The following is a 288,358-nucleotide window of genomic DNA, read 5'->3' on the forward strand; positions in this document are numbered from 1 at the left end:
AATAATGCCATTAAGCCCTCCAAAATATTATGTCAATTTATGTCAATTCAATTTATGCCCTCATACCATGGGGGGAAAATAATGTGCACAAAAAGGCAACAACAACAAAAAAAACATTGGGTATTTCTAAACAAAACTCAAGACAAACAGTATAATCTATTTAGCAGGTTTTTTTCATTATTTTTAGCAAAAGTGAGAAAAAGTCATTTTTTAGCTGTGGTGACTCTCGTGAGAGTAGTCACCACAGCTAAGAGTAGGCCTTTTTTAATCTTTTTCAATTTTATATGATTAAAAACGTGTTACACTATATCGTATTTCCCTTGTGCTTTCTACGGTATGAGCCAGCGCCATCTACTATATGTTGGAGGTTGGGATCTGAAAAAAGAAAAGAAAAAAAGACAAGCCGATATACTGAGCAGTATTTTAATCTGTGAGTGGAACTACAGACGGGGAGATTGTGTATTTAAGATCGTATCACACAGTGTGTGCGATGTTTGTTTTTTTCTATTTTATAATACCCTGATATTTTGAGGAAAAAGAAGAGGAAGATAAATTGTATTCTCAAATGAAGCTCTTCAGGACCATCTAACAGTTTACTTAAGTATCATGTTTTACTTTTGTGATAATACTATTTTGTTATATTCTGTTACAATTGTATCATAGTGCTCCACCTGTAGAAATGTTGCAGGAACAGTGTGCAATCTGACCTTGAATAGACTGCATTGTGTCAAGCGATTATGCTCAGGAAGGGACTCCAACAAGGAGCAAACTAAAGGAAAGGGATGCTCTATAACTCTTGAAAAAAAGCAAAACAACTCCTTTCTGACCTTTAGGGTCCACCCTCCATTGAATGCTGTTTAGTACACTTCATAAAGTTATTCCATGGGGTTTACTAAAAAGAAACATATATGCATGGAAAGACATCTCCAAACCACCAAGCATATCTGTTTAGCTCTCCCTTCCCACATTTCACTTGGTCTCCTCTCACATCTTCAACACCAGGGGGCCTCAAATTAAAAGTAAAAAGGTAAATCCTCATAGTTTCAAATATCACATTAAAATGTCACTTAAAAGGAAATGTAAAATGTAGTCTTTTCAATAAAATTAATGGATTAGCATCTTTGTGATTTACATTTGCAAATTTTGTTTTTTTAAATAAAGCTGTAGTATTTAGTTATATGCTTCACCGTGCTTTGTGACCAATGGAACCTCTCCTGCCAGCTATCATTGTGTCATCATAGTAGAAGTCTCATATGTTACGCTGGCTCTCCACACACACACACACACACACACAGAGCACAAACACTTTTGAAGGACCATCTCAAGACAGCTGGCTACCTGGCAAAATGATCTGCGGAGTGTCGGCTCCCCGGCAAAGAGATCCGCAGAGCGTCAGGTTTCCATCAACAGATTTGAAGACTGTCAACATGTCTATGTATTTCTTGTTGCTATGACATTTTAAGAAAAAAATTCTTTACATTTTAGTACTAGTCAGAGTTAGCCTCTTAGTGCCCAGAGGGAGGGGCAGTTCTTCGAGCCATGGCTTCCCAGAGATTTCCTTCAATAAAACAAGGTTTTTTCTTTCCTCCGTGCTGAAGAATGACTCTTTGTGAGTCCAGAGGCAGCTCCATCTTTAAACTATCCATACAATGTTTACTATTAAATAAAAAGGTTTGTTCTCATAATTGTTGCTGTCTATGAGTAATTCTTTCAAATTACTATCACCTTTAGTTAAAATGGTATTATTCCAAAAAGTCTACAATGCTGTGCTAATGAAACTTACTTTTGGACTACCAATTTGATTTTATGTCATTGAAATTTGGTGTTACTGTGAAATAGACATCAAATGTTTTAGTTATTTATTGTAAAAACACATCTAACTCATTTAACACATCTATTAAAACTAAAGCAAACACAGTCGTTAGCTGAATGTGTTCAATGACAATAGCAAAAGGAACACCTTTGTCACCAACTTTCTGTGTGACACAGATCCAGACGGGTATTTACAATGCCGGCACCCGTACTATTGTTCTTGTCTCGTCTACCGTTTGCCGGAGAACTCGCCGCAAAAGTTCTTCTCCCAGCAAAACAGTACAAGTGGAAAAACCCCAAGTAACGTCCACCAGGGTACCGATGATCCTAACAGTGAGGAGGCTCCAGAATAAGTAGATAAATATGTTAAAATGATAGTTCTTGAGTATGCCAGGTGAAGTTTCTGAAACGGCGCGAATACCACAGAGAATGGGAAAATCGTGTCTGGGGCACGATTCGCTAAATTAGTGAAACCCCAAAAAAAACAAATGTAGTCAAGCTCAGAATCACAACCAGAGCGGGACGTCAGGCGGGCCAAAGGTCATACACTAGATGGCTAGTCAGATGAACAGGGGTTAAATTCCAGAGCGCGTAGTCAGGCGGACCGGGTCATACACAGGACGGAAACAAATTCGAATCGCTGAGCAAAAGGAAGGTCAGCAACGCCAAGGATCGGGAACAAAAATGCAACCAACTTGATATCAAAGCGAGGACCACGCCAGGGAATAGTCCATGCGGTAGCCGGGCAGAGTACCACAGCCGCTGCTGGGTAGACCCCAGTCCTAGAAATTGGTAATTAAACCACGGTTCCCAAACGAGCTCCCTCTCTGTAACCATCACCAAGTATTGCCCACCACAAGCTTAATGTACCCTCAAAAGAGCATCCGTAACGACGCTGTTCCAATTGTCGGCAGGCATCGCCGCGGTCCTTAGCTGCCTCACAGTTCCATGAATTTGTGGCTAGGTCCCGGTCAGGCGCATCGAGTGTTTCCTGGCTTGCAGACCCCCCATGGCCGGCTAGTGCATGGGAGTCTGGTTCCAACAGACCAGACGGGGTTTTCCGTTCACCCTGTGCTCCCCAGACAAGGGACTGGGCAAGCAGGTAAGGAGTCTCCCCAGAAATCCTAAAGTGCCCTACTCCCACACTCAAACATAACCCCACGAGTCTTCAGCCTTAAAGGGTTAACTTGACACTTAAATTGCCCCTAAGCCTCAGACCCTCTAGGTTTAGACTATGACCTGTTGTCCTAACATTGTTCTTCCTTTTAAATAAGCTTGCCTCTTCTACTTTGTTAATTCCCTTTTAAGTATTTAAATGCTTCTATTGCATCTCCGATCATCTTCTTTACTCCAAGCTATATATATATATATATATATATATATATTAAGATACTTTAGTCTTTCCTGATAATTTCTATCTTGTAAACGACTAAATCTGCTACACAAGAGGGACATTATGCACCAAGCAGGACCCCATCGTGGCCACCACCTCACCCATTCAGCCAATATTTAAAATGATAAAGAAAAAAAAGCTTTGACTATTCTCATAATCATTGTTAATGAATAGTTCTTTCTAAATAAGAAAAAAAGTTGCTCTACCTTGTCCGCTGGCCCCAACGCGTCTTCTTTCAGCCAGCTCCACTTCTTCTCTTCTTCTTATATTTCTCCTTGGTATCAGCTCCGTTGACCAGGACTCCTGGATTAGTTCTGCAAAAGCTAAGGAAACCGTCTTTGTCACCCACTTTCTGTGTTAATCCAAACAGGTATATGCACTGCCGGTGCCTGCACTGTTGGTCACCAGTTTGACCAACCACAACAGAGACAAAGGACATTACAGAAGTGGGCAGCAGAGGTAAGCTTAACATTGGAAGCTTTTAGCTAATTACTAAAAACCATATATTTTTATGTAAGTAACATTCTATAAAGCGTTGTCAACATTCCATGAGGATTTTAAAAAACAAAACAAAAAGATTTTGTCTTTAAAGAGCAAACCTTTGCTAGAGACGGACTCTATGCATTGTTAGTGACTCTCGTGAGAGTAGTCACCACGGCTATGTAGGCGATGTATGTATTTCAGGAATCTGGTAAAGAAGGAAAAGAGATCCCTGGTCTTGTGAGCTTACAGTCTCTTAGGAGGTTCATAAACTATGGTTATGTACAAACTTGACAAGCCATCTGCTTACTTTGGTTCTTTTGAGGATTAGTTCCATTTTCTTCATACTTTATTGTACTAGGATTTCTTAGCTCATAAAAAGAACCTTGATCTCACTCTTGCCCAAATAATATATCACCCAGTTACCCACACCCTCTTTTTAAACGCCAAGCAAAGAAAGAAAGTGCTGTAAGACACACTGTTCCTTTGAAGTTGTTTCAGAACAAAATACATCTTTGAAACTAAATTGTCTTCAGATCCTACATGCTTGCTTCACTGAACATATTAATGCTGTAGGTACACTTATGGTTTTTAATACTAATGATTATGGATATCACCCTTTGTACTAGTATTGGTCGTTATATGCAAACCCTATAGCTTAATACCACTGCCTATCCCGCCGATACCTGGAACACTCAGGGTCTGAGCTCCAGGGTTCTAGGTGTGTATAGTCAGATTCTCACTCTTGCAATGCCTGCTTACCTTCTACCTTCTAGGGATTGGGACACCCCTCCTAATTATTGAGTTTAGGTGTTTCAGCCGCACACCTTTGCTAACACGTGTATGGAATCAAACACACAGGCATATAAAGTTAATTATATGTGTATTTTTGCTATATTACTGTTCCTGGAGGGCTAAGCCAAATGCCAAATGATTTAGGTAAACTATAAAAACACTCAGGAGCCGTGGCAACTGGTGTTTTACGTGGATAAGTGCAAGATAATGCCCCTGGGGCATAAAAACCCAAGGGGAATGCATAAATTAGGGGTTTGGGCGGTATGTGATTAAAAACATGTAAATACATAAAGGATATCAGCCAGATAAAGGAGGAGAGTATATTTAAAAGAAGAGAAACTACCAAAACCAAAGGACATAGATTTAAATTAGAGGGGCAAATCAGGAAATATTACTTTACAAAGGTTGTGGATGCATGGAATAGCCTTGCAACAGAAGTGGTAGAGGTTAATAGAGTGAAGGAGTTTAAGCATGTGAGGGATAGACATTGTGCATATATATATATATATATATATACCGTATTGGCTCGAATATAGGCCGCACTTTTTTCCCCCACTTTAAGTTTTTAAAGTGGGGGTGCGGCCTATATTCGGGGTCTAGCGCCCGACGCCCGGGACATGCAGTCCCGGGCGCCGGGCAGGCAGCGGGGTTAGGATACAGATCCCCCGCAACGGTGCAGGGGACCTGTATCCTACTCCCCGATACGCTCAGACAGCCTCCCCTGCCGGCACTTCCCACGGGGGGGGGTGCCGGCACGGGAGGTTATCTAAGCGTTTTACCTCTGCCCACCCTCGACTTACCAGAGCAGACTCCCGGGTGTCTTGCGGGGCCGGCGAGGGACATCTACGCAATACGCGTATGCAACTTCCGGTACCGGAAGTTGCATGCGCGTATTGCGTAGATGTCTCCCGCCGGCCCCGCAAGACACCCGGGAGTCTGCTCCGGTAAGTCGAGGAGGGGGGGGCAGAGGAGGACAGCGGCAGCGTATCGCGGGGAGGGAGGACAGCGGCAGCGTATCGCGGGGAGGGAGGACAGCGGCAGCGTATCGCGGGGAGGGAGGACAGCGGCAGCGTATCGCGGGGAGGGAGGACAGCGTATCGCGAGGAGGGAGGACAGCGGCAGCGTATCGCGGGGAGGGAGGACAGCGGCAGCGTATCTCGGGGAGGGAGGACAGCGGCAGCATATCTCGAGGAGGGAGGACAGTGGCAGCATATCTCGGGGAGGGAGGACAGTGGCAGCATATCTCGGGGGGGGCAGAGTGGCAGCATATCTCGGGGGGGGACAGAGTGGCAGGATGTTTTTTTTTGGTGCTTTTTTAAAGAAAAAAAACTTTTTCTTTAAAAAAGCACCAAACTTTTAGGGTGCGGCCTATATACGGGGGCGGCCTATATCCGAGCCAATACGGTATATATATATATAGATATATATATATATCTATATATGAATAAATATATAGATATATCTATATATATATATAGATATATTTATATATCTATATATATATATATATATATATATATATATATATATATATATATATATATACATGTCTGCACTGATCGTTCACAAGACACAGGAAGGTACTAAATGACAACCAGAAGTGACAGTTGATGTAAGGCAGCGTGGCCTACTGGTAGACGGCACTGGAGGAGGCGGGCTCCAGTCTCAATGAGAGCGTGGGTTCGATTCCCACCGCTGCCATTCACTTTTTAAAATCCCAATAATGCCATTAAGCCCTCCAAAATATTATGTCAATTTGGGGGCGTGGTTAGCCTGGCAAGGAAGATGGCCGCATAGTCTGAGAGCTCCTCGCCACCCGCTCCTAATTATCGCGTATTGCACCAGCTAAACCCGATATGGGTAGAACCAAACGGGCTCCCTCGGACCCTGGTACCCCAGGGACCAGTAGCAAGGCTCCTGGGACATCTCTGCGTGAATACTTTCACACGCCGGCCTTACTTCACTCGCAGCCGGAGGAACCAGAAATGGCGCCGACCCCCGCGTGCTCGCAGGCCTCAGGGGAGGACTCCCCTCAGCGCGGCCCTGAGAGCCCTCCAGAACCCTCCGCCAGGGACTGGCGTCGCATTTTCTCCTCGCTGCCTACTAAAGAGGACTTTAGCCTCCTTGTTACGGAGGTGAAGCAAACAGTCCGGGCCGAGGTTACGGCCTTGCGGGCGGACATCTCGCGATTGGACGTGAGGGTTTCGTCTGCCGAAACCAGGACGCGGGACGTGGACCGACAGCTCTCTGCTTTTCAGCGCACCTGTTCCTCCCAACTCGCCACCCTGTTTTACCACCTTGAGGATTTGGATAATAGGGGCCGACGCTCCAACATACGCGTGAGAGGTATGCCTGAGGGCGAGCGCCCTGAAGACCTCCAGGGCCTTCTGGACCGCCTGTTTTCCTCGATCCTGGGCTGGCCGCCTGAAGCCGGGAGGAAACCCATCAAGTTTGATCGGGCCCACAGGGCCTTGCGTTTCGGTGGTGGATCAGGGGACCCTCCCCGGGACATTATTTGTTGCCTGCACAGTTTCGCTCTCAAAGAGGAGATCATGCGGGCGGCTCGTGCTCAACGGTTCTGGTCCTTTGAGGGACACAGGGTCTCCCTTTTCCAGGACCTTTCCCGCTTTACCCTCCAGGCTCGGCGTGCGCTCCGCCCGGTTACGGCAGTACTGCAAGACCACCACGTCACCTACAGGTGGGGATACCCGTTTTCCCTGATGGCGCGCAGGGGCACCGCTTCTGCCACGCTCCGTACTCCCGCGGATGTTGGCCCCTTCCTCCGCGCCTTGGCCCTACCGACCGTGGAAGTGGAGGATTGGCTTCTGAAAGATCCGGGCCCTGGGATGGTGAACCGAGGTGATCGCCGACCGCGACCTGTTCGTCGGGATGTGGCTGAGAATGTCCGGGACTTACCCCGAGAGGATTGACTGCCTCGCTCCGTCCCCCTTTGCCTCGGTTGTGCAGGCGGGCTTGTGCGGCTATACGCCTGCATCTCTCCGACGTCTGCAGTCGACGAGACAGTGCCTTCCGCCTCTCGACCCTGTACTGACTTTGCTGCTTTTGCCATGTCGGACTCATGGCTCACGTGAGCTATTCTGTTTTTTTTTTTTTTTTTTTTTTTTTGCTTTCTGTTTTTGTTTTGTTTTATTTATTTCTCTTTATTGTTTTTCTGGTTTTTAATTTTTTTTTTTTTTTTTTTTATTATTATTTTTTTTTTTATTTATTTATCTATTTATTTATTTATTTTTTTTTTTTATTTTTTTTTATTGTTTGTTGTTTATTGTTTCATACCAGCCTTTATGGTGGCGGCTACTGTGGCGCCCCCCCCTTCTGAGCCCTGTTTGGGCCCTAACCAGGCTTCCTGCCGTTGGGGTGTTACTGTGCGGTCATACACTCATACACTTTGCGTTATTATGGTCCGCTTCCCCTTCGGTGGCGTTACGCTCCTGCACACGTCCCTTGTTGGTTGCCGCACCAGGTGAGCCTCTTGTGCGCTTACCAGGGGTTTTTTTTTTTTTTTTTTTTGGGCTCTAGCACGCATTTTCACACACAGTCATATTTGCCCTCATGTATACCCTTATCTGCCTTGCCGTTTCTACTCTCATGCTGCCACACGTACTCCCTCACACTTGCATATGCCTGTTCAGGCTATCTTACACATGTACACATGCTCCCACTCACGTGTCCTCTGTAGCATCTACTCTCTAGCATACAGACAGTACATCATTCACACACACGCCGTCCCCTACGCTCTCACTTCCAATACCGTGGATGTGTAACACCGCGGTTCTTAGAATTTTTTTTTTTTTTTTTTTTTTTTTTTTGGGCTCTAGTACGCATTTTCACACACAGTCCTATTTGCCCTCATGTATACCCTTATCTGCCTTGCCGCTTCTACTCTCATGCTGCCACACGTACTCCCTCACACTTGCATATGCCTGCTCAGGCTACCTTACACATGTACACATGCTCCCACTCACGTGTCCTCTCTAGCATCTACTCTCTAGCATACAGACAGTACATCATTCACACACACGCCGTCCCCTACGCTCTCACTTCCAATACCGTGGAGGTGTAACACCGCGGTTCTTAGAATTTTTTTTTTTTTTTTTTTTTCTTTTCGGTTTTGACATCTTGCCTTTTTTCTGTTGCGAAGGGTCCGATTATGATTATCTACCAGGGCCGCGTTGACATGTTTGGGCTATCGATGCCATGGGTGCTACCAATTGTGAGACGCGCTTCCATTATGCTGTTGCTCGCGTTACCTTGTACCCTTTCTGTGATTTACTAGGGTGCTCTTTTTATTGTTGTTTTGGCAGAGCGGGTGGCGGGACACTCTGTTATTGTTCTGTCATTGTTACGTTACTACTATAAACGGTTATACTGTTGCCTTCGTTATCTTACATTCCTTGACTACTAACTTCTCTGCCCCACGTGGGTTCTAGTGTCCTTGCAGTGCTCTATTGGTGGCCCTTTCCGCCTCTGCTGAGGTTTGGGTTTCCCGCCGGTAGACGACACACCTGCCCTGAGATTCCCCTCCCCTCCTTGCCCTACCTTCTCTCCTCTGCCCTCCTGTTCCATACTTCCCTGGTTTTCCCCCTCCCATTTCTTTTCCTGGGTATCGGTCCACCACCGCTCTAGATGGCCTTCCAACCGGCCCCCCTGACGTTCTTCTCTGTGAATGCCAAGGGCCTTAACATCCCTGAAAAGCGCTCTAGGGCCCTTAGGGAATTCCGTTTACATAAAGCATCCGTTGTCTTTCTCCAGGAAACACATTTCAAGGGGGGCCTGGCTCCCAGTTTCCGTGATTCTCACTACCCCACTGGTTATTTTAGCAATAACCCTGACGCTAAGACTAAGGGGACTGCCATTCTACTGGCCAAGTCGCTCCCGTTTTTGGTTACGGACACTTTGTCCGATGGGTCCGGTAGATTTGTCTTTGTGAAGGGCACTATCGCCGAGGTTCTGTACACATTCGCCAGCGTCTATCTGCCCAATAGGGGTCAACACACTGCTCTGCGCTCCATTATGGCTTCCCTCTCTGTCTTTGCAGAGGGACTTCTCGTTTTGGGCGGTGACATGAACGTCCCGCTGTGCCCCGAACTGGATACCTCGGCCGGGTCCTGCTGCGTCCCACACGGTCATTTGCGCTCCATGCGCAAATTGTTGGCCGACGCACATATGATTGATTGTTGGCGGTCCATGCACCCCGTGGATCGTGATTACACGTTTTATTCCTCGCCTCATAACAACTACTCCCGCCTCGATTACTTGTTCCTCTCCCAGTCCCATCTCGACCTCCTACTTACGTGCTCGATACTGCCGATGACCTGGTCGGACCACTCCCCTGTGACGCTGACCCTGACATCCCCTTTGTATAGGGCTAGGGAATGGACGTGGCGGTTAAATGACTCCTTTTTGTTGGACGAGGGGCTTGTGGCTCGCGTACGCTTGGAGTTGGAACGGTACTTCTCGGAAAATGACTCGCAGGGGGTGCCCCCCCCGGTTGTCTGGGAGGCCCATAAGAGTGTCATACGCGGTTTCTTTATCCGGGAGGGTGCGCAGCGGAAGAAATTACGCACGCAGGAGATAGACAGGTTGACGTCTCGCATCGCGCACCTAGAGGCCACACACAAACGATCCCAAACTGACGACATACATGGGGAGCTGTTGTCTCTGAGGGGCCAACTATCCGACATCCTGAACTCTCGCTTCCGGCGGGCCTCCCTGTATAGCCGCCGGTTCTTCCATGAACACGGCAACAAATGTGGTAAACTCTTGGCGAAAATGATAACTCCCCACAGAAAGGCTACCCATGTTCATAAGATAAGGACGGCCGCGAATACTGTGTCCTCCTTTCCTTCTAAAATTGTTGACGCCTTCCACTCCTATTACACAGATCTTTATAACTTGCCCCGGGGGGACCACCGGCTGACAGAGTCTGACAGAGTCACGCTTATACACCGCTATCTTACCCAACACGTACGACGCAAACTTACGAACGAGCAGGCTGCCGCGATTGACAAGCCGATTTCTGTTGAGGAGCTTGCCCTTGCTCTGAGGGCTTCGCAGACGGGCAAATGCCCGGGCCCGGACGGGTTGCCCTTGGGTTACTATAAGACGTTTTCCGACAGACTACTTCCCTTCTTGCATAGAGCTTTGAATTCCCTCTTGGAGGGCCATAGCTTGCCCTCTCAGACTTTGGCGGCCACAATAACTGTTATCCATAAGGAGGGTAAGGACCCCTGCTTATGCCAGAGCTACAGACCTATATCTCTGTTGAACACAGACTTGAAGCTTTTTGCAAAGGTCCTGGCAATGCGGCTTTCGGAGTTTCTCCCCCATCTCGTGCACCCCGATCAGGCGGGGTTCGTCCCTCGCCGTGAAGCGCGCGACAATACTATCCGGCTCCTTAATATTGCTCACGGGGCGGGGGCGGGGGGTCGCCGTATTTTGTTCCTTTCCACCGATGCTGAAAAAGCTTTCGACAGGGTGGACTGGACGTTTCTGCGTGCCGCCTTGGAGCATCAGGGTCTCGGCCCTTCCATGCTTGCATGGATTGCTGCACTTTACACCACACCTACGGCCCGTATACGAGTTAATGATGCTCTGTCACCACCTGTGTCGATTAGCAACGGCACCAGGCAGGGTTGCCCTCTGTCCCCCCTCTTGTTCGTGCTGTCCCTAGAGCCCTTTTTGGAAGCTGTCCGTGCGTGCCCCGATATCCTGGGGTTTCAGGAGGGAGGGAGACATCATAAGGTTGCCGCCTACGCGGACGACCTACTTTTTGTGGTGGACCGCCCTGAGATCTCCTTGCCAAGCATTCTCGCGCTGTTCCGCTCCTACGGGGAGTTATCCAACCTCAAAATAAATTTTTCGAAATCCGAGATCTTGAATGTCTCGGTGCCTCCGCAACGGGTCCCGGCCCTTGCCTCTAGCTTTCCCTTTCGCTGGTGTCCCGGGAAGATGAAATACCTGGGGGTTTGGTTGACGACTGACCTTTCTCAGCTGTATGATGCGAATTTTGCCCCTTTACAGTCTACTTTAGCGTCCGACCTCCGGGAGTGGATGCCCCTGTATCTCTCCTGGATGGGTCGGGTGAATGTGATCAAAATGAACCTGCTCCCACGGGTCTTATACCTGTTTCAGACCTTGCCGATCAGGCTTCCCCGGGACTTTTTTGCCTCTCTTCGCTCTGCGGTCATTAGGTTCGTTTGGGGTAACAGGAGCCCGAGGCAGAGGTTCTCACAACTTACGCGGCCAAAGTCCGCGGGCGGACTCGCGCTGCCGGACTTTCACAGATATTACCAGGCTACTCACCTGTTGCGCGTGGTAGAGTGGAATGTGGTGGGTCCGGGGCGGAAGCCCTGGGTCGCGCTGGAACTGGGCGACCTCCGGGGCCGGGTCCTACATGCCCTCTGGGGCCCTGCCGCGGGGGCTCACGTGACGTCGCATCCTCTTGTCTCGGCGACCTTGTCGGTGTGGAGGGCTACGGGGCGCAGGGCTGGTCTCTCTTCGTCACCGTCGCCCATGCTGCCTCTCTGGGACAACCCGGACTTTGCTCCGGGTCGGCTCTGGGGGCCTGAGGGGTACGCGGGACTTCCCCTTCCCGTCCGGGCTCGGGACCTGCTGGCGGGTGGGTCGGTCATGTCACTTGGGGACCTGCGCCCTGCCGCTGAATTTTCCTGGTCTGACCGATTTGCACACCATCAGGTTACGCACTACCTCAACACCCTTCCCAACCGCCAACATTTACACAGGGACCTAACCTGTTTTGAGACTTGGTGCTCAGGTGAGCACTCCCCTAAGGGTGGCATCTCTCTGCTCTACTCCCTGCTCCTGACCGCTTTGCACACTTCGAAGCCTTCCTTCTGCACGAGTTGGGAGTCCTTGAGCGCTGAGGCTCTTACAGATGAGGACTGGAAGAAGATATTCATTCTCACTCACAAAAGCTCGAGGGCGACTAGGGTGCAGGAAACTAATTATAAAATCTTGACCCACTGGTATCGCACGCCTCAGAGGCTACATCTTATGTTCCCCGGTTGCTCGGATAGATGCTGGCGATGTGATGGGGATGTGGGCACGATGCTGCACCTGTGGTGGGATTGCCCCCGGATCAGGCCGTTTTGGAGGGAGGTCCACCGTGTGATCTCGGAGCTCTCAGACTCCCCTCCCCCTTTCCATGCATTGTCGATGCTGTTGCACCACACTCCTCATTCTCTCTCCCACTATAAACGCTCGGTTGTGCGTCATCTCCTTGACGCGGCCAAGGGCCTCATTCCTTTGTATTGGAAGCAAGCGTGCTCCCCGCCAATCCGGGAATGGATGTCCAGGGTTGAGGACGTCCGTAGGGTCGAGGATCTCTCCGCTGTTTCTTTGAAGCAGAGGGAGAGGTACACGGCCACTTGGTTTCACTGGCTCTCTTTTGTGCACCCTCATGACATATAGTTGGGCCTCTCCTCCGTTCACCTTTTACGCTCTGTGTTCTCGCTGACACTGTGTATGGGACTCTTCTTTTCATGGTTTATCATGGGACCTGCGTGCCCCCTCACATTTCTGGGATTGTCGTTTCTGCTGTAACCCCTGCGCGGGTTCTTATGCCCTTTTTGTTTTGATGTTCTGCTGCTGTGTATGGACGTGTATACCTGTCCCCTTCCCGTCCCCCACCCTTCTTTTTCCTTCTGTATCCTCTCCCCCAACCTACCCCCATAAAATTACTTCAAAATTCAATAAACTTTGATTTCGGAAAAAAAAAAAATATTATGTCAATTTATGTCAATTCAATTTATGCCCTCATACCATGGGGGGAAAATAATGTGCACAAAAAGGCAACAACAACAAAAAAAACATTGGGTATTTCTAAACAAAACTCAAGACAAACAGTATAATCTATTTAGCAGGTTTTTTTCATTATTTTTAGCAAAAGTGAGAAAAAGTCATTTTTTAGCTGTGGTGACTCTCGTGAGAGTAGTCACCACAGCTAAGAGTAGGCCTTTTTTAATCTTTTTCAATTTTATATGATTAAAAACGTGTTACACTATATCGTATTTCCCTTGTGCTTTCTACGGTATGAGCCAGCGCCATCTACTATATGTTGGAGGTTGGGATCTGAAAAAAGAAAAGAAAAAAAGACAAGCCGATATACTGAGCAGTATTTTAATCTGTGAGTGGAACTACAGAGGGGGAGATTGTGTATTTAAAATCGTATCACACAGTGTGTGCGATGTTTGTTTTTTTCTATTTTATAATACCCTGATATTTTGAGGAAAAAGAAGAGGAAGATAAATTGTATTCTCAAATGAAGCTCTTCAGGACCATCTAACAGTTTACTTAAGTATCATGTTTTACTTTTGTGATAATACTATTTTGTTATATTCTGTTACAATTGTATCATAGCGCTCCACCTGTAGAAATGTTGCAGGAACAGTGTGCAATCTGACCTTGAATAGACTGCATTGTGTCAAGCGATTATGCTCAGGAAGGGACTCCAACAAGGAGCAAACTAAAGGAAAGGGATGCTCTATAACTCTTGAAAAAAAGCAAAACAACTCCTTTCTGACCTTTAGGGTCCACCCTCCATTGAATGCTGTTTAGTACACTTCATAAAGATATTCCATGGGGTTTACTAAAAAGAAACATATATGCATGGAAAGACATCTCCAAACCACCAAGCATATCTGTTTAGCTCTCCCTTCCCACATTTCACTTGGTCTCCTCTCACATCTTCAACACCAGGGGGCCTCAAATTAAAAGTAAAAAGGTAAATCCTCATAGTTTCAAATATCACATTAAAATGTCACTTAAAAGGAAATGTAAAATGTAGTCTTTTCAATAAAATTAATGGATTAGCATCTTTGTGATTTACATTTGCAAATTTTGTTTTTTTAAATAAAGCTGTAGTATTTAGTTATATGCTTCACCGTGCTTTGTGACCAATGGAACCTCTCCTGCCAGCTATCATTGTGTCATCATAGTAGAAGTCTCATATGTTACGCTGGCTCTCCACACACACACAGAGCGCAAACACTTTTGAAGGACCATCTCAAGACAGCTGGCTACCTGGCAAAATGATCTGCGGAGTGTCGGCTCCCCGGCAAAGAGATCCGCAGAGCGTCAGGTTTCCATCAACAGATTTGAAGACTGTCAACATGTCTATGTATTTCTTGTTGCTATGACATTTTAAGAAAAAAATTCTCTACATTTTAGTACTAGTCAGAGTTAGCCTCTTAGTGCCCAGAGGGAGGGGCAGTTCTTCGAGCCATGGCTTCCCAGAGATTTCCTTCAATAAAACAAGGTTTTTTCTTTCCTCCGTGCTGAAGAATGACTCTTCGTGAGTCCAGAGGCAGCTCCATCTTTAAACTATCCATACAATGTTTACTATTAAATAAAAAGGTTTGTTCTCATAATTGTTGCTGTCTATGAGTAATTCTTTCAAATTACTATCACCTTTAGTTAAAATGGTATTATTCCAAAAAGTCTACAATGCTGTGCTAATGAAACTTACTTTTGGACTACCAATTTGATTTTATGTCATTGAAATTTGGTGTTACTGTGAAATAGACATCAAATGTTTTAGTTATTTATTGTAAAAACACATCTAACTCATTTAACACATCTATTAAAACTAAAGCAAACACAGTCGTTAGCTGAATGTGTTCAATGACAATAGCAAAAGGAACACCTTTGTCACCAACTTTCTGTGTGACACAGATCCAGACGGGTATTTACAATGCCGGCACCCGTACTATTGTTCTTGTCTCGTCTACCGTTTGCCGGAGAACTCGCCGCAAAAGTTCTTCTCCCAGCAAAACAGTACAAGTGGAAAAACCCCAAGTAACGTCCACCAGGGTACCGATGATCCTAACAGTGAGGAGGCTCCAGAATAAGTAGATAAATATGTTAAAATGATAGTTCTTGAGTATGCCAGGTGAAGTTTCTGAAACGGCGCGAATACCACAGAGAATGGGAAAATCGTGTCTGGGGCACGATTCGCTAAATTAGTGAAACCCCAAAAAAAACAAATGTAGTCAAGCTCAGAATCACAACCAGAGCGGGACGTCAGGCGGGCCAAAGGTCATACACTAGATGGCTAGTCAGATGAACAGGGGTTAAATTCCAGAGCGCGTAGTCAGGCGGACCGGGTCATACACAGGACGGAAACAAATTCGAATCGCTGAGCAAAAGGAAGGTCAGCAACGCCAAGGATCGGGAACAAAAATGCAACCAACTTGATATCAAAGCGAGGACCACGCCAGGGAATAGTCCATGCGGTAGCCGGGCAGAGTACCGCAGCCGCTGCTGGGTAGACCCCAGTCCTAGAAATTGGTAATTAAACCACGGTTCCCAAACGAGCTCCCTCTCTGTAACCATCACCAAGTATTGCCCACCACAAGCTTAATGTACCCTCAAAAGAGCATCCGTAACGACGCTGTTCCAATTGTCGGCAGGCATCGCCGGGGTCCCTAGCTGCCGCACAGTTCCATGAATTTGTGGCTAGGTCCCGGTCAGGCGCATCGAGTGTTTCCTGGCTTGCAGACCCCCCATGGCCGGCTAGTGCATGGGAGTCTGGTTCCAACAGACCAGACGGGGTTTTCCGTTCACCCTGTGCTCCCCAGACAAGGGACTGGGCAAGCAGGTAAGGAGTCTCCCCAGAAATCCTAAAGTGCCCTACTCCCACACTCAAACATAACCCCACGAGTCTTCAGCCTTAAAGGGTTAACTTGACACTTAAATTGCCCCTAAGCCTCAGACCCTCTAGGTTTAGACTACTACCTGTTGTCCTAACATTGTTCTTCCTTTTAAATAAGCTTGCCTCTTCTACTTTGTTAATTCCCTTTTAAGTATTTAAATGCTTCTATTGCATCTCCGATCATCTTCTTTACTCCAAGCTATATATATATATATATTAAGATACTTTAGTCTTTCCTGATAATTTCTATCTTGTAAACGACTAAATCTGCTACACAAGAGGGACATTATGCACCAAGCAGGACCCCATCGTGGCCACCACCTCACCCATTCAGCCAATATTTAAAATGATAAAGAAAAAAAAGCTTTGACTATTCTCATAATCATTGTTAATGAATAGTTCTTTCTAAATAAGAAAAAAGTTGCTCTACCTTGTCCGCTGGCCCCAACGCGTCTTCTTTCAGCCAGCTCCACTTCTTCTCTTCTTCTTATATTTCTCCTTGGTATCAGCTCCGTTGACCAGGACTCCTGGATTAGTTCTGCAAAAGCTAAGGAAACCGTCTTTGTCACCCACTTTCTGTGTTAATCCAAACAGGTATATGCACTGCCGGTGCCTGCACTGTTGGTCACCAGTTTGACCAACCACAACAGAGACAAAGGACATTACAGAAGTGGGCAGCAGAGGTAAGCTTAACATTGGAAGCTTTTAGCTAATTACTAAAAACCATATATTTTTATGTAAGTAACATTCTATAAAGCGTTGTCAACATTCGATGAGGATTTTAAAAAACAAAACAAAAAGATTTTGTCTTTAAAGAGCAAACCTTTGCTAGAGACGGACTCTATGCATTGTTAGTGACTCTCGTGAGAGTAGTCACCACGGCTATGTAGGCGATGTATGTATTTCAGGAATCTGGTAAAGAAGGAAAAGAGATCCCTGGTCTTGTGAGCTTACAGTCTCTTAGGAGGTTCATAAACTATGGTTATGTACAAACTTGACAAGCCATCTGCTTACTTTGGTTCTTTTGAGGATTAGTTCCATTTTCTTCATACTTTATTGTACTAGGATTTCTTAGCTCATAAAAAGAACCTTGATCTCACTCTTGCCCAAATAATATATCACCCAGTTACCCACACCCTCTTTTTAAACACCAAGCAAAGAAATAAAGTGCTGTAAGACACACTGTTCCTTTGAAGTTGTTTCAGAACAAAATACATCTTTGAAACTAAATTGTCTTCAGATCCTACATGCTTGCTTCACTGAACATATTAATACTGTAGGTACACTTATGGTTTTTAATACTAATGATTATGGATATCACCCTTTGTACTAGTATTGGTCGTTATATGCAAACCCCATAGCTTAATACCACTGCCTATCCCGCCGATACCTGGAACACTCAGGGTCTGAGCTCCAGGGTTCTAGGTGTGTATAGTCAGATTCTCACTCTTGCAATGCCTGCTTACCTTCTACCTTCTAGGGATTGGGACACCCCTCCTAATTATTGAGTTTAGGTGTTTCAGCCGCACACCTTTGCTAACACGTGTATGGAATCAAACACACAGGCATATAAAGTTAATTATATGTGTATTTTTGCTATATTACTGTTCCTGGAGGGCTAAGCCAAATGCCAAATGATTTAGGTAAACTATAAAAACACTCAGGAGCCGTGGCAACTGGTGTTTTATGTGGATAAGTGCAAGATAATGCCCCTGGGGCATAAAAACCCAAGGGGAATGCATAAAATAGTTGATGTTGAGGTTGGGTCTGTATGAAAGGAAAGGGGTTTGGGCGGTATGTGATTAAAAACATGTAAATACATAAAGGGAATCAGCCAGATAAAGGAGGAGAGTATATTTAACCCCTTCAGCACCGGGACGTACCTGGTACTTCCTGGTTACTGGTCACCGGTAGACCGGGACGTACCAGGTACGTCGCCTCCAAAAAACGCCCCCACATCACCACGATCGCGGTGATCGTGGAGGCGCTGCTGCTGCTGTCTGCCCAGGAGTCCTGGGCAGACAGCACAGCCTCTCTAAACCCGCCCCCAAGCCTACGATCACTCCCACGGAGTGATTTTGTAGGCAGAAACAGCGATTGCAGAAAGATCTGCAATCGCGGTTTCAGCTGCCACAGGCAGCTTCAGGGAAGGGGGGGGGGTGTTGAATGGGTCCCCACACAAGTGTGGGGACCTGACACAACACCCCCCAGCTGCCTGATCGCTCCATGAGAGCGTCAGTGCAGCGTTAACCCCTTCAATGCCGCAATCGCGGCATTCAATGCCGCAATCGCGGCATTGAAGGGGTTAATTCCCGTTTTGTAGGGGGCTCTGCTGCTGGTGGTCTGCCTGGAAACCCAGGCAGACCAGCAACAGCAAAAACGAGCCCCCAGAAGTCCTCTGATCAGTCCTGTAGAACTGATCAGAGAGACTCCTCCCCTACAATCTCCAGTCTGTTGGAGATTGTGTCCCAGCTGCCAGAGGCAGCTTCAGGGACAGGGAGACAGGGTTCTTTGGTCTCCACATGAGTGTGGAGACCAGCCCCCCCACCCTCACCCTTCCTCAGTTAACCCCTACCCCCCTCTTCCTCAATTAACCCCTTCAATGCTGCGATTGTGTATGACCCCCCATCGCAGCATTGCAAGGGTTAATATTAGTCCCCACAAGCTTGTGGGGACTAAATACCAGTCAATGCTGTGCTTCAATGGAGCATCAGCATTGAAAGAGTTAAAAAAAAATGTAAAAAATAATAATAATAAAAAAAATTAAAAAAATTAATAAAATAATAATAATAATAAAAAAAAAACCAGCACTGACCTGAAAGTCCAGGGTGCTTCCAGGTCAAATGCTGGGCTGATCAGATCGCTCCTGGCCAATAGGAGTGATCGGATCATTATGGCAGCCCACGGATGACCCTGCTCTACAAAGAGAGAGAGGTCATCTAGGGTAATTATGAAAAAACACAAATTATTAATAAATTAAAAAATCATAATTATTACCTGATCACTTGTCGGTGACATTTTAAGTCGCTGATTATTGATCGGTCTCCCTGATTGATGTCAGCGGCCTAAACCTGTCACTTACAAGCAATCTGATAAAAAAAAATATTTAAAAAAATGTTAATGCACATGTTCCAGTTTTGCCCTCATAGCTTCCTCAAAAAATGCATGAACCATGCATGTGAGGCCTTGTTGGACTCATGGGATGTTGGTGAACAAAATGTGGTGTTTTCTTCCACTGTTGCACTTATGGTGTGCAAGAAATTCAGTGCAACATTGAAATGTATGCGTTAAAAACGCAATAAAATAATTTCCCTGTGAACTTTGGCAGACATCAGTGAAGAAATGGCTAACTGAAAACTGTCAAAACTACCCTAGTTGAACACCTTGACTTGTCTACTGTTCATAAATATATACTTTTATGGGGTAATTTACATTGGGGGGCTTCCAAAATGTCCCAAATGGGATATGGGCCCAGGAAACCAATTTCTGAAAATTCCAAATGTGAAAACGAAAATGCGCATGTTCCAGTTTTGCCCTCATAGCTTCCTCAAAAATTGCATGAACCATGCATGTGAGGCCTTGTTGGAACCGGGGGATGTTGGTGAACACAATTTGGTGTTTTTTTTCTGCAGTTGCACATATTCTATACAAAATATAATATAAAATCTAAAGCAACATTGCAACATATGCAAAAAACCCCAAAAAATATAAAAATACCTCAAAATTTGGCAGCAATTGGCGATAAAATCCCTGTTTGAAAAGTGTCAAAATGACCCTAGTTGTACACCTTGACTTATCTACTGTTCATAAACATATAATTTTGGGGGGATAATCAGTATATGTGACAACTATTGCAGTTATTAGACTACCATGCCAAATTTGAAAAAAATTACATTTCAAAAACGTAATGCATGCCTTGCAATATTTTCCCCTATACTGGTCAAAATAGATAAAAATCCTGGCCATGTTGGGTGGTTTCCAAATCAGGACAACTTAATGAATATATTTGGGATAATTTTTTCCCATTGGTTCAATGTGTGTACAATTTGTATGTATACAAAACTGTAAAAAAATGCGTTTTTTTCATTTTTTCCCCACTTTTTCCAGTTTATTTCAAATAAAACAATGTACTACCCAGCTTAATATGGTTTCAAATGAAAGTCTTACTTGTGCTGAAAAAAACAATATATGATTTGTGTGGGTGCACCACTTGATAAGAGAGAAATTACAGTTGAAGAAAGACATGGCAAAAACACAAAAACGGCTCCGGTCCTTTAGCGACACCCTAGCTTAAAAATCCCGGTCCTGAAGGGGTTAAAAGAAGAGAAACTACCAAAACCAAAGGACATAGATTTAAATTAGAGGGGCAAATCAGGAAATATTACTTTACAAAGGTTGTGGATGCATGGAATAGCCTTGCAACAGAAGTGGTAGAGGTTAATAGAGTGAAGGAGTTTAAGCATGTGAGGGATAGACATTGTGCATATATATGTATATATATATATATATATATATATATATATATATATATATATATATATATATATATATATATATATATATATATATATATATATATATACATGTCTGCACTGATCGTTCACAAGACACAGGAAGGTACTAAATGACAACCAGAAGTGACAGTTGATGTAAGGCAGCGTGGCCTACTGGTAGACGGCACTGGAGGAGGCGGGCTCCAGTCTCAATGAGAGCGTGGGTTCGATTCCCACCGCTGCCATTCACTTTTTAAAATCCCAATAATGCCATTAAGCCCTCCAAAATATTATGTCAATTTATGTCAATTCAATTTATGCCCTCATACCATGGGGGGAAAATAATGTGCACAAAAAGGCAACAACAACAAAAAAAAACATTGGGTATTTCTAAACAAAACTCAAGACAAACAGTATAATCTATTTAGCAGGTTTTTTTCATTATTTTTAGCAAAAGTGAGAAAAAGTCATTTTTTAGCTGTGGTGACTCTCGTGAGAGTAGTCACCACAGCTAAGAGTAGGCCTTTTTTAATCTTTTTCAATTTTATATGATTAAAAACGTGTTACACTATATCGTATTTCCTTTGTGCTTTCTACGGTATGAGCCAGCGCCATCTACTATATGTTGGAGGTTGGGATCTGAAAAAAGAAAAGAAAAAAAGACAAGCCGATATACTGAGCAGTATTTTAATCTGTGAGTGGAACTACAGAGGGGGAGATTGTGTATTTAAAATCGTATCACACAGTGTGTGCGATGTTTGTTTTTTTCTATTTTATAATACCCTGATATTTTGAGGAAAAAGAAGAGGAAGATAAATTGTATTCTCAAATGAAGCTCTTCAGGACCATCTAACAGTTTACTTAAGTATCATGTTTTACTTTTGTGATAATACTATTTTGTTATATTCTGTTACAATTGTATCATAGCGCTCCACCTGTAGAAATGTTGCAGGAACAGTGTGCAATCTGACCTTGAATAGACTGCATTGTGTCAAGCGATTATGCTCAGGAAGGGACTCCAACAAGGAGCAAACTAAAGGAAAGGGATGCTCTATAACTCTTGAAAAAAAGCAAAACAACTCCTTTCTGACCTTTAGGGTCCACCCTCCATTGAATGCTGTTTAGTACACTTCATAAAGTTATTCCATGGGGTTTACTAAAAAGAAACATATATGCATGGAAAGACATCTCCAAACCACCAAGCATATCTGTTTAGCTCTCCCTTCCCACATTTCACTTGGTCTCCTCTCACATCTTCAACACCAGGGGGCCTCAAATTAAAAGTAAAAAGGTAAATCCTCATAGTTTCAAATATCACATTAAAATGTCACTTAAAAGGAAATGTAAAATGTAGTCTTTTCAATAAAATTAATGGATTAGCATCTTTGTGATTTACATTTGCAAATTTTGTTTTTTTAAATAAAGCTGTAGTATTCAGTTATATGCTTCACCGTGCTTTGTGACCAATGGAACCTCTCCTGCCAGCTATCATTGTGTCATCATAGTAGAAGTCTCATATGTTACTCTGGCTCTCCACACACACGCAGAGCGCAAACACTTTTGAAGGACCATCTCAAGACAGCTGGCTACCTGGCAAAATGATCTGCGGAGTGTCGGCTCCCCGGCAAAGAGATCCGCAGAGCGTCAGGTTTCCATCAACAGATTTGAAGACTGTCAACATGTCTATGTATTTCTTGTTGCTATGACATTTTAAGAAAAAAATTCTTTACATTTTAGTACTAGTCAGAGTTAGCCTCTTAGTGCCCAGAGGGAGGGGCAGTTCTTCGAGCCATGGCTTCCCAGAGATTTCCTTCAATAAAACAAGGTTTTTTCTTTCCTCCGTGCTGAAGAATGACTCTTCGTGAGTCCAGAGGCAGCTCCATCTTTAAACTATCCATACAATGTTTACTATTAAATAAAAAGGTTTGTTCTCATAATTGTTGCTGTCTATGAGTAATTCTTTCAAATTACTATCACCTTTAGTTAAAATGGTATTATTCCAAAAAGTCTACAATGCTGTGCTAATGAAACTTACTTTTGGACTACCAATTTGATTTTATGTCATTGAAATTTGGTGTTACTGTGAAATAGACATCAAATGTTTTAGTTATTTATTGTAAAAACACATCTAACTCATTTAACACATCTATTAAAACTAAAGCAAACACAGTCGTTAGCTGAATGTGTTCAATGACAATAGCAAAAGGAACACCTTTGTCACCAACTTTCTGTGTGACACAGATCCAGACGGGTATTTACAATGCCGGCACCCGTACTATTGTTCTTGTCTCGTCTACCGTTTGCCGGAGAACTCGCCGCAAAAGTTCTTCTCCCAGCAAAACAGTACAAGTGGAAAAACCCCAAGTAACGTCCACCAGGGTACCGATGATCCTAACAGTGAGGAGGCTCCAGAATAAGTAGATAAATATGTTAAAATGATAGTTCTTGAGTATGCCAGGTGAAGTTTCTGAAACGGCGCGAATACCACAGAGAATGGGAAAATCGTGTCTGGGGCACGATTCGCTAAATTAGTGAAACCCCCAAAAAAACAAATGTAGTCAAGCTCAGAATCACAACCAGAGCGGGACGTCAGGCGGGCCAAAGGTCATACACTAGATGGCTAGTCAGATGAACAGGGGTTAAATTCCAGAGCGCGTAGTCAGGCGGACCGGGTCATACACAGGACGGAAACAAATTCGAATCGCTGAGCAAAAGGAAGGTCAGCAACGCCAAGGATCGGGAACAAAAATGCAACCAACTTGATATCAAAGCGAGGACCACGCCAGGGAATAGTCCATGCGGTAGCCGGGCAGAGTACCGCAGCCGCTGCTGGGTAGACCCCAGTCCTAGAAATTGGTAATTAAACCACGGTTCCCAAACGAGCTCCCTCTCTGTAACCATCACCAAGTATTGCCCACCACAAGCTTAATGTACCCTCAAAAGAGCATCCGTAACGACGCTGTTCCAATTGTCGGCAGGCATCGCCGGGGTCCCTAGCTGCCGCACAGTTCCATGAATTTGTGGCTAGGTCCCGGTCAGGCGCATCGAGTGTTTCCTGGCTTGCAGACCCCCCATGGCCGGCTAGTGCATGGGAGTCTGGTTCCAACAGACCAGACGGGGTTTTCCGTTCACCCTGTGCTCCCCAGACAAGGGACTGGGCAAGCAGGTAAGGAGTCTCCCCAGAAATCCTAAAGTGCCCTACTCCCACACTCAAACATAACCCCACGAGTCTTCAGCCTTAAAGGGTTAACTTGACACTTAAATTGCCCCTAAGCCTCAGACCCTCTAGGTTTAGACTATGACCTGTTGTCCTAACATTGTTCTTCCTTTTAAATAAGCTTGCCTCTTCTACTTTGTTAATTCCCTTTTAAGTATTTAAATGCTTCTATTGCATCTCCGATCATCTTCTTTACTCCAAGCTATATATATATATATATTAAGATACTTTAGTCTTTCCTGATAATTTCTATCTTGTAAACGACTAAATCTGCTACACAAGAGGGACATTATGCACCAAGCAGGACCCCATCGTGGCCACCACCTCACCCATTCAGCCAATATTTAAAATGATAAAGAAAAAAAAGCTTTGACTATTCTCATAATCATTGTTAATGAATAGTTCTTTCTAAATAAGAAAAAAGTTGCTCTACCTTGTCCGCTGGCCCCAACGCGTCTTCTTTCAGCCAGCTCCACTTCTTCTCTTCTTCTTATATTTCTCCTTGGTATCAGCTCCGTTGACCAGGACTCCTGGATTAGTTCTGCAAAAGCTAAGGAAACCGTCTTTGTCACCCACTTTCTGTGTTAATCCAAACAGGTATATGCACTGCCGGTGCCTGCACTGTTGGTCACCAGTTTGACCAACCACAACAGAGACAAAGGACATTACAGAAGTGGGCAGCAGAGGTAAGCTTAACATTGGAAGCTTTTAGCTAATTACTAAAAACCATATATTTTTATGTAAGTAACATTCTATAAAGCGTTGTCAACATTCGATGAGGATTTTAAAAAACAAAACAAAAAGATTTTGTCTTTAAAGAGCAAACCTTTGCTAGAGACGGACTCTATGCATTGTTAGTGACTCTCGTGAGAGTAGTCACCACGGCTATGTAGGCGATGTATGTATTTCAGGAATCTGGTAAAGAAGGAAAAGAGATCCCTGGTCTTGTGAGCTTACAGTCTCTTAGGAGGTTCATAAACTATGGTTATGTACAAACTTGACAAGCCATCTGCTTACTTTGGTTCTTTTGAGGATTAGTTCCATTTTCTTCATACTTTATTGTACTAGGATTTCTTAGCTCATAAAAAGAACCTTGATCTCACTCTTGCCCAAATAATATATCGCCCAGTTACCCACACCCTCTTTTTAAACGCCAAGCAAAGAAAGAAAGGGCTGTAAGACACACTGTTCCTTTGAAGTTGTTTCAGAACAAAATACATCTTTGAAACTAAATTGTCTTCAGATCCTACATGCTTGCTTCACTGAACATATTAATGCTGTAGGTACACTTATGGTTTTTAATACTAATGATTATGGATATCACACTTTGTACTAGTATTGGTCGTTATATGCAAACCCCATAGCTTAATACCACTGCCTATCCCGCCGATACCTGGAACACTCAGGGTCTGAGCTCCAGGGTTCTAGGTGTGTATAGTCAGATTCTCACTCTTGCAATGCCTGCTTACCTTCTACCTTCTAGGGATTGGGACACCCCTCCTAATTATTGAGTTTAGGTGTTTCAGCCGCACACCTTTGCTAACACGTGTATGGAATCAAACACACAGGCATATAAAGTTAATTATATGTGTATTTTTGCTATATTAATGTTCCTGGAGGGCTAAGCCAAATGCCAAATGATTTAGGTAAACTATAAAAACACTCAGGAGCCGTGGCAACTGGTGTTTTATGTGGATAAGTGCAAGATAATGCCCCTGGGGCATAAAAACCCAAGGGGAATGCATAAAATAGTTGATGTTGAGGTTGGGTCTGTATGAAAGGAAAGGGGTTTGGGCGGTATGTGATTAAAAACATGTAAATACATAAAGGGAATCAGCCAGATAAAGGAGGAGAGTATATTTAACCCCTTCAGCACCGGGACGTACCTGGTACTTCCTGGTTACTGGTCACCGGTAGACCGGGACGTACCAGGTACGTCGCCTCCAAAAAACGCCCCCACATCACCACGATCGCGGTGATCGTGGAGGCGCTGCTGCTGCTGTCTGCCCAGGAGTCCTGGGCAGACAGCACAGCCTCTCTAAACCCGCCCCCAAGCCTACGATCACTCCCACGGAGTGATTTTGTAGGCAGAAACAGCGATTGCAGAAAGATCTGCAATCGCGGTTTCAGCTGCCACAGGCAGCTTCAGGGAAGGGGGGGGGTGTTGAATGGGTCCCCACACAAGTGTGGGGACCTGACACAACACCCCCCAGCTGCCTGATCGCTCCATGAGAGCGTCAGTGCAGCGTTAACCCCTTCAATGCCGCAATCGCGGCATTCAATGCCGCAATCGCGGCATTGAAGGGGTTAATTCCCGTTTTGTAGGGGGCTCTGCTGCTGGTGGTCTGCCTGGAAACCCAGGCAGACCAGCAACAGCAAAAACGAGCCCCCAGAAGTCCTCTGATCAGTCCTGTAGAACTGATCAGAGAGACTCCTCCCCTACAATCTCCAGTCTGTTGGAGATTGTGTCCCAGCTGCCAGAGGCAGCTTCAGGGACAGGGAGACAGGGTTCTTTGGTCTCCACATGAGTGTGGAGACCAGCCCCCCCACCCTCACCCTTCCTCAGTTAACCCCTACCCCCCTCTTCCTCAATTAACCCCTTCAATGCTGCGATTGTGTATGACCCCCCATCGCAGCATTGCAAGGGTTAATATTAGTCCCCACAAGCTTGTGGGGACTAAATACCAGTCAATGCTGTGCTTCAATGGAGCATCAGCATTGAAAGAGTTAAAAAAAAATGTAAAAAATAATAATAATAAAAAAAATTAAAAAAATTAATAAAATAATAATAATAATAAAAAAAAAACCAGCACTGACCTGAAAGTCCAGGGTGCTTCCAGGTCAAATGCTGGGCTGATCAGATCGCTCCTGGCCAATAGGAGTGATCGGATCATTATGGCAGCCCACGGATGACCCTGCTCTACAAAGAGAGAGAGGTCATCTAGGGTAATTATGAAAAAACACAAATTATTAATAAATTAAAAAATCATAATTATTACCTGATCACTTGTCGGTGACATTTTAAGTCGCTGATTATTGATCGGTCTCCCTGATTGATGTCAGCGGCCTAAACCTGTCACTTACAAGCAATCTGATAAAAAAAAATATTTAAAAAAATGTTAATGCACATGTTCCAGTTTTGCCCTCATAGCTTCCTCAAAAAATGCATGAACCATGCATGTGAGGCCTTGTTGGACTCATGGGATGTTGGTGAACAAAATGTGGTGTTTTCTTCCACTGTTGCACTTATGGTGTGCAAGAAATTCAGTGCAACATTGAAATGTATGCGTTAAAAACGCAATAAAATAATTTCCCTGTGAACTTTGGCAGACATCAGTGAAGAAATGGCTAACTGAAAACTGTCAAAACTACCCTAGTTGAACACCTTGACTTGTCTACTGTTCATAAATATATACTTTTATGGGGTAATTTACATTGGGGGGCTTCCAAAATGTCCCAAATGGGATATGGGCCCAGGAAACCAATTTCTGAAAATTCCAAATGTGAAAACGAAAATGCGCATGTTCCAGTTTTGCCCTCATAGCTTCCTCAAAAATTGCATGAACCATGCATGTGAGGCCTTGTTGGAACCGGGGGATGTTGGTGAACACAATTTGGTGTTTTTTTTCTGCAGTTGCACATATTCTATACAAAATATAATATAAAATCTAAAGCAACATTGCAACATATGCAAAAAACCCCAAAAAATATAAAAATACCTCAAAATTTGGCAGCAATTGGCGATAAAATCCCTGTTTGAAAAGTGTCAAAATGACCCTAGTTGTACACCTTGACTTATCTACTGTTCATAAACATATAATTTTGGGGGGATAATCAGTATATGTGACAACTATTGCAGTTATTAGACTACCATGCCAAATTTGAAAAAAATTACATTTCAAAAACGTAATGCATGCCTTGCAATATTTTCCCCTATACTGGTCAAAATAGATAAAAATCCTGGCCATGTTGGGTGGTTTCCAAATCAGGACAACTTAATGAATATATTTGGGATAATTTTTTCCCATTGGTTCAATGTGTGTACAATTTGTATGTATACAAAACTGTAAAAAAATGCGTTTTTTTCATTTTTTCCCCACTTTTTCCAGTTTATTTCAAATAAAACAATGTACTACCCAGCTTAATATGGTTTCAAATGAAAGCCTTACTTGTGCTGAAAAAAACAATATATGATTTGTGTGGGTGCACCACTTGATAAGAGAGAAATTACAGTTGAAGAAAGACATGGCAAAAACACAAAAACGGCTCCGGTCCTTTAGCGACACCCTAGCTTAAAAATCCCGGTCCTGAAGGGGTTAAAAGAAGAGAAACTACCAAAACCAAAGGACATAGATTTAAATTAGAGGGGCAAATCAGGAAATATTACTTTACAAAGGTTGTGGATGCATGGAATAGCCTTGCAACAGAAGTGGTAGAGGTTAATAGAGTGAAGGAGTTTAAGCATGTGAGGGATAGACATTGTGCATATATATATATATATATATATATATATATATATATATATATATATATAGATATATATATATATCTATATATGAATAAATATATAGATATATCTATATATATATATAGATATATTTATATATCTATATATATATATATATATATATATATATATACATGTCTGCACTGATCGTTCACAAGACACAGGAAGGTACTAAATGACAACCAGAAGTGACAGTTGATGTAAGGCAGCGTGGCCTACTGGTAGACGGCACTGGAGGAGGCGGGCTCCAGTCTCAATGAGAGCGTGGGTTCGATTCCCACCGCTGCCATTCACTTTTTAAAATCAAAATAATGCCATTAAGCCCTCCAAAATATTATGTCAATTTATGTCAATTCAATTTATGCCCTCATACCATGGGGGGAAAATAATGTGCACAAAAAGGCAACAACAACAAAAAAAACATTGGGTATTTCTAAACAAAACTCAAGACAAACAGTATAATCTATTTAGCAGGTTTTTTTCATTATTTTTAGCAAAAGTGAGAAAAAGTCATTTTTTAGCTGTGGTGACTCTCGTGAGAGTAGTCACCACAGCTAAGAGTAGGCCTTTTTTAATCTTTTTCAAATTTATATGATTAAAAACGTGTTACACTATATCGTATTTCCCTTGTGCTTTCTACGGTATGAGCCAGCGCCATCTACTATATGTTGGAGGTTGGGATCTGAAAAAAGAAAAGAAAAAAAGACAAGCCGATATACTGAGCAGTATTTTAATCTGTGAGTGGAACTACAGAGGGGGAGATTGTGTATTTAAAATCGTATCACACAGTGTGTGCGATGTTTGTTTTTTTCTATTTTATAATACCCTGATATTTTGAGGAAAAAGAAGAGGAAGATAAATTGTATTCTCAAATGAAGCTCTTCAGGACCATCGAACAGTTTACTTAAGTATCATGTTTTACTTTTGTGATAATACTATTTTGTTATATTCTGTTACAATTGTATCATAGCGCTCCACCTGTAGAAATGTTGCAGGAACAGTGTGCAATCTGACCTTGAATAGACTGCATTGTGTCAAGCGATTATGCTCAGGAAGGGACTCCAACAAGGAGCAAACTAAAGGAAAGGGATGCTCTATAACTCTTGAAAAAAAGCAAAACAACTCCTTTCTGACCTTTAGGGTCCACCCTACATTGAATGCTGTTTAGTACACTTCATAAAGTTATTCCATGGGGTTTACTAAAAAGAAACATATATGCATGGAAAGACATCTCCAAACCACCAAGCATATCTGTTTAGCTCTCCCTTCCCACATTTCACTTGGTCTCCTCTCACATCTTCAACACCAGGGGGCCTCAAATTAAAAGTAAAAAGGTAAATCCTCATAGTTTCAAATATCACATTAAAATGTCACTTAAAAGGAAATGTAAAATGTAATCTTTTCAATAAAATTAATGGATTAGCATCTTTGTGATTTACATTTGCAAATTTTGTTTTTTTAAATAAAGCTGTAGTATTTAGTTATATGCTTCACCGTGCTTTGTGACCAATGGAACCTCTCCTGCCAGCTATCATTGTGTCATCATAGTAGAAGTCTCATATGTTACGCTGGCTCTCCACACACACACAGAGCGCAAACACTTTTGAAGGACCATCTCAAGACAGCTGGCTACCTGGCAAAATGATCTGCGGAGTGTCGGCTCCCCGGCAAAGAGATCCGCAGAGCGTCAGGTTTCCATCAACAGATTTGAAGACTGTCAACATGTCTATGTATTTCTTGTTGCTATGACATTTTAAGAAAAAAATTCTTTACATTTTAGTACTAGTCAGAGTTAGCCTCTTAGTGCCCAGAGGGAGGGGCAGTTCTTCGAGCCATGGCTTCCCAGAGATTTCCTTCAATAAAACAAGGTTTTTTCTTTCCTCCGTGCTGAAGAATGACTCTTCGTGAGTCCAGAGGCAGCTCCATCTTTAAACTATCCATACAATGTTTACTATTAAATAAAAAGGTTTGTTCTCATAATTGTTGCTGTCTATGAGTAATTCTTTCAAATTACTATCACCTTTAGTTAAAATGGTATTATTCCAAAAAGTCTACAATGCTGTGCTAATGAAACTTACTTTTGGACTACCAATTTGATTTTATGTCATTGAAATTTGGTGTTACTGTGAAATAGACATCAAATGTTTTAGTTATTTATTGTAAAAACACATCTAACTCAATTAACACATCTATTAAAACTAAAGCAAACACAGTCGTTAGCGGAATGTGTTCAATGACAATAGCAAAAGGAACACCTTTGTCACCAACTTTCTGTGTGACACAGATCCAGACGGGTATTTACAATGCCGGCACCCGTACTATTGTTCTTGTCTCGTCTACCGTTTGCCAGAGAACTCGCCGCAAAAGTTCTTCTCCCAGCAAAACAGTACAAGTGGAAAAACCCCAAGTAACGTCCACCAGGGTACCGATGATCCTAACAGTGAGGAGGCTCCAGAATAAGTAGATAAATATGTTAAAATGATAGTTCTTGAGTATGCCAGGTGAAGTTTCTGAAACGGCGCGAATACCACAGAGAATGGGAAAATCGTGTCTGGGGCACGATTCGCTAAATTAGTGAAACCCCCAAAAAAACAAATGTAGTCAAGCTCAGAATCACAACCAGAGCGGGACGTCAGGCGGGCCAAAGGTCATACACTAGATGGCTAGTCAGATGAACAGGGGTTAAATTCCAGAGCGCGTAGTCAGGCGGACCGGGTCATACACAGGACGGAAACAAATTCGAATCGCTGAGCAAAAGGAAGGTCAGCAACGCCAAGGATCGGGAACAAAAATGCAACCAACTTGATATCAAAGCGAGGACCACGCCAGGGAATAGTCCATGCGGTAGCCGGGCAGAGTACCACAGCCGCTGCTGGGTAGACCCCAGTCCTAGAAATTGGTAATTAAACCACGGTTCCCAAACGAGCTCCCTCTCTGTAACCATCACCAAGTATTGCCCACCACAAGCTTAATGTACCCTCAAAAGAGCATCCGTAACGACGCTGTTCCAATTGTCGGCAGGCATCGCCGGGGTCCCTAGCTGCCGCACAGTTCCATGAATTTGTGGCTAGGTCCCGGTCAGGCGCATCGAGTGTTTCCTGGCTTGCAGACCCCCCATGGCCGGCTAGTGCATGGGAGTCTGGTTCCAACAGACCAGACGGGGTTTTCCGTTCACCCTGTGCTCCCCAGACAAGGGACTGGGCAAGCAGGTAAGGAGTCTCCCCAGAAATCCTAAAGTGCCCTACTCCCACACTCAAACATAACCCCACGAGTCTTCAGCCTTAAAGGGTTAACTTGACACTTAAATTGCCCCTAAGCCTCAGACCCTCTAGGTTTAGACTATGACCTGTTGTCCTAACATTGTTCTTCCTTTTAAATAAGCTTGCCTCTTCTACTTTGTTAATTCCCTTTTAAGTATTTAAATGCTTCTATTGCATCTCCGATCATCTTCTTTACTCCAAGCTATATATATATATATATATATATTAAGATACTTTAGTCTTTCCTGATAATTTCTATCTTGTAAACGACTAAATCTGCTACACAAGAGGGACATTATGCACCAAGCAGGACCCCATCGTGGCCACCACCTCACCCATTCAGCCAATATTTAAAATGATAAAGAAAAAAAAGCTTTGACTATTCTCATAATCATTGTTAATGAATAGTTCTTTCTAAATAAGAAAAAAGTTGCTCTACCTTGTCCGCTGGCCCCAGCGCGTCTTCTTTCAGCCAGCTCCACTTCTTCTCTTCTTCTTATATTTCTCCTTGGTATCAGCTCCGTTGACCAGGACTCCTGGATTAGTTCTGCAAAAGCTAAGGAAACCGTCTTTGTCACCCACTTTCTGTGTTAATCCAAACAGGTATATGCACTGCCGGTGCCTGCACTGTTGGTCACCAGTTTGACCAACCACAACAGAGACAAAGGACATTACAGAAGTGGGCAGCAGAGGTAAGCTTAACATTGGAAGCTTTTAGCTAATTACTAAAAACCATATATTTTTATGTAAGTAACATTCTATAAAGCGTTGTCAACATTCCATGAGGATTTTAAAAAAAAAAACAAAAAGATTTTGTCTTTAAAGAGCAAACCTTTGCTAGAGACGGACTCTATGCATTGTTAGTGACTCTCGTGAGAGTAGTCACCACGGCTATGTAGGCGATGTATGTATTTCAGGAATCTGGTAAAGAAGGAAAAGAGATCCCTGGTCTTGTGAGCTTACAGTCTCTTAGGAGGTTCATAAACTATGGTTATGTACAAACTTGACAAGCCATCTGCTTACTTTGGTTCTTTTGAGGATTAGTTCCATTTTCTTCATACTTTATTGTACTAGGATTTCTTAGCTCATAAAAAGAACCTTGATCTCACTCTTGCCCAAATAATATATCACCCAGTTACCCACACCCTCTTTTTAAACGCCAAGCAAAGAAAGAAAGTGCTGTAAGACACACTGTTCCTTTGAAGTTGTTTCAGAACAAAATACATCTTTGAAACTAAATTGTCTTCAGATCCTACATGCTTGCTTCACTGAACATATTAATGCTGTAGGTACACTTATGGTTTTTAATACTAATGATTATGGATATCACCCTTTGTACTAGTATTGGTCGTTATATGCAAACCCCATAGCTTAATACCACTGCCTATCCCGCCGATACCTGGAACACTCAGGGTCTGAGCTCCAGGGTTCTAGGTGTGTATAGTCAGATTCTCACTCTTGCAATGCCTGCTTACCTTCTACCTTCTAGGGATTGGGACACCCCTCCTAATTATTGAGTTTAGGTGTTTCAGCCGCACACCTTTGCTAACACGTGTATGGAATCAAACACACAGGCATATAAAGTTAATTATATGTGTATTTTTGCTATATTACTGTTCCTGGAGGGCTAAGCCAAATGCCAAATGATTTAGGTAAACTATAAAAACACTCAGGAGCCGTGGCAACTGGTGTTTTATGTGGATAAGTGCAAGATAATGCCCCTGGGGCATAAAAACCCAAGGGGAATGCATAAAATAGTTGATGTTGAGGTTGGGTCTGTATGAAAGGAAAGGGGTTTGGGCGGTATGTGATTAAAAACATGTAAATACATAAAGGGAATCAGCCAGATAAAGGAGGAGAGTATATTTAACCCCTTCAGCACCGGGACGTACCTGGTACTTCCTGGTTACTGGTCACCGGTAGACCGGGACGTACCAGGTACGTCGCCTCCAAAAAACGCCCCCACATCACCACGATCGCGGTGATCGTGGAGGCGCTGCTGCTGCTGTCTGCCCAGGAGTCCTGGGCAGACAGCACAGCCTCTCTAAACCCGCCCCCAAGCCTACGATCACTCCCACGGAGTGATTTTGTAGGCAGAAACAGCGATTGCAGAAAGATCTGCAATCGCGGTTTCAGCTGCCACAGGCAGCTTCAGGGAAGGGGGGGGGGTGTTGAATGGGTCCCCACACAAGTGTGGGGACCTGACACAACACCCCCCAGCTGCCTGATCGCTCCATGAGAGCGTCAGTGCAGCGTTAACCCCTTCAATGCCGCAATCGCGGCATTCAATGCCGCAATCGCGGCATTGAAGGGGTTAATTCCCGTTTTGTAGGGGGCTCTGCTGCTGGTGGTCTGCCTGGAAACCCAGGCAGACCAGCAACAGCAAAAACGAGCCCCCAGAAGTCCTCTGATCAGTCCTGTAGAACTGATCAGAGAGACTCCTCCCCTACAATCTCCAGTCTGTTGGAGATTGTGTCCCAGCTGCCAGAGGCAGCTTCAGGGACAGGGAGACAGGGTTCTTTGGTCTCCACATGAGTGTGGAGACCAGCCCCCCCACCCTCACCCTTCCTCAGTTAACCCCTACCCCCCTCTTCCTCAATTAACCCCTTCAATGCTGCGATTGTGTATGACCCCCCATCGCAGCATTGCAAGGGTTAATATTAGTCCCCACAAGCTTGTGGGGACTAAATACCAGTCAATGCTGTGCTTCAATGGAGCATCAGCATTGAAAGAGTTAAAAAAAAATGTAAAAAATAATAATAATAAAAAAAATTAAAAAAATTAATAAAATAATAATAATAATAAAAAAAAAACCAGCACTGACCTGAAAGTCCAGGGTGCTTCCAGGTCAAATGCTGGGCTGATCAGATCGCTCCTGGCCAATAGGAGTGATCGGATCATTATGGCAGCCCACGGATGACCCTGCTCTACAAAGAGAGAGAGGTCATCTAGGGTAATTATGAAAAAACACAAATTATTAATAAATTAAAAAATCATAATTATTACCTGATCACTTGTCGGTGACATTTTAAGTCGCTGATTATTGATCGGTCTCCCTGATTGATGTCAGCGGCCTAAACCTGTCACTTACAAGCAATCTGATAAAAAAAAATATTTAAAAAAATGTTAATGCACATGTTCCAGTTTTGCCCTCATAGCTTCCTCAAAAAATGCATGAACCATGCATGTGAGGCCTTGTTGGACTCATGGGATGTTGGTGAACAAAATGTGGTGTTTTCTTCCACTGTTGCACTTATGGTGTGCAAGAAATTCAGTGCAACATTGAAATGTATGCGTTAAAAACGCAATAAAATAATTTCCCTGTGAACTTTGGCAGACATCAGTGAAGAAATGGCTAACTGAAAACTGTCAAAACTACCCTAGTTGAACACCTTGACTTGTCTACTGTTCATAAATATATACTTTTATGGGGTAATTTACATTGGGGGGCTTCCAAAATGTCCCAAATGGGATATGGGCCCAGGAAACCAATTTCTGAAAATTCCAAATGTGAAAACGAAAATGCGCATGTTCCAGTTTTGCCCTCATAGCTTCCTCAAAAATTGCATGAACCATGCATGTGAGGCCTTGTTGGAACCGGGGGATGTTGGTGAACACAATTTGGTGTTTTTTTTCTGCAGTTGCACATATTCTATACAAAATATAATATAAAATCTAAAGCAACATTGCAACATATGCAAAAAACCCCAAAAAATATAAAAATACCTCAAAATTTGGCAGCAATTGGCGATAAAATCCCTGTTTGAAAAGTGTCAAAATGACCCTAGTTGTACACCTTGACTTATCTACTGTTCATAAACATATAATTTTGGGGGGATAATCAGTATATGTGACAACTATTGCAGTTATTAGACTACCATGCCAAATTTGAAAAAAATTACATTTCAAAAACGTAATGCATGCCTTGCAATATTTTCCCCTATACTGGTCAAAATAGATAAAAATCCTGGCCATGTTGGGTGGTTTCCAAATCAGGACAACTTAATGAATATATTTGGGATAATTTTTTCCCATTGGTTCAATGTGTGTACAATTTGTATGTATACAAAACTGTAAAAAAATGCGTTTTTTTCATTTTTTCCCCACTTTTTCCAGTTTATTTCAAATAAAACAATGTACTACCCAGCTTAATATGGTTTCAAATGAAAGTCTTACTTGTGCTGAAAAAAACAATATATGATTTGTGTGGGTGCACCACTTGATAAGAGAGAAATTACAGTTGAAGAAAGACATGGCAAAAACACAAAAACGGCTCCGGTCCTTTAGCGACACCCTAGCTTAAAAATCCCGGTCCTGAAGGGGTTAAAAGAAGAGAAACTACCAAAACCAAAGGACATAGATTTAAATTAGAGGGGCAAATCAGGAAATATTACTTTACAAAGGTTGTGGATGCATGGAATAGCCTTGCAACAGAAGTGGTAGAGGTTAATAGAGTGAAGGAGTTTAAGCATGTGAGGGATAGACATTGTGCATATATATGTATATATATATATATATATATATATATATATATATATATATATATATATATATATATATATATATATATATATATATATATATATATATATATACATGTCTGCACTGATCGTTCACAAGACACAGGAAGGTACTAAATGACAACCAGAAGTGACAGTTGATGTAAGGCAGCGTGGCCTACTGGTAGACGGCACTGGAGGAGGCGGGCTCCAGTCTCAATGAGAGCGTGGGTTCGATTCCCACCGCTGCCATTCACTTTTTAAAATCCCAATAATGCCATTAAGCCCTCCAAAATATTATGTCAATTTATGTCAATTCAATTTATGCCCTCATACCATGGGGGGAAAATAATGTGCACAAAAAGGCAACAACAACAAAAAAAAACATTGGGTATTTCTAAACAAAACTCAAGACAAACAGTATAATCTATTTAGCAGGTTTTTTTCATTATTTTTAGCAAAAGTGAGAAAAAGTCATTTTTTAGCTGTGGTGACTCTCGTGAGAGTAGTCACCACAGCTAAGAGTAGGCCTTTTTTAATCTTTTTCAATTTTATATGATTAAAAACGTGTTACACTATATCGTATTTCCTTTGTGCTTTCTACGGTATGAGCCAGCGCCATCTACTATATGTTGGAGGTTGGGATCTGAAAAAAGAAAAGAAAAAAAGACAAGCCGATATACTGAGCAGTATTTTAATCTGTGAGTGGAACTACAGAGGGGGAGATTGTGTATTTAAAATCGTATCACACAGTGTGTGCGATGTTTGTTTTTTTCTATTTTATAATACCCTGATATTTTGAGGAAAAAGAAGAGGAAGATAAATTGTATTCTCAAATGAAGCTCTTCAGGACCATCTAACAGTTTACTTAAGTATCATGTTTTACTTTTGTGATAATACTATTTTGTTATATTCTGTTACAATTGTATCATAGCGCTCCACCTGTAGAAATGTTGCAGGAACAGTGTGCAATCTGACCTTGAATAGACTGCATTGTGTCAAGCGATTATGCTCAGGAAGGGACTCCAACAAGGAGCAAACTAAAGGAAAGGGATGCTCTATAACTCTTGAAAAAAAGCAAAACAACTCCTTTCTGACCTTTAGGGTCCACCCTCCATTGAATGCTGCTTAGTACACTTCATAAAGTTATTCCATGGGGTTTACTAAAAAGAAACATATATGCATGGAAAGACATCTCCAAACCACCAAGCATATCTGTTTAGCTCTCCCTTCCCACATTTCACTTGGTCTCCTCTCACATCTTCAACACCAGGGGGCCTCAAATTAAAAGTAAAAAGGTAAATCCTCATAGTTTCAAATATCACATTAAAATGTCACTTAAAAGGAAATGTAAAATGTAGTCTTTTCAATAAAATTAATGGATTAGCATCTTTGTGATTTACATTTGCAAATTTTGTTTTTTTAAATAAAGCTGTAGTATTCAGTTATATGCTTCACCGTGCTTTGTGACCAATGGAACCTCTCCTGCCAGCTATCATTGTGTCATCATAGTAGAAGTCTCATATGTTACTCTGGCTCTCCACACACACGCAGAGCGCAAACACTTTTGAAGGACCATCTCAAGACAGCTGGCTACCTGGCAAAATGATCTGCGGAGTGTCGGCTCCCCGGCAAAGAGATCCGCAGAGCGTCAGGTTTCCATCAACAGATTTGAAGACTGTCAACATGTCTATGTATTTCTTGTTGCTATGACATTTTAAGAAAAAAATTCTTTACATTTTAGTACTAGTCAGAGTTAGCCTCTTAGTGCCCAGAGGGAGGGGCAGTTCTTCGAGCCATGGCTTCCCAGAGATTTCCTTCAATAAAACAAGGTTTTTTCTTTCCTCCGTGCTGAAGAATGACTCTTCGTGAGTCCAGAGGCAGCTCCATCTTTAAACTATCCATACAATGTTTACTATTAAATAAAAAGGTTTGTTCTCATAATTGTTGCTGTCTATGAGTAATTCTTTCAAATTACTATCACCTTTAGTTAAAATGGTATTATTCCAAAAAGTCTACAATGCTGTGCTAATGAAACTTACTTTTGGACTACCAATTTGATTTTATGTCATTGAAATTTGGTGTTACTGTGAAATAGACATCAAATGTTTTAGTTATTTATTGTAAAAACACATCTAACTCATTTAACACATCTATTAAAACTAAAGCAAACACAGTCGTTAGCTGAATGTGTTCAATGACAATAGCAAAAGGAACACCTTTGTCACCAACTTTCTGTGTGACACAGATCCAGACGGGTATTTACAATGCCGGCACCCGTACTATTGTTCTTGTCTCGTCTACCGTTTGCCGGAGAACTCGCCGCAAAAGTTCTTCTCCCAGCAAAACAGTACAAGTGGAAAAACCCCAAGTAACGTCCACCAGGGTACCGATGATCCTAACAGTGAGGAGGCTCCAGAATAAGTAGATAAATATGTTAAAATGATAGTTCTTGAGTATGCCAGGTGAAGTTTCTGAAACGGCGCGAATACCACAGAGAATGGGAAAATCGTGTCTGGGGCACGATTCGCTAAATTAGTGAAACCCCCAAAAAAACAAATGTAGTCAAGCTCAGAATCACAACCAGAGCGGGACGTCAGGCGGGCCAAAGGTCATACACTAGATGGCTAGTCAGATGAACAGGGGTTAAATTCCAGAGCGCGTAGTCAGGCGGACCGGGTCATACACAGGACGGAAACAAATTCGAATCGCTGAGCAAAAGGAAGGTCAGCAACGCCAAGGATCGGGAACAAAAATGCAACCAACTTGATATCAAAGCGAGGACCACGCCAGGGAATAGTCCATGCGGTAGCCGGGCAGAGTACCGCAGCCGCTGCTGGGTAGACCCCAGTCCTAGAAATTGGTAATTAAACCACGGTTCCCAAACGAGCTCCCTCTCTGTAACCATCACCAAGTATTGCCCACCACAAGCTTAATGTACCCTCAAAAGAGCATCCGTAACGACGCTGTTCCAATTGTCGGCAGGCATCGCCGGGGTCCCTAGCTGCCGCACAGTTCCATGAATTTGTGGCTAGGTCCCGGTCAGGCGCATCGAGTGTTTCCTGGCTTGCAGACCCCCCATGGCCGGCTAGTGCATGGGAGTCTGGTTCCAACAGACCAGACGGGGTTTTCCGTTCACCCTGTGCTCCCCAGACAAGGGACTGGGCAAGCAGGTAAGGAGTCTCCCCAGAAATCCTAAAGTGCCCTACTCCCACACTCAAACATAACCCCACGAGTCTTCAGCCTTAAAGGGTTAACTTGACACTTAAATTGCCCCTAAGCCTCAGACCCTCTAGGTTTAGACTATGACCTGTTGTCCTAACATTGTTCTTCCTTTTAAATAAGCTTGCCTCTTCTACTTTGTTAATTCCCTTTTAAGTATTTAAATGCTTCTATTGCATCTCCGATCATCTTCTTTACTCCAAGCTATATATATATATATATATATATATATATATATTAAGATACTTTAGTCTTTCCTGATAATTTCTATCTTGTAAACGACTAAATCTGCTACACAAGAGGGACATTATGCACCAAGCAGGACCCCATCGTGGCCACCACCTCACCCATTCAGCCAATATTTAAAATGATAAAGAAAAAAAAGCTTTGACTATTCTCATAATCATTGTTAATGAATAGTTCTTTCTAAATAAGAAAAAAGTTGCTCTACCTTGTCCGCTGGCCCCAACGCGTCTTCTTTCAGCCAGCTCCACTTCTTCTCTTCTTCTTATATTTCTCCTTGGTATCAGCTCCGTTGACCAGGACTCCTGGATTAGTTCTGCAAAAGCTAAGGAAACCGTCTTTGTCACCCACTTTCTGTGTTAATCCAAACAGGTATATGCACTGCCGGTGCCTGCACTGTTGGTCACCAGTTTGACCAACCACAACAGAGACAAAGGACATTACAGAAGTGGGCAGCAGAGGTAAGCTTAACATTGGAAGCTTTTAGCTAATTACTAAAAACCATATATTTTTATGTAAGTAACATTCTATAAAGCGTTGTCAACATTCGATGAGGATTTTAAAAAACAAAACAAAAAGATTTTGTCTTTAAAGAGCAAACCTTTGCTAGAGACGGACTCTATGCATTGTTAGTGACTCTCGTGAGAGTAGTCACCACGGCTATGTAGGCGATGTATGTATTTCAGGAATCTGGTAAAGAAGGAAAAGAGATCCCTGGTCTTGTGAGCTTACAGTCTCTTAGGAGGTTCATAAACTATGGTTATGTACAAACTTGACAAGCCATCTGCTTACTTTGGTTCTTTTGAGGATTAGTTCCATTTTCTTCATACTTTATTGTACTAGGATTTCTTAGCTCATAAAAAGAACCTTGATCTCACTCTTGCCCAAATAATATATCGCCCAGTTACCCACACCCTCTTTTTAAACGCCAAGCAAAGAAAGAAAGGGCTGTAAGACACACTGTTCCTTTGAAGTTGTTTCAGAACAAAATACATCTTTGAAACTAAATTGTCTTCAGATCCTACATGCTTGCTTCACTGAACATATTAATGCTGTAGGTACACTTATGGTTTTTAATACTAATGATTATGGATATCACACTTTGTACTAGTATTGGTCGTTATATGCAAACCCCATAGCTTAATACCACTGCCTATCCCGCCGATACCTGGAACACTCAGGGTCTGAGCTCCAGGGTTCTAGGTGTGTATAGTCAGATTCTCACTCTTGCAATGCCTGCTTACCTTCTACCTTCTAGGGATTGGGACACCCCTCCTAATTATTGAGTTTAGGTGTTTCAGCCGCACACCTTTGCTAACACGTGTATGGAATCAAACACACAGGCATATAAAGTTAATTATATGTGTATTTTTGCTATATTAATGTTCCTGGAGGGCTAAGCCAAATGCCAAATGATTTAGGTAAACTATAAAAACACTCAGGAGCCGTGGCAACTGGTGTTTTATGTGGATAAGTGCAAGATAATGCCCCTGGGGCATAAAAACCCAAGGGGAATGCATAAAATAGTTGATGTTGAGGTTGGGTCTGTATGAAAGGAAAGGGGTTTGGGCGGTATGTGATTAAAAACATGTAAATACATAAAGGGAATCAGCCAGATAAAGGAGGAGAGTATATTTAACCCCTTCAGCACCGGGACGTACCTGGTACTTCCTGGTTACTGGTCACCGGTAGACCGGGACGTACCAGGTACGTCGCCTCCAAAAAACGCCCCCACATCACCACGATCGCGGTGATCGTGGAGGCGCTGCTGCTGCTGTCTGCCCAGGAGTCCTGGGCAGACAGCACAGCCTCTCTAAACCCGCCCCCAAGCCTACGATCACTCCCACGGAGTGATTTTGTAGGCAGAAACAGCGATTGCAGAAAGATCTGCAATCGCGGTTTCAGCTGCCACAGGCAGCTTCAGGGAAGGGGGGGGGTGTTGAATGGGTCCCCACACAAGTGTGGGGACCTGACACAACACCCCCCAGCTGCCTGATCGCTCCATGAGAGCGTCAGTGCAGCGTTAACCCCTTCAATGCCGCAATCGCGGCATTCAATGCCGCAATCGCGGCATTGAAGGGGTTAATTCCCGTTTTGTAGGGGGCTCTGCTGCTGGTGGTCTGCCTGGAAACCCAGGCAGACCAGCAACAGCAAAAACGAGCCCCCAGAAGTCCTCTGATCAGTCCTGTAGAACTGATCAGAGAGACTCCTCCCCTACAATCTCCAGTCTGTTGGAGATTGTGTCCCAGCTGCCAGAGGCAGCTTCAGGGACAGGGAGACAGGGTTCTTTGGTCTCCACATGAGTGTGGAGACCAGCCCCCCCACCCTCACCCTTCCTCAGTTAACCCCTACCCCCCTCTTCCTCAATTAACCCCTTCAATGCTGCGATTGTGTATGACCCCCCATCGCAGCATTGCAAGGGTTAATATTAGTCCCCACAAGCTTGTGGGGACTAAATACCAGTCAATGCTGTGCTTCAATGGAGCATCAGCATTGAAAGAGTTAAAAAAAATGTAAAAAATAATAATAATAAAAAAAATTAAAAAAATTAATAAAATAATAATAATAATAAAAAAAAAACCAGCACTGACCTGAAAGTCCAGGGTGCTTCCAGGTCAAATGCTGGGCTGATCAGATCGCTCCTGGCCAATAGGAGTGATCGGATCATTATGGCAGCCCACGGATGACCCTGCTCTACAAAGAGAGAGAGGTCATCTAGGGTAATTATGAAAAAACACAAATTATTAATAAATTAAAAAATCATAATTATTACCTGATCACTTGTCGGTGACATTTTAAGTCGCTGATTATTGATCGGTCTCCCTGATTGATGTCAGCGGCCTAAACCTGTCACTTACAAGCAATCTGATAAAAAAAAATATTTAAAAAAATGTTAATGCACATGTTCCAGTTTTGCCCTCATAGCTTCCTCAAAAAATGCATGAACCATGCATGTGAGGCCTTGTTGGACTCATGGGATGTTGGTGAACAAAATGTGGTGTTTTCTTCCACTGTTGCACTTATGGTGTGCAAGAAATTCAGTGCAACATTGAAATGTATGCGTTAAAAACGCAATAAAATAATTTCCCTGTGAACTTTGGCAGACATCAGTGAAGAAATGGCTAACTGAAAACTGTCAAAACTACCCTAGTTGAACACCTTGACTTGTCTACTGTTCATAAATATATACTTTTATGGGGTAATTTACATTGGGGGGCTTCCAAAATGTCCCAAATGGGATATGGGCCCAGGAAACCAATTTCTGAAAATTCCAAATGTGAAAACGAAAATGCGCATGTTCCAGTTTTGCCCTCATAGCTTCCTCAAAAATTGCATGAACCATGCATGTGAGGCCTTGTTGGAACCGGGGGATGTTGGTGAACACAATTTGGTGTTTTTTTTCTGCAGTTGCACATATTCTATACAAAATATAATATAAAATCTAAAGCAACATTGCAACATATGCAAAAAACCCCAAAAAATATAAAAATACCTCAAAATTTGGCAGCAATTGGCGATAAAATCCCTGTTTGAAAAGTGTCAAAATGACCCTAGTTGTACACCTTGACTTATCTACTGTTCATAAACATATAATTTTGGGGGGATAATCAGTATATGTGACAACTATTGCAGTTATTAGACTACCATGCCAAATTTGAAAAAAATTACATTTCAAAAACGTAATGCATGCCTTGCAATATTTTCCCCTATACTGGTCAAAATAGATAAAAATCCTGGCCATGTTGGGTGGTTTCCAAATCAGGACAACTTAATGAATATATTTGGGATAATTTTTTCCCATTGGTTCAATGTGTGTACAATTTGTATGTATACAAAACTGTAAAAAAATGCGTTTTTTTCATTTTTTCCCCACTTTTTCCAGTTTATTTCAAATAAAACAATGTACTACCCAGCTTAATATGGTTTCAAATGAAAGCCTTACTTGTGCTGAAAAAAACAATATATGATTTGTGTGGGTGCACCACTTGATAAGAGAGAAATTACAGTTGAAGAAAGACATGGCAAAAACACAAAAACGGCTCCGGTCCTTTAGCGACACCCTAGCTTAAAAATCCCGGTCCTGAAGGGGTTAAAAGAAGAGAAACTACCAAAACCAAAGGACATAGATTTAAATTAGAGGGGCAAATCAGGAAATATTACTTTACAAAGGTTGTGGATGCATGGAATAGCCTTGCAACAGAAGTGGTAGAGGTTAATAGAGTGAAGGAGTTTAAGCATGTGAGGGATAGACATTGTGCATATATATATATATATATATATATATATATATATATATATATATATATATAGATATATATATATATCTATATATGAATAAATATATAGATATATCTATATATATATATAGATATATTTATATATCTATATATATATATATATATATATATATATATACATGTCTGCACTGATCGTTCACAAGACACAGGAAGGTACTAAATGACAACCAGAAGTGACAGTTGATGTAAGGCAGCGTGGCCTACTGGTAGACGGCACTGGAGGAGGCGGGCTCCAGTCTCAATGAGAGCGTGGGTTCGATTCCCACCGCTGCCATTCACTTTTTAAAATCAAAATAATGCCATTAAGCCCTCCAAAATATTATGTCAATTTATGTCAATTCAATTTATGCCCTCATACCATGGGGGGAAAATAATGTGCACAAAAAGGCAACAACAACAAAAAAAACATTGGGTATTTCTAAACAAAACTCAAGACAAACAGTATAATCTATTTAGCAGGTTTTTTTCATTATTTTTAGCAAAAGTGAGAAAAAGTCATTTTTTAGCTGTGGTGACTCTCGTGAGAGTAGTCACCACAGCTAAGAGTAGGCCTTTTTTAATCTTTTTCAAATTTATATGATTAAAAACGTGTTACACTATATCGTATTTCCCTTGTGCTTTCTACGGTATGAGCCAGCGCCATCTACTATATGTTGGAGGTTGGGATCTGAAAAAAGAAAAGAAAAAAAGACAAGCCGATATACTGAGCAGTATTTTAATCTGTGAGTGGAACTACAGAGGGGGAGATTGTGTATTTAAAATCGTATCACACAGTGTGTGCGATGTTTGTTTTTTTCTATTTTATAATACCCTGATATTTTGAGGAAAAAGAAGAGGAAGATAAATTGTATTCTCAAATGAAGCTCTTCAGGACCATCGAACAGTTTACTTAAGTATCATGTTTTACTTTTGTGATAATACTATTTTGTTATATTCTGTTACAATTGTATCATAGCGCTCCACCTGTAGAAATGTTGCAGGAACAGTGTGCAATCTGACCTTGAATAGACTGCATTGTGTCAAGCGATTATGCTCAGGAAGGGACTCCAACAAGGAGCAAACTAAAGGAAAGGGATGCTCTATAACTCTTGAAAAAAAGCAAAACAACTCCTTTCTGACCTTTAGGGTCCACCCTACATTGAATGCTGTTTAGTACACTTCATAAAGTTATTCCATGGGGTTTACTAAAAAGAAACATATATGCATGGAAAGACATCTCCAAACCACCAAGCATATCTGTTTAGCTCTCCCTTCCCACATTTCACTTGGTCTCCTCTCACATCTTCAACACCAGGGGGCCTCAAATTAAAAGTAAAAAGGTAAATCCTCATAGTTTCAAATATCACATTAAAATGTCACTTAAAAGGAAATGTAAAATGTAATCTTTTCAATAAAATTAATGGATTAGCATCTTTGTGATTTACATTTGCAAATTTTGTTTTTTTAAATAAAGCTGTAGTATTTAGTTATATGCTTCACCGTGCTTTGTGACCAATGGAACCTCTCCTGCCAGCTATCATTGTGTCATCATAGTAGAAGTCTCATATGTTACGCTGGCTCTCCACACACACACAGAGCGCAAACACTTTTGAAGGACCATCTCAAGACAGCTGGCTACCTGGCAAAATGATCTGCGGAGTGTCGGCTCCCCGGCAAAGAGATCCGCAGAGCGTCAGGTTTCCATCAACAGATTTGAAGACTGTCAACATGTCTATGTATTTCTTGTTGCTATGACATTTTAAGAAAAAAATTCTTTACATTTTAGTACTAGTCAGAGTTAGCCTCTTAGTGCCCAGAGGGAGGGGCAGTTCTTCGAGCCATGGCTTCCCAGAGATTTCCTTCAATAAAACAAGGTTTTTTCTTTCCTCCGTGCTGAAGAATGACTCTTCGTGAGTCCAGAGGCAGCTCCATCTTTAAACTATCCATACAATGTTTACTATTAAATAAAAAGGTTTGTTCTCATAATTGTTGCTGTCTATGAGTAATTCTTTCAAATTACTATCACCTTTAGTTAAAATGGTATTATTCCAAAAAGTCTACAATGCTGTGCTAATGAAACTTACTTTTGGACTACCAATTTGATTTTATGTCATTGAAATTTGGTGTTACTGTGAAATAGACATCAAATGTTTTAGTTATTTATTGTAAAAACACATCTAACTCAATTAACACATCTATTAAAACTAAAGCAAACACAGTCGTTAGCGGAATGTGTTCAATGACAATAGCAAAAGGAACACCTTTGTCACCAACTTTCTGTGTGACACAGATCCAGACGGGTATTTACAATGCCGGCACCCGTACTATTGTTCTTGTCTCGTCTACCGTTTGCCAGAGAACTCGCCGCAAAAGTTCTTCTCCCAGCAAAACAGTACAAGTGGAAAAACCCCAAGTAACGTCCACCAGGGTACCGATGATCCTAACAGTGAGGAGGCTCCAGAATAAGTAGATAAATATGTTAAAATGATAGTTCTTGAGTATGCCAGGTGAAGTTTCTGAAACGGCGCGAATACCACAGAGAATGGGAAAATCGTGTCTGGGGCACGATTCGCTAAATTAGTGAAACCCCCAAAAAAACAAATGTAGTCAAGCTCAGAATCACAACCAGAGCGGGACGTCAGGCGGGCCAAAGGTCATACACTAGATGGCTAGTCAGATGAACAGGGGTTAAATTCCAGAGCGCGTAGTCAGGCGGACCGGGTCATACACAGGACGGAAACAAATTCGAATCGCTGAGCAAAAGGAAGGTCAGCAACGCCAAGGATCGGGAACAAAAATGCAACCAACTTGATATCAAAGCGAGGACCACGCCAGGGAATAGTCCATGCGGTAGCCGGGCAGAGTACCACAGCCGCTGCTGGGTAGACCCCAGTCCTAGAAATTGGTAATTAAACCACGGTTCCCAAACGAGCTCCCTCTCTGTAACCATCACCAAGTATTGCCCACCACAAGCTTAATGTACCCTCAAAAGAGCATCCGTAACGACGCTGTTCCAATTGTCGGCAGGCATCGCCGGGGTCCCTAGCTGCCGCACAGTTCCATGAATTTGTGGCTAGGTCCCGGTCAGGCGCATCGAGTGTTTCCTGGCTTGCAGACCCCCCATGGCCGGCTAGTGCATGGGAGTCTGGTTCCAACAGACCAGACGGGGTTTTCCGTTCACCCTGTGCTCCCCAGACAAGGGACTGGGCAAGCAGGTAAGGAGTCTCCCCAGAAATCCTAAAGTGCCCTACTCCCACACTCAAACATAACCCCACGAGTCTTCAGCCTTAAAGGGTTAACTTGACACTTAAATTGCCCCTAAGCCTCAGACCCTCTAGGTTTAGACTATGACCTGTTGTCCTAACATTGTTCTTCCTTTTAAATAAGCTTGCCTCTTCTACTTTGTTAATTCCCTTTTAAGTATTTAAATGCTTCTATTGCATCTCCGATCATCTTCTTTACTCCAAGCTATATATATATATATATATATATTAAGATACTTTAGTCTTTCCTGATAATTTCTATCTTGTAAACGACTAAATCTGCTACACAAGAGGGACATTATGCACCAAGCAGGACCCCATCGTGGCCACCACCTCACCCATTCAGCCAATATTTAAAATGATAAAGAAAAAAAAGCTTTGACTATTCTCATAATCATTGTTAATGAATAGTTCTTTCTAAATAAGAAAAAAGTTGCTCTACCTTGTCCGCTGGCCCCAGCGCGTCTTCTTTCAGCCAGCTCCACTTCTTCTCTTCTTCTTATATTTCTCCTTGGTATCAGCTCCGTTGACCAGGACTCCTGGATTAGTTCTGCAAAAGCTAAGGAAACCGTCTTTGTCACCCACTTTCTGTGTTAATCCAAACAGGTATATGCACTGCCGGTGCCTGCACTGTTGGTCACCAGTTTGACCAACCACAACAGAGACAAAGGACATTACAGAAGTGGGCAGCAGAGGTAAGCTTAACATTGGAAGCTTTTAGCTAATTACTAAAAACCATATATTTTTATGTAAGTAACATTCTATAAAGCGTTGTCAACATTCCATGAGGATTTTAAAAAAAAAAACAAAAAGATTTTGTCTTTAAAGAGCAAACCTTTGCTAGAGACGGACTCTATGCATTGTTAGTGACTCTCGTGAGAGTAGTCACCACGGCTATGTAGGCGATGTATGTATTTCAGGAATCTGGTAAAGAAGGAAAAGAGATCCCTGGTCTTGTGAGCTTACAGTCTCTTAGGAGGTTCATAAACTATGGTTATGTACAAACTTGACAAGCCATCTGCTTACTTTGGTTCTTTTGAGGATTAGTTCCATTTTCTTCATACTTTATTGTACTAGGATTTCTTAGCTCATAAAAAGAACCTTGATCTCACTCTTGCCCAAATAATATATCACCCAGTTACCCACACCCTCTTTTTAAACGCCAAGCAAAGAAAGAAAGTGCTGTAAGACACACTGTTCCTTTGAAGTTGTTTCAGAACAAAATACATCTTTGAAACTAAATTGTCTTCAGATCCTACATGCTTGCTTCACTGAACATATTAATGCTGTAGGTACACTTATGGTTTTTAATACTAATGATTATGGATATCACCCTTTGTACTAGTATTGGTCGTTATATGCAAACCCCATAGCTTAATACCACTGCCTATCCCGCCGATACCTGGAACACTCAGGGTCTGAGCTCCAGGGTTCTAGGTGTGTATAGTCAGATTCTCACTCTTGCAATGCCTGCTTACCTTCTACCTTCTAGGGATTGGGACACCCCTCCTAATTATTGAGTTTAGGTGTTTCAGCCGCACACCTTTGCTAACACGTGTATGGAATCAAACACACAGGCATATAAAGTTAATTATATGTGTATTTTTGCTATATTACTGTTCCTGGAGGGCTAAGCCAAATGCCAAATGATTTAGGTAAACTATAAAAACACTCAGGAGCCGTGGCAACTGGTGTTTTATGTGGATAAGTGCAAGATAATGCCCCTGGGGCATAAAAACCCAAGGGGAATGCATAAAATAGTTGATGTTGAGGTTGGGTCTGTATGAAAGGAAAGGGGTTTGGGCGGTATGTGATTAAAAACATGTAAATACATAAAGGGAATCAGCCAGATAAAGGAGGAGAGTATATTTAACCCCTTCAGCACCGGGACGTACCTGGTACTTCCTGGTTACTGGTCACCGGTAGACCGGGACGTACCAGGTACGTCGCCTCCAAAAAACGCCCCCACATCACCACGATCGCGGTGATCGTGGAGGCGCTGCTGCTGCTGTCTGCCCAGGAGTCCTGGGCAGACAGCACAGCCTCTCTAAACCCGCCCCCAAGCCTACGATCACTCCCACGGAGTGATTTTGTAGGCAGAAACAGCGATTGCAGAAAGATCTGCAATCGCGGTTTCAGCTGCCACAGGCAGCTTCAGGGAAGGGGGGGGGGTGTTGAATGGGTCCCCACACAAGTGTGGGGACCTGACACAACACCCCCCAGCTGCCTGATCGCTCCATGAGAGCGTCAGTGCAGCGTTAACCCCTTCAATGCCGCAATCGCGGCATTCAATGCCGCAATCGCGGCATTGAAGGGGTTAATTCCCGTTTTGTAGGGGGCTCTGCTGCTGGTGGTCTGCCTGGAAACCCAGGCAGACCAGCAACAGCAAAAACGAGCCCCCAGAAGTCCTCTGATCAGTCCTGTAGAACTGATCAGAGAGACTCCTCCCCTACAATCTCCAGTCTGTTGGAGATTGTGTCCCAGCTGCCAGAGGCAGCTTCAGGGACAGGGAGACAGGGTTCTTTGGTCTCCACATGAGTGTGGAGACCAGCCCCCCCACCCTCACCCTTCCTCAGTTAACCCCTACCCCCCTCTTCCTCAATTAACCCCTTCAATGCTGCGATTGTGTATGACCCCCCATCGCAGCATTGCAAGGGTTAATATTAGTCCCCACAAGCTTGTGGGGACTAAATACCAGTCAATGCTGTGCTTCAATGGAGCATCAGCATTGAAAGAGTTAAAAAAAAATGTAAAAAATAATAATAATAAAAAAAATTAAAAAAATTAATAAAATAATAATAATAATAAAAAAAAAACCAGCACTGACCTGAAAGTCCAGGGTGCTTCCAGGTCAAATGCTGGGCTGATCAGATCGCTCCTGGCCAATAGGAGTGATCGGATCATTATGGCAGCCCACGGATGACCCTGCTCTACAAAGAGAGAGAGGTCATCTAGGGTAATTATGAAAAAACACAAATTATTAATAAATTAAAAAATCATAATTATTACCTGATCACTTGTCGGTGACATTTTAAGTCGCTGATTATTGATCGGTCTCCCTGATTGATGTCAGCGGCCTAAACCTGTCACTTACAAGCAATCTGATAAAAAAAAATATTTAAAAAAATGTTAATGCACATGTTCCAGTTTTGCCCTCATAGCTTCCTCAAAAAATGCATGAACCATGCATGTGAGGCCTTGTTGGACTCATGGGATGTTGGTGAACAAAATGTGGTGTTTTCTTCCACTGTTGCACTTATGGTGTGCAAGAAATTCAGTGCAACATTGAAATGTATGCGTTAAAAACGCAATAAAATAATTTCCCTGTGAACTTTGGCAGACATCAGTGAAGAAATGGCTAACTGAAAACTGTCAAAACTACCCTAGTTGAACACCTTGACTTGTCTACTGTTCATAAATATATACTTTTATGGGGTAATTTACATTGGGGGGCTTCCAAAATGTCCCAAATGGGATATGGGCCCAGGAAACCAATTTCTGAAAATTCCAAATGTGAAAACGAAAATGCGCATGTTCCAGTTTTGCCCTCATAGCTTCCTCAAAAATTGCATGAACCATGCATGTGAGGCCTTGTTGGAACCGGGGGATGTTGGTGAACACAATTTGGTGTTTTTTTCTGCAGTTGCACTTATTCTATACAAAATATAATATAAAATCTAAAGCAACATTGCAACATATGCAAAAAACCCCAAAAAATATAAAAATACCTCAAAATTTGGCAGCAATTGGCGATAAAATCCCTGTTTGAAAAGTGTCAAAATGACCCTAGTTGTACACCTTGACTTATCTACTGTTCATAAACATATAATTTTGGGGGGATAATCAGTATATGTGACAACTATTGCAGTTATTAGACTACCATGCCAAATTTGAAAAAAATTACATTTCAAAAACGTAATGCATGCCTTGCAATATTTTCCCCTATACTGGTCAAAATAGATAAAAATCCTGGCCATGTTGGGTGGTTTCCAAATCAGGACAACTTAATGAATATATTTGGGATAATTTTTTCCCATTGGTTCAATGTGTGTACAATTTGTATGTATACAAAACTGTAAAAAAATGCGTTTTTTTCATTTTTTCCCCACTTTTTCCAGTTTATTTCAAATAAAACAATGTACTACCCAGCTTAATATGGTTTCAAATGAAAGTCTTACTTGTGCTGAAAAAAACAATATATGATTTGTGTGGGTGCACCACTTGATAAGAGAGAAATTACAGTTGAAGAAAGACATGGCAAAAACACAAAAACGGCTCCGGTCCTTTAGCGACACCCTAGCTTAAAAATCCCGGTCCTGAAGGGGTTAAAAGAAGAGAAACTACCAAAACCAAAGGACATAGATTTAAATTAGAGGGGCAAATCAGGAAATATTACTTTACAAAGGTTGTGGATGCATGGAATAGCCTTGCAACAGAAGTGGTAGAGGTTAATAGAGTGAAGGAGTTTAAGCATGTGAGGGATAGACATTGTGCATATATATATATATATATATATATATATATATATATATATATATATATATATATATATATATATATACATGTCTGCACTGATCGTTCACAAGACACAGGAAGGTACTAAATGACAACCAGAAGTGACAGTTGATGTAAGGCAGCGTGGCCTACTGGTAGACGGCACTGGAGGAGGCGGGCTCCAGTCTCAATGAGAGCGTGGGTTCGATTCCCACCGCTGCCATTCACTTTTTAAAATCCCAATAATGCCATTAAGCCCTCCAAAATATTATGTCAATTTATGTCAATTCAATTTATGCCCTCATACCATGGGGGGAAAATAATGTGCACAAAAAGGCAACAACAACAAAAAAAAACATTGGGTATTTCTAAACAAAACTCAAGACAAACAGTATAATCTATTTAGCAGGTTTTTTTCATTATTTTTAGCAAAAGTGAGAAAAAGTCATTTTTTAGCTGTGGTGACTCTCGTGAGAGTAGTCACCACAGCTAAGAGTAGGCCTTTTTTAATCTTTTTCAATTTTATATGATTAAAAACGTGTTACACTATATCGTATTTCCTTTGTGCTTTCTACGGTATGAGCCAGCGCCATCTACTATATGTTGGAGGTTGGGATCTGAAAAAAGAAAAGAAAAAAAGACAAGCCGATATACTGAGCAGTATTTTAATCTGTGAGTGGAACTACAGAGGGGGAGATTGTGTATTTAAAATCGTATCACACAGTGTGTGCGATGTTTGTTTTTTTCTATTTTATAATACCCTGATATTTTGAGGAAAAAGAAGAGGAAGATAAATTGTATTCTCAAATGAAGCTCTTCAGGACCATCTAACAGTTTACTTAAGTATCATGTTTTACTTTTGTGATAATACTATTTTGTTATATTCTGTTACAATTGTATCATAGCGCTCCACCTGTAGAAATGTTGCAGGAACAGTGTGCAATCTGACCTTGAATAGACTGCATTGTGTCAAGCGATTATGCTCAGGAAGGGACTCCAACAAGGAGCAAACTAAAGGAAAGGGATGCTCTATAACTCTTGAAAAAAAGCAAAACAACTCCTTTCTGACCTTTAGGGTCCACCCTCCATTGAATGCTGCTTAGTACACTTCATAAAGTTATTCCATGGGGTTTACTAAAAAGAAACATATATGCATGGAAAGACATCTCCAAACCACCAAGCATATCTGTTTAGCTCTCCCTTCCCACATTTCACTTGGTCTCCTCTCACATCTTCAACACCAGGGGGCCTCAAATTAAAAGTAAAAAGGTAAATCCTCATAGTTTCAAATATCACATTAAAATGTCACTTAAAAGGAAATGTAAAATGTAGTCTTTTCAATAAAATTAATGGATTAGCATCTTTGTGATTTACATTTGCAAATTTTGTTTTTTTAAATAAAGCTGTAGTATTCAGTTATATGCTTCACCGTGCTTTGTGACCAATGGAACCTCTCCTGCCAGCTATCATTGTGTCATCATAGTAGAAGTCTCATATGTTACTCTGGCTCTCCACACACACGCAGAGCGCAAACACTTTTGAAGGACCATCTCAAGACAGCTGGCTACCTGGCAAAATGATCTGCGGAGTGTCGGCTCCCCGGCAAAGAGATCCGCAGAGCGTCAGGTTTCCATCAACAGATTTGAAGACTGTCAACATGTCTATGTATTTCTTGTTGCTATGACATTTTAAGAAAAAAATTCTTTACATTTTAGTACTAGTCAGAGTTAGCCTCTTAGTGCCCAGAGGGAGGGGCAGTTCTTCGAGCCATGGCTTCCCAGAGATTTCCTTCAATAAAACAAGGTTTTTTCTTTCCTCCGTGCTGAAGAATGACTCTTCGTGAGTCCAGAGGCAGCTCCATCTTTAAACTATCCATACAATGTTTACTATTAAATAAAAAGGTTTGTTCTCATAATTGTTGCTGTCTATGAGTAATTCTTTCAAATTACTATCACCTTTAGTTAAAATGGTATTATTCCAAAAAGTCTACAATGCTGTGCTAATGAAACTTACTTTTGGACTACCAATTTGATTTTATGTCATTGAAATTTGGTGTTACTGTGAAATAGACATCAAATGTTTTAGTTATTTATTGTAAAAACACATCTAACTCATTTAACACATCTATTAAAACTAAAGCAAACACAGTCGTTAGCTGAATGTGTTCAATGACAATAGCAAAAGGAACACCTTTGTCACCAACTTTCTGTGTGACACAGATCCAGACGGGTATTTACAATGCCGGCACCCGTACTATTGTTCTTGTCTCGTCTACCGTTTGCCGGAGAACTCGCCGCAAAAGTTCTTCTCCCAGCAAAACAGTACAAGTGGAAAAACCCCAAGTAACGTCCACCAGGGTACCGATGATCCTAACAGTGAGGAGGCTCCAGAATAAGTAGATAAATATGTTAAAATGATAGTTCTTGAGTATGCCAGGTGAAGTTTCTGAAACGGCGCGAATACCACAGAGAATGGGAAAATCGTGTCTGGGGCACGATTCGCTAAATTAGTGAAACCCCCAAAAAAACAAATGTAGTCAAGCTCAGAATCACAACCAGAGCGGGACGTCAGGCGGGCCAAAGGTCATACACTAGATGGCTAGTCAGATGAACAGGGGTTAAATTCCAGAGCGCGTAGTCAGGCGGACCGGGTCATACACAGGACGGAAACAAATTCGAATCGCTGAGCAAAAGGAAGGTCAGCAACGCCAAGGATCGGGAACAAAAATGCAACCAACTTGATATCAAAGCGAGGACCACGCCAGGGAATAGTCCATGCGGTAGCCGGGCAGAGTACCGCAGCCGCTGCTGGGTAGACCCCAGTCCTAGAAATTGGTAATTAAACCACGGTTCCCAAACGAGCTCCCTCTCTGTAACCATCACCAAGTATTGCCCACCACAAGCTTAATGTACCCTCAAAAGAGCATCCGTAACGACGCTGTTCCAATTGTCGGCAGGCATCGCCGGGGTCCCTAGCTGCCGCACAGTTCCATGAATTTGTGGCTAGGTCCCGGTCAGGCGCATCGAGTGTTTCCTGGCTTGCAGACCCCCCATGGCCGGCTAGTGCATGGGAGTCTGGTTCCAACAGACCAGACGGGGTTTTCCGTTCACCCTGTGCTCCCCAGACAAGGGACTGGGCAAGCAGGTAAGGAGTCTCCCCAGAAATCCTAAAGTGCCCTACTCCCACACTCAAACATAACCCCACGAGTCTTCAGCCTTAAAGGGTTAACTTGACACTTAAATTGCCCCTAAGCCTCAGACCCTCTAGGTTTAGACTATGACCTGTTGTCCTAACATTGTTCTTCCTTTTAAATAAGCTTGCCTCTTCTACTTTGTTAATTCCCTTTTAAGTATTTAAATGCTTCTATTGCATCTCCGATCATCTTCTTTACTCCAAGCTATATATATATATATATATATATATATATATATTAAGATACTTTAGTCTTTCCTGATAATTTCTATCTTGTAAACGACTAAATCTGCTACACAAGAGGGACATTATGCACCAAGCAGGACCCCATCGTGGCCACCACCTCACCCATTCAGCCAATATTTAAAATGATAAAGAAAAAAAAGCTTTGACTATTCTCATAATCATTGTTAATGAATAGTTCTTTCTAAATAAGAAAAAAGTTGCTCTACCTTGTCCGCTGGCCCCAACGCGTCTTCTTTCAGCCAGCTCCACTTCTTCTCTTCTTCTTATATTTCTCCTTGGTATCAGCTCCGTTGACCAGGACTCCTGGATTAGTTCTGCAAAAGCTAAGGAAACCGTCTTTGTCACCCACTTTCTGTGTTAATCCAAACAGGTATATGCACTGCCGGTGCCTGCACTGTTGGTCACCAGTTTGACCAACCACAACAGAGACAAAGGACATTACAGAAGTGGGCAGCAGAGGTAAGCTTAACATTGGAAGCTTTTAGCTAATTACTAAAAACCATATATTTTTATGTAAGTAACATTCTATAAAGCGTTGTCAACATTCGATGAGGATTTTAAAAAACAAAACAAAAAGATTTTGTCTTTAAAGAGCAAACCTTTGCTAGAGACGGACTCTATGCATTGTTAGTGACTCTCGTGAGAGTAGTCACCACGGCTATGTAGGCGATGTATGTATTTCAGGAATCTGGTAAAGAAGGAAAAGAGATCCCTGGTCTTGTGAGCTTACAGTCTCTTAGGAGGTTCATAAACTATGGTTATGTACAAACTTGACAAGCCATCTGCTTACTTTGGTTCTTTTGAGGATTAGTTCCATTTTCTTCATACTTTATTGTACTAGGATTTCTTAGCTCATAAAAAGAACCTTGATCTCACTCTTGCCCAAATAATATATCGCCCAGTTACCCACACCCTCTTTTTAAACGCCAAGCAAAGAAAGAAAGGGCTGTAAGACACACTGTTCCTTTGAAGTTGTTTCAGAACAAAATACATCTTTGAAACTAAATTGTCTTCAGATCCTACATGCTTGCTTCACTGAACATATTAATGCTGTAGGTACACTTATGGTTTTTAATACTAATGATTATGGATATCACACTTTGTACTAGTATTGGTCGTTATATGCAAACCCCATAGCTTAATACCACTGCCTATCCCGCCGATACCTGGAACACTCAGGGTCTGAGCTCCAGGGTTCTAGGTGTGTATAGTCAGATTCTCACTCTTGCAATGCCTGCTTACCTTCTACCTTCTAGGGATTGGGACACCCCTCCTAATTATTGAGTTTAGGTGTTTCAGCCGCACACCTTTGCTAACACGTGTATGGAATCAAACACACAGGCATATAAAGTTAATTATATGTGTATTTTTGCTATATTAATGTTCCTGGAGGGCTAAGCCAAATGCCAAATGATTTAGGTAAACTATAAAAACACTCAGGAGCCGTGGCAACTGGTGTTTTATGTGGATAAGTGCAAGATAATGCCCCTGGGGCATAAAAACCCAAGGGGAATGCATAAAATAGTTGATGTTGAGGTTGGGTCTGTATGAAAGGAAAGGGGTTTGGGCGGTATGTGATTAAAAACATGTAAATACATAAAGGGAATCAGCCAGATAAAGGAGGAGAGTATATTTAACCCCTTCAGCACCGGGACGTACCTGGTACTTCCTGGTTACTGGTCACCGGTAGACCGGGACGTACCAGGTACGTCGCCTCCAAAAAACGCCCCCACATCACCACGATCGCGGTGATCGTGGAGGCGCTGCTGCTGCTGTCTGCCCAGGAGTCCTGGGCAGACAGCACAGCCTCTCTAAACCCGCCCCCAAGCCTACGATCACTCCCACGGAGTGATTTTGTAGGCAGAAACAGCGATTGCAGAAAGATCTGCAATCGCGGTTTCAGCTGCCACAGGCAGCTTCAGGGAAGGGGGGGGGTGTTGAATGGGTCCCCACACAAGTGTGGGGACCTGACACAACACCCCCCAGCTGCCTGATCGCTCCATGAGAGCGTCAGTGCAGCGTTAACCCCTTCAATGCCGCAATCGCGGCATTCAATGCCGCAATCGCGGCATTGAAGGGGTTAATTCCCGTTTTGTAGGGGGCTCTGCTGCTGGTGGTCTGCCTGGAAACCCAGGCAGACCAGCAACAGCAAAAACGAGCCCCCAGAAGTCCTCTGATCAGTCCTGTAGAACTGATCAGAGAGACTCCTCCCCTACAATCTCCAGTCTGTTGGAGATTGTGTCCCAGCTGCCAGAGGCAGCTTCAGGGACAGGGAGACAGGGTTCTTTGGTCTCCACATGAGTGTGGAGACCAGCCCCCCCACCCTCACCCTTCCTCAGTTAACCCCTACCCCCCTCTTCCTCAATTAACCCCTTCAATGCTGCGATTGTGTATGACCCCCCATCGCAGCATTGCAAGGGTTAATATTAGTCCCCACAAGCTTGTGGGGACTAAATACCAGTCAATGCTGTGCTTCAATGGAGCATCAGCATTGAAAGAGTTAAAAAAAATGTAAAAAATAATAATAATAAAAAAAATTAAAAAAATTAATAAAATAATAATAATAATAAAAAAAAAACCAGCACTGACCTGAAAGTCCAGGGTGCTTCCAGGTCAAATGCTGGGCTGATCAGATCGCTCCTGGCCAATAGGAGTGATCGGATCATTATGGCAGCCCACGGATGACCCTGCTCTACAAAGAGAGAGAGGTCATCTAGGGTAATTATGAAAAAACACAAATTATTAATAAATTAAAAAATCATAATTATTACCTGATCACTTGTCGGTGACATTTTAAGTCGCTGATTATTGATCGGTCTCCCTGATTGATGTCAGCGGCCTAAACCTGTCACTTACAAGCAATCTGATAAAAAAAAATATTTAAAAAAATGTTAATGCACATGTTCCAGTTTTGCCCTCATAGCTTCCTCAAAAAATGCATGAACCATGCATGTGAGGCCTTGTTGGACTCATGGGATGTTGGTGAACAAAATGTGGTGTTTTCTTCCACTGTTGCACTTATGGTGTGCAAGAAATTCAGTGCAACATTGAAATGTATGCGTTAAAAACGCAATAAAATAATTTCCCTGTGAACTTTGGCAGACATCAGTGAAGAAATGGCTAACTGAAAACTGTCAAAACTACCCTAGTTGAACACCTTGACTTGTCTACTGTTCATAAATATATACTTTTATGGGGTAATTTACATTGGGGGGCTTCCAAAATGTCCCAAATGGGATATGGGCCCAGGAAACCAATTTCTGAAAATTCCAAATGTGAAAACGAAAATGCGCATGTTCCAGTTTTGCCCTCATAGCTTCCTCAAAAATTGCATGAACCATGCATGTGAGGCCTTGTTGGAACCGGGGGATGTTGGTGAACACAATTTGGTGTTTTTTTCTGCAGTTGCACATATTCTATACAAAATATAATATAAAATCTAAAGCAACATTGCAACATATGCAAAAAACCCCAAAAAATATAAAAATACCTCAAAATTTGGCAGCAATTGGCGATAAAATCCCTGTTTGAAAAGTGTCAAAATGACCCTAGTTGTACACCTTGACTTATCTACTGTTCATAAACATATAATTTTGGGGGGATAATCAGTATATGTGACAACTATTGCAGTTATTAGACTACCATGCCAAATTTGAAAAAAATTACATTTCAAAAACGTAATGCATGCCTTGCAATATTTTCCCCTATACTGGTCAAAATAGATAAAAATCCTGGCCATGTTGGGTGGTTTCCAAATCAGGACAACTTAATGAATATATTTGGGATAATTTTTTCCCATTGGTTCAATGTGTGTACAATTTGTATGTATACAAAACTGTAAAAAAATGCGTTTTTTTCATTTTTTCCCCACTTTTTCCAGTTTATTTCAAATAAAACAATGTACTACCCAGCTTAATATGGTTTCAAATGAAAGTCTTACTTGTGCTGAAAAAAACAATATATGATTTGTGTGGGTGCACCACTTGATAAGAGAGAAATTACAGTTGAAGAAAGACATGGCAAAAACACAAAAACGGCTCCGGTCCTTTAGCGACACCCTAGCTTAAAAATCCCGGTCCTGAAGGGGTTAAAAGAAGAGAAACTACCAAAACCAAAGGACATAGATTTAAATTAGAGGGGCAAATCAGGAAATATTACTTTACAAAGGTTGTGGATGCATGGAATAGCCTTGCAACAGAAGTGGTAGAGGTTAATAGAGTGAAGGAGTTTAAGCATGTGAGGGATAGACATTGTGCATATATATATATATATATATATATATATATATATATATATATATATATATATATATATATATATATATATATATATATATATATATATACATGTCTGCACTGATCGTTCACAAGACACAGGAAGGTACTAAATGACAACCAGAAGTGACAGTTGATGTAAGGCAGCGTGGCCTACTGGTAGACGGCACTGGAGGAGGCGGGCTCCAGTCTCAATGAGAGCGTGGGTTCGATTCCCACCGCTGCCATTCACTTTTTAAAATCCCAATAATGCCATTAAGCCCTCCAAAATATTATGTCAATTTATGTCAATTCAATTTATGCCCTCATACCATGGGGGGAAAATAATGTGCACAAAAAGGCAACAACAACAAAAAAAAACATTGGGTATTTCTAAACAAAACTCAAGACAAACAGTATAATCTATTTAGCAGGTTTTTTTCATTATTTTTAGCAAAAGTGAGAAAAAGTCATTTTTTAGCTGTGGTGACTCTCGTGAGAGTAGTCACCACAGCTAAGAGTAGGCCTTTTTTAATCTTTTTCAATTTTATATGATTAAAAACGTGTTACACTATATCGTATTTCCTTTGTGCTTTCTACGGTATGAGCCAGCGCCATCTACTATATGTTGGAGGTTGGGATCTGAAAAAAGAAAAGAAAAAAAGACAAGCCGATATACTGAGCAGTATTTTAATCTGTGAGTGGAACTACAGAGGGGGAGATTGTGTATTTAAAATCGTATCACACAGTGTGTGCGATGTTTGTTTTTTTCTATTTTATAATACCCTGATATTTTGAGGAAAAAGAAGAGGAAGATAAATTGTATTCTCAAATGAAGCTCTTCAGGACCATCTAACAGTTTACTTAAGTATCATGTTTTACTTTTGTGATAATACTATTTTGTTATATTCTGTTACAATTGTATCATAGCGCTCCACCTGTAGAAATGTTGCAGGAACAGTGTGCAATCTGACCTTGAATAGACTGCATTGTGTCAAGCGATTATGCTCAGGAAGGGACTCCAACAAGGAGCAAACTAAAGGAAAGGGATGCTCTATAACTCTTGAAAAAAAGCAAAACAACTCCTTTCTGACCTTTAGGGTCCACCCTCCATTGAATGCTGTTTAGTACACTTCATAAAGTTATTCCATGGGGTTTACTAAAAAGAAACATATATGCATGGAAAGACATCTCCAAACCACCAAGCATATCTGTTTAGCTCTCCCTTCCCACATTTCACTTGGTCTCCTCTCACATCTTCAACACCAGGGGGCCTCAAATTAAAAGTAAAAAGGTAAATCCTCATAGTTTCAAATATCACATTAAAATGTCACTTAAAAGGAAATGTAAAATGTAGTCTTTTCAATAAAATTAATGGATTAGCATCTTTGTGATTTACATTTGCAAATTTTGTTTTTTTAAATAAAGCTGTAGTATTCAGTTATATGCTTCACCGTGCTTTGTGACCAATGGAACCTCTCCTGCCAGCTATCATTGTGTCATCATAGTAGAAGTCTCATATGTTACTCTGGCTCTCCACACACACGCAGAGCGCAAACACTTTTGAAGGACCATCTCAAGACAGCTGGCTACCTGGCAAAATGATCTGCGGAGTGTCGGCTCCCCGGCAAAGAGATCCGCAGAGCGTCAGGTTTCCATCAACAGATTTGAAGACTGTCAACATGTCTATGTATTTCTTGTTGCTATGACATTTTAAGAAAAAAATTCTTTACATTTTAGTACTAGTCAGAGTTAGCCTCTTAGTGCCCAGAGGGAGGGGCAGTTCTTCGAGCCATGGCTTCCCAGAGATTTCCTTCAATAAAACAAGGTTTTTTCTTTCCTCCGTGCTGAAGAATGACTCTTCGTGAGTCCAGAGGCAGCTCCATCTTTAAACTATCCATACAATGTTTACTATTAAATAAAAAGGTTTGTTCTCATAATTGTTGCTGTCTATGAGTAATTCTTTCAAATTACTATCACCTTTAGTTAAAATGGTATTATTCCAAAAAGTCTACAATGCTGTGCTAATGAAACTTACTTTTGGACTACCAATTTGATTTTATGTCATTGAAATTTGGTGTTACTGTGAAATAGACATCAAATGTTTTAGTTATTTATTGTAAAAACACATCTAACTCATTTAACACATCTATTAAAACTAAAGCAAACACAGTCGTTAGCTGAATGTGTTCAATGACAATAGCAAAAGGAACACCTTTGTCACCAACTTTCTGTGTGACACAGATCCAGACGGGTATTTACAATGCCGGCACCCGTACTATTGTTCTTGTCTCGTCTACCGTTTGCCGGAGAACTCGCCGCAAAAGTTCTTCTCCCAGCAAAACAGTACAAGTGGAAAAACCCCAAGTAACGTCCACCAGGGTACCGATGATCCTAACAGTGAGGAGGCTCCAGAATAAGTAGATAAATATGTTAAAATGATAGTTCTTGAGTATGCCAGGTGAAGTTTCTGAAACGGCGCGAATACCACAGAGAATGGGAAAATCGTGTCTGGGGCACGATTCGCTAAATTAGTGAAACCCCCAAAAAAACAAATGTAGTCAAGCTCAGAATCACAACCAGAGCGGGACGTCAGGCGGGCCAAAGGTCATACACTAGATGGCTAGTCAGATGAACAGGGGTTAAATTCCAGAGCGCGTAGTCAGGCGGACCGGGTCATACACAGGACGGAAACAAATTCGAATCGCTGAGCAAAAGGAAGGTCAGCAACGCCAAGGATCGGGAACAAAAATGCAACCAACTTGATATCAAAGCGAGGACCACGCCAGGGAATAGTCCATGCGGTAGCCGGGCAGAGTACCGCAGCCGCTGCTGGGTAGACCCCAGTCCTAGAAATTGGTAATTAAACCACGGTTCCCAAACGAGCTCCCTCTCTGTAACCATCACCAAGTATTGCCCACCACAAGCTTAATGTACCCTCAAAAGAGCATCCGTAACGACGCTGTTCCAATTGTCGGCAGGCATCGCCGGGGTCCCTAGCTGCCGCACAGTTCCATGAATTTGTGGCTAGGTCCCGGTCAGGCGCATCGAGTGTTTCCTGGCTTGCAGACCCCCCATGGCCGGCTAGTGCATGGGAGTCTGGTTCCAACAGACCAGACGGGGTTTTCCGTTCACCCTGTGCTCCCCAGACAAGGGACTGGGCAAGCAGGTAAGGAGTCTCCCCAGAAATCCTAAAGTGCCCTACTCCCACACTCAAACATAACCCCACGAGTCTTCAGCCTTAAAGGGTTAACTTGACACTTAAATTGCCCCTAAGCCTCAGACCCTCTAGGTTTAGACTATGACCTGTTGTCCTAACATTGTTCTTCCTTTTAAATAAGCTTGCCTCTTCTACTTTGTTAATTCCCTTTTAAGTATTTAAATGCTTCTATTGCATCTCCGATCATCTTCTTTACTCCAAGCTATATATATATATATATATATATATATTAAGATACTTTAGTCTTTCCTGATAATTTCTATCTTGTAAACGACTAAATCTGCTACACAAGAGGGACATTATGCACCAAGCAGGACCCCATCGTGGCCACCACCTCACCCATTCAGCCAATATTTAAAATGATAAAGAAAAAAAAGCTTTGACTATTCTCATAATCATTGTTAATGAATAGTTCTTTCTAAATAAGAAAAAAGTTGCTCTACCTTGTCCGCTGGCCCCAACGCGTCTTCTTTCAGCCAGCTCCACTTCTTCTCTTCTTCTTATATTTCTCCTTGGTATCAGCTCCGTTGACCAGGACTCCTGGATTAGTTCTGCAAAAGCTAAGGAAACCGTCTTTGTCACCCACTTTCTGTGTTAATCCAAACAGGTATATGCACTGCCGGTGCCTGCACTGTTGGTCACCAGTTTGACCAACCACAACAGAGACAAAGGACATTACAGAAGTGGGCAGCAGAGGTAAGCTTAACATTGGAAGCTTTTAGCTAATTACTAAAAACCATATATTTTTATGTAAGTAACATTCTATAAAGCGTTGTCAACATTCGATGAGGATTTTAAAAAACAAAACAAAAAGATTTTGTCTTTAAAGAGCAAACCTTTGCTAGAGACGGACTCTATGCATTGTTAGTGACTCTCGTGAGAGTAGTCACCACGGCTATGTAGGCGATGTATGTATTTCAGGAATCTGGTAAAGAAGGAAAAGAGATCCCTGGTCTTGTGAGCTTACAGTCTCTTAGGAGGTTCATAAACTATGGTTATGTACAAACTTGACAAGCCATCTGCTTACTTTGGTTCTTTTGAGGATTAGTTCCATTTTCTTCATACTTTATTGTACTAGGATTTCTTAGCTCATAAAAAGAACCTTGATCTCACTCTTGCCCAAATAATATATCGCCCAGTTACCCACACCCTCTTTTTAAACGCCAAGCAAAGAAAGAAAGGGCTGTAAGACACACTGTTCCTTTGAAGTTGTTTCAGAACAAAATACATCTTTGAAACTAAATTGTCTTCAGATCCTACATGCTTGCTTCACTGAACATATTAATGCTGTAGGTACACTTATGGTTTTTAATACTAATGATTATGGATGTCACACTTTGTACTAGTATTGGTCGTTATATGCAAACCCCATAGCTTAATACCACTGCCTATCCCGCCGATACCTGGAACACTCAGGGTCTGAGCTCCAGGGTTCTAGGTGTGTATAGTCAGATTCTCACTCTTGCAATGCCTGCTTACCTTCTACCTTCTAGGGATTGGGACACCCCTCCTAATTATTGAGTTTAGGTGTTTCAGCCGCACACCTTTGCTAACACGTGTATGGAATCAAACACACAGGCATATAAAGTTAATTATATGTGTATTTTTGCTATATTAATGTTCCTGGAGGGCTAAGCCAAATGCCAAATGATTTAGGTAAACTATAAAAACACTCAGGAGCCGTGGCAACTGGTGTTTTATGTGGATAAGTGCAAGATAATGCCCCTGGGGCATAAAAACCCAAGGGGAATGCATAAAATAGTTGATGTTGAGGTTGGGTCTGTATGAAAGGAAAGGGGTTTGGGCGGTATGTGATTAAAAACATGTAAATACATAAAGGGAATCAGCCAGATAAAGGAGGAGAGTATATTTAACCCCTTCAGCACCGGGACGTACCTGGTACTTCCTGGTTACTGGTCACCGGTAGACCGGGACGTACCAGGTACGTCGCCTCCAAAAAACGCCCCCACATCACCACGATCGCGGTGATCGTGGAGGCGCTGCTGCTGCTGTCTGCCCAGGAGTCCTGGGCAGACAGCACAGCCTCTCTAAACCCGCCCCCAAGCCTACGATCACTCCCACGGAGTGATTTTGTAGGCAGAAACAGCGATTGCAGAAAGATCTGCAATCGCGGTTTCAGCTGCCACAGGCAGCTTCAGGGAAGGGGGGGGGTGTTGAATGGGTCCCCACACAAGTGTGGGGACCTGACACAACACCCCCCAGCTGCCTGATCGCTCCATGAGAGCGTCAGTGCAGCGTTAACCCCTTCAATGCCGCAATCGCGGCATTCAATGCCGCAATCGCGGCATTGAAGGGGTTAATTCCCGTTTTGTAGGGGGCTCTGCTGCTGGTGGTCTGCCTGGAAACCCAGGCAGACCAGCAACAGCAAAAACGAGCCCCCAGAAGTCCTCTGATCAGTCCTGTAGAACTGATCAGAGAGACTCCTCCCCTACAATCTCCAGTCTGTTGGAGATTGTGTCCCAGCTGCCAGAGGCAGCTTCAGGGACAGGGAGACAGGGTTCTTTGGTCTCCACATGAGTGTGGAGACCAGCCCCCCCACCCTCACCCTTCCTCAGTTAACCCCTACCCCCCTCTTCCTCAATTAACCCCTTCAATGCTGCGATTGTGTATGACCCCCCATCGCAGCATTGCAAGGGTTAATATTAGTCCCCACAAGCTTGTGGGGACTAAATACCAGTCAATGCTGTGCTTCAATGGAGCATCAGCATTGAAAGAGTTAAAAAAAAATGTAAAAAATAATAATAATAAAAAAAATTAAAAAAATTAATAAAATAATAATAATAATAAAAAAAAAACCAGCACTGACCTGAAAGTCCAGGGTGCTTCCAGGTCAAATGCTGGGCTGATCAGATCGCTCCTGGCCAATAGGAGTGATCGGATCATTATGGCAGCCCACGGATGACCCTGCTCTACAAAGAGAGAGAGGTCATCTAGGGTAATTATGAAAAAACACAAATTATTAATAAATTAAAAAATCATAATTATTACCTGATCACTTGTCGGTGACATTTTAAGTCGCTGATTATTGATCGGTCTCCCTGATTGATGTCAGCGGCCTAAACCTGTCACTTACAAGCAATCTGATAAAAAAAAATATTTAAAAAAATGTTAATGCACATGTTCCAGTTTTGCCCTCATAGCTTCCTCAAAAAATGCATGAACCATGCATGTGAGGCCTTGTTGGACTCATGGGATGTTGGTGAACAAAATGTGGTGTTTTCTTCCACTGTTGCACTTATGGTGTGCAAGAAATTCAGTGCAACATTGAAATGTATGCGTTAAAAACGCAATAAAATAATTTCCCTGTGAACTTTGGCAGACATCAGTGAAGAAATGGCTAACTGAAAACTGTCAAAACTACCCTAGTTGAACACCTTGACTTGTCTACTGTTCATAAATATATACTTTTATGGGGTAATTTACATTGGGGGGCTTCCAAAATGTCCCAAATGGGATATGGGCCCAGGAAACCAATTTCTGAAAATTCCAAATGTGAAAACGAAAATGCGCATGTTCCAGTTTTGCCCTCATAGCTTCCTCAAAAATTGCATGAACCATGCATGTGAGGCCTTGTTGGAACCGGGGGATGTTGGTGAACACAATTTGGTGTTTTTTTCTGCAGTTGCACATATTCTATACAAAATATAATATAAAATCTAAAGCAACATTGCAACATATGCAAAAAACCCCAAAAAATATAAAAATACCTCAAAATTTGGCAGCAATTGGCGATAAAATCCCTGTTTGAAAAGTGTCAAAATGACCCTAGTTGTACACCTTGACTTATCTACTGTTCATAAACATATAATTTTGGGGGGATAATCAGTATATGTGACAACTATTGCAGTTATTAGACTACCATGCCAAATTTGAAAAAAATTACATTTCAAAAACGTAATGCATGCCTTGCAATATTTTCCCCTATACTGGTCAAAATAGATAAAAATCCTGGCCATGTTGGGTGGTTTCCAAATCAGGACAACTTAATGAATATATTTGGGATAATTTTTTCCCATTGGTTCAATGTGTGTACAATTTGTATGTATACAAAACTGTAAAAAAATGCGTTTTTTTCATTTTTTCCCCACTTTTTCCAGTTTATTTCAAATAAAACAATGTACTACCCAGCTTAATATGGTTTCAAATGAAAGTCTTACTTGTGCTGAAAAAAACAATATATGATTTGTGTGGGTGCACCACTTGATAAGAGAGAAATTACAGTTGAAGAAAGACATGGCAAAAACACAAAAACGGCTCCGGTCCTTTAGCGACACCCTAGCTTAAAAATCCCGGTCCTGAAGGGGTTAAAAGAAGAGAAACTACCAAAACCAAAGGACATAGATTTAAATTAGAGGGGCAAATCAGGAAATATTACTTTACAAAGGTTGTGGATGCATGGAATAGCCTTGCAACAGAAGTGGTAGAGGTTAATAGAGTGAAGGAGTTTAAGCATGTGAGGGATAGACATTGTGCATATATATGTATATATATATATATATATATATATATATATATATATATATATATATATATATATATATATATACATGTCTGCACTGATCGTTCACAAGACACAGGAAGGTACTAAATGACAACCAGAAGTGACAGTTGATGTAAGGCAGCGTGGCCTACTGGTAGACGGCACTGGAGGAGGCGGGCTCCAGTCTCAATGAGAGCGTGGGTTCGATTCCCACCGCTGCCATTCACTTTTTAAAATCCCAATAATGCCATTAAGCCCTCCAAAATATTATGTCAATTTATGTCAATTCAATTTATGCCCTCATACCATGGGGGGAAAATAATGTGCACAAAAAGGCAACAACAACAAAAAAAAACATTGGGTATTTCTAAACAAAACTCAAGACAAACAGTATAATCTATTTAGCAGGTTTTTTTCATTATTTTTAGCAAAAGTGAGAAAAAGTCATTTTTTAGCTGTGGTGACTCTCGTGAGAGTAGTCACCACAGCTAAGAGTAGGCCTTTTTTAATCTTTTTCAATTTTATATGATTAAAAACGTGTTACACTATATCGTATTTCCTTTGTGCTTTCTACGGTATGAGCCAGCGCCATCTACTATATGTTGGAGGTTGGGATCTGAAAAAAGAAAAGAAAAAAAGACAAGCCGATATACTGAGCAGTATTTTAATCTGTGAGTGGAACTACAGAGGGGGAGATTGTGTATTTAAAATCGTATCACACAGTGTGTGCGATGTTTGTTTTTTTCTATTTTATAATACCCTGATATTTTGAGGAAAAAGAAGAGGAAGATAAATTGTATTCTCAAATGAAGCTCTTCAGGACCATCTAACAGTTTACTTAAGTATCATGTTTTACTTTTGTGATAATACTATTTTGTTATATTCTGTTACAATTGTATCATAGCGCTCCACCTGTAGAAATGTTGCAGGAACAGTGTGCAATCTGACCTTGAATAGACTGCATTGTGTCAAGCGATTATGCTCAGGAAGGGACTCCAACAAGGAGCAAACTAAAGGAAAGGGATGCTCTATAACTCTTGAAAAAAAGCAAAACAACTCCTTTCTGACCTTTAGGGTCCACCCTCCATTGAATGCTGTTTAGTACACTTCATAAAGTTATTCCATGGGGTTTACTAAAAAGAAACATATATGCATGGAAAGACATCTCCAAACCACCAAGCATATCTGTTTAGCTCTCCCTTCCCACATTTCACTTGGTCTCCTCTCACATCTTCAACACCAGGGGGCCTCAAATTAAAAGTAAAAAGGTAAATCCTCATAGTTTCAAATATCACATTAAAATGTCACTTAAAAGGAAATGTAAAATGTAGTCTTTTCAATAAAATTAATGGATTAGCATCTTTGTGATTTACATTTGCAAATTTTGTTTTTTTAAATAAAGCTGTAGTATTCAGTTATATGCTTCACCGTGCTTTGTGACCAATGGAACCTCTCCTGCCAGCTATCATTGTGTCATCATAGTAGAAGTCTCATATGTTACTCTGGCTCTCCACACACACGCAGAGCGCAAACACTTTTGAAGGACCATCTCAAGACAGCTGGCTACCTGGCAAAATGATCTGCGGAGTGTCGGCTCCCCGGCAAAGAGATCCGCAGAGCGTCAGGTTTCCATCAACAGATTTGAAGACTGTCAACATGTCTATGTATTTCTTGTTGCTATGACATTTTAAGAAAAAAATTCTTTACATTTTAGTACTAGTCAGAGTTAGCCTCTTAGTGCCCAGAGGGAGGGGCAGTTCTTCGAGCCATGGCTTCCCAGAGATTTCCTTCAATAAAACAAGGTTTTTTCTTTCCTCCGTGCTGAAGAATGACTCTTCGTGAGTCCAGAGGCAGCTCCATCTTTAAACTATCCATACAATGTTTACTATTAAATAAAAAGGTTTGTTCTCATAATTGTTGCTGTCTATGAGTAATTCTTTCAAATTACTATCACCTTTAGTTAAAATGGTATTATTCCAAAAAGTCTACAATGCTGTGCTAATGAAACTTACTTTTGGACTACCAATTTGATTTTATGTCATTGAAATTTGGTGTTACTGTGAAATAGACATCAAATGTTTTAGTTATTTATTGTAAAAACACATCTAACTCATTTAACACATCTATTAAAACTAAAGCAAACACAGTCGTTAGCTGAATGTGTTCAATGACAATAGCAAAAGGAACACCTTTGTCACCAACTTTCTGTGTGACACAGATCCAGACGGGTATTTACAATGCCGGCACCCGTACTATTGTTCTTGTCTCGTCTACCGTTTGCCGGAGAACTCGCCGCAAAAGTTCTTCTCCCAGCAAAACAGTACAAGTGGAAAAACCCCAAGTAACGTCCACCAGGGTACCGATGATCCTAACAGTGAGGAGGCTCCAGAATAAGTAGATAAATATGTTAAAATGATAGTTCTTGAGTATGCCAGGTGAAGTTTCTGAAACGGCGCGAATACCACAGAGAATGGGAAAATCGTGTCTGGGGCACGATTCGCTAAATTAGTGAAACCCCCAAAAAAACAAATGTAGTCAAGCTCAGAATCACAACCAGAGCGGGACGTCAGGCGGGCCAAAGGTCATACACTAGATGGCTAGTCAGATGAACAGGGGTTAAATTCCAGAGCGCGTAGTCAGGCGGACCGGGTCATACACAGGACGGAAACAAATTCGAATCGCTGAGCAAAAGGAAGGTCAGCAACGCCAAGGATCGGGAACAAAAATGCAACCAACTTGATATCAAAGCGAGGACCACGCCAGGGAATAGTCCATGCGGTAGCCGGGCAGAGTACCGCAGCCGCTGCTGGGTAGACCCCAGTCCTAGAAATTGGTAATTAAACCACGGTTCCCAAACGAGCTCCCTCTCTGTAACCATCACCAAGTATTGCCCACCACAAGCTTAATGTACCCTCAAAAGAGCATCCGTAACGACGCTGTTCCAATTGTCGGCAGGCATCGCCGGGGTCCCTAGCTGCCGCACAGTTCCATGAATTTGTGGCTAGGTCCCGGTCAGGCGCATCGAGTGTTTCCTGGCTTGCAGACCCCCCATGGCCGGCTAGTGCATGGGAGTCTGGTTCCAACAGACCAGACGGGGTTTTCCGTTCACCCTGTGCTCCCCAGACAAGGGACTGGGCAAGCAGGTAAGGAGTCTCCCCAGAAATCCTAAAGTGCCCTACTCCCACACTCAAACATAACCCCACGAGTCTTCAGCCTTAAAGGGTTAACTTGACACTTAAATTGCCCCTAAGCCTCAGACCCTCTAGGTTTAGACTATGACCTGTTGTCCTAACATTGTTCTTCCTTTTAAATAAGCTTGCCTCTTCTACTTTGTTAATTCCCTTTTAAGTATTTAAATGCTTCTATTGCATCTCCGATCATCTTCTTTACTCCAAGCTATATATATATATATATATATATATATATATATATTAAGATACTTTAGTCTTTCCTGATAATTTCTATCTTGTAAACGACTAAATCTGCTACACAAGAGGGACATTATGCACCAAGCAGGACCCCATCGTGGCCACCACCTCACCCATTCAGCCAATATTTAAAATGATAAAGAAAAAAAAGCTTTGACTATTCTCATAATCATTGTTAATGAATAGTTCTTTCTAAATAAGAAAAAAGTTGCTCTACCTTGTCCGCTGGCCCCAACGCGTCTTCTTTCAGCCAGCTCCACTTCTTCTCTTCTTCTTATATTTCTCCTTGGTATCAGCTCCGTTGACCAGGACTCCTGGATTAGTTCTGCAAAAGCTAAGGAAACCGTCTTTGTCACCCACTTTCTGTGTTAATCCAAACAGGTATATGCACTGCCGGTGCCTGCACTGTTGGTCACCAGTTTGACCAACCACAACAGAGACAAAGGACATTACAGAAGTGGGCAGCAGAGGTAAGCTTAACATTGGAAGCTTTTAGCTAATTACTAAAAACCATATATTTTTATGTAAGTAACATTCTATAAAGCGTTGTCAACATTCCATGAGGATTTTAAAAAACAAAACAAAAAGATTTTGTCTTTAAAGAGCAAACCTTTGCTAGAGACGGACTCTATGCATTGTTAGTGACTCTCGTGAGAGTAGTCACCACGGCTATGTAGGCGATGTATGTATTTCAGGAATCTGGTAAAGAAGGAAAAGAGATCCCTGGTCTTGTGAGCTTACAGTCTCTTAGGAGGTTCATAAACTATGGTTATGTACAAACTTGACAAGCCATCTGCTTACTTTGGTTCTTTTGAGGATTAGTTCCATTTTCTTCATACTTTATTGTACTAGGATTTCTTAGCTCATAAAAAGAACCTTGATCTCACTCTTGCCCAAATAATATATCACCCAGTTACCCACAACCTCTTTTTAAACGCCAAGCAAAGAAAGAAAGTGCTGTAAGACACACTGTTCCTTTGAAGTTGTTTCAGAACAAAATACATCTTTGAAACTAAATTGTCTTCAGATCCTACATGCTTGCTTCACTGAACATATTAATGCTGTAGGTACACTTATGGTTTTTAATACTAATGATTATGGATATCACCCTTTGTACTAGTATTGGTCGTTATATGCAAACCCCATAGCTTAATACCACTGCCTATCCCGCCGATACCTGGAACACTCAGGGTCTGAGCTCCAGGGTTCTAGGTGTGTATAGTCAGATTCTCACTCTTGCAATGCCTGCTTACCTTCTACCTTCTAGGGATTGGGACACCCCTCCTAATTATTGAGTTTAGGTGTTTCAGCCGCACACCTTTGCTAACACGTGTATGGAATCAAACACACAGGCATATAAAGTTAATTATATGTGTATTTTTGCTATATTAATGTTCCTGGAGGGCTAAGCCAAATGCCAAATGATTTAGGTAAACTATAAAAACACTCAGGAGCCGTGGCAACTGGTGTTTTATGTGGATAAGTGCAAGATAATGCCCCTGGGGCATAAAAACCCAAGGGGAATGCATAAAATAGTTGATGTTGAGGTTGGGTCTGTATGAAAGGAAAGGGGTTTGGGCGGTATGTGATTAAAAACATGTAAATACATAAAGGGAATCAGCCAGATAAAGGAGGAGAGTATATTTAAAAGAAGAGAAACTACCAAAACCAAAGGACGTAGATTTAAATTAGAGGGGCAAATCAGGAAATATTACTTTACAAAGGTTGTGGATGCATGGAATAGCCTTGCAACAGAAGTGGTAGAGGTTAATAGAGTGAAGGAGTTTAAGCATGTGAGGGATAGACATTGTGCATATATATATATATATATATATATATATATATATATCTATATATATATATATATATATATCTATATATATATATATATATATATAGATATATATATATAGATATATATATATATATATATATATAGATAGATAGATATCTATATCTATATATATATATATATATATATATATATATAGATAGATATATAGATATATATATATATACATGTCTGCACTGATCGTTCACAAGACACAGGAAGGTACTAAATGACAACCAGAAGTGACAGTTGATGTAAGGCAGCGTGGCCTACTGGTAGACGGCACTGGAGGAGGCGGGCTCCAGTCTCAATGAGAGCGTGGGTTCGATTCCCACCGCTGCCATTCACTTTTTAAAATCCCAATAATGCCATTAAGCCCTCCAAAATATTATGTCAATTTATGTCAATTCAATTTATGCCCTCATACCATGGGGGGAAAATAATGTGCACAAAAAGGCAACAACAACAACAAAAACATTGGGTATTTCTAAACAAAACTCAAGACAAACAGTATAATCTATTTAGCAGGTTTTTTTCATTATTTTTAGCAAAAGTGAGAAAAAGTCATTTTTTAGCTGTGGTGACTCTCGTGAGAGTAGTCACCACAGCTAAGAGTAGGCCTTTTTTAATCTTTTTCAATTTTATATGATTAAAAACGTGTTACACTATATCGTATTTCCCTTGTGCTTTCTACGGTATGAGCCAGCGTCATCTACTATATGTTGGAGGTTGGGATCTGAAAAAAGAAAAGAAAAAAAGACAAGCCGATATACTGAGCAGTATTTTAATCTGTGAGTGGAACTACAGAGGGGGAGATTGTGTATTTAAAATCGTATCACACAGTGTGTGCGATGTTTGTTTTTTTCTATTTTATAATACCCTGATATTTTGAGGAAAAAGAAGAGGAAGATAAATTGTATTCTCAAATGAAGCTCTTCAGGACCATCTAACAGTTTACTTAAGTACCATGTTTTACTTTTGTGATAATACTATTTTGTTATATTCTGTTACAATTGTATCATAGCGCTCCACCTGTAGAAATGTTGCAGGAACAGTGTGCAATCTGACCTTGAATAGACTGCATTGTGTCAAGCGATTATGCTCAGGAAGGGACTCCAACAAGGAGCAAACTAAAGGAAAGGGATGCTCTATAACTCTTGAAAAAAAGCAAAACAACTCCTTTCTGACCTTTAGGGTCCACCCTCCATTGAATGCTGTTTAGTACACTTCATAAAGTTATTCCATGGGGTTTACTAAAAAGAAACATATATGCATGGAAAGACATCTCCAAACCACCAAGCATATCTGTTTAGCTCTCCCTTCCCACATTTCACTTGGTCTCCTCTCACATCTTCAACACCAGGGGGCCTCAAATTAAAAGTAAAAAGGTAAATCCTCATAGTTTCAAATATCACATTAAAATGTCACTTAAAAGGAAATGTAAAATGTAATCTTTTCAATAAAATTAATGGATTAGCATCTTTGTGATTTACATTTGCAAATTTAGTTTTTTTAAATAAAGCTGTAGTATTTAGTTATATGCTTCACCGTGCTTTGTGACCAATGGAACCTCTCCTGCCAGCTATCATTGTGTCATCATAGTAGAAGTCTCATATGTTACGCTGGCTCTCCACACACACACAGAGCGCAAACACTTTTGAAGGACCATCTCAAGACAGCTGGCTACCTGGCAAAATGATCTGCGGAGTGTCGGCTCCCCGGCAAAGAGATCCGCAGAGCGTCAGGTTTCCATCAACAGATTTGAAGACTGTCAACATGTCTATGTATTTCTTGTTGCTATGACATTTTAAGAAAAAAATTCTTTACATTTTAGTACTAGTCAGAGTTAGCCTCTTAGTGCCCAGAGGGAGGGGCAGTTCTTCGAGCCATGGCTTCCCAGAGATTTCCTTCAATAAAACAAGGTTTTTTCTTTCCTCCGTGCTGAAGAATGACTCTTCGTGAGTCCAGAGGCAGCTCCATCTTTAAACTATCCATACAATGTTTACTATTAAATAAAAAGGTTTGTTCTCATAATTGTTGCTGTCTATGAGTAATTCTTTCAAATTACTATCACCTTTAGTTAAAATGGTATTATTCCAAAAAGTCTACAATGCTGTGCTAATGAAACTTACTTTTGGACTACCAATTTGATTTTATGTCATTGAAATTTGGTGTTACTGTGAAATAGACATCAAATGTTTTAGTTATTTATTGTAAAAACACATCTAACTCATTTAACACATCTATTAAAACTAAAGCAAACACAGTCGTTAGCTGAATGTGTTCAATGACAATAGCAAAAGGAACACCTTTGTCACCAACTTTCTGTGTGACACAGATCCAGACGGGTATTTACAATGCCGGCACCCGTACTATTGTTCTTGTCTCGTCTACCGTTTGCCGGAGAACTCGCCGCAAAAGTTCTTCTCCCAGCAAAACAGTACAAGTGGAAAAACCCCAAGTAACGTCCACCAGGGTACCGATGATCCTAACAGTGAGGAGGCTCCAGAATAAGTAGATAAATATGTTAAAATGATAGTTTTTTGAGTATGCCAGGTGAAGTTTCTGAAACGGCGCGAATACCACAGAGAATGGGAAAATCGTGTCTGGGGCACGATTCGCTAAATTAGTGAAACCCCAAAAAAAACAAATGTAGTCAAGCTCAGAATCACAACCAGAGCGGGACGTCAGGCGGGCCAAAGGTCATACACTAGATGGCTAGTCAGATGAACAGGGGTTAAATTCCAGAGCGCGTAGTCAGGCGGACCGGGTCATACACAGGACGGAAACAAATTCGAATCGCTGAGCAAAAGGAAGGTCAGCAACGCCAAGGATCGGGAACAAAAATGCAACCAACTTGATATCAAAGCGAGGACCACGCCAGGGAATAGTCCATGCGGTAGCCGGGCAGAGTACCACAGCCGCTGCTGGGTAGACCCCAGTCCTAGAAATTGGTAATTAAACCACGGTTCCCAAACGAGCTCCCTCTCTGTAACCATCACCAAGTATTGCCCACCACAAGCTTAATGTACCCTCAAAAGAGCATCCGTAACGACGCTGTTCCAATTGTCGGCAGGCATCGCCGGGGTCCCTAGCTGCCGCACAGTTCCATGAATTTGTGGCTAGGTCCCGGTCAGGCGCATCGAGTGTTTCCTGGCTTGCAGACCCCCCATGGCCGGCTAGTGCATGGGAGTCTGGTTCCAACAGACCAGACGGGGTTTTCCGTTCACCCTGTGCTCCCCAGACAAGGGACTGGGCAAGCAGGTAAGGAGTCTCCCCAGAAATCCTAAAGTGCCCTACTCCCACACTCAAACATAACCCCACGAGTCTTCAGCCTTAAAGGGTTAACTTGACACTTAAATTGCCCCTAAGCCTCAGACCCTCTAGGTTTAGACTATGACCTGTTGTCCTAACATTGTTCTTCCTTTTAAATAAGCTTGCCTCTTCTACTTTGTTAATTCCCTTTTAAGTATTTAAATGCTTCTATTGCATCTCCGATCATCTTCTTTACTCCAAGCTATATATATATATATATTAAGATACTTTAGTCTTTCCTGATAATTTCTATCTTGTAAACGACTAAATCTGCTACACAAGAGGGACATTATGCACCAAGCAGGACCCCATCGTGGCCACCACCTCACCCATTCAGCCAATATTTAAAATGATAAAGAAAAAAAAGCTTTGACTATTCTCATAATCATTGTTAATGAATAGTTCTTTCTAAATAAGAAAAAAGTTGCTCTACCTTGTCCGCTGGCCCCAACGCGTCTTCTTTCAGCCAGCTCCACTTCTTCTCTTCTTCTTATATTTCTCCTTGGTATCAGCTCCGTTGACCAGGACTCCTGGATTAGTTCTGCAAAAGCTAAGGAAACCGTCTTTGTCACCCACTTTCTGTGTTAATCCAAACAGGTATATTCACTGCCGGTGCCTGCACTGTTGGTCACCAGTTTGACCAACCACAACAGAGACAAAGGACATTACAGAAGTGGGCAGCAGAGGTAAGCTTAACATTGGAAGCTTTTAGCTAATTACTAAAAACCATATATTTTTATGTAAGTAACATTCTATAAAGCGTTGTCAACATTCCATGAGGATTTTAAAAAACAAAACAAAAAGATTTTGTCTTTAAAGAGCAAACCTTTGCTAGAGACGGACTCTATGCATTGTTAGTGACTCTCGTGAGAGTAGTCACCACGGCTATGTAGGCGATGTATGTATTTCAGGAATCTGGTAAAGAAGGAAAAGAGATCCCTGGTCTTGTGAGCTTACAGTCTCTTAGGAGGTTCATAAACTATGGTTATGTACAAACTTGACAAGCCATCTGCTTACTTTGGTTCTTTTGAGGATTAGTTCCATTTTCTTCATACTTTATTGTACTAGGATTTCTTAGCTCATAAAAAGAACCTTGATCTCACTCTTGCCCAAATAATATTTCACCCAGTTACCCACACCCTCTTTTTAAACGCCAAGCAAAGAAAGAAAGTGCTGTAAGACACACTGTTCCTTTGAAGTTGTTTCAGAACAAAATACATCTTTGAAACTAAATTGTCTTCAGATCCTACATGCTTGCTTCACTGAACATATTAATGCTGTAGGTACACTTATGGTTTTTAATACTAATGATTATGGATATCACCCTTTGTACTAGTATTGGTCGTTATATGCAAACCCCATAGCTTAATACCACTGCCTATCCCGCCGATACCTGGAACACTCAGGGTCTGAGCTCCAGGGTTCTAGGTGTGTATAGTCAGATTCTCACTCTTGCAATGCCTGCTTACCTTCTACCTTCTAGGGATTGGGACACCCCTCCTAATTATTGAGTTTAGGTGTTTCAGCCGCACACCTTTGCTAACACGTGTATGGAATCAAACACACAGGCATATAAAGTTAATTATATGTGTATTTTTGCTATATTAATGTTCCTGGAGGGCTAAGCCAAATGCCAAATGATTTAGGTAAACTATAAAAACACTCAGGAGCCGTGGCAACTGGTGTTTTATGTGGATAAGTGCAAGATAATGCCCCTGGGGCATAAAAACCCAAGGGGAATGCATAAAATAGTTGATGTTGAGGTTGGGTCTGTATGAAAGGAAAGGGGTTTGGGCGGTATGTGATTAAAAACATGTAAATACATAAAGGGAATCAGCCAGATAAAGGAGGAGAGTATATTTAAAAGAAGAGAAACTACCAAAACCAAAGGACATAGATTTAAATTAGAGGGGCAAATCAGGAAATATTACTTTACAAAGGTTGTGGATGCATGGAATAGCCTTGCAACAGAAGTGGTAGAGGTTAATAGAGTGAAGGAGTTTAAGCATGTGAGGGATAGACATTGTGCATATATATATATATATATATATATATATATATATATATATATATATAGATAGATATATATCTATATCTATCTATATATATATATATATATATATATATATATATATATATATATATATATATATACATGTCTGCACTGATCGTTCACAAGACACAGGAAGGTACTAAATGACAACCAGAAGTGACAGTTGATGTAAGGCAGCGTGGCCTACTGGTAGACGGCACTGGAGGAGGCGGGCTCCAGTCTCAATGAGAGCGTGGGTTCGATTCCCACCGCTGCCATTCACTTTTTAAAATCCCAATAATGCCATTAAGCCCTCCAAAATATTATGTCAATTTATGTCAATTCAATTTATGCCCTCATACCATGGGGGGAAAATAATGTGCACAAAAAGGCAACAACAACAACAAAAACATTGGGTATTTCTAAACAAAACTCAAGACAAACAGTATAATCAATTTAGCAGGTTTTTTTCATTATTTTTAGCAAAAGTGAGAAAAAGTCATTTTTTAGCTGTGGTGACTCTCGTGAGAGTAGTCACCACAGCTAAGAGTAGGCCTTTTTTAATCTTTTTCAATTTTATATGATTAAAAACGTGTTACACTATATCGTATTTCCCTTGTGCTTTCTACGGTATGAGCCAGCGCCATCTACTATATGTTGGAGGTTGGGATCTGAAAAAAGAAAAGAAAAAAAGACAAGCCGATATACTGAGCAGTATTTTAATCTGTGAGTGGAACTACAGAGGGGGAGATTGTGTATTTAAAATCGTATCACACAGTGTGTGCGATGTTTGTTTTTTTCTATTTTATAATACCCTGATATTTTGAGGAAAAAGAAGAGGAAGATAAATTGTATTCTCAAATGAAGCTGTTCAGGACCATCTAACAGTTTACTTAAGTATCATGTTTTACTTTTGTGATAATACTATTTTGTTATATTCTGTTACAATTGTATCATAGTGCTCCACCTGTAGAAATGTTGCAGGAACAGTGTGCAATCTGACCTTGAATAGACTGCATTGTGTCAAGCGATTATGCTCAGGAAGGGACTCCAACAAGGAGCAAACTAAAGGAAAGGGATGCTCTATAACTCTTGAAAAAAAGCAAAACAACTCCTTTCTGACCTTTAGGGTCCACCCTCCATTGAATGCTGTTTAGTACACTTCATAAAGTTATTCCATGGGGTTTACTAAAAAGAAACATATATGCATGGAAAGACATCTCCAAACCACCAAGCATATCTGTTTAACTCTCCCTTCCCACATTTCACTTGGTCTCCTCTCACATCTTCAACACCAGGGGGCCTCAAATTAAAAGTAAAAAGGTAAATCCTCATAGTTTCAAATATCACATTAAAATGTCACTTAAAAGGAAATGTAAAATGTAATCTTTTCAATAAAATTAATGGATTAGCATCTTTGTGATTTACATTTGCAAATTTTGTTTTTTTAAATAAAGCTGTAGTATTTAGTTATATGCTTCACCGTGCTTTGTGACCAATGGAACCTCTCCTGCCAGCTATCATTGTGTCATCATAGTAGAAGTCTCATATGTTACGCTGGCTCTCCACACACACACACACACACACACAGAGCGCAAACACTTTTGAAGGACCATCTCAAGACAGCTGGCTACCTGGCAAAATGATCTGCGGAGTGTCGGCTCCCCGGCAAAGAGATCCGCAGAGCGTCAGGTTTCCATCAACAGATTTGAAGACTGTCAACATGTCTATGTATTTCTTGTTGCTATGACATTTTAAGAAAAAAATTCTTTACATTTTAGTACTAGTCAGAGTTAGCCTCTTAGTGCCCAGAGGGAGGGGCAGTTCTTCGAGCCATGGCTTCCCAGAGATTTCCTTCAATAAAACAAGGTTTTTTCTTTCCTCCGTGCTGAAGAATGACTCTTCGTGAGTCCAGAGGCAGCTCCATCTTTAAACTATCCATACAATGTTTACTATTAAATAAAAAGGTTTGTTCTCATAATTGTTGCTGTCTATGAGTAATTCTTTCAAATTACTATCACCTTTAGTTAAAATGGTATTATTCCAAAAAGTCTACAATGCTGTGCTAATGAAACTTACTTTTGGACTACCAATTTGATTTTATGTCATTGAAATTTGGTGTTACTGTGAAATAGACATCAAATGTTTTAGTTATTTATTGTAAAAACACATCTAACTCATTTAACACATCTATTAAAACTAAAGCAAACACAGTCGTTAGCTGAATGTGTTCAATGACAATAGCAAAAGGAACACCTTTGTCACCAACTTTCTGTGTGACACAGATCCAGACGGGTATTTACAATGCCGGCACCCGTACTATTGTTCTTGTCTCGTCTACCGTTTGCCGGAGAACTCGCCGCAAAAGTTCTTCTCCCAGCAAAACAGTACAAGTGGAAAAACCCCAAGTAACGTCCACCAGGGTACCGATGATCCTAACAGTGAGGAGGCTCCAGAATAAGTAGATAAATATGTTAAAATGATAGTTCTTGAGTATGCCAGGTGAAGTTTCTGAAACGGCGCGAATACCACAGAGAATGGGAAAATCGTGTCTGGGGCACGATTCGCTAAATTAGTGAAACCCCAAAAAAAACAAATGAAGTCAAGCTCAGAATCACAACCAGAGCGGGACGTCAGGCGGGCCAAAGGTCATACACTAGATGGCTAGTCAGATGAACAGGGGTTAAATTCCAGAGCGCGTAGTCAGGCGGACCGGGTCATACACAGGACGGAAACAAATTCGAATCGCTGAGCAAAAGGAAGGTCAGCAACGCCAAGGATCGGGAACAAAAATGCAACCAACTTGATATCAAAGCGAGGACCACGCCAGGGAATAGTCCATGCGGTAGCCGGGCAGAGTACCACAGCCGCTGCTGGGTAGACCCCAGTCCTAGAAATTGGTAATTAAACCACGGTTCCCAAACGAGCTCCCTCTCTGTAACCATCACCAAGTATTGCCCACCACAAGCTTAATGTACCCTCAAAAGAGCATCCGTAACGACGCTGTTCCAATTGTCGACAGGCATCGCCGCGGTCCTTAGCTGCCGCACAGTTCCATGAATTTGTGGCTAGGTCCCGGTCAGGCGCATCGAGTGTTTCCTGGCTTGCAGACCCCCCATGGCCGGCTAGTGCATGGGAGTCTGGTTCCAACAGACCAGACGGGGTTTTCCGTTCACCCTGTGCTCCCCAGACAAGGGACTGGGCAGGCAGGTAAGGAGTCTCCCCAGAAATCCTAAAGTGCCCTACTCCCACACTCAAACATAACCCCACGAGTCTTCAGCCTTAAAGGGTTAACTTGACACTTAAATTGCCCCTAAGCCTCAGACCCTCTAGGTTTAGACTATGACCTGTTGTTCTAACATTGTTCTTCCTTTTATATAAGCTTGCCTCTTCTACTTTGTTAATTCACTTTTAAGTATTTAAATGCTTCTATTGCATCTCCGATCATCTTCTTTACTCCAAGCTATATATATATATATATATATATATATTAAGATACTTTAGTCTTTCCTGATAATTTCTATCTTGTAAACGACTAAATCTGCTACACAAGAGGGACATTATGCACCAAGCAGGACCCCATCGTGGCCACCACCTCACCCATTCAGCCAATATTTAAAATGATAAAGAAAAAAAAGCTTTGACTATTCTCATAATCATTGCTAATGAATAGTTCTTTCTAAATAAGAAAAAAGTTGCTCTACCTTGTCCGCTGGCCCCAACGCGTCTTCTTTCAGCCAGCTCCACTTCTTCTCTTCTTCTTATCTTTCTCCTTGGTATCAGCTCCGTTGACCAGGACTCCTGGATTAGTTCTGCAAAAGCTAAGGAAACCGTCTTTGTCACCCACTTTCTGTGTTAATCCAAACAGGTATATGCACTGCCGGTGCCTGCACTGTTGGTCACCAGTTTGACCAACCACAACAGAGACAAAGGACATTACAGAAGTGGGCAGCAGAGGTAAGCTTAACATTGGAAGCTTTTAGCTAATTACTAAAAACCATATATTTTTATGTAAGTAACATTCTATAAAGCGTTGTCAACATTCCATGAGGATTTTAAAAAACAAAACAAAAAGATTTTGTCTTTAAAGAGCAAACCTTTGCTAGAGACGGACTCTATGCATTGTTAGTGACTCTCGTGAGAGTAGTCACCACGGCTATGTAGGCGATGTATGTATTTCAGGAATCTGGTAAAGAAGGAAAAGAGATCCCTGGTCTTGTGAGCTTACAGTCTCTTAGGAGGTTCATAAACTATGGTTATGTACAAACTTGACAAGACATCTGCTTACTTTGGTTCTTTTGAGGATTAGTTCCATTTTCTTCATACTTTATTGTACTAGGATTTCTTAGCTCATAAAAAGAACCTTGATCTCACTCTTGCCCAAATAATATATCACCCAGTTACCCACACCCTCTTTTTAAATGCCAAGCAAAGAAAGAAAGTGCTGTAAGACACACTGTTCCTTTGAAGTTGTTTCAGAACAAAATACATCTTTGAAACTAAATTGTCTTCAGATCCTACATGCTTGCTTCACTGAACATATTAATGCTGTAGGTACACTTATGGTTTTTAATACTAATGATTATGGATATCACCCTTTGTACTAGTATTGGTCGTTATATGCAAACCCCATAGCTTAATACCACTGCCTATCCCGCCGATACCTGGAACATATCTCGGGGGGGGCAGAGTGGCAGCATATCTCGGGGGGGGACAGAGTGGCAGGATGTTTTTTTTTGGTGCTTTTTTAAAGAAAAAAAACTTTTTCTTTAAAAAAGCACCAAACTTTTAGGGTGCGGCCTATATACGGGGGCGGCCTATATCCGAGCCAATACGGTATATATATATATATAGATATATATATATATCTATATATGAATAAATATATAGATATATCTATATATATATATAGATATATTTATATATATATATATATATATATATATATATATATATATATATATACATGTCTGCACTGATCGTTCACAAGACACAGGAAGGTACTAAATGACAACCAGAAGTGACAGTTGATGTAAGGCAGCGTGGCCTACTGGTAGACGGCACTGGAGGAGGCGGGCTCCAGTCTCAATGAGAGCGTGGGTTCGATTCCCACCGCTGCCATTCACTTTTTAAAATCCCAATAATGCCATTAAGCCCTCCAAAATATTATGTCAATTTGGGGGCGTGGTTAGCCTGGCAAGGAAGATGGCCGCATAGTCTGAGAGCTCCTCGCCACCCGCTCCTAATTATCGCGTATTGCACCAGCTAAACCCGATATGGGTAGAACCAAACGGGCTCCCTCGGACCCTGGTACCCCAGGGACCAGTAGCAAGGCTCCTGGGACATCTCTGCGTGAATACTTTCACACGCCGGCCTTACTTCACTCGCAGCCGGAGGAACCAGAAATGGCGCCGACCCCCGCGTGCTCGCAGGCCTCAGGGGAGGACTCCCCTCAGCGCGGCCCTGAGAGCCCTCCAGAACCCTCCGCCAGGGACTGGCGTCACATTTTCTCCTCGCTGCCTACTAAAGAGGACTTTAGCCTCCTTGTTACGGAGGTGAAGCAAACAGTCCGGGCCGAGGTTACGGCCTTGCGGGCGGACATCTCGCGATTGGACGTGAGGGTTTCGTCTGCCGAAACCAGGACGCGGGACGTGGACCGACAGCTCTCTGCTTTTCAGCGCACCTGTTCCTCCCAACTCGCCACCCTGTTTTACCACCTTGAGGATTTGGATAATAGGGGCCGACGCTCCAACATACGCGTGAGAGGTATGCCTGAGGGCGAGCGCCCTGAAGACCTCCAGGGCCTTCTGGACCGCCTGTTTTCCTCGATCCTGGGCTGGCCGCCCGAAGCCGGGAGGAAACCCATCAAGTTTGATCGGGCCCACAGGGCCTTGCGTTTCGGTGGTGGATCAGGGGACCCTCCCCGGGACATTATTTGTTGCCTGCACAGTTTCGCTCTCAAGGAGGAGATCATGCGGGCGGCTCGTGCTCAACGGTTCTGGTCCTTTGAGGGACACAGGGTCTCCCTTTTCCAGGACCTTTCCCGCTTTACCCTCCAGGCTCGGCGTGCGCTCCGCCCGGTTACGGCAGTACTGCAAGACCACCACGTCACCTACAGGTGGGGATACCCGTTTTCCCTGATGGCGCGCAGGGGCACCGCTTCTGCCACGCTCCGTACTCCCGCGGATGTTGGCCCCTTCCTCCGCGCCTTGGCCCTACCGACCGTGGAAGTGGAGGATTGGCTTCTGAAAGATCCGGGCCCTGGGATGGTGAACCGAGGTGATCGCCGACCGCGACCTGTTCGTCGGGATGTGGCTGAGAATGTCCGGGACTTACCCCGAGAGGATTGACTGCCTCGCTCCGTCCCCCTTTGCCTCGGTTGTGCAGGCGGGCTTGTGCGGCTATACGCCTGCATCTCTCCGACGTCTGCAGTCGACGAGACAGTGCCTTCCGCCTCTCGACCCTGTACTGACTTTGCTGCTTTTGCCATGTCGGACTCATGGCTCACGTGAGCTATTCTGTTTTTTTTTTTTTTTTGCTTTCTGTTTTTGTTTTGTTTTATTTATTTCTCTTTATTGTTTTTCTGGTTTTTAATTTTTTATTTTTTTTTTTTTATTATTATTTTTTTATTATTTATTTATCTATTTATTTATTTATTTTTTATTTTTTTTTATTGTTTGTTGTTTATTGTTTCATACCAGCCTTTATGGTGGCGGCTACTGTGGCGCCCCCCCCTTCTGAGCCCCGTTTGGGCCCTAACCAGGCTTCCTGCCGTTGGGGTGTTACTGTGCGGTCATACACTCATACACTTTGCGTTATTATGGTCCGCTTCCCCTTCGGTGGCGTTACGCTCCTGCACACGTCCCTTGTTGGTTGCCGCACCAGGTGAGCCTCTTGTGCGCTTACCAGGGGTTTTTTTTTTTTTTTTTTTTTGGGCTCTAGCACGCATTTTCACACACAGTCATATTTGCCCTCATGTATACCCTTATCTGCCTTGCCGTTTCTACTCTCATGCTGCCACACGTACTCCCTCACACTTGCATATGCCTGTTCAGGCTATCTTACACATGTACACATGCTCCCACTCACGTGTCCTCTCTAGCATCTACTCTCTAGCATACAGACAGTACATCATTCACACACACGCCGTCCCCTACGCTCTCACTTCCAATACCGTGGATGTGTAACACCGCGGTTCTTAGAATTTTTTTTTTTTTTTTTTTTTTTTTTTTTTTGGGCTCTAGTACGCATTTTCACACACAGTCCTATTTGCCCTCATGTATACCCTTATCTGCCTTGCCGCTTCTACTCTCATGCTGCCACACGTACTCCCTCACACTTGCATATGCCTGCTCAGGCTACCTTACACATGTACACATGCTCCCACTCACGTGTCCTCTCTAGCATCTACTCTCTAGCATACAGACAGTACATCATTCACACACACGCCGTCCCCTACGCTCTCACTTCCAATACCGTGGAGGTGTAACACCGCGGTTCTTAGAATTTTTTTTTTTTTTTTTTTTTCTTTTCGGTTTTGACATCTTGCCTTTTTTCTGTTGCGAAGGGTCCGATTATGATTATCTACCAGGGCCGCGTTGACATGTTTGGGCTATCGATGCCATGGGTGCTACCAATTGTGAGACGCGCTTCCATTATGCTGTTGCTCGCGTTACCTTGTACCCTTTCTGTGATTTACTAGGGTACTCTTTTTATTGTTGTTTTGGCAGAGCGGGTGGCGGGACACTCTGTTATTGTTCTGTCATTGTTACGTTACTACTATAAACGGTTATACTGTTGCCTTCGTTATCTTACATTCCTTGACTACTAACTTCTCTGCCCCACGTGGGTTCTAGTGTCCTTGCAGTGCTCTATTGGTGGCCCTTTCCGCCTCTGCTGAGGTTTGGGTTTCCCGCCGGTAGACGACACACCTGCCCTGAGATTCCCCTCCCCTCCTTGCCCTACCTTCTCTCCTCTGCCCTCCTGTTCCATACTTCCCTGGTTTTCCCCCTCCCATTTCTTTTCCTGGGTATCGGTCCACCACCGCTCTAGATGGCCTTCCAACCGGCCCCCCTGACGTTCTTCTCTGTGAATGCCAAGGGCCTTAACATCCCTGAAAAGCGCTCTAGGGCCCTTAGGGAATTCCGTTTACATAAAGCATCCGTTGTCTTTCTCCAGGAAACACATTTCAAGGGGGGCCTGGCTCCCAGTTTCCGTGATTCTCACTACCCCACTGGTTATTTTAGCAATAACCCTGATGCTAAGACTAAGGGGACTGCCATTCTACTGGCCAAGTCGCTCCCGTTTTTGGTTACGGACACTTTGTCCGATGGGTCCGGTAGATTTGTCTTTGTGAAGGGCACTATCGCCGAGGTTCTGTACACATTCGCCAGCGTCTATCTGCCCAATAGGGGTCAACACACTGCTCTGCGCTCCATTATGGCTTCCCTCTCTGTCTTTGCAGAGGGACTTCTCGTTTTGGGCGGTGACATGAACGTCCCGCTGTGCCCCGAACTGGATACCTCGGCCGGGTCCTGCTGCGTCCCACACGGTCATTTGCGCTCCATGCGCAAATTGTTGGCCGACGCACATATGATTGATTGTTGGCGGTCCATGCACCCCGTGGATCGTGATTACACGTTTTATTCCTCGCCTCATAACAACTACTCCCGCCTCGATTACTTGTTCCTCTCCCAGTCCCATCTCGACCTCCTACTTACGTGCTCGATACTGCCGATGACCTGGTCGGACCACTCCCCTGTGACGCTGACCCTGACATCCCCTTTGTATAGGGCTAGGGAATGGACGTGGCGGTTAAATGACTCCTTTTTGTTGGACGAGGGGCTTGTGGCTCGCGTACGCTTGGAGTTGGAACGGTACTTCTCGGAAAATGACTCGCAGGGGGTGCCCCCCCCGGTTGTCTGGGAGGCCCATAAGAGTGTCATACGCGGTTTCTTTATCCGGGAGGGTGCGCAGCGGAAGAAATTACGCACGCAGGAGATAGACAGGTTGACGTCTCGCATCGCGCACCTAGAGGCCACACATAAACGATCCCAAACTGACGACATACATGGGGAGCTGTTGTCTCTGAGGGGCCAACTATCCGACATCCTGAACTCTCGCTTCCGGCGGGCCTCCCTGTATAGCCGCCGGTTCTTCCATGAACACGGCAACAAATGTGGTAAACTCTTGGCGAAAATGATAACTCCCCACAGAAAGGCTACCCATGTTCATAAGATAAGGACGGCCGCGAATACTGTGTCCTCCTTTCCTTCTAAAATTGTTGACGCCTTCCACTCCTATTACACAGATCTTTATAACTTGCCCCGGGGGGACCACCGGCTGACAGAGTCTGACAGAGTCGCGCTTATACACCGCTACCTTACCCAACACGTACGACGCAAACTTACGAACGAGCAGGCTGCCGCGATTGACAAGCCGATTTCTGTTGAGGAGCTTGCCCTTGCTCTGAGTGCTTCGCAGACGGGCAAATGCCCGGGCCCGGAAGGGTTGCCCTTGGGTTACTATAAGACGTTTTCCGACAGACTACTTCCCTTCTTGCATAGAGCTTTGAATTCCCTCTTGGAGGGCCATAGCTTGCCCTCTCAGACTTTGGCGGCCACAATAACTGTTATCCATAAGGAGGGTAAGGACCCCTGCTTATGCCAGAGCTACAGACCTATATCTCTGTTGAACACAGACTTGAAGCTTTTTGCAAAGGTCCTGGCAATGCGGCTTTCGTAGTTTCTCCCCCATCTCGTGCACCCCGATCAGGCGGGGTTCGTCCCTCGCCGTGAAGCGCGCGACAATACTATCCGGCTCCTTAATATTGCTCACGGGGCGGGGGCGGGGGGTCGCCGTATTTTGTTCCTTTCCACCGATGCCGAAAAAGCTTTCGACAGGGTGGACTGGACGTTTCTGCGTGCCGCCTTGGAGCATCAGGGTCTCGGCCCTTCCATGCTTGCATGGATTGCTGCACTTTACACCACACCTACGGCCCGTATACGAGTTAATGGTGCTCTGTCACCACCTGTGTCGATTAGCAACGGCACCAGGCAGGGTTGCCCTCTGTCCCCCCTCTTGTTCGTGCTGTCCCTAGAGCCCTTTTTGGAAGCTGTCCGTGCGTGCCCCGATATCCTGGGGTTTCAGGAGGGAGGGAGACATCATAAGGTTGCCGCCTACGCGGACGACCTACTTTTTGTGGTGGACCGCCCTGAGATCTCCTTGCCAAGCATTCTCGCGCTGTTCCGCTCCTACGGGGAGTTATCCAACCTCAAAATAAATTTTTCGAAATCCGAGATCTTGAATGTCTCGGTGCCTCCGCAACGGGTCCCGGCCCTTGCCTCTAGCTTTCCCTTTCGCTGGTGTCCCGGGAAGATGAAATACCTGGGGGTTTGGTTGACGACTGACCTTTCTCAGCTGTATGATGCGAATTTTGCCCCTTTACAGTCTACTTTAGCGTCCGACCTCCGGGAGTGGATGCCCCTGTATCTCTCCTGGATGGGTCGGGTGAATGTGATCAAAATGAACCTGCTCCCACGGGTCTTATACCTGTTTCAGACCTTGCCGATCAGGCTTCCCCGGGACTTTTTTGCCTCTCTTCGCTCTGCGGTCATTAGGTTCGTTTGGGGTAACAGGAGCCCGAGGCAGAGGTTCTCACAACTTACGCGGCCAAAGTCCGCGGGCGGACTCGCGCTGCCGGACTTTCACAGATATTACCAGGCTACTCACCTGTTGCGCGTGGTAGAGTGGAATGTGGCGGGTCCGGGGCGGAAGCCCTGGGTCGCGCTGGAACTGGGCGACCTCCGGGGCCGGGTCCTACATGCCCTCTGGGGCCCTGCCGCGGGGGCTCACGTGACGTCGCATCCTCTTGTCTCGGCGACCTTGTCGGTGTGGAGGGCTATGGGGCGCAGGGCTGGTCTCTCTTCGTCACCGTCGCCCATGCTGCCTCTCTGGGACAACCCGGACTTTGCTCCGGGTCGGCTCTGGGGGCCTGAGGGGTACGCGGCACTTCCCCTTCCCGTCCGGGCTCGGGACCTGCTGGCGGGTGGGTCGGTCATGTCACTTGGGGACCTGCGCCCTGCCGCTGAATTTTCCTGGTCTGACCGATTTGCACACCATCAGGTTACGCACTACCTCAACACCCTTCCCAACCGCCAACATTTACACAGGGACCTAACCTGTTTTGAGACTTGGTGCTCAGGTGAGCACTCCCCTAAGGGTGGCATCTCTCTGCTCTACTCCCTGCTCCTGACCGCTTTGCACACTTCGAAGCCTTCCTTCTGCACGAGTTGGGAGTCCTTGAGCGCTGAGCCTCTTACAGATGAGGACTGGGAGAAGATATTCATTCTCACTCACAAAAGCTCGAGGGCGACTAGGGTGCAGGAAACTAATTATAAAATCTTGACCCACTGGTATCGCACGCCTCAGAGGCTACATCTTATGTTCCCCGGTTGCTCGGATAGATGCTGGCGATGTGATGGGGATGTGGGCACGATGCTGCACCTGTGGTGGGATTGCCCCCGGATCAGGCCGTTTTGGAGGGAGGTCCACCGTGTGATCTCGGAGCTCTCAGACTCCCCTCCCCCTTTCCATGCATTGTCGATGCTGTTGCACCACACTCCTCATTCTCTCTCCCACTATAAACGCTCGGTTGTGCGTCATCTCCTTGACGCGGCCAAGGGCCTCATTCCTTTGTATTGGAAGCAAGCGTGCTCCCCGCCAATCCGGGAATGGATGTCCAGGGTTGAGGACGTCCGTAGGGTCGAGGATCTCTCCGCTGTTTCTTTGAAGCAGAGGGAGAGGTACACGGCCACTTGGTTTCACTGGCTCTCTTTTGTGCACCCTCATGACATATAGTTGGGCCTCTCCTCCGTTCACCTTTTACGCTCTGTGTTCTCGCTGACACTGTGTATGGGACTCTTCTTTTCATGGTTTATCATGGGACCTGCGTGCCCCCTCACATTTCTGGGATTGTCGTTTCTGCTGTAACCCCTGCGCGGGTTCTTATGCCCTTTTTGTTTTGATGTTCTGCTGCTGTGTATGGACGTGTATACCTGTCCCCTTCCCGTCCCCCACCCTTCTTTTTCCTTCTGTATCCTCTCCCCCAACCTACCCCCATAAAATTACTTCAAAATTCAATAAACTTTGATTTCGGAAAAAAAAAAAATATTATGTCAATTTATGTCAATTCAATTTATGCCCTCATACCATTGGGGGAAAATAATGTGCACAAAAAGGCAACAACAACAAAAAAAACATTGGGTATTTCTAAACAAAACTCAAGACAAACAGTATAATCTATTTAGCAGGTTTTTTTCATTATTTTTAGCAAAAGTGAGAAAAAGTCATTTTTTAGCTGTGGTGACTCTCGTGAGAGTAGTCACCACAGCTAAGAGTAGGCCTTTTTTAATCTTTTTCAATTTTATATGATTAAAAACGTGTTACACTATATCGTATTTCCCTTGTGCTTTCTACGGTATGAGCCAGCGCCATCTACTATATGTTGGAGGTTGGGATCTGAAAAAAGAAAAGAAAAAAAGACAAGCCGATATACTGAGCAGTATTTTAATCTGTGAGTGGAACTACAGAGGGGGAGATTGTGTATTTAAAATCGTATCACACAGTGTGTGCGATGTTTGTTTTTTTCTATTTTATAATACCCTGATATTTTGAGGAAAAAGAAGAGGAAGATAAATTGTATTCTCAAATGAAGCTCTTCAGGACCATCTAACAGTTTACTTAAGTATCATGTTTTACTTTTGTGATAATACTATTTTGTTATATTCTGTTACAATTGTATCATAGCGCTCCACCTGTAGAAATGTTGCAGGAACAGTGTGCAATCTGACCTTGAATAGACTGCATTGTGTCAAGCGATTATGCTCAGGAAGGGACTCCAACAAGGAGCAAACTAAAGGAAAGGGATGCTCTATAACTCTTGAAAAAAAGCAAAACAACTCCTTTCTGACCTTTAGGGTCCACCCTCCATTGAATGCTGTTTAGTACACTTCATAAAGTTATTCCATGGGGTTTACTAAAAAGAAACATATATGCATGGAAAGACATCTCCAAACCACCAAGCATATCTGTTTAGCTCTCCCTTCCCACATTTCACTTGGTCTCCTCTCACATCTTCAACACCAGGGGGCCTCAAATTAAAAGTAAAAAGGTAAATCCTCATAGTTTCAAATATCACATTAAAATGTCACTTAAAAGGAAATGTAAAATGTAGTCTTTTCAATAAGATTAGCATCTTTGTGATTTACATTTGCAAATTTTGTTTTTTTTAAATAAAGCTGTAGTATTTAGTTATATGCTTCACCGTGCTTTGTGACCAATGGAACCTCTCCTGCCAGCTATCATTGTGTCATCATAGTAGAAGTCCCATATGTTACGCTGGCTCTCCACACACACAGAGCGCAAACACTTTTGAAGGACCATCTCAAGACAGCTGGCTACCTGGCAAAATGATCTGCGGAGTGTCGGCTCCCCGGCAAAGAGATCCGCAGAGCGTCAGGTTTCCATCAACAGATTTGAAGACTGTCAACATGTCTATGTATTTCTTGTTGCTATGACATTTTAAGAAAAAAATTCTTTACATTTTAGTACTAGTCAGAGTTAGCCTCTTAGTGCCCAGAGGGAGGGGCAGTTCTTCGAGCCATGGCTTCCCAGAGATTTCCTTCAATAAAACAAGGTTTTTTCTTTCCTCCGTGCTGAAGAATGACTCTTCGTGAGTCCAGAGGCAGCTCCATCTTTAAACTATCCATACAATGTTTACTATTAAATAAAAAGGTTTGTTCTCATAATTGTTGCTGTCTATGAGTAATTCTTTCAAATTACTATCACCTTTAGTTAAAATGGTATTATTCCAAAAAGTCTACAATGCTGTGCTAATGAAACTTATTTTTGGAATACCAATTTGATTTTATGTCATTGAAATTTGGTGTTACTGTGAAATAGACATCAAATGTTTTAGTTATTTATTGTAAAAACACATCTAACTCATTTAACACATCTATTAAAACTAAAGCAAACACAGTCGTTAACTGAGTGTGTTCAATGATAATAGCAAAAGGAACACCTTTGTCACCAACTTTCTGTGTGACACAGATCCAGACGGGTATTTACAATGCCGGCACCCGTACTATTGTTCTTGTCTCGTCTACCGTTTGCCGGAGAACTCGCCGCAAAAGTTCTTCTCCCAGCAAAACAGTACAAGTGGAAAAACCCCAAGTAACGTCCACCAGGGTACCGATGATCCTAACAGTGAGGAGGCTCCAGAATAAGTAGATAAATATGTTAAAATGATAGTTCTTGAGTATGCCAGGTGAAGTTTCTGAAACGGCACGAATACGACAGAGAATGGGAAAATCGTGTCTGGGGCACGATTCGCTAAATTAGTGAAACCCCAAAAAAAACAAATGTAGTCAAGCTCAGAATCACAACCAGAGCGGGACGTCAGGCGGGCCAAAGGTCATACACTAGATGGCTAGTCAGATGAACAGGGGTTAAATTCCAGAGCGCGTAGTCAGGCGGACCGGGTCATACACAGGACGGAAACAAATTCGAATCGCTGAGCAAAAGGAAGGTCAGCAACGCCAAGGGTCGGGAACAAAAATGCAACCAACTTGATATCAAAGCGAGGACCACGCCAGGGAATAGTCCATGCGGTAGCCGGGCAGAGTACCGCAGCCGCTGCTGGGTAGACCCCAGTCCTAGAAATTGGTAATTAAACCACGGTTCCCAAACGAGCTCCCTCTCTGTAACCATCACCAAGTATTGCCCACCACAAGCTTAATGTACCCTCAAAAGAGCATCCGTAACGACGCTGTTCCAATTGTCGGCAGGCATCGCCGCGGTCCCTAGCTGCCGCACAGTTCCATGAATTTGTGGCTAGGTCCCGGTCAGGCGCATCGAGTGTTTCCTGGCTTGCAGACCCCCCATGGCCGGCAAGTGCATGGGAGTCTGGTTCCAACAGACCAGACTGGGTTTTCCGTTTACCCTGTGCTCCCCAGACAAGGGACTGGGCAAGCAGGTAAGGAGTCTCCCCAGAAATCCTAAAGTGCCCTACTCCCACACTCAAACATAACCCCACGAGTCTTCAGCCTTAAAGGGTTAACTTGACACTTAAATTGCCCCTAAGCCTCAGACCCTCTAGGTTTAGACTATGACCTGTTGTCCTAACATTGTTCTTCCTTTTAAATAAGCTTGCCTCTTCTACTTTGTTAATTCCCTTTTAAGTATTTAAATGCTTCTATTGCATCTCCGATCATCTTCTTTACTCCAAGCTATATATATATATATATATATATATATATATATATATATATATTAAGATACTTTAGTCTTTCCTGATAATTTCTATCTTGTAAACGACTAAATCTGCTACACAAGAGGGACATTATGCACCAAGCAGGACCCCATCGTGGCCACCACCTCACCCATTCAGCCAATATTTAAAATGATAAAGAAAAAAAAAGCTTTGACTATTCTCATAATCATTGTTAATGAATAGTTCTTTCTAAATAAGAAAAAAGTTGCTCTACCTTGTCCGCTGGCCCCAACGCGTCTTCTTTCAGCCAGCTCCACTTCTTCTCTTCTTCTTATATTTCTCCTTGGTATCAGCTCCGTTGACCAGGACTCCTGGATTAGTTCTGCAAAAACTAAGGAAACCGTCTTTGTCACCCACTTTCTGTGTTAATCCAAACAGGTATATGCACTGCCGGTGCCTGCACTGTTGGTCACCAGTTTGACCAACCACAACAGAGACAAAGGACATTACAGAAGTGGGCAGCAGAGGTAAGCTTAACATTGGAAGCTTTTAGCTAATTACTAAAAACCATATATTTTTATGTAAGTAACATTCTATAAAGCGTTGTCAACATTCCATGAGGATTTTAAAAAACAAAACAAAAAGATTTTGTCTTTAAAGAGCAAACCTTTGATAGAGACGGACTCTATGCATTGTTAGTGACTCTCGTGAGAGTAGTCACCACGGCTATGTAGGCGATGTATGTATTTCAGGAATCTGGTAAAGAAGGAAAAGAGATCCCTGGTCTTGTGAGCTTACAGTCTCTTAGGAGGTTCATAAACTATGGTTATGTACAAACTTGACAAGACATCTGCTTACTTTGGTTCTTTTGAGGATTAGTTCCATTTTCTTCATACTTTATTGTACTAGGATTTCTTAGCTCATAAAAAGAACCTTGATCTCACTCTTGCCCAAATAATATATCACCCAGTTACCCACACCCTCTTTTTAAACGCCAAGCAAAGAAAGAAAGTGCTGTAAGACACACTGTTCCTTTGAAGTTGTTTCAGAACAAAATACATCTTTGAAACTAAATTGTCTTCAGACCCTACATGCTTGCTTCACTGAACATATTAATGCTGTAGGTACACTTATGGTTTTTAATACTAATGATTATGGATATCACACTTTGTACTAGTATTGGTCGTTATATGCAAACCCCATAGCTTAATACCACTGCCTATCCCGCCGATACCTGGAACACTCAGGGTCTGAGCTCCAGGGTTCTAGGTGTGTATAGTCAGATTCTCACTCTTGCAATGCCTGCTTACCTTCTACCTTCTAGGGATTGGGACACCCCTCCTAATTATTGAGTTTAGGTGTTTCAGCCACACACCTTTGCTAACACGTGTATGGAATCAAACACACAGGCATATAAAGTTAATTATATGTGTAGTTTTGCTATATTAATGTTCCTGGAGGGCTAAGCCAAATGCCAAATGATTTAGGTAAACTATAAAAACACTCAGGAGCCGTGGCAACTGGTGTTTTATGTGGATAAGTGCAAGATAATGCCCCTGGGGCATAAAAACCCAAGGGGAATGCATAAAATAGTTGATGTTGAGGTTGGGACTGTATGAAAGGAAAGGGGTTTGGGCGGTATGTGATTAAAAACATGTAAATACATAAAGGGAATCAGCCAGATAAAGAAGGAGAGTATATTTAAAAGGAGAGAAACTACCAAAACCAAAGGACATAGATTTAAATTAGAGGGGCAAATCAGGAAATATTACTTTACAAAGGTTGTGGATGCATGGAATAGCCTTGCAACAGAAGTGGCAGAGGTTAATAGAGTGAAGGAGTTTAAGAATGCGAGGGATATACATTGTGCATATATATATATATATATATAGATATATATATAGATATATATATCTATATAAATATATATATATATATATATATATACATATATATAGATATATACACACATGTCTGCACTGATCGTTCACAAGACACAGGAAGGTACTAAATGACAACCACAAGTGACAGTTGATGTAAGGCAGCGTGGCCTACTGGTAGACGGCACTGGAGGAGGCGGGCTCCAGTCTCAATGAGAGCGTGGGTTCGATTCCCACCGCTGCCATTCACTTTTTAAAATCCCAATAATGCCATTAAGCCCTCCAAAATATTATGTCAATTTATGTCAATTCAATTTATGCCCTCATACCATGGGGGGAAAATAATGTGCACAAAAAGGCAACAACAACAACAAAAACATTGGGTATTTCTAAACAAAACTCAAGACAAACAGTATAATCTATTTAGCAGGTTTTTTTCATTATTTTTAGCAAAAGTGAGAAAAAGTCATTTTTTAGCTGTGGTGACTCTCGTGAGAGTAGTCACCACAGCTAAGAGTAGGCCTTTTTTAATCTTTTTCAATTTTATATGATTAAAAACGTGTTACACTATATCGTATTTCCCTTGTGCTTTCTACGGTATGAGCCAGCACCATCTACTATATGTTGGAGGTTGGGATCTGAAAAAAGAAAAGAAAAAAAGACAAGCCGATATACTGAGCAGTATTTTAATCTGTGAGTGGAACTACAGAGGGGGAGATTGTGTATTTAAAATCGTATCACACAGTGTGTGCGATGTTTGTTTTTTTCTATTTTGTAATACCCTGATATTTTGAGGAAAAAGAAGAGGAAGATAAATTGTATTCTCAAATGAAGCTCTTCAGGACCATCTAACAGTTTACTTAAGTATCATGTTTTACTTTTGTGATAATACTATTTTGTTATATTCTGTTACAATTGTATCATAGCGCTCCACCTGTAGAAATGTTGCAGGAACAGTGTGCAATCTGACCTTGAATAGACTGCATTGTGTCAAGCGATTATGCTCAGGAAGGGACTCCAACAAGGAGCAAACTAAAGGAAAGGGATGCTCTATAACTCTTGAAAAAAAGCAAAACAACTCCTTTCTGACCTTTAGGGTCCACCCTCCATTGAATGCTGTTTAGTACACTTCATAAAGTTATTCCATGGGGTTTACTAAAAAGAAACATATATGCATGGAAAGACATCTCCAAACCACCAAGCATATCTGTTTAGCTCTCCCTTCCCACATTTCACTTGGTCTCCTCTCACATCTTCAACACCAGGGGGCCTCAAATTAAAAGTAAAAAGGTAAATCCTCATAGTTTCAAATATCACATTAAAATGTCACTTAAAAGGAAATGTAAAATGTAGTCTTTTCAATAAAATTAATGGATTAGCATCTTTGTGATTTACATTTGCAAATTTTGTTTTTTTAAATAAAGCTGTAGTATTTAGTTATATGCTTCACCGTGCTTTGTGACCAATGGAACCTCTCCTGCCAGCTATCATTGTGTCATCATAGTAGAAGTCTCATATGTTACGCTGGCTCTCCACACACACACAGAGCGCAAACACTTTTGAAGGACCATCTCAAGACAGCTGGCTACCTGGCAAAATGATCTGCGGAGTGTCGGCTCCCCGGCAAAGAGATCCGCAGAGCGTCAGGTTTCCATCAACAGATTTGAAGACTGTCAACATGTCTATGTATTTGTTGTTGCTATGACATTTTAAGAAAAAAATTCTTTACATTTTAGTACTAGTCAGAGTTAGCCTCTTAGTGCCCAGAGGGAGGGGCAGTTCTTCGAGCCATGGCTTCCCAGAGATTTCCTTCAATAAAACAAGGTTTTTTCTTTCCTCCGTGCTGAAGAATGACTCTTCGTGAGTCCAGAGGCAGCTCCATCTTTAAACTATCCATACAATGTTTACTATTAAATAAAAAGGTTTGTTCTCATAATTGTTGCTGTCTATGAGTAATTCTTTCAAATTACTATCACCTTTAGTTAAAATGGTATTATTCCAAAAAGTCTACAATGCTGTGCTAATGAAACTTACTTTTGGACTACCAATTTGATTTTATGTCATTGAAATTTGGTGTTAGTGTCAAATAGACATCAAATGTTTTAGTTATTTATTGTAAAAACACATCTAACTCAATTAACACATCTATTAAAACTAAAGCAAACACAGTCGTTAGCGGAATGTGTTCAATGACAATAGCAAAAGGAACACCTTTGTCACCAACTTTCTGTGTGACACAGATCCAGACGGGTATTTACAATGCCGGCACCCGTACTATTGTTCTTGTCTCGTCTACCGTTTGCCAGAGAACTCGCCGCAAAAGTTCTTCTCCCAGCAAAACAGTACAAGTGGAAAAACCCCAAGTAACGTCCACCAGGGTACCGATGATCCTAACAGTGAGGAGGCTCCAGAATAAGTAGATAAATATGTTAAAATGATAGTTCTTGAGTATGCCAGGTGAAGTTTCTGAAACGGCGCGAATACCACAGAGAATGGGAAAATCGTGTCTGGGGCACGATTCGCTAAATTAGTGAAACCCCAAAAAAAACAAATGTAGTCAAGCTCAGAATCACAACCAGAGCGGGACGTCAGGCGGGCCAAAGGTCATACACTAGATGGCTAGTCAGATGAACAGGGGTTAAATTCCAGAGCGCGTAGTCAGGCGGACCGGGTCATACACAGGACGGAAACAAATTCGAATCGCTGAGCAAAAGGAAGGTCAGCAACGCCAAGGATCGGGAACAAAAATGCAACCAACTTGATATCAAAGCGAGGACCACGCCAGGGAATAGTCCATGCGGTAGCCGGGCAGAGTACCACAGCCGCTGCTGGGTAGACCCCAGTCCTAGAAATTGGTAATTAAACCACGGTTCCCAAACGAGCTCCCTCTCTGTAACCATCACCAAGTATTGCCCACCACAAGCTTAATGTACCCTCAAAAGAGCATCCGTAACGACGCTGTTCCAATTGTCGGCAGGCATCGCCGGGGTCCCTAGCTGCCGCACAGTTCCATGAATTTGTGGCTAGGTCCCGGTCAGGCGCATCGAGTGTTTCCTGGCTTGCAGACCCCCCATGGCCGGCTAGTGCATGGGAGTCTGGTTCCAACAGACCAGACGGGGTTTTCCGTTCACCCTGTGCTCCCCAGACAAGGGACTGGGCAAGCAGGTAAGGAGTCTCCCCAGAAATCCTAAAGTGCCCTACTCCCACACTCAAACATAACCCCACGAGTCTTCAGCCTTAAAGGGTTAACTTGACACTTAAATTGCCCCTAAGCCTCAGACCCTCTAGGTTTAGACTATGACCTGTTGTCCTAACATTGTTCTTCCTTTTAAATAAGCTTGCCTCTTCTACTTTGTTAATTCCCTTTTAAGTATTTAAATGCTTCTATTGCATCTCCGATCATCTTCTTTACTCCAAGCTATATATATATATATATATTAAGATACTTTAGTCTTTCCTGATAATTTCTATCTTGTAAACGACTAAATCTGCTACACAAGAGGGACATTATGCACCAAGCAGGACCCCATCGTGGCCACCACCTCACCCATTCAGCCAATATTTAAAATGATAAAGAAAAAAAAGCTTTGACTATTCTCATAATCATTGTTAATGAATAGTTCTTTCTAAATAAGAAAAAAGTTGCTCTACCTTGTCCGCTGGCCCCAACGCGTCTTCTTTCAGCCAGCTCCACTTCTTCTCTTCTTCTTATATTTCTCCTTGGTATCAGCTCCGTTGACCAGGACTCCTGGATTAGTTCTGCAAAAGCTAAGGAAACCGTCTTTGTCACCCACTTTCTGTGTTAATCCAAACAGGTATATGCACTGCCGGTGCCTGCACTGTTGGTCACCAGTTTGACCAACCACAACAGAGACAAAGGACATTACAGAAGTGGGCAGCAGAGGTAAGCTTAACATTGGAAGCTTTTAGCTAATTACTAAAAACCATATATTTTTATGTAAGTAACATTCTATAAAGCGTTGTCAACATTCCATGAGGATTTTAAAAAACAAAACAAAAAGATTTTGTCTTTAAAGAGCAAACCTTTGCTAGAGACGGACTCTATGCATTGTTAGTGACTCTCGTGAGAGTAGTCACCACGGCTATGTAGGCGATGTATGTATTTCAGGAATCTGGTAAAGAAGGAAAAGAGATCCCTGGTCTTGTGAGCTTACAGTCTCTTAGGAGGTTCATAAACTATGGTTATGTACAAACTTGACAAGCCATCTGCTTACTTTGGTTCTTTTGAGGATTAGTTCCATTTTCTTCATACTTTATTGTACTAGGATTTCTTAGCTCATAAAAAGAACCTTGATCTCACTCTTGCCCAAATAATATATCACCCAGTTACCCACACCCTCTTTTTAAACGCCAAGCAAAGAAAGAAAGTGCTGTAAGACACACTGTTCCTTTGAAGTTGTTTCAGAACAAAATACATCTTTGAAACTAAATTGTCTTCAGATCCTACATGCTTGCTTCACTGAACATATTAATGCTGTAGGTACACTTATGGTTTTTAATACTAATGATTATGGATATCACCCTTTGTACTAGTATTGGTCGTTATATGCAAACCCCATAGCTTAATACCACTGCCTATCCCGCCGATACCTGGAACACTCAGGGTCTGAGCTCCAGGGTTCTAGGTGTGTATAGTCAGATTCTCACTCTTGCAATGCCTGCTTACCTTCTACCTTCTAGGGATTGGGACACCCCTCCTAATTATTGAGTTTAGGTGTTTCAGCCGCACACCTTTGCTAACACGTGTATGGAATCAAACACACAGGCATATAAAGTTAATTATATGTGTATTTTTGCTATATTAATGTTCCTGGAGGGCTAAGCCAAATGCCAAATGATTTAGGTAAACTATAAAAACACTCAGGAGCCGTGGCAACTGGTGTTTTATGTGGATAAGTGCAAGATAATGCCCCTGGGGCATAAAAACCCAAGGGGAATGCATAAAATAGTTGATGTTGAGGTTGGGTCTGTATGAAAGGAAAGGGGTTTGGGCGGTATGTGATTAAAAACATGTAAATACATAAAGGGAATCAGCCAGATAAAGGAGGAGAGTATATTTAACCCCTTCAGCACCGGGACGTACCTGGTACTTCCTGGTTACTGGTCACCGGTAGACCGGGACGTACCAGGTACGTCGCCTCCAAAAAACGCCCCCACATCACCACGATCGCGGTGATCGTGGAGGCGCTGCTGCTGCTGTCTGCCCAGGAGTCCTGGGCAGACAGCACAGCCTCTCTAAACCCGCCCCCAAGCCTACGATCACTCCCACGGAGTGATTTTGTAGGCAGAAACAGCGATTGCAGAAAGATCTGCAATCGCGGTTTCAGCTGCCACAGGCAGCTTCAGGGAAGGGGGGGGGTGTTGAATGGGTCCCCACACAAGTGTGGGGACCTGACACAACACCCCCCAGCTGCCTGATCGCTCCATGAGAGCGTCAGTGCAGCGTTAACCCCTTCAATGCCGCAATCGCGGCATTCAATGCCGCAATCGCGGCATTGAAGGGGTTAATTCCCGTTTTGTAGGGGGCTCTGCTGCTGGTGGTCTGCCTGGAAACCCAGGCAGACCAGCAACAGCAAAAACGAGCCCCCAGAAGTCCTCTGATCAGTCCTGTAGAACTGATCAGAGAGACTCCTCCCCTACAATCTCCAGTCTGTTGGAGATTGTGTCCCAGCTGCCAGAGGCAGCTTCAGGGACAGGGAGACAGGGTTCTTTGGTCTCCACATGAGTGTGGAGACCAGCCCCCCCACCCTCACCCTTCCTCAGTTAACCCCTACCCCCCTCTTCCTCAATTAACCCCTTCAATGCTGCGATTGTGTATGACCCCCCATCGCAGCATTGCAAGGGTTAATATTAGTCCCCACAAGCTTGTGGGGACTAAATACCAGTCAATGCTGTGCTTCAATGGAGCATCAGCATTGAAAGAGTTAAAAAAAAATGTAAAAAATAATAATAATAAAAAAAATTAAAAAAATTAATAAAATAATAATAATAATAAAAAAAAAACCAGCACTGACCTGAAAGTCCAGGGTGCTTCCAGGTCAAATGCTGGGCTGATCAGATCGCTCCTGGCCAATAGGAGTGATCGGATCATTATGGCAGCCCACGGATGACCCTGCTCTACAAAGAGAGAGAGGTCATCTAGGGTAATTATGAAAAAACACAAATTATTAATAAATTAAAAAATCATAATTATTACCTGATCACTTGTCGGTGACATTTTAAGTCGCTGATTATTGATCGGTCTCCCTGATTGATGTCAGCGGCCTAAACCTGTCACTTACAAGCAATCTGATAAAAAAAAATATTTAAAAAAATGTTAATGCACATGTTCCAGTTTTGCCCTCATAGCTTCCTCAAAAAATGCATGAACCATGCATGTGAGGCCTTGTTGGACTCATGGGATGTTGGTGAACAAAATGTGGTGTTTTCTTCAAAGAAATTCAGTGCAACATTGAAATGTATGCGTTAAAAACGCAATAAAATAATTTCCCTGTGAACTTTGGCAGACATCAGTGAAGAAATGGCTAACTGAAAACTGTCAAAACTACCCTAGTTGAACACCTTGACTTGTCTACTGTTCATAAATATATACTTTTATGGGGTAATTTACATTGGGGGGCTTCCAAAATGTCCCAAATGGGATATGGGCCCAGGAAACCAATTTCTGAAAATTCCAAATGTGAAAACGAAAATGCGCATGTTCCAGTTTTGCCCTCATAGCTTCCTCAAAAATTGCATGAACCATGCATGTGAGGCCTTGTTGGAACCGGGGGATGTTGGTGAACACAATTTGGTGTTTTTTTCTGCAGTTGCACATATTCTATACAAAATATAATATAAAATCTAAAGCAACATTGCAACATATGCAAAAAAAACCCAAAAATATAAAAATACCTCAAAATTTGGCAGCAATTGGCGATAAAATCCCTGTTTGAAAAGTGTCAAAATGACCCTAGTTGTACACCTTGACTTATCTACTGTTCATAAACATATAATTTTGGGGGGATAATCAGTATATGTGACAACTATTGCAGTTATTAGACTACCATGCCAAATTTGAAAAAAATTACATTTCAAAAACGTAATGCATGCCTTGCAATATTTTCCCCTATACTGGTCAAAATAGATAAAAATCCTGGCCATGTTGGGTGGTTTCCAAATCAGGACAACTTAATGAATATATTTGGGATAATTTTTTCCCATTGGTTCAATGTGTGTACAATTTGTATGTATACAAAACTGTAAAAAAATGCGTTTTTTTCATTTTTTCCCCACTTTTTCCAGTTTATTTCAAATAAAACAATGTACTACCCAGCTTAATATGGTTTCAAATGAAAGCCTTACTTGTGCTGAAAAAAACAATATATGATTTGTGTGGGTGCACCACTTGATAAGAGAGAAATTACAGTTGAAGAAAGACATGGCAAAAACACAAAAACGGCTCCGGTCCTTTAGCGACACCCTAGCTTAAAAATCCCGGTCCTGAAGGGGTTAAAAGAAGAGAAACTACCAAAACCAAAGGACATAGATTTAAATTAGAGGGGCAAATCAGGAAATATTACTTTACAAAGGTTGTGGATGCATGGAATAGCCTTGCAACAGAAGTGGTAGAGGTTAATAGAGTGAAGGAGTTTAAGCATGTGAGGGATAGACATTGTGCATATATATATATATATATATCTATATATATATATAGATATATATATATATATATATATATATATATATATACATGTCTGCACTGATCGTTCACAAGACACAGGAAGGTACTAAATGACAACCAGAAGTGACAGTTGATGTAAGGCAGCGTGGCCTACTGGTAGACGGCACTGGAGGAGGCGGGCTCCAGTCTCAATGAGAGCGTGGGTTCGATTCCCACCGCTGCCATTCACTTTTTAAAATCCCAATAATGCCATTAAGCCCTCCAAAATATTATGTCAATTTATGTCAATTCAATTTATGCCCTCATACCATGGGGGGAAAATAATGTGCACAAAAAGGCAACAACAACAAAAAAAACATTGGGTATTTCTAAACAAAACTCAAGACAAACAGTATAATCTATTTAGCAGGTTTTTTTCATTATTTTTGGCAAAAGTGAGAAAAAGTCATTTTTTAGCTGTGGTGACTCTCGTGAGAGTAGTCACCACAGCTAAGAGTAGGCCTTTTTTAATCTTTTTCAATTTTATATGATTAAAAACGTGTTACACTATATCGTATTTCCCTTGTGCTTTCTACGGTATGAGCCAGCGCCATCTACTATATGTTGGAGGTTGGGATCTGAAAAAAGAAAAGAAAAAAAGACAAGCCGATATACTGAGCAGTATTTTAATCTGTGAGTGGAACTACAGAGGGGGAGATTGTGTATTTAAAATCGTATCACACAGTGTGTGCGATGTTTGTTTTTTTCTATTTTATAATACCCTGATATTTTGAGGAAAAAGAAGAGGAAGATAAATTGTATTCTCAAATGAAGCTCTTCAGGACCATCTAACAGTTTACTTAAGTATCATGTTTTACTTTTGTGATAATACTATTTTGTTATATTCTGTTACAATTGTATCATAGTGCTCCACCTGTAGAAATGGTGCAGGAACAGTGTGCAATCTGACCTTGAATAGACTGCATTGTGTCAAGCGATTATGCTCAGGAAGGGGCTCCAACAAGGAGCAAACTAAAGGAAAGGGATGCTCTATAACTCTAGAAAAAAAAGCAAAACAACTCCTTTCTGACCATTAGGGTCCACCCTCCATTGAATGCTGTTTAGTACACTTCATAAAGTTATTCCATGGGGTTTACTAAAAAGAAACATATATGCATGGAAAGACATCTCCAAACCACCAAGCATATCTGTTTAGCTCTCCCTTCCCACATTTCACTTGGTCTCCTCTCACATCTTCAACACCAGGGGGCCTCAAATTAAAAGTAAAAAGGTAAATCCTCATAGTTTCAAATATCACATTAAAATGTCACTTAAAAGGAAATGTAAAATGTAATCTTTTCAATAAAATTAATGGATTAGCATCTTTGTGATTTACATTTGCAAATTTTATTTTTTTAAATAAAGCTGTAGTATTTAGTTATATGCTTCACCGTGCTTTGTGACCAATGGAACCTCTCCTGCCAGCTATCATTGTGTCATCATAGTAGAAGTCTCATATGTTACGCTGGCTCTCCACACACACACACCGCAAACACTTTTGAAGGACCATCTCAAGACAGCTGGCTGCCTGGCAAAATGATCTGCGGAGTGTCGGCTCCCCGGCAAAGAGATCCGCAGAGCGTCAGGTTTCCATCAACAGATTTGAAGACTGTCAACATGTCTATGTATTTCTTGTTGCTATGACATTTTAAGAAAAAAATTCTTTACATTTTAGTACTAGTCAGAGTTAGCCTCTTAGTGCCCAGAGGGAGGGGCAGTTCTTCGAGCCATGGCTTCCCAGAGATTTCCTTCAATAAAACAAGGTTTTTTCTTTCCTCCGTGCTGAAGAATGACTCTTCGTGAGTCCAGAGGCAGCTCCATCTTTAAACTATCCATACAATGTTTACTATTAAATAAAAAGGTTTGTTCTCATAATTGTTGCTGTCTATGAGTAATTCTTTCAAATTACTATCACCTTTAGTTAAAATGGTATTATTCCAAAAAGTCTACAATGCTGTGCTAATGAAACTTACTTTTGGACTACCAATTTGATTTTATGTCATTGAAATTTGGTGTTACTGTGAAATAGACATCAAATGTTTTAGTTATTTATTGTAAAAACACATCTAACTCAATTAACACATCTATTAAAACTAAAGCAAACACAGTCGTTAGCGGAATGTGTTCAATGACAATAGCAAAAGGAACACCTTTGTCACCAACTTTCTGTGTGACACAGATCCAGACGGGTATTTACAATGCCGGCACCCGTACTATTGTTCTTGTCTCGTCTACCGTTTGCCAGAGAACTCGCCGCAAAAGTTCTTCTCCCAGCAAAACAGTACAAGTGGAAAAACCCCAAGTAACGTCCACCAGGGTACCGATGATCCTAACAGTGAGGAGGCTCCAGAATAAGTAGATAAATATGTTAAAATGATAGTTCTTGAGTATGCCAGGTGAAGTTTCTGAAACGGCGCGAATACCACAGAGAATGGGAAAATCGTGTCTGGGGCACGATTCGCTAAATTAGTGAAACCCCAAAAAAAACAAATGTAGTCAAGCTCAGAATCACAACCAGAGCGGGACGTCAGGCGGGCCAAAGGTCATACACTAGATGGCTAGTCAGATGAACAGGGGTTAAATTCCAGAGCGCGTAGTCAGGCGGACCGGGTCATACACAGGACGGAAACAAATTCGAATCGCTGAGCAAAAGGAAGGTCAGCAACGCCAAGGATCGGGAACAAAAATGCAACCAACTTGATATCAAAGCGAGGACCACGCCAGGGAATAGTCCATGCGGTAGCCGGGCAGAGTACCACAGCCGCTGCTGGGTAGACCCCAGTCCTAGAAATTGGTAATTAAACCACGGTTCCCAAACGAGCTCCCTCTCTGTAACCATCACCAAGTATTGCCCACCACAAGCTTAATGTACCCTCAAAAGAGCATCCGTAACGACGCTGTTCCAATTGTCGGCAGGCATCGCCGGGGTCCCTAGCTGCCGCACAGTTCCATGAATTTGTGGCTAGGTCCCGGTCAGGCGCATCGAGTGTTTCCTGGCTTGCAGACCCCCCATGGCCGGCTAGTGCATGGGAGTCTGGTTCCAACAGACCAGACGGGGTTTTCCGTTCACCCTGTGCTCCCCAGACAAGGGACTGGGCAAGCAGGTAAGGAGTCTCCCCAGAAATCCTAAAGTGCCCTACTCCCACACTCAAACATAACCCCACGAGTCTTCAGCCTTAAAGGGTTAACTTGACACTTAAATTGCCCCTAAGCCTCAGACCCTCTAGGTTTAGACTATGACCTGTTGTCCTAACATTGTTCTTCCTTTTAAATAAGCTTGCCTCTTCTACTTTGTTAATTCCCTTTTAAGTATTTAAATGCTTCTATTGCATCTCCGATCATCTTCTTTACTCCAAGCTATATATATATATATATTAAGATACTTTAGTCTTTCCTGATAATTTCTATCTTGTAAACGACTAAATCTGCTACACAAGAGGGACATTATGCACCAAGCAGGACCCCATCGTGGCCACCACCTCACCCATTCAGCCAATATTTAAAATGATAAAGAAAAAAAAGCTTTGACTATTCTCATAATCATTGTTAATGAATAGTTCTTTCTAAATAAGAAAAAAGTTGCTCTACCTTGTCCGCTGGCCCCAACGCGTCTTCTTTCAGCCAGCTCCACTTCTTCTCTTCTTCTTATATTTCTCCTTGGTATCAGCTCCGTTGACCAGGACTCCTGGATTAGTTCTGCAAAAGCTAAGGAAACCGTCTTTGTCACCCACTTTCTGTGTTAATCCAAACAGGTATATGCACTGCCGGTGCCTGCACTGTTGGTCACCAGTTTGACCAACCACAACAGAGACAAAGGACATTACAGAAGTGGGCAGCAGAGGTAAGCTTAACATTGGAAGCTTTTAGCTAATTACTAAAAACCATATATTTTTATGTAAGTAACATTCTATAAAGCGTTGTCAACATTCCATGAGGATTTTAAAAAACAAAACAAAAAGATTTTGTCTTTAAAGAGCAAACCTTTGCTAGAGACGGACTCTATGCATTGTTAGTGACTCTCGTGAGAGTAGTCACCACGGCTATGTAGGCGATGTATGTATTTCAGGAATCTGGTAAAGAAGGAAAAGAGATCCCTGGTCTTGTGAGCTTACAGTCTCTTAGGAGGTTCATAAACTATGGTTATGTACAAACTTGACAAGCCATCTGCTTACTTTGGTTCTTTTGAGGATTAGTTCCATTTTCTTCATACTTTATTGTACTAGGATTTCTTAGCTCATAAAAAGAACCTTGATCTCACTCTTGCCCAAATAATATATCGCCCAGTTACCCACACCCTCTTTTTAAACGCCAAGCAAAGAAAGAAAGTGCTGTAAGACACACTGTTCCTTTGAAGTTGTTTCAGAACAAAATACATCTTTGAAACTAAATTGTCTTCAGATCCTACATGCTTGCTTCACTGAACATATTAATGCTGTAGGTACACTTATGGTTTTTAATACTAATGATTATGGATATCACACTTTGTACTAGTATTGGTCGTTATATGCAAACCCCATAGCTTAATACCACTGCCTATCCCGCCGATACCTGGAACACTCAGGGTCTGAGCTCCAGGGTTCTAGGTGTGTATAGTCAGATTCTCACTCTTGCAATGCCTGCTTACCTTCTACCTTCTAGGGATTGGGACACCCCTCCTAATTATTGAGTTTAGGTGTTTCAGCCGCACACCTTTGCTAACACGTGTATGGAATCAAACACACAGGCATATAAAGTTAATTATATGTGTATTTTTGCTATATTACTGTTCCTGGAGGGCTAAGCCAAATGCCAAATGATTTAGGTAAACTATAAAAACACTCAGGAGCCGTGGCAACTGGTGTTTTATGTGGATAAGTGCAAGATAATGCCCCTGGGGCATAAAAACCCAAGGGGAATGCATAAAATAGTTGATGTTGAGGTTGGGTCTGTATGAAAGGAAAGGGGTTTGGGCGGTATGTGATTAAAAACATGTAAATACATAAAGGGAATCAGCCAGATAAAGGAGGAGAGTATATTTAACCCCTTCAGCACCGGGACGTACCTGGTACTTCCTGGTTACTGGTCACCGGTAGACCGGGACGTACCAGGTACGTCGCCTCCAAAAAACGCCCCCACATCACCACGATCGCGGTGATCGTGGAGGCGCTGCTGCTGCTGTCTGCCCAGGAGTCCTGGGCAGACAGCACAGCCTCTCTAAACCCGCCCCCAAGCCTACGATCACTCCCACGGAGTGATTTTGTAGGCAGAAACAGCGATTGCAGAAAGATCTGCAATCGCGGTTTCAGCTGCCACAGGCAGCTTCAGGGAAGGGGGGGGGTGTTGAATGGGTCCCCACACAAGTGTGGGGACCTGACACAACACCCCCCAGCTGCCTGATCGCTCCATGAGAGCGTCAGTGCAGCGTTAACCCCTTCAATGCCGCAATCGCGGCATTCAATGCCGCAATCGCGGCATTGAAGGGGTTAATTCCCGTTTTGTAGGGGGCTCTGCTGCTGGTGGTCTGCCTGGAAACCCAGGCAGACCAGCAACAGCAAAAACGAGCCCCCAGAAGTCCTCTGATCAGTCCTGTAGAACTGATCAGAGAGACTCCTCCCCTACAATCTCCAGTCTGTTGGAGATTGTGTCCCAGCTGCCAGAGGCAGCTTCAGGGACAGGGAGACAGGGTTCTTTGGTCTCCACATGAGTGTGGAGACCAGCCCCCCCACCCTCACCCTTCCTCAGTTAACCCCTACCCCCCTCTTCCTCAATTAACCCCTTCAATGCTGCGATTGTGTATGACCCCCCATCGCAGCATTGCAAGGGTTAATATTAGTCCCCACAAGCTTGTGGGGACTAAATACCAGTCAATGCTGTGCTTCAATGGAGCATCAGCATTGAAAGAGTTAAAAAAAAATGTAAAAAATAATAATAATAAAAAAAAATTAAAAAAATTAATAAAATAATAATAATAATAAAAAAAAAACCAGCACTGACCTGAAAGTCCAGGGTGCTTCCAGGTCAAATGCTGGGCTGATCAGATCGCTCCTGGCCAATAGGAGTGATCGGATCATTATGGCAGCCCACGGATGACCCTGCTCTACAAAGAGAGAGAGGTCATCTAGGGTAATTATGAAAAAACACAAATTATTAATAAATTAAAAAATCATAATTATTACCTGATCACTTGTCGGTGACATTTTAAGTCGCTGATTATTGATCGGTCTCCCTGATTGATGTCAGCGGCCTAAACCTGTCACTTACAAGCAATCTGATAAAAAAAAATATTTAAAAAAATGTTAATGCACATGTTCCAGTTTTGCCCTCATAGCTTCCTCAAAAAATGCATGAACCATGCATGTGAGGCCTTGTTGGACTCATGGGATGTTGGTGAACAAAATGTGGTGTTTTCTTCCACTGTTGCACTTATGGTGTGCAAGAAATTCAGTGCAACATTGAAATGTATGCGTTAAAAACGCAATAAAATAATTTCCCTGTGAACTTTGGCAGACATCAGTGAAGAAATGGCTAACTGAAAACTGTCAAAACTACCCTAGTTGAACACCTTGACTTGTCTACTGTTCATAAATATATACTTTTATGGGGTAATTTACATTGGGGGGCTTCCAAAATGTCCCAAATGGGATATGGGCCCAGGAAACCAATTTCTGAAAATTCCAAATGTGAAAACGAAAATGCGCATGTTCCAGTTTTGCCCTCATAGCTTCCTCAAAAATTGCATGAACCATGCATGTGAGGCCTTGTTGGAACCGGGGGATGTTGGTGAACACAATTTGGTGTTTTTTTCTGCAGTTGCACATATTCTATACAAAATATAATATAAAATCTAAAGCAACATTGCAACATATGCAAAAAAACCCCAAAAATATAAAAATACCTCAAAATTTGGCAGCAATTGGCGATAAAATCCCTGTTTGAAAAGTGTCAAAATGACCCTAGTTGTACACCTTGACTTATCTACTGTTCATAAACATATAATTTTGGGGGGATAATCAGTATATGTGACAACTATTGCAGTTATTAGACTACCATGCCAAATTTGAAAAAAATTACATTTCAAAAACGTAATGCATGCCTTGCAATATTTTCCCCTATACTGGTCAAAATAGATAAAAATCCTGGCCATGTTGGGTGGTTTCCAAATCAGGACAACTTAATGAATATATTTGGGATAATTTTTTCCCATTGGTTCAATGTGTGTACAATTTGTATGTATACAAAACTGTAAAAAAATGCGTTTTTTTCATTTTTTCCCCACTTTTTCCAGTTTATTTCAAATAAAACAATGTACTACCCAGCTTAATATGGTTTCAAATGAAAGCCTTACTTGTGCTGAAAAAAACAATATATGATTTGTGTGGGTGCACCACTTGATAAGAGAGAAATTACAGTTGAAGAAAGACATGGCAAAAACACAAAAACGGCTCCGGTCCTTTAGCGACACCCTAGCTTAAAAATCCCGGTCCTGAAGGGGTTAAAAGAAGAGAAACTACCAAAACCAAAGGACATAGATTTAAATTAGAGGGGCAAATCAGGAAATATTACTTTACAAAGGTTGTGGATGCATGGAATAGCCTTGCAACAGAAGTGGTAGAGGTTAATAGAGTGAAGGAGTTTAAGCATGTGAGGGATAGACATTGTGCATATATATATATATATATATATATATATATATATATATATCTATATATATATATAGATATATATATATATATATATATATATATATACATGTCTGCACTGATCGTTCACAAGACACAGGAAGGTACTAAATGACAACCAGAAGTGACAGTTGATGTAAGGCAGCGTGGCCTACTGGTAGACGGCACTGGAGGAGGCGGGCTCCAGTCTCAATGAGAGCGTGGGTTCGATTCCCACCGCTGCCATTCACTTTTTAAAATCCCAATAATGCCATTAAGCCCTCCAAAATATTATGTCAATTTATGTCAATTCAATTTATGCCCTCATACCATGGGGGGAAAATAATGTGCACAAAAAGGCAACAACAACAAAAAAAACATTGGGTATTTCTAAACAAAACTCAAGACAAACAGTATAATCTATTTAGCAGGTTTTTTTCATTATTTTTAGCAAAAGTGAGAAAAAGTCATTTTTTAGCTGTGGTGACTCTCGTGAGAGTAGTCACCACAGCTAAGAGTAGGCCTTTTTTAATCTTTTTCAATTTTATATGATTAAAAACGTGTTACACTATATCGTATTTCCCGTGTGCTTTCTACGGTATGAGCCAGCGCCATCTACTATATGTTGGAGGTTGGGATCTGAAAAAAGAAAAGAAAAAAAGACAAGCCGATATACTGAGCAGTATTTTAATCTGTGAGTGGAACTACAGAGGGGGAGATTGTGTATTTAAAATCGTATCACACAGTGTGTGCGATGTTTGTTTTTTTCTATTTTATAATACCCTGATATTTTGAGGAAAAAGAAGAGGAAGATAAATTGTATTCTCAAATGAAGCTCTTCAGGACCATCTAACAGTTTACTTAAGTATCATGTTTTACTTTTGTGATAATACTATTTTGTTATATTCTGTTACAATTGTATCATAGCGCTCCACCTGTAGAAATGTTGCAGGAACAGTGTGCAATCTGACCTTGAATAGACTGCATTGTGTCAAGCGATTATGCTCAGGAAGGGACTCCAACAAGGAGCAAACTAAAGGAAAGGGATGCTCTATAACTCTTGAAAAAAAGCAAAACAACTCCTTTCTGACCTTTAGGGTCCACCCTCCATTGAATGCTGTTTAGTACACTTCATAAAGTTATTCCATGGGGTTTACTAAAAAGAAACATATATGCATGGAAAGACATCTCCAAACCACCAAGCATATCTGTTTAGCTCTCCCTTCCCACATTTCACTTGGTCTCCTCTCACATCTTCAACACCAGGGGGCCTCAAATTAAAAGTAAAAAGGTAAATCCTCATAGTTTCAAATATCACATTAAAATGTCACTTAAAAGGAAATGTAAAATGTAGTCTTTTCAATAAAATTAATGGATTAGCATCTTTGTGATTTACATTTGCAAATTTAGTTTTTTTAAATAAAGCTGTAGTATTTAGTTATATGCTTCACCGTGCTTTGTGACCAATGGAACCTCTCCTGCCAGCTATCATTGTGTCATCATAGTAGAAGTCTCATATGTTACGCTGGCTCTCCACACACACACACACACACACCGCAAACACTTTTGAAGGACCATCTCAAGACAGCTGGCTACCTGGCAAAATGATCTGCGGAGTGTCGGCTCCCCGGCAAAGAGATCCGCAGAGCGTCAGGTTTCCATCAACAGATTTGAAGACTGTCAACATGTCTATGTATTTCTTGTTGCTATGACATTTTAAGAAAAAAATTCTTTACATTTTAGTACTAGTCAGAGTTAGCCTCTTAGTGCCCAGAGGGAGGGGCAGTTCTTCGAGCCATGGCTTCCCAGAGATTTCCTTCAATAAAACAAGGTTTTTTCTTTCCTCCGTGCTGAAGAATGACTCTTCGTGAGTCCAGAGGCAGCTCCATCTTTAAACTATCCATACAATGTTTACTATTAAATAAAAAGGTTTGTTCTCATAATTGTTGCTGTCTATGAGTAATTCTTTCAAATTACTATCACCTTTAGTTAAAATGGTATTATTCCAAAAAGTCTACAATGCTGTGCTAATGAAACTTACTTTTGGACTACCAATTTGATTTTATGTCATTGAAATTTGGTGTTACTGTGAAATAGACATCAAATGTTTTAGTTATTTATTGTAAAAACACATCTAACTCATTTAACACATCTATTAAAACTAAAGCAAACACAGTCGTTAGCTGAATGTGTTCAATGACAATAGCAAAAGGAACACCTTTGTCACCAACTTTCTGTGTGACACAGATCCAGGCGGGTATTTACAATGCCGGCACCCGTACTATTGTTCTTGTCTCGTCTACCGTTTGCCGGAGAACTCGCCGCAAAAGTTCTTCTCCCAGCAAAACAGTACAAGTGGAAAAACCCCAAGTAACGTCCACCAGGGTACCGATGATCCTAACAGTGAGGAGGCTCCAGAATAAGTAGATAAATATGTTAAAATGATAGTTCTTGAGTAAGCCAGGTGAAGTTTCTGAAACGGCGCGAATACCACAGAGAATGGGAAAATCGTGTCTGGGGCACGATTCGCTAAATTAGTGAAACCCCAAAAAAAACAAATGTAGTCAAGCTCAGAATCACAACCAGAGCGGGACGTCAGGCGGGCCAAAGGTCATACACTAGATGGCTAGTCAGATGAACAGGGGTTAAATTCCAGAGCGCGTAGTCAGGCGGACCGGGTCATACACAGGACGGAAACAAATTCGAATCGCTGAGCAAAAGGAAGGTCAGCAACGCCAAGGGTCGGGAACAAAAATGCAACCAACTTGATAGCAAAGCGAGGACCACGCCAGGGAATAGTCCATGCGGTAGCCGGGCAGAGTACCACAGCCGCTGCTGGGTAGACCCCAGTCCTAGAAATTGGTAATTAAACCACGGTTCCCAAACGAGCTCCCTCTCTGTAACCATCACCAAGTATTGCCCACCACAAGCTTAATGTACCCTCAAAAGAGCATCCGTAACGACGCTGTTCCAATTGTCGGCAGGCATCGCCGCGGTCCCTAGCTGCCGCACAGTTCCATGAATTTGTGGCTAGGTCCCGGTCAGGCGCATCGAGTGTTTCCTGGCTTGCAGACCCCCCATGGCCGGCTAGTGCATGGGAGTCTGGTTCCAACAGACCAGACGGGGTTTTCCGTTCACCCTGTGCTCCCCAGACAAGGGACTGGGCAAGCAGGTAAGGAGTCTCCCCAGAAATCCTAAAGTGCCCTACTCCCACACTCAAACATAACCCCACGAGTCTTCAGCCTTAAAGGGTTAACTTGACACTTAAATTGCCCCTAAGCCTCAGACCCTCTAGGTTTAGACTATGACCTGTTGTTCTAACATTGTTCTTCCTTTTAAATAAGCTTGCCTCTTCTACTTTGTTAATTCCCTTTTAAGTATTTAAATGCTTCTATTGCATCTCCGATCATCTTCTTTACTCCAAGCTATATATATATATATATATATATTAAGATACTTTAGTCTTTCCTGATAATTTCTATCTTGTAAACGACTAAATCTGCTACACAAGAGGGACATTATGCACCAAGCAGGACCCCATCGTGGCCACCACCTCACCCATTCAGCCAATATTTAAAATGATAAAGAAAAAAAAGCTTTGACTATTCTCATAATCATTGTTAATGAATAGTTCTTTCTAAATAAGAAAAAAGTTGCTCTACCTTGTCCGCTGGCCCCAACGCGTCTTCTTTCAGCCAGCTCCACTTCTTCTCTTCTTCTTATATTTCTCCTTGGTATCAGCTCCGTTGACCAGGACTCCTGGATTAGTTCTGCAAAAGCTAAGGAAACCGTCTTTGTCACCCACTTTCTGTGTTAATCCAAACAGGTATATGCACTGCCGGTGCCTGCACTGTTGGTCACCAGTTTGACCAACCACAACAGAGACAAAGGACATTACAGAAGTGGGCAGCAGAGGTAAGCTTAACATTGGAAGCTTTTAGCTAATTACTAAAAACCATATATTTTTATGTAAGTAACATTCTATAAAGCGTTGTCAACATTCCATGAGGATTTTAAAAAACAAAACAAAAAGATTTTGTCTTTAAAGAGCAAACCTTTGCTAGAGACGGACTCTATGCATTGTTAGTGACTCTCGTGAGAGTAGTCACCACGGCTATGTAGGCGATGTATGTATTTCAGGAATCTGGTAAAGAAGGAAAAGAGATCCCTGGTCTTGTGAGCTTACAGTCTCTTAGGAGGTTCATAAACTATGGTTATGTACAAACTTGACAAGCCATCTGCTTACTTTGGTTCTTTTGAGGATTAGTTCCATTTTCTTCATACTTTATTGTACTAGGATTTCTTAGCTCATAAAAAGAACCTTGATCTCACTCTTGCCCAAATAATATATCACCCAGTTACCCACACCCTCTTTTTAAACGCCAAGCAAAGAAAGAAAGTGCTGTAAGACACACTGTTCCTTTGAAGTTGTTTCAGAACAAAATACATCTTTGAAACTAAATTGTCTTCAGATCCTACATGCTTGCTTCACTGAACATATTAATGCTGTAGGTACACTTATGGTTTTTAATACTAATGATTATGGATATCACCCTTTGTACTAGTATTGGTCGTTATATGCAAACCCCATAGCTTAATACCACTGCCTATCCCGCCGATACCTGGAACACTCAGGGTCTGAGCTCCAGGGTTCTAGGTGTGTATAGTCAGATTCTCACTCTTGCAATGCCTGCTTACCTTCTACCTTCTAGGGATTGGGACACCCCTCCTAATTATTGAGTTTAGGTGTTTCAGCCGCACACCTTTGCTAACACGTGTATGGAATCAAACACACAGGCATATAAAGTTAATTATATGTGTATTTTTGCTATATTAATGTTCCTGGAGGGCTAAGCCAAATGCCAAATGATTTAGGTAAACTATAAAAACACTCAGGAGCCGTGGCAACTGGTGTTTTATGTGGATAAGTGCAAGATAATGCCCCTGGGGCATAAAAACCCAAGGGGAATGCATAAAATAGTTGATGTTGAGGTTGGGTCTGTATGAAAGGAAAGGGGTTTGGGCGGTATGTGATTAAAAACATGTAAATACATAAAGGGAATCAGCCAGATAAAGGAGGAGAGTATATTTAAAAGAAGAGAAACTACCAAAACCAAAGGACATAGATTTAAATTAGAGGGGCAAATCAGGAAATATTACTTTACAAAGGTTGTGGATGCATGGAATAGCCTTGCAACAGAAGTGGTAGAGGTTAATAGAGTGAAGGAGTTTAAGCATGTGAGGGATAGACATTGTGCATATATATATATATATATATATATATATATAGATATATATATCTATATATATATAGATATATAGATATATCTATATATATATATATATATATATATATATATATATATATATATATAGATATATCTATATATCTATATATATACATGTCTGCACTGATCGTTCACAAGACACAGGAAGGTACTAAATGACAACCAGAAGTGACAGTTGATGTAAGGCAGCGTGGCCTACTGGTAGACGGCACTGGAGGAGGCGGGCTCCAGTCTCAATGAGAGTGTGGGTTCGATTCCCACCGCTGCCATTCACTTTTTAAAATCCCAATAATGCCATTAAGCCCTCCAAAATATTATGTCAATTTATGTCAATTCAATTTATGCCCTCATACCATGGGGGGAAAATAATGTGCACAAAAAGGCAACAACAACAAAAAAAACATTGGGTATTTCTAAACAAAACTCAAGACAAACAGTATAATCTATTTAGCAGGTTTTTTTCATTATTTTTAGCAAAAGTGAGAAAAAGTCATTTTTTAGCTGTGGTGACTCTCGTGAGAGTAGTCACCACAGCTAAGAGTAGGCCTTTTTTTAATCTTTTTCAATTTTATATGATTAAAAACGTGTTACACTATATCGTATTTCCCTTGTGCTTTCTACGGTATGAGCCAGCGCCATCTACTATATGTTGGAGGTTGGGATCTGAAAAAAGAAAAGAAAAAAAGACAAGCCGATATACTGAGCAGTATTTTAATCTGTGAGTGGAACTACAGAGGGGGAGATTGTGTATTTAAAATCGTATCACACAGTGTGTGCGATGTTTGTTTTTTTCTATTTTATAATACCCTGATATTTTGAGGAAAAAGAAGAGGAAGATAAATTGTATTCTCAAATGAAGCTCTTCAGGACCATCTAACAGTTTACTTAAGTATCATGTTTTACTTTTGTGATAATACTATTTTGTTATATTCTGTTACAATTGTATCATAGCGCTCCACCTGTAGAAATGTTGCAGGAACAGTGTGCAATCTGACCTTGAATAGACTGCATTGTGTCAAGCGATTATGCTCAGGAAGGGACTCCAACAAGGAGCAAACTAAAGGAAAGGGAAGCTCTATAACTCTTGAAAAAAAGCAAAACAACTCCTTTCTGACCTTTAGGGTCCACCCTCCATTGAATGCTGTTTAGTACACTTCATAAAGTTATTCCATGGGGTTTACTAAAAAGAAACATATATGCATGGAAAGACATCTCCAAACCACCAAGCATATCTGTTTAGCTCTCCCTTCCCACATTTCACTTGGTCTCCTCTCACATCTTCAACACCAGGGGGCCTCAAATTAAAAGTAAAAAGGTAAATCCTCATAGTTTCAAATATCACATTAAAATGTCACTTAAAAGGAAATGTAAAATGTAGTCTTTTCAATAAAATTAATGGATTAGCATCTTTGTGATTTACATTTGCAAATTTTGTTTTTTTAAATAAAGCTGTAGTATTCAGTTATATGCTTCACCGTGCTTTGTGACCAATGGAACCTCTCCTGCCAGCTATCATTGTGTCATCATAGTAGAAGTCTCATATGTTACGCTGGCTCTCCACACACACGGAGAGCGCAAACACTTTTGAAGGACCATCTCAAGACAGCTGGCTACCTGGCAAAATGATCTGCGGAGTGTCGGCTCCCCGGCAAAGAGATCCGCAGAGCGTCAGGTTTCCATCAACAGATTTGAAGACTGTCAACATGTCTATGTATTTCTTGTTGCTATGACATTTTAAGAAAAAAATTCTTTACATTTTAGTACTAGTCAGAGTTAGCCTCTTAGTGCCCAGAGGGAGGGGCAGTTCTTCGAGCCATGGCTTCCCAGAGATTTCCTTCAATAAAACAAGGTTTTTTCTTTCCTCCGTGCTGAAGAATGACTCTTCGTGAGTCCAGAGGCAGCTCCATCTTTAAACTATCCATACAATGTATACTATTAAATAAAAAGGTTTGTTCTCATAATTGTTGCTGTCTATGAGTAATTCTTTCAAATTACTATCACCTTTAGTTAAAATGGTATTATTCCAAAAAGTCTACAATGCTGTGCTAATGAAACTTACTTTTGGACTACCAATTTGATTTTATGTCATTGAAATTTGGTGTTACTGTGAAATAGACATCAAATGTTTCAGTTATTTATTGTAAAAACACATCTAACTCATTTAACACATCTATTAAAACTAAAGCAAACACAGTCGTTAGCTGAATGTGTTCAATGACAATAGCAAAAGGAACACCTTTGTCACCAACTTTCTGTGTGACACAGATCCAGACGGGTATTTACAATGCCGGCACCCGTACTATTGTTCTTGTCTCGTCTACCGTTTGCCGGAGAACTCGCCGCAAAAGTTCTTCTCCCAGCAAAACAGTACAAGTGGAAAAACCCCAAGTAACGTCCACCAGGGTACCGATGATCCTAACAGTGAGGAGGCTCCAGAATAAGTAGATAAATATGTTAAAATGATAGTTCTTGAGTATGCCAGGTGAAGTTTCTGAAACGGCGCGAATACCACAGAGAATGGGAAAATCGTGTCTGGGGCACGATTCGCTAAATTAGTGAAACCCCAAAAAAAACAAATGTAGTCAAGCTCAGAATCACAACCAGAGCGGGACGTCAGGCGGGCCAAAGCTCAGACACTAGATGGCTAGTCAGATGAACAGGGGTTAAATTCCAGAGCGCGTAGTCAGGCGGACCGGGTCATACACAGGACGGAAACAAATTCGAATCGCTGAGCAAAAGGAAGGTCAGCAACGCCAAGGGTCGGGAACAAAAATGCAACCAACTTGATATCAAAGCGAGGACCACGCCAGGGAATAGTCCATGCGGTAGCCGGGCAGAGTACCACAGCCGCTGCTGGGTAGACCCCAGTCCTAGAAATTGGTAATTAAGCCACGGTTCCCAAACGAGCTCCCTCTCTGTAACCATCACCAAGTATTGCCCACCACAAGCTTAATGTACCCTCAAAAGAGCATCCGTAACGACGCTGTTCCAATTGTCGGCAGGCATCGCCGCGGTCCCTAGCTGCCGCACAGTTCCATGAATTTGTGGCTAGGTCCCGGTCAGGCGCATCGAGTGTTTCCTGGCTTGCAGACCCCCCATGGCCGGCTAGTGCATGGGAGTCTGGTTCCAACAGACCAGACGGGGTTTTCCGTTCACCCTGTGCTCCCCAGACAAGGGACTGGGCAAGCAGGTAAGGAGTCTCCCCAGAAATCCTAAAGTGCCCTACTCCCACACTCAAACATAACCCCACGAGTCTTCAGCCTTAAAGGGTTAACTTGACACTTAAATTGCCCCTAAGCCTCAGACCTTCTAGGTTTAGACTATGACCTGTTGTCCTAACATTGTTCTTCCTTTTAAATAAGCTTGCCTCTTCTACTTTGTTAATTCCCTTTTAAGTATTTAAATGCTTCTATTGCATCTCCGATCATCTTCTTTACTCCAAGCTATATATATATATATATATATATATATATTAAGATACTTTAGTCTTTCCTGATAATTTCTATCTTGTAAACGACTAAATCTGCTACACAAGAGGGACATTATGCACCAAGCAGGACCCCATCGTGGCCACCACCTCACCCATTCAGCCAATATTTAAAATGATAAAGAAAAAAAAGCTTTGACTATTCTCATAATCATTGTTAATGAATAGTTCTTTCTAAATAAGAAAAAAGTTGCTCTACCTTGTCCGCTGGCCCCAACGCGTCTTCTTTCAGCCAGCTCCACTTCTTCTCTTCTTCTTATATTTCTCCTTGGTATCAGCTCCGTTGACCAGGACTCCTGGATTAGTTCTGCAAAAGCTAAGGAAACCGTCTTTGTCACCCACTTTCTGTGTTAATCCAAACAGGTATATGCACTGCCGGTGCCTGCACTGTTGGTCACCAGTTTGACCAACCACAACAGAGACAAAGGACATTACAGAAGTGGGCAGCAGAGGTAAGCTTAACATTGGAAGCTTTTAGCTAATTACTAAAAACCATATATTTTTATGTAAGTAACATTCTATAAAGCGTTGTCAACATTCCATGAGGATTTTAAAAAACAAAACAAAAAGATTTTGTCTTTAAAGAGCAAGCCTTTGCTAGAGACGGACTCTATGCATTGTTAGTGACTCTCGTGAGAGTAGTCACCACGGCTATGTAGGCGATGTATGTATTTCAGGAATCTGGTAAAGAAGGAAAAGAGATCCCTGGTCTTGTGAGCTTACAGTCTCTTAGGAGGTTCATAAACTATGGTTATGTACAAACTTGACAAGCCATCTGCTTACTTTGGTTCTTTTGAGGATTAGTTCCATTTTCTTCATACTTTATTGTACTAGGATTTCTTAGCTCATAAAAAGAACCTTGATCTCACTCTTGCCCAAATAATATATCACCCAGTTACCCACACCCTCTTTTTAAACGCCAAGCAAAGAAAGAAAGTGCTGTAAGACACACTGTTCCTTTGAAGTTGTTTCAGAACAAAATACATCTTTGAAACTAAATTGTCTTCAGATCCTACATGCTTGCTTCACTGAACATATTAATGCTGTAGGTACACTTATGGTTTTTAATACTAATGATTATGGATATCACCCTTTGTACTAGTATTGGTCGTTATATGCAAACCCCATAGCTTAATACCACTGCCTATCCCGCCGATACCTGGAACACTCAGGGTCTGAGCTCCAGGGTTCTAGGTGTGTATAGTCAGATTCTCACTCTTGCAATGCCTGCTTACCTTCTACCTTCTAGGTATTGGGACACCCCTCCTAATTATTGAGTTTAGGTGTTTCAGCCGCACACCTTTGCTAACAGGTGTATGGAATCAAACACACAGGCATATAAAGTTAATTATATGTGTATTTTTGCTATATTAATGTTCCTGGAGGGCTAAGCCAAATGCCAAATGATTTAGGTAAACTATAAAAACACTCAGGAGCCGTGGCAACTGGTGTTTTATGTGGATAAGTGCAAGATAATGCCCCTGGGGCATAAAAACCCAAGGGGAATGTATAAAATAGTTGATGTTGAGGTTGGGTCTGTATGAAAGGAAAGGGGTTTGGGCGGTATGTGATTAAAAACATGTAAATACATAAAGGGAATCAGCCAGATAAAGGAGGAGAGTAGGGCTGCAACTAACAATTATTTAAATAATCGATTAGTTGGCCGATTATTTTTTCGATTAATCGATTAATCGGATAAAAAAAAACAATATGCAAATTTTTCGTTTATTTAAAATAATTTAATGAACCGGATGTTAAAAAACAACTTAAAATTTACATTAACATTCTTATTTTGTTATGATGTAATAAAAAACAATATTTTCAAAGTACAAGAACCCAAACACAATATTTATGAAACAAAATAACCCCAAACATTCTGAAAAGAGGTGGACTATTACTGTTCAAGAAACTTTGCCCCAGCCCTGGCACTTTGCACCCAGCACTTTGCACCCAGCACTTTGCACCCAGCACTTTGCACCCAGCACTTTGCACCCAGCACTTTGCACCCAGCCCTGGCACTTTGCACCCAGCACTCAGCACTTTGCACCCAGCACTTTGCCCCAGCCCTGGCACTTTGCACCCAGCACCCAGCACTTTGCACCCAGCACTTTGCACCCAGCACTTTGCACCCTGCACCCAGCACTTTGCCCCAGCACTCAGCACTTTGCACCCAGCACTTTGCACCCAGCACTTTGCCCCAGCCCTGGCACTTTGCACCCAGCACTTTGCACCCAGCCCTGGCACTTTGCACCCAGCACTTTGCACTGTGCCCCTGCACCCAGTCTCCAACTCTGCCCTGCACCCAGCCCTGCCCCCACATTCTGCCCTGCCCCCACACTCTGCCCTGCACCCACTCTGCCCTGCACCCACACTCACACCCTGCCCTGCATCCCCACCCCCACTCTGCCCTGCACCCAGTCTCCCACTCTGCCCTGCACCCAGTCTCCCACTCTGCCCTGCATCCCCACTCTGCCCTGCACCCAGTCTCCTGCCCTGCCCCCCCACCCCCACTCTGCCCTGCACCCCCACCCCCACTCTGCCCTGCACCCACACTCACACCCTGCCCTGCACTCAGTCACCTACCCTGCCCTGCCCCACCCACCCCCACTCTGCCCCGCACCCAGTCACCTACCCTAGCCTGCCCCCCCACCCCCACTCTGCTCTGCACCCACACTCACACCCTGCCCTGCATCCCCTGAAACCCCACCCCCACCCCGCCGTGGACCCCCACCCCGCCGTGGACCCCCACCCCGCCGTGGACCCCCACCCCCGCGAATCGCTCTGTGCAAATGGAGCCACTCGTACAGAGCGAATCGCACATAGACATGAAGAATACTTACCTCCGGAACGCGTCACATCCGTCACGTAGCTGAAAGAAGGCGGAGACTGCAGAGCGTGTAGCAGAAGCGGGGAACGCTCGCGGAGGTAAGTAAAAGGAGCCGAGTGCTCCAACAACGAATCGATCACTCGATTAATCGATAACGGAAATCGTCGACAACGATTTCCGTTATCGATTATTATCGATTTTATCGATTCGTTGTTTCAGCCCTAGAGGAGAGTATATTTTAAAGAAGAGAAACTACCAAAACCAAAGGACATAGATTTAAATTAGAGGGGCAAATCAGGAAATATTACTTTACAAAGGTTGTGGATGCATGGAATAGCCTTGCAACAGAAGTGGTAGAGGTTAATAGAGTGAAGGAGTTTAAGCATGTGAGGGATAGACATTGTGCATATATATATATATATATATATATATATATATATATATATATATATATATATATAGATATATATATATATATATATATATATATCTATATCTATATATATATAGATATATATCTATATCTATCTATATATATATATATATATATATATATATACACGTCTGCACTGATCGTTCACAAGACACAGGAAGGTACTAAATGACAACCAGAAGTGACAGTTGATGTAAGGCAGCGTGGCCTACTGGTAGACGGCACTGGAGGAGGCGGGCTCCAGTCTCAATGAGAGTGTGGGTTCGATTCCCACCGCTGCCATTCACTTTTTAAAATCCCAATAATGCCATTAAGCCCTCCAAAATATTATGTCAATTTATGTCAATTCAATTTATGCCCTCATACCATGGGGGGAAAATAATGTGCACAAAAAGGCAACAACAACAAAAAAAACATTGGGTATTTCTAAACAAAACTCAAGACAAACAGTATAATCTATTTAGCAGGTTTTTTTCATTATTTTTAGCAAAAGTGAGAAAAAGTCATTTTTTAGCTGTGGTGACTCTCGTGAGAGTAGTCACCACAGCTAAGAGTAGGCCTTTTTTAATCTTTTTCAATTTTATATGATTAAAAACGTGTTACACTATATCGTATTTCCCTTGTGCTTTCTACGGTATGAGCCAGCGCCATCTACTATATGTTGGAGGTTGGGATCTGAAAAAAGAAAAGAAAAAAAGACAAGCCGATATACTGAGCAGTATTTTAATCTGTGAGTGGAACTACAGAGGGGGAGATATTTAAAATCGTATCACACAGTGTGTGCGATGTTTGTTTTTTTCTATTTTATAATACCCTGATATTTTGAGGAAAAAGAAGAGGAAGATAAATTGTATTCTCAAATGAAGCTCTTCAGGACCATCTAACAGTTTACTTAAGTATCATGTTTTACTTTTGTGATAATACTATTTTGTTATATTCTGTTACAATTGTATCATAGCGCTCCACCTGTAGAAATGTTGCAGGAACAGTGTGCAATCTGACCTTGAATAGACTGCATTGTGTCAAGCGATTATGCTCAGGAAGGGACTCCAACAAGGAGCAAACTAAAGGAAAGGGATGCTCTATAACTCTTGAAAAAAAGCAAAACAACTCCTTTCTGACCTTTAGGGTCCACCCTCCATTGAATGCTGTTTAGTACACTTCATAAAGTTATTCCATGGGGTTTACTAAAAAGAAACATATATGCATGGAAAGACATCTCCAAACCACCAAGCATATCTGTTTAGCTCTCCCTTCCCACATTTCACTTGGTCTCCTCTCACATCTTCAACACCAGGGGGCCTCAAATTAAAAGTAAAAAGGTAAATCCTCATAGTTTCAAATATCACATTAAAATGTCACTTAAAAGGAAATGTAAAATGTAATCTTTTCAATAAAATTAATGGATTAGCATCTTTGTGATTTACATTTGCAAATTTTGTTTTTTTAAATAAAGCTGTAGTATTTAGTTATATGCTTCACCGTGCTTTGTGACCAATGGAACCTCTCCTGCCAGCTATCATTGTGTCATCATAGTAGAAGTCTCATATGTTACGCTGGCTCTCCACACACACACAGAGCGCAAACACTTTTGAAGGACCATCTCAAGACAGCTGGCTACCTGGCAAAATGATCTGCGGAGTGTCGGCTCCCCGGCAAAGAGATCCGCAGAGCGTCAGGTTTCCATCAACAGATTTGAAGACTGTCAACATGTCTATGTATTTCTTGTTGCTATGACATTTTAAGAAAACAATTCTTTACATTTTAGTACTAGTCAGAGTTAGCCTCTTAGTGCCCAGAGGGAGGGGCAGTTCTTCGAGCCATGGCTTCCCAGAGATTTCCTTCAATAAAACAAGGTTTTTTCTTTCCTCCGTGCTGAAGAATGACTCTTCGTGAGTCCAGAGGCAGCTCCATCTTTAACCCCTTAATGACAATTGCCGGTCCTGGCACGGCACGGAAAAGCATGTGCTTTACGACAATTGACGTGCCAGGACCGGCACGTCTTTAAACGGGTGCAGAAAGCGATCTACTATCGCTTTCTGCACCCAAAAAGCGTTGCTGAATGCCTCGACCTCGAGGCATTCAGCAACGCCGCGATCGGCACGAAGGGGCCATCTCTGGCCCCTCCACGGGGCGTCAACATCCGCCATACTTTGTATGGCGGCGGACGCCCGTTTTAAAAGCGTTTAGGAGGCGATCGACGATCGCCTCCTAAACTTAAACGGTGTCGCTGGAATGCCTCGATCAGGAGGCATCCAGCGACACCAAACACTAACCTTTTGATGGGCTGTGACCGCTCCGGAGAGCGGTCACAGCCGCAGCTGCCGGCAATCTTCGCCATCAAGGAAGATGGCCGCCGTCCTGTAACAGGAACCACAAATTTTAAAAGCTCGCTAGATGGTCCAGACCATCTAGAGAACTTTGGCTCCACTTGCAGGTTGAATACAGGTACTGCATTCACCATGCAAGTCAATGGAGCCCAGCTTTCTAATCACAGTGTGATTAGTAAAAATAAATTAAAAAATAAAATAAAATTAATAATAATTAGAAAAAAATAGTAAAAAAACAGTAAAATGTAAAAATCATTTCCCACTGATGTCACTATCAGGGGAACCTCCAAGTTGAAAAAAAATGTTAAAATTTTTTTTAAAAAAAAATAATAAAAAAAAAAATATATATATATAAAAAATATATTTTTGTGAGCAAGTCCTAAAATTAGCATATTAGCTTAAAACAATTCTCGCATGGAAAGAGTTAAAATACTGGCATATTAAATGCCCGTGGGGTGTCTACTTTTAAAAAATGTATGATTTGATGGGGTAAATTGAATGGGCCGGGTTCAACAACGTCCCAATTAACACGGGGGGAAGGATGGCCACACATCTAATTTCCAATTAGAAAAATGCACACGTACCAAATGTGGCCTTTTAGTTCCCCCAAAAAATGACACACCCATGCATGTGGGGTATCACTGCACTCAGGAGATGTTGCTGAACACATTATGGGGTGTCGTGTGACAGCGGCATATACCAGGAGCTGTAAATTCATACATAAAGTAGGTGTGTGTGGGAAAAATACACACACAAAAATATTACTGCAAACTTTGAAAAAATGCTGGTGGTAAAATATGTGCATGCAAAGAGTTAAAATACCAGCATTTAAAATACCCTGTGGTGTCTAGTTTTGAAAAATATATGGTTTTGTTGGGCACACTGAAATGGCCCGGCTCAAAGATGTACCAAATAGGGCATGGGCAGTGGATCCCAAATGCCAAAGTTAAACTTTGAAAAAAGCGCATGCCCCAAATGTGGCCCTTTTGCCCCAAAACAGCCAGGCAAAATCATTCATGTGAGGTATCGCTGTACTCAGGAGATGTTGCTGAACACATATTGGGGTGTTTTGTGATAGTGACATATACGAGAACATTTTAATTCATACCTGAAGTAAAATGTGTGTGGAAAACCAAATGCAAACAAATGACTACCACAAAGTTTGACAAAGACTGGTGGTAGATATGGTGCATGGAAAGAGTTAAAATACTAGCATTTGAAATACCCTGGGGTGTCTAGTTTTCAAAAATATATGGGTTTATTGGGCACACTGAAATGGCCCGGCTCAAAGATGTACCAAATAGGGCATGGGCAGTGGATCCCCAAATGCCAAAGTTCAACATTGAAAAAGGCGCATGCCCCAAATGTGGCCCTTTTGCCCCCAAACAGCCAGGCAAAATCATTCATGTGAGGTATCGCTGTACTCAGGAGATGTTGCTGAACACATATTGGGGTGTTTTGTGATAGTGACATATACGAGAACATTTTAATTCATACCTGAAGTAAAATGTGTATGACAAAACAAATGCAAAAAAATGACTACCATAAAGTTTGACAAAGACTGGTGGTAGATATGGTGCATGGAAAGAGTTAAAATACTAGCATTTGGAATACCCTGGGCTGTCTAGTTTTCAAAAATATATGACTTGATGGGGTAAAATGCATTGGCCGGGTTCAAAGATACCCGAAATGGCACAAGGGGGGAAGAATTACCAGATTTGGAAAAAATGGCTTTGAAATAGCAAAACGCTACCTGTACTTATTGCCCCATAATGGGTAGAAAAAAGCAAAAAAACATAAAAACATTGGGTATTTCTAAACTCAGGACAAATAGTAGAATCTATTTAGCAGGTTTTTTCATTACCTTTTATAGATGAGTAAAAGATTTTTCAACTAAAAGTTAGAAACAGTCATTTTTTTCAAAATTTTTCACCATATTTTATAATTTTTTTAATAGTAAATAATATGATACAATCAAAACAATGTCATCTAAAGAAAGCCCTTCTTGTCCTGAAAAAAACAATATCTAATGTGTGTGGGTTCAGTAAACGGGAAAGAAGAAAATTACAGCTAAACACAAGCAGCGCAGAAATGTTAAAAAGGCCATTGTCACAAAGGGTACAAAAAGTAAAATCAGCCTTTGTCTCGAAGGGGTTAAACTATCCATACAATGTTTACTATTAAATAAAAAGGTTTGTTCTCATAATTGTTGCTGTCTATGAGTAATTCTTTCAAATTACTATCACCTTTAGTTAAAATGGTATTATTCCAAAAAGTCTACAATGCTGTGCTAATGAAACTTACTTTTGGACTACCAATTTGATTTTATGTCATTGAAATTTGGTGTTACTGTGAAATAGACATCAAATGTTTTAGTTATTTATTGTAAAAACACATCTAACTCATTTAACACATCTATTAAAACTAAAGCAAACACAGTCGTTAGCTGAATGTGTTCAATGACAATAGCAAAAGGAACACCTTTGTCACCAACTTTCTGTGTGACACAGATCCAGACGGGTATTTACAATGCCGGCACCCGTACTATTGTTCTTGTCTCGTCTACCGTTTGCCGGAGAACTCGCCGCAAAAGTTCTTCTCCCAGCAAAACAGTACAAGTGGAAAAACCCCAAGTAACGTCCACCAGGGTACCGATGATCCTAACAGTGAGGAGGCTCCAGAATAAGTAGATAAATATGTTAAAATGATAGTTCTTGAGTATGCCAGGTGAAGTTTCTGAAACGGCGCGAATACCACAGAGAATGGGAAAATCGTGTCTGGGGCACGATTCGCTAAATTAGTGAAACCCCCAAAAAAACAAATGTAGTCAAGCTCAGAATCACAACCAGAGCGGGACGTCAGGCGGGCCAAAGGTCATACACTAGATGGCTAGTCAGATGAACAGGGGTTAAATTCCAGAGCGCGTAGTCAGGCGGACCGGGTCATACACAGGACGGAAACAAATTCGAATCGCTGAGCAAAAGGAAGGTCAGCAACGCCAAGGATCGGGAACAAAAATGCAACCAACTTGATATCAAAGCGAGGACCACGCCAGGGAATAGTCCATGCGGTAGCCGGGCAGAGTACCACAGCCGCTGCTGGGTAGACCCCAGTCCTAGAAATTGGTAATTAAACCACGGTTCCCAAACGAGCTCCCTCTCTGTAACCATCACCAAGTATTGCCCACCACAAGCTTAATGTACCCTCAAAAGAGCATCCGTAACGACGCTGTTCCAATTGTCGGCAGGCATCGCCGCGGTCCCTAGCTGCCGCACAGTTCCAGGAATTTGTGGCTAGGTCCCGGTCAGGCGCATCGAGTGTTTCCTGGCTTGCAGACCCCCCATGGCCGGCTAGTGCATGGGAGTCTGGTTCCAACAGACCAGACGGGGTTTTCCGTTCACCCTGTGCTCCCCAGACAAGGGACTGGGCAAGCAGGTAAGGAGTCTCCCCAGAAATCCTAAAGTGCCCTACTCCCACACTCAAACATAACCCCACGAGTCTTCAGCCTTAAAGGGTTAACTTGACACTTAAATTGCCCCTAAGCCTCAGACCCTCTAGGTTTAGACTATGACCTGTTGTTCTAACATTGTTCTTCCTTTTAAATAAGCTTGCCTCTTCTACTTTGTTAATTCCCTTTTAAGTATTTAAATGCTTCTATTGCATCTCCGATCATCTTCTTTACTCCAAGCTATATATATATATATATATATTAAGATACTTTAGTCTTTCCTGATAATTTCTATCTTGTAAACGACTAAATCTGCTACACAAGAGGGACATTATGCACCAAGCAGGACCCCATCGTGGCCACCACCTCACCCATTCAGCCAATATTTAAAATGATAAAGAAAAAAAAGCTTTGACTATTCTCATAATCATTGTTAATGAATAGTTCTTTCTAAATAAGAAAAAAGTTGCTCTACCTTGTCCGCTGGCCCCAACGCGTCTTCTTTCAGCCAGCTCCACTTCTTCTCTTCTTCTTATATTTCTCCTTGGTATCAGCTCCGTTGACCAGGACTCCTGGATTAGTTCTGCAAAAGCTAAGGAAACCGTCTTTGTCACCCACTTTCTGTGTTAATCCAAACAGGTATATGCACTGCCGGTGCCTGCACTGTTGGTCACCAGTTTGACCAACCACAACAGAGACAAAGGACATTACAGAAGTGGGCAGCAGAGGTAAGCTTAACATTGGAAGCTTTTAGCTAATTACTAAAAACCATATATTTTTATGTAAGTAACATTCTATAAAGCGTTGTCAACATTCCATGAGGATTTTAAAAAACAAAACAAAAAGATTTTGTCTTTAAAGAGCAAACCTTTGCTAGAGACGGACTCTATGCATTGTTAGTGACTCTCGTGAGAGTAGTCACCACGGCTATGTAGGCGATGTATGTATTTCAGGAATCTGGTAAAGAAGGAAAAGAGATCCCTGGTCTTGTGAGCTTACAGTCTCTTAGGAGGTTCATAAACTATGGTTATGTACAAACTTGACAAGACATCTGCTTACTTTGGTTCTTTTGAGGATTAGTTCCATTTTCTTCATACTTTATTGTACTAGGATTTCTTAGCTCATAAAAAGAACCTTGATCTCACTCTTGCCCAAATAATATATCACCCAGTTACCCACACCCTCTTTTTAAACGCCAAGCAAAGAAAGAAAGTGCTGTAAGACACACTGTTCCTTTGAAGTTGTTTCAGAACAAAATACATCTTTGAAACTAAATTGTCTTCAGATCCAACATGCTTGCTTCACTGAACATATTAATGCTGTAGGTACACTTATGGTTTTTAATACTAATGATTATGGATATCACCCTTTGTACTAGTATTGGTCGTTATATGCAAACCCTATAGCTTAATACCACTGCCTATCCCGCCGATACCTGGAACACTCAGGGTCTGAGCTCCAGGGTTCTAGGTGTGTATAGTCAGATTCTCACTCTTGCAATGCCTGCTTACCTTCTACCTTCTAGGGATTGGGACACCCCTCCTAATTATTGAGTTTAGGTGTTTCAGCCGCACACCTTTGCTAACACGTGTATGGAATCAAACACACAGGCATATAAAGTTAATTATATGTGTATTTTTGCTATATTAATGTTCCTGGAGGGCTAAGCCAAATGCCAAATGATTTAGGTAAACTATAAAAACACTCAGGAGCCGTGGCAACTGGTGTTTTATGTGGATAAGTGCAAGATAATGCCCCTGGGGCATAAAAACCCAAGGGGAATGCATAAAATAGTTGATGTTGAGGTTGGGTCTGTATGAAAGGAAAGGGGTTTGGGCGGTATGTGATTAAAAACATGTAAATACATAAAGGGAATCAGCCAGATAAAGGAGGAGAGTATATTTAAAAGAAGAGAAACTACCAAAACCAAAGGACATAGATTTAAATTAGAGGGGCAAATCAGGAAATATTACTTTACAAAGGTTGTGGATGCATGGAATAGCCTTGCAATAGAAGTGGTAGAGATTAATAGAGTGAAGGAGTTTAAGCATGTGAGGGATAGACATTGTGCATATATATATATATATCTATATATATATATATATATATATATATATATATATAGATATATATATATATATATATATATATATATATATATAGATAGATATATATCTATATCTATCTATATATATATATATATATATATATATATATATATATATATATATATATATATATACATGTCTGCACTGATCGTTCACAAGACACAGGAATGTACTAAATGACAACCAGAAGTGACAGTTGATGTAAGGCAGCGTGGCCTACTGGTAGACGGCACTGGAGGAGGCGGGCTCCAGTCTCAATGAGAGCGTGGGTTCGATTCCCACCGCTGCCATTCACTTTTTAAAATCCCAATAATGCCATTAAGCCCTCCAAAATATTATGTCAATTTATGTCAATTCAATTTATGCCCTCATACCATGGGGGGAAAATAATGTGCACAAAAAGGCAACAACAACAAAAAAAACATTGGGTATTTCTAAACAAACTCAAGACAAACAGTATAATCTATTTAGCAGGTTTTTTTCATTATTTTTAGCAAAAGTGAGAAAAAGTCATTTTTTAGCTGTGGTGACTCTCGTGAGAGTAGTCACCACAGCTAAGAGTAGGCCTTTTTTAATCTTTTTCAATTTTATATGATTAAAAACGTGTTACACTATATCGTATTTCCCTTGTGCTTTCTACGGTATGAGCCAGCGCCATCTACTATATGTTGGAGGTTGGGATCTGAAAAAAGAAAAGAAAAAAAGACAAGCCGATATACTGAGCAGTATTTTAATCTGTGAGTGGAACTACAGAGGGGGAGATTGTGTATTTAAAATCGTATCACACAGTGTGTGCGATGTTTGTTTTTTTCTATTTTATAATACCCTGATATTTTGAGGAAAAAGAAGAGGAAGATAAATTGTATTCTCAAATGAAGCTCTTCAGGACCATCTAACAGTTTACTTAAGTATCACGTTTTACTTTTGTGATAATACTATTTTGTTATATTCTGTTACAATTGTATCATAGCGCTCCACCTGTAGAAATGTTGCAGGAACAGTGTGCAATCTGACCTTCAATAGACTGCATTGTGTCAAGCGATTATGCTCAGGAAGGGACTCCAACAAGGAGCAAACTAAAGGAAAGGGATGCTCTATAACTCTTGAAAAAAAGCAAAACAACTCCTTTCTGACCTTTAGGGTCCACCCTCCATTGAATGCTGTTTAGTACACTTCATAAAGTTATTCCATGGGGTTTACTAAAAAGAAACATATATGCATGGAAAGACATCTCCAAACCACCAAGCATATCTGTTTAGCTCTCCCTTCCCACATTTCACTTGGTCTCCTCTCACATCTTCAACACCAGGGGGCCTCAAATTAAAAGTAAAAAGGTAAATCCTCATAGTTTCAAATATCACATTAAAATGTCACTTAAAAGGAAATGTAAAATGTAGTCTTTTCAATAAAATTAATGGATTAGCATCTTTGTGATTTACATTTGCAAATTTTGTTTTTTTAAATAAAGCTGTAGTATTTAGTTATATGCTTCACCGTGCTTTGTGACCAATGGAACCTCTCCTGCCAGCTATCATTGTGTCATCATAGTAGAAGTCTCATATGTTACGCTGGCTCTCCACACACACACACACACACACACAGAGCGCAAACACTTTTGAAGGACCATCTCAAGACAGCTGGCTACCTGGCAAAATGATCTGCGGAGTGTCGGCTCCCCGGCAAAGAGATCCGCAGAGCGTCAGGTTTCCATCAACAGATTTGAAGACTGTCAACATGTCTATGTATTTCTTGTTGCTATGACATTTTAAGAAAAAAATTCTTTACATTTTAGTACTAGTCAGAGTTAGCCTCTTAGTGCCCAGAGGGAGGGGCAGTTCTTCGAGCCATGGCTTCCCAGAGATTTCCTTCAATAAAACAAGGTTTTTTCTTTCCTCCGTGCTGAAGAATGACTCTTCGTGAGTCCAGAGGCAGCTCCATCTTTAAACTATCCATACAATGTTTACTATTAAATAAAAAGGTTTGTTCTCATAATTGTTGCTGTCTATGAGTAATTCTTTCAAATTACTATCACCTTTAGTTAAAATGGTATTATTCCAAAAAGTCTACAATGCTGTGCTAATGAAACTTATTTTTGGACTACCAATTTGATTTTATGTCATTGAAATTTGGTGTTACTGTGAAATAGACATCAAATGTTTCAGTTATTTATTGTAAAAACACATCTAACTCATTTAACACATCTATTAAAACTAAAGCAAACACAGTCGTTAGCTGAATGTGTTCAATGACAATAGCAAAAGGAACACCTTTGTCACCAACTTTCTGTGTGACACAGATCCAGACGGGTATTTACAATGCCGGCACCCGTACTATTGTTCTTGTCTCGTCTACCGTTTGCCGGAGAACTCGCCGCAAAAGTTCTTCTCCCAGCAAAACAGTACAAGTGGAAAAACCCCAAGTAACGTCCACCAGGGTACCGATGATCCTAACAGTGAGGAGGCTCCAGAATAAGTAGATAAATATGTTAAAATGATAGTTCTTGAGTATGCCAGGTGAAGTTTCTGAAACGGCGCGAATACCACAGAGAATGGGAAAATCGTGTCTGGGGCACGATTCGCTAAATTAGTGAAACCCCCAAAAAAACAAATGTAGTCAAGCTCAGAATCACAACCAGAGCGGGACGTCAGGCGGGCCAAAGGTCATACACTAGATGGCTAGTCAGATGAACAGGGGTTAAATTCCAGAGCGCGTAGTCAGGCGGACCGGGTCATACACAGGACGGAAACAAATTCGAATCGCTGAGCAAAAGGAAGGTCAGCAACGCCAAGGGTCGGGAACAAAAATGCAACCAACTTGATATCAAAGCGAGGACCACGCCAGGGAATAGTCCATGCGGTAGCCGGGCAGAGTACCGCAGCCGCTGCTGGGTAGACCCCAGTCCTAGAAATTGGTAATTAAACCACGGTTCCCAAACGAGCTCCCTCTCTGTAACCATCACCAAGTATTGCCCACCACAAGCTTAATGTACCCTCAAAAGAGCATCCGTAACGACGCTGTTCCAATTGTCGGCAGGCATCGCCGCGGTCCCTAGCTGCCGCACAGTTCCATGAATTTGTGGCTAGGTCCCGGTCAGGCGCATCGAGTGTTTCCTGGCTTGCAGAACCCCCATGGCCGGCTAGTGCATGGGAGTCTGGTTCCAACAGACCAGACGGGGTTTTCCGTTCACCCTGTGCTCCCCAGACAAGGGACTGGGCAAGCAGGTAAGGAGTCTCCCCAGAAATCCTAAAGTGCCCTACTCCCACACTCAAACATAACCCCACGAGTCTTCAGCCTTAAAGGGTTAACTTGACACTTAAATTGCCCCTAAGCCTCAGACCCTCTAGGTTTAGACTATGACCTGTTGTTCTAACATTGTTCTTCCTTTTAAATAAGCTTGCCTCTTCTACTTTGTTAATTCCCTTTTAAGTATTTAAATGCTTCTATTGCATTTCCGATCATCTTCTTTACTCCAAGCTATATATATATATATATATATATATATATATATATTAAGATACTTCAGTCTTTCCTGATAATTTCTATCTTGTAAACGACTAAATCTGCTACACAAGAGGGACATTGTGCACCAAGCAGGACCCCATCGTGGCCACCACCTCACCCATTCAGCCAATATTTAAAATGATAAAGAAAAAAAAGCTTTGACTATTCTCATAATCATTGTTAATGAATAGTTCTTTCTAAATAAGAAAAAAGTTGCTCTACCTTGTCCGCTGGCCCCAACGCGTCTTCTTTCAGCCAGCTCCACTTCTTCTCTTCTTCTTATATTTCTCCTTGGTATCAGCTCCGTTGACCAGGACTCCTGGATTAGTTCTGCAAAAGCTAAGGAAACCGTCTTTGTCACCCACTTTCTGTGTTAATCCAAACAGGTATATGCACTGCCGGTGCCTGCACTGTTGGTCACCAGTTTGACCAACCACAACAGAGACAAAGGACATTACAGAAGTGGGCAGCAGAGGTAAGCTTAACATTGGAAGCTTTTAGCTAATTACTAAAAACCATATATTTTTATGTAAGTAACATTCTATAAAGCGTTGTCAACATTCCATGAGGATTTTAAAAAACAAAACAAAAAGATTTTGTCTTTAAAGAGCAAACCTTTGCTAGAGACGGACTCTATGCATTGTTAGTGACTCTCGTGAGAGTAGTCACCACGGCTATGTAGGCGATGTATGTATTTCAGGAATCTGGTAAAGAAGGAAAAGAGATCCCTGGTCTTGTGAGCTTACAGTCTCTTAGGAGGTTCATAAACTATGGTTATGTACAAACTTGACAAGCCATCTGCTTACTTTGGTTCTTTTGAGGATTAGTTCCATTTTCTTCATACTTTATTGTACTAGGATTTCTTAGCTCATAAAAAGAACCTTGATCTCACTCTTGCCCAAATAATATATCACCCAGTTACCCACACCCTCTTTTTAAACGCCAAGCAAAGAAAGAAAGTGCTGTAAGACACACTGTTCCTTTGAAGTTGTTTCAGAACAAAATACATCTTTGAAACTAAATTGTCTTCAGATCCTACATGCTTGCTTCACTGAACATATTAATGCTGTAGGTACACTTATGGTTTTTAATACTAATGATTATGGATATCACCCTTTGTACTAGTATTGGTCGTTATATGCAAACCCCATAGCTTAATACCACTGCCTATCCCGCCGATACCTGGAACACTCAGGGTCTGAGCTCCAGGGTTCTAGGTGTGTATAGTCAGATTCTCACTCTTGCAATGCCTGCTTACCTTCTACCTTCTAGGGATTGGGACACCCCTCCTAATTATTGAGTTTAGGTGTTTCAGCCGCACACCTTTGCTAACACGTGTATGGAATCAAACACACAGGCATATAAAGTTAATTATATGTGTATTTTTGCTATATTAATGTTCCTGGAGGGCTAAGCCAAATGCCAAATGATTTAGGTAAACTATAAAAACACTCAGGAGCCGTGGCAACTGGTGTTTTATGTGGATAAGTGCAAGATAATGCCCCTGGGGCATAAAAACCCAAGGGGAATGCATAAAATAGTTGATGTTGAGGTTGGGTCTGTATGAAAGGAAAGGGGTTTGGGCGGTATGTGATTAAAAACATGTAAATACATAAAGGGAATCAGCCAGATAAAGGAGGAGAGTATATTTAAAAGAAGAGAAACTACCAAAACCAAAGGACATAGATTTAAATTAGAGGGGCAAATCAGGAAATATTACTTTACAAAGGTTGTGGATGCATGGAATAGCCTTGCAACAGAAGTGGTAGAGGTTAATAGAGTGAAGGAGTTTAAGCATGTGAGGGATAGACATTGTGCATATATATATATATCTATATATATATATATATATATATATATAGATATATATATATATCTATATATATATAGATATATCTCTATATATATATAGATATATATATATATATATATATATATATATATATATATATATATATATATATATATATATATATATATATACATGTCTGCACTGATCGTTCACAAGACACAGGAAGGTACTAAATGACAACCAGAAGTGACAGTTGATGTAAGGCAGCGTGGCCTACTGGTAGACGGCACTGGAGGAGGCGGGCTCCAGTCTCAATGAGAGCGTGGGTTCGATTCCCACCGCTGCCATTCACTTTTTAAAATCCCAATAATGCCATTAAGCCCTCCAAAATATTATGTCAATTTATGTCAATTCAATTTATGCCCTCATACCATGGGGGGGAAATAATGTGCGCAAAAAGGCAACAACAACAAAAAAAACATTGGGTATTTCTATACAAAACTCAAGACAAACAGTATAATCTATATAGCAGGTTTTTTTCATTATTATTAGCAAAAGTGAGAAAAAGTCATTTTTTAGCTGTGGTGACTCTCGTGAGAGTAGTCACCACAGCTAAGAGTAGGCCTTTTTTAATCTTTTTCAATTTTATATGATTAAAAACGTGTTACACTATATCGTATTTCCCTTGTGCTTTCTACGGTATGAGCCAGCGCCATCTACTATATGTTGGAGGTTGGGATCTGAAAAAAGAAAAGAAAAAAAGACAAGCCGATATACTGAGCAGTATTTTAATCTGTGAGTGGAACTACAGACGGGGAGATTGTGTATTTAAGATCGTATCACACAGTGTGTGCGATGTTTGTTTTTTTCTATTTTATAATACCCTGATATTTTGAGGAAAAAGAAGAGGAAGATAAATTGTATTCTCAAATGAAGCTCTTCAGGACCATCTAACAGTTTACTTAAGTATCATGTTTTACTTTTGTGATAATACTATTTTGTTATATTCTGTTACAATTGTATCATAGTGCTCCACCTGTAGAAATGTTGCAGGAACAGTGTGCAATCTGACCTTGAATAGACTGCATTGTGTCAAGCGATTATGCTCAGGAAGGGACTCCAACAAGGAGCAAACTAAAGGAAAGGGATGCTCTATAACTCTTGAAAAAAAGCAAAACAACTCCTTTCTGACCTTTAGGGTCCACCCTCCATTGAATGCTGTTTAGTACACTTCATAAAGTTATTCCATGGGGTTTACTAAAAAGAAACATATATGCATGGAAAGACATCTCCAAACCACCAAGCATATCTGTTTAGCTCTCCCTTCCCACATTTCACTTGGTCTCCTCTCACATCTTCAACACCAGGGGGCCTCAAATTAAAAGTAAAAAGGTAAATCCTCATAGTTTCAAATATCACATTAAAATGTCACTTAAAAGGAAATGTAAAATGTAATCTTTTCAATAAAATTAATGGATTAGCATCTTTGTGATTTACATTTGCAAATTTTGTTTTTTTAAATAAAGCTGTAGTATTTAGTTATATGCTTCACCGTGCTTTGTGACCAATGGAACCTCTCCTGCCAGCTATCATTGTGTCATCATAGTAGAAGTCTCATATGTTACGCTGGCTCTCCACACACACACACACCGCAAACACTTTTGAAGGACCATCTCAAGACAGCTGGCTACCTGGCAAAATGATCTGCGGAGTGTCGGCTCCCCGGCAAAGAGATCCGCAGAGCGTCAGGTTTCCATCAACAGATTTGAAGACTGTCAACATGTCTATGTATTTCTTGTTGCTATGACATTTTAAGAAAAAAATTCTTTACATTTTAGTACTAGTCAGAGTTAGCCTCTTAGTGCCCAGAGGGAGGGGCAGTTCTTCGAGCCATGGCTTCCCAGAGATTTCCTTCAATAAAACAAGGTTTTTTCTTTCCTCCGTGCTGAAGAATGACTCTTCGTGAGTCCAGAGGCAGCTCCATCTTTAAACTATCCATACAATGTTTACTATTAAATAAAAAGGTTTGTTCTCATAATTGTTGCTGTCTATGAGTAATTCTTTCAAATTACTATCACCTTTAGTTAAAATGGTATTATTCCAAAAAGTCTACAATTCTGTGCTAATGAAACTTACTTTTGGACTACCAATTTGATTTTATGTCATTGAAATTTGGTGTTACTGTGAAATAGACATCAAATGTTTTAGTTATTTATTGCAAAAACACATCTAACTCATTTAACACATCTATTAAAACTAAAGCAAACACAGTCGTTAGCTGAATGTGTTCAATGACAATAGCAAAAGGAACACCTTTGTCACCAACTTTCTGTGTGACACAGATCCAGACGGGTATTTACAATGCCGGCACCCGTACTATTGTTCTTGTCTCGTCTACCGTTTGCCGGAGAACTCGCCGCAAAAGTTCTTCTCCCAGCAAAACAGTACAAGTGGAAAAACCCCAAGTAACGTCCACCAGGGTACCGATGATCCTAACAGTGAGGAGGCTCCAGAATAAGTAGATAAATATGTTAAAATGATAGTTCTTGAGTATGCCAGGTGAAGTTTCTGAAACGGCGCGAATACCACAGAGAATGGGAAAATCGTGTCTGGGGCACGATTCGCTAAATTAGTGAAACCCCCAAAAAAAAACAAATGTAGTCAAGCTCAGAATCACAACCAGAGCGGGACGTCAGGCGGGCCAAAGGTCATACACTAGATGGCTAGTCAGATGAACAGGGGTTAAATTCTAGAGCGCGTAGTCAGGCGGACTGGGTCATACACAGGACGGAAACAAATTCGAATCGCTGAGCAAAAGGAAGGTCAGCAACGCCAAGGATCGGGAACAAAAATGCAACCAACTTGATATCAAAGCGAGGACCACGCCAGGGAATAGTCCATGCGGTAGCCGGGCAGAGTACCACAGCCGCTGCTGGGTAGACCCCAGTCCTAGAAATTGGTAATTAAACCACGGTTCCCAAACGAGCTCCCTCTCTGTAACCATCACCAAGTATTGCCCACCACAAGCTTAATGTACCCTCAAAAGAGCATCCGTAACGACGCTGTTCCAATTGTCGGCAGGCATCGCCGCGGTCCCTAGCTGCCGCACAGTTCCATGAATTTGTGGCTAGGTCCCGGTCAGGCGCATCGAGTGTTTCCTGGCTTGCAGACCCCCCATGGCCGGCTAGTGCATGGGAGTCTGGTTCCAACAGACCAGACGGGGTTTTCCGTTCACCCTGTGCTCCCCAGACAAGGGACTGGGCAAGCAGGTAAGGAGTCTCCCCAGAAATCCTAAAGTGCCCTACTCCCACACTCAAACATAACCCCACGAGTCTTCAGCCTTAAAGGGTTAACTTGACACTTAAATTGCCCCTAAGCCTCAGACCCTCTAGGTTTAGACTATGACCTGTTGTTCTAACATTGTTCTTCCTTTTAAATAAGCTTGCCTCTTCTACTTTGTTAATTCCCTTTTAAGTACTTAAATGCTTCTATTGCATTTCCGATCATCTTCTTTACTCCAAGCTATATATATATATATATATTAAGATACTTTAGTCTTTCCTGATAATTTCTATCTTGTAAACGACTAACTCTGCTACACAAGAGGGACATTATGCACCAAGCAGGACCCCATCGTGGCCACCACCTCACCCATTCAGCCAATATTTAAAATGATAAAGAAAAAAAAGCTTTGACTATTCTCATAATCATTGTTAATGAATAGTTCTTTCTAAATAAGAAAAAAGTTGCTCTACCTTGTCCGCTGGCCCCAACGCGTCTTCTTTCAGCCAGCTCCACTTCTTCTCTTCTTCTTATATTTCTCCTTGGTATCAGCTCCGTTGACCAGGACTCCTGGATTAGTTCTGCAAAAGCTAAGGAAACCGTCTTTGTCACCCACTTTCTGTGTTAATCCAAACAGGTATATGCACTGCCGGTGCCTGCACTGTTGGTCACCAGTTTGACCAACCACAACAGAGACAAAGGACATTACAGAAGTGGGCAGCAGAGGTAAGCTTAACATTGGAAGCTTTTAGCTAATTACTAAAAACCATATATTTTTATGTAAGTAACATTCTATAAAGCGTTGTCAACATTCCATGATGATTTTAAAAGACAAAACAAAAAGATTTTGTCTTTAAAGAGCAAACCTTTGCTAGAGACAGACTCTATGCATTGTTAGTGACTCTCGTGAGAGTAGTCACCACGGCTATGTAGGCGATGTATGTATTTCAGGAATCTGGTAAAGAAGGAAAAGAGATCCCTGGTCTTGTGAGCTTACAGTCTCTTAGGAGGTTCATAAACTATGGTTATGTACAAACTTGACAAGACATCTGCTTACTTTGGTTCTTTTGAGGATTAGTTCCATTTTCTTCATACTTTATTGTACTAGGATTTCTTAGCTCATAAAAAGAACCTTGATCTCACTCTTGCCCAAATAATATATCACCCAGTTACCCACACCCTCTTTTTAAACGCCAAGCAAAGAAAGAAAGTGCTGTAAGACACACTGTTCCTTTGAAGTTGTTTCAGAACAAAATACATCTTTGAAACAAAATTGTCTTCAGATCCTACATGCTTGCTTCACTGAACATATTAATGCTGTAGGTACACTTATGGTTTTTAATACTAATGATTATGGATATCACCCTTTGTACTAGTATTGGTCGTTATATGCAAACCCCATAGCTTAATACCACTGCCTATCCCGCCGACACCTGGAACACTCAGGGTCTGAGCTCCAGAGTTCTAGGTGTGTATAGTCAGATTCTCACTCTTGCAATGCCTGCTTACCTTCTACCTTCTAGGGATTGGGACACCCCTCATAATTATTGAGTTTAGGTGTTTCAGCCGCACACCTTTGCTAACACGTGTATGGAATCAAACACACAGGCATATAAAGTTAATTATATGTGTATTTTTGCTATATTAATGTTCCTGGAGGGCTAAGCCAAATGCCAAATGATTTAGGTAAACTATAAAAACACTCAGGAGCCGTGGCAACTGGTGTTTTATGTGGATAAGTGCAAGATAATGCCCCTGGGGCATAAAAACCCAAGGGGAATGCATAAAATAGTTGATGTTGAGGTTGGGTCTGTATGAAAGGAAAGGGGTTTGGGCGGTATGTGATTAAAAACATGTAAATACATAAAGGGAATCAGCCAGATAAAGGAGGAGAGTATATTTAAAAGAAGAGAAACTACCAAAACCAAAGGACATAGATTTAAATTAGAGGGGCAAATCAGGAAATATTACTTTACAAAGGTTGTGGATGCATGGAATAGCCTTGCAACAGAAGTGGTAGAGGTTAATAGAGTGAAGGAGTTTAAGCATGTGAGGGATAGACATTGTGCATATATATATATATCTATATATATATATATATATATATATATATAGATATATATATATATCTATATATATATAGATATATCTCTATATATATATAGATATATATATATATATATATATATATATATATATATATATATATATATATATATATATATATATATATATATATATATATACATGTCTGCACTGATCGTTCACAAGACACAGGAAGGTACTAAATGACAACCAGAAGTGACAGTTGATGTAAGGCAGCGTGGCCTACTGGTAGACGGCACTGGAGGAGGCGGGCTCCAGTCTCAATGAGAGCGTGGGTTCGATTCCCACCGCTGCCATTCACTTTTTAAAATCCCAATAATGCCATTAAGCCCTCCAAAATATTATGTCAATTTATGTCAATTCAATTTATGCCCTCATACCATGGGGGGGAAATAATGTGCGCAAAAAGGCAACAACAACAAAAAAAACATTGGGTATTTCTATACAAAACTCAAGACAAACAGTATAATCTATATAGCAGGTTTTTTTCATTATTATTAGCAAAAGTGAGAAAAAGTCATTTTTTAGCTGTGGTGACTCTCGTGAGAGTAGTCACCACAGCTAAGAGTAGGCCTTTTTTAATCTTTTTCAATTTTATATGATTAAAAACGTGTTACACTATATCGTATTTCCCTTGTGCTTTCTACGGTATGAGCCAGCGCCATCTACTATATGTTGGAGGTTGGGATCTGAAAAAAGAAAAGAAAAAAAGACAAGCCGATATACTGAGCAGTATTTTAATCTGTGAGTGGAACTACAGACGGGGAGATTGTGTATTTAAGATCGTATCACACAGTGTGTGCGATGTTTGTTTTTTTCTATTTTATAATACCCTGATATTTTGAGGAAAAAGAAGAGGAAGATAAATTGTATTCTCAAATGAAGCTCTTCAGGACCATCTAACAGTTTACTTAAGTATCATGTTTTACTTTTGTGATAATACTATTTTGTTATATTCTGTTACAATTGTATCATAGTGCTCCACCTGTAGAAATGTTGCAGGAACAGTGTGCAATCTGACCTTGAATAGACTGCATTGTGTCAAGCGATTATGCTCAGGAAGGGACTCCAACAAGGAGCAAACTAAAGGAAAGGGATGCTCTATAACTCTTGAAAAAAAGCAAAACAACTCCTTTCTGACCTTTAGGGTCCACCCTCCATTGAATGCTGTTTAGTACACTTCATAAAGTTATTCCATGGGGTTTACTAAAAAGAAACATATATGCATGGAAAGACATCTCCAAACCACCAAGCATATCTGTTTAGCTCTCCCTTCCCACATTTCACTTGGTCTCCTCTCACATCTTCAACACCAGGGGGCCTCAAATTAAAAGTAAAAAGGTAAATCCTCATAGTTTCAAATATCACATTAAAATGTCACTTAAAAGGAAATGTAAAATGTAATCTTTTCAATAAAATTAATGGATTAGCATCTTTGTGATTTACATTTGCAAATTTTGTTTTTTTAAATAAAGCTGTAGTATTTAGTTATATGCTTCACCGTGCTTTGTGACCAATGGAACCTCTCCTGCCAGCTATCATTGTGTCATCATAGTAGAAGTCTCATATGTTACGCTGGCTCTCCACACACACACACACCGCAAACACTTTTGAAGGACCATCTCAAGACAGCTGGCTACCTGGCAAAATGATCTGCGGAGTGTCGGCTCCCCGGCAAAGAGATCCGCAGAGCGTCAGGTTTCCATCAACAGATTTGAAGACTGTCAACATGTCTATGTATTTCTTGTTGCTATGACATTTTAAGAAAAAAATTCTTTACATTTTAGTACTAGTCAGAGTTAGCCTCTTAGTGCCCAGAGGGAGGGGCAGTTCTTCGAGCCATGGCTTCCCAGAGATTTCCTTCAATAAAACAAGGTTTTTTCTTTCCTCCGTGCTGAAGAATGACTCTTCGTGAGTCCAGAGGCAGCTCCATCTTTAAACTATCCATACAATGTTTACTATTAAATAAAAAGGTTTGTTCTCATAATTGTTGCTGTCTATGAGTAATTCTTTCAAATTACTATCACCTTTAGTTAAAATGGTATTATTCCAAAAAGTCTACAATTCTGTGCTAATGAAACTTACTTTTGGACTACCAATTTGATTTTATGTCATTGAAATTTGGTGTTACTGTGAAATAGACATCAAATGTTTTAGTTATTTATTGCAAAAACACATCTAACTCATTTAACACATCTATTAAAACTAAAGCAAACACAGTCGTTAGCTGAATGTGTTCAATGACAATAGCAAAAGGAACACCTTTGTCACCAACTTTCTGTGTGACACAGATCCAGACGGGTATTTACAATGCCGGCACCCGTACTATTGTTCTTGTCTCGTCTACCGTTTGCCGGAGAACTCGCCGCAAAAGTTCTTCTCCCAGCAAAACAGTACAAGTGGAAAAACCCCAAGTAACGTCCACCAGGGTACCGATGATCCTAACAGTGAGGAGGCTCCAGAATAAGTAGATAAATATGTTAAAATGATAGTTCTTGAGTATGCCAGGTGAAGTTTCTGAAACGGCGCGAATACCACAGAGAATGGGAAAATCGTGTCTGGGGCACGATTCGCTAAATTAGTGAAACCCCCAAAAAAAAACAAATGTAGTCAAGCTCAGAATCACAACCAGAGCGGGACGTCAGGCGGGCCAAAGGTCATACACTAGATGGCTAGTCAGATGAACAGGGGTTAAATTCTAGAGCGCGTAGTCAGGCGGACTGGGTCATACACAGGACGGAAACAAATTCGAATCGCTGAGCAAAAGGAAGGTCAGCAACGCCAAGGATCGGGAACAAAAATGCAACCAACTTGATATCAAAGCGAGGACCACGCCAGGGAATAGTCCATGCGGTAGCCGGGCAGAGTACCACAGCCGCTGCTGGGTAGACCCCAGTCCTAGAAATTGGTAATTAAACCACGGTTCCCAAACGAGCTCCCTCTCTGTAACCATCACCAAGTATTGCCCACCACAAGCTTAATGTACCCTCAAAAGAGCATCCGTAACGACGCTGTTCCAATTGTCGGCAGGCATCGCCGCGGTCCCTAGCTGCCGCACAGTTCCATGAATTTGTGGCTAGGTCCCGGTCAGGCGCATCGAGTGTTTCCTGGCTTGCAGACCCCCCATGGCCGGCTAGTGCATGGGAGTCTGGTTCCAACAGACCAGACGGGGTTTTCCGTTCACCCTGTGCTCCCCAGACAAGGGACTGGGCAAGCAGGTAAGGAGTCTCCCCAGAAATCCTAAAGTGCCCTACTCCCACACTCAAACATAACCCCACGAGTCTTCAGCCTTAAAGGGTTAACTTGACACTTAAATTGCCCCTAAGCCTCAGACCCTCTAGGTTTAGACTATGACCTGTTGTTCTAACATTGTTCTTCCTTTTAAATAAGCTTGCCTCTTCTACTTTGTTAATTCCCTTTTAAGTACTTAAATGCTTCTATTGCATTTCCGATCATCTTCTTTACTCCAAGCTATATATATATATATATATTAAGATACTTTAGTCTTTCCTGATAATTTCTATCTTGTAAACGACTAACTCTGCTACACAAGAGGGACATTATGCACCAAGCAGGACCCCATCGTGGCCACCACCTCACCCATTCAGCCAATATTTAAAATGATAAAGAAAAAAAAGCTTTGACTATTCTCATAATCATTGTTAATGAATAGTTCTTTCTAAATAAGAAAAAAGTTGCTCTACCTTGTCCGCTGGCCCCAACGCGTCTTCTTTCAGCCAGCTCCACTTCTTCTCTTCTTCTTATATTTCTCCTTGGTATCAGCTCCGTTGACCAGGACTCCTGGATTAGTTCTGCAAAAGCTAAGGAAACCGTCTTTGTCACCCACTTTCTGTGTTAATCCAAACAGGTATATGCACTGCCGGTGCCTGCACTGTTGGTCACCAGTTTGACCAACCACAACAGAGACAAAGGACATTACAGAAGTGGGCAGCAGAGGTAAGCTTAACATTGGAAGCTTTTAGCTAATTACTAAAAACCATATATTTTTATGTAAGTAACATTCTATAAAGCGTTGTCAACATTCCATGATGATTTTAAAAGACAAAACAAAAAGATTTTGTCTTTAAAGAGCAAACCTTTGCTAGAGACAGACTCTATGCATTGTTAGTGACTCTCGTGAGAGTAGTCACCACGGCTATGTAGGCGATGTATGTATTTCAGGAATCTGGTAAAGAAGGAAAAGAGATCCCTGGTCTTGTGAGCTTACAGTCTCTTAGGAGGTTCATAAACTATGGTTATGTACAAACTTGACAAGACATCTGCTTACTTTGGTTCTTTTGAGGATTAGTTCCATTTTCTTCATACTTTATTGTACTAGGATTTCTTAGCTCATAAAAAGAACCTTGATCTCACTCTTGCCCAAATAATATATCACCCAGTTACCCACACCCTCTTTTTAAACGCCAAGCAAAGAAAGAAAGTGCTGTAAGACACACTGTTCCTTTGAAGTTGTTTCAGAACAAAATACATCTTTGAAACAAAATTGTCTTCAGATCCTACATGCTTGCTTCACTGAACATATTAATGCTGTAGGTACACTTATGGTTTTTAATACTAATGATTATGGATATCACCCTTTGTACTAGTATTGGTCGTTATATGCAAACCCCATAGCTTAATACCACTGCCTATCCCGCCGACACCTGGAACACTCAGGGTCTGAGCTCCAGAGTTCTAGGTGTGTATAGTCAGATTCTCACTCTTGCAATGCCTGCTTACCTTCTACCTTCTAGGGATTGGGACACCCCTCATAATTATTGAGTTTAGGTGTTTCAGCCGCACACCTTTGCTAACACGTGTATGGAATCAAACACACAGGCATATAAAGTTAATTATATGTGTATTTTTGCTATATTAATGTTCCTGGAGGGCTAAGCCAAATGCCAAATGATTTAGGTAAACTATAAAAACACTCAGGAGCCGTGGCAACTGGTGTTTTATGTGGATAAGTGCAAGATAATGCCCCTGGGGCATAAAAACCCAAGGGGAATGCATAAAATAGTTGATGTTGAGGTTGGGTCTGTATGAAAGGAAAGGGGTTTGGGCGGTATGTGATTAAAAACATGTAAATACATAAAGGGAATCAGCCAGATAAAGGAGGAGAGTAGGGCTGCAACTAACAATTATTTAAATAATCGATTAGTTGGCCGATTATTTTTTCGATTAATCGATTAATCGGATAAAAAAAAACAATATGCAAATTTTTCGTTTATTTAAAATAATTTAATGAACCGGATGTTAAAAAACAACTTAAAATTTACATTAACATTCTTATTTTGTTATGATGTAATAAAAAACAATATTTTCAAAGTACAAGAACCCAAACACAATATTTATGAAACAAAATAACCCCAAACATTCTGAAAAGAGGTGGACTATTACTGTTCAAGAAACTTTGCCCCAGCCCTGGCACTTTGCACCCAGCACTTTGCACCTTGCACCCAGCACTTTGCACCCAGCACTTTGCACCCACCACTTTGCACCCAGCACTTTGCACCCAGCACTTTGCACCCAGCCCTGGCACTTTGCACCCAGCACTCAGCACTTTGCACCCAGCAGTTTGCCCCAGCCCTGGCACTTTGCACCCAGCACCCAGCACTTTGCACCCAGCACTTTGCACCCAGCACTTTGCACCCTGCACCCAGCACCCAGCACTTTGCCCCAGCACTCAGCACTTTGCACCCAGCACTTTGCACCCAGCACTTTGCCCCAGCCCTGGCACTTTGCACCCAGCACTTTGCACCCAGCCCTGGCACTTTGCACCCAGCACTTTGCACTGTGCCCCTGCACCCAGTCTCCAACTCTGCCCTGCACCCAGCCCTGCCCCCACATTCTGCCCTGCCCCCACACTCTGCCCTGCATCCACTCTGCCCTGCACCCACACTCACACCCTGCCCTGCATCCCCACCCCCACTCTGCCCTGCACCCAGTCTCCCACTCTGCCCTGCACCCAGTCTCCCACTCTGCCCTGCATCCCCACTCTGCCCTGCACCCAGTCTCCTGCCCTGCCCCCCCACCCCCACTCTGCCCTGCACCCCCACCCCCACTCTGCCCTGCACCCACACTCACACCCTGCCCTGCACTCAGTCACCTACCCTGCCCTGCCCCACCCACCCCCACTCTGCCCTGCACCCAGTCACCTACCCTGGCCTGCCCCCCCACCCCCACTCTGCTCTGCACCCACACTCACACCCTGCCCTGCATCCCCTGAAACCCCACCCCCACCCCGCCGTGGACCCCCACCCCGCCGTGGACCCCCACCCCCGCGAATCGCTCTGTGCAAATGGAGCCACTCGTACAGAGCGAATCGCACATAGACATGAAGAATACTTACCTCCGGAACGCGTCACATCCGTCACGTAGCTGAAAGAAGGCGGAGACTGCAGAGCGTGTAGCAGAAGCGGGGAACGCTCGCGGAGGTAAGTAAAAGGAGCCGAGTGCTCCAACAACGAATCGATCACTCGATTAATCGATAACGGAAATCGTCGACAACGATTTCCGTTATCGATTATTATCGATTTTATCGATTCGTTGTTTCAGCCCTAGAGGAGAGTATATTTTAAAGAAGAGAAACTACCAAAACCAAAGGACATAGATTTAAATTAGAGGGGCAAATCAGGAAATATTACTTTACAAAGGTTGTGGATGCATGGAATAGCCTTGCAACAGAAGTGGTAGAGGTTAATAGAGTGAAGGAGTTTAAGCATGTGAGGGATAGACATTGTGCATATATATATATATATATATATATATATATATATATATATATATATATAGATATATATATATATATATATATATCTATATCTATATATATATAGATATATATCTATCTATCTATATATATATATATATATATATATATATATATATATATATATATATACACGTCTGCACTGATCGTTCACAAGACACAGGAAGGTACTAAATGACAACCAGAAGTGACAGTTGATGTAAGGCAGCGTGGCCTACTGGTAGACGGCACTGGAGGAGGCGGGCTCCAGTCTCAATGAGAGTGTGGGTTCGATTCCCACCGCTGCCATTCACTTTTTAAAATCCCAATAATGCCATTAAGCCCTCCAAAATATTATGTCAATTTATGTCAATTCAATTTATGCCCTCATACCATGGGGGGAAAATAATGTGCACAAAAAGGCAACAACAACAAAAAAAACATTGGGTATTTCTAAACAAAACTCAAGACAAACAGTATAATCTATTTAGCAGGTTTTTTTCATTATTTTTAGCAAAAGTGAGAAAAAGTCATTTTTTAGCTGTGGTGACTCTCGTGAGAGTAGTCACCACAGCTAAGAGTAGGCCTTTTTTAATCTTTTTCAATTTTATATGATTAAAAACGTGTTACACTATATCGTATTTCCCTTGTGCTTTCTACGGTATGAGCCAGCACCATCTACTATATGTTGGAGGTTGGGATCTGAAAAAAGAAAAGAAAAAAAGACAAGCCGATAAACTGAGCAGTATTTTAATCTGTGAGTGGAACTACAGAGGGGGAGATATTTAAAATCGTATCACACAGTGTGTGCGATGTTTGTTTTTTTCTATTTTATAATACCCTGATATTTTGAGGAAAAAGAAGAGGAAGATAAATTGTATTCTCAAATGAAGCTCTTCAGGACCATCTAACAGTTTACTTAAGTATCATGTTTTACTTTTGTGATAATACTATTTTGTTATATTCTGTTACAATTGTATTATAGCGCTCCACCTGTAGAAATGTTGCAGGAACAGTGTGCAATCTGACCTTGAATAGACTGCATTGTGTCAAGCGATTATGCTCAGGAAGGGACTCCAACAAGGAGCAAACTAAAGGAAAGGGATGCTCTATAACTCTTGAAAAAAAGCAAAACAACTCCTTTCTGACCTTTAGGGTCCACCCTCCATTGAATGCTGTTTAGTACACTTCATAAAGTTATTCCATGGGGTTTACTAAAAAGAAACATATATGCATGGAAAGACATCTCCAAACCACCAAGCATATCTGTTTAGCTCTCCCTTCCCACATTTCACTTGGTCTCCTCTCACATCTTCAACACCAGGGGGCCTCAAATTAAAAGTAAAAAGGTAAATCCTCATAGTTTCAAATATCACATTAAAATGTCACTTAAAAGGAAATGTAAAATGTAATCTTTTCAATAAAATTAATGGATTAGCATCTTTGTGATTTACATTTGCAAATTTTGTTTTTTTAAATAAAGCTGTAGTATTTAGTTATATGCTTCACCGTGCTTTGTGACCAATGGAACCTCTCCTGCCAGCTATCATTGTGTCATCATAGTAGAAGTCTCATATGTTACGCTGGCTCTCCACACACACACAGAGCGCAAACACTTTTGAAGGACCATCTCAAGACAGCTGGCTACCTGGCAAAATGATCTGCGGAGTGTCGGCTCCCCGGCAAAGAGATCCGCAGAGCGTCAGGTTTCCATCAACAGATTTGAAGACTGTCAACATGTCTATGTATTTCTTGTTGCTATGACATTTTAAGAAAACAATTCTTTACATTTTAGTACTAGTCAGAGTTAGCCTCTTAGTGCCCAGAGGGAGGGGCAGTTCTTCGAGCCATGGCTTCCCAGAGATTTCCTTCAATAAAACAAGGTTTTTTCTTTCCTCCGTGCTGAAGAATGACTCTTCGTGAGTCCAGAGGCAGCTCCATCTTTAAACTATCCATACAATGTTTACTATTAAATAAAAAGGTTTGTTCTCATAATTGTTGCTGTCTATGAGTAATTCTTTCAAATTACTATCACCTTTAGTTAAAATGGTATTATTCCAAAAAGTCTACAATGCTGTGCTAATGAAACTTACTTTTGGACTACCAATTTGATTTTATGTCATTGAAATTTGGTGTTACTGTGAAATAGACATCAAATGTTTTAGTTATTTATTGTAAAAACACATCTAACTCATTTAACACATCTATTAAAACTAAAGCAAACACAGTCGTTAGCTGAGTGTGTTCAATGACAATAGCAAAAGGAACACCTTTGTCACCAACTTTCTGTGTGACACAGATCCAGACGGGTATTTACAATGCCGGCACCCGTACTATTGTTCTTGTCTCGTCTACCGTTTGCCGGAGAACTCGCCGCAAAAGTTCTTCTCCCAGCAAAACAGTACAAGTGGAAAAACCCCAAGTAACGTCCACCAGGGTACCGATGATCCTAACAGTGAGGAGGCTCCAGAATAAGTAGATAAATATGTTAAAATGATAGTTCTTGAGTATGCCAGGTGAAGTTTCTGAAACGGCGCGAATACCACAGAGAATGGGAAAATCGTGTCTGGGGCACGATTCGCTAAATTAGTGAAACCCCAAAAAAAACAAATGTAGTCAAGCTCAGAATCACAACCAGAGCGGGACGTCAGGCGGGCCAAAGGTCATACACTAGATGGCTAGTCAGATGAACAGGGGTTAAATTCCAGAGCGCGTAGTCAGGCGGACCGGGTCATACACAGGACGGAAACAAATTCGAATCGCTGAGCAAAAGGAAGGTCAGCAACGCCAAGGATCGGGAACAAAAATGCAACCAACTTGATATCAAAGCGAGGACCACGCCAGGGAATAGTCCATGCGGTAGCCGGGCAGAGTACCACAGCCGCTGCTGGGTAGACCCCAGTCCTAGAAATTGGTAATTAAACCACGGTTCCCAAACGAGCTCCCTCTCTGTAACCATCACCAAGTATTGCCCACCACAAGCTTAATGTACCCTCAAAAGAGCATCCGTAACGACGCTGTTCCAATTGTCGGCAGGCATCGCCGCGGTCCCTAGCTGCCGCACAGTTCCATGAATTTGTGGCTAGGTCCCGGTCAGGTGCATCGAGTGTTTCCTGGCTTGCAGACCCCCCATGGCCGGCTAGTGCATGGGAGTCTGGTTCCAACAGACCAGACGGGGTTTTCCGTTCACCCTGTGCTCCCCAGACAAGGGACTGGGCAAGCAGGTAAGGAGTCTCCCCAGAAATCCTAAAGTGCCCTACTCCCACACTCAAACATAACCCCACGAGTCTTCAGCCTTAAAGGGTTAACTTGACACTTAAATTGCCCCTAAGCCTCAGACCCTCTAGGTTTAGACTATGACCTGTTGTTCTAACATTGTTCTTCCTTTTAAATAAGCTTGCCTCTTCTACTTTGTTAATTCCCTTTTAAGTATTTAAATGCTTCTATTGCATCTCCGATCATCTTCTTTACTCCAAGCTATATATATATATATATATATTAAGATACTTTAGTCTTTCCTGATAATTTCTATCTTGTAAACGACTAAATCTGCTACACAAGAGGGACATTATGCACCAAGCAGGACCCCATCGTGGCCACCACCTCACCCATTCAGCCAATATTTAAAATGATAAAGAAAAAAAAGCTTTGACTATTCTCATAATCATTGTTAATGAATAGTTCTTTCTAAATAAGAAAAAAGTTGCTCTACCTTGTCCGCTGGCCCCAACGCATCTTCTTTCAGCCAGCTCCACTTCTTCTCTTCTTCTTATATTTCTCCTTGGTATCAGCTCCGTTGACCAGGACTCCTGGATTAGTTCTGCAAAAGCTAAGGAAACCGTCTTTGTCACCCACTTTCTGTGTTAATCCAAACAGGTATATGCACTGCCGGTGCCTGCACTGTTGGTCACCAGTTTGACCAACCACAACAGAGACAAAGGACATTACAGAAGTGGGCAGCAGAGGTAAGCTTAACATTGGAAGCTTTTAGCTAATTACTAAAAACCATATATTTTTATGTAAGTAACATTCTATAAAGCGTTGTCAACATTCCATGAGGATTTTAAAAAACAAAACAAAAAGATTTTGTCTTTAAAGAGCAAACCTTTGCTAGAGACGGACTCTATGCATTGTTAGTGACTCTCGTGAGAGTAGTCACCACGGCTATGTAGGCGATGTATGTATTTCAGGAATCTGGTAAAGAAGGAAAAGAGATCCCTGGTCTTGTGAGCTTACAGTCTCTTAGGAGGTTCATAAACTATGGTTATGTACAAACTTGACAAGCCATCTGCTTACTTTGGTTCTTTTGAGGATTAGTTCCATTTTCTTCATACTTTATTGTACTAGGATTTCTTAGCTCATAAAAAGAACCTTGATCTCACTCTTGCCCAAATAATATATCACCCAGTTACCCACACCCTCTTTTTAAACGCCAAGCAAAGAAAGAAAGTGCTGTAAGACACACTGTTCCTTTGAAGTTGTTTCAGAACAAAATACATCTTTGAAACTAAATTGTCTTCAGATCCTACATGCTTGCTTCACTGAACATATTAATGCTGTAGGTACACTTATGGTTTTTAATACTAATGATTATGGATATCACCCTTTGTACTAGTATTGGTCGTTATATGCAAACCCCATAGCTTAATACCACTGCCTATCCCGCCGATACCTGGAACACTCAGGGTCTGAGCTCCAGGGTTCTAGGTGTGTATAGTCAGATTCTCACTCTTGCAATGCCTGCTTACCTTCTACCTTCTAGGGATTGGGACACCCCTCCTAATTATTGAGTTTAGGTGTTTCAGCCGCACACCTTTGCTAACACGTGTATGGAATCAAACACACAGGCATATAAAGTTAATTATATGTGTATTTTTGCTATATTAATGTTCCTGGAGGGCTAAGCCAAATGCCAAATGATTTAGGTAAACTATAAAAACACTCAAGAGCCGTGGCAACTGGTGTTCTACGTGGATAAGTGCAAGATAATGCCCCTGGGGCATAAAAACCCAAGGGGAATGCATAAATTAGGGGTTTGGGCGGTATGTGATTAAAAACATGTAAATACATAAAGGGAATCAGCCAGATAAAGGAGGAGAGTATATTTAAAAGAAGAGAAACTACCAAAACCAAAGGACATAGATTTAAATTAGAGGGGCAAATCAGGAAACATTACTTTACAAAGGTTGTGGATGCATGGAATAGCCTTGCAACAGAAGTGGTAGAGGTTAATAGAGTGAAGGAGTTTAAGCATGCGAGGGATAGACATTGTGCATATATATATATAGATATATATATCTATATATATATATATAGATATATATATATATATATAGATATATATATCTATATATATATATCTATATATATATATATATATATATATATATATATACACGTCTGCACTGATCGTTCACAAGACACAGGAAGGTACTAAATGACAACCAGAAGTGACAGTTGATGTAAGGCAGCGTGGCCTACTGGTAGACGGCACTGGAGGAGGCGGGCTCCAGTCTCAACGAGAGCGTGGGTTCGATTCCCACCGCTGCCATTCACTTTTTAAAATCCCAATAATGCCATTAAGCCCTCCAAAATATTATGTCAATTTATGTCAATTCAATTTATGCCCTCATACCATGGGAGGAAAATAATGTGCACAAAAAGGCAACAACAACAAAAAAAAACATTGGGTATTTCTAAACAAAACTCAAGACAAACAGTATAATCTATATAGCAGGTTTTTTTCATTATTATTAGCAAAAGTGAGAAAAAGTCATTTTTTAGCTGTGGTGACTCTCGTGAGAGTAGTCACCACAGCTAAGAGTAGGCCTTTTTTAATCTTTTTCAATTTTATATGATTAAAAACGTGTTACACTATATCGTATTTCCCTTGTGCTTTCTACGGTATGAGCCAGCGCCATCTACTATATGTTGGAGGTTGGGATCTGAAAAAAGAAAAGAAAAAAAGACAAGCTAATATACTGAGCAGTATTTTAATCTGTGAGTGGAACTACAGAGGGGGAGGTTGTGTATTTAAGATCGTATCACACAGTGTGTGCGATGTTTGTTTTTTTCTATTTTATAATACCCTGATATTTTGAGGAAAAAGAAAAGGAAGATAAATTGTATTCTCAAATGAAGCTCTTCAGGACCATCTAACAGTTTACTTAAGTATCATGTTTTACTTTTGTGATAATACTATTTTGTTATATTCTGTTACAATTGTATCATAGCGCTCCACCTGTAGAAATGTTGCAGGAACAGTGTGCAATCTGACCTTGAATAGACTGCATTGTGTCAAGCGATTATGCTCAGGAAGGGACTCCAACAAGGAGCAAACTAAAGGAAAGGGATGCTCTATAACTCTTGAAAAAAAGCAAAACAACTCCTTTCTGACCTTTAGGGTCCACCCTCCATTGAATGCTGTTTAGTACACTTCATAAAGTTATTCCATGGGGTTTACTAAAAAGAAACATATATGCATGGAAAGACATCTCCAAACCACCAAGCATATCTGTTTAGCTCTCCCTTCCCACATTTCACTTGGTCTCCTCTCACATCTTCAACACCAGGGGGCCTCAAATTAAAAGTAAAAAGGTAAATCCTCATAGTTTCAAATATCACATTAAAATGTCACCTAAAAGGAAATGTAAAGTGTAGTCTTTTCAATAAAATTAATGGATTAGCATCTTTGTGATTTACATTTGCAAATTTTGTTTTTTTAAATAAAGCTGTAGTATTTAGTTATATGCTTCACCGTGCTTTGTGACCAATGGAACCTCTCCTGCCAGCTATCATTGTGTCATCATAGTAGAAGTCTCATATGTTACGCTGGCTCTCCACACACACACACACACACAGAGCGCAAACACTTTTGAAGGACCATCTCAAGACAGCTGGCTACCTGGCAAAATGATCTGCGGAGTGTCGGCTCCCCGGCAAAGAGATCCGCAGAGCGTCAGGTTTCCATCAACAGATTTGAAGACTGTCAACATGTCTATGTATTTCTTGTTGCTATGACATTTTAAGAAAACAATTCTTTACATTTTAGTACTAGTCAGAGTTAGCCTCTTAGTGCCCAGAGGGAGGGGCAGTTCTTCGAGCCATGGCTTCCCAGAGATTTCCTTCAATAAAACAAGGTTTTTTCTTTCCTCCGTGCTGAAGAATGACTCTTTGTGAGTCCAGAGGCAGCTCCATCTTTAAACTATCCATACAATGTTTACTATTAAATAAAAAGGTTTGTTCTCATAATTGTTGCTGTCTATGAGTAATTCTTTCAAATTACTATCACCTTTAGTTAAAATGGTATTATTCCAAAAAGTCTACAATGCTGTGCTAATGAAACTTACTTTTGGACTACCAATTTGATTTTATGTCATTGAAATTTGGTGTTACTGTGAAATAGACATCAAATGTTTTAGTTATTTATTGTAAAAACACATCTAACTCATTTAACACATCTATTAAAACTAAAGCAAACACAGTCGTTAGCTGAGTGTGTTCAATGACAATAGCAAAAGGAACACCTTTGTCACCAACTTTCTGTGTGACACAGATCCAGACGGGTATTTACAATGCCGGCACCCGTACTATTGTTCTTGTCTCGTCTACCGTTTGCCGGAGAACTCGCCGCAAAAGTTCTTCTCCCAGCAAAACAGTACAAGTGGAAAAACCCCAAGTAACGTCCACCAGGGTACCGATGATCCTAACAGTGAGGAGGCTCCAGAATAAGTAGATAAATATGTTAAAATGATAGTTCTTGAGTATGCCAGGTGAAGTTTCTGAAACGGCGCGAATACCACAGAGAATGGGAAAATCGTGTCTGGGGCACGATTCGCTAAATTAGTGAAACCCCAAAAAAAACAAATGTAGTCAAGCTCAGAATCACAACCAGAGCGGGACGTCAGGCGGGCCAAAGGTCATACACTAGATGGCTAGTCAGATGAACAGGGGTTAAATTCCAGAGCGCGTAGTCAGGCGGGCCGGGTCATACACAGGACGGAAACAAATTCGAATCGCTGAGCAAAAGGAAGGTCAGCAACGCCAAGGATCGGGAACAAAAATGCAACCAACTTGATATCAAAGCGAGGACCACGCCAGGGAATAGTCCATGCGGTAGCCGGGCAGAGTACCACAGCCGCTGCTGGGTAGACCCCAGTCCTAGAAATTGGTAATTAAACCACGGTTCCCAAACGAGCTCCCTCTCTGTAACCATCACCAAGTATTGCCCACCACAAGCTTAATGTACCCTCAAAAGAGCATCCGTAACGACGCTGTTCCAATTGTCGGCAGGCATCGCCGCGGTCCCTAGCTGCCGCACAGTTCCATGAATTTGTGGCTAGGTCCCGGTCAGGCGCATCGAGTGTTTCCTGGCTTGCAGACCCCCCATGGCCGGCTAGTGCATGGGAGTCTGGTTCCAACAGACCAGACGGGGTTTTCCGTTCACCCTGTGCTCCCCAGACAAGGGACTGGGCAAGCAGGTAAGGAGTCTCCCCAGAAATCCTAAAGTGCCCTACTCCCACACTCAAACATAACCCCACGAGTCTTCAGCCTTAAAGGGTTAACTTGACACTTAAATTGCCCCTAAGCCTCAGACCCTCTAGGTTTAGACTATGACCTGTTGTTCTAACATTGTTCTTCCTTTTAAATAAGCTTGCCTCTTCTACTTTGTTAATTCCCTTTTAAGTATTTAAATGCTTCTATTGCATCTCCGATCATCTTCTTTACTCTAAGCTATATATATATATATATATATTAAGATACTTTAGTCTTTCCTGATAATTTCTATCTTGTAAACGACTAAATCTGCTACACAAGAGGGACATTATGCACCAAGCAGGACCCCATCGTGGCCACCACCTCACCCATTCAGCCAATATTTAAAATGATAAAGAAAAAAAAGCTTTGACTATTCTCATAATCATTGTTAATGAATAGTTCTTTCTAAATAAGAAAAAAGTTGCTCTACCTTGTCCGCTGGCCCCAACGCGTCTTCTTTCAGCCAGCTCCACTTCTTCTCTTCTTCTTATATTTCTCCTTGGTATCAGCTCCGTTGACCAGGACTCCTGGATTAGTTCTGCAAAAGCTAAGGAAACCATCTTTGTCACCCACTTTCTGTGTTAATCCAAACAGGTATATGCACTGCCGGTGCCTGCACTGTTGGTCACCAGTTTGACCAACCACAACAGAGACAAAGGACATTACAGAAGTGGGCAGCAGAGGTAAGCTTAACATTGGAAGCTTTTAGCTAATTACTAAAAACCATATATTTTTATGTAAGTAACATTCTATAAAGCGTTGTCAACATTCCATGAGGATTTTAAAAAAACAAAACAAAAAGATTTTGTCTTTAAAGAGCAAACCTTTGCTAGAGACGGACTCTATGCATTGTTAGTGACTCTCGTGAGAGTAGTCACCACGGCTATGTAGGCGATGTATGTATTTCAGGAATCTGGTAAAGAAGGAAAAGAGATCCCTGGTCTTGTGAGCTTACAGTCTCTTAGGAGGTTCATAAACTATGGTTATGTACAAACTTGACAAGACATCTGCTTACTTTGGTTCTTTTGAGGATTAGTTCCATTTTCTTCATACTTTATTGTACTAGGATTTCTTAGCTCATAAAAAGAACCTTGATCTCACTCTTGCCCAAATAATATATCACCCAGTTACCCACACCCTCTTTTTAAACGCCAAGCAAAGAAAGAAAGTGCTGTAAGACACACTGTTCCTTTGAAGTTGTTTCAGAACAAAATACATCTTTGAAACTAAATTGTCTTCAGATCCTACATGCTTGCTTCACTGAACATATTAATGCTGTAGGTACACTTATGGTTTTTAATACTAATGATTATGGATATCACCCTTTGTACTAGTATTGGTCGTTATATGCAAACCCCATAGCTTAATACCACTGCCTATCCCGCCGATACCTGGAACACTCAGGGTCTGAGCTCCAGGGTTCTAGGTGTGTATAGTCAGATTCTCACTCTTGCAATGCCTGCTTACCTTCTACCTTCTAGGGATTGGGACACCCCTCCTAATTATTGAGTTTAGGTGTTTCAGCCGCACACCTTTGCTAACACGTGTATGGAATCAAACACACAGGCATATAAAGTTAATTATATGTGTATTTTTGCTATATTAATGTTCCTGGAGGGCTAAGCCAAATGCCAAATGATTTAGGTAAACTATAAAAACACTCAAGAGCCGTGGCAACTGGTGTTCTACGTGGATAAGTGCAAGATAATGCCCCTGGGGCATAAAAACCCAAGGGGAATGCATAAATTAGGGGTTTGGGCGGTATGTGATTAAAAACATGTAAATACATAAAGGGAATCAGCCAGATAAAGGAGGAGAGTATATTTAAAAGAAGAGAAACTACCAAAACCAAAGGACATAGATTTAAATTAGAGGGGCAAATCAGGAAATATTACTTTACAAAGGTTGTGGATGCATGGAATAGCCTTGCAACAGAAGTGGTAGAGGTTAATAGAGTGAAGGAGTTTAAGCATGTGAGGGATAGACATTGTGCATATATATATATATATATATATATATATACCGTATTGGCTCGAATATAGGCCGCACTTTTTTCCCCCACTTTAAGTTTTTAAAGTGGGGGTGCGGCCTATATTCGGGGTCTAGCGCCCGACGCCCGGGACATGCAGTCCCGGGCGCCGGGCAGGCAGCGGGGTTAGGATACAGATCCCCCGCAACGGTGCAGGGGACCTGTATCCTACTCCCCGATACGCTCAGACAGCCTCCCCTGCCGGCACTTCCCACGGGGGGGGTGCCGGCACGGGAGGTTATCTAAGCGTTTTACCTCTGCCCACCCCCGACTTACCAGAGCAGACTCCCGGGTGTCTTGCGGGGCCGGCGAGGGACATCTACGCAAGACGCGTATGCAACTTCCGGTACCGGAAGTTGCATGCGCGTATTGCGTAGATGTCTCCCGCCGGCCCCGCAAGACACCCGGGAGTCTGCTCCGGTAAGTCGAGGAGGGGGGGGCAGAGGAGGACAGCGGCAGCGTATCGCGGGGAGGGAGGACAGCGGCAGCGTATCGCGGGGAGGGAGGACAGCGGCAGCGTATCGCGGGGAGGGAGGACAGCGGCAGCGTATCGCGGGGAGGGAGGACAGCGGCAGCGTATCGCGAGGAGGGAGGACAGCGGCAGCGTATCGCGGGGAGGGAGGACAGCGGCAGCGTATCTCGGGGAGGGAGGACAGCGGCAGCGTATCTCGGGGAGGGAGGACAGTGGCAGCATATCTCGGGGAGGGAGGACAGTGGCAGCATATCTCGGGGGGGGCAGAGTGGCAGCATATCTCGGGGGGGGACAGAGTGGCAGGATGTTTTTTTTTGGTGCTTTTTTAAAGAAAAAAAACTTTTTCTTTAAAAAAGCACCAAACTTTTAGGGTGCGGCCTATATACGGGGGCGGCCTATATCCGAGCCAATACGGTATATATATATATAGATATATATATATATCTATATATGAATAAATATATAGATATATCTATATATATATATAGATATATTTATATATCTATATATATATATATATATATATATATATATATATATATATATATATATATACATGTCTGCACTGATCGTTCACAAGACACAGGAAGGTACTAAATGACAACCAGAAGTGACAGTTGATGTAAGGCAGCGTGGCCTACTGGTAGACGGCACTGGAGGAGGCGGGCTCCAGTCTCAATGAGAGCGTGGGTTCGATTCCCACCGCTGCCATTCACTTTTTAAAATCCCAATAATGCCATTAAGCCCTCCAAAATATTATGTCAATTTGGGGGCGTGGTTAGCCTGGCAAGGAAGATGGCCGCATAGTCTGAGAGCTCCTCGCCACCCGCTCCTAATTATCGCGTATTGCACCAGCTAAACCCGATATGGGTAGAACCAAACGGGCTCCCTCGGACCCTGGTACCCCAGGGACCAGTAGCAAGGCTCCTGGGACATCTCTGCGTGAATACTTTCACACGCCGGCCTTACTTCACTCGCAGCCGGAGGAACCAGAAATGGCGCCGACCCCCGCGTGCTCGCAGGCCTCAGGGGAGGACTCCCCTCAGCGCGGCCCTGAGAGCCCTCCAGATCCCTCCGCCAGGGACTGGCGTCGCATTTTCTCCTCGCTGCCTACTAAAGAGGACTTTAGCCTCCTTGTTACGGAGGTGAAGCAAACAGTCCGGGCCGAGGTTACGGCCTTGCGGGCGGACATCTCGCGATTGGACGTGAGGGTTTCGTCTGCCGAAACCAGGACGCGGGACGTGGACCGACAGCTCTCTGCTTTTCAGCGCACCTGTTCCTCCCAACTCGCCACCCTGTTTTACCACCTTGAGGATTTGGATAATAGGGGCCGACGCTCCAACATACGCGTGAGAGGTATGCCTGAGGGCGAGCGCCCTGAAGACCTCCAGGGCCTTCTGGACCGCCTGTTTTCCTCGATCCTGGGCTGGCCGCCCGAAGCCGGGAGGAAACCCATCAAGTTTGATCGGGCCCACAGGGCCTTGCGTTTCGGTGGTGGATCAGGGGACCCTCCCCGGGACATTATTTGTTGCCTGCACAGTTTCGCTCTCAAGGAGGAGATCATGCGGGCGGCTCGTGCTCAACGGTTCTGGTCCTTTGAGGGACACAGGGTCTCCCTTTTCCAGGACCTTTCCCGCTTTACCCTCCAGGCTCGGCGTGCGCTCCGCCCGGTTACGGCAGTACTGCAAGACCACCACGTCACCTACAGGTGGGGATACCCGTTTTCCCTGATGGCGCGCAGGGGCACCGCTTCTGCCACGCTCCGTACTCCCGCGGATGTTGGCCCCTTCCTCCGCGCCTTGGCCCTACCGACCGTGGAAGTGGAGGATTGGCTTCTGAAAGATCCGGGCCCTGGGATGGTGAACCGAGGTGATCGCCGACCGCGACCTGTTCGTCGGGATGTGGCTGAGAATGTCCGGGACTTACCCCGAGAGGATTGACTGCCTCGCTCCGTCCCCCTTTGCCTCGGTTGTGCAGGCGGGCTTGTGCGGCTATACGCCTGCATCTCTCCGACGTCTGCAGTCGACGAGACAGTGCCTTCTGCCTCTCGACCCTGTACTGACTTTGCTGCTTTTGCCATGTCGGACTCATGGCTCACGTGAGCTATTCTGTTTTTTTTTTTTTTTTGCTTTCTGTTTTTGTTTTGTTTTATTTATTTCTCTTTATTGTTTTTCTGGTTTTTAATTTTTTATTTTTTTATTATTTTTTTTTTATTATTTATTTATCTATTTATTTATTTATTTTTTATTTTTTTTTATTGTTTGTTGTTTATTGTTTCATACCAGCCTTTATGGTGGCGGCTACTGTGGCGCCCCCCCCTTCTGAGCCCCGTTTGGGCCCTAACCAGGCTTCCTGCCGTTGGGGTGTTACTGTGCGGTCATACACTCATACACTTTGCGTTATTATGGTCCGCTTCCCCTTCGGTGGCGTTACGCTCCTGCACACGTCCCTTGTTGGTTGCCGCACCAGGTGAGCCTCTTGTGCGCTTACCAGGGGTTTTTTTTTTTTTTTTTTTTTTGGGCTCTAGCACGCATTTTCACACACAGTCATATTTGCCCTCATGTATACCCTTATCTGCCTTGCCGTTTCTACTCTCATGCTGCCACACGTACTCCCTCACACTTGCATATGCCTGTTCAGGCTATCTTACACATGTACACATGTTCCCACTCACGTGTCCTCTCTAGCATCTACTCTCTAGCATACAGACAGTACATCATTCACACACACGCCGTCCCCTACGCTCTCACTTCCAATACCGTGGATGTGTAACACCGCGGTTCTTAGAATTTTTTTTTTTTTTTTTTTTTTTTTTTTTTGGGCTCTAGTACGCATTTTCACACACAGTCCTATTTGCCCTCATGTATACCCTTATCTGCCTTGCCGCTTCTACTCTCATGCTGCCACACGTACTCCCTCACACTTGCATATGCCTGCTCAGGCTACCTTACACATGTACACATGCTCCCACTCACGTGTCCTCTCTAGCATCTACTCTCTAGCATACAGACAGTACATCATTCACACACACGCCGTCCCCTACGCTCTCACTTCCAATACCGTGGAGGTGTAACACCGTGGTTCTTAGAATTTTTTTTTTTTTTTTTTTTCTTTTCGGTTTTGACATCTTGCCTTTTTTCTGTTGCGAAGGGTCCGATTATGATTATCTACCAGGGCCGCGTTGACATGTTTGGGCTATCGATGCCATGGGTGCTACCAATTGTGAGACGCGCTTCCATTATGCTGTTGCTCGCGTTACCTTGTACCCTTTCTGTGATTTACTAGGGTGCTCTTTTTATTGTTGTTTTGGCAGAGCGGGTGGCGGGACACTCTGTTATTGTTCTGTCATTGTTACGTTACTACTATAAACGGTTATACTGTTGCCTTCGTTATCTTACATTCCTTGACTACTAACTTCTCTGCCCCACGTGGGTTCTAGTGTCCTTGCAGTGCTCTATTGGTGGCCCTTTCCGCCTCTGCTGAGGTTTGGGTTTCCCGCCGGTAGACGACACACCTGCCCTGAGATTCCCCTCCCCTCCTTGCCCTACCTTCTCTCCTCTGCCCTCCTGTTCCATACTTCCCTGGTTTTCCCCCTCCCATTTCTTTTCCTGGGTATCGGTCCACCACCGCTCTAGATGGCCTTCCAACCGGCCCCCCTGACGTTCTTCTCTGTGAATGCCAAGGGCCTTAACATCCCTGAAAAGCGCTCTAGGGCCCTTAGGGAATTCCGTTTACATAAAGCATCCGTTGTCTTTCTCCAGGAAACACATTTCAAGGGGGGCCTGGCTCCCAGTTTCCGTGATTCTCACTACCCCACTGGTTATTTTAGCAATAACCCTGACGCTAAGACTAAGGGGACTGCCATTCTACTGGCCAAGTCGCTCCCGTTTTTGGTTACGGACACTTTGTCCGATGGGTCCGGTAGATTTGTCTTTGTGAAGGGCACTATCGCCGAGGTTCTGTACACATTCGCCAGCGTCTATCTGCCCAATAGGGGTCAACACACTGCTCTGCGCTCCATTATGGCTTCCCTCTCTGTCTTTGCAGAGGGACTTCTCGTTTTGGGCGGTGACATGAACGTCCCGCTGTGCCCCGAACTGGATACCTCGGCCGGGTCCTGCTGCGTCCCACACGGTCATTTGCGCTCCATGCGCAAATTGTTGGCCGACGCACATATGATTGATTGTTGGCGGTCCATGCACCCCGTGGATCGTGATTACACGTTTTATTCCTCGCCTCATAACAACTACTCCCGCCTCGATTACTTGTTCCTCTCCCAGTCCCATCTCGACCTCCTACTTACGTGCTCGATACTGCCGATGACCTGGTCGGACCACTCCCCTGTGACGCTGACCCTGACATCCCCTTTGTATAGGGCTAGGGAATGGACGTGGCGGTTAAATGACTCCTTTTTGTTGGACGAGGGGCTTGTGGCTCGCGTACGCTTGGAGTTGGAACGGTACTTCTCGGAAAATGACTCGCAGGGGGTGCCCCCCCCGGTTGTCTGGGAGGCCCATAAGAGTGTCATACGCGGTTTCTTTATCCGGGAGGGTGCGCAGCGGAAGAAATTACGCACGCAGGAGATAGACAGGTTGACGTCTCGCATCGCGCACCTAGAGGCCACACATAAACGATCCCAAACTGACGACATACATGGGGAGCTGTTGTCTCTGAGGGGCCAACTATCCGACATCCTGAACTCTCGCTTCCGGCGGGCCTCCCTGTATAGCCGCCGGTTCTTCCATGAACACGGCAACAAATGTGGTAAACTCTTGGCGAAAATGATAACTCCCCACAGAAAGGCTACCCATGTTCATAAGATAAGGACGGCCGCGAATACTGTGTCCTCCTTTCCTTCTAAAATTGTTGACGCCTTCCACTCCTATTACACAGATCTTTATAACTTGCCCCGGGGGGACCACCGGCTGACAGAGTCTGACAGAGTCGCGCTTATACACCGCTACCTTACCCAACACGTACGACGCAAACTTACGAACGAGCAGGCTGCCGCGATTGACAAGCCGATTTCTGTTGAGGAGCTTGCCCTTGCTCTGAGGGCTTCGCAGACGGGCAAATGCCCGGGCCCGGAAGGGTTGCCCTTGGGTTACTATAAGACGTTTTCCGACAGACTACTTCCCTTCTTGCATAGAGCTTTGAATTCCCTCTTGGAGGGCCATAGCTTGCCCTCTCAGACTTTGGCGGCCACAATAACTGTTATCCATAAGGAGGGTAAGGACCCCTGCTTATGCCAGAGCTACAGACCTATATCTCTGTTGAACACAGACTTGAAGCTTTTTGCAAAGGTCCTGGCAATGCGGCTTTCGGAGTTTCTCCCCCATCTCGTGCACCCCGATCAGGCGGGGTTCGTCCCTCGCCGTGAAGCGCGCGACAATACTATCCGGCTCCTTAATATTGCTCACGGGGCGGGGGCGGGGGGTCGCCGTATTTTGTTCCTTTCCACCGATGCCGAAAAAGCTTTCGACAGGGTGGACTGGACGTTTCTGCGTGCCGCCTTGGAGCATCAGGGTCTCGGCCCTTCCATGCTTGCATGGATTGCTGCACTTTACACCACACCTACGGCCCGTATACGAGTTAATGGTGCTCTGTCACCACCTGTGTCGATTAGCAACGGCACCAGGCAGGGTTGCCCTCTGTCCCCCCTCTTGTTCGTGCTGTCCCTAGAGCCCTTTTTGGAAGCTGTCCGTGCGTGCCCCGATATCCTGGGGTTTCAGGAGGGAGGGAGACATCATAAGGTTGCCGCCTACGCGGACGACCTACTTTTTGTGGTGGACCGCCCTGAGATCTCCTTGCCAAGCATTCTCGCGCTGTTCCGCTCCTACGGGGAGTTATCCAACCTCAAAATAAATTTTTCGAAATCCGAGATCTTGAATGTCTCGGTGCCTCCGCAACGGGTCCCGGCCCTTGCCTCTAGCTTTCCCTTTCGCTGGTGTCCCGGGAAGATGAAATACCTGGGGGTTTGGTTGACGACTGACCTTTCTCAGCTGTATGATGCGAATTTTGCCCCTTTACAGTCTACTTTAGCGTCTGACCTCCGGGAGTGGATGCCCCTGTATCTCTCCTGGATGGGTCGGGTGAATGTGATCAAAATGAACCTGCTCCCACGGGTCTTATACCTGTTTCAGACCTTGCCGATCAGGCTTCCCCGGGACTTTTTTGCCTCTCTTCGCTCTGCGGTCATTAGGTTCGTTTGGGGTAACAGGAGCCCGAGGCAGAGGTTCTCACAACTTACGCGGCCAAAGTCCGCGGGCGGACTCGCGCTGCCGGACTTTCACAGATATTACCAGGCTACTCACCTGTTGCGCGTGGTAGAGTGGAATGTGGCGGGTCCGGGGCGGAAGCCCTGGGTCGCGCTGGAACTGGGCGACCTCCGGGGCCGGGTCCTACATGCCCTCTGGGGCCCTGCCGCTGGGGCTCACGTGACGTCGCATCCTCTTGTCTCGGCGACCTTGTCGGTGTGGAGGGCTACGGGGCGCAGGGCTGGTCTCTCTTCGTCACCGTCGCCCATGCTGCCTCTCTGGGACAACCCGGACTTTGCTCCGGGTCGGCTCTGGGGGCCTGAGGGGTACGCGGGACTTCCCCTTCCCGTCCGGGCTCGGGACCTGCTGGCGGGTGGGTCGGTCATGTCACTTGGGGACCTGCGCCCTGCCGCTGAATTTTCCTGGTCTGACCGATTTGCACACCATCAGGTTACGCACTACCTCAACACCCTTCCCAACCGCCAACATTTACACAGGGACCTAACCTGTTTTGAGACTTGGTGCTCAGGTGAGCACTCCCCTAAGGGTGGCATCTCTCTGCTCTACTCCCTGCTCCTGACCGCTTTGCACACTTCGAAGCCTTCCTTCTGCACGAGTTGGGAGTCCTTGAGCGCTGAGGCTCTTACAGATGAGGACTGGGAGAAGATATTCATTCTCACTCACAAAAGCTCGAGGGCGACTAGGGTGCAGGAAACTAATTATAAAATCTTGACCCACTGGTATCGCACGCCTCAGAGGCTACATCTTATGTTCCCCGGTTGCTCGGATAGATGCTGGCGATGTGATGGGGATGTGGGCACGATGCTGCACCTGTGGTGGGATTGCCCCCGGATCAGGCCGTTTTGGAGGGAGGTCCACCGTGTGATCTCGGAGCTCTCAGACTCCCCTCCCCCTTTCCATGCATTGTCGATGCTGTTGCACCACACTCCTCATTCTCTCTCCCACTATAAACGCTCGGTTGTGCGTCATCTCCTTGACGCGGCCAAGGGCCTCATTCCTTTGTATTGGAAGCAAGCGTGCTCCCCGCCAATCCGGGAATGGATGTCCAGGGTTGAGGACGTCCGTAGGGTCGAGGATCTCTCCGCTGTTTCTTTGAAGCAGAGGGAGAGGTACACGGCCACTTGGTTTCACTGGCTCTCTTTTGTGCACCCTCATGACATATAGTTGGGCCTCTCCTCCGTTCACCTTTTACGCTCTGTGTTCTCGCTGACACTGTGTATGGGACTCTTCTTTTCATGGTTTATCATGGGACCTGCGTGCCCCCTCACATTTCTGGGATTGTCGTTTCTGCTGTAACCCCTGCGCGGGTTCTTATGCCCTTTTTGTTTTGATGTTCTGCTGCTGTATATGGACGTGTATACCTGTCCCCTTCCCGTCCCCCACCCTTCTTTTTCCTTCTGTATCCTCTCCCCCAACCTACCCCCATAAAATTACTTCAAAATTCAATAAACTTTGATTTTGGAAAAAAAAAAAATATTATGTCAATTTATGTCAATTCAATTTATGCCCTCATACCATGGGGGGAAAATAATGTGCACAAAAAGGCAACAACAACAAAAAAAACATTGGGTATTTCTAAACAAAACTCAAGACAAACAGTATAATCTATTTAGCAGGTTTTTTTCATTATTTTTAGCAAAAGTGAGAAAAAGTCATTTTTTAGCTGTGGTGACTCTCGTGAGAGTAGTCACCACAGCTAAGAGTAGGCCTTTTTTAATCTTTTTCAATTTTATATGATTAAAAACGTGTTACACTATATCGTATTTCCCTTGTGCTTTCTACGGTATGAGCCAGCGCCATCTACTATATGTTGGAGGTTGGGATCTGAAAAAAGAAAAGAAAAAAAGACAAGCCGATATACTGAGCAGTATTTTAATCTGTGAGTGGAACTACAGAGGGGGAGATTGTGTATTTAAAATCGTATCACACAGTGTGTGCGATGTTTGTTTTTTTCTATTTTATAATACCCTGATATTTTGAGGAAAAAGAAGAGGAAGATAAATTGTATTCTCAAATGAAGCTCTTCAGGACCATCTAACAGTTTACTTAAGTATCATGTTTTACTTTTGTGATAATACTATTTTGTTATATTCTGTTACAATTGTATCATAGCGCTCCACCTGTAGAAATGTTGCAGGAACAGTGTGCAATCTGACCTTGAATAGACTGCATTGTGTCAAGCGATTATGCTCAGGAAGGGACTCCAACAAGGAGCAAACTAAAGGAAAGGGATGCTCTATAACTCTTGAAAAAAAGCAAAACAACTCCTTTCTGACCTTTAGGGTCCACCCTCCATTGAATGCTGTTTAGTACACTTCATAAAGTTATTCCATGGGGTTTACTAAAAAGAAACATATATGCATGGAAAGACATCTCCAAACCACCAAGCATATCTGTTTAGCTCTCCCTTCCCACATTTCACTTGGTCTCCTCTCACATCTTCAACACCAGGGGGCCTCAAATTAAAAGTAAAAAGGTAAATCCTCATAGTTTCAAATATCACATTAAAATGTCACTTAAAAGGAAATGTAAAATGTAGTCTTTTCAATAAAATTAATGGATTAGCATCTTTGTGATTTACATTTGCAAGTTTTGTTTTTTTAAATAAAGCTGTAGTATTCAGTTATATGCTTCACCGTGCTTTGTGACCAATGGAACCTCTCCTGCCAGCTATCATTGTGTCATCATAGTAGAAGTCTCATATGTTACGCTGGCTCTCCACACACACGCAGAGCGCAAACACTTTTGAAGGACCATCTCAAGACAGCTGGCTACCTGGCAAAATGATCTGCGGAGTGTCGGCTCCCCGGCAAAGAGATCCGCAGAGCGTCAGGTTTCCATCAACAGATTTGAAGACTGTCAACATGTCTATGTATTTCTTGTGGCTATGACATTTTAAGAAAAAAATTCTTTACATTTTAGTACTAGTCAGAGTTAGCCTCTTAGTGCCCAGAGGGAGGGGCAGTTCTTCGAGCCATGGCTTCCCAGAGATTTCCTTCAATAAAACAAGGTTTTTTCTTTCCTCCGTGCTGAAGAATGACTCTTCGTGAGTCCAGAGGCAGCTCCATCTTTAAACTATCCATACAATGTATACTATTAAATAAAAAGGTTTGTTCTCATAATTGTTGCTGTCTATGAGTAATTCTTTCAAATTACTATCACCTTTAGTTAAAATGGTATTATTCCAAAAAGTCTACAATGCTGTGCTAATGAAACTTACTTTTGGACTACCAATTTGATTTTATGTCATTGAAATTTGGTGTTACTGTGAAATAGACATCAAATGTTTCAGTTATTTATTGTAAAAACACATCTAACTCATTTAACACATCTATTAAAACTAAAGCAAACACAGTCGTTAGCTGAATGTGTTCAATGACAATAGCAAAAGGAACACCTTTGTCACCAACTTTCTGTGTGACACAGATCCAGACGGGTATTTACAATGCCGTCACCCGTACTATTGTTCTTGTCTCGTCTACCGTTTGCCGGAGAACTCGCCGCAAAAGTTCTTCTCCCAGCAAAACAGTACAAGTGGAAATATCCCAAGTAACGTCCACCAGGGTACCGATGATCCTAACAGCGAGGAGACTCCAGAATAAGTAGATAAATATGTTAAAATGATAGTTCTTGAGTATGCCAGATGAAGTTTCTGAAACGGCGCGAATACCACAGAGAATGGGAAAATCGTGTCTGGGGCACGATTCGCTAAATTAGTGAAACCCCCAAAAAAAACAAATGTAGTCAAGCTCAGAATCACAACCAGAGCGGGACGTCAGGCGGGCCAAAGGTCATACACTAGATGGCTAGTCAGATGAACAGGGGTTAAATTCCAGAGCGCGTAGTCAGGCGGACCGGGTCATACACAGGACGGAAACAAATTCGAATCGCTGAGCAAAAGGAAGGTCAGCAACGCCAAGGATCGGGAACAAAAATGCAACCAACTTGATATCAAAGCGAGGACCACGCCAGGGAATAGTCCATGCGGTAGCCGGGCAGAGTACCACAGCCGCTGCTGGGTAGACCCCAGTCCTAGAAATTGGTAATTAAACCACGGTTCCCAAACGAGCTCCCTCTCTGTAACCATCACCAAGTATTGCCCACCACAAGCTTAATGTACCCTCAAAAGAGCATCCGTAACGACGCTGTTCCAGTTGTCGGCAGGCATCGCCGCGGTCCCTAGCTGCCGCACAGTTCCATGAATTTGTGGCTAGGTCCCGGTCAGGCGCATCGAGTGTTTCCTGGCTTGCAGACCCCCCATGGCCGGCTAGTGCATGGGAGTCTGGTTCCAACAGACCAGACGGGGTTTTCCGTTCACCCTGTGCTCCCCAGACAAGGGACTGGGCAAGCAGGTAAGGAGTCTCCCCAGAAATCCTAAAGTGCCCTACTCCCACACTCAAACATAACCCCACGAGTCTTCAGCCTTAAAGGGTTAACTTGACACTTAAATTGCCCCTAAGCCTCAGACCCTCTAGGTTTAGACTATGACCTGTTGTCCTAACATTGTTCTTCCTTTTAAATAAGCTTGCCTCTTCTACTTTGTTAATTCCCTTTTAAGTATTTAAATGCTTCTATTGCATCTCCGATCATCTTCTTTACTCCAAGCTATATATATATATATATATATATATAAAGATACTTTAGTCTTTCCTGATAATTTCTATCTTGTAAACGACTAAATCTGCTACACAAGAGGGACATTATGCACCAAGCAGGACCCCATCGTGGCCACCACCTCACCCATTCAGCCAATATTTAAAATGATAAAGAAAAAAAAGCTTTGACTATTCTCATAATCATTGTTAATGAATAGTTCTTTCTAAATAAGAAAAAAGTTGCTCTACCTTGTCCGCTGGCCCCAACGCGTCTTCTTTCAGCCAGCTCCACTTCTTCTCTTCTTCTTATATTTCTCCTTGGTATCAGCTCCGTTGACCAGGACTCCTGGATTAGTTCTGCAAAAGCTAAGGAAACCGTCTTTGTCACCCACTTTCTGTGTTAATCCAAACAGGTATATGCACTGCCGGTGCCTGCACTGTTGGTCACCAGTTTGACCAACCACAACAGAGACAAAGGACATTACAGAAGTGGGCAGCAGAGGTAAGCTTAACATTGGAAGCTTTTAGCTAATTACTAAAAACCATATATTTTTATGTAAGTAACATTCTATAAAGCGTTGTCAACATTCCATGAGGATTTTAAAAAACAAAACAAAAAGATTTTGTCTTTAAAGAGCAAACCTTTGCTAGAGACGGACTCTATGCATTGTTAGTGACTCTCGTGAGAGTAGTCACCACGGCTATGTAGGCGATGTATGTATTTCAGGAATCTGGTAAAGAAGGAAAAGAGATCCCTGGTCTTGTGAGCTTACAGTCTCTTAGGAGGTTCATAAACTATGGTTATGTACAAACTTGACAAGCCATCTGCTTACTTTGGTTCTTTTGAGGATTAGTTCCATTTTCTTCATACTTTATTGTACTAGGATTTCTTAGCTCATAAAAAGAACCTTGATCTCACTCTTGCCCAAATAATATATCACCCAGTTACCCACACCCTCTTTTTAAACGCCAAGCAAAGAAAGAAAGTGCTGTAAGACACACTGTTCCTTTGAAGTTGTTTCAGAACAAAATACATCTTTGAAACTAAATTGTCTTCAGATCCTACATGCTTGCTTCACTGAACATATTAATGCTGTAGGTACACTTATGGTTTTTAATACTAATGATTATGGATATCACCCTTTGTACTAGTATTGGTCGTTATATGCAAACCCTATAGCTTAATACCACTGCCTATCCCGCCGATACCTGGAACACTCAGGGTCTGAGCTCCAGGGTTCTAGGTGTGTATAGTCAGATTCTCACTCTTGCAATGCCTGCTTACCTTCTACCTTCTAGGGATTGGGACACCCCTCCTAATTATTGAGTTTAGGTGTTTCAGCCGCACACCTTTGCTAACACGTGTATGGAATCAAACACACAGGCATATAAAGTTAATTATATGTGTATTTTTGCTATATTAATGTTACTGGAGGGCTAAGCCAAATGCCAAATGATTTAGGTAAACTATAAAAACACTCAGGAGCCGTGGCAACTGGTGTTTTATGTGGATAAGTGCAAGATAATGCCCCTGGGGCATAAAAACCCAAGGGGAATGCATAAATTAGGGGATTGGGCGGTATGTGATTAAAAACATGTAAATACATAAAGGGAATCAGCCAGATAAAGGAGGAGAGTATATTTAAAAGAAGAGAAACTACCAAAACCAAAGGACATAGATTTAAATTAGAGGGGCAAATCAGGAAATATTACTTTACAAAGGTTGTGGATGCATGGAATAGCCTTGCAACAGAAGTGGTAGAGGTTAATAGAGTGAAGGAGTTTAAGCATGTGAGGGATAGACATTGTGCATATATATCTATATATATATATATATATATATATATATATATATATAGATAGATAGATATATATCTATCTATATATATATATATATATATATCTATCTATATATATATATATATATATATATATATATATATATATATACATGTCTGCACTGATCGTTCACAAGACACAGGAAGGTACTAAATGACAACCAGAAGTGACAGTTGATGTAAGGCAGCGTGGCCTACTGGTAGACGGCACTGGAGGAGGCGGGCTCCAGTCTCAATGAGAGCGTGGGTTCGATTCCCACCGCTGCCATTCACTTTTTAAAATCCCAATAATGCCATTAAGCCCTCCAAAATATTATGTCAATTTATGTCAATTCAATTTATGCCCTCATACCATGGGGGGAAAATAATGTGCACAAAAAGGCAACAACAACAAAAAAAACATTGGGTATTTCTAAACAAAACTCAAGACAAACAGTATAATCTATTTAGCAGGTTTTTTTCATTATTTTTAGCAAAAGTGAGAAAAAGTCATTTTTTAGTTGTGGTGACTCTCGTGAGAGTAGTCACCACAGCTAAGAGTAGGCCTTTTTTAATCTTTTTCAATTTTATATGATTAAAAACGTGTTACACTATATCGTATTTCCCTTGTGCTTTCTACGGTATGAGCCAGCGCCATCTACTATATGTTGGAGGTTGGGATCTGAAAAAAGAAAAGAAAAAAAGACAAGCCGATATACTGAGCAGTATTTTAATCTGTGAGTGGAACTACAGAGGGGGAGATTGTGTATTTAAAATCGTATCACACAGTGTGTGCGATGTTTGTTTTTTTCTATTTTATAATACCCTGATATTTTGAGGAAAAAGAAGAGGAAGATAAATTGTATTCTCAAATGAAGCTCTTCAGGACCATCTAACAGTTTACTTAAGTATCATGTTTTACTTTTGTGATAATACTATTTTGTTATATTCTGTTACAATTGTATCATAGCGCTCCACCTGTAGAAATGTTGCAGGAACAGTGTGCAATCTGACCTTGAATAGACTGCATTGTGTCAAGCGATTATGCTCAGGAAGGGGCTCCAACAAGGAGCAAACTAAAGGAAAGGGATGCTCTATAACTCTAGAAAAAAAAGCAAAACAACTCCTTTCTGACCATTAGGGTCCACCCTCCATTGAATGCTGTTTAGTACACTTCATAAAGTTATTCCATGGGGTTTACTAAAAAGAAACATATATGCATGGAAAGACATCTCCAAACCACCAAGCATATCTGTTTAGCTCTCCCTTCCCACATTTCACTTGGTCTCCTCTCACATCTTCAACACCAGGGGGCCTCAAATTAAAAGTAAAAAGGTAAATCCTCATAGTTTCAAATATCACATTAAAATGTCACTTAAAAGGAAATGTAAAATGTAATCTTTTCAATAAAATTAATGGATTAGCATCTTTGTGATTTACATTTGCAAATTTTGTTTTTTTAAATAAAGCTGTAGTATTTAGTTATATGCTTCACCGTGCTTTGTGACCAATGGAACCTCTCCTGCCAGCTATCATTGTGTCATCATAGTAGAAGTCTCATATGTTACGCTGGCTCTCCACACACACACAGAGCGCAAACACTTTTGAAGGACCATCTCAAGACAGCTGGCTACCTGGCAAAATGATCTGCGGAGTGTCGGCTCCCCGGCAAAGAGATCCGCAGAGCGTCAGGTTTCCATCAACAGATTTGAAGACTGTCAACATGTCTATGTATTTCTTGTTGCTATGACATTTTAAGAAAAAAATTCTTTACATTTTAGTACTAGTCAGAGTTAGCCTCTTAGTGCCCAGAGGGAGGGGCAGTTCTTCGAGCCATGGCTTCCCAGAGATTTCCTTCAATAAAACAAGGTTTTTTCTTTCCTCCGTGCTGAAGAATGACTCTTCGTGAGTCCAGAGGCAGCTCCATCTTTAAACTATCCATACAATGTTTACTATTAAATAAAAAGGTTTGTTCTCATAATTGTTGCTGTCTATGAGTAATTCTTTCAAATTACTATCACCTTTAGTTAAAATGGTATTATTCCAAAAAGTCTACAATGCTGTGCTAATGAAACTTATTTTTGGACTACCAATTTGATTTTATGTCATTGAAATTTGGTGTTACTGTGAAATAGACATCAAATGTTTCAGTTATTTATTGTAAAAACACATCTAACTCATTTAACACATCTATTAAAACTAAAGCAAACACAGTCGTTAGCTGAATGTGTTCAATGACAATAGCAAAAGGAACACCTTTGTCACCAACTTTCTGTGTGACACAGATCCAGACGGGTATTTACAATGCCGGCACCCGTACTATTGTTCTTGTCTCGTCTACCGTTTGCCGGAGAACTCGCCGCAAAAGTTCTTCTCCCAGCAAAACAGTACAAGTGGAAAAACCCCAAGTAACGTCCACCAGGGTACCGATGATCCTAACAGTGAGTAGGCTCCAGAATAAGTAGATAAATATGTTAAAATGATAGTTCTTGAGCATGCCAGGTGAAGTTTCTGAAACGGCGCGAATACCACAGAGAATGGGAAAATCGTGTCTGGGGCACGATTCGCTAAATTAGTGAAACCCCAAAAAAAACAAATGTAGTCAAGCTCAGAATCACAACCAGAGCGGGACGTCAGGCGGGCCAAAGCTCATACACTAGATGGCTAGTCAGATGAACAGGGGTTAAATTCCAGAGCGCGTAGAGTCAGGCGGACCGGGTCATACACAGGACGGAAACAAATTCGAATCGCTGAGCAAAAGGAAGGTCAGCAACGCCAAGGATCGGGAACAAAAATGCAACCAACTTGATATCAAAGCGAGGACCACGCCAGGGAATAGTCCATGCGGTAGCCGGGCAGAGTACCACAGCTGCTGCTGGGTAGACCCCAGTCCTAGAAATTGGTAATTAAACCACGGTTCCCAAACGAGCTCCCTCTCTGTAACCATCACCAAGTATTGCCCACCACAAGCTTAATGTACCCTCAAAAGAGCATCCGTAACGACGCTGTTCCAATTGTCGGCAGGCATCGCCGCGGTCCCTAGCTGCCGCACAGTTCCATGAATTTGTGGCTAGGTCCCGGTCAGGCGCATCGAGTGTTTCCTGGCTTGCAGACCCCCCATGGCCGGCTAGTGCATGGGAGTCTGGTTCCAACAGACCAGACGGGGTTTTCCGTTCACCCTGTGCTCCCCAGACAAGGGACTGGGCAAGCAGGTAAGGAGTCTCCCCAGAAATCCTAAAGTGCCCTACTCCCACACTCAAACATAACCCCACGAGTCTTCAGCCTTAAAGGGTTAACTTGACACTTAAATTGCCCCTAAGCCTCAGACCCTCTAGGTTTAGACTATGACCTGTTGTTCTAACATTGTTCTTCCTTTTAAATAAGCTTGCCTCTTCTACTTTGTTTATTCCCTTTTAAGTATTTAAATGCTTCTATTGCATCTCCGATCATCTTCTTTACTCCAAGCTATATATATATATATTAAGATACTTTAGTCTTTCCTGATAATTTCTATCTTGTAAACGACTAAATCTGCTACACAAGAGGGACATTATGCACCAAGCAGGACCCCATCGTGGCCACCACCTCACCCATTCAGCCAATATTTAAAATGATAAAGAAAAAAAAGCTTTGACTATTCTCATAATCATTGTTAATGAATAGTTCTTTCTAAATAAGAAAAAAGTTGCTCTACCTTGTCCGCTGGCCCCAACGCGTCTTCTTTCAGCCAGCTCCACTTCTTCTCTTCTTCTTATATTTCTCCTTGGTATCAGCTCCGTTGACCAGGACTCCTGGATTAGTTCTGCAAAAGCTAAGGAAACCGTCTTTGTCACCCACTTTCTGTGTTAATCCAAACAGGTATATGCACTGCCGGTGCCTGCACTGTTGGTCACCAGTTTGACCAACCACAACAGAGACAAAGGACATTACAGAAGTGGGCAGCAGAGGTAAGCTTAACATTGGAAGCTTTTAGCTAATTACTAAAAACCATATATTTTTATGTAAGTAACATTCTATAAAGCGTTGTCAACATTCCATGAGGATTTTAAAAAACAAAACAAAAAGATTTTGTCTTTAAAGAGCAAACCTTTGCTAGAGACGGACTCTATGCATTGTTAGTGACTCTCGTGAGAGTAGTCACCACGGCTATGTAGGCGATGTATGTATTTCAGGAATCTGGTAAAGAAGGAAAAGAGATCCCTGGTCTTGTGAGCTTACAGTCTCTTAGGAGGTTCATAAACTATGGTTATGTACAAACTTGACAAGCCATCTGCTTACTTTGGTTCTTTTGAGGATTAGTTCCATTTTCTTCATACTTTATTGTACTAGGATTTCTTAGCTCATAAAAAGAACCTTGATCTCACTCTTGCCCAAATAATATATCACCCAGTTACCCACACCCTCTTTTTAAACGCCAAGCAAAGAAAGAAAGTGCTGTAAGACACACTGTTCCTTTGAAGTTGTTTCAGAACAAAATACATCTTTGAAACTAAATTGTCTTCAGATCCTACATGCTTGCTTCACTGAACATATTAATGCTGTAGGTACACTTATGGTTTTTAATACTAATGATTATGGATATCACCCTTTGTACTAGTATTGGTCGTTATATGCAAACCCTATAGCTTAATACCACTGCCTATCCCGCCGATACCTGGAACACTCAGGGTCTGAGCTCCAGGGTTCTAGGTGTGTATAGTCAGATTCTCACTCTTGCAATGCCTGCTTACCTTCTACCTTCTAGGGATTGGGACACCCCTCCTAATTATTGAGTTTAGGTGTTTCAGCCGCACACCTTTGCTAACACGTGTATGGAATCAAACACACAGGCATATAAAGTTAATTATATGTGTATTTTTGCTATATTAATGTTACTGGAGGGCTAAGCCAAATGCCAAATGATTTAGGTAAACTATAAAAACACTCAGGAGCCGTGGCAACTGGTGTTTTATGTGGATAAGTGCAAGATAATGCCCCTGGGGCATAAAAACCCAAGGGGAATGCATAAATTAGGGGATTGGGCGGTATGTGATTAAAAACATGTAAATACATAAAGGGAATCAGCCAGATAAAGGAGGAGAGTATATTTAAAAGAAGAGAAACTACCAAAACCAAAGGACATAGATTTAAATTAGAGGGGCAAATCAGGAAATATTACTTTACAAAGGTTGTGGATGCATGGAATAGCCTTGCAACAGAAGTGGTAGAGGTTAATAGAGTGAAGGAGTTTAAGCATGTGAGGGATAGACATTGTGCATATATATATATATATATATATATATATATATATATAGATAGATAGATAGATATATATCTATCTATATATATATATATATATCTATCTATCTATATATATATATATATATATATATATATATATATATATATATATACATGTCTGCACTGATCGTTCACAAGACACAGGAAGGTACTAAATGACAACCAGAAGTGACAGTTGATGTAAGGCAGCGTGGCCTACTGGTAGACGGCACTGGAGGAGGCGGGCTCCAGTCTCAATGAGAGCGTGGGTTCGATTCCCACCGCTGCCATTCACTTTTTAAAATCCCAATAATGCCATTAAGCCCTCCAAAATATTATGTCAATTTATGTCAATTCAATTTATGCCCTCATACCATGGGGGGAAAATAATGTGCACAAAAAGGCAACAACAACAAAAAAAACATTGGGTATTTCTAAACAAAACTCAAGACAAACAGTATAATCTATTTAGCAGGTTTTTTTCATTATTTTTAGCAAAAGTGAGAAAAAGTCATTTTTTAGTTGTGGTGACTCTCGTGAGAGTAGTCACCACAGCTAAGAGTAGGCCTTTTTTAATCTTTTTCAATTTTATATGATTAAAAACGTGTTACACTATATCGTATTTCCCTTGTGCTTTCTACGGTATGAGCCAGCGCCATCTACTATATGTTGGAGGTTGGGATCTGAAAAAAGAAAAGAAAAAAAGACAAGCCGATATACTGAGCAGTATTTTAATCTGTGAGTGGAACTACAGAGGGGGAGATTGTGTATTTAAAATCGTATCACACAGTGTGTGCGATGTTTGTTTTTTTCTATTTTATAATACCCTGATATTTTGAGGAAAAAGAAGAGGAAGATAAATTGTATTCTCAAATGAAGCTCTTCAGGACCATCTAACAGTTTACTTAAGTATCATGTTTTACTTTTGTGATAATACTATTTTGTTATATTCTGTTACAATTGTATCATAGCGCTCCACCTGTAGAAATGTTGCAGGAACAGTGTGCAATCTGACCTTGAATAGACTGCATTGTGTCAAGCGATTATGCTCAGGAAGGGGCTCCAACAAGGAGCAAACTAAAGGAAAGGGATGCTCTATAACTCTAGAAAAAAAAGCAAAACAACTCCTTTCTGACCATTAGGGTCCACCCTCCATTGAATGCTGTTTAGTACACTTCATAAAGTTATTCCATGGGGTTTACTAAAAAGAAACATATATGCATGGAAAGACATCTCCAAACCACCAAGCATATCTGTTTAGCTCTCCCTTCCCACATTTCACTTGGTCTCCTCTCACATCTTCAACACCAGGGGGCCTCAAATTAAAAGTAAAAAGGTAAATCCTCATAGTTTCAAATATCACATTAAAATGTCACTTAAAAGGAAATGTAAAATGTAATCTTTTCAATAAAATTAATGGATTAGCATCTTTGTGATTTACATTTGCAAATTTTGTTTTTTTAAATAAAGCTGTAGTATTTAGTTATATGCTTCACCGTGCTTTGTGACCAATGGAACCTCTCCTGCCAGCTATCATTGTGTCATCATAGTAGAAGTCTCATATGTTACGCTGGCTCTCCACACACACACAGAGCGCAAACACTTTTGAAGGACCATCTCAAGACAGCTGGCTACCTGGCAAAATGATCTGCGGAGTGTCGGCTCCCCGGCAAAGAGATCCGCAGAGCGTCAGGTTTCCATCAACAGATTTGAAGACTGTCAACATGTCTATGTATTTCTTGTTGCTATGACATTTTAAGAAAAAAATTCTTTACATTTTAGTACTAGTCAGAGTTAGCCTCTTAGTGCCCAGAGGGAGGGGCAGTTCTTCGAGCCATGGCTTCCCAGAGATTTCCTTCAATAAAACAAGGTTTTTTCTTTCCTCCGTGCTGAAGAATGACTCTTCGTGAGTCCAGAGGCAGCTCCATCTTTAAACTATCCATACAATGTTTACTATTAAATAAAAAGGTTTGTTCTCATAATTGTTGCTGTCTATGAGTAATTCTTTCAAATTACTATCACCTTTAGTTAAAATGGTATTATTCCAAAAAGTCTACAATGCTGTGCTAATGAAACTTATTTTTGGACTACCAATTTGATTTTATGTCATTGAAATTTGGTGTTACTGTGAAATAGACATCAAATGTTTCAGTTATTTATTGTAAAAACACATCTAACTCATTTAACACATCTATTAAAACTAAAGCAAACACAGTCGTTAGCTGAATGTGTTCAATGACAATAGCAAAAGGAACACCTTTGTCACCAACTTTCTGTGTGACACAGATCCAGACGGGTATTTACAATGCCGGCACCCGTACTATTGTTCTTGTCTCGTCTACCGTTTGCCGGAGAACTCGCCGCAAAAGTTCTTCTCCCAGCAAAACAGTACAAGTGGAAAAACCCCAAGTAACGTCCACCAGGGTACCGATGATCCTAACAGTGAGTAGGCTCCAGAATAAGTAGATAAATATGTTAAAATGATAGTTCTTGAGTATGCCAGGTGAAGTTTCTGAAACGGCGCGAATACCACAGAGAATGGGAAAATCGTGTCTGGGGCACGATTCGCTAAATTAGTGAAACCCCCAAAAAAACAAATGTAGTCAAGCTCAGAATCACAACCAGAGCGGGACGTCAGGCGGGCCAAAGGTCATACACTAGATGGCTAGTCAGATGAACAGGGGTTAAATTCCAGAGCGCGTAGTCAGGCGGAAACAAATTCGAATCGCTGAGCAAAAGGAAGGTCAGCAACGCCAAGGGTCGGGAACAAAAATGCAACCAACTTGATAGCAAAGCGAGGACCACGCCAGGGAATAGTCCATGCGGTAGCCGGGCAGAGTACCACAGCCGCTGCTGGGTAGACCCCAGTCCTAGAAATTGGTAATTAAACCACGGTTCCCAAACGAGCTCCCTCTCTGTAACCATCACCAAGTATTGCCCACCACAAGCTTAATGTACCCTCAAAAGAGCATCCGTAACGACGCTGTTCCAATTGTCGGCAGGCATCGCCGCGGTCCCTAGCTGCCGCACAGTTCCATGAATTTGTGGCTAGGTCCCGGTCAGGCACATCGAGTGTTTCCTGGCTTGCAGACCCCCCATGGCCGGCTAGTGCATGGGAGTCTGGTTCCAACAGACCAGACGGGGTTTTCCGTTCACCCTGTGCTCCCCAGACAAGGGACTGGGCAAGCAGGTAAGGAGTCTCCCCAGAAATCCTAAAGTGCCCTACTCCCACACTCAAACATAACCCCACGAGTCTTCAGCCTTAAAGGGTTAACTTGACACTTAAATTGCCCCTAAGCCTCAGACCCTCTAGGTTTAGACTATGACCTGTTGTTCTAACATTGTTCTTCCTTTTAAATAAGCTTGCCTCTTCTACTTTGTTAATTCCCTTTTAAGTATTTAAATGCTTCTATTGCATCTCCGATCATCTTCTTTACTCCAAGCTATATATATATATATATATATATATATATATATATTAAGATACTTTAGTCTTTCCTGATAATTTCTATCTTGTAAACGACTAAATCTGCTACACAAGAGGGACATTATGCACCAAGCAGGACCCCATCGTGGCCACCACCTCACCCATTCAGCCAATATTTAAAATGATAAAGAAAAAAAAGCTTTGACTATTCTCATAATCATTGTTAATGAATATTTCTTTCTAAATAAGAAAAAAGTTGCTCTACCTTGTCCGCTGGCCCCAACGCGTCTTCTTTCAGCCAGCTCCACTTCTTCTCTTCTTCTTATATTTCTCCTTGGTATCAGCTCCGTTGACCAGGACTCCTGGATTAGTTCTGCAAAAGCTAAGGAAACCGTCTTTGTCACCCACTTTCTGTGTTAATCCAAACAGGTATATGCACTGCCGGTGCCTGCACTGTTGGTCACCAGTTTGACCAACCACAACAGAGACAAAGGACATTACAGAAGTGGGCAGCAGAGGTAAGCTTAACATTGGAAGCTTTTAGCTAATTACTAAAAACCATATATTTTTATGTAAGTAACATTCTATAAAGCGTTGTCAACATTCCATGAGGATTTTAAAAAACAAAACAAAAAGATTTTGTCTTTAAAGAGCAAACCTTTGCTAGAGACGGACTCTATGCATTGTTAGCGACTCTCGTGAGAGTAGTCACCACGGCTATGTAGGCGATGTATGTATTTCAGGAATCTGGTAAAGAAGGAAAAGAGATCCCTGGTCTTGTGAGCTTACAGTCTCTTAGGAGGTTCATAAACTATGGTTATGTACAAACTTGACAAGCCATCTGCTTACTTTGGTTCTTTTGAGGATTAGTTCCATTTTCTTCATACTTTATTGTACTAGGATTTCTTAGCTCATAAAAAGAACCTTGATCTCACTCTTGCCCAAATAATATATCACCCAGTTACCCACACCCTCTTTTTAAACGCCAAGCAAAGAAAGAAAGTGCTGTAAGACACACTGTTCCTTTGAAGTTGTTTCAGAACAAAATACATCTTTGAAACTAAATTGTCTTCAGATCCTACATGCTTGCTTCACTGAACATATTAATGCTGTAGGTACACTTATGGTTTTTAATACTAATGATTATGGATATCACCCTTTGTACTAGTATTGGTCGTTATATGCAAACCCCATAGCTTAATACCACTGCCTATCCCGCCGATACCTGGAACACTCAGGGTCTGAGCTCCAGGGTTCTAGGTGTGTATAGTCAGATTCTCACTCTTGCAATGCCTGCTTACCTTCTACCTTCTAGGGATTGGGACACCCCTCCTAATTATTGAGTTTAGGTGTTTCAGCCGCACACCTTTGCTAACACGTGTATGGAATCAAACACACAGGCATATAAAGTTAATTATATGTGTATTTTTGCTATATTAATGTTCCTGGAGGGCTAAGCCAAATGCCAAATGATTTAGGTAAACTATAAAAACACTCAGGAGCCGTGGCAACTGGTGTTTTATGTGGATAAGTGCAAGATAATGCCCCTGGGGCATAAAAACCCAAGGGGAATGCATAAAATAGTTGATGTTGAGGTTGGGTCTGTATGAAAGGAAAGGGGTTTGGGCGGTATGTGATTAAAAACATGTAAATACATAAAAGGAATCAGCCAGATAAAGGAGGAGAGTATATTTAAAAGAAGAGAAACTACCAAAACCAAAGGACATAGATTTAAATTAGAGGGGCAAATCAGGAAATATTACTTTACAAAGGTTGTGGATGCATGGAATAGCCTTGCAACAGAAGTGGTAGAGGTTAATAGAGTGAAGGAGTTTAAGCATGTGAGGGATAGACATTGTGCATATATATATATCTATATATATATATATATATATATATATATATATAGATAGATAGATATATATCTATATCTATATATATATATATATATATATATATATATATATATATATATATATATATATACATGTCTGCACTGATCGTTCACAAGACACAGGAAGGTACTAAATGACAACCAGAAGTGACAGTTGATGTAAGGCAGCGTGGCCTACTGGTAGACGGCACTGGAGGAGGCGGGCTCCAGTCTCAATGAGAGCGTGGGTTCGATTCCCACCGCTGCCATTCACTTTTTAAAATCCCAATAATGCCATTAAGCCCTCCAAAATATTATGTCAATTTATGTCAATTCAATTTATGCCCTCATACCATGGGGGGAAAATAATGTGCACAAAAAGGCAACAACAACAAAAAAAACATTGGGTATTTCTAAACAAAACTCAAGACAAACAGTATAATCTATTTAGCAGGTTTTTTTCATTATTTTTAGCAAAACTGAGAAAAAGTCATTTTTTAGCTGTGGTGACTCTCGTGAGAGTAGTCACCACAGCTAAGAGTAGGCATTTTTTAATCTTTTTCAATTTTATATGATTAAAAACGTGTTACACTATATCGTATTTCCCTTGTGCTTTCTACGGTATGAGCCAGCGCCATCTACTATATGTTGGAGGTTGGGATCTGAAAAAAGAAAAGAAAAAAAGACAAGCCGATATACTGAGCAGTATTTTAATCTGTGAGTGGAACTACAGAGGGGGAGATTGTGTATTTAAAATCGTATAACACACAGTGTGTGCGATGTTTGTTTTTTTCTATTTTATAATACCCTGATATTTTGAGGAAAAAGAAGAGGAAGATAAATTGTATTCTCAAATGAAGCTCTTCAGGACCATCTAACAGTTTACTTAAGTATCATGTTTTACTTTTGTGATAATACTATTTTGTTATATTCTGTTACAATTGTATCATAGCGCTCCACCTGTAGAAATGTTGCAGGAACAGTGTGCAATCTGACCTTGAATAGACTGCATTGTGTCAAGCGATTATGCTCAGGAAGGGGCTCCAACAAGGAGCAAACTAAAGGAAAGGGATGCTCTATAACTCTAGAAAAAAAAGCAAAACAACTCCTTTCTGACCTTTAGGGTCCACCCTCCATTGAATGCTGTTTAGTACACTTCATAAAGTTATTCCATGGGGTTTACTAAAAAGAAACATATATGCATGGAAAGACATCTCCAAACCACCAAGCATATCTGTTTAGCTCTCCCTTCCCACATTTCACTTGGTCTCCTCTCACATCTTCAACACCAGGGGGCCTCAAATTAAAAGTAAAAAGGTAAATCCTCATAGTTTCAAATATCACATTAAAATGTCACTTAAAAGGAAATGTAAAATGTAATCTTTTCAATAAAATTAATGGATTAGCATCTTTGTGATTTACATTTGCAAATTTTGTTTTTTTAAATAAAGCTGTAGTATTTAGTTATATGCTTCACCGTGCTTTGTGACCAATGGAACCTCTCCTGCCAGCTATCATTGTGTCATCATAGTAGAAGTCTCATATGTTACGCTGGCTCTCCACACACACACAGAGCGCAAACACTTTTGAAGGACCATCTCAAGACAGCTGGCTACCTGGCAAAATGATCTGCGGAGTGTCGGCTCCCCGGCAAAGAGATCCGCAGAGCGTCAGGTTTCCATCAACAGATTTGAAGACTGTCAACATGTCTATGTATTTCTTGTTGCTATGACATTTTAAGAAAAAAATTCTTTACATTTTAGTACTAGTCAGAGTTAGCCTCTTAGTGCCCAGAGGGAGGGGCAGTTCTTCGAGCCATGGCTTCCCAGAGATTTCCTTCAATAAAACAAGGTTTTTTCTTTCCTCCGTGCTGAAGAATGACTCTTCGTGAGTCCAGAGGCAGCTCCATCTTTAAACTATCCATACAATGTTTACTATTAAATAAAAAGGTTTGTTCTCATAATTGTTGCTGTCTATGAGTAATTCTTTCAAATTACTATCACCTTTAGTTAAAATGGTATTATTCCAAAAAGTCTACAATGCTGTGCTAATGAAACTTACTTTTGGACTACCAATTTGATTTTATGTCATTGAAATTTGGTGTTACTGTGAAATAGACATCAAATGTTTTAGTTATTTATTGTAAAAACACATCTAACTCAATTAACACATCTATTAAAACTAAAGCAAACACAGTCGTTAGCTGAATGTGTTCAATGACAATAGCAAAAGGAACACCTTTGTCACCAACTTTCTGTGTGACACAGATCCAGACGGGTATTTACAATGCCGGCACCCGTACTATTGTTCTTGTCTCGTCTACCGTTTGCCGGAGAACTCGCCGCAAAAGTTCTTCTCCCAGCAAAACAGTACAAGTGGAAAAACCCCAAGTAACGTCCACCAGGGTACCGATGATCCTAACAGTGAGGAGGCTCCAGAATAAGTAGATAAATATGTTAAAATGATAGTTCTTGAGTATGCCAGGTGAAGTTTCTGAAACGGCGCGAATACCACAGAGAATGGGAAAATCGTGTCTGGGGCACGATTCGCTAAATTAGTGAAACCCCAAAAAAAACAAATGTAGTCAAGCTCAGAATCACAACCAGAGCGGGACGTCAGGCGGGCCAAAGGTCATACACTAGATGGCTAGTCAGATGAACAGGGGTTAAATTCCAGAGCGCGTAGTCAGGCGGACCGGGTCATACACAGGACGGAAACAAATTCGAATTGCTGAGCAAAAGGAAGGTCAGCAACGCCAAGGATCGGGAACAAAAATGCAACCAACTTGATATCAAAGCGAGGACCACGCCAGGGAATAGTCCATGCGGTAGCCGGGCAGAGTACCACAGCCGCTGCTGGGTAGACCCCAGTCCTAGAAATTGGTAATTAAACCACGGTTCCCAAACAAGCTCCCTCTCTGTAACCATCACCAAGTATTGCCCACCACAAGCTTAATGTACCCTCAAAAGAGCATCCGTAACGACGCTGTTCCAATTGTCGGCAGGCATCGCCGGGGTCCCTAGCTGCCGCACAGTTCCATGAATTTGTGGCTAGGTCCCGGTCAGGCGCATCGAGTGTTTCCTGGCTTGCAGACCCCCCATGGCCGGCTAGTGCATGGGAGTCTGGTTCCAACAGACCAGACGGGGTTTTCCGTTCACCCTGTGCTCCCCAGACAAGGGACTGGGCAAGCAGGTAAGGAGTCTCCCCAGAAATCCTAAAGTGCCCTACTCCCACACTCAAACATAACCCCACGAGTCTTCAGCCTTAAAGGGTTAACTTGACACTTAAATTGCCCCTAAGCCTCAGACCCTCTAGGTTTAGACTATGACCTGTTGTCCTAACATTGTTCTTCCTTTTAAATAAGCTTGCCTCTTCTACTTTGTTAATTCCCTTTTAAGTATTTAAATGCTTCTATTGCATCTCCGATCATCTTCTTTACTCCAAGCTATATATATATATATATATATATATATATATATATATTAAGATACTTTAGTCTTTCCTGATAATTTCTATCTTGTAAACGACTAAATCTGCTACACAAGAGGGACATTATGCACCAAGCAGGACCCCATCGTGGCCACCACCTCACCCATTCAGCCAATATTTAAAATGATAAAGAAAAAAAAGCTTTGACTATTCTCATAATCATTGTTAATGAATAGTTCTTTCTAAATAAGAAAAAAGTTGCTCTACCTTGTCCGCTGGCCCCAACGCGTCTTCTTTCAGCCAGCTCCACTTCTTCTCTTCTTCTTATATTTCTCCTTGGTATCAGCTCCGTTGACCAGGACTCCTGGATTAGTTCTGCAAAGGCTAAGGAAACCGTCTTTGTCACCCACTTTCTGTGTTAATCCAAACAGGTATATGCACTGCCGGTGCCTGCACTGTTGGTCACCAGTTTGACCAACCACAACAGAGACAAAGGACATTACAGAAGTGGGCAGCAGAGGTAAGCTTAACATTGGAAGCTTTTAGCTAATTACTAAAAACCATATATTTTTATGTAAGTAACATTCTATAAAGCGTTGTCAACATTCCATGAGGATTTTAAAAAACAAAACAAAAAGATTTTGTCTTTAACCCCTTAATGACAATTGCCGGTCCTGGCACGGCACGGAAAAGCATGTGCTTTACGACAATTGACGTGCCAGGACCGGCACGTCTTTAAACGGGTGCAGAAAGCGATCTGCTATCGCTTTCTGCACCCAAAAAGCGTTGCTGAATGCCTCGACCTCGAGGCATTCAGCAACGCCGCGATCGGCACGAAGGGGCCATCTCTGGCCCCTCCACGGGGCGTCAACATCCGCCATACTTTGTATGGCGGCGGACGCCCGTTTTAAAAGCGTTTAGGAGGCGATCGACGATCGCCTCCTAAACTTAAATGGTGTTGCTGGAATGCCTCGATCAGGAGGCATCCAGCGACACCAAACACTAACCTTTTGATGGGCTGTGACCGCTCCGGAGAGCGGTCACAGCCGCAGCTGCCGGCAATCTTCGCCATCAAGGAAGATGGCCGCCGTCCTGTAACAGGAACCACAAATTTTAAAAGTTCGCTAGATGGTCCAGACCATCTAGAGAACTTTGGCTCCACTTGCAGGTTGAATACAGGTACTGCATTCACCATGCAAGTCAATGGAGCCCAGCTTTCTAATCACAGTGTGATTAGTAAAAATAAATTAAAAAATAAAATAAAATTTATAATAATTAGAAAAAAATAGTAAAAAAACAGTAAAATGTAAAAATCATTTCCCACTGATGTCACTATCAGGGGAACCTCCAAGTTGAAAAAAATGTTAAAATTTTTTTACAAAAAAATAGTAATAATAAAAAAAATATATATATAAAAAATATATTTTTGTGAGCAAGTCCTAAAATTAGCATATTAGCTTAAAACAATTCTCGCATGGAAAGAGTTAAAATACTGGCATATTAAATGCCCGTGGGGTGTCTACTTTTAAAAAATGTATGATTTGATGGGGTAAATTGAATGGGCCAGGTTCAACAACGTCCCAATTAACACGGGGGGAAGGATGGCCACACATCTAATTTCCAATTAGAAAAATGCACACGTACCAAATGTGGCCTTTTAGTTCCCCCAAAAAATGACACACCCATGCATGTGGGGTATCACTGCACTCAGGAGATGTTGCTGAACACATTATGGGGTGTCGTGTGACAGCGGCATATACCAGGAGCTGTAAATTCATACATAAAGTAGGTGTGTGTGGGAAAAATACACACACAAAAATATTACTGCAAACTTTGAAAAAATGCTGGTGGTAAAATGTGTGCATGCAAAGAGTTAAAATACCAGCATTTAAAATACCCTGTGGTGTCTAGGTTTGAAAAATATATGGTTTTGTTGGGCACACTGAAATGGCCCGGCTCAAAGATGTACCAAATAGGGCATGGGCAGTGGATCCCAAATGCCAAAGTTCAACATTGAAAAAAGCGCATGCCCCAAATGTGGCCCTTTTGCCCCAAAACAGCCAGGCAAAATCATTCATGTGAGGTATCGCTGTGCTCAGGAGATGTTGCTGAACACATATTGGGGTGTTTTGTGATAGTGACATATACGAGAACATTTTAATTCATACCTGAATTAAAATGTGTGTGGAAAACCAAATGCAAACAAATGACTACCACAAAGTTTGACAAAGACTGGTGGTAGATATGGTGCATGGAAAGAGTTAAAATACTAGCATTTGAAATACCCTGGGGTGTCTAGTTTTCAAAAATATATGGGTTTATTGGGCACACTGAAATGGCCCGGCTCAAAGATGTACCAAATAGGGCATGGGCAGTGGATCCCCAAATGCCAAAGTGCAACATTGAAAAATGCGCATGCCCCAAATGTGGCCCTTTTGCCCCCAAACAGCCAGGCAAAATCATTCATGTGGGGTATCGCTGCGCTCAGGAGATGTTGCTGAACACATATTGGGGTGTTTTGTGATAGTGACATAAACGAGAACATTTTAATTCATACCTGAAGTAAAATGTGTATGACAAAACAAATGCAAAAAAATGACTACCATAAAGTTTGACAAAGACTGGTGGTAGATATGGTGCATGGAAAGAGTTAAAATACTAGCATTTGGAATACCCTGGGCTGTCTAGTTTTCAAAAATATATGACTTGATGGGGTAAATTGCATTGGCCGGGTTCAAAGATACCCGAAATGGCACAAGGGGGGAAGAATTACCAGATTTGGAAAAAATGGCTTTGAAATAGCAAAACGCTACCTGTACTTATTGCCCCATAATGGGTAGAAAAAAGCAAAAAAACATAAAAACATTGGGTATTTCTAAACTCAGGACAAATAGTAGAATCTATTTAGCAGGTTTTTTCATTACCTTTTATAGATTAGTAAAAGATTTTTCAACTAAAAGTTAGAAACAGTCATTTTTTTCTAAATTTTTCACCATATTTTATAATTTTTTTAATAGTAAATAATATGATACAATCAAAACAATGTCATCTAAAGAAAGCCCTTCTTGTCCTGAAAAAAACAATATCTAATGTGTGTGGGTTCAGTAAACGGGAAAGAAGAAAATTACAGCTAAACACAAGCAGCGCAGAAATGTTAAAAAGGCCATTGTCACAAAGGGTACAAAAAGTAAAATCAGCCTTTGTCTCGAAGGGGTTAAAGAGCAAACCTTTGCTAGAGACGGACTCTATGCATTGTTAGTGACTCTCGTGAGAGTAGTCACCACGGCTATGTAGGCGATGTATGTATTTCAGGAATCTGGTAAAGAAGGAAAAGAGATCCCTGGTCTTGTGAGCTTACAGTCTCTTAGGAGGTTCATAAACTATGGTTATGTACAAACTTGACAAGCCATCTGCTTACTTTGGTTCTTTTGAGGATTAGTTCCATTTTCTTCATACTTTATTGTACTAGGATTTCTTAGCTCATAAAAAGAACCTTGATCTCACTCTTGCCCAAATAATATATCACCCAGTTACCCACACCCTCTTTTTAAACGCCAAGCAAAGAAAGAAAGTGCTGTAAGACACACTGTTCCTTTGAAGTTGTTTCAGAACAAAATACATCTTTGAAACTAAATTGTCTTCAGATCCTACATGCTTGCTTCACTGAACATATTAATGCTGTAGGTACACTTATGGTTTTTAATACTAATGATTATGGATATCACCCTTTGTACTAGTATTGGTCGTTATATGCAAACCCCATAGCTTAATACCACTGCCTATCCCGCCGATACCTGGAACACTCAGGGTCTGAGCTCCAGGGTTCTAGGTGTGTATAGTCAGATTCTCACTCTTGCAATGCCTGCTTACCTTCTACCTTCTAGGGATTGGGACACCCCTCCTAATTATTGAGTTTAGGTGTTTCAGCCGCACACCTTTGCTAACACGTGTATGGAATCAAACACACAGGCATATAAAGTTAATTATATGTGTATTTTTGCTATATTAATGTTCCTGGAGGGCTAAGACAAATTCCAAATGATTTAGGTAAACTATAAAAACACTCAGGAGCCGTGGCAACTGGTGTTTTATGTGGATAAGTGCAAGATAATGCCCCTGGGGCATAAAAACCCAAGGGGAATGCATAAAATAGTTGATGTTGAGGTTGGGTCTGTATGAAAGGAAAGGGGTTTGGGCGGTATGTGATTAAAAACATGTAAATACATAAAGGGAATCAGCCAGATAAAGGAGGAGAGTATATTTAAAAGGAGAGAAACTACCAAAACCAAAGGACATAGATTTAAATTAGAGGGGCAAATCAGGAAATATTACTTTACAAAGGTTGTGGATGCATGGAATAGCCTTGCAACAGAAGTGGTAGAGGTTAATAGAGTGAAGGAGTTTAAGAATGCGAGGGATATACATTGTGCATATATATATATATATATATATATATAGATATATATATAGATATATATATCTATATAAATATATATATATATATATATACATATATATATATATATACATGTCTGCACTGATCGTTCACAAGACACAGGAAGGTACTAAATGACAACCACAAGTGACAGTTGATGTAAGGCAGCGTGGCCTACTGGTAGACGGCACTGGAGGAGGCGGGCTCCAGTCTCAATGAGAGCGTGGGTTCGATTCCCACCGCTGCCATTCACTTTTTAAAATCCCAATAATGCCATTAAGCCCTCCAAAATATTATGTCAATTTATGTCAATTCAATTTATGCCCTCATACCATGGGGGGAAAATAATGTGCACAAAAAGGCAACAACAACAACAAAAACATTGGGTATTTCTAAACAAAACTCAAGACAAACAGTATAATCTATTTAGCAGGTTTTTTTCATTATTTTTAGCAAAAGTGAGAAAAAGTCATTTTTTAGCTGTGGTGACTCTCGTGAGAGTAGTCACCACAGCTAAGAGTAGGCCTTTTTTAATCTTTTTCAATTTTATATGATTAAAAACGTGTTACACTATATCGTATTTCCCTTGTGCTTTCTACGGTATGAGCCAGCGCCATCTACTATATGTTGGAGGTTGGGATCTGAAAAAAGAAAAGAAAAAAAGACAAGCCGATATACTGAGCAGTATTTTAATCTGTGAGTGGAACTACAGAGGGGGAGATTGTGTATTTAAAATCGTATCACACAGTGTGTGCGATGTTTGTTTTTTTCTATTTTATAATACCCTGATATTTTGAGGAAAAAGAAGAGGAAGATAAATTGTATTCTCAAATGAAGCTCTTCAGGACCATCTAACAGTTTACTTAAGTATCACGTTTTACTTTTGTGATAATACTATTTTGTTATATTCTGTTACAATTGTATCATAGCGCTCCACCTGTAGAAATGTTGCAGGAACAGTGTGCAATCTGACCTTGAATAGACTGCATTGTGTCAAGCGATTATGCTCAGGAAGGGACTCCAACAAGGAGCAAACTAAAGGAAAGGGATGCTCTATAACTCTTGAAAAAAAGCAAAACAACTCCTTTCTGACCTTTAGGGTCCACCCTCCATTGAATGCTGTTTAGTACACTTCATAAAGTTATTCCATGGGGTTTACTAAAAAGAAACATATATGCATGGAAAGACATCTCCAAACCACCAAGCATATCTGTTTAGCTCTCCCTTCCCACATTTCACTTGGTCTCCTCTCACATCTTCAACACCAGGGGGCCTCAAATTAAAAGTAAAAAGGTAAATCCTCATAGTTTCAAATATCACATTAAAATGTCACTTAAAAGGAAATGTAAAATGTAGTCTTTTCAATAAAATTAATGGATTAGCATCTTTGTGATTTACATTTGCAAATTTTGTTTTTTTAAATAAAGCTGTAGTATTTAGTTATATGCTTCACCGTGCTTTGTGACCAATGGAACCTCTCCTGCCAGCTATCATTGTGTCATCATAGTAGAAGTCTCATATGTTACGCTGGCTCTCCACACACACACACACACAGAGCGCAAACACTTTTGAAGGACCATCTCAAGACAGCTGGCTACCTGGCAAAATGATCTGCGGAGTGTCGGCTCCCCGGCAAAGAGATCCGCAGAGCGTCAGGTTTCCATCAACAGATTTGAAGACTGTCAACATGTCTATGTATTTCTTGTTGCTATGACATTTTAAGAAAAAAATTCTTTACATTTTAGTACTAGTCAGAGTTAGCCTCTTAGTGCCCAGAGGGAGGGGCAGTTCTTCGAGCCATGGCTTCCCAGAGATTTCCTTCAATAAAACAAGGTTTTTTCTTTCCTCCGTGCTGAAGAATGACTCTTCGTGAGTCCAGAGGCAGCTCCATCTTTAAACTATCCATACAATGTTTACTATTAAATAAAAAGGTTTGTTCTCATAATTGTTGCTGTCTATGAGTAATTCTTTCAAATTACTATCACCTTTAGTTAAAATGGTATTATTCCAAAAAGTCTACAATGCTGTGCTAATGAAACTTATTTTTGGACTACCAATTTGATTTTATGTCATTGAAATTTGGTGTTACTGTGAAATAGACATCAAATGTTTTAGTTATTTATTGTAAAAACACATCTAACTCATTTAACACATCTATTAAAACTAAAGCAAACACAGTCGTTAGCTGAGTGTGTTCAATGATAATAGCAAAAGGAACACCTTTGTCACCAACTTTCTGTGTGACACAGATCCAGACGGGTATTTACAATGCCGGCACCCGTACTATTGTTCTTGTCTCGTCTACCGTTTGCCGGAGAACTCGCCGCAAAAGTTCTTCTCCCAGCAAAACAGTACAAGTGGAAAAACTCCAAGTAACGTCCACCAGGGTACCGATGATCCTAACAGTGAGGAGGCTCCAGAATAAGTAGATAAATATGTTAAAATGATAGTTCTTGAGTATGCCAGGTGAAGTTTCTGAAACGGCGCGAATACCACAGAGAATGGGAAAATCATGTCTGGGGCACGATTCGCTAAATTAGTGAAACCCCAAAAAAAACAAATGTAGTCAAGCTCAGAATCACAACCAGAGCGGGACGTCAGGCGGGCCAAAGGTCATACACTAGATGGCTAGTCAGATGAACAGGGGTTAAATTCCAGAGCGCGTAGTCAGGCGGACCGGGTCATACACAGGACGGAAACAAATTCGAATCGCTGAGCAAAAGGAAGGTCAGCAACGCCAAGGGTCGGGAACAAAAATGCAACCAACTTGTTATCAAAGCGAGGACCACGCCAGGGAATAGTCCATGCGGTAGCCGGGCAGAGTACCGCAGCCGCTGCTGGGTAGACCCCAGTCCTAGAAATTGGTAATTAAACCACGGTTCCCAAACGAGCTCCCTCTCTGTAACCATCACCAAGTATTGCCCACCACAAGCTTAATGTACCCTCAAAAGAGCATCCGTAACGACGCTGTTCCAATTGTCGGCAGGCATCGCCGCGGTCCCTAGCTGGCGCAAAGTTCCATGAATTTGTGGCTAGGTCCCGGTCAGGCGCATCGAGTGTTTCCTGGCTTGCAGACCCCCCATGGCCGGCTAGTGCATGGGAGTCTGGTTCCAACAGACCAGACTAGGTTTTCCGTTCACCCTGTGCTCCCCAGACAAGGGACTGGGCAAGCAGGTAAGGAGTCTCCCCAGAAATCCTAAAGTGCCCTACTCCCACACTCAAACATAACCCCACGAGTCTTCAGCCTTAAAGGGTTAACTTGACACTTAAATTGCCCCTAAGCCTCAGACCCTCTAGGTTTAGACGATGACCTGTTGTTCTAACATTGTTCTTCCTTTTAAATAAGCTTGCCTCTTCTACTTTGTTAATTCCCTTTTAAGTATTTAAATGCTTCTATTGCATCTCCGATCATCTTCTTTACTCCAAGCTATATATATATATATTAAGATACTTTAGTCTTTCCTGATAATTTCTATCTTGTAAACGACTAAATCTGCTACACAAGAGGGACATTATGCACCAAGCAGAACCCCATCGTGGCCACCACCTCACCCATTCAGCCAATATTTAAAATGATAAAGAAAAAAAAGCTTTGACTATTCTCATAATCATTGTTAATGAATAGTTCTTTCTAGATAAGAAAAAAGTTGCTCTACCTTGTCCGCTGGCCCCAACGCGTCTTCTTTCAGCCAGCTCCACTTCTTCTCTTCTTCTTATATTTCTCCTTGGTATCAGCTCCGTTGACCAGGACTCCTGGATTAGTTCTGCAAAAGCTAAGGAAACCGTCTTTGTCACCCACTTTCTGTGTTAATCCAAACAGGTATATGCACTGCCGGTGCCTGCACTGTTGGTCACCAGTTTGACCAACCACAACAGAGACAAAGGACATTACAGAAGTGGGCAGCAGAGGTAAGCTTAACATTGGAAGCTTTTAGCGAATTACTAAAAACCATATATTTTTATGTAAGTAACATTCTATAAAGCGTTGTCAACATTCCATGAGGATTTTAAAAAACAAAACAAAAAGATTTTGTCTTTAAAGAGCAAACCTTTGCTAGAGACGGACTCTATGCATTGTTAGTGACTCTCGTGAGAGTAGTCACCACGGCTATGTAGGCGATGTATGTATTTCAGGAATCTGGTAAAGAAGGAAAAGAGATCCCTGGTCTTGTGAGCTTACAGTCTCTTAGGAGGTTCATAAACTATGGTTATGTACAAACTTGACAAGACATCTGCTTACTTTGGTTCTTTTGAGGATTAGTTCCATTTTCTTCATACTTTATTGTACTAGGATTTCTTAGCTCATAAAAAGAACCTTGATCTCACTCTTGCCCAAATAATATATCACCCAGTTACCCACACCCTCTTTTTAAACGCCAAGCAAAGAAAGAAAGTGCTGTAAGACACACTGTTCCTTTGAAGTTGTTTCAGAACAAAATACATCTTTGAAACTAAATTGTCTTCAGATCCTACATGCTTGCTTCACTGAACATATTAATGCTGTAGGTACACTTATGGTTTTTAATACTAATGATTATGGATATCACCCTTTGTACTAGTATTGGTCGTTATCTGCAAACCCTATAGCTTAATACCACTGCCTATCCCGCCGATACCTGGAACACTCAGGGTCTGAGCTCCAGGGTTCTAGGTGTGTATAGTCAGATTCTCACTCTTGCAATGCCTGCTTACCTTCTACCTTCTAGGGATTGGGACACCCCTCCTAATTATTGAGTTTAGGTGTTTCAGCCGCACACCTTTGCTAACACGTGTATGGAATCAAACACACAGGCATATAAAGTTAATTATATGTGTATTTTTGCTATATTACTGTTCCTGGAGGGCTAAGCCAAATGCCAAATGATTTAGGTAAACTATAAAAACACTCAGGAGCCGTGGCAACTGGTGTTTTATGTGGATAAGTGCAAGATAATGCCCCTGGGGCATAAAAACCCAAGGGGAATGCATAAAATAGTTGATGTTGAGGTTGGGTCTGTATGAAAGGAAAGGGGTTTGGGCGGTATGTGATTAAAAACATGGAAATACATAAAGGGAATCAGCCAGATAAAGGAGGAGAGTATATTTAAAAGAAGAGAAACTACCAAAACCAAAGGACATAGATTTAAATTAGAGGGGCAAATCAGGAAATATTACTTTACAAAGGTTGTGGATGCATGGAATAGCCTTGCAACAGAAGTGGTAGAGGTTAATAGAGTGAAGGAGTTTAAGCATGTGAGGGATAGACATTGTGCGCATATATATATATATATATCTATATATATATATATATATATATATATATATATATATATATATATAGATATATATATATATATATACATATAGATATATATATATATCTATATATATATAGATATATAGATATATCTATATATATATATAGATATATATATATATCTATATATATATATATATACATGTCTGCACTGATCGTTCACAAGACACAGGAAGGTACTAAATGACAACCAGAAGTGACAGTTGATGTAAGGCAGCGTGGCCTACTGGTAGACGGCACTGGAGGAGGCGGGCTCCAGTCTCAATGAGAGCGTGGGTTCGATTCCCACCGCTGCCATTCACTTTTTAAAATCCCAATAATGCCATTAAGCCCTCCAAAATATTATGTCAATTTATGTCAATTCAATTTATGCCCTCATACCATGGGGGGAAAATAATGTGCACAAAAAGGCAACAACAACAAAAAAAACATTGGGTATTTCTAAACAAAACTCAAGACAAACAGTATAATCTATTTAGCAGGTTTTTTTCATTATTATTAGCAAAAGTGAGAAAAAGTCATTTTTTAGCTGTGGTGACTCTCGTGAGAGTAGTCACCACAGCTAAGAGTAGGCCTTTTTTAATCTTTTTCAATTTTATATGATTAAAAACGTGTTACACTATATCGTATTTCCCTTGTGCTTTCTACGGTATGAGCCAGCACCATCTACTATATGTTGGAGGTTGGGATCTGAAAAAAGAAAAGAAAAAAAGACAAGCCGATATACTGAGCAGTATTTTAATCTGTGAGTGGAACTACAGTGGGGGAGATTGTGTATTTAAAATCGTATCACACAGTGCGTGCGATGTTTGTTTTTTTCTATTTTATAATACCCTGATATTTTGAGGAAAAAGAAGAGGAAGATAAATTGTATTCTCAAATGAAGCTCTTCAGGACCATCTAACAGTTTACTTAAGTATCATGTTTACTTTTGTGATAATACTATTTTGTTATATTCTGTTACAATTGTATCATAGCGCTCCACCTGTAGAAATGTTGCAGGAACAGTGTGCAATCTGACCTTGAATAGACTGCATTGTGTCAAGCGATTATGCTCAGGAAGGGACTCCAACAAGGAGCAAACTAAAGGAAAGGGATGCTCTATAACTCTTGAAAAAAAGCAAAACAACTCCTTTCTGACCTTTAGGGTCCACCCTCCATTGAATGCTGTTTAGTACACTTCATAAAGTTATTCCATGGGGTTTACTAAAAAGAAACATATATGCATGGAAAGACATCTCCAAACCACCAAGCATATCTGTTTAGCTCTCCCTTCCCACATTTCACTTGGTCTCCTCTCACATCTTCAACACCAGGGGGCCTCAAATTAAAAGTAAAAAGGTAAATCCTCATAGTTTCAAATATCACATTAAAATGTCACTTAAAAGGAAATGTAAAATGTAGTCTTTTCAATAAGATTAGCATCTTCGTGATTTACATTTGCAGATTTTGTTTTTTTAAATAAAGCTGTAGTATTTAGTTATATGCTTCACCGTGCTTTGTGACCAATGGAACCTCTCCTGCCAGCTATCATTGTGTCATCATAGTAGAAGTCCCATATGTTACGCTGGCTCTCCACACACACACACACACAGAGCGCAAACACTTTTGAAGGACCATCTCAAGACAGCTGGCTACCTGGCAAAATGATCTGCGGAGTGTCGGCTCCCCGGCAAAGAGATCCGCAGAGCGTCAGGTTTCCATCAACAGATTTGAAGACTGTCAACATGTCTATGTATTTCTTGTTGCTATGACATTTTAAGAAAAAAATTCTTTACATTTTAGTACTAGTCAGAGTTAGCCTCTTAGTGCCCAGAGGGAGGGGCAGTTCTTCGAGCCATGGCTTCCCAGAGATTTCCTTCAATAAAACAAGGTTTTTTCTTTCCTCCGTGCTGAAGAATGACTCTTCGTGAGTCCAGAGGCAGCTCCATCTTTAAACTATCCATACAATGTTTACTATTAAATAAAAAGGTTTGTTCTCATAATTGTTGCTGTCTATGAGTAATTCTTTCAAATTACTATCACCTTTAGTTAAAATGGTATTATTCCAAAAAGTCTACAATGCTGTGCTAATGAAACTTACTTTTGGACTACCAATTTGATTTTATGTCATTGAAATGTGGTGTTACTGTGAAATAGACATCAAATGTTTTGGTTCTTTATTGTAAAAACACATCTAACTCATTTAACACATCTATTAAAACTAAAGCAAACACAGTCGTTAGCTGAATGTGTTCAATGACAATAGCAAAAGGAACACCTTTGTCACCAACTTTCTGTGTGACACAGATCCAGACGGGTATTTACAATGCCGGCACCCGTACTATTGTTCTTGTCTCGTCTACCGTTTGCCGGAGAACTCGCCGCAAAAGTTCTTCTCCCAGCAAAACAGTACAAGTGGAAAAACCCCAAGTAACGTCCACCAGGGTACCGATGATCCTAACAGTGAGGAGGCTCCAGAATAAGTAGATAAATATGTTAAAATGATAGTTCTTGAGTATGCCAGGTGAAGTTTCTGAAACGGCGCGAATACCACAGAGAATGGGAAAATCGTGTCTGGGGCACGATTCGCTAAATTAGTGAAACCCCAAAAAAACCAAATGTAGTCAAGCTCAGAATCACAACCAGAGCGGGACGTCAGGCGGGCCAAAGGTCATACACTAGATGGCTAGTCAGATGAACAGGGGTTAAATTCCAGAGCGCGTAGTCAGGCGGACCGGGTCATACACAGGACGGAAACAAATTCGAATCGCTGAGCAAAAGGAAGGTCAGCAACGCCAAGGATCGGGAACAAAAATGCAACCAACTTGATATCAAAGCGAGGACCACGCCAGGGAATAGTCCATGCGGTAGCCGGGCAGAGTACCACAGCCGCTGCTGGGTAGACCCCAGTCCTAGAAATTGGTAATTAAACCACGGTTCCCAAACGAGCTCCCTCTCTGTAACCATCACCAAGTATTGCCCACCACAAGCTTAATGTACCCTCAAAAGAGCATCCGTAACGACGCTGTTCCAATTGTCGGCAGGCATCGCCGCGGTCCTTAGCTGCCTCACAGTTCCATGAATTTGTGGCTAGGTCCCGGTCAGGCGCATCGAGTGTTTCCTGGCTTGCAGACCCCCCATGGCCGGCTAGTGCATGGGAGTCTGGTTCCAACAGACCAGACGGGGTTTTCCGTTCACCCTGTGCTCCCCAGACAAGGGACTGGGCAAGCAGGTAAGGAGTCTCCCCAGAAATCCTAAAGTGCCCTACTCCCACACTCAAACATAACCCCACGAGTCTTCAGCCTTAAAGGGTTAACTTGACACTTAAATTGCCCCTAAGCCTCAGACCCTCTAGGTTTAGACTATGACCTGTTGTCCTAACATTGTTCTTCCTTTTAAATAAGCTTGCCTCTTCTACTTTGTTAATTCCCTTTTAAGTATTTAAATGCTTCTATTGCATCTCCGATCATCTTCTTTACTCCAAGCTATATATATATATATATATATATATATATTAAGATACTTTAGTCTTTCCTGATAATTTCTATCTTGTAAACGACTAAATCTGCTACACAAGAGGGACATTATGCACCAAGCAGGACCCCATCGTGGCCACCACCTCACCCATTCAGCCAATATTTAAAATGATAAAGAAAAAAAAGCTTTGACTATTCTCATAATCATTGTTAATGAATAGTTCTTTCTAAATAAGAAAAAAAGTTGCTCTACCTTGTCCGCTGGCCCCAACGCGTCTTCTTTCAGCCAGCTCCACTTCTTCTCTTCTTCTTATATTTCTCCTTGGTATCAGCTCCGTTGACCAGGACTCCTGGATTAGTTGTGCAAAAGCTAAGGAAACCGTCTTTGTCACCCACTTTCTGTGTTAATCCAAACAGGTATATGCACTGCCGGTGCCTGCACTGTTGGTCACCAGTTTGACCAACCACAACAGAGACAAAGGACATTACAGAAGTGGGCAGCAGAGGTAAGCTTAACATTGGAAGCTTTTAGCTAATTACTAAAAACCATATATTTTTATGTAAGTAACATTCTATAAAGCGTTGTCAACATTCCATGAGGATTTTAAAAAACAAAACAAAAAGATTTTGTCTTTAAAGAGCAAACCTTTGCTAGAGACGGACTCTATGCATTGTTAGTGACTCTCGTGAGAGTAGTCACCACGGCTATGTAGGCGATGTATGTATTTCAGGAATCTGGTAAAGAAGGAAAAGAGATCCCTGGTCTTGTGAGCTTACAGTCTCTTAGGAGGTTCATAAACTATGGTTATGTACAAACTTGACAAGCCATCTGCTTACTTTGGTTCTTTTGAGGATTAGTTCCATTTTCTTCATACTTTATTGTACTAGGATTTCTTAGCTCATAAAAAGAACCTTGATCTCACTCTTGCCCAAATAATATATCACCCAGTTACCCACACCCTCTTTTTAAACGCCAAGCAAAGAAAGAAAGTGCTGTAAGACACACTGTTCCTTTGAAGTTGTTTCAGAACAAAATACATCTTTGAAACTAAATTGTCTTCAGATCCTACATGCTTGCTTCACTGAACATATTAATGCTGTAGGTACACTTATGGTTTTTAATACTAATGATTATGGATATCACCCTTTGTACTAGTATTGGTCGTTATCTGCAAACCCTATAGCTTAATACCACTGCCTATCCCGCCGATACCTGGAACACTCAGGGTCTGAGCTCCAGGGTTCTAGGTGTGTATAGTCAGATTCTCACTCTTGCAATGCCTGCTTACCTTCTACCTTCTAGGGATTGGGACACCCCTCCTAATTATTGAGTTTAGGTGTTTCAGCCGCACACCTTTGCTAACACGTGTATGGAATCAAACACACAGGCATATAAAGTTAATTATATGTGTATTTTTGCTATATTACTGTTCCTGGAGGGCTAAGCCAAATGCCAAATGATTTAGGTAAACTATAAAAACACTCAGGAGCCGTGGCAACTGGTGTTTTATGTGGATAAGTGCAAGATAATGCCCCTGGGGCATAAAAACCCAAGGGGAATGCATAAAATAGTTGATGTTGAGGTTGGGTCTGTATGAAAGGAAAGGGGTTTGGGCGGTATGTGATTAAAAACATGGAAATACATAAAGGGAATCAGCCAGATAAAGGAGGAGAGTATATTTAAAAGAAGAGAAACTACCAAAATCAAAGGACATAGATTTAAATTAGAGGGGCAAATCAGGAAATATTACTTTACAAAGGTTGTGGATGCATGGAATAGCCTTGCAACAGAAGTGGTAGAGGTTAATAGAGTGAAGGAGTTTAAGCATGTGAGGGATAGACATTGTGCGCATATATATATATATATATATATATATATATATATATATATATATATAGATATATATATATATATACATATATATATATATATATATATCTATATATATATAGATATATAGATATATCTATATATATATATATATAGATATATATATATATCTATATATATATATATATATACATGTCTGCACTGATCGTTCACAAGACACAGGAAGGTACTAAATGACAACCAGAAGTGACAGTTGATGTAAGGCAGCGTGGCCTACTGGTAGACGGCACTGGAGGAGGCGGGCTCCAGTCTCAATGAGAGCGTGGGTTCGATTCCCACCGCTGCCATTCACTTTTTAAAATCCCAATAATGCCATTAAGCCCTCCAAAATATTATGTCAATTTGGGGGCGTGGTTAGCCTGGCAAGGAAGATGGCCGCATAGTCTGAGAGCTCCTCGCCACCCGCTCCTAATTATCGCGTATTGCACCAGCTAAACCCGATATGGGTAGAACCAAACGGGCTCCCTCGGACCCTGGTACCCCAGGGACCAGTAGCAAGGCTCCTGGGACATCTCTGCGTGAATACTTTCACACGCCGGCCTTACTTCACTCGCAGCCGGAGGAACCAGAAATGGCGCCGACCCCCGCGTGCTCGCAGGCCTCAGGGGAGGACTCCCCTCAGCGCGGCCCTGAGAGCCCTCCAGAACCCTCCGCCAGGGACTGGCGTCGCATTTTCTCCTCGCTGCCTACTAAAGAGGACTTTAGCCTCCTTGTTACGGAGGTGAAGCAAACAGTCCGGGCCGAGGTTACGGCCTTGCGGGCGGACATCTCGCGATTGGACGTGAGGGTTTCGTCTGCCGAAACCAGGACGCGGGACGTGGACCGACAGCTCTCTGCTTTTCAGCGCACCTGTTCCTCCCAACTCGCCACCCTGTTTTACCACCTTGAGGATTTGGATAATAGGGGCCGACGCTCCAACATACGCGTGAGAGGTATGCCTGAGGGCGAGCGCCCTGAAGACCTCCAGGGCCTTCTGGACCGCCTGTTTTCCTCGATCCTGGGCTGGCCGCCCGAAGCCGGGAGGAAACCCATCAAGTTTGATCGGGCCCACAGGGCCTTGCGTTTCGGTGGTGGATCAGGGGACCCTCCCCGGGACATTATTTGTTGCCTGCACAGTTTCGCTCTCAAGGAGGAGATCATGCGGGCGGCTCGTGCTCAACGGTTCTGGTCCTTTGAGGGACACAGGGTCTCCCTTTTCCAGGACCTTTCCCGCTTTACCCTCCAGGCTCGGCGTGCGCTCCGCCCGGTTACGGCAGTACTGCAAGACCACCACGTCACCTACAGGTGGGGATACCCGTTTTCCCTGATGGCGCGCAGGGGCACCGCTTCTGCCACGCTCCGTACTCCCGCGGATGTTGGCCCCTTCCTCCGCGCCTTGGCCCTACCGACCGTGGAAGTGGAGGATTGGCTTCTGAAAGATCCGGGCCCTGGGATGGTGAACCGAGGTGATCGCCGACCGCGACCTGTTCGTCGGGATGTGGCTGAGAATGTCCGGGACTTACCCCGAGAGGATTGACTGCCTCGCTCCGTCCCCCTTTGCCTCGGTTGTGCAGGCGGGCTTGTGCGGCTATACGCCTGCATCTCTCCGACGTCTGCAGTCGACGAGACAGTGCCTTCCGCCTCTCGACCCTGTACTGACTTTGCTGCTTTTGCCATGTCGGACTCATGGCTCACGTGAGCTATTCTGTTTTTTTTTTTTTTTTTTTTTTTTTGCTTTCTGTTTTTGTTTTGTTTTATTTATTTCTCTTTATTGTTTTTCTGGTTTTTAATTTTTTATTTTTTTTTTTTTATTATTATTTTTTTTTTTATTTATTTATCTATTTATTTATTTATTTTTTATTTTTTATTTTTTTTTTATTGTTTGTTGTTTATTGTTTCATACCAGCCTTTATGGTGGCGGCTACTGTGGCGCCCCCCCCTTCTGAGCCCTGTTTGGGCCCTAACCAGGCTTCCTGCCGTTGGGGTGTTACTGTGCGGTCATACACTCATACACTTTGCGTTATTATGGTCCGCTTCCCCTTCGGTGGCGTTACGCTCCTGCACACGTCCCTTGTTGGTTGCCGCACCAGGTGAGCCTCTTGTGCGCTTACCAGGGGTTTTTTTTTTTTTTTTTTTTTTGGGCTCTAGCACGCATTTTCACACACAGTCATATTTGCCCTCATGTATACCCTTATCTGCCTTGCCGTTTCTACTCTCATGCTGCCACACGTACTCCCTCACACTTGCATATGCCTGTTCAGGCTATCTTACACATGTACACATGCTCCCACTCACGTGTCCTCTGTAGCATCTACTCTCTAGCATACAGACAGTACATCATTCACACACACGCCGTCCCCTACGCTCTCACTTCCAATACCGTGGATGTGTAACACCGCGGTTCTTAGAATTTTTTTTTTTTTTTTTTTTTTTTTTTTGGGCTCTAGTACGCATTTTCACACACAGTCCTATTTGCCCTCATGTATACCCTTATCTGCCTTGCCGCTTCTACTCTCATGCTGCCACACGTACTCCCTCACACTTGCATATGCCTGCTCAGGCTACCTTACACATGTACACATGCTCCCACTCACGTGTCCTCTCTAGCATCTACTCTCTAGCATACAGACAGTACATCATTCACACACACGCCGTCCCCTACGCTCTCACTTCCAATACCGTGGAGGTGTAACACCGCGGTTCTTAGAATTTTTTTTTTTTTTTTTTTTTCTTTTCGGTTTTGACATCTTGCCTTTTTTCTGTTGCGAAGGGTCCGATTATGATTATCTACCAGGGCCGCGTTGACATGTTTGGGCTATCGATGCCATGGGTGCTACCAATTGTGAGACGCGCTTCCATTATGCTGTTGCTCGCGTTACCTTGTACCCTTTCTGTGATTTACTAGGGTGCTCTTTTTATTGTTGTTTTGGCAGAGCGGGTGGCGGGACACTCTGTTATTGTTCTGTCATTGTTACGTTACTACTATAAACGGTTATACTGTTGCCTTCGTTATCTTACATTCCTTGACTACTAACTTCTCTGCCCCACGTGGGTTCTAGTGTCCTTGCAGTGCTCTATTGGTGGCCCTTTCCGCCTCTGCTGAGGTTTGGGTTTCCCGCCGGTAGACGACACACCTGCCCTGAGATTCCCCTCCCCTCCTTGCCCTACCTTCTCTCCTCTGCCCTCCTGTTCCATACTTCCCTGGTTTTCCCCCTCCCATTTCTTTTCCTGGGTATCGGTCCACCACCGCTCTAGATGGCCTTCCAACCGGCCCCCCTGACGTTCTTCTCTGTGAATGCCAAGGGCCTTAACATCCCTGAAAAGCGCTCTAGGGCCCTTAGGGAATTCCGTTTACATAAAGCATCCGTTGTCTTTCTCCAGGAAACACATTTCAAGGGGGGCCTGGCTCCCAGTTTCCGTGATTCTCACTACCCCACTGGTTATTTTAGCAATAACCCTGACGCTAAGACTAAGGGGACTGCCATTCTACTGGCCAAGTCGCTCCCGTTTTTGGTTACGGACACTTTGTCCGATGGGTCCGGTAGATTTGTCTTTGTGAAGGGCACTATCGCCGAGGTTCTGTACACATTCGCCAGCGTCTATCTGCCCAATAGGGGTCAACACACTGCTCTGCGCTCCATTATGGCTTCCCTCTCTGTCTTTGCAGAGGGACTTCTCGTTTTGGGCGGTGACATGAACGTCCCGCTGTGCCCCGAACTGGATACCTCGGCCGGGTCCTGCTGCGTCCCACACGGTCATTTGCGCTCCATGCGCAAATTGTTGGCCGACGCACATATGATTGATTGTTGGCGGTCCATGCACCCCGTGGATCGTGATTACACGTTTTATTCCTCGCCTCATAACAACTACTCCCGCCTCGATTACTTGTTCCTCTCCCAGTCCCATCTCGACCTCCTACTTACGTGCTCGATACTGCCGATGACCTGGTCGGACCACTCCCCTGTGACGCTGACCCTGACATCCCCTTTGTATAGGGCTAGGGAATGGACGTGGCGGTTAAATGACTCCTTTTTGTTGGACGAGGGGCTTGTGGCTCGCGTACGCTTGGAGTTGGAACGGTACTTCTCGGAAAATGACTCGCAGGGGGTGCCCCCCCCGGTTGTCTGGGAGGCCCATAAGAGTGTCATACGCGGTTTCTTTATCCGGGAGGGTGCGCAGCGGAAGAAATTACGCACGCAGGAGATAGACAGGTTGACGTCTCGCATCGCGCACCTAGAGGCCACACACAAACGATCCCAAACTGACGACATACATGGGGAGCTGTTGTCTCTGAGGGGCCAACTATCCGACATCCTGAACTCTCGCTTCCGGCGGGCCTCCCTGTATAGCCGCCGGTTCTTCCATGAACACGGCAACAAATGTGGTAAACTCTTGGCGAAAATGATAACTCCCCACAGAAAGGCTACCCATGTTCATAAGATAAGGACGGCCGCGAATACTGTGTCCTCCTTTCCTTCTAAAATTGTTGACGCCTTCCACTCCTATTACACAGATCTTTATAACTTGCCCCGGGGGGACCACCGGCTGACAGAGTCTGACAGAGTCGCGCTTATACACCGCTATCTTACCCAACACGTACGACGCAAACTTACGAACGAGCAGGCTGCCGCGATTGACAAGCCGATTTCTGTTGAGGAGCTTGCCCTTGCTCTGAGGGCTTCGCAGACGGGCAAATGCCCGGGCCCGGACGGGTTGCCCTTGGGTTACTATAAGACGTTTTCCGACAGACTACTTCCCTTCTTGCATAGAGCTTTGAATTCCCTCTTGGAGGGCCATAGCTTGCCCTCTCAGACTTTGGCGGCCACAATAACTGTTATCCATAAGGAGGGTAAGGACCCCTGCTTATGCCAGAGCTACAGACCTATATCTCTGTTGAACACAGACTTGAAGCTTTTTGCAAAGGTCCTGGCAATGCGGCTTTCGGAGTTTCTCCCCCATCTCGTGCACCCCGATCAGGCGGGGTTCGTCCCTCGCCGTGAAGCGCGCGACAATACTATCCGGCTCCTTAATATTGCTCACGGGGCGGGGGCGGGGGGTCGCCGTATTTTGTTCCTTTCCACCGATGCTGAAAAAGCTTTCGACAGGGTGGACTGGACGTTTCTGCGTGCCGCCTTGGAGCATCAGGGTCTCGGCCCTTCCATGCTTGCATGGATTGCTGCACTTTACACCACACCTACGGCCCGTATACGAGTTAATGATGCTCTGTCACCACCTGTGTCGATTAGCAACGGCACCAGGCAGGGTTGCCCTCTGTCCCCCCTCTTGTTCGTGCTGTCCCTAGAGCCCTTTTTGGAAGCTGTCCGTGCGTGCCCCGATATCCTGGGGTTTCAGGAGGGAGGGAGACATCATAAGGTTGCCGCCTACGCGGACGACCTACTTTTTGTGGTGGACCGCCCTGAGATCTCCTTGCCAAGCATTCTCGCGCTGTTCCGCTCCTACGGGGAGTTATCCAACCTCAAAATAAATTTTTCGAAATCCGAGATCTTGAATGTCTCGGTGCCTCCGCAACGGGTCCCGGCCCTTGCCTCTAGCTTTCCCTTTCGCTGGTGTCCCGGGAAGATGAAATACCTGGGGGTTTGGTTGACGACTGACCTTTCTCAGCTGTATGATGCGAATTTTGCCCCTTTACAGTCTACTTTAGCGTCCGACCTCCGGGAGTGGATGCCCCTGTATCTCTCCTGGATGGGTCGGGTGAATGTGATCAAAATGAACCTGCTCCCACGGGTCTTATACCTGTTTCAGACCTTGCCGATCAGGCTTCCCCGGGACTTTTTTGCCTCTCTTCGCTCTGCGGTCATTAGGTTCGTTTGGGGTAACAGGAGCCCGAGGCAGAGGTTCTCACAACTTACGCGGCCAAAGTCCGCGGGCGGACTCGCGCTGCCGGACTTTCACAGATATTACCAGGCTACTCACCTGTTGCGCGTGGTAGAGTGGAATGTGGTGGGTCCGGGGCGGAAGCCCTGGGTCGCGCTGGAACTGGGCGACCTCCGGGGCCGGGTCCTACATGCCCTCTGGGGCCCTGCCGCGGGGGCTCACGTGACGTCGCATCCTCTTGTCTCGGCGACCTTGTCGGTGTGGAGGGCTACGGGGCGCAGGGCTGGTCTCTCTTCGTCACCGTCGCCCATGCTGCCTCTCTGGGACAACCCGGACTTTGCTCCGGGTCGGCTCTGGGGGCCTGAGGGGTACGCGGGACTTCCCCTTCCCGTCCGGGCTCGGGACCTGCTGGCGGGTGGGTCGGTCATGTCACTTGGGGACCTGCGCCCTGCCGCTGAATTTTCCTGGTCTGACCGATTTGCACACCATCAGGTTACGCACTACCTCAACACCCTTCCCAACCGCCAACATTTACACAGGGACCTAACCTGTTTTGAGACTTGGTGCTCAGGTGAGCACTCCCCTAAGGGTGGCATCTCTCTGCTCTACTCCCTGCTCCTGACCGCTTTGCACACTTCGAAGCCTTCCTTCTGCACGAGTTGGGAGTCCTTGAGCGCTGAGGCTCTTACAGATGAGGACTGGGAGAAGATATTCATTCTCACTCACAAAAGCTCGAGGGCGACTAGGGTGCAGGAAACTAATTATAAAATCTTGACCCACTGGTATCGCACGCCTCAGAGGCTACATCTTATGTTCCCCGGTTGCTCGGATAGATGCTGGCGATGTGATGGGGATGTGGGCACGATGCTGCACCTGTGGTGGGATTGCCCCCGGATCAGGCCGTTTTGGAGGGAGGTCCACCGTGTGATCTCGGAGCTCTCAGACTCCCCTCCCCCTTTCCATGCATTGTCGATGCTGTTGCACCACACTCCTCATTCTCTCTCCCACTATAAACGCTCGGTTGTGCGTCATCTCCTTGACGCGGCCAAGGGCCTCATTCCTTTGTATTGGAAGCAAGCGTGCTCCCCGCCAATCCGGGAATGGATGTCCAGGGTTGAGGACGTCCGTAGGGTCGAGGATCTCTCCGCTGTTTCTTTGAAGCAGAGGGAGAGGTACACGGCCACTTGGTTTCACTGGCTCTCTTTTGTGCACCCTCATGACATATAGTTGGGCCTCTCCTCCGTTCACCTTTTACGCTCTGTGTTCTCGCTGACACTGTGTATGGGACTCTTCTTTTCATGGTTTATCATGGGACCTGCGTGCCCCCTCACATTTCTGGGATTGTCGTTTCTGCTGTAACCCCTGCGCGGGTTCTTATGCCCTTTTTGTTTTGATGTTCTGCTGCTGTGTATGGACGTGTATACCTGTCCCCTTCCCGTCCCCCACCCTTCTTTTTCCTTCTGTATCCTCTCCCCCAACCTACCCCCATAAAATTACTTCAAAATTCAATAAACTTTGATTTCGGAAAAAAAAAAAATATTATGTCAATTTATGTCAATTCAATTTATGCCCTCATACCATGGGGGGAAAATAATGTGCACAAAAAGGCAACAACAACAAAAAAAACATTGGGTATTTCTAAACAAAACTCAAGACAAACAGTATAATCTATTTAGCAGGTTTTTTTCATTATTTTTAGCAAAAGTGAGAAAAAGTCATTTTTTAGCTGTGGTGACTCTCGTGAGAGTAGTCACCACAGCTAAGAGTAGGCCTTTTTTAATCTTTTTCAATTTTATATGATTAAAAACGTGTTACACTATATCGTATTTCCCTTGTGCTTTCTACGGTATGAGCCAGCGCCATCTACTATATGTTGGAGGTTGGGATCTGAAAAAAGAAAAGAAAAAAAGACAAGCCGATATACTGAGCAGTATTTTAATCTGTGAGTGGAACTACAGAGGGGGAGATTGTGTATTTAAAATCGTATCACACAGTGTGTGCGATGTTTGTTTTTTTCTATTTTATAATACCCTGATATTTTGAGGAAAAAGAAGAGGAAGATAAATTGTATTCTCAAATGAAGCTCTTCAGGACCATCTAACAGTTTACTTAAGTATCATGTTTTACTTTTGTGATAATACTATTTTGTTATATTCTGTTACAATTGTATCATAGCGCTCCACCTGTAGAAATGTTGCAGGAACAGTGTGCAATCTGACCTTGAATAGACTGCATTGTGTCAAGCGATTATGCTCAGGAAGGGACTCCAACAAGGAGCAAACTAAAGGAAAGGGATGCTCTATAACTCTTGAAAAAAAGCAAAACAACTCCTTTCTGACCTTTAGGGTCCACCCTCCATTGAATGCTGTTTAGTACACTTCATAAAGTTATTCCATGGGGTTTACTAAAAAGAAACATATATGCATGGAAAGACATCTCCAAACCACCAAGCATATCTGTTTAGCTCTCCCTTCCCACATTTCACTTGGTCTCCTCTCACATCTTCAACACCAGGGGGCCTCAAATTAAAAGTAAAAAGGTAAATCCTCATAGTTTCAAATATCACATTAAAATGTCACTTAAAAGGAAATGTAAAATGTAGTCTTTTCAATAAAATTAATGGATTAGCATCTTTGTGATTTACATTTGCAAATTTTGTTTTTTTAAATAAAGCTGTAGTATTCAGTTATATGCTTCACCGTGCTTTGTGACCAATGGAACCTCTCCTGCCAGCTATCATTGTGTCATCATAGTAGAAGTCTCATATGTTACGCTGGCTCTCCACACACACGCAGAGCGCAAACACTTTTGAAGGACCATCTCAAGACAGCTGGCTACCTGGCAAAATGATCTGCGGAGTGTCGGCTCCCCGGCAAAGAGATCCGCAGAGCGTCAGGTTTCCATCAACAGATTTGAAGACTGTCAACATGTCTATGTATTTCTTGTTGCTATGACATTTTAAGAAAAAAATTCTTTACATTTTAGTACTAGTCAGAGTTAGCCTCTTAGTGCCCAGAGGGAGGGGCAGTTCTTCGAGCCATGGCTTCCCAGAGATTTCCTTCAATAAAACAAGGTTTTTTCTTTCCTCCGTGCTGAAGAATGACTCTTCGTGAGTCCAGAGGCAGCTCCATCTTTAAACTATCCATACAATGTATACTATTAAATAAAAAGGTTTGTTCTCATAATTGTTGCTGTCTATGAGTAATTCTTTCAAATTACTATCACCTTTAGTTAAAATGGTATTATTCCAAAAAGTCTACAATGCTGTGCTAATGAAACTTACTTTTGGACTACCAATTTGATTTTATGTCATTGAAATTTGGTGTTACTGTGAAATAGACATCAAATGTTTCAGTTATTTATTGTAAAAACACATCTAACTCATTTAACACATCTATTAAAACTAAAGCAAACACAGTCGTTAGCTGAATGTGTTCAATGACAATAGCAAAAGGAACACCTTTGTCACCAACTTTCTGTGTGACACAGATCCAGACGGGTATTTACAATGCCGTCACCCGTACTATTGTTCTTGTCTCGTCTACCGTTTGCCGGAGAACTCGCCGCAAAAGTTCTTCTCCCAGCAAAACAGTACAAGTGGAAAAACCCCAAGTAACGTCCACCAGGGTACCGATGATCCTAACAGCGAGGAGGCTCCAGAATAAGTAGATAAATATGTTAAAATGATAGTTCTTGAGTATGCCAGGTGAAGTTTCTGAAACGGCGCGAATACCACAGAGAATGGGAAAATCGTGTCTGGGGCACGATTCGCTAAATTAGTGAAACCCCAAAAAAAAACAAATGTAGTCAAGCTCAGAATCACAACCAGAGCGGGACGTCAGGCGGGCCAAAGGTCATACACTAGATGGCTAGTCAGATGAACAGGGGTTAAATTCCAGAGCGCGTAGTCAGGCGGACCGGGTCATACACAGGACGGAAACAAATTCGAATCGCTGAGCAAAAGGAAGGTCAGCAACGCCAAGGATCGGGAACAAAAATGCAACCAACTTGATATCAAAGCGAGGACCACGCCAGGGAATAGTCCATGCGGTAGCCGGGCAGAGTACCACAGCCGCTGCTGGGTAGACCCCAGTCCTAGAAATTGGTAATTAAACCACGGTTCCCAAACGAGCTCCCTCTCTGTAACCATCACCAAGTATTGCCCACCACAAGCTTAGTGTACCCTCAAAAGAGCATCCGTAACGACGCTGTTCCAATTGTCGGCAGGCATCGCCGCGGTCCCTAGCTGCCGCACAGTTCCATGAATTTGTGGCTAGGTCCCGGTCAGGCGCATCGAGTGTTTCCTGGCTTGCAGACCCCCCATGGCCGGCTAGTGCATGGGAGTCTGGTTCCAACAGACCAGACGGGGTTTTCCGTTCACCCTGTGCTCCCCAGACAAGGGACTGGGCAAGCAGGTAAGGAGTCTCCCCAGAAATCCTAAAGTGTCCTACTCCCACACTCAAACATAACCCCACGAGTCTTCAGCCTTAAAGGGTTAACTTGACACTTAAATTGCCCCTAAGCCTCAGACCCTCTAGGTTTAGACTATGACCTGTTGTCCTAACATTGTTCTTCCTTTTAAATAAGCTTGAATCTTCTACTTTGTTAATTCCCTTTTAAGTATTTAAATGCTTCTATTGCATCTCCGATCATCTTCTTTACTCCAAGCTATATATATATATATATATATATATATATATATATTAAGATACTTTAGTCTTTCCTGATAATTTCTATCTTGTAAACGACTAAATCTGCTACACAAGAGGGACATTATGCACCAAGCAGGACCCCTTCGTGGCCACCACCTCACCCATTCAGCCAATATTTAAAATGATAAAGAAAAAAAAAGCTTTGACTATTCTCATAATCATTGTTAATGAATAGTTCTTTCTAAATAAGAAAAAAGTTGCTCTACCTTGTCCGCTGGCCCCAACGCGTCTTCTTTCAGCCAGCTCCACTTCTTCTCTTCTTCTTATATTTCTCCTTGGTATCAGCTCCGTTGACCAGGACTCCTGGATTAGTTCTGCAAAAGCTAAGGAAACCGTCTTTGTCACCCACTTTCTGTGTTAATCCAAACAGGTATATGCACTGCCGGTGCCTGCACTGTTGGTCACCAGTTTGACCAACCACAACAGAGACAAAGGACATTACAGAAGTGGGCAGCAGAGGTAAGCTTAACATTGGAAGCTTTTAGCTAATTACTAAAAACCATATATTTTTATGTAAGTAACATTCTATAAAGCGTTGTCAACATTCCATGAGGATTTTAAAAAACAAAACAAAAAGATTTTGTCTTTAAAGAGCAAACCTTTGCTAGAGACGGACATTGTTAGTGACTCTCGTGAGAGTAGTCACCACGGCTATGTAGGCGATGTATGTATTTCAGGAATCTGGTAAAGAAGGAAAAGAGATCCCTGGTCTTGTGAGCTTACAGTCTCTTAGGAGGTTCATAAACTATGGTTATGTACAAACTTGACAAGACATCTGCTTACTTTGGTTCTTTTGAGGATTAGTTCCATTTTCTTCATACTTTATTGTACTAGGATTTCTTAGCTCATAAAAAGAACCTTGATCTCACTCTTGCCCAAATAATATATCACCCAGTTACCCACACCCTCTTTTTAAATGCCAAGCAAAGAAAGAAAGTGCTGTAAGACACACTGTTCCTTTGAAGTTGTTTCAGAACAAAATACATCTTTGAAACTAAATTGTCTTCAGATCCTACATGCTTGCTTCACTGAACATATTAATGCTGTAGGTACACTTATGGTTTTTATTACTAATGATTATGGATATCACCCTTTGTACTAGTATTGGTCGTTATATGCAAACCCTATAGCTTAATACCACTGCCTATCCCGCCGATACCTGGAACACTCAGGGTATGAGCTCCAGGGTTCTAGGTGTGTATAGTCAGATTCTCACTCTTGCAATGCCTGCTTACCTTCTACCTTCTAGGGATTGGGACACCCCTCCTAATTATTGAGTTTAGGTGTTTCAGCCGCACACCTTTGCTAACACGTGTATGGAATCAAACACACAGGCATATAAAGTTAATTATATGTGTATTTTTGCTATATTAATGTTCCTGGAGGGCTAAGCCAAATGCCAAATGATTTAGGTAAACTATAAAAACACTCAGGAGCCGTGGCAACTGGTGTTTTATGTGGATAAGTGCAAGATAATGCCCCTGGGGCATAAAAACCCAAGGGGAATGCATAAAATAGTTGATGTTGAGGTTGGGTCTGTATGAAAGGAAAGGGGTTTGGGCGGTATGTGATTAAAAACATGTAAATACATAAAGGGAATCAGCCAGATAAAGGAGGAGAGTATATTTAAAAGAAGAGAAACTACCAAAACCAAAGGACATAGATTTAAATTAGAGGGGCAAATCAGGAAATATTACTTTACAAAGGTTGTGGATGCATGGAATAGCCTTGCAACAGAAGTGGTAGAGGTTAATAGAGTGAAGGAGTTTAAGCATGCGAGGGATAGACATTGTGCATATATATATATATATATATATATATATATATATATATATATATATATATACGTCTGCACTGATCGTTCACAAGACACAGGAAGGTACTAAATGACAACCACAAGTGACAGTTGATGTAAGGCAGCGTGGCCTACTGGTAGACGGCACTGGAGGAGGCGGGCTCCAGTCTCAATGAGAGCGTGGGTTCGATTCCCACCGCTGCCATTCACTTTTTAAAATCCCAATAATGCCATTAAGCCCTCCAAAATATTATGTCAATTTATGTCAATTCAATTTATGCCCTCATACCATGGGGGGAAAATAATGTGCACAAAAAGGCAACAACAACAAAAAAAACATTGGGTATTTCTAAACAAAACTCAAGACAAACAGTACAATCTATTTAGCAGGTTTTTTTCATTATTTTTAGCAAAAGTGAGAAAAAGTCATTTTTTAGCTGTGGTGACTCTCGTGAGAGTAGTCACCACAGCTAAGAGTAGGCCTTTTTTAATCTTTTTCAATTTTATATGATTAAAAACGTGTTACACTATATCGTATTTCCCTTGTGCTTTCTACGGTATGAGCCAGCGCCATCTACTATATGTTGGAGGTTGGGATCTGAAAAAAGAAAAGAAAAAAAGACAAGCCGATATACTGAGCAGTATTTTAATCTGTGAGTGGAACTACAGAGGGGGAGATTGTGTATTTAAAATCGTATCACACAGTGTGTGCGATGTTTGTTTTTTTCTATTTTATAATACCCTGATATTTTGAGGAAAAAGAAGAGGAAGATAAATTGTATTCTCAAATGAAGCTCTTCAGGACCATCTAACAGTTTACTTAAGTATCATGTTTTACTTTTGTGATAATACTATTTTGTTATATTCTGTTACAATTGTATCATAGCGCTCCACCTGTAGAAATGTTGCAGGAACAGTGTGCAATCTGACCTTGAATAGACTGCATTGTGTCAAGCGATTATGCTCAGGAAGGGACTCCAACAAGGAGCAAACTAAAGGAAAGGGATGCTCTATAACTCTTGAAAAAAAGCAAAACAACTCCTTTCTGACCTTTAGGGTCCACCCTCCATTGAATGCTGTTTAGTACACTTCATAAAGATATTCCATGGGGTTTACTAAAAAGAAACATATATGCATGGAAAGACATCTCCAAACCACCAAGCATATCTGTTTAGCTCTCCCTTCCCACATTTCACTTGGTCTCCTCTCACATCTTCAACACCAGGGGGCCTCAAATTAAAAGTAAAAAGGTAAATCCTCATAGTTTCAAATATCACATTAAAATGTCACTTAAAAGGAAATGTAAAATGTAGTCTTTTCAATAAAATTAATGGATTAGCATCTTTGTGATTTACATTTGCAAATTTTGTTTTTTTAAATAAAGCTGTAGTATTTAGTTATATGCTTCACCGTGCTTTGTGACCAATGGAACCTCTCCTGCCAGCTATCATTGTGTCATCATAGTAGAAGTCTCATATGTTACGCTGGCTCTCCACACACACACAGAGCGCAAACACTTTTGAAGGACCATCTCAAGACAGCTGGCTACCTGGCAAAATGATCTGCGGAGTGTCGGCTCCCCGGCAAAGAGATCCGCAGAGCGTCAGGTTTCCATCAACAGATTTGAAGACTGTCAACATGTCTATGTATTTCTTGTTGCTATGACATTTTAAGAAAAAAATTCTCTACATTTTAGTACTAGTCAGAGTTAGCCTCTTAGTGCCCAGAGGGAGGGGCAGTTCTTCGAGCCATGGCTTCCCAGAGATTTCCTTCAATAAAACAAGGTTTTTTCTTTCCTCCGTGCTGAAGAATGACTCTTCGTGAGTCCAGAGGCAGCTCCATCTTTAAACTATCCATACAATGTTTACTATTAAATAAAAAGGTTTGTTCTCATAATTGTTGCTGTCTATGAGTAATTCTTTCAAATTACTATCACCTTTAGTTAAAATGGTATTATTCCAAAAAGTCTACAATGCTGTGCTAATGAAACTTACTTTTGGACTACCAATTTGATTTTATGTCATTGAAATTTGGTGTTACTGTGAAATAGACATCAAATGTTTTAGTTATTTATTGTAAAAACACATCTAACTCATTTAACACATCTATAAAAACTAAAGCAAACACAGTCGTTAGCTGAATGTGTTCAATGACAATAGCAAAAGGAACACCTTTGTCACCAACTTTCTGTGTGACACAGATCCAGACGGGTATTTACAATGCCGGCACCCGTACTATTGTTCTTGTCTCGTCTACCGTTTGCCGGAGAACTCGCCGCAAAAGTTCTTCTCCCAGCAAAACAGTACAAGTGGAAAAACCCCAAGTAACGTCCACCAGGGTACCGATGATCCTAACAGTGAGGAGGCTCCAGAATAAGTAGATAAATATGTTAAAATGATAGTTCTTGAGTATGCCAGGTGAAGTTTCTGAAACGGCGCGAATACCACAGAGAATGGGAAAATCGTGTCTGGGGCACGATTCGCTAAATTAGTGAAACCCCAAAAAAAACAAATGTAGTCAAGCTCAGAATCACAACCAGAGCGGGACGTCAGGCGGGCCAAAGGTCATACACTAGATGGCTAGTCAGATGAACAGGGGTTAAATTCCAGAGCGCGTAGTCAGGCGGACCGGGTCATACACAGGACGGAAACAAATTCGAATCGCTGAGCAAAAGGAAGGTCAGCAACGCCAAGGATCGGGAACAAAAATGCAACCAACTTGATATCAAAGCGAGGACCACGCCAGGGAATAGTCCATGCGGTAGCCGGGCAGAGTACCGCAGCCGCTGCTGGGTAGACCCCAGTCCTAGAAATTGGTAATTAAACCACGGTTCCCAAACGAGCTCCCTCTCTGTAACCATCACCAAGTATTGCCCACCACAAGCTTAATGTACCCTCAAAAGAGCATCCGTAACGACGCTGTTCCAATTGTCGGCAGGCATCGCCGGGGTCCCTAGCTGCCGCACAGTTCCATGAATTTGTGGCTAGGTCCCGGTCAGGCGCATCGAGTGTTTCCTGGCTTGCAGACCCCCCATGGCCGGCTAGTGCATGGGAGTCTGGTTCCAACAGACCAGACGGGGTTTTCCGTTCACCCTGTGCTCCCCAGACAAGGGACTGGGCAAGCAGGTAAGGAGTCTCCCCAGAAATCCTAAAGTGCCCTACTCCCACACTCAAACATAACCCCACGAGTCTTCAGCCTTAAAGGGTTAACTTGACACTTAAATTGCCCCTAAGCCTCAGACCCTCTAGGTTTAGACTACTACCTGTTGTCCTAACATTGTTCTTCCTTTTAAATAAGCTTGCCTCTTCTACTTTGTTAATTCCCTTTTAAGTATTTAAATGCTTCTATTGCATCTCCGATCATCTTCTTTACTCCAAGCTATATATATATATATATTAAGATACTTTAGTCTTTCCTGATAATTTCTATCTTGTAAACGACTAAATCTGCTACACAAGAGGGACATTATGCACCAAGCAGGACCCCATCGTGGCCACCACCTCACCCATTCAGCCAATATTTAAAATGATAAAGAAAAAAAAGCTTTGACTATTCTCATAATCATTGTTAATGAATAGTTCTTTCTAAATAAGAAAAAAGTTGCTCTACCTTGTCCGCTGGCCCCAACGCGTCTTCTTTCAGCCAGCTCCACTTCTTCTCTTCTTCTTATATTTCTCCTTGGTATCAGCTCCGTTGACCAGGACTCCTGGATTAGTTCTGCAAAAGCTAAGGAAACCGTCTTTGTCACCCACTTTCTGTGTTAATCCAAACAGGTATATGCACTGCCGGTGCCTGCACTGTTGGTCACCAGTTTGACCAACCACAACAGAGACAAAGGACATTACAGAAGTGGGCAGCAGAGGTAAGCTTAACATTGGAAGCTTTTAGCTAATTACTAAAAACCATATATTTTTATGTAAGTAACATTCTATAAAGCGTTGTCAACATTCGATGAGGATTTTAAAAAACAAAACAAAAAGATTTTGTCTTTAAAGAGCAAACCTTTGCTAGAGACGGACTCTATGCATTGTTAGTGACTCTCGTGAGAGTAGTCACCACGGCTATGTAGGCGATGTATGTATTTCAGGAATCTGGTAAAGAAGGAAAAGAGATCCCTGGTCTTGTGAGCTTACAGTCTCTTAGGAGGTTCATAAACTATGGTTATGTACAAACTTGACAAGCCATCTGCTTACTTTGGTTCTTTTGAGGATTAGTTCCATTTTCTTCATACTTTATTGTACTAGGATTTCTTAGCTCATAAAAAGAACCTTGATCTCACTCTTGCCCAAATAATATATCACCCAGTTACCCACACCCTCTTTTTAAACGCCAAGCAAAGAAAGAAAGTGCTGTAAGACACACTGTTCCTTTGAAGTTGTTTCAGAACAAAATACATCTTTGAAACTAAATTGTCTTCAGATCCTACATGCTTGCTTCACTGAACATATTAATACTGTAGGTACACTTATGGTTTTTAATACTAATGATTATGGATATCACCCTTTGTACTAGTATTGGTCGTTATATGCAAACCCCATAGCTTAATACCACTGCCTATCCCGCCGATACCTGGAACACTCAGGGTCTGAGCTCCAGGGTTCTAGGTGTGTATAGTCAGATTCTCACTCTTGCAATGCCTGCTTACCTTCTACCTTCTAGGGATTGGGACACCCCTCCTAATTATTGAGTTTAGGTGTTTCAGCCGCACACCTTTGCTAACACGTGTATGGAATCAAACACACAGGCATATAAAGTTAATTATATGTGTATTTTTGCTATATTACTGTTCCTGGAGGGCTAAGCCAAATGCCAAATGATTTAGGTAAACTATAAAAACACTCAGGAGCCGTGGCAACTGGTGTTTTATGTGGATAAGTGCAAGATAATGCCCCTGGGGCATAAAAACCCAAGGGGAATGCATAAAATAGTTGATGTTGAGGTTGGGTCTGTATGAAAGGAAAGGGGTTTGGGCGGTATGTGATTAAAAACATGGAAATACATAAAGGGAATCAGCCAGATAAAGGAGGAGAGTATATTTAACCCCTTCAGCACCGGGACGTACCTGGTACTTCCTGGTTACTGGTCACCGGTAGACCGGGACGTACCAGGTACGTCGCCTCCAAAAAACGCCCCCACATCACCACGATCGCGGTGATCGTGGAGGCGCTGCTGCTGCTGTCTGCCCAGGAGTCCTGGGCAGACAGCACAGCCTCTCTAAACCCGCCCCCAAGCCTACGATCACTCCCACGGAGTGATTTTGTAGGCAGAAACAGCGATTGCAGAAAGATCTGCAATCGCGGTTTCAGCTGCCACAGGCAGCTTCAGGGAAGGGGGGGGGTGTTGAATGGGTCCCCACACAAGTGTGGGGACCTGACACAACACCCCCCAGCTGCCTGATCGCTCCATGAGAGCGTCAGTGCAGCGTTAACCCCTTCAATGCCGCAATCGCGGCATTCAATGCCGCAATCGCGGCATTGAAGGGGTTAATTCCCGTTTTGTAGGGGGCTCTGCTGCTGGTGGTCTGCCTGGAAACCCAGGCAGACCAGCAACAGCAAAAACGAGCCCCCAGAAGTCCTCTGATCAGTCCTGTAGAACTGATCAGAGAGACTCCTCCCCTACAATCTCCAGTCTGTTGGAGATTGTGTCCCAGCTGCCAGAGGCAGCTTCAGGGACAGGGAGACAGGGTTCTTTGGTCTCCACATGAGTGTGGAGACCAGCCCCCCCACCCTCACCCTTCCTCAGTTAACCCCTACCCCCCTCTTCCTCAATTAACCCCTTCAATGCTGCGATTGTGTATGACCCCCCATCGCAGCATTGCAAGGGTTAATATTAGTCCCCACAAGCTTGTGGGGACTAAATACCAGTCAATGCTGTGCTTCAATGGAGCATCAGCATTGAAAGAGTTAAAAAAAAATGTAAAAAATAATAATAATAAAAAAAAATTAAAAAAATTAATAAAATAATAATAATAATAAAAAAAAAACCAGCACTGACCTGAAAGTCCAGGGTGCTTCCAGGTCAAATGCTGGGCTGATCAGATCGCTCCTGGCCAATAGGAGTGATCGGATCATTATGGCAGCCCACGGATGACCCTGCTCTACAAAGAGAGAGAGGTCATCTAGGGTAATTATGAAAAAACACAAATTATTAATAAATTAAAAAATCATAATTATTACCTGATCACTTGTCGGTGACATTTTAAGTCGCTGATTATTGATCGGTCTCCCTGATTGATGTCAGCGGCCTAAACCTGTCACTTACAAGCAATCTGATAAAAAAAAATATTTAAAAAAATGTTAATGCACATGTTCCAGTTTTGCCCTCATAGCTTCCTCAAAAAATGCATGAACCATGCATGTGAGGCCTTGTTGGACTCATGGGATGTTGGTGAACAAAATGTGGTGTTTTCTTCCACTGTTGCACTTATGGTGTGCAAGAAATTCAGTGCAACATTGAAATGTATGCGTTAAAAACGCAATAAAATAATTTCCCTGTGAACTTTGGCAGACATCAGTGAAGAAATGGCTAACTGAAAACTGTCAAAACTACCCTAGTTGAACACCTTGACTTGTCTACTGTTCATAAATATATACTTTTATGGGGTAATTTACATTGGGGGGCTTCCAAAATGTCCCAAATGGGATATGGGCCCAGGAAACCAATTTCTGAAAATTCCAAATGTGAAAACGAAAATGCGCATGTTCCAGTTTTGCCCTCATAGCTTCCTCAAAAATTGCATGAACCATGCATGTGAGGCCTTGTTGGAACCGGGGGATGTTGGTGAACACAATTTGGTGTTTTTTTCTGCAGTTGCACATATTCTATACAAAATATAATATAAAATCTAAAGCAACATTGCAACATATGCAAAAAACCCCAAAAAATATAAAAATACCTCAAAATTTGGCAGCAATTGGCGATAAAATCCCTGTTTGAAAAGTGTCAAAATGACCCTAGTTGTACACCTTGACTTATCTACTGTTCATAAACATATAATTTTGGGGGGATAATCAGTATATGTGACAACTATTGCAGTTATTAGACTACCATGCCAAATTTGAAAAAAATTACATTTCAAAAACGTAATGCATGCCTTGCAATATTTTCCCCTATACTGGTCAAAATAGATAAAAATCCTGGCCATGTTGGGTGGTTTCCAAATCAGGACAACTTAATGAATATATTTGGGATAATTTTTTCCCATTGGTTCAATGTGTGTACAATTTGTATGTATACAAAACTGTAAAAAAATGCGTTTTTTTCATTTTTTCCCCACTTTTTCCAGTTTATTTCAAATAAAACAATGTACTACCCAGCTTAATATGGTTTCAAATGAAAGTCTTACTTGTGCTGAAAAAAACAATATATGATTTGTGTGGGTGCACCACTTGATAAGAGAGAAATTACAGTTGAAGAAAGACATGGCAAAAACACAAAAACGGCTCCGGTCCTTTAGCGACACCCTAGCTTAAAAATCCCGGTCCTGAAGGGGTTAAAAGAAGAGAAACTACCAAAACCAAAGGACATAGATTTAAATTAGAGGGGCAAATCAGGAAATATTACTTTACAAAGGTTGTGGATGCATGGAATAGCCTTGCAACAGAAGTGGTAGAGGTTAATAGAGTGAAGGAGTTTAAGCATGTGAGGGATAGACATTGTGCATATATATATATATATATATATATATATATATATATATATATATATATATATATATATATATATATATATATATATATATACATGTCTGCACTGATCGTTCACAAGACACAGGAAGGTACTAAATGACAACCAGAAGTGACAGTTGATGTAAGGCAGCGTGGCCTACTGGTAGACGGCACTGGAGGAGGCGGGCTCCAGTCTCAATGAGAGCGTGGGTTCGATTCCCACCGCTGCCATTCACTTTTTAAAATCCCAATAATGCCATTAAGCCCTCCAAAATATTATGTCAATTTATGTCAATTCAATTTATGCCCTCATACCATGGGGGGAAAATAATGTGCACAAAAAGGCAACAACAACAAAAAAAAACATTGGGTATTTCTAAACAAAACTCAAGACAAACAGTATAATCTATTTAGCAGGTTTTTTTCATTATTTTTAGCAAAAGTGAGAAAAAGTCATTTTTTAGCTGTGGTGACTCTCGTGAGAGTAGTCACCACAGCTAAGAGTAGGCCTTTTTTAATCTTTTTCAATTTTATATGATTAAAAACGTGTTACACTATATCGTATTTCCTTTGTGCTTTCTACGGTATGAGCCAGCGCCATCTACTATATGTTGGAGGTTGGGATCTGAAAAAAGAAAAGAAAAAAAGACAAGCCGATATACTGAGCAGTATTTTAATCTGTGAGTGGAACTACAGAGGGGGAGATTGTGTATTTAAAATCGTATCACACAGTGTGTGCGATGTTTGTTTTTTTCTATTTTATAATACCCTGATATTTTGAGGAAAAAGAAGAGGAAGATAAATTGTATTCTCAAATGAAGCTCTTCAGGACCATCTAACAGTTTACTTAAGTATCATGTTTTACTTTTGTGATAATACTATTTTGTTATATTCTGTTACAATTGTATCATAGCGCTCCACCTGTAGAAATGTTGCAGGAACAGTGTGCAATCTGACCTTGAATAGACTGCATTGTGTCAAGCGATTATGCTCAGGAAGGGACTCCAACAAGGAGCAAACTAAAGGAAAGGGATGCTCTATAACTCTTGAAAAAAAGCAAAACAACTCCTTTCTGACCTTTAGGGTCCACCCTCCATTGAATGCTGTTTAGTACACTTCATAAAGTTATTCCATGGGGTTTACTAAAAAGAAACATATATGCATGGAAAGACATCTCCAAACCACCAAGCATATCTGTTTAGCTCTCCCTTCCCACATTTCACTTGGTCTCCTCTCACATCTTCAACACCAGGGGGCCTCAAATTAAAAGTAAAAAGGTAAATCCTCATAGTTTCAAATATCACATTAAAATGTCACTTAAAAGGAAATGTAAAATGTAGTCTTTTCAATAAAATTAATGGATTAGCATCTTTGTGATTTACATTTGCAAATTTTGTTTTTTTAAATAAAGCTGTAGTATTCAGTTATATGCTTCACCGTGCTTTGTGACCAATGGAACCTCTCCTGCCAGCTATCATTGTGTCATCATAGTAGAAGTCTCATATGTTACTCTGGCTCTCCACACACACGCAGAGCGCAAACACTTTTGAAGGACCATCTCAAGACAGCTGGCTACCTGGCAAAATGATCTGCGGAGTGTCGGCTCCCCGGCAAAGAGATCCGCAGAGCGTCAGGTTTCCATCAACAGATTTGAAGACTGTCAACATGTCTATGTATTTCTTGTTGCTATGACATTTTAAGAAAAAAATTCTTTACATTTTAGTACTAGTCAGAGTTAGCCTCTTAGTGCCCAGAGGGAGGGGTAGTTCTTCGAGCCATGGCTTCCCAGAGATTTCCTTCAATAAAACAAGGTTTTTTCTTTCCTCCGTGCTGAAGAATGACTCTTCGTGAGTCCAGAGGCAGCTCCATCTTTAAACTATCCATACAATGTTTACTATTAAATAAAAAGGTTTGTTCTCATAATTGTTGCTGTCTATGAGTAATTCTTTCAAATTACTATCACCTTTAGTTAAAATGGTATTATTCCAAAAAGTCTACAATGCTGTGCTAATGAAACTTACTTTTGGACTACCAATTTGATTTTATGTCATTGAAATTTGGTGTTACTGTGAAATAGACATCAAATGTTTTAGTTATTTATTGTAAAAACACATCTAACTCATTTAACACATCTATTAAAACTAAAGCAAACACAGTCGTTAGCTGAATGTGTTCAATGACAATAGCAAAAGGAACACCTTTGTCACCAACTTTCTGTGTGACACAGATCCAGACGGGTATTTACAATGCCGGCACCCGTACTATTGTTCTTGTCTCGTCTACCGTTGGCCGGAGAACTCGCCGCAAAAGTTCTTCTCCCAGCAAAACAGTACAAGTGGAAAAACCCCAAGTAACGTCCACCAGGGTACCGATGATCCTAACAGTGAGGAGGCTCCAGAATAAGTAGATAAATATGTTAAAATGATAGTTCTTGAGTATGCCAGGTGAAGTTTCTGAAACGGCGCGAATACCACAGAGAATGGGAAAATCGTGTCTGGGGCACGATTCGCTAAATTAGTGAAACCCCCAAAAAAACAAATGTAGTCAAGCTCAGAATCACAACCAGAGCGGGACGTCAGGCGGGCCAAAGGTCATACACTAGATGGCTAGTCAGATGAACAGGGGTTAAATTCCAGAGCGCGTAGTCAGGCGGACCGGGTCATACACAGGACGGAAACAAATTCGAATCGCTGAGCAAAAGGAAGGTCAGCAACGCCAAGGATCGGGAACAAAAATGCAACCAACTTGATATCAAAGCGAGGACCACGCCAGGGAATAGTCCATGCGGTAGCCGGGCAGAGTACCGCAGCCGCTGCTGGGTAGACCCCAGTCCTAGAAATTGGTAATTAAACCACGGTTCCCAAACGAGCTCCCTCTCTGTAACCATCACCAAGTATTGCCCACCACAAGCTTAATGTACCCTCAAAAGAGCATCCGTAACGACGCTGTTCCAATTGTCGGCAGGCATCGCCGGGGTCCCTAGCTGCCGCACAGTTCCATGAATTTGTGGCTAGGTCCCGGTCAGGCGCATCGAGTGTTTCCTGGCTTGCAGACCCCCCATGGCCGGCTAGTGCATGGGAGTCTGGTTCCAACAGACCAGACGGGGTTTTCCGTTCACCCTGTGCTCCCCAGACAAGGGACTGGGCAAGCAGGTAAGGAGTCTCCCCAGAAATCCTAAAGTGCCCTACTCCCACACTCAAACATAACCCCACGAGTCTTCAGCCTTAAAGGGTTAACTTGACACTTAAATTGCCCCTAAGCCTCAGACCCTCTAGGTTTAGACTATGACCTGTTGTCCTAACATTGTTCTTCCTTTTAAATAAGCTTGCCTCTTCTACTTTGTTAATTCCCTTTTAAGTATTTAAATGCTTCTATTGCATCTCCGATCATCTTCTTTACTCCAAGCTATATATATATATATATATATATATATATATATATATATTAAGATACTTTAGTCTTTCCTGATAATTTCTATCTTGTAAACGACTAAATCTGCTACACAAGAGGGACATTATGCACCAAGCAGGACCCCATCGTGGCCACCACCTCACCCATTCAGCCAATATTTAAAATGATAAAGAAAAAAAAGCTTTGACTATTCTCATAATCATTGTTAATGAATAGTTCTTTCTAAATAAGAAAAAAGTTGCTCTACCTTGTCCGCTGGCCCCAACGCGTCTTCTTTCAGCCAGCTCCACTTCTTCTCTTCTTCTTATATTTCTCCTTGGTATCAGCTCCGTTGACCAGGACTCCTGGATTAGTTCTGCAAAAGCTAAGGAAACCGTCTTTGTCACCCACTTTCTGTGTTAATCCAAACAGGTATATGCACTGCCGGTGCCTGCACTGTTGGTCACCAGTTTGACCAACCACAACAGAGACAAAGGACATTACAGAAGTGGGCAGCAGAGGTAAGCTTAACATTGGAAGCTTTTAGCTAATTACTAAAAACCATATATTTTTATGTAAGTAACATTCTATAAAGCGTTGTCAACATTCGATGAGGATTTTAAAAAACAAAACAAAAAGATTTTGTCTTTAAAGAGCAAACCTTTGCTAGAGACGGACTCTATGCATTGTTAGTGACTCTCGTGAGAGTAGTCACCACGGCTATGTAGGCGATGTATGTATTTCAGGAATCTGGTAAAGAAGGAAAAGAGATCCCTGGTCTTGTGAGCTTACAGTCTCTTAGGAGGTTCATAAACTATGGTTATGTACAAACTTGACAAGCCATCTGCTTACTTTGGTTCTTTTGAGGATTAGTTCCATTTTCTTCATACTTTATTGTACTAGGATTTCTTAGCTCATAAAAAGAACCTTGATCTCACTCTTGCCCAAATAATATATCGCCCAGTTACCCACACCCTCTTTTTAAACGCCAAGCAAAGAAAGAAAGGGCTGTAAGACACACTGTTCCTTTGAAGTTGTTTCAGAACAAAATACATCTTTGAAACTAAATTGTCTTCAGATCCTACATGCTTGCTTCACTGAACATATTAATGCTGTAGGTACACTTATGGTTTTTAATACTAATGATTATGGATATCACACTTTGTACTAGTATTGGTCGTTATATGCAAACCCCATAGTTTAATACCACTGCCTATCCCGCCGATACCTGGAACACTCAGGGTCTGAGCTCCAGGGTTCTAGGTGTGTATAGTCAGATTCTCACTCTTGCAATGCCTGCTTACCTTCTACCTTCTAGGGATTGGGACACCCCTCCTAATTATTGAGTTTAGGTGTTTCAGCCGCACACCTTTGCTAACACGTGTATGGAATCAAACACACAGGCATATAAAGTTAATTATATGTGTATTTTTGCTATATTAATGTTCCTGGAGGGCTAAGCCAAATGCCAAATGATTTAGGTAAACTATAAAAACACTCAGGAGCCGTGGCAACTGGTGTTTTATGTGGATAAGTGCAAGATAATGCCCCTGGGGCATAAAAACCCAAGGGGAATGCATAAAATAGTTGATGTTGAGGTTGGGTCTGTATGAAAGGAAAGGGGTTTGGGCGGTATGTGATTAAAAACATGTAAATACATAAAGGGAATCAGCCAGATAAAGGAGGAGAGTATATTTAACCCCTTCAGCACCGGGACGTACCTGGTACTTCCTGGTTACTGGTCACCGGTAGACCGGGACGTACCAGGTACGTCGCCTCCAAAAAACGCCCCCACATCACCACGATCGCGGTGATCGTGGAGGCGCTGCTGCTGCTGTCTGCCCAGGAGTCCTGGGCAGACAGCACAGCCTCTCTAAACCCGCCCCCAAGCCTACGATCACTCCCACGGAGTGATTTTGTAGGCAGAAACAGCGATTGCAGAAAGATCTGCAATCGCGGTTTCAGCTGCCACAGGCAGCTTCAGGGAAGGGGGGGGGTGTTGAATGGGTCCCCACACAAGTGTGGGGACCTGACACAACACCCCCCAGCTGCCTGATCGCTCCATGAGAGCGTCAGTGCAGCGTTAACCCCTTCAATGCCGCAATCGCGGCATTCAATGCCGCAATCGCGGCATTGAAGGGGTTAATTCCCGTTTTGTAGGGGGCTCTGCTGCTGGTGGTCTGCCTGGAAACCCAGGCAGACCAGCAACAGCAAAAACGAGCCCCCAGAAGTCCTCTGATCAGTCCTGTAGAACTGATCAGAGAGACTCCTCCCCTACAATCTCCAGTCTGTTGGAGATTGTGTCCCAGCTGCCAGAGGCAGCTTCAGGGACAGGGAGACAGGGTTCTTTGGTCTCCACATGAGTGTGGAGACCAGCCCCCCCACCCTCACCCTTCCTCAGTTAACCCCTACCCCCCTCTTCCTCAATTAACCCCTTCAATGCTGCGATTGTGTATGACCCCCCATCGCAGCATTGCAAGGGTTAATATTAGTCCCCACAAGCTTGTGGGGACTAAATACCAGTCAATGCTGTGCTTCAATGGAGCATCAGCATTGAAAGAGTTAAAAAAAAATGTAAAAAATAATAATAATAAAAAAAATTAAAAAAATTAATAAAATAATAATAATAATAAAAAAAAAACCAGCACTGACCTGAAAGTCCAGGGTGCTTCCAGGTCAAATGCTGGGCTGATCAGATCGCTCCTGGCCAATAGGAGTGATCGGATCATTATGGCAGCCCACGGATGACCCTGCTCTACAAAGAGAGAGAGGTCATCTAGGGTAATTATGAAAAAACACAAATTATTAATAAATTAAAAAATCATAATTATTACCTGATCACTTGTCGGTGACATTTTAAGTCGCTGATTATTGATCGGTCTCCCTGATTGATGTCAGCGGCCTAAACCTGTCACTTACAAGCAATCTGATAAAAAAAAATATTTAAAAAAATGTTAATGCACATGTTCCAGTTTTGCCCTCATAGCTTCCTCAAAAAATGCATGAACCATGCATGTGAGGCCTTGTTGGACTCATGGGATGTTGGTGAACAAAATGTGGTGTTTTCTTCCACTGTTGCACTTATGGTGTGCAAGAAATTCAGTGCAACATTGAAATGTATGCGTTAAAAACGCAATAAAATAATTTCCCTGTGAACTTTGGCAGACATCAGTGAAGAAATGGCTAACTGAAAACTGTCAAAACTACCCTAGTTGAACACCTTGACTTGTCTACTGTTCATAAATATATACTTTTATGGGGTAATTTACATTGGGGGGCTTCCAAAATGTCCCAAATGGGATATGGGCCCAGGAAACCAATTTCTGAAAATTCCAAATGTGAAAACGAAAATGCGCATGTTCCAGTTTTGCCCTCATAGCTTCCTCAAAAATTGCATGAACCATGCATGTGAGGCCTTGTTGGAACCGGGGGATGTTGGTGAACACAATTTGGTGTTTTTTTCTGCAGTTGCACATATTCTATACAAAATATAATATAAAATCTAAAGCAACATTGCAACATATGCAAAAAACCCCAAAAAATATAAAAATACCTCAAAATTTGGCAGCAATTGGCGATAAAATCCCTGTTTGAAAAGTGTCAAAATGACCCTAGTTGTACACCTTGACTTATCTACTGTTCATAAACATATAATTTTGGGGGGATAATCAGTATATGTGACAACTATTGCAGTTATTAGACTACCATGCCAAATTTGAAAAAAATTACATTTCAAAAACGTAATGCATGCCTTGCAATATTTTCCCCTATACTGGTCAAAATAGATAAAAATCCTGGCCATGTTGGGTGGTTTCCAAATCAGGACAACTTAATGAATATATTTGGGATAATTTTTTCCCATTGGTTCAATGTGTGTACAATTTGTATGTATACAAAACTGTAAAAAAATGCGTTTTTTTCATTTTTTCCCCACTTTTTCCAGTTTATTTCAAATAAAACAATGTACTACCCAGCTTAATATGGTTTCAAATGAAAGTCTTACTTGTGCTGAAAAAAACAATATATGATTTGTGTGGGTGCACCACTTGATAAGAGAGAAATTACAGTTGAAGAAAGACATGGCAAAAACACAAAAACGGCTCCGGTCCTTTAGCGACACCCTAGCTTAAAAATCCCGGTCCTGAAGGGGTTAAAAGAAGAGAAACTACCAAAACCAAAGGACATAGATTTAAATTAGAGGGGCAAATCAGGAAATATTACTTTACAAAGGTTGTGGATGCATGGAATAGCCTTGCAACAGAAGTGGTAGAGGTTAATAGAGTGAAGGAGTTTAAGCATGTGAGGGATAGACATTGTGCATATATATATATATATATATATATATATATATATATATATATATATATATATATATATATATATATATATATATATATATATATATATATATATATATACATGTCTGCACTGATCGTTCACAAGACACAGGAAGGTACTAAATGACAACCAGAAGTGACAGTTGATGTAAGGCAGCGTGGCCTACTGGTAGACGGCACTGGAGGAGGCGGGCTCCAGTCTCAATGAGAGCGTGGGTTCGATTCCCACCGCTGCCATTCACTTTTTAAAATCCCAATAATGCCATTAAGCCCTCCAAAATATTATGTCAATTTATGTCAATTCAATTTATGCCCTCATACCATGGGGGGAAAATAATGTGCACAAAAAGGCAACAACAACAAAAAAAAACATTGGGTATTTCTAAACAAAACTCAAGACAAACAGTATAATCTATTTAGCAGGTTTTTTTTCATTATTTTTAGCAAAAGTGAGAAAAAGTCATTTTTTAGCTGTGGTGACTCTCGTGAGAGTAGTCACCACAGCTAAGAGTAGGCCTTTTTTAATCTTTTTCAATTTTATATGATTAAAAACGTGTTACACTATATCGTATTTCCTTTGTGCTTTCTACGGTATGAGCCAGCGCCATCTACTATATGTTGGAGGTTGGGATCTGAAAAAAGAAAAGAAAAAAAGACAAGCCGATATACTGAGCAGTATTTTAATCTGTGAGTGGAACTACAGAGGGGGAGATTGTGTATTTAAAATCGTATCACACAGTGTGTGCGATGTTTGTTTTTTTCTATTTTATAATACCCTGATATTTTGAGGAAAAAGAAGAGGAAGATAAATTGTATTCTCAAATGAAGCTCTTCAGGACCATCTAACAGTTTACTTAAGTATCATGTTTTACTTTTGTGATAATACTATTTTGTTATATTCTGTTACAATTGTATCATAGCGCTCCACCTGTAGAAATGTTGCAGGAACAGTGTGCAATCTGACCTTGAATAGACTGCATTGTGTCAAGCGATTATGCTCAGGAAGGGACTCCAACAAGGAGCAAACTAAAGGAAAGGGATGCTCTATAACTCTTGAAAAAAAGCAAAACAACTCCTTTCTGACCTTTAGGGTCCACCCTCCATTGAATGCTGTTTAGTACACTTCATAAAGTTATTCCATGGGGTTTACTAAAAAGAAACATATATGCATGGAAAGACATCTCCAAACCACCAAGCATATCTGTTTAGCTCTCCCTTCCCACATTTCATTTGGTCTCCTCTCACATCTTCAACACCAGGGGGCCTCAAATTAAAAGTAAAAAGGTAAATCCTCATAGTTTCAAATATCACATTAAAATGTCACTTAAAAGGAAATGTAAAATGTAGTCTTTTCAATAAAATTAATGGATTAGCATCTTTGTGATTTACATTTGCAAATTTTGTTTTTTTAAATAAAGCTGTAGTATTCAGTTATATGCTTCACCGTGCTTTGTGACCAATGGAACCTCTCCTGCCAGCTATCATTGTGTCATCATAGTAGAAGTCTCATATGTTACTCTGGCTTTCCACACACACGCAGAGCGCAAACACTTTTGAAGGACCATCTCAAGACAGCTGGCTACCTGGCAAAATGATCTGCGGAGTGTCGGCTCCCCGGCAAAGAGATCCGCAGAGCGTCAGGTTTCCATCAACAGATTTGAAGACTGTCAACATGTCTATGTATTTCTTGTTGCTATGACATTTTAAGAAAAAAATTCTTTACATTTTAGTACTAGTCAGAGTTAGCCTCTTAGTGCCCAGAGGGAGGGGCAGTTCTTCGAGCCATGGCTTCCCAGAGATTTCCTTCAATAAAACAAGGTTTTTTCTTTCCTCCGTGCTGAAGAATGACTCTTCGTGAGTCCAGAGGCAGCTCCATCTTTAAACTATCCATACAATGTTTACTATTAAATAAAAAGGTTTGTTCTCATAATTGTTGCTGTCTATGAGTAATTCTTTCAAATTACTATCACCTTTAGTTAAAATGGTATTATTCCAAAAAGTCTACAATGCTGTGCTAATGAAACTTACTTTTGGACTACCAATTTGATTTTATGTCATTGAAATTTGGTGTTACTGTGAAATAGACATCAAATGTTTTAGTTATTTATTGTAAAAACACATCTAACTCAATTAACACATCTATTAAAACTAAAGCAAACACAGTCGTTAGCGGAATGTGTTCAATGACAATAGCAAAAGGAACACCTTTGTCACCAACTTTCTGTGTGACACAGATCCAGACGGGTATTTACAATGCCGGCACCCGTACTATTGTTCTTGTCTCGTCTACCGTTTGCCAGAGAACTCGCCGCAAAAGTTCTTCTCCCAGCAAAACAGTACAAGTGGAAAAACCCCAAGTAACGTCCACCAGGGTACCGATGATCCTAACAGTGAGGAGGCTCCAGAATAAGTAGATAAATATGTTAAAATGATAGTTCTTGAGTATGCCAGGTGAAGTTTCTGAAACGGCGCGAATACCACAGAGAATGGGAAAATCGTGTCTGGGGCACGATTCGCTAAATTAGTGAAACCCCAAAAAAAACAAATGTAGTCAAGCTCAGAATCACAACCAGAGCGGGACGTCAGGCGGGCCAAAGGTCATACACTAGATGGCTAGTCAGATGAACAGGGGTTAAATTCCAGAGCGCGTAGTCAGGCGGACCGGGTCATACACAGGACGGAAACAAATTCGAATCGCTGAGCAAAAGGAAGGTCAGCAACGCCAAGGATCGGGAACAAAAATGCAACCAACTTGATATCAAAGCGAGGACCACGCCAGGGAATAGTCCATGCGGTAGCCGGGCAGAGTACCACAGCCGCTGCTGGGTAGACCCCAGTCCTAGAAATTGGTAATTAAACCACGGTTCCCAAACAAGCTCCCTCTCTGTAACCATCACCAAGTATTGCCCACCACAAGCTTAATGTACCCTCAAAAGAGCATCCGTAACGACGCTGTTCCAATTGTCGGCAGGCATCGCCGGGGTCCCTAGCTGCCGCACAGTTCCATGAATTTGTGGCTAGGTCCCGGTCAGGCGCATCGAGTGTTTCCTGGCTTGCAGACCCCCCATGGCCGGCTAGTGCATGGGAGTCTGGTTCCAACAGACCAGACGGGGTTTTCCGTTCACCCTGTGCTCCCCAGACAAGGGACTGGGCAAGCAGGTAAGGAGTCTCCCCAGAAATCCTAAAGTGCCCTACTCCCACACTCAAACATAACCCCACGAGTCTTCAGCCTTAAAGGGTTAACTTGACACTTAAATTGCCCCTAAGCCTCAGACCCTCTAGGTTTAGACTATGACCTGTTGTCCTAACATTGTTCTTCCTTTTAAATAAGCTTGCCTCTTCTACTTTGTTAATTCCCTTTTAAGTATTTAAATGCTTCTATTGCATCTCCGATCATCTTCTTTACTCCAAGCTATATATATATATATATTAAGATACTTTAGTCTTTCCTGATAATTTCTATCTTGTAAACGACTAAATCTGCTACACAAGAGGGACATTATGCACCAAGCAGGACCCCATCGTGGCCACCACCTCACCCATTCAGCCAATATTTAAAATGATAAAGAAAAAAAAGCTTTGACTATTCTCATAATCATTGTTAATGAATATTTCTTTCTAAATAAGAAAAAAGTTGCTCTACCTTGTCCGCTGGCCCCAACGCGTCTTCTTTCAGCCAGCTCCACTTCTTCTCTTCTTCTTATATTTCTCCTTGGTATCAGCTCCGTTGACCAGGACTCCTGGATTAGTTCTGCAAAAGCTAAGGAAACCGTCTTTGTCACCCACTTTCTGTGTTAATCCAAACAGGTATATGCACTGCCGGTGCCTGCACTGTTGGTCACCAGTTTGACCAACCACAACAGAGACAAAGGACATTACAGAAGTGGGCAGCAGAGGTAAGCTTAACATTGGAAGCTTTTAGCTAATTACTAAAAACCATATATTTTTATGTAAGTAACATTCTATAAAGCGTTGTCAACATTCCATGAGGATTTTAAAAAACAAAACAAAAAGATTTTGTCTTTAAAGAGCAAACCTTTGCTAGAGACGGACTCTATGCATTGTTAGTGACTCTCGTGAGAGTAGTCACCACGGCTATGTAGGCGATGTATGTATTTCAGGAATCTGGTAAAGAAGGAAAAGAGATCCCTGATCTTGTGAGCTTACAGTCTCTTAGGAGGTTCATAAACTATGGTTATGTACAAACTTGACAAGACATCTGCTTACTTTGGTTCTTTTGAGGATTAGTTCCATTTTCTTCATACTTTATTGTACTAGGATTTCTTAGCTCATAAAAAGAACCTTGATCTCACTCTTGCCCAAATAATATATCACCCAGTTACCCACACCCTCTTTTTAAACGCCAAGCAAAGAAAGAAAGTTCTGTAAGACACACTGTTCCTTTGAAGTTGTTTCAGAACAAAATACATCTTTGAAACTAAATTGTCTTCAGATCCTACATGCTTGCTTCACTGAACATATTAATGCTGTAGGTACACTTATGGTTTTTAATACTAATGATTATGGATATCACCCTTTGTACTAGTATTGGTCGTTATATGCAAACCCCATAGCTTAATACCACTGCCTATCCCGCCGATACCTGGAACACTCAGGGTCTGAGCTCCAGGGTTCTAGGTGTGTATAGTCAGATTCTCACTCTTGCAATGCCTGCTTACCTTCTACCTTCTAGGGATTGGGACACCCCTCCTAATTATTGAGTTTAGGTGTTTCAGCCGCACACCTTTGCTAACACGTGTATGGAATCAAACACACAGGCATATAAAGTTAATTATATGTGTATTTTTGCTATATTACTGTTCCTGGAGGGCTAAGCCAAATGCCAAATGATTTAGGTAAACTATAAAAACACTCAGGAGCCGTGGCAACTGGTGTTTTATGTGGATAAGTGCAAGATAATGCCCCTGGGGCATAAAAACCCAAGGGGAATGCATAAAATAGTTGATGTTGAGGTTGGGTCTGTATGAAAGGAAAGGGGTTTGGGCGGTATGTGATTAAAAACATGGAAATACATAAAGGGAATCAGCCAGATAAAGGAGGAGAGTATATTTAAAAGAAGAGAAACTACCAAAACCAAAGGACATAGATTTAAATTAGAGGGGCAAATCAGGAAATATTACTTTACAAAGGTTGTGGATGCATGGAATAGCCTTGCAACAGAAGTGGTAGAGGTTAATAGAGTGAAGGAGTTTAAGCATGTGAGGGATAGACATTGTGCATATATATATATATATATATATATATATATATATCTATATATATATATATATATATAGATATATATATATATATATATAGATAGATATATATCTATATCTATCTATATATATATATATATAGATATATATATATATCTATCTATATATATATATATATATACATATATATATATATATCGATAGATATAGATCTATATCTATATATATATATATATATATATATATATATATATATATATATATATATATATACATGTCTGCACTGATCGTTCACAAGACACAGGAAGGTACTAAATGACAACCAGAAGTGACAGTTGATGTAAGGCAGCGTGGCCTACTGGTAGACGGCACTGGAGGAGGCGGGCTCCAGTCTCAATGAGAGCGTGGGTTCGATTCCCACCGCTGCCATTCACTTTTTAAAATCCCAATAATGCCATTAAGCCCTCCAAAATATTATGTCAATTTATGTCAATTCAATTTATGCCCTCATACCATGGGGGGAAAATAATGTGCACAAAAAGGCAACAACAACAAAAAAAACATTGGGTATTTCTAAACAAAACTCAAGACAAACAGTATAATCTATTTAGCAGGTTTTTTTCATTATTTTTAGCAAAAGTGAGAAAAAGTCATTTTTTAGCTGTGGTGACTCTCGTGAGAGTAGTCACCACAGCTAAGAGTAGGCCTTTTTTAATCTTTTTCAATTTTATATGATTAAAAACGTGTTACACTATATCGTATTTCCCTTGTGCTTTCTACGGTATGAGCCAGCGCCATCTACTATATGTTGGAGGTTGGGATCTGAAAAAAGAAAAGAAAAAAAGACAAGCCGATATACTGAGCAGTATTTTAATCTGTGAGTGGAACTACAGAGGGGGAGATTGTGTATTTAAAATCGTATCACACAGTGTGTGCGATGTTTGTTTTTTTCTATTTTATAATACCCTGATATTTTGAGGAAAAAGAAGAGGAAGATAAATTGTATTCTCAAATGAAGCTCTTCAGGACCATCTAACAGTTTACTTAAGTATCATGTTTTACTTTTGTGATAATACTATTTTGTTATATTCTGTTACAATTGTATCATAGCGCTCCACCTGTAGAAATGTTGCAGGAACAGTGTGCAATCTGACCTTGAATAGACTGCATTGTGTCAAGCGATTATGCTCAGGAAGGGACTCCAACAAGGAGCAAACTAAAGGAAAGGGATGCTCTATAACTCTAGAAAAAAAGCAAAACAACTCCTTTCTGACCATTAGGGTCCACCCTCCATTGAATGCTGTTTAGTACACTTCATAAAGTTATTCCATGGGGTTTACTAAAAAGAAACATATATGCATGGAAAGACATCTCCAAACCACCAAGCATATCTGTTTAGCTCTCCCTTCCCACATTTCACTTGGTCTCCTCTCACATCTTCAACACCAGGGGGCCTCAAATTAAAAGTAAAAAGGTAAATCCTCATAGTTTCAAATATCACATTAAAATGTCACTTAAAAGGAAATGTAAAATGTAATCTTTTCAATAAAATTAATGGATTAGCATCTTTGTGATTTACATTTGCAAATTTTGTTTTTTTAAATAAAGCTGTAGTATTTAGTTATATGCTTCACCGTGCTTTGTGACCAATGGAACCTCTCCTGCCAGCTATCATTGTGTCATCATAGTAGAAGTCTCATATGTTACGCTGGCTCTCCACACACACACACAGAGCGCAAACACTTTTGAAGGACCATCTCAAGACAGCTGGCTACCTGGCAAAATGATCTGCGGAGTGTCGGCTCCCCGGCAAAGAGATCCGCAGAGCGTCAGGTTTCCATCAACAGATTTGAAGACTGTCAACATGTCTATGTATTTCTTGTTGCTATGACATTTTAAGAAAAAAATTCTTTACATTTTAGTACTAGTCAGAGTTAGCCTCTTAGTGCCCAGAGGGAGGGGCAGTTCTTCGAGCCATGGCTTCCCAGAGATTTCCTTCAATAAAACAAGGTTTTTTCTTTCCTCCGTGCTGAAGAATGACTCTTCGTGAGTCCAGAGGCCGCTCCATCTTTAAACTATCCATACAATGTTTACTATTAAATAAAAAGGTTTGTTCTCATAATTGTTGCTGTCTATGAGTAATTCTTTCAAATTACTATCACCTTTAGTTAAAATGGTATTATTCCAAAAAGTCTACAATGCTGTGCTAATGAAACTTACTTTTGGACTACCAATTTGATTTTATGTCATTGAAATTTGGTGTTACTGTGAAATAGACATCAAATGTTTTAGTTATTTATTGTAAAAACACATCTAACTCATTTAACACATCTATTAAAACTAAAGCAAACACAGTCGTTAGCTGAATGTGTTCAATGACAATAGCAAAAGGAACACCTTTGTCACCAACTTTCTGTGTGACACAGATCCAGACGGGTATTTACAATGCCGGCACCCGTACTATTGTTCTTGTCTCGTCTACCGTTTGCCGGAGAACTCGCCGCAAAAGTTCTTCTCCCAGCAAAACAGTACAAGTGGAAAAACCCCAAGTAACGTCCACCAGGGTACCGATGATCCTAACAGTGAGGAGGCTCCAGAATAAGTAGATAAATATGTTAAAATGATAGTTCTTGAGTATGCCAGGTGAAGTTTCTGAAACGGCGCGAATACCACAGAGAATGGGAAAATCGTGTCTGAGGCACGATTCGCTAAATTAGTGAAACCCCAAAAAAAACAAATGAAGTCAAGCTCAGAATCACAACCAGAGCGGGACGTCAGGCGGGCCAAAGGTCATACACTAGATGGCTAGTCAGATGAACAGGGGTTAAATTCCAGAGCGCGTAGTCAGGCGGACCGGGTCATACACAGGACGGAAACAAATTCGAATCGCTGAGCAAAAGGAAGGTCAGCAACGCCAAGGATCGGGAACAAAAATGCAACCAACTTGATATCAAAGCGAGGACCACGCCAGGGAATAGTCCATGCGGTAGCCGGGCAGAGTACCACAGCCGCTGCTGGGTAGACCCCAGTCCTAGAAATTGGTAATTAAACCACGGTTCCCAAACGAGCTCCCTCTCTGTAACCATCACCAAGTATTGCCCACCACAAGCTTAATGTACCCTCAAAAGAGCATCCGTAACGACGCTGTTCCAATTGTCGGCAGGCATCGCCGGGGTCCCTAGCTGCCGCACAGTTCCATGAATTTGTGGCTAGGTCCCGGTCAGGCGCATCGAGTGTTTCCTGGCTTGCAGACCCCCCATGGCCGGCTAGTGCATGGGAGTCTGGTTCCAACAGACCAGACGGGGTTTTCCGTTCACCCTGTGCTCCCCAGACAAGGGACTGGGCAAGCAGGTAAGAAGTCTCCCCAGAAATCCTAAAGTGCCCTACTCCCACACTCAAACATAACCCCACGAGTCTTCAGCCTTAAAGGGTTAACTTGACACTTAAATTGCCCCTAAGCCTCAGACCCTCTAGGTTTAGACTATGACCTGTTGTCCTAACATTGTTCTTCCTTTTAAATAAGCTTGCCTCTTCTACTTTGTTAATTCCCTTTTAAGTATTTAAATGCTTCTATTGCATCTCCGATCATCTTCTTTACTCCAAGCTATATATATATATATTAAGATACTTTAGTCTTTCCTGATAATTTCTATCTTGTAAACGACTAAATCTGCTACACAAGAGGGACATTATGCACCAAGCAGGACCCCATCGTGGCCACCACCTCACCCATTCAGCCAATATTTAAAATGATAAAGAAAAAAAAGCTTTGACTATTCTCATAATCATTGTTAATGAATAGTTCTTTCTAAATAAGAAAAAAGTTGCTCTACCTTGTCCGCTGGCCCCAACGCGTCTTCTTTCAGCCAGCTCCACTTCTTCTCTTCTTCTTATATTTCTCCTTGGTATCAGCTCCGTTGACCAGGACTCCTGGATTAGTTCTGCAAAAGCTAAGGAAACCGTCTTTGTCACCCACTTTCTGTGTTAATCCAAACAGGTATATGCACTGCCGGTGCCTGCACTGTTGGTCACCAGTTTGACCAACCACAACAGAGACAAAGGACATTACAGAAGTGGGCAGCAGAGATAAGCTTAACATTGGAAGCTTTTAGCTAATTACTAAAAACCATATATTTTTATGTAAGTAACATTCTATAAAGCGTTGTCAACATTCCATGAGGATTTTAAAAAACAAAACAAAAAGATTTTGTCTTTAAAGAGCAAACCTTTGCTAGAGACGGACTCTATGCATTGTTAGTGACTCTCGTGAGAGTAGTCACCACGGCTATGTAGGCGATGTATGTATTTCAGGAATCTGGTAAAGAAGGAAAAGAGATCCCTGATCTTGTGAGCTTACAGTCTCTTAGGAGGTTCATAAACTATGGTTATGTACAAACTTGACAAGACATCTGCTTACTTTGGTTCTTTTGAGGATTAGTTCCATTTTCTTCATACTTTATTGTACTAGGATTTCTTAGCTCATAAAAAGAACCTTGATCTCACTCTTGCCCAAATAATATATCACCCAGTTACCCACACCCTCTTTTTAAACGCCAAGCAAAGAAAGAAAGTTCTGTAAGACACACTGTTCCTTTGAAGTTGTTTCAGAACAAAATACATCTTTGAAACTAAATTGTCTTCAGATCCTACATGCTTGCTTCACTGAACATATTAATGCTGTAGGTACACTTATGGTTTTTAATACTAATGATTATGGATATCACCCTTTGTACTAGTATTGGTCGTTATATGCAAACCCCATAGCTTAATACCACTGCCTATCCCGCCGATACCTGGAACACTCAGGGTCTGAGCTCCAGGGTTCTAGGTGTGTATAGTCAGATTCTCACTCTTGCAATGCCTGCTTACCTTCTACCTTCTAGGGATTGGGACACCCCTCCTAATTATTGAGTTTAGGTGTTTCAGCCGCACACCTTTGCTAACACGTGTATGGAATCAAACACACAGGCATATAAAGTTAATTATATGTGTATTTTTGCTATATTACTGTTCCTGGAGGGCTAAGCCAAATGCCAAATGATTTAGGTAAACTATAAAAACACTCAGGAGCCGTGGCAACTGGTGTTTTATGTGGATAAGTGCAAGATAATGCCCCTGGGGCATAAAAACCCAAGGGGAATGCATAAAATAGTTGATGTTGAGGTTGGGTCTGTATGAAAGGAAAGGGGTTTGGGCGGTATGTGATTAAAAACATGGAAATACATAAAGGGAATCAGCCAGATAAAGGAGGAGAGTATATTTAAAAGAAGAGAAACTACCAAAACCAAAGGACATAGATTTAAATTAGAGGGGCAAATCAGGAAATATTACTTTACAAAGGTTGTGGATGCATGGAATAGCCTTGCAACAGAAGTGGTAGAGGTTAATAGAGTGAAGGAGTTTAAGCATGTGAGGGATAGACATTGTGCATATATATATATATATATATATATATATATATCTATATATATATATATATATAGATATATATATATATATATATAGATAGATATATATCTATATCTATCTATATATATATATATATAGATATATATATATATCTATCTATATATATATATATATATACATATATATATATATATCGATAGATATAGATCTATATCTATATATATATATATATATATATATATATATATATATATATATATATATATATATATATACATGTCTGCACTGATCGTTCACAAGACACAGGAAGGTACTAAATGACAACCAGAAGTGACAGTTGATGTAAGGCAGCGTGGCCTACTGGTAGACGGCACTGGAGGAGGCGGGCTCCAGTCTCAATGAGAGCGTGGGTTCGATTCCCACCGCTGCCATTCACTTTTTAAAATCCCAATAATGCCATTAAGCCCTCCAAAATATTATGTCAATTTATGTCAATTCAATTTATGCCCTCATACCATGGGGGGAAAATAATGTGCACAAAAAGGCAACAACAACAAAAAAAACATTGGGTATTTCTAAACAAAACTCAAGACAAACAGTATAATCTATTTAGCAGGTTTTTTTCATTATTTTTAGCAAAAGTGAGAAAAAGTCATTTTTTAGCTGTGGTGACTCTCGTGAGAGTAGTCACCACAGCTAAGAGTAGGCCTTTTTTAATCTTTTTCAATTTTATATGATTAAAAACGTGTTACACTATATCGTATTTCCCTTGTGCTTTCTACGGTATGAGCCAGCGCCATCTACTATATGTTGGAGGTTGGGATCTGAAAAAAGAAAAGAAAAAAAGACAAGCCGATATACTGAGCAGTATTTTAATCTGTGAGTGGAACTACAGAGGGGGAGATTGTGTATTTAAAATCGTATCACACAGTGTGTGCGATGTTTGTTTTTTTCTATTTTATAATACCCTGATATTTTGAGGAAAAAGAAGAGGAAGATAAATTGTATTCTCAAATGAAGCTCTTCAGGACCATCTAACAGTTTACTTAAGTATCATGTTTTACTTTTGTGATAATACTATTTTGTTATATTCTGTTACAATTGTATCATAGCGCTCCACCTGTAGAAATGTTGCAGGAACAGTGTGCAATCTGACCTTGAATAGACTGCATTGTGTCAAGCGATTATGCTCAGGAAGGGACTCCAACAAGGAGCAAACTAAAGGAAAGGGATGCTCTATAACTCTAGAAAAAAAGCAAAACAACTCCTTTCTGACCATTAGGGTCCACCCTCCATTGAATGCTGTTTAGTACACTTCATAAAGTTATTCCATGGGGTTTACTAAAAAGAAACATATATGCATGGAAAGACATCTCCAAACCACCAAGCATATCTGTTTAGCTCTCCCTTCCCACATTTCACTTGGTCTCCTCTCACATCTTCAACACCAGGGGGCCTCAAATTAAAAGTAAAAAGGTAAATCCTCATAGTTTCAAATATCACATTAAAATGTCACTTAAAAGGAAATGTAAAATGTAATCTTTTCAATAAAATTAATGGATTAGCATCTTTGTGATTTACATTTGCAAATTTTGTTTTTTTAAATAAAGCTGTAGTATTTAGTTATATGCTTCACCGTGCTTCGTGACCAATGGAACCTCTCCTGCCAGCTATCATTGTGTCATCATAGTAGAAGTCTCATATGTTACGCTGGCTCTCCACACACACACACAGAGCGCAAACACTTTTGAAGGACCATCTCAAGACAGCTGGCTACCTGGCAAAATGATCTGCGGAGTGTCGGCTCCCCGGCAAAGAGATCCGCAGAGCGTCAGGTTTCCATCAACAGATTTGAAGACTGTCAACATGTCTATGTATTTCTTGTTGCTATGACATTTTAAGAAAAAAATTCTTTACATTTTAGTACTAGTCAGAGTTAGCCTCTTAGTGCCCAGAGGGAGGGGCAGTTCTTCGAGCCATGGCTTCCCAGAGATTTCCTTCAATAAAACAAGGTTTTTTCTTTCCTCCGTGCTGAAGAATGACTCTTCGTGAGTCCAGAGGCCGCTCCATCTTTAAACTATCCATACAATGTTTACTATTAAATAAAAAGGTTTGTTCTCATAATTGTTGCTGTCTATGAGTAATTCTTTCAAATTACTATCACCTTTAGTTAAAATGGTATTATTCCAAAAAGTCTACAATGCTGTGCTAATGAAACTTACTTTTGGACTACCAATTTGATTTTATGTCATTGAAATTTGGTGTTACTGTGAAATAGACATCAAATGTTTTAGTTATTTATTGTAAAAACACATCTAACTCATTTAACACATCTATTAAAACTAAAGCAAACACAGTCGTTAGCTGAATGTGTTCAATGACAATAGCAAAAGGAACACCTTTGTCACCAACTTTCTGTGTGACACAGATCCAGACGGGTATTTACAATGCCGGCACCCGTACTATTGTTCTTGTCTCGTCTACCGTTTGCCGGAGAACTCGCCGCAAAAGTTCTTCTCCCAGCAAAACAGTACAAGTGGAAAAACCCCAAGTAACGTCCACCAGGGTACCGATGATCCTAACAGTGAGGAGGCTCCAGAATAAGTAGATAAATATGTTAAAATGATAGTTCTTGAGTATGCCAGGTGAAGTTTCTGAAACGGCGCGAATACCACAGAGAATGGGAAAATCGTGTCTGAGGCACGATTCGCTAAATTAGTGAAACCCCAAAAAAAACAAATGAAGTCAAGCTCAGAATCACAACCAGAGCGGGACGTCAGGCGGGCCAAAGGTCATACACTAGATGGCTAGTCAGATGAACAGGGGTTAAATTCCAGAGCGCGTAGTCAGGCGGACCGGGTCATACACAGGACGGAAACAAATTCGAATCGCTGAGCAAAAGGAAGGTCAGCAACGCCAAGGATCGGGAACAAAAATGCAACCAACTTGATATCAAAGCGAGGACCACGCCAGGGAATAGTCCATGCGGTAGCCGGGCAGAGTACCACAGCCGCTGCTGGGTAGACCCCAGTCCTAGAAATTGGTAATTAAACCACGGTTCCCAAACGAGCTCCCTCTCTGTAACCATCACCAAGTATTGCCCACCACAAGCTTAATGTACCCTCAAAAGAGCATCCGTAACGACGCTGTTCCAATTGTCGGCAGGCATCGCCGGGGTCCCTAGCTGCCGCACAGTTCCATGAATTTGTGGCTAGGTCCCGGTCAGGCGCATCGAGTGTTTCCTGGCTTGCAGACCCCCCATGGCCGGCTAGTGCATGGGAGTCTGGTTCCAACAGACCAGACGGGGTTTTCCGTTCACCCTGTGCTCCCCAGACAAGGGACTGGGCAAGCAGGTAAGAAGTCTCCCCAGAAATCCTAAAGTGCCCTACTCCCACACTCAAACATAACCCCACGAGTCTTCAGCCTTAAAGGGTTAACTTGACACTTAAATTGCCCCTAAGCCTCAGACCCTCTAGGTTTAGACTATGACCTGTTGTCCTAACATTGTTCTTCCTTTTAAATAAGCTTGCCTCTTCTACTTTGTTAATTCCCTTTTAAGTATTTAAATGCTTCTATTGCATCTCCGATCATCTTCTTTACTCCAAGCTATATATATATATATTAAGATACTTTAGTCTTTCCTGATAATTTCTATCTTGTAAACGACTAAATCTGCTACACAAGAGGGACATTATGCACCAAGCAGGACCCCATCGTGGCCACCACCTCACCCATTCAGCCAATATTTAAAATGATAAAGAAAAAAAAGCTTTGACTATTCTCATAATCATTGTTAATGAATAGTTCTTTCTAAATAAGAAAAAAGTTGCTCTACCTTGTCCGCTGGCCCCAACGCGTCTTCTTTCAGCCAGCTCCACTTCTTCTCTTCTTCTTATATTTCTCCTTGGTATCAGCTCCGTTGACCAGGACTCCTGGATTAGTTCTGCAAAAGCTAAGGAAACCGTCTTTGTCACCCACTTTCTGTGTTAATCCAAACAGGTATATGCACTGCCGGTGCCTGCACTGTTGGTCACCAGTTTGACCAACCACAACAGAGACAAAGGACATTACAGAAGTGGGCAGCAGAGATAAGCTTAACATTGGAAGCTTTTAGCTAATTACTAAAAACCATATATTTTTATGTAAGTAACATTCTATAAAGCGTTGTCAACATTCCATGAGGATTTTAAAAAACAAAACAAAAAGATTTTGTCTTTAAAGAGCAAACCTTTGCTAGAGACGGACTCTATGCATTGTTAGTGACTCTCGTGAGAGTAGTCACCACGGCTATGTAGGCGATGTATGTATTTCAGGAATCTGGTAAAGAAGGAAAAGAGATCCCTGATCTTGTGAGCTTACAGTCTCTTAGGAGGTTCATAAACTATGGTTATGTACAAACTTGACAAGACATCTGCTTACTTTGGTTCTTTTGAGGATTAGTTCCATTTTCTTCATACTTTATTGTACTAGGATTTCTTAGCTCATAAAAAGAACCTTGATCTCACTCTTGCCCAAATAATATATCACCCAGTTACCCACACCCTCTTTTTAAACGCCAAGCAAAGAAAGAAAGTTCTGTAAGACACACTGTTCCTTTGAAGTTGTTTCAGAACAAAATACATCTTTGAAACTAAATTGTCTTCAGATCCTACATGCTTGCTTCACTGAACATATTAATGCTGTAGGTACACTTATGGTTTTTAATACTAATGATTATGGATATCACCCTTTGTACTAGTATTGGTCGTTATATGCAAACCCCATAGCTTAATACCACTGCCTATCCCGCCGATACCTGGAACACTCAGGGTCTGAGCTCCAGGGTTCTAGGTGTGTATAGTCAGATTCTCACTCTTGCAATGCCTGCTTACCTTCTACCTTCTAGGGATTGGGACACCCCTCCTAATTATTGAGTTTAGGTGTTTCAGCCGCACACCTTTGCTAACACGTGTATGGAATCAAACACACAGGCATATAAAGTTAATTATATGTGTATTTTTGCTATATTACTGTTCCTGGAGGGCTAAGCCAAATGCCAAATGATTTAGGTAAACTATAAAAACACTCAGGAGCCGTGGCAACTGGTGTTTTATGTGGATAAGTGCAAGATAATGCCCCTGGGGCATAAAAACCCAAGGGGAATGCATAAAATAGTTGATGTTGAGGTTGGGTCTGTATGAAAGGAAAGGGGTTTGGGCGGTATGTGATTAAAAACATGGAAATACATAAAGGGAATCAGCCAGATAAAGGAGGAGAGTATATTTAAAAGAAGAGAAACTACCAAAACCAAAGGACATAGATTTAAATTAGAGGGGCAAATCAGGAAATATTACTTTACAAAGGTTGTGGATGCATGGAATAGCCTTGCAACAGAAGTGGTAGAGGTTAATAGAGTGAAGGAGTTTAAGCATGTGAGGGATAGACATTGTGCATATATATATATATATATATATATATATATCTATATATATATATATATATATAGATATATATATATATATAGATAGATATATATCTATATCTATCTATATATATATATATATAGATATATATATATATATCTATCTATATATATATATATATATATATACATATATATATATATATATATCGATAGATATAGATCTATATCTATATATATATATATATATATATATATATATATATATATATATATATATATATATATACATGTCTGCACTGATCGTTCACAAGACACAGGAAGGTACTAAATGACAACCAGAAGTGACAGTTGATGTAAGGCAGCGTGGCCTACTGGTAGACGGCACTGGAGGAGGCGGGCTCCAGTCTCAATGAGAGCGTGGGTTCGATTCCCACCGCTGCCATTCACTTTTTAAAATCCCAATAATGCCATTAAGCCCTCCAAAATATTATGTCAATTTATGTCAATTCAATTTATGCCCTCATACCATGGGGGGAAAATAATGTGCACAAAAAGGCAACAACAACAAAAAAAACATTGGGTATTTCTAAACAAAACTCAAGACAAACAGTATAATCTATTTAGCAGGTTTTTTTCATTATTTTTAGCAAAAGTGAGAAAAAGTCATTTTTTAGCTGTGGTGACTCTCGTGAGAGTAGTCACCACAGCTAAGAGTAGGCCTTTTTTAATCTTTTTCAATTTTATATGATTAAAAACGTGTTACACTATATCGTATTTCCCTTGTGCTTTCTACGGTATGAGCCAGCGCCATCTACTATATGTTGGAGGTTGGGATCTGAAAAAAGAAAAGAAAAAAAGACAAGCCGATATACTGAGCAGTATTTTAATCTGTGAGTGGAACTACAGAGGGGGAGATTGTGTATTTAAAATCGTATCACACAGTGTGTGCGATGTTTGTTTTTTTCTATTTTATAATACCCTGATATTTTGAGGAAAAAGAAGAGGAAGATAAATTGTATTCTCAAATGAAGCTCTTCAGGACCATCTAACAGTTTACTTAAGTATCATGTTTTACTTTTGTGATAATACTATTTTGTTATATTCTGTTACAATTGTATCATAGCGCTCCACCTGTAGAAATGTTGCAGGAACAGTGTGCAATCTGACCTTGAATAGACTGCATTGTGTCAAGCGATTATGCTCAGGAAGGGACTCCAACAAGGAGCAAACTAAAGGAAAGGGATGCTCTATAACTCTTGAAAAAAAGCAAAACAACTCCTTTCTGACCATTAGGGTCCACCCTCCATTGAATGCTGTTTAGTACACTTCATAAAGTTATTCCATGGGGTTTACTAAAAAGAAACATATATGCATGGAAAGACATCTCCAAACCACCAAGCATATCTGTTTAGCTCTCCCTTCCCACATTTCACTTGGTCTCCTCTCACATCTTCAACACCAGGGGGCCTCAAATTAAAAGTAAAAAGGTAAATCCTCATAGTTTCAAATATCACATTAAAATGTCACTTAAAAGGAAATGTAAAATGTAATCTTTTCAATAAAATTAATGGATTAGCATCTTTGTGATTTACATTTGCAAATTTTGTTTTTTTAAATAAAGCTGTAGTATTTAGTTATATGCTTCACCGTGCTTTGTGACCAATGGAACCTCTCCTGCCAGCTATCATTGTGTCATCATAGTAGAAGTCTCATATGTTACGCTGGCTCTCCACACACACACACACAGAGCGCAAACACTTTTGAAGGACCATCTCAAGACAGCTGGCTACCTGGCAAAATGATCTGCGGAGTGTCGGCTCCCCGGCAAAGAGATCCGCAGAGCGTCAGGTTTCCATCAACAGATTTGAAGACTGTCAACATGTCTATGTATTTCTTGTTGCTATGACATTTTAAGAAAAAAATTCTTTACATTTTAGTACTAGTCAGAGTTAGCCTCTTAGTGCCCAGAGGGAGGGGCAGTTCTTCGAGCCATGGCTTCCCAGAGATTTCCTTCAATAAAACAAGGTTTTTTCTTTCCTCCGTGCTGAAGAATGACTCTTCGTGAGTCCAGAGGCAGCTCCATCTTTAAACTATCCATACAATGTATACTATTAAATAAAAAGGTTTGTTCTCATAATTGTTGCTGTCTATGAGTAATTCTTTCAAATTACTATCACCTTTAGTTAAAATGGTATTATTCCAAAAAGTCTACAATGCTGTGCTAATGAAACTTACTTTTGGACTACCAATTTGATTTTATGTCATTGAAATTTGGTGTTACTGTGAAATAGACATCAAATGTTTCAGTTATTTATTGTAAAAACACATCTAACTCATTTAACACATCTATTAAAACTAAAGCAAACACAGTCGTTAGCTGAATGTGTTCAATGACAATAGCAAAAGGAACACCTTTGTCACCAACTTTCTGTGTGACACAGATCCAGACGGGTATTTACAATGCCGGCACCCGTACTATTGTTCTTGTCTCGTCTACCGTTTGCCGGAGAACTCGCCGCAAAAGTTCTTCTCCCAGCAAAACAGTACAAGTGGAAAAACCCCAAGTAACGTCCACCAGGGTACCGATGATCCTAACAGTGAGGAGGCTCCAGAATAAGTAGATAAATATGTTAAAATGATAGTTCTTGAGTATGCCAGGTGAAGTTTCTGAAACGGCGCGAATACCACAGAGAATGGGAAAATCGTGTCTGGGGCACGATTCGCTAAATTAGTGAAACCCCAAAAAAAACAAATGTAGTCAAGCTCAGAATCACAACCAGAGCGGGACGTCAGGCGGGCCAAAGGTCATACACTAGATGGCTAGTCAGATGAACAGGGGTTAAATTCCAGAGCGCGTAGTCAGGCGGACCGGGTCATACACAGGACGGAAACAAATTCGAATCGCTGAGCAAAAGGAAGGTCAGCAACGCCAAGGGTCGGGAACAAAAATGCAACCAACTTGATAGCAAAGCGAGGACCACGCCAGGGAATAGTCCATGCGGTAGCCGGGCAGAGTACCACAGCCGCTGCTGGGTAGACCCCAGTCCTAGAAATTGGTAATTAAACCACGGTTCCCAAACGAGCTCCCTCTCTGTAACCATCACCAAGTATTGCCCACCACAAGCTTAATGTACCCTCAAAAGAGCATCCGTAACGACGCTGTTCCAATTGTCGGCAGGCATCGCCGCGGTCCCTAGCTGCCGCACAGTTCCATGAATTTGTGGCTAGGTCCCGGTCAGGCGCATCGAGTGTTTCCTGGCTTGCAGACCCCCCATGGCCGGCTAGTGCATGGGAGTCTGGTTCCAACAGACCAGACGGGGTTTTCCGTTCACCCTGTGCTCCCCAGACAAGGGACTGGGCAAGCAGGTAAGGAGTCTCCCCAGAAATCCTAAAGTGCCCTACTCCCACACTCAAACATAACCCCACGAGTCTTCAGCCTTAAAGGGTTAACTTGACACTTAAATTGCCCCTAAGCCTCAGACCCTCTAGGTTTAGACTATGACCTGTTGTTCTAACATTGTTCTTCCTTTTAAATAAGCTTGCCTCTTCTACTTTGTTAATTCCCTTTTAAGTATTTAAATGCTTCTATTGCATCTCCGATCATCTTCTTTACTCTAAGCTATATATATATATATATATATTAAGATACTTTAGTCTTTCCTGATAATTTCTATCTTGTAAACGACTAAATATGCTACACAAGAGGGACATTATGCACCAAGCAGGACCCCATCGTGGCCACCACCTCACCCATTCAGCCAATATTTAAAATGATAAAGAAAAAAAAGCTTTGACTATTCTCATAATCATTGTTAATGAATAGTTCTTTCTAAATAAGAAAAAAGTTGCTCTACCTTGTCCGCTGGCCCCAACGCGTCTTCTTTCAGCCAGCTCCACTTCTTCTCTTCTTCTTATATTTCTCCTTGGTATCAGCTCCGTTGACCAGGACTCCTGGATTAGTTCTGCAAAAGCTAAGGAAACCGTCTTTGTCACCCACTTTCTGTGTTAATCCAAACAGGTATATGCACTGCCGGTGCCTGCACTGTTGGTCACCAGTTTGACCAACCACAACAGAGACAAAGGACATTACAGAAGTGGGCAGCAGAGGTAAGCTTAACATTGGAAGCTTTTAGCTAATTACTAAAAACCATATATTTTTATGTAAGTAACATTCTATAAAGCGTTGTCAACATTCCATGAGGATTTTAAAAAACAAAACAAAAAGATTTTGTCTTTAAAGAGCAAGCCTTTGCTAGAGACGGACTCTATGCATTGTTAGTGACTCTCGTGAGAGTAGTCACCACGGCTATGTAGGCGATGTATGTATTTCAGGAATCTGGTAAAGAAGGAAAAGAGATCCCTGGTCTTGTGAGCTTACAGTCTCTTAGGAGGTTCATAAACTATGGTTATGTACAAACTTGACAAGACATCTGCTTACTTTGGTTCTTTTGAGGATTAGTTCCATTTTCTTCATACTTTATTGTACTAGGATTTCTTAGCTCATAAAAAGAACCTTGATCTCACTCTTGCCCAAATAATATATCACCCAGTTACCCACACCCTCTTTTTAAACGCCAAGCAAAGAAAGAAAGTGCTGTAAGACACACTGTTCCTTTGAAGTTGTTTCAGAACAAAATACATCTTTGAAACTAAATTGTCTTCAGATCCTACATGCTTGCTTCACTGAACATATTAATGCTGTAGGTACACTTATGGTTTTTAATACTAATGATTATGGATATCACCCTTTGTACTAGTATTGGTCGTTATATGCAAACCCCATAGCTTAATACCACTGCCTATCCCGCCGATACCTGGAACACTCAGGGTCTGAGCTCCAGGGTTCTAGGTGTGTATAGTCAGATTCTCACTCTTGCAATGCCTGCTTACCTTCTACCTTCTAGGGATTGGGACACCCCTCCTAATTATTGAGTTTAGGTGTTTCAGCCGCACACCTTTGCTAACACGTGTATGGAATCAAACACACAGGCATATAAAGTTAATTATATGTGTATTTTTGCTATATTAATGTTCCTGGAGGGCTAAGCCAAATGCCAAATGATTTAGGTAAACTATAAAAACACTCAGGAGCCGTGGCAACTGGTGTTTTACGTGGATAAGTGCAAGATAATGCCCCTGGGGCATAAAAACCCAAGGGGAATGCATAAATTAGGGGTTTGGGCGGTATGTGATTAAAAACATGTAAATACATAAAGGGAATCAGCCAGATAAAGGAGGAGAGTATATTTAAAAGAAGAGAAACTACCAAAACCAAAGGACATAGATTTAAATTAGAGGGGCAAATCAGGAAATATTACTTTACAAAGGTTGTGGATGCATGGAATAGCCTTGCAACAGAAGTGGTAGAGGTTAATAGAGTGAAGGAGTTTAAGCATGTGAGGGATAGACATTGTGCATATATATATATATATATACATATAGATATATATATATATCTATATATATATAGATGTATAGATATATCTATATATATATATAGATATATATATATATCTATATATATATATATATATATATATATATATATACATGTCTGCACTGATCGTTCACAAGACACAGGAAGGTACTAAATGACAACCAGAAGTGACAGTTGATGTAAGGCAGCGTGGCCTACTGGTAGACGGCACTGGAGGAGGCGGGCTCCAGTCTCAATGAGAGCGTGGGTTCGATTCCCACCGCTGCCATTCACTTTTTATAATCCCAATAATGCCATTAAGCCCTCCAAAATATTATGTCAATTTATGTCAATTCAATTTATGCCCTCATACCATGGGGGAAAAATAATGTGCACAAAAAGGCAACAACAACAAACAAAAAAAAGGGGATTTCTAAACAAAACTCAAGACAAACAGTATAATCTATTTAGCAGGTTTTTTTCATTATTTTTAGCAAAAGTGAGAAAAAGTCATTTTTTAGCTGTGGTGACTCTCGTGAGAGTAGTCACCACAGCTAAGAGTAGGCCTTTTTTAATCTTTTTCAATTTTATATGATTAAAAACGTGTTACACTATATCGTATTTCCCTTGTGCTTTCTACGGTATGAGCCAGCGCCATCTACTATATGTTGGAGGTTGGGATCTGAAAAAAGAAAAGAAAAAAAGACAAGCCGATATACTGAGCAGTATTTTAATCTGTGAGTGGAACTACAGAGGGGGAGATTGTGTATTTAAAATCGTATCACACAGTGTGTGCGATGTTTGTTTTTTTCTATTTTATAATACCCTGATATTTTGAGGAAAAAGAAGAGGAAGATAAATTGTATTCTCAAATGAAGCTCTTCAGGACCATCTAACAGTTTACTTAAGTATCATGTTTTACTTTTGTGATAATACTATTTTGTTATATTCTGTTACAATTGTATCATAGCGCTCCACCTGTAGAAATGTTGCAGGAACAGTGTGCAATCTGACCTTGAATAGACTGCATTGTGTCAAGCGATTATGCTCAGGAAGGGACTCCAACAAGGAGCAAACTAAAGGAAAGGGATGCTCTATAACTCTTGAAAAAAAGCAAAACAACTCCTTTCTGACCTTTAGGGTCCACCCTCCATTGAATGCTGTTTAGTACACTTCATAAAGTTATTCCATGGGGTTTACTAAAAAGAAACATATATGCATGGAAAGACATCTCCAAACCACCAAGCATATCTGTTTAGCTCTCCCTTCCCACATTTCACTTGGTCTCCTCTCACATCTTCAACACCAGGGGGCCTCAAATTAAAAGTAAAAAGGTAAATCCTCATAGTTTCAAATATCACATTAAAATGTCACTTAAAAGGAAATGTAAAATGTAGTCTTTTCAATAAAATTAATGGATTAGCATCTTTGTGATTTACATTTGCAAATTTTGTTTTTTTAAATAAAGCTGTAGTATTTAGTTATATGCTTCACCGTGCTTTGTGACCAATGGAACCTCTCCTGCCAGCTATCATTGTGTCATCATAGTAGAAGTCTCATATGTTACGCTGGCTCTCCACACACACACACACACAGAGCGCAAACACTTTTGAAGGACCATCTCAAGACAGCTGGCTACCTGGCAAAATGATCTGCGGAGTGTCGGCTCCCCGGCAAAGAGATCCGCAGAGCGTCAGGTTTCCATCAACAGATTTGAAGACTGTCAACATGTCTATGTATTTCTTGTTGCTATGACATTTTAAGAAAAAAATTCTTTACATTTTAGTACTAGTCAGAGTTAGCCTCTTAGTGCCCAGAGGGAGGGGCAGTTCTTCGAGCCATGGCTTCCCAGAGATTTCCTTCAATAAAACAAGGTTTTTTCTTTCCTCCGTGCTGAAGAATGACTCTTTGTGAGTCCAGAGGCAGCTCCATCTTTAAACTATCCATACAATGTTTACTATTAAATAAAAAGGTTTGTTCTCATAATTGTTGCTGTCTATGAGTAATTCTTTCAAATTACTATCACCTTTAGTTAAAATGGTATTATTCCAAAAAGTCTACAATGCTGTGCTAATGAAACTTACTTTTGGACTACCAATTTGATTTTATGTCATTGAAATTTGGTGTTACTGTGAAATAGACATCAAATGTTTTAGTTATTTATTGTAAAAACACATCTAACTCATTTAACACATCTATTAAAACTAAAGCAAACACAGTCGTTAGCTGAATGTGTTCAATGACAATAGCAAAAGGAACACCTTTGTCACCAACTTTCTGTGTGACACAGATCCAGACGGGTATTTACAATGCCGGCACCCGTACTATTGTTCTTGTCTCGTCTACCGTTTGCCGGAGAACTCGCCGCAAAAGTTCTTCTCCCAGCAAAACAGTACAAGTGGAAAAACCCCAAGTAACGTCCACCAGGGTACCGATGATCCTAACAGTGAGGAGGCTCCAGAATAAGTAGATAAATATGTTAAAATGATAGTTCTTGAGTATGCCAGGTGAAGTTTCTGAAACGGCGCGAATACCACAGAGAATGGGAAAATCGTGTCTGGGGCACGATTCGCTAAATTAGTGAAACCCCAAAAAAAACAAATGTAGTCAAGCTCAGAATCACAACCAGAGCGGGACGTCAGGCGGGCCAAAGCTCATACACTAGATGGCTAGTCAGATGAACAGGGGTTAAATTCCAGAGCGCGTAGTCAGGCGGACCAGGTCATACACAGGACGGAAACAAATTCGAATCGCTGAGCAAAAGGAAGGTCAGCAACGCCAAGGGTCGGGAACAAAAATGCAACCAACTTGATATCAAAGCGAGGACCACGCCAGGGAATAGTCCATGCGGTAGCCGGGCAGAGTACCACAGCCGCTGCTGGGTAGACCCCAGTCCTAGAAATTGGTAATTAAGCCACGGTTCCCAAACGAGCTCCCTCTCTGTAACCATCACCAAGTATTGCCCACCACAAGCTTAATGTACCCTCAAAAGAGCATCCGTAACGACGCTGTTCCAATTGTCGGCAGGCATCGCCGCGGTCCCTAGCTGCCGCACAGTTCCATGAATTTGTGGCTAGGTCCCGGTCAGGCGCATCGAGTGTTTCCTGGCTTGCAGACCCCCCATGGCCGGCTAGTGCATGGGAGTCTGGTTCCAACAGACCAGACGGGGTTTTCCGTTCACCCTGTGCTCCCCAGACAAGGGACTGGGCAAGCAGGTAAGGAGTCTCCCCATAAATCCTAAAGTGCCCTACTCCCACACTCAAACATAACCCCACGAGTCTTCAGCCTTAAAGGGTTAACTTGACACTTAAATTGCCCCTAAGCCTCAGACCCTCTAGGTTTAGACTATGACCTGTTGTCCTAACATTGTTCTTCCTTTTAAATAAGCTTGCCTCTTCTACTTTGTTAATTCCCTTTTAAGTATTTAAATGCTTCTATTGCATCTCCGATCATCTTCTTTACTCCAAGCTATATATATATATATATATATTAAGATACTTTAGTCTTTCCTGATAATTTCTATCTTGTAAACGACTAAATCTGCTAGACAAGAGGGACATTATGCACCAAGCAGGACCCCATCGTGGCCACCACCTCACCCATTCAGCCAATATTTAAAATGATAAAGAAAAAAAAGCTTTGACTATTCTCATAATCATTGTTAATGAATAGTTCTTTCTAAATAAGAAAAAAGTTGCTCTACCTTGTCCGCTGGCCCCAACGCGTCTTCTTTCAGCCAGCTCCACTTCTTCTCTTCTTCTTATATTTCTCCTTAGTATCAGCTCCGTTGACCAGGACTCCTGGATTAGTTCTGCAAAAGCTAAGGAAACCGTCTTTGTCACCCACTTTCTGTGTTAATCCAAACAGGTATATGCACTGCCGGTGCCTGCACTGTTGGTCACCAGTTTGACCAACCACAACAGAGACAAAGGACATTACAGAAGTGGGCAGCAGAGGTAAGCTTAACATTGGAAGCTTTTAGCTAATTACTAAAAACCATATATTTTTATGTAAGTAACATTCTATAAAGCGTTGTCAACATTCCATGAGGATTTTAAAAAACAAAACAAAAAGATTTTGTCTTTAAAGAGCAAGCCTTTGCTAGAGACGGACTCTATGCATTGTTAGTGACTCTCGTGAGAGTAGTCACCACGGCTATGAAGGCGATGTATGTATTTCAGGAATCTGGTAAAGAAGGAAAAGAGATCCCTGGTCTTGTGAGATTACAGTCTCTTAGGAGGTTCATAAACTATGGTTATGTACAAACTTGACAAGCCATCTGCTTACTTTGGTTCTTTTGAGGATTAGTTCCATTTTCTTCATACTTTATTGTACTAGGATTTCTTAGCTCATAAAAAGAACCTTGATCTCACTCTTGCCCAAATAATATATCACCCAGTTACCCACACCCTCTTTTTAAACGCCAAGCAAAGAAAGAAAGTGCTGTAAGACACACTGTTCCTTTGAAGTTGTTTCAGAACAAAATACATCTTTGAAACTAAATTGTCTTCAGATCCTACATGCTTGCTTCACTGAACATATTAATGCTGTAGGTACACTTATGGTTTTTAATACTAATGATTATGGATATCACCCTTTGTACTAGTATTGGTCGTTATATGCAAACCCCATAGCTTAATACCACTGCCTATCCCGCCGATACCTGGAACACTCAGGGTCTGAGCTCCAGGGTTCTAGGTGTGTATAGTCAGATTCTCACTCTTGCAATGCCTGCTTACCTTCTACCTTCTAGGGATTGGGACACCCCTCCTAATTATTGAGTTTAGGTGTTTCAGCCGCACACCTTTGCTAACACGTGTATGGAATCAAACACACAGGCATATAAAGTTAATTATATGTGTATTTTTGCTATATTAATGTTCCTGGAGGGCTAAGCCAAATGCCAAATTATTTAGGTAAACTATAAAAACACTCAGGAGCCGTGGCAACTGGTGTTTTATGTGGATAAGTGCAAGATAATGCCCCTGGGGCATAAAAACCCAAGGGGAATGCAAAAAAATAGTTGATGTTGAGGTTGGGTCTGTATGAAAGGAAAGGGGTTTGGGCGGTATGTGATTAAAAACATGTAAATACATAAAGGGAATCAGCCAGATAAAGGAGGAGAGTATATTTAAAAGAAGAGAAACTACCAAAACCAAAGGACATAGATTAAAATTAGAGGGGCAAATCAGGAAATATTACTTTACAAAGGTTGTGGATGCATGGAATTGCCTTGCAACAGAAGTGGTAGAGGTTAATAGAGTGAAGGAGTTTAAGCATGTGAGGGATAGACATTGTGCGCATATATATATATATATATATATATATATATATATATATATATATATATATAGATAGATATATATATATATCTATAGATATATAGATATATATATATCTATATATCTATAATATATATATATATATATATATATATATATATATATATATATATATATATATACACATGTCTGCACTTATCGTTCACAAGACACAGGAAGGTACTAAATGACAACCAGAAGTGACAGTTGATGTAAGGCAGCGTGGCCTACTGGTAGACGGCACTGGAGGAGGCGGGCTCCAGTCTCAATGAGAGCGTGGGTTCGATTCCCACCGCTGCCATTCACTTTTTAAAATCCCAATAATGCCATTAAGCCCTCCAAAATATTATGTCAATTTATGTCAATTCAATTTATGCCCTCATACCATGGGGGGAAAATAATGTGCACAAAAAGGCAACAACAACAAAAAAAACATTGGGTATTTCTAAACAAAACTCAAGACAAACAGTATAATCTATTTAGCAGGTTTTTTTCATTATTTTTAGCAAAAGTGAGAAAAAGTCATTTTTTAGCTGTGGTGACTCTCGTGAGAGTAGTCACCACAGCTAAGAGTAGGCCTTTTTTAATCTTTTTCAATTTTATATGATTAAAAACGTGTTACACTATATCGTATTTCCCTTGTGCTTTCTACGGTATGAGCCAGCGCCATCTACTATATGTTGGAGGTTGGGATCTGAAAAAAGAAAAGGAAAAAAAAGACAAGCCGATATACTGAGCAGTATTTTAATCTGTGAGTGGAACTACAGAGGGGGAGATTGTGTATTTAAAATCGTATCACACAGTGTGTGCGATGTTTGTTTTTTTCTATTTTATAATACCCTGATATTTTGAGGAAAAAGAAGAGGAAGATAAATTGTATTCTCAAATGAAGCTCTTCAGGACCATCTAACAGTTTACTTAAGTATCATGTTTTACTTTTGTGATAATACTATTTTGTTATATTCTGTTACAATTGTATCATAGCGCTCCACCTGTAGAAATGTTGCAGGAACAGTGTGCAATCTGACCTTGAATAGACTGCATTGTGTCAAGCGATTATGCTCAGGAAGGGACTCCAACAAGGAGCAAACTAAAGGAAAGGGATGCTCTATAACTCTTGAAAAAAAGCAAAACAACTCCTTTCTGACCTTTAGGGTCCACCCTCCATTGAATGCTGTTTAGTACACTTCATAAAGTTATTCCATGGGGTTTACTAAAAAGAAACATATATGCATGGAAAGACATCTCCAAACCACCAAGCATATCTGTTTAGCTCTCCCTTCCCACATTTCACTTGGTCTCCTCTCACATCTTCAACACCAGGGGGCCTCAAATTAAAAGTAAAAAGGTAAATCCTCATAGTTTCAAATATCACATTAAAATGTCACTTAAAAGGAAATGTAAAATGTAATCTTTTCAATAAAATTAATGGATTAGCATCTTTGTGATTTACATTTGCAAATTTTGTTTTTTTAAATAAAGCTGTAGTATTTAGTTATATGCTTCACCGTGCTTTGTGACCAATGGAACCTCTCCTGCCAGCTATCATTGTGTCATCATAGTAGAAGTCTCATATGTTACGCTGGCTCTCCACACACACACACACAGAGCGCAAACACTTTTGAAGGACCATCTCAAGACAGCTGGCTACCTGGCAAAATGATCTGCGGAGTGTCGGCTCCCCGGCAAAGAGATCCGCAGAGCGTCAGGTTTCCATCAACAGATTTGAAGACTGTCAACATGTCTATGTATTTCTTGTTGCTATGACATTTTAAGAAAAAAATTCTTTACATTTTAGTACTAGTCAGAGTTAGCCTCTTAGTGCCCAGAGGGAGGGGCAGTTCTTCGAGCCATGGCTTCCCAGAGATTTCCTTCAATAAAACAAGGTTTTTTCTTTCCTCCGTGCTGAAGAATGACTCTTCGTGAGTCCAGAGGCAGCTCCATCTTTAAACTATCCATACAATGTTTACTATTAAATAAAAAGGTTTGTTCTCATAATTGTTGCTGTCTATGAGTAATTCTTTCAAATTACTATCACCTTTAGTTAAAATGGTATTATTCCAAAAAGTCTACAATGCTGTGCTAATGAAACTTATTTTTGGACTACCAATTTGATTTTATGTCATTGAAATTTGGTGTTACTGTGAAATAGACATCAAATGTTTCAGTTATTTATTGTAAAAACACATCTAACTCATTTAACACATCTATTAAAACTAAAGCAAACACAGTCGTTAGCTGAATGTGTTCAATGACAATAGCAAAAGGAACACCTTTGTCACCAACTTTCTGTGTGACACAGATCCAGACGGGTATTTACAATGCCGGCACCCGTACTATTGTTCTTGTCTCGTCTACCGTTTGCCGGAGAACTCGCCGCAAAAGTTCTTCTCCCAGCAAAACAGTACAAGTGGAAAAACCCCAAGTAACGTCCACCAGGGTACCGATGATCCTAACAGTGAGGAGGCTCCAGAATAAGTAGATAAATATGTTAAAATGATAGTTCTTGAGTATGCCAGGTGAAGTTTCTGAAACGGCGCGAATACCACAGAGAATGGGAAAATCGTGTCTGGGGCACGATTCGCTAAATTAGTGAAACCCCAAAAAAAACAAATGTAGTCAAGCTCAGAATCACAACCAGAGCGGGACGTCAGGCGGGCCAAAGGTCATACACTAGATGGCTAGTCAGATGAACAGGGGTTAAATTCCAGAGCGCGTAGTCAGGCGGACCGGGTCATACACAGGACGGAAACAAATTCGAATCGCTGAGCAAAAGGAAGGTCAGCAACGCCAAGGGTCGGGAACAAAAATGCAACCAACTTGATATCAAAGCGAGGACCACGCCAGGGAATAGTCCATGCGGTAGCCGGGCAGAGTACCGCAGCCGCTGCTGGGTAGACCCCAGTCCTAGAAATTGGTAATTAAACCACGGTTCCCAAACGAGCTCCCTCTCTGTAACCATCACCAAGTATTGCCCACCACAAGCTTAATGTACCCTCAAAAGAGCATCCGTAACGACGCTGTTCCAATTGTCGGCAGGCATCGCCGCGGTCCCTAGCTGCCGCACAGTTCCATGAATTTGTGGCTAGGTCCCGGTCAGGCGCATCGAGTGTTTCCTGGCTTGCAGACCCCCCATGGCCGGCTAGTGCATGGGAGTCTGGTTCCAACAGACCAGACGGGGTTTTCCGTTCACCCTGTGCTCCCCAGACAAGGGACTGGGCAAGCAGGTAAGGAGTCTCCCCAGAAATCCTAAAGTGCCCTACTCCCACACTCAAACATAACCCCACGAGTCTTCAGCCTTAAAGGGTTAACTTGACACTTAAATTGCCCCTAAGCCTCAGACCCTCTAGGTTTAGACTATGACCTGTTGTTCTAACATTGTTCTTCCTTTTAAATAAGCTTGCCTCTTCTACTTTGTTAATTCCCTTTTAAGTACTTAAATGCTTCTATTGCATTTCCGATCATCTTCTTTACTCCAAGCTATATATATATATATATTAAGATACTTTAGTCTTTCCTGATAATTTCTATCTTGTAAACGACTAAATCTGCTACACAAGAGGGACATTATGCACCAAGCAGGACCCCATCGTGGCCACCACCTCACCCATTCAGCCAATATTTAAAATGATAAAGAAAAAAAAGCTTTGACTATTCTCATAATCATTGTTAATGAATAGTTCTTTCTAAATAAGAAAAAAGTTGCTCTACCTTGTCCGCTGGCCCCAACGCGTCTTCTTTCAGCCAGCTCCACTTCTTCTCTTCTTCTTATATTTCTCCTTGGTATCAGCTCCGTTGACCAGGACTCCTGGATTAGTTCTGCAAAAGCTAAGGAAACCGTCTTTGTCACCCACTTTCTGTGTTAATCCAAACAGGTATATGCACTGCCGGTGCCTGCACTGTTGGTCACCAGTTTGACCAACCACAACAGAGACAAAGGACATTACAGAAGTGGGCAGCAGAGGTAAGCTTAACATTGGAAGCTTTTAGCTAATTACTAAAAACCATATATTTTTATGTAAGTAACATTCTATAAAGCGTTGTCAACATTCCATGAGGATTTTAAAAAACAAAACAAAAAGATTTTGTCTTTAAAGAGCAAGCCTTTGCTAGAGACGGACTCTATGCATTGTTAGTGACTCTCGTGAGAGTAGTCACCACGGCTATGTAGGCGATGTATGTATTTCAGGAATCTGGTAAAGAAGGAAAAGAGATCCCTGGTCTTGTGAGCTTACAGTCTCTTAGGAGGTTCATAAACTATGGTTATGTACAAACTTGACAAGCCATCTGCTTACTTTGGTTCTTTTGAGGATTAGTTCCATTTTCTTCATACTTTATTGTACTAGGATTTCTTAGCTCATAAAAAGAACCTTGATCTCACTCTTGCCCAAATAATATATCACCCAGTTACCCACACCCTCTTTTTAAACGCCAAGCAAAGAAAGAAAGTGCTGTAAGACACACTGTTCCTTTGAAGTTGTTTCAGAACAAAATACATCTTTGAAACTAAATTGTCTTCAGATCCTACATGCTTGCTTCACTGAACATATTAATGCTGTAGGTACACTTATGGTTTTTAATACTAATGATTATGGATATCACCCTTTGTACTAGTATTGGTCGTTATATGCAAACCCCATAGCTTAATACCACTGCCTATCCCGCCGATACCTGGAACACTCAGGGTCTGAGCTCCAGGGTTCTAGGTGTGTATAGTCAGATTCTCACTCTTGCAATGCCTGCTTACCTTCTACCTTCTAGGGATTGGGACACCCCTCCTAATTATTGAGTTTAGGTGTTTCAGCCGCACACCTTTGCTAACACGTGTATGGAATCAAACACACAGGCATATAAAGTTAATTATATGTGTATTTTTGCTATATTAATGTTCCTGGAGGGCTAAGCCAAATGCCAAATGATTTAGGTAAACTATAAAAACACTCAGGAGCCGTGGCAACTGGTGTTTTACGTGGATAAGTGCAAGATAATGCCCCTGGGGCATAAAAACCCAAGGGGAATGCATAAATTAGGGGTTTGGGCGGTATGTGATTAAAAACATGTAAATACATAAAGGGAATCAGCCAGATAAAGGAGGAGAGTATATTTAAAAGAAGAGAAACTACCAAAACCAAAGGACATAGATTTAAATTAGAGGGGCAAATCAGGAAATATTACTTTACAAAGGTTGTGGATGCATGGAATAGCCTTGCAACAGAAGTGGTAGCGGTTAATAGAGTGAAGGAGTTTAAGCATGTGAGGGATAGACATTGTGCATATATATATATATCTATATATATATATATATATGTATATATATATATAGATATATATATATATCTATATATATATAGATATATCTATCTATATATATATATATATATATATATATATATATATATATATATATATATATATACATGTCTGCACTGATCGTTCACAAGACACAGGAAGGTACTAAATGACAACCAGAAGTGACAGTTGATGTAAGGCAGCGTGGCCTACTGGTAGACGGCACTGGAGGAGGCGGGCTCCAGTCTCAATGAGAGCGTGGGTTCGATTCCCACCGCTGCCATTCACTTTTTAAAATCCCAATAATGCCATTAAGCCCTCCAAAATATTATGTCAATTTATGTCAATTCAATTTATGCCCTCATACCATGGGGGGAAAATAATGTGCACAAAAAGGCAACAACAACAAAAAAAACATTGGGTATTTCTAAACAAAACTCAAGACAAACAGTATAATCTATTTAGCAGGTTTTTTTCATTATTTTTAGCAAAAGTGAGAAAAAGTCATTTTTTAGCTGTGGTGACTCTCGTGAGAGTAGTCACCACAGCTAAGAGTAGGCCTTTTTTAATCTTTTTCAATTTTATATGATTAAAAACGTGTTACACTATATCGTATTTCCCTTGTGCTTTCTACGGTATGAGCCAGCGCCATCTACTATATGTTGGAGGTTGGGATCTGAAAAAAGAAAAGAAAAAAAGACAAGCCGATATACTGAGCAGTATTTTAATCTGTGAGTGGAACTACAGAGGGGGAGATTGTGTATTTAAAATCGTATCACACAGTGTGTGCGATGTTTGTTTTTTTCTATTTTATAATACCCTGATATTTTGAGGAAAAAGAAGAGGAAGATAAATTGTATTCTCAAATGAAGCTCTTCAGGACCATCTAACAGTTTACTTAAGTATCATGTTTTACTTTTGTGATAATACTATTTTGTTATATTCTGTTACAATTGTATCATAGCGCTCCACCTGTAGAAATGTTGCAGGAACAGTGTGCAATCTGACCTTGAATAGACTGCATTGTGTCAAGCGATTATGCTCAGGAAGGGACTCCAACAAGGAGCAAACTAAAGGAAAGGGATGCTCTATAACTCTTGAAAAAAAGCAAAACAACTCCTTTCTGACCTTTAGGGTCCACCCTCCATTGAATGCTGTTTAGTACACTTCATAAAGTTATTCCATGGGGTTTACTAAAAAGAAACATATATGCATGGAAAGACATCTCCAAACCACCAAGCATATCTGTTTAGCTCTCCCTTCCCACATTTCACTTGGTCTCCTCTCACATCTTCAACACCAGGGGGCCTCAAATTAAAAGTAAAAAGGTAAATCCTCATAGTTTCAAATATCACATTAAAATGTCACTTAAAAGGAAATGTAAAATGTAATCTTTTCAATAAAATTAATGGATTAGCATCTTTGTGATTTACATTTGCAAATTTTGTTTTTTTAAATAAAGCTGTAGTATTTAGTTATATGCTTCACCGTGCTTTGTGACCAATGGAACCTCTCCTGCCAGCTATCATTGTGTCATCATAGTAGAAGTCTCATATGTTACGCTGGCTCTCCACACACACACACACAGAGCGCAAACACTTTTGAAGGACCATCTCAAGACAGCTGGCTACCTGGCAAAATGATCTGCGGAGTGTCGGCTCCCCGGCAAAGAGATCCGCAGAGCGTCAGGTTTCCATCAACAGATTTGAAGACTGTCAACATGTCTATGTATTTCTTGTTGCTATGACATTTTAAGAAAAAAATTCTTTACATTTTAGTACTAGTCAGAGTTAGCCTCTTAGTGCCCAGAGGGAGGGGCAGTTCTTCGAGCCATGGCTTCCCAGAGATTTCCTTCAATAAAACAAGGTTTTTTCTTTCCTCCGTGCTGAAGAATGACTCTTCGTGAGTCCAGAGGCAGCTCCATCTTTAAACTATCCATACAATGTTTACTATTAAATAAAAAGGTTTGTTCTCATAATTGTTGCTGTCTATGAGTAATTCTTTCAAATTACTATCACCTTTAGTTAAAATGGTATTATTCCAAAAAGTCTACAATGCTGTGCTAATGAAACTTATTTTTGGACTACCAATTTGATTTTATGTCATTGAAATTTGGTGTTACTGTGAAATAGACATCAAATGTTTCAGTTATTTATTGTAAAAACACATCTAACTCATTTAACACATCTATTAAAACTAAAGCAAACACAGTCGTTAGCTGAATGTGTTCAATGACAATAGCAAAAGGAACACCTTTGTCACCAACTTTCTGTGTGACACAGATCCAGACGGGTATTTACAATGCCGGCACCCGTACTATTGTTCTTGTCTCGTCTACCGTTTGCCGGAGAACTCGCCGCAAAAGTTCTTCTCCCAGCAAAACAGTACAAGTGGAAAAACCCCAAGTAACGTCCACCAGGGTACCGATGATCCTAACAGTGAGGAGGCTCCAGAATAAGTAGATAAATATGTTAAAATGATAGTTCTTGAGTATGCCAGGTGAAGTTTCTGAAACGGCGCGAATACCACAGAGAATGGGAAAATCGTGTCTGGGGCACGATTCGCTAAATTAGTGAAACCCCCAAAAAAACAAATGTAGTCAAGCTCAGAATCACAACCAGAGCGGGACGTCAGGCGGGCCAAAGGTCATACACTAGATGGCTAGTCAGATGAACAGGGGTTAAATTCCAGAGCGCGTAGTCAGGCGGACCGGGTCATACACAGGACGGAAACAAATTCGAATCGCTGAGCAAAAGGAAGGTCAGCAACGCCAAGGGTCGGGAACAAAAATGCAACCAACTTGATATCAAAGCGAGGACCACGCCAGGGAATAGTCCATGCGGTAGCTGGGCAGAGTACCGCAGCCGCTGCTGGGTAGACCCCAGTCCTAGAAATTGGTAATTAAACCACGGTTCCCAAACGAGCTCCCTCTCTGTAACCATCACCAAGTATTGCCCACCACAAGCTTAATGTACCCTCAAAAGAGCATCCGTAACGACGCTGTTCCAATTGTCGGCAGGCATCGCCGCGGTCCCTAGCTGCCGCACAGTTCCATGAATTTGTGGCTAGGTCCCGGTCAGGCGCATCGAGTGTTTCCTGGCTTGCAGACCCCCCATGGCCGGCTAGTGCATGGGAGTCTGGTTCCAACAGACCAGACGGGGTTTTCCGTTCACCCTGTGCTCCCCAGACAAGGGACTGGGCAAGCAGGTAAGGAGTCTCCCCAGAAATCCTAAAGTGCCCTACTCCCACACTCAAACATAACCCCACGAGTCTTCAGCCTTAAAGGGTTAACTTGACACTTAAATTGCCCCTAAGCCTCAGACCCTCTAGGTTTAGACTATGACCTGTTGTTCTAACATTGTTCTTCCTTTTAAATAAGCTTGCCTCTTCTACTTTGTTAATTCCCTTTTAAGTACTTAAATGCTTCTATTGCATTTCCGATCATCTTCTTTACTCCAAGCTATATATATATATATATTAAGATACTTTAGTCTTTCCTGATAATTTCTATCTTGTAAACGACTAACTCTGCTACACAAGAGGGACATTATGCACCAAGCAGGACCCCATCGTGGCCACCACCTCACCCATTCAGCCAATATTTAAAATGATAAAGAAAAAAAAGCTTTGACTATTCTCATAATCATTGTTAATGAATAGTTCTTTCTAAATAAGAAAAAAGTTGCTCTACCTTGTCCGCTGGCCCCAACGCGTCTTCTTTCAGCCAGCTCCACTTCTTCTCTTCTTCTTATATTTCTCCTTGGTATCAGCTCCGTTGACCAGGACTCCTGGATTAGTTCTGCAAAAGCTAAGGAAACCGTCTTTGTCACCCACTTTCTGTGTTAATCCAAACAGGTATATGCACTGCCGGTGCCTGCACTGTTGGTCACCAGTTTGACCAACCACAACAGAGACAAAGGACATTACAGAAGTGGGCAGCAGAGGTAAGCTTAACATTGGAAGCTTTTAGCTAATTACTAAAAACCATATATTTTTATGTAAGTAACATTCTATAAAGCGTTGTCAACATTCCATGATGATTTTAAAAGACAAAACAAAAAGATTTTGTCTTTAAAGAGCAAACCTTTGCTAGAGACGGACTCTATGCATTGTTAGTGACTCTCGTGAGAGTAGTCACCACGGCTATGTAGGCGATGTATGTATTTCAGGAATCTGGTAAAGAAGGAAAAGAGATCCCTGGTCTTGTGAGCTTACAGTCTCTTAGGAGGTTCATAAACTATGGTTATGTACAAACTTGACAAGCCATCTGCTTACTTTGGTTCTTTTGAGGATTAGTTCCATTTTCTTCATACTTTATTGTACTAGGATTTCTTAGCTCATAAAAAGAACCTTGATCTCACTCTTGCCCAAATAATATATCACCCAGTTACCCACACCCTCTTTTTAAACGCCAAGCAAAGAAAGAAAGTGCTGTAAGACACACTGTTCCTTTGAAGTTGTTTCAGAACAAAATACATCTTTGAAACTAAATTGTCTTCAGATCCTACATGCTTGCTTCACTGAACATATTAATGCTGTAGGTACACTTATGGTTTTTAATACTAATGATTATGGATATCACCCTTTGTACTAGTATTGGTCGTTATATGCAAACCCCATAGCTTAATACCACTGCCTATCCCGCCGATACCTGGAACACTCAGGGTCTGAGCTCCAGGGTTCTAGGTGTGTATAGTCAGATTCTCACTCTTGCAATGCCTGCTTACCTTCTACCTTCTAGGGATTGGGACACCCCTCCTAATTATTGAGTTTAGGTGTTTCAGCCGCACACCTTTGCTAACACGTGTATGGAATCAAACACACAGGCATATAAAGTTAATTATATGTGTATTTTTGCTATATTAATGTTCCTGGAGGGCTAAGCCAAATGCCAAATGATTTAGGTAAACTATAAAAACACTCAGGAGCCGTGGCAACTGGTGTTTTACGTGGATAAGTGCAAGATAATGCCCCTGGGGCATAAAAACCCAAGGGGAATGCATAAATTAGGGGTTTGGGCGGTATGTGATTAAAAACATGTAAATACATAAAGGGAATCAGCCAGATAAAGGAGGAGAGTATATTTAAAAGAAGAGAAACTACCAAAACCAAAGGACATAGATTTAAATTAGAGGGGCAAATCAGGAAATATTACTTTACAAAGGTTGTGGATGCATGGAATAGCCTTGCAACAGAAGTGGTAGAGGTTAATAGAGTGAAGGAGTTTAAGCATGTGAGGGATAGACATTGTGCATATATATATATATATATATATATACCGTATTGGCTCGAATATAGGCCGCACTTTTTTCCCCCACTTTAAGTTTTTAAAGTGGGGGTGCGGCCTATATTCGGGGTCTAGCGCCCGACGCCCGGGACATGCAGTCCCGGGCGCCGAGCAGGCAGCGGGGTTAGGATACAGATCCCCCGCAACGGTGCAGGGGACCTGTATCCTACTCCCCGATACGCTCAGACAGCCTCCCCTGCCGGCACTTCCCACGGGGGGGGGTGCCGGCACGGGAGGTTATCTAAGCGTTTTACCTCTGCCCACCCCCGACTTACCAGAGCAGACTCCCGGGTGTCTTGCGGGGCCGGCGAGGGACATCTACGCAATACGCGTATGCAACTTCCGGTACCGGAAGTTGCATGCGCGTATTGCGTAGATGTCTCCCGCCGGCCCCGCAAGACACCCGGGAGTCTGCTCCGGTAAGTCGAGGAGGGGGGGGCAGAGGAGGACAGCGGCAGCGTATCGCGGGGAGGGAGGACAGCGGCAGCGTATCGCGGGGAGGGAGGACAGCGGCAGCGTATCGCGGGGAGGGAGGACAGCGGCAGCGTATCGCGAGGAGGGAGGACAGCGGCAGCGTATCGCGGGGAGGGAGGACAGCGGCAGCGTATCTCGGGGAGGGAGGACAGCGGCAGCATATCTCGGGGAGGGAGGACAGTGGCAGCATATCTCGGGGAGGGAGGACAGTGGCAGCATATCTCGGGGGGGGCAGAGTGGCAGCATATCTCGGGGGGGGACAGAGTGGCAGGATGTTTTTTTTTGGTGCTTTTTTAAAGAAAAAAAACTTTTTCTTTAAAAAAGCACCAAACTTTTAGGGTGCGGCCTATATACGGGGGCGGCCTATATCCGAGCCAATACGGTATATATATATATATATATAGATATATATATATATCTATATATGAATAAATATATAGATATATCTATATATATATATAGATATATTTATATATATATATATATATATATATATATATATATATACATGTCTGCACTGATCGTTCACAAGACACAGGAAGGTACTAAATGACAACCAGAAGTGACAGTTGATGTAAGGCAGCGTGGCCTACTGGTAGACGGCACTGGAGGAGGCGGGCTCCAGTCTCAATGAGAGCGTGGGTTCGATTCCCACCGCTGCCATTCACTTTTTAAAATCCCAATAATGCCATTAAGCCCTCCAAAATATTATGTCAATTTGGGGGCGTGGTTAGCCTGGCAAGGAAGATGGCCGCATAGTCTGAGAGCTCCTCGCCACCCGCTCCTAATTATCGCGTATTGCACCAGCTAAACCCGATATGGGTAGAACCAAACGGGCTCCCTCGGACCCTGGTACCCCAGGGACCAGTAGCAAGGCTCCTGGGACATCTCTGCGTGAATACTTTCACACGCCGGCCTTACTTCACTCGCAGCCGGAGGAACCAGAAATGGCGCCGACCCCCGCGTGCTCGCAGGCCTCAGGGGAGGACTCCCCTCAGCGCGGCCCTGAGAGCCCTCCAGAACCCTCCGCCAGGGACTGGCGTCACATTTTCTCCTCGCTGCCTACTAAAGAGGACTTTAGCCTCCTTGTTACGGAGGTGAAGCAAACAGTCCGGGCCGAGGTTACGGCCTTGCGGGCGGACATCTCGCGATTGGACGTGAGGGTTTCGTCTGCCGAAACCAGGACGCGGGACGTGGACCGACAGCTCTCTGCTTTTCAGCGCACCTGTTCCTCCCAACTCGCCACCCTGTTTTACCACCTTGAGGATTTGGATAATAGGGGCCGACGCTCCAACATACGCGTGAGAGGTATGCCTGAGGGCGAGCGCCCTGAAGACCTCCAGGGCCTTCTGGACCGCCTGTTTTCCTCGATCCTGGGCTGGCCGCCCGAAGCCGGGAGGAAACCCATCAAGTTTGATCGGGCCCACAGGGCCTTGCGTTTCGGTGGTGGATCAGGGCACCCTCCCCGGGACATTATTTGTTGCCTGCACAGTTTCGCTCTCAAGGAGGAGATCATGCGGGCGGCTCGTGCTCAACGGTTCTGGTCCTTTGAGGGACACAGGGTCTCCCTTTTCCAGGACCTTTCCCGCTTTACCCTCCAGGCTCGGCGTGCGCTCCGCCCGGTTACGGCAGTACTGCAAGACCACCACGTCACCTACAGGTGGGGATACCCGTTTTCCCTGATGGCGCGCAGGGGCACCGCTTCTGCCACGCTCCGTACTCCCGCGGATGTTGGCCCCTTCCTCCGCGCCTTGGCCCTACCGACCGTGGAAGTGGAGGATTGGCTTCTGAAAGATCCGGGCCCTGGGATGGTGAACCGAGGTGATCGCCGACCGCGACCTGTTCGTCGGGATGTGGCTGAGAATGTCCGGGACTTACCCCGAGAGGATTGACTGCCTCGCTCCGTCCCCCTTTGCCTCGGTTGTGCAGGCGGGCTTGTGCGGCTATACGCCTGCATCTCTCCGACGTCTGCAGTCGACGAGACAGTGCCTTCCGCCTCTCGACCCTGTACTGACTTTGCTGCTTTTGCCATGTCGGACTCATGGCTCACGTGAGCTATTCTGTTTTTTTTTTTTTTTTGCTTTCTGTTTTTGTTTTGTTTTATTTATTTCTCTTTATTGTTTTTCTGGTTTTTAATTTTTTATTTTTTTATTATTTTTTTTTTATTATTTATTTATCTATTTATTTATTTATTTTTTATTTTTTTTTATTGTTTGTTGTTTATTGTTTCATACCAGCCTTTATGGTGGCGGCTACTGTGGCGCCCCCCCCCTTCTGAGCCCCGTTTGGGCCCTAACCAGGCTTCCTGCCGTTGGGGTGTTACTGTGCGGTCATACACTCATACACTTTGCGTTATTATGGTCCGCTTCCCCTTCGGTGGCGTTACGCTCCTGCACACGTCCCTTGTTGGTTGCCGCACCAGGTGAGCCTCTTGTGCGCTTACCAGGGGTTTTTTTTTTTTTTTTTTTTTTGGGCTCTAGCACGCATTTTCACACACAGTCATATTTGCCCTCATGTATACCCTTATCTGCCTTGCCGTTTCTACTCTCATGCTGCCACACGTACTCCCTCACACTTGCATATGCCTGTTCAGGCTATCTTACACATGTACACATGCTCCCACTCACGTGTCCTCTCTAGCATCTACTCTCTAGCATACAGACAGTACATCATTCACACACACGCCGTCCCCTACGCTCTCACTTCCAATACCGTGGATGTGTAACACCGCGGTTCTTAGAATTTTTTTTTTTTTTTTTTTTTTTTTGGGCTCTAGTACGCATTTTCACACACAGTCCTATTTGCCCTCATGTATACCCTTATCTGCCTTGCCGCTTCTACTCTCATGCTGCCACACGTACTCCCTCACACTTGCATATGCCTGCTCAGGCTACCTTACACATGTACACATGCTCCCACTCACGTGTCCTCTCTAGCATCTACTCTCTAGCATACAGACAGTACATCATTCACACACACGCCGTCCCCTACGCTCTCACTTCCAATACCGTGGAGGTGTAACACCGCGGTTCTTAGAATTTTTTTTTTTTTTTTTTTTTTTCTTTTCGGTTTTGACATCTTGCCTTTTTTCTGTTGCGAAGGGTCCGATTATGATTATCTACCAGGGCCGCGTTGACATGTTTGGGCTATCGATGCCATGGGTGCTACCAATTGTGAGACGCGCTTCCATTATGCTGTTGCTCGCGTTACCTTGTACCCTTTCTGTGATTTACTAGGGTGCTCTTTTTATTGTTGTTTTGGCAGAGCGGGTGGCGGGACACTCTGTTATTGTTCTGTCATTGTTACGTTACTACTATAAACGGTTATACTGTTGCCTTCGTTATCTTACATTCCTTGACTACTAACTTCTCTGCCCCACGTGGGTTCTAGTGTCCTTGCAGTGCTCTATTGGTGGCCCTTTCCGCCTCTGCTGAGGTTTGGGTTTCCCGCCGGTAGACGACACACCTGCCCTGAGATTCCCCTCCCCTCCTTGCCCTACCTTCTCTCCTCTGCCCTCCTGTTCCATACTTCCCTGGTTTTCCCGCTCCCATTTCTTTTCCTGGGTATCGGTCCACCACCGCTCTAGATGGCCTTCCAACCGGCCCCCCTGACGTTCTTCTCTGTGAATGCCAAGGGCCTTAACATCCCTGAAAAGCGCTCTAGGGCCCTTAGGGAATTCCGTTTACATAAAGCATCCGTTGTCTTTCTCCAGGAAACACATTTCAAGGGGGGCCTGGCTCCCAGTTTCCGTGATTCTCACTACCCCACTGGTTATTTTAGCAATAACCCTGATGCTAAGACTAAGGGGACTGCCATTCTACTGGCCAAGTCGCTCCCGTTTTTGGTTACGGACACTTTGTCCGATGGGTCCGGTAGATTTGTCTTTGTGAAGGGCACTATCGCCGAGGTTCTGTACACATTCGCCAGCGTCTATCTGCCCAATAGGGGTCAACACACTGCTCTGCGCTCCATTATGGCTTCCCTCTCTGTCTTTGCAGAGGGACTTCTCGTTTTGGGCGGTGACATGAACGTCCCGCTGTGCCCCGAACTGGATACCTCGGCCGGGTCCTGCTGCGTCCCACACGGTCATTTGCGCTCCATGCGCAAATTGTTGGCCGACGCACATATGATTGATTGTTGGCGGTCCATGCACCCCGTGGATCGTGATTACACGTTTTATTCCTCGCCTCATAACAACTACTCCCGCCTCGATTACTTGTTCCTCTCCCAGTCCCATCTCGACCTCCTACTTACGTGCTCGATACTGCCGATGACCTGGTCGGACCACTCCCCTGTGACGCTGACCCTGACATCCCCTTTGTATAGGGCTAGGGAATGGACGTGGCGGTTAAATGACTCCTTTTTGTTGGACGAGGGGCTTGTGGCTCGCGTACGCTTGGAGTTGGAACGGTACTTCTCGGAAAATGACTCGCAGGGGGTGCCCCCCCCGGTTGTCTGGGAGGCCCATAAGAGTGTCATACGCGGTTTCTTTATCCGGGAGGGTGCGCAGCGGAAGAAATTACGCACGCAGGAGATAGACAGGTTGACGTCTCGCATCGCGCACCTAGAGGCCACACATAAACGATCCCAAACTGACGACATACATGGGGAGCTGTTGTCTCTGAGGGGCCAACTATCCGACATCCTGAACTCTCGCTTCCGGCGGGCCTCCCTGTATAGCCGCCGGTTCTTCCATGAACACGGCAACAAATGTGGTAAACTCTTGGCGAAAATGATAACTCCCCACAGAAAGGCTACCCATGTTCATAAGATAAGGACGGCCGCGAATACTGTGTCCTCCTTTCCTTCTAAAATTGTTGACGCCTTCCACTCCTATTACACAGATCTTTATAACTTGCCCCGGGGGGACCACCGGCTGACAGAGTCTGACAGAGTCGCGCTTATACACCGCTACCTTACCCAACACGTACGACGCAAACTTACGAACGAGCAGGCTGCCGCGATTGACAAGCCGATTTCTGTTGAGGAGCTTGCCCTTGCTCTGAGGGCTTCGCAGACGGGCAAATGCCCGGGCCCGGAAGGGTTGCCCTTGGGTTACTATAAGACGTTTTCCGACAGACTACTTCCCTTCTTGCATAGAGCTTTGAATTCCCTCTTGGAGGGCCATAGCTTGCCCTCTCAGACTTTGGCGGCCACAATAACTGTTATCCATAAGGAGGGTAAGGACCCCTGCTTATGCCAGAGCTACAGACCTATATCTCTGTTGAACACAGACTTGAAGCTTTTTGCAAAGGTCCTGGCAATGCGGCTTTCGTAGTTTCTCCCCCATCTCGTGCACCCCGATCAGGCGGGGTTCGTCCCTCGCCGTGAAGCGCGCGACAATACTATCCGGCTCCTTAATATTGCTCACGGGGCGGGGGCGGGGGGTCGCCGTATTTTGTTCCTTTCCACCGATGCCGAAAAAGCTTTCGACAGGGTGGACTGGACGTTTCTGCGTGCCGCCTTGGAGCATCAGGGTCTCGGCCCTTCCATGCTTGCATGGATTGCTGCACTTTACACCACACCTACGGCCCGTATACGAGTTAATGGTGCTCTGTCACCACCTGTGTCGATTAGCAACGGCACCAGGCAGGGTTGCCCTCTGTCCCCCCTCTTGTTCGTGCTGTCCCTAGAGCCCTTTTTGGAAGCTGTCCGTGCGTGCCCCGATATCCTGGGGTTTCAGGAGGGAGGGAGACATCATAAGGTTGCCGCCTACGCGGACGACCTACTTTTTGTGGTGGACCGCCCTGAGATCTCCTTGCCAAGCATTCTCGCGCTGTTCCGCTCCTACGGGGAGTTATCCAACCTCAAAATAAATTTTTCGAAATCCGAGATCTTGAATGTCTCGGTGCCTCCGCAACGGGTCCCGGCCCTTGCCTCTAGCTTTCCCTTTCGCTGGTGTCCCGGGAAGATGAAATACCTGGGGGTTTGGTTGACGACTGACCTTTCTCAGCTGTATGATGCGAATTTTGCCCCTTTACAGTCTACTTTAGCGTCCGACCTCCGGGAGTGGATGCCCCTGTATCTCTCCTGGATGGGTCGGGTGAATGTGATCAAAATGAACCTGCTCCCACGGGTCTTATACCTGTTTCAGACCTTGCCGATCAGGCTTCCCCGGGACTTTTTTGCCTCTCTTCGCTCTGCGGTCATTAGGTTCGTTTGGGGTAACAGGAGCCCGAGGCAGAGGTTCTCACAACTTACGCGGCCAAAGTCCGCGGGCGGACTCGCGCTGCCGGACTTTCACAGATATTACCAGGCTACTCACCTGTTGCGCGTGGTAGAGTGGAATGTGGCGGGTCCGGGGCGGAAGCCCTGGGTCGCGCTGGAACTGGGCGACCTCCGGGGCCGGGTCCTACATGCCCTCTGGGGCCCTGCCGCGGGGGCTCACGTGACGTCGCATCCTCTTGTCTCGGCGACCTTGTCGGTGTGGAGGGCTATGGGGCGCAGGGCTGGTCTCTCTTCGTCACCGTCGCCCATGCTGCCTCTCTGGGACAACCCGGACTTTGCTCCGGGTCGGCTCTGGGGGCCTGAGGGGTACGCGGCACTTCCCCTTCCCGTCCGGGCTCGGGACCTGCTGGCGGGTGGGTCGGTCATGTCACTTGGGGACCTGCGCCCTGCCGCTGAATTTTCCTGGTCTGACCGATTTGCACACCATCAGGTTACGCACTACCTCAACACCCTTCCCAACCGCCAACATTTACACAGGGACCTAACCTGTTTTGAGACTTGGTGCTCAGGTGAGCACTCCCCTAAGGGTGGCATCTCTCTGCTCTACTCCCTGCTCCTGACCGCTTTGCACACTTCGAAGCCTTCCTTCTGCACGAGTTGGGAGTCCTTGAGCGCTGAGCCTCTTACAGATGAGGACTGGGAGAAGATATTCATTCTCACTCACAAAAGCTCGAGGGCGACTAGGGTGCAGGAAACTAATTATAAAATCTTGACCCACTGGTATCGCACGCCTCAGAGGCTACATCTTATGTTCCCCGGTTGCTCGGATAGATGCTGGCGATGTGATGGGGATGTGGGCACGATGCTGCACCTGTGGTGGGATTGCCCCCGGATCAGGCCGTTTTGGAGGGAGGTCCACCGTGTGATCTCGGAGCTCTCAGACTCCCCTCCCCCTTTCCATGCATTGTCGATGCTGTTGCACCACACTCCTCATTCTCTCTCCCACTATAAACGCTCGGTTGTGCGTCATCTCCTTGACGCGGCCAAGGGCCTCATTCCTTTGTATTGGAAGCAAGCGTGCTCCCCGCCAATCCGGGAATGGATGTCCAGGGTTGAGGACGTCCGTAGGGTCGAGGATCTCTCCGCTGTTTCTTTGAAGCAGAGGGAGAGGTACACGGCCACTTGGTTTCACTGGCTCTCTTTTGTGCACCCTCATGACATATAGTTGGGCCTCTCCTCCGTTCACCTTTTACGCTCTGTGTTCTCGCTGACACTGTGTATGGGACTCTTCTTTTCATGGTTTATCATGGGACCTGTGTGCCCCCTCACATTTCTGGGATTGTCGTTTCTGCTGTAACCCCTGCGCGGGTTCTTATGCCCTTTTTGTTTTGATGTTCTGCTGCTGTGTATGGACGTGTATACCTGTCCCCTTCCCGTCCCCCACCCTTCTTTTTCCTTCTGTATCCTCTCCCCCAACCTACCCCCATAAAATTACTTCAAAATTCAATAAACTTTGATTTCGGAAAAAAAAAAAATATTATGTCAATTTATGTCAATTCAATTTATGCCCTCATACCATTGGGGGAAAATAATGTGCACAAAAAGGCAACAACAACAAAAAAAACATTGGGTATTTCTAAACAAAACTCAAGACAAACAGTATAATCTATTTAGCAGGTTTTTTTCATTATTTTTAGCAAAAGTGAGAAAAAGTCATTTTTTAGCTGTGGTGACTCTCGTGAGAGTAGTCACCACAGCTAAGAGTAGGCCTTTTTTAATCTTTTTCAATTTTATATGATTAAAAACGTGTTACACTATATCGTATTTCCCTTGTGCTTTCTACGGTATGAGCCAGCGCCATCTACTATATGTTGGAGGTTGGGATCTGAAAAAAGAAAAGAAAAAAAGACAAGCCGATATACTGAGCAGTATTTTAATCTGTGAGTGGAACTACAGAGGGGGAGATTGTGTATTTAAAATCGTATCACACAGTGTGTGCGATGTTTGTTTTTTTCTATTTTATAATACCCTGATATTTTGAGGAAAAAGAAGAGGAAGATAAATTGTATTCTCAAATGAAGCTCTTCAGGACCATCTAACAGTTTACTTAAGTATCATGTTTTACTTTTGTGATAATACTATTTTGTTATATTCTGTTACAATTGTATCATAGCGCTCCACCTGTAGAAATGTTGCAGGAACAGTGTGCAATCTGACCTTGAATAGACTGCATTGTGTCAAGCGATTATGCTCAGGAAGGGACTCCAACAAGGAGCAAACTAAAGGAAAGGGATGCTCTATAACTCTTGAAAAAAAGCAAAACAACTCCTTTCTGACCTTTAGGGTCCACCCTCCATTGAATGCTGTTTAGTACACTTCATAAAGTTATTCCATGGGGTTTACTAAAAAGAAACATATATGCATGGAAAGACATCTCCAAACCACCAAGCATATCTGTTTAGCTCTCCCTTCCCACATTTCACTTGGTCTCCTCTCACATCTTCAACACCAGGGGGCCTCAAATTAAAAGTAAAAAGGTAAATCCTCATAGTTTCAAATATCACATTAAAATGTCACTTAAAAGGAAATGTAAAATGTAGTCTTTTCAATAAGATTAGCATCTTTGTGATTTACATTTGCAAATTTTGTTTTTTTTAAATAAAGCTGTAGTATTTAGTTATATGCTTCACCGTGCTTTGTGACCAATGGAACCTCTCCTGCCAGCTATCATTGTGTCATCATAGTAGAAGTCCCATATGTTACGCTGGCTCTCCACACACACAGAGCGCAAACACTTTTGAAGGACCATCTCAAGACAGCTGGCTACCTGGCAAAATGATCTGCGGAGTGTCGGCTCCCCGGCAAAGAGATCCGCAGAGCGTCAGGTTTCCATCAACAGATTTGAAGACTGTCAACATGTCTATGTATTTCTTGTTGCTATGACATTTTAAGAAAAAAATTCTTTACATTTTAGTACTAGTCAGAGTTAGCCTCTTAGTGCCCAGAGGGAGGGGCAGTTCTTCGAGCCATGGCTTCCCAGAGATTTCCTTCAATAAAACAAGGTTTTTTCTTTCCTCCGTGCTGAAGAATGACTCTTCGTGAGTCCAGAGGCAGCTCCATCTTTAAACTATCCATACAATGTTTACTATTAAATAAAAAGGTTTGTTCTCATAATTGTTGCTGTCTATGAGTAATTCTTTCAAATTACTATCACCTTTAGTTAAAATGGTATTATTCCAAAAAGTCTACAATGCTGTGCTAATGAAACTTATTTTTGGAATACCAATTTGATTTTATGTCATTGAAATTTGGTGTTACTGTGAAATAGACATCAAATGTTTTAGTTATTTATTGTAAAAACACATCTAACTCATTTAACACATCTATTAAAACTAAAGCAAACACAGTCGTTAACTGAGTGTGTTCAATGATAATAGCAAAAGGAACACCTTTGTCACCAACTTTCTGTGTGACACAGATCCAGACGGGTATTTACAATGCCGGCACCCGTACTATTGTTCTTGTCTCGTCTACCGTTTGCCGGAGAACTCGCCGCAAAAGTTCTTCTCCCAGCAAAACAGTACAAGTGGAAAAACCCCAAGTAACGTCCACCAGGGTACCGATGATCCTAACAGTGAGGAGGCTCCAGAATAAGTAGATAAATATGTTAAAATGATAGTTCTTGAGTATGCCAGGTGAAGTTTCTGAAACGGCACGAATACCACAGAGAATGGGAAAATCGTGTCTGGGGCACGATTCGCTAAATTAGTGAAACCCCAAAAAAAACAAATGTAGTCAAGCTCAGAATCACAACCAGAGCGGGACGTCAGGCGGGCCAAAGGTCATACACTAGATGGCTAGTCAGATGAACAGGGGTTAAATTCCAGAGCGCGTAGTCAGGCGGACCGGGTCATACACAGGACGGAAACAAATTCGAATCGCTGAGCAAAAGGAAGGTCAGCAACGCCAAGGGTCGGGAACAAAAATGCAACCAACTTGATATCAAAGCGAGGACCACGCCAGGGAATAGTCCATGCGGTAGCCGGGCAGAGTACCGCAGCCGCTGCTGGGTAGACCCCAGTCCTAGAAATTGGTAATTAAACCACGGTTCCCAAACGAGCTCCCTCTCTGTAACCATCACCAAGTATTGCCCACCACAAGCTTAATGTACCCTCAAAAGAGCATCCGTAACGACGCTGTTCCAATTGTCGGCAGGCATCGCCGCGGTCCCTAGCTGCCGCACAGTTCCATGAATTTGTGGCTAGGTCCCGGTCAGGCGCATCGAGTGTTTCCTGGCTTGCAGACCCCCCATGGCCGGCTAGTGCATGGGAGTCTGGTTCCAACAGACCAGACGGGGTTTTCCGTTCACCCTGTGCTCCCCAGACAAGGGACTGGGCAAGCAGGTAAGGAGTCTCCCCAGAAATCCTAAAGTGCCCTACTCCCACACTCAAACATAACCCCACGAGTCTTCAGCCTTAAAGGGTTAACTTGACACTTAAATTGCCCCTAAGCCTCAGACCCTCTAGGTTTAGACTATGACCTGTTGTTCTAACATTGTTCTTCCTTTTAAATAAGCTTGCCTCTTCTACTTTGTTAATTCCCTTTTAAGTATTTAAATGCTTCTATTGCATTTCCGATCATCTTCTTTACTCCAAGCTATATATATATATATTAAGATACTTTAGTCTTTCCTGATAATTTCTATCTTGTAAACGACTAAGTCTGCTACACAAGAGGGACATTATGCACCAAGCAGGACCCCATCGTGGCCACCACCTCACCCATTCAGCCAATATTTAAAATGATAAAGAAAAAAAAGCTTTGACTATTCTCATAATCATTGTTAATGAATAGTTCTTTCTAAATAAGAAAAAAGTTGCTCTACCTTGTCCGCTGGCCCCAACGCGTCTTCTTTCAGCCAGCTCCACTTCTTCTCTTCTTCTTATATTTCTCCTTGGTATCAGCTCCGTTGACCAGGACTCCTGGATTAGTTCTGCAAAAGCTAAGGAAACCGTCTTTGTCACCCACTTTCTGTGTTAATCCAAACAGGTATATGCACTGCCGGTGCCTGCACTGTTGGTCACCAGTTTGACCAACCACAACAGAGACAAAGGACATTACAGAAGTGGGCAGCAGAGGTAAGCTTAACATTGGAAGCTTTTAGCTAATTACTAAAAACCATATATTTTTATGTAAGTAACATTCTATAAAGCGTTGTCAACATTCCATGATGATTTTAAAAGACAAAACAAAAAGATTTTGTCTTTAAAGAGCAAACCTTTGCTAGAGACGGACTCTATGCATTGTTAGTGACTCTCGTGAGAGTAGTCACCACGGCTATGTAGGCGATGTATGTATTTCAGGAATCTGGTAAAGAAGGAAAAGAGATCCCTGGTCTTGTGAGCTTACAGTCTCTTAGGAGGTTCATAAACTATGGTTATGTACAAACTTGACAAGACATCTGCTTACTTTGGTTCTTTTGAGGATTAGTTCCATTTTCTTCATACTTTATTGTACTAGGATTTCTTAGCTCATAAAAAGAACCTTGATCTCACTCTTGCCCAAATAATATATCACCCAGTTACCCACACCCTCTTTTTAAACGCCAAGCAAAGAAAGAAAGTGCTGTAAGACACACTGTTCCTTTGAAGTTGTTTCAGAACAAAATACATCTTTGAAACTAAATTGTCTTCAGACCCTACATGCTTGCTTCACTGAACATATTAATGCTGTAGGTACACTTATGGTTTTTAATACTAATGATTATGGATATCACACTTTGTACTAGTATTGGTCGTTATATGCAAACCCCATAGCTTAATACCACTGCCTATCCCGCCGATACCTGGAACACTCAGGGTCTGAGCTCCAGGGTTCTAGGTGTGTATAGTCAGATTCTCACTCTTGCAATGCCTGCTTACCTTCTACCTTCTAGGGATTGGGACACCCCTCCTAATTATTGAGTTTAGGTGTTTCAGCCACACACCTTTGCTAACACGTGTATGGAATCAAACACACAGGCATATAAAGTTAATTATATGTGTAGTTTTGCTATATTAATGTTCCTGGAGGGCTAAGCCAAATGCCAAATGATTTAGGTAAACTATAAAAACACTCAGGAGCCGTGGCAACTGGTGTTTTATGTGGATAAGTGCAAGATAATGCCCCTGGGGCATAAAAACCCAAGGGGAATGCATAAAATAGTTGATGTTGAGGTTGGGACTGTATGAAAGGAAAGGGGTTTGGGCGGTATGTGATTAAAAACATGTAAATACATAAAGGGAATCAGCCAGATAAAGAAGGAGAGTATATTTAAAAGGAGAGAAACTACCAAAACCAAAGGACATAGATTTAAATTAGAGGGGCAAATCAGGAAATATTACTTTACAAAGGTTGTGGATGCATGGAATAGCCTTGCAACAGAAGTGGCAGAGGTTAATAGAGTGAAGGAGTTTAAGAATGCGAGGGATATACATTGTGCATATATATATATATATATATAGATATATATATAGATATATATATCTATATAAATATATATATATATATATATATATATATATATACATATATATAGATATATACACACATGTCTGCACTGATCGTTCACAAGACACAGGAAGGTACTAAATGACAACCACAAGTGACAGTTGATGTAAGGCAGCGTGGCCTACTGGTAGACGGCACTGGAGGAGGCGGGCTCCAGTCTCAATGAGAGCGTGGGTTCGATTCCCACCGCTGCCATTCACTTTTTAAAATCCCAATAATGCCATTAAGCCCTCCAAAATATTATGTCAATTTATGTCAATTCAATTTATGCCCTCATACCATGGGGGGAAAATAATGTGCACAAAAAGGCAACAACAACAACAAAAACATTGGGTATTTCTAAACAAAACTCAAGACAAACAGTATAATCTATTTAGCAGGTTTTTTTCATTATTTTTAGCAAAAGTGAGAAAAAGTCATTTTTTAGCTGTGGTGACTCTCGTGAGAGTAGTCACCACAGCTAAGAGTAGGCCTTTTTTAATCTTTTTCAGTTTTATATGATTAAAAACGTGTTACACTATATCGTATTTCCCTTGTGCTTTCTACGGTATGAGCCAGCACCATCTACTATATGTTGGAGGTTGGGATCTGAAAAAAGAAAAGAAAAAAAGACAAGCCGATATACTGAGCAGTATTTTAATCTGTGAGTGGAACTACAGAGGGGGAGATTGTGTATTTAAAATCGTATCACACAGTGTGTGCGATGTTTGTTTTTTTCTATTTTGTAATACCCTGATATTTTGAGGAAAAAGAAGAGGAAGATAAATTGTATTCTCAAATGAAGCTCTTCAGGACCATCTAACAGTTTACTTAAGTATCATGTTTTACTTTTGTGATAATACTATTTTGTTATATTCTGTTACAATTGTATCATAGCGCTTCACCTGTAGAAATGTTGCAGGAACAGTGTGCAATCTGACCTTGAATAGACTGCATTGTGTCAAGCGATTATGCTCAGGAAGGGACTCCAACAAGGAGCAAACTAAAGGAAAGGGATGCTCTATAACTCTTGAAAAAAAAGCAAAACTCCTTTCTGACCTTTAGGGTCCACCCTCCATTGAATGCTGTTTAGTACACTTCATAAAGTTATTCCATGGGGTTTACTAAAAAGAAACATATATGCATGGAAAGACATCTCCAAACCACGAAGCATATCTGTTTAGCTCTCCCTTCCCACATTTCACTTGGTCTCCTCTCACATCTTCAACACCAGGGGGCCTCAAATTAAAAGTAAAAAGGTAAATCCTCATAGTTTCAAATATCACATTAAAATGTCACTTAAAAGGAAATGTAAAATGCAGTCTTTTCAATAAAATTAATGGATTAGCATCTTTGTGATTTACATTTGCAAATTTTGTTTTTTTAAATAAAGCTGTAGTATTCAGTTATATGCTTCACCGTGCTTTGTGACCAATGGAACCTCTCCTGCCAGCTATCATTGTGTCATCATAGTAGAAGTCTCATATGTTACGCTGGCTCTCCACACACACGCAGAGCGCAAACACTTTTGAAGGACCATCTCAAGACAGCTGGCTACCTGGCAAAATGATCTGCGGAGTGTCGGCTCCCCGGCAAAGAGATCCGCAGAGCGTCAGGTTTCCATCAACAGATTTGAAGACTGTCAACATGTCTATGTATTTCTTGTTGCTTTGACATTTTAAGAAAAAAATTCTTTACATTTTAGTACTAGTCAGAGTTAGCCTCTTAGTGCCCAGAGGGAGGGGCAGTTCTTCGAGCCATGGCTTCCCAGAGATTTCCTTCAATAAAACAAGGTTTTTTCTTTCCTCCGTGCTGAAGAATGACTCTTCGTGAGTCCAGAGGCAGCTCCATCTTTAAACTATCCATACAATGTATACTATTAAATAAAAAGGTTTGTTCTCATAATTGTTGCTGTCTATGAGTAATTCTTTCAAATTACTATCACCTTTAGTTAAAATGGTATTATTCCAAAAAGTCTACAATGCTGTGCTAATGAAACTTATTTTTGGACTACCAATTTGATTTTATGTCATTGAAATTTGGTGTTACTGTGAAATAGACATCAAATGTTTCAGTTATTTATTGTAAAAACACATCTAACTCATTTAACACATCTATTAAAACTAAAGCAAACACAGTCGTTAGCTGAATGTGTTCAATGACAATAGCAAAAGGAACACCTTTGTCACCAACTTTCTGTGTGACACAGATCCAGACGGGTATTTACAATGCCGGCACCCGTACTATTGTTCTTGTCTCGTCTACTCGCCGCAAAAGTTCTTCTCCCAGCAAAACAGTACAAGTGGAAAAACCCCAAGTAACGTCCACCAGGGTACCGATGATCCTAACAGTGAGGAGGCTCCAGAATAAGTAGATAAATATGTTAAAATGATAGTTCTTGAGTATGCCAGGTGAAGTTTCTGAAACGACGCGAATACCACAGAGAATGGGAAAATCGTGTCTGGGGCACGATTCGCTAAATTAGTGAAACCCCAAAAAAAACAAATGTAGTCAAGCTCAGAATCACAACCAGAGCGGGACGTCAGGCGGGCCAAAGGTCATACACTAGATGGCTAGTCAGATGAACAGGGGTTAAATTCCAGAGCGCGTAGTCAGGCGGACCGGGTCATACACAGGACGGAAACAAATTCGAATCGCTGAGCAAAAGGAAGGTCAGCAACGCCAAGGATCGGGAATAAAAATGCAACCAACTTGATATCAAAGCGAGGACCACGCCAGGGAATAGTCCATGCGGTAGCCGGGCAGAGTACCACAGCCGCTGCTGGGTAGACCCCAGTCCTAGAAATTGGTAATTAAACCACGGTTCCCAAACGAGCTCCCTCTCTGTAACCATCACCAAGTATTGCCCACCACAAGCTTAATGTACACTCAAAAGAGCATCCGTAACGACGCTGTTCCAATTGTCGGCAGGCATCGCCGCGGTCCCTAGCTGCCGCACAGTTCCATGAATTTGTGGCTAGGTCCCGGTCAGGCGCATCGAGTGTTTCCTGGCTTGCAGACCCCCCATGGCCGGCTAGTGCATGGGAGTCTGGTTCCAACAGACCAGACGGGGTTTTCCGTTCACCCTGTGCTCCCCAGACAAGGGACTGGGCAAGCAGGTAAGGAGTCTCCCCAGAAATCCTAAAGTGCCCTACTCCCACACTCAAACATAACCCCACGAGTCTTCAGCCTTAAAGGGTTAACTTGACACTTAAATTGCCCCTAAGCCTCAGACCCTCTAGGTTTAGACTATGACCTGTTGTTCTAACATTGTTCTTCCTTTTAAATAAGCTTGCCTCTTCTACTTTGTTAATTCCCTTTTAAGTATTTAAATGCTTCTATTGCATCTCCGATCATCTTCTTTACTCCAAGCTATATATATATATATATATATATATTAAGATACTTTAGTCTTTCCTGATAATTTCTATCTTGTAAACGACTAAATCTGCTACACAAGAGGGACATTATGCACCAAGCAGGACCCCATCGTGGCCACCACCTCACCCATTCAGCCAATATTTAAAATGATAAAGAAAAAAAAGCTTTGACTATTCTCATAATCATTGTTAATGAATAGTTCTTTCTAAATAAGAAAAAAGTTGCTCTACCTTGTCCGCTGGCCCCAACGCGTCTTCTTTCAGCCAGCTCCACTTCTTCTCTTCTTCTTATATTTCTCCTTGGTATCAGCTCCGTTGACCAGGACTCCTGGATTAGTTCTGCAAAGGCTAAGGAAACCGTCTTTGTCACCCACTTTCTGTGTTAATCCAAACAGGTATATGCACTGCCGGTGCCTGCACTGTTGGTCACCAGTTTGACCAACCACAACAGAGACAAAGGACATTACAGAAGTGGGCAGCAGAGGTAAGCTTAACATTGGAAGCTTTTAGCTAATTACTAAAAACCATATATTTTTATGTAAGTAACATTCTATAAAGCGTTGTCAACATTCCATGAGGATTTTAAAAAACAAAACAAAAAGATTTTGTCTTTAAAGAGCAAACCTTTGCTAGAGACGGACTCTATGCATTGTTAGTGACTCTCGTGAGAGTAGTCACCACGGCTATGTAGGCGATGTATGTATTTCAGGAATCTGGTAAAGAAGGAAAAGAGATCCCTGGTCTTGTGAGCTTACAGTCTCTTAGGAGGTTCATAAACTATGGTTATGTACAAACTTGACAAGCCATCTGCTTACTTTGGTTCTTTTGAGGATTAGTTCCATTTTCTTCATACTTTATTGTACTAGGATTTCTTAGCTCATAAAAAGAATCTTGATCTCACTCTTGCCCAAATAATATATCACCCAGTTACCCACACCCTCTTTTTAAACGCCAAGCAAAGAAAGAAAGTGCTGTAAGACACACTGTTCCTTTGAAGTTGTTTCAGAACAAAATACATCTTTGAAACTAAATTGTCTTCAGATCCTACATGCTTGCTTCACTGAACATATTAATGCTGTAGGTACACTTATGGTTTTTAATACTAATGATTATGGATATCACCCTTTGTACTAGTATTGGTCGTTATATGCAAACCCTATAGCTTAATACCACTGCCTATCCCGCCGATACCTGGAACACTCGGGGTCTGAGCTCCAGGGTTCTAGGTGTGTATAGTCAGATTCTCACTCTTGCAATGCCTGCTTACCTTCTACCTTCTAGGGATTGGGACACCCCTCCTAATTATTGAGTTTAGGTGTTTCAGCCGCACACCTTTGCTAACACGTGTATGGAATCAAACACACAGGCATATAAAGTTAATTATATGTGTATTTTTGCTATATTACTGTTCCTGGAGGGCTAAGCCAAATGCCAAATGATTTAGGTAAACTATAAAAACACTCAGGAGCCGTGGCAACTGGTGTTTTATGTGGATAAGTGCAAGATAATGCCCCTGGGGCATAAAAACCCAAGGGGAATGCATAAAATAGTTGATGTTGAGGTTGGGTCTGTATGAAAGGAAAGGGGTTTGGGCGGTATGTGATTAAAAACATGTAAATACATAAAGGGAATCAGCCAGATAAAGGAGGAGAGTATATTTAACCCCTTCAGCACCGGGACGTACCTGGTACTTCCTGGTTACTGGTCACCGGTAGACCGGGACGTACCAGGTACGTCGCCTCCAAAAAACGCCCCCACATCACCACGATCGCGGTGATCGTGGAGGCGCTGCTGCTGCTGTCTGCCCAGGAGTCCTGGGCAGACAGCACAGCCTCTCTAAACCCGCCCCCAAGCCTACGATCACTCCCACGGAGTGATTTTGTAGGCAGAAACAGCGATTGCAGAAAGATCTGCAATCGCGGTTTCAGCTGCCACAGGCAGCTTCAGGGAAGGGGGGGGGTGTTGAATGGGTCCCCACACAAGTGTGGGGACCTGACACAACACCCCCCAGCTGCCTGATCGCTCCATGAGAGCGTCAGTGCAGCGTTAACCCCTTCAATGCCGCAATCGCGGCATTCAATGCCGCAATCGCGGCATTGAAGGGGTTAATTCCCGTTTTGTAGGGGGCTCTGCTGCTGGTGGTCTGCCTGGAAACCCAGGCAGACCAGCAACAGCAAAAACGAGCCCCCAGAAGTCCTCTGATCAGTCCTGTAGAACTGATCAGAGAGACTCCTCCCCTACAATCTCCAGTCTGTTGGAGATTGTGTCCCAGCTGCCAGAGGCAGCTTCAGGGACAGGGAGACAGGGTTCTTTGGTCTCCACATGAGTGTGGAGACCAGCCCCCCCACCCTCACCCTTCCTCAGTTAACCCCTACCCCCCTCTTCCTCAATTAACCCCTTCAATGCTGCGATTGTGTATGACCCCCCATCGCAGCATTGCAAGGGTTAATATTAGTCCCCACAAGCTTGTGGGGACTAAATACCAGTCAATGCTGTGCTTCAATGGAGCATCAGCATTGAAAGAGTTAAAAAAAAATGTAAAAAATAATAATAATAAAAAAAATTAAAAAAATTAATAAAATAATAATAATAATAAAAAAAAAACCAGCACTGACCTGAAAGTCCAGGGTGCTTCCAGGTCAAATGCTGGGCTGATCAGATCGCTCCTGGCCAATAGGAGTGATCGGATCATTATGGCAGCCCACGGATGACCCTGCTCTACAAAGAGAGAGAGGTCATCTAGGGTAATTATGAAAAAACACAAATTATTAATAAATTAAAAAATCATAATTATTACCTGATCACTTGTCGGTGACATTTTAAGTCGCTGATTATTGATCGGTCTCCCTGATTGATGTCAGCGGCCTAAACCTGTCACTTACAAGCAATCTGATAAAAAAAAATATTTAAAAAAATGTTAATGCACATGTTCCAGTTTTGCCCTCATAGCTTCCTCAAAAAATGCATGAACCATGCATGTGAGGCCTTGTTGGACTCATGGGATGTTGGTGAACAAAATGTGGTGTTTTCTTCCACTGTTGCACTTATGGTGTGCAAGAAATTCAGTGCAACATTGAAATGTATGCGTTAAAAACGCAATAAAATAATTTCCCTGTGAACTTTGGCAGACATCAGTGAAGAAATGGCTAACTGAAAACTGTCAAAACTACCCTAGTTGAACACCTTGACTTGTCTACTGTTCATAAATATATACTTTTATGGGGTAATTTACATTGGGGGGCTTCCAAAATGTCCCAAATGGGATATGGGCCCAGGAAACCAATTTCTGAAAATTCCAAATGTGAAAACGAAAATGCGCATGTTCCAGTTTTGCCCTCATAGCTTCCTCAAAAATTGCATGAACCATGCATGTGAGGCCTTGTTGGAACCGGGGGATGTTGGTGAACACAATTTGGTGTTTTTTTCTGCAGTTGCACATATTCTATACAAAATATAATATAAAATCTAAAGCAACATTGCAACATATGCAAAAAACCCCAAAAAATATAAAAATACCTCAAAATTTGGCAGCAATTGGCGATAAAATCCCTGTTTGAAAAGTGTCAAAATGACCCTAGTTGTACACCTTGACTTATCTACTGTTCATAAACATATAATTTTGGGGGGATAATCAGTATATGTGACAACTATTGCAGTTATTAGACTACCATGCCAAATTTGAAAAAAATTACATTTCAAAAACGTAATGCATGCCTTGCAATATTTTCCCCTATACTGGTCAAAATAGATAAAAATCCTGGCCATGTTGGGTGGTTTCCAAATCAGGACAACTTAATGAATATATTTGGGATAATTTTTTCCCATTGGTTCAATGTGTGTACAATTTGTATGTATACAAAACTGTAAAAAAATGCGTTTTTTTCATTTTTTCCCCACTTTTTCCAGTTTATTTCAAATAAAACAATGTACTACCCAGCTTAATATGGTTTCAAATGAAAGCCTTACTTGTGCTGAAAAAAACAATATATGATTTGTGTGGGTGCACCACTTGATAAGAGAGAAATTACAGTTGAAGAAAGACATGGCAAAAACACAAAAACGGCTCCGGTCCTTTAGCGACACCCTAGCTTAAAAATCCCGGTCCTGAAGGGGTTAAAAGAAGAGAAACTACCAAAACCAAAGGACATAGATTTAAATTAGAGGGGCAAATCAGGAAATATTACTTTACAAAGGTTGTGGATGCATGGAATAGCCTTGCAACAGAAGTGGTAGAGGTTAATAGAGTGAAGGAGTTTAAGCATGTGAGGGATAGACATTGTGCATATATCTATATATATATATAGATATATTTATATATCTATATCTATATATATATATATATATATATATATATATATATATATATATATATATATATATATACATGTCTGCACTGATCGTTCACAAGACACAGGAAGGTACTAAATGACAACCAGAAGTGACAGTTGATGTAAGGCAGCGTGGCCTACTGGTAGACGGCACTGGAGGAGGCGGGCTCCAGTCTCAATGAGAGCGTGGGTTCGATTCCCACCGCTGCCATTCACTTTTTAAAATCCCAATAATGCCATTAAGCCCTCCAAAATATTATGTCAATTTATGTCAATTCAATTTATGCCCTCATACCATGGGGGGAAAATAATGTGCACAAAAAGGCAACAACAACAAAAAAAACATTGGGTATTTCTAAACAAAACTCAAGACAAACAGTATAATCTATTTAGCAGGTTTTTTTCATTATTTTTAGCAAAAGTGAGAAAAAGTCATTTTTTAGCTGTGGTGACTCTCGTGAGAGTAGTCACCACAGCTAAGAGTAGGCCTTTTTTAATCTTTTTCAATTTTATATGATTAAAAACGTGTTACACTATATCGTATTTCCCTTGTGCTTTCTACGGTATGAGCCAGCGCCATCTACTATATGTTGGAGGTTGGGATCTGAAAAAAGAAAAGAAAAAAAGACAAGCCGATATACTGAGCAGTATTTTAATCTGTGAGTGGAACTACAGAGGGGGAGATTGTGTATTTAAAATCGTATCACACAGTGTGTGCGATGTTTGTTTTTTTCTATTTTATAATACCCTGATATTTTGAGGAAAAAGAAGAGGAAGATAAATTGTATTCTCAAATGAAGCTCTTCAGGACCATCTAACAGTTTACTTAAGTATCATGTTTTACTTTTGTGATAATACTATTTTGTTATATTCTGTTACAATTGTATCATAGCGCTCCACCTGTAGAAATGTTGCAGGAACAGTGTGCAATCTGACCTTGAATAGACTGCATTGTGTCAAGCGATTATGCTCAGGAAGGGGCTCCAACAAGGAGCAAACTAAAGGAAAGGGATGCTCTATAACTCTAGAAAAAAAAGCAAAACAACTCCTTTCTGACCATTAGGGTCCACCCTCCATTGAATGCTGTTTAGTACACTTCATAAAGTTATTCCATGGGGTTTACTAAAAAGAAACATATATGCATGGAAAGACATCTCCAAACCACCAAGCATATCTGTTTAGCTCTCCCTTCCCACATTTCACTTGGTCTCCTCTCACATCTTCAACACCAGGGGGCCTCAAATTAAAAGTAAAAAGGTAAATCCTCATAGTTTCAAATATCACATTAAAATGTCACTTAAAAGGAAATGTAAAATGTAATCTTTTCAATAAAATTAATGGATTAGCATCTTTGTGATTTACATTTGCAAATTTTATTTTTTTAAATAAAGCTGTAGTATTTAGTTATATGCTTCACCGTGCTTTGTGACCAATGGAACCTCTCCTGCCAGCTATCATTGTGTCATCATAGTAGAAGTCTCATATGTTACGCTGGCTCTCCACACACACACACCGCAAACACTTTTGAAGGACCATCTCAAGACAGCTGGCTACCTGGCAAAATGATCTGCGGAGTGTCGGCTCCCCGGCAAAGAGATCCGCAGAGCGTCAGGTTTCCATCAACAGATTTGAAGACTGTCAACATGTCTATGTATTTCTTGTTGCTATGACATTTTAAGAAAAAAATTCTTTACATTTTAGTACTAGTCAGAGTTAGCCTCTTAGTGCCCAGAGGGAGGGGCAGTTCTTCGAGCCATGGCTTCCCAGAGATTTCCTTCAATAAAACAAGGTTTTTTCTTTCCTCCGTGCTGAAGAATGACTCTTCGTGAGTCCAGAGGCAGCTCCATCTTTAAACTATCCATACAATGTTTACTATTAAATAAAAAGGTTTGTTCTCATAATTGTTGCTGTCTATGAGTAATTCTTTCAAATTACTATCACCTTTAGTTAAAATGGTATTATTCCAAAAAGTCTACAATGCTGTGCTAATGAAACTTACTTTTGGACTACCAATTTGATTTTATGTCATTGAAATTTGGTGTTACTGTGAAATAGACATCAAATGTTTTAGTTATTTATTGTAAAAAC

The sequence above is a fragment of the Spea bombifrons genome, chromosome 1, assembly GCF_027358695.1.
Source record: "Spea bombifrons isolate aSpeBom1 chromosome 1, aSpeBom1.2.pri, whole genome shotgun sequence".
NCBI classification, from domain to species: domain Eukaryota; kingdom Metazoa; phylum Chordata; class Amphibia; order Anura; family Pelobatidae; genus Spea; species Spea bombifrons.